The following is a 288,358-nucleotide window of genomic DNA, read 5'->3' on the forward strand; positions in this document are numbered from 1 at the left end:
CGCTTGGCACTACTTTGTTGATGCACGTGCGGCTACTGCGCACACAATTCACAAACACAGAAAAAATATTTTGTTATTTGGTTTGGAGTGTACTTTGGGGGTTACAGCACCCTTTAACCGTCAAGCCAGCTGGCCCTTTACTTATGACACAGGCGCACGCTTGGCACTACTTTGTTGATGCACGTGCGGCTACTGCGCACACAATTCACAAACACAGAAAATATTTTTTTTTTTGGTTTGGACTGGAGTGTACTTTGGGGGTTACAGCACCCTTTAACGGTCAAGCCAGCCGGCCCTTTACTTATGACACAGGCGCACGCTTGGCACTACTTTGTTGATGCACGTGCGGCTACTGCGCACACAATTCACAAACACAGAAAAAATATTTTGTTATTTGGTTTGGAGTGTACTTTGGGGGTTACAGCACCCTTTAACCGTCAAGCCAGCTGGCCCTTTACTTATGACACAGGCGCACGCTTGGCACTACTTTGTTGATGCACGTGCGGCTACTGCGCACACAATTCACAAACACAGAAAATATTTTTTTTTTTGGTTTGGACTGGAGTGTACTTTGGGGGTTACAGCACCCTTTAACGGTCAAGGCAGCCGGCCCTTTACTTATGACACAGGCGCACGCTTGGCACTACTTTGTTGATGCACGTGCGGCTACTGCACACACAATTCACAAACACAGAAAATATTTTGTTATTTGGTTTGGAGTGTACTTTGGGGGTTACAGCACCATTTAACGGTCAAGCCAGCCGGCCCTTTACTTATGACACAGGCGCACGCTTGGCACTACTTGTTGATGCACGTGCGGCTACTGCACACACAATTCACAAACACAGAAAATATTTTTTTTTTTTGTTTGGACTGAGTGTACTTTGGGGGTTACAGCACCCTTTAATGGTCAAGCCAGCCGGCCCTTTACTTATGACACAGGCACACGCTTGGCACTACTTTGTTGATGCACGTGCGGCTACTGCGCACACAATTCACTAACACAGAAAATATTTTTTTTTTTGGTTTGGACTGGAGTGTACTTTGGGGGTAACAGCACCCTTTAACGGTCAAGCCAGCCGGCCCTTTACTTATGACACAGGCGCACGCTTGGCACTACTTTGTTGATGCACGTGCGGCTACTGCGCACACAATTCACAAACACAGAAAAAATATTTTGTTATTTGGTTTGGAGTGTACTTTGGGGGTTACAGCACCCTTTAACGGTCAAGCCAGCCGGCCCTTTACTTATGACACAGACGCACGCTTGGCACTACTTTGTTGATGCACGTGCGGCTACTGCGCACACAATTCACAAACACAGAAAATATTTATTTTTTTGGTTTGGACTGGAGTGTACTTTGGGGGTTACACCACCCTTTAACGGTCAAGCCAGCTGGCCCTTTACTTATGACACAGGCGCACGCTTGGCACTACTTTGTTGATGCACGTGCAGCTACTGCGCACACAATTCACAAACACAGAAAATATTTTTTTTTTTGGTTTGGACTGAGTGTACTTTGGGGGTTACAGCACCCTTTAATGGTCAAGCCAGCCGGCCCTTTACTTATGATACAGGCACACGCTTGGCACTACTTTGTTGATGCACGTGCGGCTACTGCGCACACAATTCACAAACACAGAAAATATTATTTTTTTTGGTTTGGACTGGAGTGTACTTTGGGGGTTACAGCACCCTTTAACGGTCAAGCCAGCCGGCCCTTTACTTATGACACAGGCGCACGCTTGGCACTACTTTGTTGATGCACGTGCGGCTACTGTGCACACAATTCACAAACACAGAAAAAATATTTTCTTATTTGGTTTGGAGTGTACTTTGGGGGTTACAGCGCCCTTTAACCGTCAAGCCAGCTGGCCCTTTACTTATGACACAGGCGCACGCTTGACACTACTTTGTTGATGCACGTGCGGCTACTACGCACACAATTCACAAACACAGAAAATATTTTTTGTTTTGGTTTGGACTGGAGTGTACTTTGGGGGTTACAGCACCCTTTAACGGTCAAGCCAGCCGGCCCTTTACTTATGACACAGGCGCACGCTTGGCACTACTTTGTTGATGCACGTGCGGCTACTGCGCACACAATTCACAAACACAGAAAATATTTTATTTGGTTTGGAGTGTACTTTGGGGGTTACAGCACCCTTTAACGGTCAAGCCAGCCGGCCCTTTACTTATGACACAGACGCACGCTTGGCACTACTTTGTTGATGCACGTGCGGCTACTGCGCACACAATTCACAAACACAGAAAATATTTTTTTTTTTGGTTTGGACTGGAGTGTACTTTGGGGGTTACACCACCCATTAACGGTAAAGCCAGCTGGCCCTTTACTTATGACACAGGCGCACGCTTGGCACTACTTTGTTGATGCACGTGCGGCTACTGCGCACACAATTCACAAACACAGAAAATATTTTTTTTTTTGGTTTGGACTGAGTGTACTTTGGGGGTTACAGCACCCTTTAATGGTCAAGCCAGCCGGTCCTTTACTTATGACACAGACACACGCTTGGCACTACTTTGTTGATGCACGTGCGGCTACTGCGCACACAATTCACAAACACAGAAAAAATATTTTGTTATTTGGTTTGCAGTGTACTTTGGGGGTTACAGCACCCTTTAACGGTCAAGCCAGCCGGCCCTTTACTTATGACACAGGCGCACGCTTGGCACTACTTTGTTGATGCACGTGCGGCTACTGCGCACACAATTCACAAACACAGAAAATATATATTTTTTTGGTTTGGACTGGAGTGTACTTTGGGGGTTACAGCACCCTTTAACGGTCAAGCCAGCCGGCCCTTTACTTATGACACAGGCGCACGCTTGGCACTACTTTGTTGATGCACGTGCGGCTACTGCGCACATAATTCACAAACACAGAAAATATTTATTTTTTTGGTTTGGACTGGAGTGTACTTTGGGGGTTACAGCACCCTTTAACGGTCAAGCCAGCTGGCCCTTTACTTATGACACAGGCGCACGCTTGGCACTACTTTGTTGATGCACGTGCGGCTACTGCGCACACAATTCACAAACACAGAAAATATTATTTTTTTTGGTTTGGACTGGAGTGTACTTTGGGGGTTACAGCACCCTTTAACGGTCAAGCCAGCCGGCCCTTTACTTATGACACAGGCGCACGCTTGGCACAACTTTGTTGATGCACGTGCGGCTACTGCGCACACAATTCACAAACACAGAAAATATTTATTTTTTTGGTTTGGACTGGAGTGTACTTTGGGGGTGACAGCACCCTTTAACGGTCAAGCCAGCCGGCCCTTTACTTATGACACAGGCGCACGCTTGGCACTACTTTGTTGTTGCACGAGCGTCTACTGCGCACACAATTCACAAACACAGAAAAAATATTTTGTTATTTGGTTTGGAGTGTACTTTGGGGGTTACAGCACCCTTTAACAGTCAAGCCAGCCGGCCCTTTACTTATGACACAGGCGCACGCTTGGCACTACTTTGTTGATGCACGTGCGGCTACTTCGCACACAATTCACAAACACAGAAAATATTTATTTTTTTGGTTTGGACTGGAGTGTACTTTGGGGGTTACAGCACCCTTTAACAGTCAAGCCAGCTGGCCCTTTACTTATGACACAGGCGCACGCTTGGCACTACTTTGTTGATGCACGTGCGGCTACTGCGCACACAATTCACAAACACAGAAAATATTTTTTTTTTTGGTTTGGACTGAGTGTACTTTGGGGGTTACAGCACACTTTAATGGTCAAGCCAGCCGGCCCTTTACTTATGACACAGGCACACGCTTGGCACTACTTTGTTGATGCACGTGCGGCTACTGCACACACAATTCACAAACACAGAAAATATTTTGTTATTTGGTTTGGAGTGTACTTTGGGGGTTACAGCACCCTTTAACGGTCAATCCAGCTGGCCCTTTACTTATGACACAGGCGCACGCTTGGCACTACTTTGTTGATGCACGTGCGGCTACTGCGCACACAATTCACAAACACAGAAAATATTTATTTTTTTGGTTTGGACTGGAGTGTACTTTGGGGGTTACAGCACCCTTTAACGGTCAAGCCAGCCGGCCCTTTACTTATGACACAGGCGCACGCTTGGCACTACTTTGTTGATGCACGTGCGGCTACTGCGCACACAATTCACAAACACAGAAAAAATATTTTGTTATTTGGTTTGGAGTGTACTTTGGGGGTTACAGCACCCTTTAACCGTCAAGCCAGCTGGCCCTTTACTTATGACACAGGCGCACGCTTGGCACTACTTTGTTGATGCACGTGCGGCTACTGCGCACACAATTCACAAACACAGAAAATATTTTTTTTTTTGGTTTGGACTGGAGTGTACTTTGGGGGTTACAGCACCCTTTAACGGTCAAGCCAGCCGGCCCTTTACTTATGACACAGGCGCACGCTTGGCACTACTTTGTTGATGCACGTGCGGCTACTGCACACACAATTCACAAACACAGAAAATATTTTGTTATTTGGTTTGGAGTGTACTTTGGGGGTTACAGCACCATTTAACGGTCAAGCCAGCCGGCCTTTTACTTATGACACAGGCGCACGCTTGGCACTACTTTGTTGATGCACGTGCGGCTACTGCACACACAATTCACAAACACAGAAAATATTTTTTTTTTTTGTTTGGACTGAGTGTACTTTGGGGGTTACAGCACCCTTTAATGGTCAAGCCAGCCGGCCCTTTACTTATGACACAGGCACACGCTTGGCACTACTTTGTTGATGCACGTGCGGCTACTGCGCACACAATTCACTAACACAGAAAATATTTTTTTTTTTGGTTTGGACTGGAGTGTACTTTGGGGGTAACAGCACGCTTTAACGGTCAAGCCAGCCGGCCCTTTACTTATGACACAGGCGCACGCTTGGCACTACTTTGTTGATGCACGTGCGGCTACTGCGCACACAATTCACAAACACAGAAAAAATATTTTGTTATTTGGTTTGGAGTGTACTTTGGGGGTTACAGCACCCTTTAACGGTCAAGCCAGCCGGCCCTTTACTTATGACACAGACGCACGCTTGGCACTACTTTGTTGATGCACGTGCGGCTACTGCGCACACAATTCACAAACACAGAAAATATTTATTTTTTTGGTTTGGACTGGAGTGTACTTTGGGGGTTACACCACCCTTTAACGGTCAAGCCAGCTGGCCCTTTACTTATGACACAGGCGCACGCTTGGCACTACTTTGTTGATGCACGTGCAGCTACTGCGCACACAATTCACAAACACAGAAAATATTTTTTTTTTTGGTTTGGACTGAGTGTACTTTGGGGGTTACAGCACCCTTTAATGGTCAAGCCAGCCGGCCCTTTACTTATGATACAGGCACACGCTTGGCACTACTTTGTTGATGCACGTGCGGCTACTGCGCACACAATTCACAAACACAGAAAATATTATTTTTTTTGGTTTGGACTGGAGTGTACTTTGGGGGTTACAGCACCCTTTAACGGTCAAGCCAGCCGGCCCTTTACTTATGACACAGGCGCACGCTTGGCACTACTTTGTTGATGCACGTGCAGCTACTGTGCACACAATTCACAAACACAGAAAAAATATTTTGTTATTTGGTTTGGAGTGTACTTTGGGGGTTACAGCGCCCTTTAACCATCAAGCCAGCTGGCCCTTTACTTATGACACAGGCGCACGCTTGGCACTACTTTGTTGATGCACGTGCGGCTACTACGCACACAATTCACAAACACAGAAAATATTTTTTTTTTGGTTTGGACTGGAGTGTACTTTGGGGGTTACAGCACCCTTTAACGGTCAAGCCAGCCGGCCCTTTACTTATGACACAGGCGCACGCTTGGCACTACTTTGTTGATGCACGTGCGGCTACTGCGCACACAATTCACAAACACAGAAAATATTTTATTTGGTTTGGAGTGTACTTTGGGGGTTACAGCACCCTTTAACGGTCAAGCCAGCCGGCCCTTTACTTATGACACAGGCGCACGCTTGGCACTACTTTGTTGATGCACGTGCGGCTACTGCGCACACAATTCACAAACACAGAAAATATTTTTTTTTTTGGTTTGGACTGGAGTGTACTTTGGGGGTTACAGCACCCTTTAACGGTCAAGCCAGCCGGCCCTTTACTTATGACACAGGCGCACGCTTGGCACTACTTTGTTGATGCACGTGCGGCTACTGTGCACACAATTCACAAACACAGAAAATATTTTTTTTTTTGGTTTGGACTGAGTGTACTTTGGGGGTTACAGCACCCTTTAATGGTCAAGCCAGCCGGCCCTTTACTTATGACACAGGCACACGCTTGGCACTACTTTGTTGATGCACGTGCGGCTACTGCGCACACAATTCACTAACACAGAAAATATTTTTTTTTTTGGTTTGGACTGGAGTGTACTTTGGGGGTTACAGCACCCTTTAACGGTCAAGCCAGCCGGCCCTTTACTTATGACACAGGCGCACGCTTGGCACTACTTTGTTGATGCACGTGCGGCTACTGCGCACACAATTCACAAACACAGAAAATATTTTGTTATTTGGTTTGGAGTGTACTTTGGGGGTTACAGCACCCTTTAATGGTCAAGCCAGCCGGCCCTTTACTTATGACACAGACGCACGCTTGGCACTACTTTGTTGATGCACGTGCGGCTACTGCGCACACAATTCACAAACACAGAAAATATTTATTTTTTTGGTTTGGACTGGAGTGTACTTTGGGGGCTACACCACCCTTTAACGGTAAAGCCAGCTGGCCCTTTACTTATGACACAGGCGCACGCTTGGCACTACTTTGTTGATGCACGTGCGGCTACTGCGCACACAATTCACAAACACAGAAAATATTTTTTTTTTTGGTTTGGACTGAGTGTACTTTGGGGGTTACAGCACCCTTTAATGGTCAAGCCAGCCGGCCCTTTACTTATGACACAGACACACGCTTGGCACTACTTTGTTGATGCACGTGCGGCTACTGCGCACACAATTCACAAACACAGAAAATATTTATTTTTTTGGTTTGGACTGGAGTGTACTTTGGGGGTTACAGCACCCTTTAACGGTCAAGCCAGCCGGCCCTTTACTTATGACACAGGCGCACGCTTGGCACTACTTTGTTGATGCACGTGCGGCTACTGCGCACACAATTCACAAACACAGAAAAAATATTTTGTTATTTGGTTTGCAGTGTACTTTGGGGGTTACAGCACCCTTTAACGGTCAAGCCAGCCGGCCCTTTACTTATGACACAGGCGCACGCTTGGCACTACTTTGTTGATGCACGTGCGGCTACTGCGCACACAATTCACAAACACAGAAAATATATATTTTTTTGGTTTGGACTGGAGTGTACTTTGGGGGTTACAGCACCCTTTAACGGTCAAGCCAGCCGGCCCTTTACTTATGACACAGGCGCACGCTTGGCACTACTTTGTTGATGCACGTGCGGCTACTGCGCACACAATTCACAAACACAGAAAAAATATTTTGTTACTTGGTTTGGAGTGTACTTTGGGGGTTACAGCACCCTTTAACGGTCAAGCCAGCCGGCCCTTTACTTATGACACAGGCGCACGCTTGGCACTACTTTGTTGATGCACGTGCGGCTACTGCGCACATAATTCACAAACACAGAAAATATTTATTTTTTTGGTTTGGACTGGAGTGTACTTTGGGGGTTACAGCACCCTTTAACGGTCAAGCCAGCTGGCCCTTTACTTATGACACAGGCGCACGCTTGGCACTACTTTGTTGATGCACGTGCGGCTACTGCGCACACAATTCACAAACACAGAAAATATTATTTTTTTTGGTTTGGACTGGAGTGTACTTTGGGGGTTACAGCACCCTTTAACGGTCAAGCCAGCCGGCCCTTTACTTATGACACAGGCGCACGCTTGGCACAACTTTGTTGATGCACGTGCGGCTACTGCGCACACAATTCACAAACACAGAAAATATTTATTTTTTTGGTTTGGACTGGAGTGTACTTTGGGGGTTACAGCACCCTTTAACGGTCAAGCCAGCCAGCCCTTTACTTATGACACAGGCGCACGCTTGGCACTACTTTGTTGTTGCACGAGCGGCTACTGCGCACACAATTCACAAACACAGAAAAAATATTTTGCTATTTGGTTTGGAGTGTACTTTGGGGGTTACAGCACCCTTTAACAGTCAAGCCAGCCGGCCCTTTACTTATGACACAGGCGCACGCTTGGCACTACTTTGTTGATGCACGTGCGGCTACTTCGCACACAATTCACAAACACAGAAAATATTTATTTTTTTGGTTTGGACTGGAGTGTACTTTGGGGGTTACAGCACCCTTTAACAGTCAAGCCAGCTGGCCCTTTACTTATGACACAGGCGCACGCTTGGCACTACTTTGTTGATGCACGTGCGGCTACTGCGCACACAATTCACAAACACAGAAAATATTTTTTTTTTTGGTTTGGACTGAGTGTACTTTGGGGGTTACAGCACACTTTAATGGTCAAGCCAGCCGGCCCTTTACTTATGACACAGGCACACGCTTGGCACTACTTTGTTGATGCACGTGCGGCTACTGCACACACAATTCACAAACACAGAAAATATTTTGTTATTTGGTTTGGAGTGTACTTTGGGGGTTACAGCACCCTTTAACGGTCAAGCCAGCTGGCCCTTTACTTATGACACAGGCGCACGCTTGGCACTACTTTGTTGATGCACGTGCGGCTACTGCGCACACAATTCACAAACACAGAAAATATTTTTTTTTTTGGTTTGGACTGGAGTGTACTTTGGGGGTTACAGCACCCTTTAACGGTCAAGCCAGCCGGCCCTTTACTTATGACACAGGCGCACGCTTGGCACTACTTTGTTGATGCACGTGCGGCTACTGCGCACACAATTCACAAACACAGAAAAAATATTTTGTTATTTGGTTTGGAGTGTACTTTGGGGGTTACAGCACCCTTTAACCGTCAAGCCAGCTGGCCCTTTACTTATGACACAGGCGCACGCTTGGCACTACTTTGTTGATGCACGTGCGGCTACTGCGCACACAATTCACAAACACAGAAAATATTTTTTTTTTTGGTTTGGACTGGAGTGTACTTTGGGGGTTACAGCACCCTTTAACGGTCAAGCCAGCCGGCCCTTTACTTATGACACAGGCGCACGCTTGGCACTACTTTGTTGATGCACGTGCGGCTACTGCACACACAATTCACAAACACAGAAAATATTTTGTTATTTGGTTTGGAGTGTACTTTGGGGGTTACAGCACCCTTTAACGGTCAAGCCAGCCGGCCCTTTACTTATGACACAGGCGCACGCTTGGCACTACTTTGTTGATGCACGTGCGGCTACTGCGCACACAATTCACAAACACAGAAAATATTTATTTTTTTGGTTTGGACTGGAGTGTACTTTGGGGGCTACACCACCCTTTAACGGTAAAGCCAGCTGGCTCTTTACTTATGACACAGGCGCACGCTTGGCACTACTTTGTTGATGCACGTGCGGCTACTGCGCACACAATTCACAAACACAGAAAATATTTTTTTTTTTGGTTTGGACTGAGTGTACTTTGGGGGTTACAGCACCCTTTAATGGTCAAGCCAGCCGGCCCTTTACTTATGACACAGACACACGCTTGGCACTACTTTGTTGATGCACGTGCGGCTACTGCGCACACAATTCACAAACACAGAAAATATTTATTTTTTTGGTTTGGACTGGAGTGTACTTTGGGGGTTACAGCACCCTTTAACGGTCAAGCCAGCCGGCCCTTTACTTATGACACAGGCGCACGCTTGGCACTACTTTGTTGATGCACGTGCGGCTACTGCGCACACAATTCACAAACACAGAAAAAATATTTTGTTATTTGGTTTGCAGTGTACTTTGGGGGTTACAGCACCCTTTAACGGTCAAGCCAGCCGGCCCTTTACTTATGACACAGGCGCACGCTTGGCACTACTTTGTTGATGCACGTGCGGCTACTGCGCACACAATTCACAAACACAGAAAATATATATTTTTTTGGTTTGGACTGGAGTGTACTTTGGGGGTTACAGCACCCTTTAACGGTCAAGCCAGCCGGCCCTTTACTTATGACACAGGCGCACGCTTGGCACTACTTTGTTGATGCACGTGCGGCTACTGCGCACACAATTCACAAACACAGAAAAAATATTTTGTTACTTGGTTTGGAGTGTACTTTGGGGGTTACAGCACCCTTTAACGGTCAAGCCAGCCGGCCCTTTACTTATGACACAGGCGCACGCTTGGCACTACTTTGTTGATGCACGTGCGGCTACTGCGCACATAATTCACAAACACAGAAAATATTTATTTTTTTGGTTTGGACTGGAGTGTACTTTGGGGGTTACAGCACCCTTTAACGGTCAAGCCAGCTGGCCCTTTACTTATGACACAGGCGCACGCTTGGCACTACTTTGTTGATGCACGTGCGGCTACTGCGCACACAATTCACAAACACAGAAAATATTATTTTTTTTGGTTTGGACTGGAGTGTACTTTGGGGGTTACAGCACCCTTTAACGGTCAAGCCAGCCGGCCCTTTACTTATGACACAGGCGCACGCTTGGCACAACTTTGTTGATGCACGTGCGGCTACTGCGCACACAATTCACAAACACAGAAAATATTTATTTTTTTGGTTTGGACTGGAGTGTACTTTGGGGGTTACAGCACCCTTTAACGGTCAAGCCAGCCAGCCCTTTACTTATGACACAGGCGCACGCTTGGCACTACTTTGTTGTTGCACGAGCGGCTACTGCGCACACAATTCACAAACACAGAAAAAATATTTTGCTATTTGGTTTGGAGTGTACTTTGGGGGTTACAGCACCCTTTAACAGTCAAGCCAGCCGGCCCTTTACTTATGACACAGGCGCACGCTTGGCACTACTTTGTTGATGCACGTGCGGCTACTTCGCACACAATTCACAAACACAGAAAATATTTATTTTTTTGGTTTGGACTGGAGTGTACTTTGGGGGTTACAGCACCCTTTAACAGTCAAGCCAGCTGGCCCTTTACTTATGACACAGGCGCACGCTTGGCACTACTTTGTTGATGCACGTGCGGCTACTGCGCACACAATTCACAAACACAGAAAATATTTTTTTTTTTGGTTTGGACTGAGTGTACTTTGGGGGTTACAGCACACTTTAATGGTCAAGCCAGCCGGCCCTTTACTTATGACACAGGCACACGCTTGGCACTACTTTGTTGATGCACGTGCGGCTACTGCACACACAATTCACAAACACAGAAAATATTTTGTTATTTGGTTTGGAGTGTACTTTGGGGGTTACAGCACCCTTTAACGGTCAAGCCAGCTGGCCCTTTACTTATGACACAGGCGCACGCTTGGCACTACTTTGTTGATGCACGTGCGGCTACTGCGCACACAATTCACAAACACAGAAAATATTTATTTTTTTGGTTTGGACTGGAGTGTACTTTGGGGGTTACAGCACCCTTTAACGGTCAAGCCAGCCGGCCCTTTACTTATGACACAGGCGCACGCTTGGCACTACTTTGTTGATGCACGTGCGGCTACTGCGCACACAATTCACAAACACAGAAAAAATATTTTGTTATTTGGTTTGGAGTGTACTTTGGGGGTTACAGCACCCTTTAACCGTCAAGCCAGCTGGCCCTTTACTTATGACACAGGCGCACGCTTGGCACTACTTTGTTGATGCACGTGCGGCTACTGCGCACACAATTCACAAACACAGAAAATATTTTTTTTTTTGGTTTGGACTGGAGTGTACTTTGGGGGTTACAGCACCCTTTAACGGTCAAGCCAGCCGGCCCTTTACTTATGACACAGGCGCACGCTTGGCACTACTTTGTTGATGCACGTGCGGCTACTGCACACACAATTCACAAACACAGAAAATATTTTGTTTTTTGGTTTGGAGTGTACTTTGGGGGTTACAGCACCCTTTAACGGTCAAGCCAGCCGGCCCTTTACTTATGACACAGGCGCACGCTTGGCACTACTTTGTTGATGCACGTGCGGCTACTGCGCACACAATTCACAAACACAGAAAATATTTTTTTTTTTGGTTTGGACTGAGTGTACTTTGGGGGTTACAGCACCCTTTAATGGTCAAGCCAGCCGGCCCTTTACTTATGACACAGGCACACGCTTGGCACTACTTTGTTGATGCACGTGCGGCTACTGCGCACACAATTCACTAACACAGAAAATATTTTTTTTTTTGGTTTGTACTGGAGTGTACTTTGGGGGTAACAGCACCCTTTAACGGTCAAGCCAGCCGGCCCTTTACTTATGACACAGGCGCACGCTTGGCACTACTTTGTTGATGCACGTGCGGCTACTGCGCACACAATTCACAAACACAGAAAAAATATTTTGTTATTTGGTTTGGAGTGTACTTTGGGGGTTACAGCACCCTTTAACGGTCAAGCCAGCCGGCCCTTTACTTATGACACAGACGCACGCTTGGCACTACTTTGTTGATGCACGTGCGGCTACTGCGCACACAATTCACAAACACAGAAAATATTTATTTTTTTGGTTTGGACTGGAGTGTACTTTGGGGGTTACACCACCCTTTAACGGTCAAGCCAGCTGGCCCTTTACTTATGACACAGGTGCACGCTTGGCACTACTTTGTTGATGCACGTGCAGCTTCTGCGCACACAATTCACAAACACAGAAAATATTTTTTTTTTTGGTTTGGACTGAGTGTACTTTGGGGGTTACAGCACCCTTTAATGGTCAAGCCAGCCGGCCCTTTACTTATGATACAGGCACACGCTTGGCACTACTTTGTTGATGCACGTGCGGCTACTGCGCACACAATTCACAAACACAGAAAATATTTTTTTTTTTGGTTTGGACTGGAGTGTACTTTGGGGGTTACAGCACCCTTTAACGGTCAAGCCAGCCGGCCCTTTACTTATGACACAGGCGCACGCTTGGCACTACTTTGTTGATGCACGTGCGGCTACTGCGCACACAATTCACAAACACAGAAAAAATATTTTGTTATTTGGTTTGGAGTGTACTTTGGGGGTTACAGCGCCCTTTAACCATCAAGCCAGCTGGCCCTTTACTTATGACACAGGCGCACGCTTGGCACTACTTTGTTGATGCACGTGCGGCTACTACGCACACAATTCACAAACACAGAAAATATTTTTTGTTTTGGTTTGGACTGGAGTGTACTTTGGGGGTTACAGCACCCTTTAACGGTCAAGCCAGCCGGCCCTTTACTTATGACACAGGCGCACGCTTGGCACTACTTTGTTGATGCACGTGCGGCTACTGCGCACACAATTCACAAACACAGAAAATATTTTGTTATTTGGTTTGGAGTGTACTTTGGGGGTTACAGCACCCTTTAACGGTCAAGCCAGCCGGTCCTTTACTTATGACACAGGCGCCAGCTTGGCACTACTTTGTTGATGCACGTGCGGCTACTGCGCACACAATACACAAACACAGAAAATATTTTTTTTTTTGGTTTGGACTGGAGTGTACTTTGGGGGTTACAGCACCCTTTAACGGTCAAGCCAGCCGGCCCTTTACTTATGACACAGGCGCACGCTTGGCACTACTTTGTTGATGCACGTGCGGCTACTGTGCACACAATTCACAAACACAGAAAATATTTTTTTTTTTGGTTTGGACTGAGTGTACTTTGGGGGTTACAGCACCCTTTAATGGTCAAGCCAGCCGGCCCTTTACTTATGACACAGGCACACGCTTGGCACTACTTTGTTGATGCACGTGCGGCTACTGCGCACACAATTCACTAACACAGAAAATATTTTTTTTTTTGGTTTGGACTGGAGTGTACTTTGGGGGTTACAGCACCCTTTAACGGTCAAGCCAGCCGGCCCTTTACTTATGACACAGGCGCACGCTTGGCACTACTTTGTTGATGCACGTGCGGCTACTGCGCACACAATTCACAAACACAGAAAAAATATTTTGTTATTTGGTTTGGAGTGTACTTTGGGGGTTACAGCACCCTTTAATGGTCAAGCCAGCCGGCCCTTTACTTATGACACAGGCGCACGCTTGGCACTACTTTGTTGATGCACGTGCGGCTACTGTGCACACAATTCACAAACACAGAAAATATTTATTTTTTTGGTTTGGACTGGAGTGTACTTTGGGGGTTACACCACCCTTTAACGGTCAAGCCAGCTGGCCCTTTACTTATGACACAGGCGCACGCTTGGCACTACTTTGTTGATGCACGTGCGGCTACTGCGCACACAATTCACAAACACAGAAAATATATATTTTTTTGGTTTGGACTGAGTGTACTTTGGGGGTTACAGCACCCTTTAATGGTCAAGCCAGCCGGCCCTTTACTTATGACACAGACACACGCTTGGCACTACTTTGTTGATGCACGTGCGGCTACTGCGCACACAATTCACAAACACAGAAAATATTTATTTTTTTGGTTTGGACTGGAGTGTACTTTGGGGGTTACAGCACCCTTTAACGGTCAAGCCAGCCGGCCCTTTACTTATGACACAGGCGCACGCTTGGCACTACTTTGTTGATGCACGTGCGGCTACTGCGCACACAATTCACAAACACAGAAAAAATATTTTGTCATTTGGTTTGGAGTGTACTTTGGGGGTTACAGCACCCTTTAACCGTCAAGCCAGCCGGCTCTTTACTTATGACACAGGCGCACGCTTGGCACTACTTTGCTGATGCACGTGCGGCTACTGCGCACACAATTCACAAACACAGAAAATATATTTTTTTTTGGTTTGGACTGGAGTGTACTTTGGGGGTTACAGCACCCTTTAACGGTCAAGCCAGCCGGCCCTTTACTTATTACACAGGCGCACGCTTGGCACTACTTTGTTGATGCACGTGCCGCTACTGCGCACACAATTCACAAACACAGAAAAAATATTTTGTTATTTGGTTTGGAGTGTACTTTGGGGGTTACAGCACCCTTTAACGGTCAAGCCAGCCGGCCCTTTACTTATGACACAGGCGCACGCTTGGCACTACTTTGTTGATGCACGTGCGGCTACTGTGCACACAATTCACAAACACAGAAAATATTTTTTTTTTTGGTTTGGACTGAGTGTACTTTGGGGGTTACAGCACCCTTTAATGGTCAAGCCAGCCAGCCCTTTACTTATGACACAGGCACACGCTTGGCACTACTTTGTTGATGCACGTGCGGCTACTGCGCACACAATTCACTAACACAGAAAATATTTTTTTTTTTGGTTTGGACTGGAGTGTATTTTGGGGGTTACAGCACCCTTTAACGGTCAAGCCAGCCGGCCCTTTACTTATGACACAGGCGCACGCTTGGCACTACTTTGTTGATGCACGTGCGGCTACTGCGCACACAATTCACAAACACAGAAAAAATATTTTGTTATTTGGTTTGGAGTGTACTTTGGGGGTTACAGCACCCTTTAATGGTCAAGCCAGCCGGCCCTTTACTTATGACACAGACGCACGCTTGGCACTACTTTGTTGATGCACGTGCGGCTACTGCGCACACAATTCACAAACACAGAAAATATTTATTTTTTTGGTTTGGACTGGAGTGTACTTTGGGGGTTACACCACCCTTTAACGGTCAAGCCAGCTGGCCCTTTACTTATGACACAGGCGCACGCTTGGCACTACTTTGTTGATGCACGTGCGGCTACTGCGCACACAATTCACAAACACAGAAAATATTTTTTTTTTTGGTTTGGACTGAGTGTACTTTGGGGGTTACAGCACCCTTTAATGGTCAAGCCAGCCGGCCCTTTACTTATGACACAGACACACGCTTGGCACTACTTTGTTGATGCACGTGCGGCTACTGCGCACACAATTCACAAACACAGAAAATATTTATTTTTTTGGTTTGGACTGGAGTGTACTTTGGGGGTTACAGCACCCTTTAACGGTCAAGCCAGCCGGCCCTTTACTTATGACACAGGCGCACGCTTGGCACTACTTTGTTGATGCACGTGCGGCTACTGCGCACACAATTCACAAACACAGAAAAAATATTTTGTTATTTGGTTTGGAGTGTACTTTGGGGGTTACAGCACCCTTTAACGGTCAAGCCAGCCGGCCCTTTACTTATGACACAGGCGCACGCTTGGCACTACTTTGTTGATGCACGTGCGGCTACTGCGCACACAATTCACAAACACAGAAAATATATATTTTTTTGGTTTGGACTGGAGTGTACTTTGGGGGTTACAGCACCCTTTAACGGTCAAGCCAGCCGGCTCTTTACTTATGACACAGGCGCACGCTTGGCACTACTTTGTTGATGCACGTGCGGCTACTGCGCACACAATTCACAAACACAGAAAAAATATTTTGTTATTTGGTTTGGAGTGTACTTTGGGGGTTACAGCACCCTTTAACGGTCAAGCCAGCCGGCCCTTTACTTATGACACAGGCGCACGCTTGGCACTACTTTGTTGATGCACGTGCGGCTACTGCGCACATAATTCACAAACACAGAAAATATTTATTTTTTTGGTTTGGACTGGAGTGTACTTTGGGGGTTACAGCACCCTTTAACGGTCAAGCCAGCTGGCCCTTTACTTATGACACAGGCGCACGCTTGGCACTACTTTGTTGATGCACGTGCGGCTACTGCGCACACAATTCACAAACACAGAAAAAATATTTTGTCATTTGGTTTGGAGTGTACTTTGGGGGTTACAGCACCCTTTAACCGTCAAGCCAGCCGGCTCTTTACTTATGACACAGGCGCACGCTTGGCACTACTTTGCTGATGCACGTGCGGCTACTGCGCACACAATTCACAAACACAGAAAATATTTTTTTTTTTGGTTTGGACTGGAGTGTACTTTGGGGGTTACAGCACCCTTTAACGGTCAAGCCAGCCGGCCCTTTACTTATTACACAGGCGCACGCTTGGCACTACTTTGTTGATGCACGTGCCGCTACTGCGCACACAATTCACAAACACAGAAAAAATATTTTGTTATTTGGTTTGGAGTGTACTTTGGGGGTTACAGCACCCTTTAACGGTCAAGCCAGCCAGCCCTTTACTTATGACACAGACGCACGCTTGGCACTACTTTGTTGATGCACGTGCGGCTACTGCGCACACAATTCACAAACACAGAAAATATTTATTTTTTTGGTTTGGACTGGAGTGTACTTTGGGGGTTACACCACCCTTTAACGGTCAAGCCAGCCGGGCCTTTACTTATGACACAGGCGCACGCTTGGCACTACTTTGTTGATGCACGTGCGGCTACTGCGCACACAATTCACAAACACAGAAAATATTTTTTTTTTTGGTTTGGACTGAGTGTACTTTGTGGGTTACAGCACCCTTTAATGGTCAAGCCAGCCGGCCCCTTACTTATGACACAGACACACGCTTGGCACTACTTTGTTGATGCACGTGCGGCTACTGCGCAACACAATTCACAAACACAGAAAATATTTTTTTTTTTGGTTTGGACTGGAGTGTACTTTGGGGGTTACAGCACCCTTTAACGGTCAGGCCAGCCGGCCCTTTACTTATGACACAGGCGCACGCTTGGCACTACTTTGTTGATGCACGTGCGGCTACTGCGCACACAATTCACAAACACAGAAAAAATATTTTGTTATTTGGTTTGGAGTGTACTTTGGGGGTTACAGCACCCTTTAATGGTCAAGCCAGCCGGCCCTTTACTTATGACACAGGCGCACGCTTGGCACTACTTTGTTGATGCACGTGCGGCTACTGCGCACACAATTCACAAACACAGAAAATATATTTTTTTTTGGTTTGGACTGGAGTGTACTTTGGGGGTTACAGCACCCTTTAACGGTCAAGCCAGCCGGCCCTTTACTTATGACACAGGCGCACGCTTGGCACTACTTTGTTGATGCACGTGCGGCTCCTTGCCACACAATTCACAAACACAGAAAATATTTTTTTTTTTGGTTTGGACTGGAGTGTACTTTGGGGGTTACAGCACCCTTTAACGGTCAAGCCAGCCGGCCCTTTACTTATGACACAGGCGCACGCTTGGCACTACTTTGTTGATGCACGTGCGGCTACTGCGCACACAATTCACAAACACAGAAAAAATATTTTGTTATTTGGTTTGGAGTGTACTTTGGGGGTTACAGCACCCTTTAACGGTAAAGCCAGCCGGCCCTTTACTTATGACACAGGCGCACGCTTGGCACTACTTTGTTGATGCACTTGCGGCTACTGCGCACACAATTCACAAACACAGAAAATATTTATTTTTTTGGTTTGGACTGGAGTGTACTTTGGGGGTTACAGCACCCTTTAACGGTCAAGCCAGCTGGCCCTTTACTTATGACACAGGCGCACGCTTGACACTACTTTGTTGATGCACGTGCGGCTACTGCGCACACAATTCACAAACACAGAAAATATTTTTTTTTTGGTTTGGACTGAGTGTACTTTGGGGGTTACAGCACCCTTTAATGGTCAAGCCAGCCGGCCCTTTACTTATGACACAGGAGCACGCTTGGCACTTCTTTGTTGATGCACGTGCGGCTACTGCGCACACAATTCACAAACACAGAAAAAAATATTTTGTTATTTGGTTTAGAGTGTACTTTGGGGGTTACAGCACCCTTTAACGGTCAAGCCAACCGGCCCTTTACTTATGACACAGGCGCACGCTTGGTACTACTTTGTTGATGCACGTGCGGCTACTGCGCACACAATTCACAAACACAGAAAATTTTTTTTTTGGGGTTTGGACTGGAGTGTACTTTGGGGGTTACAGCACCCTTTAACGGTCAAGCCTGCCGGCCCTTTACTTATGACACAGGCGCACGCTTGGCACTACTTTGTTGATGCACGTGCGGCTACTGCGCACTACAATTCACAAACACAGAAAAAATATTATTTTTTTTGCACTTGGGGGGAGCACCCCTGATGGACAGAGCACCCCCTGGACAACACTACAGCACCCCTTTAAGACTGGGACACTGCACAGGACTTTGGAGTGGACACAGCCCCTATGGAGAACTGACTGCACAACACAGTCCAGCCAGCCCCTATGGACTTTGAAGTAGTGGACACAGCCCCTATTAACAACAGCAGCACAGCACAACACAGCCAGCCCCTATGGACTTTGAAGTAGTGGACAACAGCAGCACAGCGCAGCACAGCACAGCACAACACTACTCTGCACTACACTACACTACACAGCCCAGCCAGCCCTAACTCCCACCCTCCCTCTTCACTGTCCACAGGCGAGTGAGAAAATGGCGCCAACGCGGGTACCTTATATAGGATCCAAAACCTGCGAGACCCGGAAGGCGGGATGATGACGTTTTGCCTTGATTTCAGATCCGAGTCAGGCGGGAAAAGTCGAGCCTGACTCGGATCTGACTCGGATCGGGAGGCTCGGGGGGGTTCGGATTTCTGAAATCCGAACCCGCTCACCCCTAATTAAAATACAGACAAGACACAAACACATACTTGCCTACTTTTGGAAACTAGTTTCAGGGAGATTCAAGATTACATGAGAGTTCGCATGGCACACCGCTGAGGGCATGACATGTCATGCTCCACCCAAAGGGTGTGTCTAGCTCCACCTGTGGGCGTGTCTATTGTCACAGTGTGTTGTCCTGCGGTGGCAGGTGGAAACGAAATTAATAAGTGCAGCACGCTGGCAGGGTGAGTTTGTGTATGGGTGGCATGTGCAGTCACAAATTATCCCTAATTTATGTGATCATTGCCTCAACCAAAATGAGTCCTCTAGCAAGGTTTTTTTTTTTATAACCTCCACTGTACTCACACACAGGATACACACACGGGTCAGTGCCAGTCACCATCCCCCCCCCCCCACACATACAAAGGGGTTAATGCTAGCCCCCCTCACCCCACACACCCATACACAGGGGTCAGCGCCAGCCCCCCTCACCCCGCACACACACATACACAGAGGTTAGTGCCAGCCCCCCATACCCCACACACAGGGGTCAGTGGCAGCCCCCCACACACACACAGGGGTTAGTGCCAGCCCCCCTCACCCCACACACAGGGGTCAGTGCCAGCCCCCCTCACCCCACACACACACTGGGGTCAGTGCCAGCCCCCCTCACCCCACACACAGGGGTCAGTGCCAGCCCCCCTCACCCCACACACACACAGGGGTTAGTGCCAGCCCCTTTCCCCACACACACACACACATGGTTTAGTGCCAGACCCCCTCACCACATACACATACAGAGGGGTCAGTGCCAGCCCCCCCTCACCCCACACACACACACACACACATGGGTTAGTGCCAGACCCCCTCACCACACACACATACACAGGGGTCAGTGCCAGCCCCCTCACCCCACACACATACAAGACAGTGTCATGGAGCTGCTGGGGTAGAATCACAAACACTCACCTTGGGACCAGGGCCGGTTTTATGATTACGCATGGTACGCGGCCGCGTAAGGCGCCACACAGTGAAGGGCGCCGCGGCCGCGACCACGCTGATTTATTAATTCACTAATTTAGCCAGCAGCGGAGAGGGCTGACCGCGGGCAGACTGTGTCACTATCACACAGCTGCCCCGCGGTTCTACTGAGCGGCTGTCTGATGGTGAGTATGCGACGTGACGTCATGACGTCACGCCGCAAGGTCGCAGGTCGCACGCTAGGTCGGGAGCGCGTTGTTCACTGAGTGCTCAAGGGGGAGCGCGGTGGTAAAGGCTAGAGCGCGACTCGGGAGAACAGTGCTGAACAAGGCTGGGACCTGGAGCGCGGTGGGGTGGTGAAGGCTAGGGGGGAAAACGGGAGCGCGGTGCTGAAGGCTGGGACGGGAGCCGCCGCCCACGCTTGGATAGGTGTCAGACAGTCAGGACTTGGGAGTAGTTACACTGGCGCCATAGCGCCAGCGCCCATCTTACTTAAATCATTGTTCTGTGGGCTGGAGCGGCAGAACCGCCCGCCTGGGCCTCCAGGCGCCGTCACCGGGATTCGGGCAGGGTATCTAACCACATCCCTGCTGGCCCAGTGCTACCTGGCTGGTAAGTTTATATAAAACTGTCAGTGTCTGTGTCTGTGACAGACTGACAGTGACAGTGTCAGTGTGTGTGTTGCACTCCCAGAAAATTACTCTTATCAAGTGATGAGGTGCTAGCCTGGCCCTGGGGAAGGGCTTAAACCTGCATATGGTGTTGACTTATAGATTATATATCTATAAGTTTATATATAATATATTACCAAATATAAGTTGACCCCCTAGGCTATATAGCTATATCTATCCATAGGGCTTAAACATGGTAATGGTGTGGTTTTATAGATAAATAGCTATAGAGATATATGCTAGCTATATCTATAAAATCACACCATTGGCATGTTTAAGCCCTATAGCTATATGATAGGTGGCTAGAGGCATATTCATTTTGTTGAGGATATTTAACATAGATATAACTACATCTGTAGATTTAGCTGTAGTGAGGCCATGCCCCATCTGGGATATAACAAAAATGTGAGATAAACACTGGTGTGACAAACTCAGCCGCCCTTACTGCACTTGCAGGCAACACTCGGCTGCCATGACAAGTCCTATTGGCTATGTTAATTGTGGCCATAAAAGAGTTTCTATCACTTAAATAAGTATTGATCGATGTTTGCTACCTACATATATTTATGATGAACCCCATAATGCCTACAGGATTAAATATGTTTATGCAACTTAAAGACATACCCATAGATATAGCTTTACCCTACAGCAGTTAGCTGTACAGCTATATCTGTTGATACTGTAGCCTATAGCTATATACACATTTATATCTACAGCTATAGCTATATCTATCTACAGATATATCCAGGACCAGATTAACGTCTGTGGGGGCCCCTAGCAAACTGAAAAAATATATATATATTTGTGTGTATATATATATATATATTAGGGGTGAGCGGGTTCGGAATTTCTGAAATCCGAACCCCCCCGAGCCCCCCCCGATCCGAGTCCGATCCGAGTCAGGCTCGACTTTTCCCGCCTGACTCGGATCTGAAATCGAGGCAAAACGTCATCATCCCGCCTTCCGAGTCTCGCGGGTTTTGGATCCTATATAAGGTACCCGCGTCGGCGCCATTTTCTCACTCGGCTGTGGACAGTGAAGAGGGAGGGTGGGAGTTAGGGGCTGTGTAGTGTAGTGTAGTGTAGTGCTGCTGTTGTCCACTACTTCAAAGTCCATAGGGGCTGGCTGTGTTGTGCTGCTGTTGTTAATAGGGCTGTGTCCACTACTTCAAAGTCCATAGGGGCTGGCTGGACTGTGTTGTGCAGTCAGTTCTCCATAGGGGCTGTGTCCACTCCAAAGTCCTGTGCAGTGTCCCAGTCCTAAAGGAGTGCTGTAGTGTTGTCCAGGGGTGCTCTGTCCATCAGGGGTGCTCCCCCCAAGTGCTAAAAAAATAATATATTTTCTGTGTTTGTGAATTGTGTGCGCAGTAGCCGCACGTGCATCAACAAAGTAGTGCCAAGCGTGCGCCTGTGTCATAAGTAAAGGGCCGGCTGGCTTGACCGTTAAAGGGTGCTGTAACCCCCGAAAGTACACTCCAGTCCAAACCAAAAAAAAATTATTTTCTGTGTTTGTGAATTGTGTGCGCAGTAGCCGCACGTGCATCAACAAAGTAGTGCCAAGCGTGCGCCTGTGTCATAAGTAAAGGGCCGGCTGGCTTGACTGTTAAGGGTGCTGTAACCCCCGAAAGTACACTCCAGTCCAAACCAAAAAAAAAATTATTTTCTGTGTTTGTGAATTGTGTGCGCAGTAGCCGCACGTGCATCAACAAAGTAGTGCCAAGCGTGCGCCTGTGTCCATAAGTAAAGGGCCCGGCTGGCTTGACCGTTAAGGGTGCTGTAACCCCCGAAAGTACACTCCAGTCCAAACCAAAAAAAAAATTATTTTCTGTGTTTGTGAATTGTGTGCGCAGTAGCCGCACGTGCATCAACAAAGTAGTGCCAAGCGTGCACCTGTGTCATAAGTAAAGGGCCGGCTGGCTTGACCGTTAAGGGTGCTGTAACCCCCGAAAGTACACTCCAGTCCAAACCAAAAAAAAAAATTATTTTCTGTGTTTGTGAATTGTGTGCGCAGTAGCCGCACGTGCATCAACAAAGTAGTGCCCAAGCGTGCGCCTGTGTCATAAATAAAGGGCCGGCTGGCTGGACCGTTAAAGGGTGCTGTAACCCCCGAAAGTACACTCCAGTCCAAACCAAAAAAAAATTATTTTCTGTGTTTGTGAATTGTGTGCGCAGTAGCCGCACGTGCATCAACAAAGTAGTGCCAAGCGTGCGCCTGTGTCATAAGTAAAGGGCCGGCTGGCTTGACCGTTAAGGGTGCTGTAACCCCCGAAAGTACACTCCAGTCCAAACCAAAAAAAAAAATTATTTTCTGTGTTTGTGAATTGTGTGCGCAGTAGCCGCACGTGCATCAACAAAGTAGTGCCAAGCGTGCGCCTGTGTCATAAGTAAAGGGCCGGCTGGCTTGACCGTTAAAGGGTGCTGTAACCCCCTAAGTACACTCCAGTCCAAACCAAAAAAAAAATTATTTTCTGTGTTTGTGAATTGTGTGCGCAGTAGCCGCACGTGCATCAACAAAGTAGTGCCAAGCGTGCGCCTGTGTCATAAGTAAAGGGCCGGCTGGCTTGACCGTTAAGGGTGCTGTAACCCCCGAAAGTACACTCCAGTCCAAACCAAAAAAAAAAATTATTTTCTGTGTTTGTGAATTGTGTGCGCAGTAGCCGCACGTGCATCAACAAAGTAGTGCCAAGCGTGCGCCTGTGTCATAAGTAAAGGGCCGGCTGGCTTGACCATTAAAGGGTGCTGTAACCCCCAAAGTACACTCCAGTCCAAACCAAAAAAAAAAAATTATTTTCTGTGTTTGTGAATTGTGTGCGCAGTAGCCGCACGTGCATCAACAAAGTAGTGCCAAGCGTGCGCCTGTGTCATAAGTAAAGGGCCGGCTGGCTTGACCGTTAAAGGGTGCTGTAACCCCCGAAAGTACACTCCAGTCCAAACCAAAAAAAAAATTATTTTCTGTGTTTGTGAATTGTGTGCGCAGTAGCCGCACGTGCATCAACAAAGTAGTGCCAAGCGTGCGCCTGTGTCATAAGTAAAGGGCCGGCTGGCTTGACCGTTAAAGGGTGCTGTAACCCCCGAAAGTACACTCCAGTCCAAACCAAAAAAAAATATTTTCTGTGTTTGTGAATTGTGTGCGCAGTAGCCGCACGTGCATCAACAAAGTAGTGCAAGCGTGCGCCTGTGTCATAAGTAAAGGGCCGGCTGGCTTGACCGTTAAAGGGTGCTGTAACCCCCGAAAGTACACTCCAGTCCAAACCCAAAAAAAATTATTTTCTGTGTTTGTGAATTGTGTGCGCAGTAGCCGCACGTGCATCAACAAAGTAGTGCCAAGCGTGCGCCTGTGTCATAAGTAAAGGGCCGGCTGGCTTGACCGTTAAAGGGTGCTGTAACCCCCGAAAGTACACTCCAGTCCAAACCAAAAAAAAAATTATTTTCTGTGTTGTGAATTGTGTGCGCAGTAGCCGCACGTGCATCAACAAAGTAGTGCCAAGCGTGCGCCGTGTCATAAGTAAAGGGCCGGCTGGCTTGACCGTTAAAGGGTGCTGTAACCCCCGAAAGTACACTCCAGTCCAAACCAAAAAAAAATTATTTTCTGTGTTTGTGAATTGTGTGCGCAGTAGCCGCACGTGCATCAACAAAGTAGTGCCAAGCGTGCGCCTGTGTCATAAGTAAAGGGCCGGCTGGCTTGACCGTTAAAGGGTGCTGTAACCCCCGAAAGTACACTCCAGTCCAAACCAAAAAAAAATTATTTTCTGTGTTTGTGAATTGTGTGCGCAGTAGCCGCACGTGCATCAACAAAGTAGTGCCAAGCGTGCGCCTGTGTCATAAGTAAAGGGCCGGCTGGCTTGACCGTTAAAGGGTGCTGTAACCCCCTAAGTACACTCCAGTCCAAACCAAAAAAAAAATTATTTTCTGTGTTTGTGAATTGTGTGCGCAGTAGCCGCACGTGCATCAACAAAGTAGTGCCAAGCGTGCGCCTGTGTCATAAGTAAAGGGCCGGCTGGCTTGACCGTTAAAGGGTGCTGTAACCCCCGAAAGTACATTCCAGTCCAAACCAAAAAAAAATTATTTTCTGTGTTTGTGAATTGTGTGCGCAGTAGCCGCACGTGCATCAACAAAGTAGTGCCAAGCGTGCGCCTGTGTCATAAGTAAAGGGCCGGCTGGCTTGACCGTTAAAGGGTGCTGTAACCCCCGAAAGTACACTCCAGTCCAAACCAAAAAAAAATTATTTTCTGTGTTTGTGAATTGTGTGCGCAGTAGCCGCACGTGCATCAACAAAGTAGTGCCAAGCGTGCGCCCGTGTCATAAGTAAAGGGCCGGCTGGCTTGACCGTTAAAGGGTGCTGTAACCCCCGAAAGTACACTCCAGTCCAAACCAAAAAAAAATTATTTTCTGTGTTTGTGAATTGTGTGCGCAGTAGCCGCACGTGCATCAACAAAGTAGTGCCAAGCGTGCGCCTGTGTCATAAGTAAAGGGCCGGCTGGCTTGACCGTTAAAGGGTGCTGTAACCCCCGAAAGTACACTCCAGTCCAAACCCAAAAAAAATTATTTTCTGTGTTTGTGAATTGTGTGCGCAGTAGCCGCACGTGCATCAACAAAGTAGTGCCAAGCGTGCGCCTGTGTCATAAGTAAAGGGCCGGCTGGCTTGACCGTTAAAGGGTGCTGTAACCCCCTAAGTACACTCCAGTCCAAACCAAAAAAAAAATTATTTTCTGTGTTTGTGAATTGTGTGCGCAGTAGCCGCACGTGCATCAACAAAGTAGTGCCAAGCGTGCGCCTGTGTCATAAGTAAAGGGCCGGCTGGCTTGACCGTTAAAGGGTGCTGTAACCCACAAAGTACACTCCAGTCCAAACCAAAAAAAAAATTATTTTCTGTGTTTAGCCGCACGTATATATCAAATCGATATAACATAAATGGAGGACCAAACTTTCTCCGATAAAAATAAAATAGAGAAAGATCAAGAACCACTTCCTCCTAGTGCTGAAGCTGCTGCCACTAGTCATGACATAGACGATAACATGCCATCAACGTCGTCTGCCAAGGCCGATGCCCAATGTCATAGTAGAGGGCACATACAATCCCAAATGGCAAAGTTCAGGAAAATGACCTTGAAAAAGACATTTAAATCAGCTGAAGAGAAACGTAAACTTGCCAATATGCCATTTACGACACGGAGTGGCAAGGAACGACTAAGGTCGATCCCTAGTATGTTCATGACTAGTGGTTCAGCTTCACATGACGATGGAAGCCCTCCTCCCACTAAAAAAATCAAAAGAGTTAAGCTGGCAAAAGCACAGCGAAGAACTGTGCTTTCTAAGAAGATATCACAAATCCCCAAGGAGAGTCCAAGTGTGGTGGTGGTTGCGATGCCTGACCTTCCCAGCACTGGACGGGAAGAGGTGGCTCTTTCCACCATTTGCACGCCCCCTGCAAGTGCTGAAAGGAGCACCCACAGTCCACTTGCTGATATGCAAATTGAAGATGTCACTGTTGAAGTACAACAGGATGAGGATACTGGTGTAGCTGGCGCTGAGGAGGAAGTTGGCGAGGAGGATTCTGATGGTGATGTGGTTTGTTTAAATCAGGCTCCGGGGGAGACAGTTGTTGTCCGTGGGATGAAAAAGCCCATCACGGTCATGCCTGGGCAGAAGACCAAACATTCCACCTCTTTGGTCTGGCAATATTTCTATCCAAATCCGGACAACAACTGTCTTGCCATATGTACCATATGTAAAGGTGAAATAAGTAGGGGTAGGGACGTCAACCACCTAGGAACATCCTCCCTTATACGGCACCTGCAGCGCGTTCATAAAAAGTTACTGTCAAGTTCAGAAACTTTGGCTAAGACCGTAAGCAGTCCAGGGACACCTAAATCCCGTTGTCCTGTTGTATCCAAGCGCCTGCAAACCACACCATCAACTCCCTCCTCGTCAATTTCCTCCTTAGTCAGGATCGGAAGTAGTCCTGCAGGCCATGTCACTGGCATGACTGACTCTCCTATCCGGGATTCCTCTGGAGGATCCTGCATTGCTACGCCTACTGCTGCCGCTGCTGCTGTTGCTGCTGCTGGGAGTCGTTCATCATCCCAGAGAGGAAGTAGGAACACCACTACTTTTACTAAACAATTGACCCTCCAACAGTCCTTAGCGAGGAGGATGAAGTACGACAGCAGTCATCCTGAAGCAAAACGTATAACTGAGGCCTTGACTGCTATGTTGGTGTTAGACGTGCGTCCGGTATCCGCCATTAGTGCAGTGGGATTTAGACAATTGATGGAGGTAGTGTGTCCCCGGTTCCAAATCCCGTCTAGATTCCACTTCACTAGGCAGGCGATACCGAGACTGTACAGAAACGTCAGAAAAAGTGTCCTCAGTGTCCTGAAAAATGCCGTTGTACACAATGTCCACTTAACCACGGACATGTGGACAAGTGGAACAGGGCAGACTAAGGACTATATGACTGTGACAGCCCACTGGGTAGATGTATCACCTTACGCAGCAACAGCAGCAGCGTCACCAGTAGCAGCATCTCAGAAACGCCAGCTCGTTACAAGGCAGGCTACGCTGTGTATCACCGGTTTCAGTAAGAGGCACACCGCCGACAACCTCTTAGAGAAACTGAGGGAAATCATCGCCCAGTGGCTTACCCCACTTAGACTCTCCTGGGGATTTGTGATATCTGACAACGCCACCAATATTGTGCGGGCATTACATCTGGGCAAATTCCAGCACGTCCCATGTTTTGCTCACACAATAAACTTGGTGGTGCAGAATTTTCTGAAAAGCGACAGGGGCGTGCAGGAGACGCTTTGGGTGGCCCGAAAAATTTCTGGCCACTTTCGCCATTCAGCGACTGCGTGCCGAAGACTGGAGCGCCAGCAAACACTCTTGAACCTGCCCCGCCATCACCTGAAGCAAGAGGTTGTGACGCGGTGGAACTCAACCCTCTATATGCTTCAGAGGATGGAGGAGCAGCAAAAGGCCATACAAGCCTATACATCCACCTATGACATAGGCAAAGGAGGGGGTATGCACCTGACTCAAGCGCAGTGGAGAATGATTTCCGTGTTGTGCAAGGTTCTCCAGCCCTTCGAACTTGCCACACGTGAAGTCAGTTCAGACACAGCCAGCTTGAGTCAGGTCATTCCCCTCATCAGGCTTTTGCAGAAGCAGCTGGAGAAAGTGAAGGAGGAGCTAAGACGGAGCGATTCCGCTCGGCATGTGGGACTTGTGGATGAAGCCCTTCATTCGCTTTGCCAGGATTCCAGGGTGGTCAATCTGTTGAAATCAGATCACTACATTTTGGCCACCGTGCTTGATCCTAGGTTTAAAGCCTATGTGGTGTCTCTCTTTCCGGCCGACACAAGCCTGCAGAGGTGCAAAGACCTGCTGGTGAACACACTGTCAGCTGAAGCGGAACGTGACACGTCAACGGCTCCTTCTTCATTTTCTCCCGCAACTGGGGCTGCCAGGAAAAAACTTAGGTATCCTAAGCAACCCGCTGGCGGTGATGCAGGGCAGGCAGGACCAAGTTTGGACATCTGGTCTGGACTGAAGGACCTGGCAACAATTTCTGACATGTCTACTGTCACTGCATATGATACTGTCACCATTGACAGAATGGTGGAGGATTACATCGGTGACAGCATCCAAGTAGGCATGTCAGACAGTCCATACCTGTACTGGCAGGAAAAAGAGGCAATTTGGAGGCCCCTGTACAAGCTGGCTCTATTTTACCTGAGTTGCCCCCCCTCCAGTGTGTACTCCGAAAGAGTGTTTAGTGCAGCCGGGAACCTTGTCAGCGAAAGGCGTAGGAGGTTGCTTCCACAGAATGTGGAGAAGATGATGTTCATCAAAATGAATTATCAGCTCTTCCAGGGAGACCAGCCTCCAGAAGGTACAGAGGGACCTGTGGTGGTGGATTCAAGTGGGGACGAGTTAATACTTTGTGAGGATGAGGATGTACACACTGAAGAGGGTGAGGAATCGGTGGATGAGGAGGATGAGGATGACATCTTGCCTCCGTAGAGCCAGTTTGTGCAGGGACACATTAATTTCCAGCTTGTTTTGTGGGGGCCCAAACGAACCAATCATTTCAGCCACAGTTGTGTGGCAGACCCTGGCGCTGAAATGATTGATTTGTTAAAGTGTGCATGTCCTGTTTATACAACATAAGGGTGGGTGGGAGGGCCCAAGGACAATTCCATCTTGCACTTCTTTTTTTTCTTTGCATTATGTACAGTTTGGGGCCTAGTTTTTCTAACTGCCATCCTGTCTGCCACTGCAGTGTCACTCCTAGATGGGTCACGTGTTTGTGCCGCCCACTCGTGTCGCTTAGCATAGTCATCCAGCTACCTCGGTGCAACCTTTTGGACATGAAAACACTATTGTGAGGTGTGAGGTGTTCAGAATAGACTGGAAATGAGTGGAAATTAAGGTTATTGAGGTTAATAATAGCATAGGAGCAGAGAAACCAACAAATTCTGTGATTTTAGCTGTTTTTATGCTTTTTAAAAAAAAAATACAGATCCAAAACACAAAACCCAGAACCCAAAACACGGAAGGGTGGTTTTGGCAAAACCAATCCAGATCCAAAACACGAAGAAAGATCCAGATCCAAAACCAAAACACAAAACACGAAAAGTGGCCGGTGCACACCCCTAATATATATATATATATATATACACAAATACACACAAACTGAGTGTATATTGCGAATATATTTACTTGTGGAAAACAAAGAGACTTGGATATTTGGAGTGGCCATGTCCATTTTGAGATATATATAGCTATATATTTATGGACTCATGTGTGTAAATAAATATATATATATATATATAAATATAATATATATACATGCAAACACTCAGTATTTAAGTGTGTGTGTGTATATATATATATATATATATATATATATATATATATATATATATATATATATTAGGGGTGTGCACCGGCCACTTTTCGTGTTTTGTGTTTTGGTTTTGGATCTGGATCTTTCTTCGTGTTTTGGATCTGGATTGGTTTTGCCAAAACCACCCTTCCGTGTTTTGGGTTCTGGGTTTTGTGTTTTGGATCTGTATTTTTTTGAAAAAAAGCATAAAAACAGCTAAAATCACAGAATTTGTAGGTTTTTCTGCTCCTATGCTATTATTAACCTCAATAACCTTAATTTCCACTCATTTCCAGTCTATTCTGAACACCTCACACCTCACAATAGTGTTTTTATGTCCAAAAGGTTGCACCGAGGTAGCTGGATGACTATGCTAAGCGACACGAGTGGGCGGCACAAACACGTGACCCATCTAGGAGTGACACTGCAGTGGCAGACAGGATGGCAGTTAGAAAAACTAGGCCCCAAACTGTACATAATGCAAAGAAAAAAAGAGGTGCAAGATGGAATTGTCCTTGGGCCCTCCCACCCACCCTTATGTTGTATAAACAGGACATGCACACTTTAACAAATCAATCATTTCAGCGCCAGGGTCTGCCACACAACTGTGGCTGAAATGATTGGTTCGTTTGGGCCCCCACAAAACAAGCTGGCAATTAATGTGTCCCTGCACAAACTGGCTCTACGGAGGCAAGATGTCATCCTCATCCTCCTCATCCACCGATTCCTCACCCTCTTCAGTGTGTACATCCTCATCCTCACAAAGTATTAACTCGTCCCCACTTGAATCCACCACCACAGGTCCCTCTGTACCTTCTGGAGGCTGGTCTCCCTGGAAGAGCTGATAATTCATTTTGATGAACATCATCTTCTCCACATTCTGTGGAAGCAACTTCCTACGCCTTTCGCTGACAAGGTTCCCGGCTGCACTAAACACTCTTTCGGAGTACACACTGGAGGGGGGGCAACTCAGGTAAAATAGAGCCAGTTTGTACAGGGGCCTCCAAATTGCCTCTTTTTCCTGCCAGTACAGGTATGGACTGTCTGACATGCCTACTTGGATGCTGTCACCGATGTAATCCTCCACCATTCTGTCAATGGTGACAGTATCATATGCAGTGACAGTAGACATGTCAGAAATTGTTGCCAGGTCCTTCAGTCCGGACCAGATGTCCAAACTTGGTCCTGCCTGCCCTGCATCACCGCCAGCGGGTTGCTTAGGATACCTAAGTTTTTTCCTGGCAGCCCCAGTTGCGGGAGAAAATGAAGAAGGAGCCGTTGACGTGTCACGTTCCGCTTCAGCTGACAGTGTGTTCACCAGCAGGTCTTTGCACCTCTGCAGGCTTGTGTCGGCCGGAAAGAGAGACACCACATAGGCTTTAAACCTAGGATCGAGCACGGTGGCCAAAATGTAGTGGTCTGATTTCAACAGATTGACCACCCTGGAATCCTGGCAAAGCGAATGAAGGGCTTCATCCACAAGTCCCACATGCCGAGCGGAATCGCTCCGTCTTAGCTCCTCCTTCACTTTCTCCAGCTGCTTCTGCAAAAGCCTGATGAGGGGAATGACCTGACTCAAGCTGGCAGTGTCTGAACTGACTTCACGTGTGGCAAGTTCGAAGGGCTGAAGAACCTTGCACAACACGGAAATCATTCTCCACTGCGCTTGAGTCAGGTGCATACCCCCTCCTTTGCCTATGTCATAGGTGGATGTATAGGCTTGTATGGCCTTTTGCTGCTCCTCCATCCTCTGAAGCATATAGAGGGTTGAGTTCCACCGCGTCACAACCTCTTGCTTCAGGTGATGGTGGGGCAGGTTCAAGAGTGTTTGCTGGCGCTCCAGTCTTCGGCACGCAGTCGCTGAATGGCGAAAGTGGCCAGAAATTTTTCGGGCCACCCAAAGCGTCTCCTGCACGCCCCTGTCGCTTTTCAGAAAATTCTGCACCACCAAGTTTATTGTGTGAGCAAAACATGGGACGTGCTGGAATTTGCCCAGATGTAATGCCCGCACAATATTGGTGGCGTTGTCAGATATCACAAATCCCCAGGAGAGTCTAAGTGGGGTAAGCCACTGGGCGATGATTTCCCTCAGTTTCTCTAAGAGGTTGTCGGCGGTGTGCCTCTTACTGAAACCGGTGATACACAGCGTAGCCTGCCTTGTAACGAGCTGGCGTTTCTGAGATGCTGCTACTGGTGACGCTGCTGCTGTTGCTGCGTAAGGTGATACATCTACCCAGTGGGCTGTCACAGTCATATAGTCCTTAGTCTGCCCTGTTCCACTTGTCCACATGTCCGTGGTTAAGTGGACATTGTGTACAACGGCATTTTTCAGGACACTGAGGACACTTTTTCTGACGTTTCTGTACAGTCTCGGTATCGCCTGCCTAGTGAAGTGGAATCTAGACGGGATTTGGAACCGGGGACACACTACCTCCATCAATTGTCTAAATCCCACTGCACTAATGGCGGATACCGGACGCACGTCTAACACCAACATAGCAGTCAAGGCCTCAGTTATACGTTTTGCTTCAGGATGACTGCTGTCGTACTTCATCCTCCTCGCTAAGGACTGTTGGAGGGTCAATTGTTTAGTAAAAGTAGTGGTGTTCCTACTTCCTCTCTGGGATGATGAACGACTCCCAGCAGCAGCAGCAACAGCAGCAGCGGCAGCAGTAGGCGTAGCAATGCAGGATCCTCCGGAGGAATCCCGGATAGGAGAGTCAGTCATGCCAGTGATATGGCCTGCAGGACTACTTCCGATCCTGACTAAGGAGGAAATTGACGAGGAGGGAGTTGACGGTGTGGTTTGCAGGCGCTTGGATACAACAGGACAACGGGATTTAGGTGTCCCTGGACTGCTTACGGTCTGAGCCAAAGTTTCTGAACTTGACAGTAACTTTTTATGAACGCGCTGCAGGTGCCGTATAAGGGAGGATGTTCCTAGGTGGTTGACGTCCCTACCCCTACTTATTTCACCTTTACATATGGTACATATGGCAAGACAGTTGTTGTCCGGATTTGGATAGAAATATTGCCAGACCAAAGAGGTGGAATGTTTGGTCTTCTGCCCAGGCATGACCGTGATGGGCTTTTTCATCCCACGGACAACAACTGTCTCCCCCGGAGCCTGATTTAAACAAACCACATCACCATCAGAATCCTCCTCGCCAACTTCCTCCTCAGCGCCAGCTACACCAGTATCCTCATCCTGTTGTACTTCAACAGTGACATCTTCAATTTGCATATCAGCAAGTGGACTGTGGGTGCTCCTTTCAGCACTTGCAGGGGGCGTGCAAATGGTGGAAAGAGCCACCTCTTCCCGTCCAGTGCTGGGAAGGTCAGGCATCGCAACCACCACCACACTTGGACTCTCCTTGGGGATTTGTGATATCTTCTTAGAAAGCACAGTTCTTCGCTGTGCTTTTGCCAGCTTAACTCTTTTGATTTTTTTAGTGGGAGGAGTGCTTCCATCGTCATGTGAAGCTGAACCACTAGTCATGAACATACTAGGGATCGACCTTAGCCGTTCCTTGCCACTCTGTGTCGTAAATGGCATATTGGCAAGTTTACGTTTCTCTTCAGCTGATTTAAATGTCTTTTTCAAGGTCATTTTCCTGAACTTTGCCATTTGGGATTGTATGTGCCCTCTACTATGACATTGGGCATCGGCCTTGGCAGACGACGTTGATGGCATGTTATCGTCTATGTCATGACTAGTGGCAGCAGCTTCAGCACTAGGAGGAAGTGGTTCTTGATCTTTCTCTATTTTATTTTTATCGGAGAAAGTTTGGTCCTCCATTTATGTTATATCGATTTGATATATACGTGCGGCTAAACACAGAAAATAATTTTTTTTTTGGTTTGGACTGGAGTGTACTTTGTGGGTTACAGCACCCTTTAACGGTCAAGCCAGCCGGCCCTTTACTTATGACACAGGCGCACTCTTGGCACTACTTTGTTGATGCACGTGCGGCTACTGCGCACACAATTCACAAACACAGAAAATAATTTTTTTTGGTTTGGACTGGAGTGTACTTTGGGGGTTACAGCACCCTTTAACGGTCAAGCCAGCCGGCCCTTTACTTATGACACAGGCGCACGCTTGGCACTACTTTGTTGATGCACGTGCGGCTACTGCGCACACAATTCACAAACACAGAAAATAATTTTTTTTTTGGTTTGGACTGGAGTGTACTTTCGGGGGTTACAGCACCCTTAACGGTCAAGCCAGCTGGCCCTTTACTTATGACACAGGCGCACGCTTGGCACTACTTTGTTGATGCACGTGCGGCTACTGCGCACACAATTCACAAACACAGAAAATAATTTTTTTTTGGTTTGGACTGGAGTGTACTTTCAGGGGTTACAGCACCCTTTAACGGTCAAGCCAGCCGGCCCTTTACTTATGACACAGGCGCACGCTTGGCACTACTTTGTTGATGCACGTGCGGCTACTGCGCACACAATTCACAAACACAGAAAATAATTTTTTTTTGGTTTGGACTGGAGTGTACTTTCGGGGGTTACAGCACCCTTTAACGGTCAAGCCAGCCGGCCCTTTACTTATGACACAGGCGCACTCTTGGCACTACTTTGTTGATGCACGTGCGGCTACTGCGCACACAATTCACAAACACAGAAAATATTTTTTTTTTGGTTTGGACTGGAGTGTACTTTGGGGGTTACAGCACCCTTTAACGGTCAAGCCAGCTGGCCCTTTACTTATGACACAGGCGCACGCTTGGCACTACTTTGTTGATGCACGTGCGGCTACTGCGCACACAATTCACAAACACAGAAAATAATTTTTTTTTGGTTTGGACTGGAGTGTACTTTCGGGGGTTACAGCACCCTTTAACGGTCAAGCCAGCCGGCCCTTTACTTATGACACAGGCGCACGCTTGGCACTACTTTGTTGATGCACGTGCGGCTACTGCGCACACAATTCACAAACACAGAAAATAATTTTTTTTTAGGTTTGGACTGGAGTGTACTTTCGGGGGTTACAGCACCCTTAACGGTCAAGCCAGCCGGCCCTTTACTTATGACACAGGCGCACGCTTGGCACTACTTTGTTGATGCACGTGCGGCTACTGCGCACACAATTCACAAACACAGAAAATAATTTTTTTTTTGGTTTGGACTGGAGTGTACTTTCGGGGGTTACAGCACCCTTAACGGTCAAGCCAGCCGGCCCTTTACTTATGACACAGGCGCACGCTTGGCACTACTTTGTTGATGCACGTGCGGCTACTGCGCACACAATTCACAAACACAGAAAATAATTTTTTTTTTGGTTTGGACTGGAGTGTACTTTCGGGGGTTACAGCACCCTTAACGGTCAAGCCAGCCGGCCCTTTACTTATGACACAGGCGCACGCTTGGCACTACTTTGTTGATGCACGTGCGGCTACTGCGCACACAATTCACAAACACAGAAAATAATTTTTTTTTGGTTTGGACTGGAGTGTACTTTCAGGGGTTACAGCACCCTTTAACGGTCAAGCCAGCCGGCCCTTTACTTATGACACAGGCGCACGCTTGGCACTACTTTGTTGATGCACGTGCGGCTACTGCGCACACAATTCACAAACACAGAAAATAATTTTTTTTTGGTTTGGACTGGAGTGTACTTTCGGGGGTTACAGCACCCTTTAACGGTCAAGCCAGCCGGCCCTTTACTTATGACACAGGCGCACGCTTGGCACTACTTTGTTGATGCACGTGCGGCTACTGCGCACACAATTCACAAACACAGAAAATAATTTTTTTTTGGTTTGGACTGGAGTGTACTTTCGGGGGTTACAGCACCCTTTAACGGTCAAGCCAGCCGGCCCTTTACTTATGACACAGGCGCACTCTTGGCACTACTTTGTTGATGCACGTGCGGCTACTGCGCACACAATTCACAAACACAGAAAATAATTTTTTTTTAGGTTTGGACTGGAGTGTACTTTCGGGGGTTACAGCACCCTTAACGGTCAAGCCAGCCGGCCCTTTACTTATGACACAGGCGCACGCTTGGCACTACTTTGTTGATGCACGTGCGGCTACTGCGCACACAATTCACAAACACAGAAAATAATTTTTTTTTGGTTTGGACTGGAGTGTACTTTCGGGGGTTACAGCACCCTTTAACGGTCAAGCCAGCCGGCCCTTTACTTATGACACAGGCGCACGCTTGGCACTACTTTGTTGATGCACGTGCGGCTACTGCGCACACAATTCACAAACACAGAAAATAATTTTTTTTTAGGTTTGGACTGGAGTGTACTTTCGGGGGTTACAGCACCCTTAACGGTCAAGCCAGCCGGCCCTTTACTTATGACACAGGCGCACGCTTGGCACTACTTTGTTGATGCACGTGCGGCTACTGCGCACACAATTCACAAACACAGAAAATAATTTTTTTTTTGGTTTGGACTGGAGTGTACTTTCGGGGGTTACAGCACCCTTAACGGTCAAGCCAGCCAGCCCTTTACTTATGACACAGGCGCACGCTTGGCACTACTTTGTTGATGCACGTGCGGCTACTGCGCACACAATTCACAAACACAGAAAATAATTTTTTTTTTGGTTTGGACTGGAGTGTACTTTCGGGGGTTACAGCACCCTTAACGGTCAAGCCAGCCGGCCCTTTACTTATGACACAGGCGCACGTTTGGCACTACTTTGTTGATGCACGTGCGGCTACTGCGCACACAATTCACAAACACAGAAAATAATTTTTTTTTTGGTTTGGACTGGAGTGTACTTTCGGGGGTTACAGCACCCTTAACGGTCAAGCCAGCCGGCCCTTTACTTATGACACAGGCGCACGCTTGGCACTACTTTGTTGATGCACGTGCGGCTACTGCGCACACAATTCACAAACACAGAAAATAATTTTTTTTTTGGTTTGGACTGGAGTGTACTTTCGGGGGTTACAGCACCCTTAACGGTCAAGCCAGCCGGCCCTTTACTTATGACACAGGCGCACGCTTGGCACTACTTTGTTGATGCACGTGCGGCTACTGCGCACACAATTCACAAACACAGAAAATAATTTTTTTTTGGTTTGGACTGGAGTGTACTTTCGGGGGTTACAGCACCCTTTAACGGTCAAGCCAGCCGGCCCTTTACTTATGACACAGGCGCACGCTTGGCACTACTTTGTTGATGCACGTGCGGCTACTGCGCACACAATTCACAAACACAGAAAATATATTATTTTTTTAGCACTTGGGGGGAGCACCCCTGATGGACAGAGCACCCCCTGGACAACACTACAGCACCCCTTTAGGACTGGGACACTGCACAGGACTTTGGAGTGGACACAGCCCCTATGGAGAACTGACTACACAACACAGTCCAGCCAGCCCCTATGGACTTTGAAGTAGTGGACACAGCCCCTATTAACAACAGCAGGACAGCACAACACAGCCAGCCCCTATGGACTTTGAAGTAGTGGACAACAGCAGCACTACACTACACTACACAGCACTAACTCCCACCCTCCCTCTTCACTGTCCACAGCCGAGTGAGAAAATGGCGCCGACGCGGGTACCTTATATAGGATCCAAAACCCGCGAGACTCGGAAGGCGGGATGATGACGTTTTGCCTCGATGTCAGATCCGAGTCAGGCGGGAAAAGTCGAGCCTGACTCGGATCGGACTCGGATCGGGGGGGCTCGGGGGGGTTCGGATTTCAGAAATCCGAACCCGCTCACCCCTAATATATATATATATATATTTCCCCAAATTTGATTGGGAGAGAGGGGAAGCAAGCTACCTAGCTGTCAGTTCCCTAGTTCAGCTCATTACTCTGCTACAATAGTCGCACAGCTGTGCTCGGGGGGAATTCTGAGGACGAGCCACAGAGGAACTGAGTATAATGGTGCCTTTGGGCGTCCGACTCGGCTCTTCTCTGTGTTGCAGCTTTGGCTCTGGTTCGACCAGATACTGTGTCGCAGATGACGTCTTCATCTCACGAGACTCTGACTGTGGTGTGGTGAAGCTCCTCGGCTAAGCACCTGTAGAGGACCAGAGCGGAGACAGCTAAATGCTGTACTCTGATTTTATATATTATATGTGGGGAGTATGGGGAAATTTGGGGAGATGTATTATTGTGCAGCTATAATGCTTCCTGCTTCAGCTCTTTAACGAGGCAAAGCAGGAAGCACCAACGATCAGATCTAATTACATCTCATCAGCCGGAGCAAGGGAGTGATAACTCCCCCCTCTGGCGTTCCCAGCTAGAGGACACAGGGCATCAGCCTAGTGCAAATACACTGTGTCTCAGTCCTGGTTGGCTCCACTGAGCATGTATACCGCGATGGCTGCGGCTGGTGGAACAGTCAGGCTGACCGTTCATACTTAGCCCCGTCTATCGGCACTGCTATCTTGTAAATAGCAGCACCGATAATGACATAGCGTCTCTATCATTTACCGGCCAGCACCCCAATCATACATGGGGCAGAACCGGTATCAGCGCACATAACATGTGCTGATGCCACTGTGGCGATTCATACATATGCCCCAGTATGTGGGGACCCCAGGTAAGTGTTTTTTTTAATTTTTATTACGTTTGTCTCTACTGGGGGGGGCTACTACTGGGGGCACTACAAGGGGGGGCTACTACCGGGGGCACTACAAGGGGGGGCTACTACTGGGGGCACTACAAGGGGGGATTACTGCTGGGGGCACTATAAGGGGGGCTACTACTAGGGCACTACTACTAGGGGCACTATATAAGGGGCTTACTACCGGGGGCACTGTAAAAGGGGCACTGCAAAGGGGGGCGCCAAAAAATATACTTGCTTACGAAAAAATTTGGGCTAAGGCCGGCCCTGCTTGGGACCATGCACTTCTCCTCCTCCAGCCACTCCGCTGAGCTCCAGGACCCAGCCGCCACTGAACAGGAACCTTCCCATCAGGCAAGAGCTTCTCTCTTCACCCGGCCAGCTCCCCCATCACTCCTCGTCCATGTCTCACCCCACAGGTTCCAATCGAGCAGGGGGGAGAGGGGGAGGGATCCGCCCGCATGTCTCACTCCCTGCGGCTCCAAATGTGCAGCGGGGGTGGGGAGAAATCCGCATGCATGTCTCACTCCCCCGCTGCTCCAAACGTGCAGGCGGTAGAGGGGAAGGGATACGCCACCGCCACTGCTGCCACAGGAGACACACTGCTGCCTTACTTGGGCCACCCACAGGTACAGCTGGGTTGGGTGGCCAGCGCTGCCCATGGACCTGCGGTGCGTGGCCGACCTATTTTGCATGGTCGCACCAAGCTCCGCCCCCGTCGCCGCTGGGATCGCGAATGCGCGGTCCGGATTTGAAATGGTGCTCAGGGATTCCGGGGGATTGGGAGGGCTTTGCGGGGCAGCGGGAGACGGGTGGGTAAAACGGGAGACTCCCGCAGGATGCGGGAGTGTTGGCATGTATGCACAAACATAATTGTAACATTTTATTAAAACATACACTCACATTCACGCATATTCACCTAGAATCCCTGTAGCCAATCACGTCCACTTGTCCACAAGGATCACCTCAAGTTACCTTGCGGTTAACTTCACAGGCTACAATGTAGTGGTTCCCACCATAGACTTCAATGGAGCTTTCCCACAATTGCAGTGTATGATGGAAAGGCTGAAAGGCAGCCTGACCGCTTAGAGCCAATTAGCAGGCAGCACCTACGGAGGCGGCCGCTGAATGTCTGGTGATTCCTGCAATGACAGGAGACACATACTCTACCTCTGGTCCGTACTGGATACGTGTATGTTTTTTTTGTTTTTAACCCTGTGGATGCCTACATGGACCGAAGAGGACGTGATCCACGCGAAGAATAGGTGAGTATGAAATTTATTTTTACCGGTGGATTTCTTCTAGGACAAGTGGACATGATTGGCTACAGGGATTCTAGGTGAGTATGTGTGAATGTGAGTGTTTATGTATGTTTTAATAAAACGTTACTTTTACAGTATGTGTGTGTTGTCTTTGTTTTAATATTTCTTTTGCAGGTGAACTACCAGCGGCCCGTAATGCCCCACATGCTGGTACTTGTGGTTCTCCAAGTACTAGCATGCAGGGAGGCCTGCTGGGACCTGTAGATCACCAGCAAAAGACAATATTAATCTTTTTTTTACACACACGATACACAACGAACCCCCACCCACCGGCCAGGGGTGCCGGGGATAGCCCTGAGCTATCCGCCCACGGGTGCACTGGAGAGGGGTACCCCTTTATTGGGGTGGTCCTCACCTCCCCAGGGATCCCCGCCTGGGCTGACTAGCGGTCAGGTGTAATGCTTTGGCCGGGGGAAAAGGGTTCCCCTGGCTGTGGCATTATACCCCTGCTAGAGTCTGGTGCTGTTTATGGAAAATGCCGGGGACCTCTACTCATTTTGTCCCCTGTATTTCCACAACCAGGACTAGCTCAACTGAGCCCTGTGCTGGTTCTTAAAATACAGGGGACCCCTACGCATATTTCCCCTGTATTTTAGGAACCTGAACAGGCTCAGCATAGCTCAGTGCTGGTTCTTAAAATACAGGGGACTCCTACTCATTTTTCTCCCTGTATTTTAAGAACCAGGACAGGCTCTACAGAGCCCAGGGCTGGTTATGCTTGTGGGGAGAAATGCACATGATTTTTTTTTTGTTATTGTTTACAAATTTTGCTCCTTCCAACAGATGCCACCACTCCTGCAGGGCAAGTTTAATTGCTTACAACTCCTTGTTCCCCACAGCAAAGTTCTTCTCAGGAGCTAAGAACTTGTGAGGAAAGAAACCACAGAAATACCACTTCCCAGCTGTTTATTTTTGTAAGAGGACAGCCCCAACTCCAACCGAAATGGCATCCACTTTAGGGGTGTGCACCGGCCACTTTTGGATCTGGATCTTTCTTCGTGCTTTGGATCTGGATTGGTTTTGCCAAAACCACCCTTCCGTGTTTTGGGTTCTGGGTTTTGTGTTTTGGATCTGTATTTTTTTTTAAAAAAAAGCATAAAAACAGCTAAAATCACAGAATTTGTGTGTTTTTCTGCTCCTATGCTATTATTAACCTCAATAACATACATTTCCACTCATTTCCAGTCTATTCTGAACACCTCACACCTCACAATAGTGTTTTTATATCCAAAAGGTTGCACCGAGGTAGCTGGATGACTATGCTAAGAGATACAAGTGGGCGGCACAAACACGTGGTCCATCTAGGAGTGACACTGCAGTGGCAGACAGGATGGCAGTTTGAAAAACTAGGCCCCAAACAGTACAGAATTCAAAGAAAAAAAAGAGGTGCAAGATGGAATTGTCCTTGGGCCCTCCCACCCACCCTTATTTTGTATAAACAGGACATGCACACTTTAACAAACCAATCATTTCAGCGCCAGGGTCTGCCACACGACTGTGGCTGAAATGATTGGTTCGTTTGGGCCCCCACAAAACAAGCTGGCAATTAATCTGTCCCTGCACAAACTGGCTCTACGGAGGCAAGATGTCGTCCTCATCCTCCTCATCCACCGATTCCTCACCCTCTTCAGTGTTGTGTACATCCTCATCCTCACAGAGTATTAATTCATCCCTGCTGGAATCCACAACCACAGGTCCCTCTGTACGTTCTGGAGGCTGGTCTCCCTGGAAGAGTTGATAATTCATTTTATGAACATCATCTTCTCCACATTTTGTGGAAGCAACCTCCTACGCCTTTCGCTGACAAGGTTCCCGGCTGCACTAAACACTCTTTCGGAGTACACACTGGAGGGGGGGCAACTCAGATAAAATAGAGCAATTTTTTACAGGGACCTCCAAATTGCTTCTTTTTCCTGCCAGTACAGGTACGGACTGTCTGACATGCCTACTTGGATGCTGTCACCGATGTAATCCTTTAACAGACAGACGCACGCTTGTCGCTGCTGCTTTAAGGATGCAGGTGCGGCTACAGCCCACATATTTCACAAAGACAGAAAAAAAAAGAAGAATTTTTTTATTGTTTGTGGAGCGCACTTTGAGGGTTACACCACCCTTTAACAGACAGACGCACGCTTGTTGCTGCTGCTTTGAGGACAGTATCATATGCAGTGACAGTAGACTTGTCAGAAATTGTTGGCACGTCCTTCAGTCCGGACCAGATGTCCAAACCGGCCCTTGACTTATGACACAGGTGCACGCTTGGCACTACTTTTTTGATGCATGTGCGGCTACTGCGCACACAATTCACAAACACAGAAAATATTTTTTTTTGGTTTGGACTGGAGTGTACTTTGGGGGTTACAGCACCCTTTAATGGTCAAGCCAGCCGGCTCTTTACTTATGACAGAGGCGCACGCTTGGCGCTGCTCCTTTGTTGATGCACGTGCGGCTACTGCGCACACAATTCACAAACACAGAAAATATTTTGTTATTTGGTTTGGAGTGTACTTTGGGGGTTACAGCACCCTTTAACGGTCAAGCCAGCTGGCCCTTTACTTATGACACAGGCGCACGCTTGGCACTACTTTGTTGATGCACGTGTGGCTACTGCGCACACAATTCACAAACACAGAAAATATTTTTTTATTTGGTTTGGACTGGAGTGTACTTTGGGGGTTACAGCACCCTTTAACGGTCAAGCCAGCCGGCCCTTTACTTATGACACAGGCGCACGCTTGGCACTACTTTGTTGATGCACGTGCGGCTACTGCGCACACAATTCACAAACACAGAAAATATTTTGTTATTTGGTTTGGACTGGAGTGTACTTTGGGGGTTACAGCACCCTTTAACGGTCAAGCCAGCCGGCCCTTTACTTATGACACAGGCGCACGCTTGGCACTACTTTGTTGATGCACGTGCAGCTACTGCGCACACAATTCACAAACACAGAAAATATTTTTTTATTTGGTTTGGACTGGAGTGTACTTTGGGGGTTACAGCACCCTTTAACGGTCAAGCCAGCCGGCCCTTTACTTATGACACAGGCGCACGCTTGGCACTACTTTTTTGATGCACGTGCGGCTACTGCGCACACAATTCACAAACACAGAAAATATTTTTTTATTTGGTTTGGACTGGAGTGTACTTTGGGGGTTACAGCACCCTTTAACGGTCAAGCCAGCCGGCCCTTTACTTATGACACAGGGGCACGCTTGGCACTACTTTGTTGATGCACGTGCGGCTACTGCGCACACAATTCACAAACACAGAAAATATTTTGTTATTTGGTTTGGACTGGAGTGTGCTTTGGGGGTTACAGCACCCTTTAACGGTCAAGCCAGCCGGCCCTTTACTTATGACACAGGCGCACGCTTGGCACTACTTTGTTGATGCACGTGCGGCTACTGCGCACACAATTCACAAACACAGAAAATATTTTTTTATTTGCTTTGGAGTGTACTTTGGGGGTTACAGCACCCTTTAACGGTCAAGCCAGCCGGCCCTTTACTTATGACACAGGCGCACGCTTGGCACTACTTTGTTGATGCACGTGCGGCTACTGCGCACACAATTCACAAACACAGAAAATATTTTTTTATTTGGTTTGGACTGGAGTGTACTTTGGGGGTTACAGCACCCTTTAACGGTCAAGCCAGCCGGCCTTTACTTATGACACAGGCGCACGCTTGGCACTACTTTGTTGATGCACGTGCGGCTACTGCGCACACAATTCACAAACACAGAAAATATTTTGTTATTTGGTTTGGAGTGTACTTTGGGGGTTACAGCACCCTTTAACGGTCAAGCCAGCCGGCCCTTTACTTATGACACAGGCGCACGCTTGGCACTACTTTGTTGATGCACGTGCGGCTGCTGCGCACACAATTCACAAACACAGAAAATATTTTGTTATTTGGTTTGGAGTGTACTTTGGGGGTTACAGCACCCTTTAATGGTCAAGCCAGCCGGCCCTTTACTTATGACACAGGCACACGCTTGGCACTACTTTGTTGATGCACGTGCGGCTACTGCGCACACAATTCACAAACACAGAAAATATTTTGTTATTTGGTTTGGAGTGTACTTTGGGGGTTACAGCACCCTTTAACGGTCAAGCCAGCCGGCCCTTTACTTATGACACAGGCACACGCTTGGCACTACTTTGTTGATGCACGTGCGGCTACTGCGCACACAATTCACAAACACAGAAAAAATATTATTTTTTTTAGCACTTGGGGGGAGCACCCCTGATGGACAGAGCACCCCCTGGACAACACTACAGCACCCCTTTAGGACTGGGACACTGCACAGGACTTTGGAGTGGACACAGCCCCTATGGACAACTGACTGCACAACACAGACCAGCCAGCCCCTATGGACTTTGAAGTAGTGGACACAGCCCCTATTAACAACAGCAGCACAGCACAACACAGCCAGCCCCTATGGACTTTGAAGTAGTGGACACAGCCCCTATGGACAACAGCAGCACAGCGCAGCACAGCACAGCACAACACTACTCTGCACTACACTACACTACACAGCCCAGCCAGCCCTAACTCTCACCCTCCCTCTTCACTGTCTACAGCCGAGTGAGAAAATGGCGCCGACGCGGGTACCTTATATAGGATCCAAAACCCGCGAGACTCGGAAGGCGGGATGATGACGTTTTGCCTCGATTTCAGAATCCGAGTCAGGCGGGAAAAGTCGAGCCTGACTCGGATTTGCCTCGGATCGGGGGAGATCGGGGGGGTTCGGATTTCAGAAATCCGAACCCGCTCACCCCTAATCCACTTATAGGAAGAAAAGCTGTTCAGAATTTGATTGCCTTAGAATGGTGCTGAAGTACAAATTTTATTCAAATGAGAAAATGGATGATATCTGACTGGTTCCCAGAAGGTGGTGACAAGGACTATTCTAATGAAGCTCAGAAGCGAGAATCCTAAACGTAGAGCAGGTAGAAGTGAGAATCCTAAAACGTAGAGCAGGTAGAGTAAACTAGCCCACAGAATGGGTCCCCTGTTTCAGGTGCGGAGGCTGAAGACGTCACTGGTCTGGGCTCATTGAAAATCTTTTATAGGTGTCCAAGAAGTTTGCAGTATTGTGCATGAGAGGATTGTTTTTTTTCCCATAGGGGGAGCCCCAAGGCGATGATATAAGCCTTTTTCATTCTTTCCTTAGGGAAGTTGGCACCGGTATTTCAAATTGTATTGAACATTGGTTCGAAGAAAACAGACAACTTTTTGGGGTCGCCAACAAACTTTTGGGGGTTAGGTTTACGCAGCTGAGATGATGCTCCTGCGTCTTTAACAAGAGCTACAGGAGGTGGCATAGGCTGACCTGAAGAGGCTGAAAAGCGTCAACCCACTGTACAAGGGACAGCAAATAATGCATGATCTGGGCCTGGTCATGCCCTTGTCACTCTACTCTGTTAAGCAGATGTTCTAGGAGTTCCTTTGTAGAAGGGTTATCAGTGGCATCCATGTTTTGGGCCAGAATGTACTTTCATAACTCTCGTAGGGTTGGTATGGATGTTGACTTGTAGGATATGCTATTACAGTGATCGGAGGTGTAGGCTAACGTTATCGGTGGTTTTCACTTCAGGACCCTGCAAGGGGGTTTGGGCTTTGCTGGTCCTGATACTCATGTAGCGGCGCTTTAACTGGGTTCCTGTTGTATGGAGCTGGTGGACTCAGCAGGAACTTTGGGCAAACAGTGAGACTAGTCGCTGTAAGGCGTACAAGAGCGTAGTCAACAGACATTGGTCAGAGCCAGGCGGGTTATGCGGTATCATGAAACAGAGACAGAATCAGGTCAAAGGGAAGCCAAAGTCAGAACCATGATACTGTATCACTCAAAGCAGTACTAAGGGAGAAGGCAGTACTAAGGGAGAACATATGATGGGTCGGATCAGAACACTTGGAATCACACTAGGAGGCAAACAGACTCCAGATGCTGGATTGCTGGCAGTGGCGGTTCTAGGGGCGGGCTAACAGGGCCGTCGCCCGGAGCACCGGCCCCTAGAGGGCGCCACTGAGTCCCCAGGAGGAAGAAAAAAAAATCCCAGAAAAAAAAACACGCGCCGGTCCCCCCCGCTACTCGCCGCTGGGAGGCTTCATTTGTGGGGCGCCCGCTGATATTTGTTATCAGCGGGCACCCGGCTCCCTCCCTGCAGCGGCAGCCCAAAGACGTAGCTCACTCCCGAGCTCCGGCTTCCGGCAGAGATCACTATGGAAGGGACGTCGTGACTTCATGACGTCCCTCCCATAGATCCGTGGTGGAGCCACGGTCAGACCGGACGGCAGCGGATGGAGGAGCGGGGCTTAAAGTAAGTATTGTGTTTTGTTTTTTAATTTTTTTTTTCTTCAGAAGCACCAGCACTGGGGGGATTTCTATAGGGGGCATTACTACTGGGGGCATGGCTATAGGGGGCATTACTAATGGGGGCATTACTACAGTGGACACTACTAATGGGGGCATTCATATAGGGAACATTACTACTGGAGACACTACAATAGGGGGCATTACTACAGTGGACACTACTAATGGGGCATTAATATAGGGGGCATTACTACGGTGGACACTACTATAGGGGGCATTACTACAGTGGACACTACTAATGGGGCATTACTACAGTGGACACTACTATAGGGGTCATTACTACAGTGGACACTACTATAGGGGGCATTACTACAGTGGCCACTACTAATGGAGCATTCATATAGGGGGCATTGCTACTGGACGCACTACTATAGGGGTCATTACTACAGTGGCCACTACTAATGGGGCATTCATATAGGGGGCATTACTACTGGAGGCATTACTAATGGGGGCATTACTACAGTGGACACTACTAATGGGGGCATTCATATAGGGGACATTACTACTGGAGACACTACAATAGGGGGCATTACTACAGTGGACACTACTAATGGGGCATTAATATAGGGGGCATTACTACGGTGGACACTACTATAGGGGGCATTACTACAGTGGACACTACTAATGGGGGCATTACTACAGTGGACACTACTATAGGGGTCATTACTACAGTGGACACTACTATAGGGGGCATTACTACAGTGGCCACTACTAATGGGGCATTCATATAGGGGGCATTGCTACTGGAGGCACTACTATAGGGGTCATTACTACAGTGGCCACTACTAATGGGGCATTCATATAGGGGGCATTACTGCTGGAGGCACTACTATAAGGGTCATTACTACAGTGGACACTACTAATGGGGGCATTACAACTGTGGGCTTTACTACTTTGGGCACTACTATAGGGGGCATTACAACTGTGGGCACTATTATAGAGGTATTACTACTGTGGGCACAACTATGGGGGGCATTACTACTGGGGGCACTACTAATGTGGGCATTACAACTGTGGGTACTATTATAGAGGCATTACTACTGTGGGCACTACTATTGGGGACATTACCAATGGGGGCACTACTATATGGGACATTACCAATGGGGGTACTACTACTGGGGGCCTTAACACTGTGGGCATTACCAATGGGGGGCACCACTTGTTGGGCCATTGTGTAAGGGGCACCACTGCTGTGGGCATTGTATAAGGGGCACTACTACCGTGGGCATTGTATTAGGGGCACTACTACTGTGGGCCTTGTGTATAAGGGGCACTAATTTGAGCATTGTGTAAAAGGGGCACCACTGTGTGTCATAACATGAATAATAGACTACTGTGTGGCGTAACTTGAATTGAGGATAATGTATTATACAGGGCATTACTGTGTGTGGCACAATGTATTATACAGGGCATTACTGTCTGTGGCATAATGTATTACACAGGGCATTACTGTGTGTGGCATAATGTATTATACAGGGCATTACTGCGTATGGCATAATGTATTATACAGGCCATTACTGCGTGTGGCATAATGTGTTATAAAGGGCATTACTGCATGTGGCATAATGTGTTATAAAGGGCATTACTGCGTGTGGCGTAATGTTTTATAAAGGGCATTACTGTGTAAGGAGCATTACTGCACATGGCAATTATTCGTCACGAGGGGAGAGCTTGGGGGAAGCCTTCGTAAGTGCTAGGCACGCCCCACAGTGTGATGAATTGGGGGTGTTCTGCAAGGACACGCCCCCTTTCTAGAAGCACGCGCGCACAGAAGAACGCCATCTAAAATTCTTATTTATTTTTTTTCGGGGGGGGGGGGCGCCACTGGGAACCTTCGCCCTGAGCTCCACAATGTCTAGAACCGGCCCTGAGTGCAGGTTATGAGCCTAATACTCTAACATACAAATAAAATAACAATTTAAAATCTGGGCAAACAGTAGATTTCAGCCCGTGAATACAAATGAGGAATCTTCACAATCTCTTCTAGAAACAATGTATATATTAAAAATGTGATCCACAATGGCACATATCACATAAAATTATAATTCAAATATGTCCATACTTTAAGGTTCTTACTCTAGTTTGAAGGAATTAGTACAGTTCTTCTTCTCCTTTTTGTTTTCGTTCTCTTTACTCTTTTGAATCTTCTATCAATATAAAATCTGTGGAATACTTTAAGAGAGCAGTCCGTCGCCACTCACCACGAAATCTGACAGAACTTGAACAATTCTGCAAGGAACAATTGATAAATATTCCCCAATCTATGTGCTCAAAGCTGATAGAGACATATCCAAACAGACTGATGGCAGTAATTGCAGAAAAAGGTGGATCTACAAAGTATTAACTGTGGATATTTATCCATTTTCCAACCCTGCCAATCCTGTTTTCAATGTTTTATTATTTTTCAGAACTATTTTATTTATTAGTTGAATGTTGTAAGGCAAAATGTGTAAATAAAGCTGGAAAAAGTTTGATTTGATTAATTTAATTTTCCAGTACATAAAACAGAGGGAAGATCCACGCTGAATGGTAAGTGTCTTAATGTACTGGTACCTATAGGATGTACAGCAAACAATGTGAATGTTGAGAAAAGGTATTTTAGTACGGAGTCACAGTGCCTGTTATCTGGTCTGTTTGTATTTATGACCCCCAGGTCCCTGGGGGGCCGCTGCTGATGTCTCAAGCAATGGGGGGCTAGCCAGCCCCTTCTTCCTGGTCTTCCTGTCAGTGCCTGATCAGATCTCACCAGAAGGAAAGGTCACATTATAGACACAGACTGATTGAGTAAGTAAGTGGTCAGCATAGGCACGGGATGTCGGCCTTTTGTGACCCTGGAACATTTATAAATCTACTCATGTGGATTTAACTTTGTATTACAAAAGGACTTATAGCCATACTATCCTCAATACGAGGGTTGTTCAAAAAGTAATGCCTAAATGATCAGAACTCTGAAACAATATGCAATATTTATTTGAAACTTTGTCAGTTTGTAGTTTAATATGTCGTATAACGTATAACGTATTCTCATATAACGGGGCTTTCTGTTTTAAGGCATATCCGGAATTAAGACGGTAGACCAACAATACAGAATAGGCATATAGGTGGTGTATACTACAAGCACTAGTTTATGACAAGTACAGACCAGCATTTTGTGAACAGTCCAGCACTAAACATATCAGCTCTATTTTATACCATTTCTGTATCCAGAGCCATGTGACTCTGTAATAAAATACCTTTTATCAACATTTACATTGTCTGCTGTACATCCTATAGGTACCAGTACATTAACATACTTACCATTCATCATGGATCTTCCCACTGTTTTATGTATTGTATTATTTGGACAAAACAAGGAAGTAAGGGGAGAACCACACAGGACTGGAACAAGGTATAGAAAAAAAATATACAGTATATATAGATCTCTGGAATAACTGGCATCAAAGAGAAACCTCTAAATTGGTCACCATAAACCTATAGACACAAATCTGTGTGGGTGGTGTATTGTGTTGTGACTATCAGTGGTGCTTCCCTGAGTCTAGGTACTGTATATTTAGTCATACAAAAGGGAAAGAGGGAGAGAGACTCATGACAGGGGCACTATATTATAAAGAGATACAGGACAACAAAATGATTGACTATCTAAAACATGATGTTTTGTTAGGTATATTAAAATAAAATAGGGAGAGCCTATATGTTAAATGTTGTGTCCCATAAAAATCAAATAAAGCGCTGCAAAATTTTTTACAGTATACAATTATCTATAAGTAAGTAAGTGCTATAATATATATCAGAGACCGTATATCGTTTTGTAACCTGTCAGCAGAAAGAGGGTCGACTCAAAAGTAAAGCTGGGTACATACTAGACAACATTTTAAACGAAGTGGCCGAAATCTACCAATCGTTATGACAAATTCTTTCAATCGTTCAGTGTGTACGCACTATATCGCTGGTGATGCCTGCTCCCGCGGTTTGCTAGTGAAATCCTCTGTCATCTGTACATGCAACTCAATTTTGAATATGTTGCTAATGACTAGGAGCAAATCGTACAGTGTCTATGCTATGAACGACGAACGATATGTCTTCACGACCTGCCTGGTGTGGTCGTTCATCAGAGCCACTCCCTGGACACTCCTATCCTCCATTTTCTGGCCTAAGATTGCTGGTAGCAGTGATGTGACAAGAGGATCCTGGATTTCCATCGATCGGCGTGTTTTGGTATGTATACAGTGCTGCCCAACTGTCCACCAATGTTGTATGCTGCTGCTCACCACTATTGTTGCTGCCCACCAACGATGCTGGCCACCCAATGTATGCCACCCATTTCACTGCTGCCCACCAATGTGTTCCACCTTAGTTTTACTGCTGCCCATCGATATTATATGCTGCTGCCCACCAATGTATGGCACCCATTTCACTGCTGCCCACCATGTTAAATGCTGCTGCCCACTAATGCGTGCCAACTAATTTTTACTGCTGACCACCAATGTTGTATGCTGCTGCCCACCAATGTATGACACCTAATTTTTACTGCTGCCCACCAATGTTATATGCTGCTGCCCACCAATGTATGGCACCTAAGGAAAGAGAAAGATACATAATTAAGTATTGAAACGTGTTGGTAAGGTGGGGGAGCTGTTGGAGAGTTTTTGGGACCTCACCTGGCTGGAGAACTAGACTGTTCAGGGACGCCTGACTATCTTGCTAAATATTGCCCTTTTGTCTACTTTTTATCTGCAACATCTGGCCTCTTTAAATCTATTTCATATATACTGGCCGGATGAATGGAGGTTAATTGGAGAGTGGACGAAGAGTCTTTACTTGCCAAACAGTGTTATCATCATATCATATACAGTATCATCATATGCCTTTATGTCTACTGTGAATGTAGATAGCCATATTTGGTAGGAGAGCCAAAATTTGTTTAAGCGTCTTTGGAAATGTGTTACTCTATTGCTATGAATGTTTTTCTGTTTTTCTGAGTTTTAATAGAAAAAGGACCAACGCACTGCTTGTATAAGAAGAACATCAAGTTTACATGAACTTTCTAGTGCCACAGGACCTATTGGTGATATTTTTTTAGATGTGTATTGTTTGGAGTGTGACACCACAACACTGAGGGGTCCTATTGACTGCTTTTAGTAGCGCATGTGTTGGATTCACATTTAAAAAAAAATAGTACACACCAGTATATTATTAAAACACTAAAAAACACTACAAATAATTATTTAAATAAACAACACTAAACTATTAAATAATAGAATAAAACAAATAACAATACATTAACATGAAAATAATAACATTATAAAACAACCATTATAGAAAAACATAATATTTTTACAATTATTGATTTTAATAGACCTCCGTTGAGGCCGTACCATATGTGTAAAATGGCCACCCTCTTTCCGAAGGTAGCCATATTCATCAACAATGTCTTTATCAGTTCCAGTACTATATACTCAGCAATGCTGGACATGGAGGTTCTGACACAGTCATAGCCTCGTTATTATAACTTATAGTTTACATGTCTTTTTTAAAAATGTTAAGTTATTTTAGTTTTGTGTTAACTGTTCCCTCTTCATACGTGTTATTTCACAATTTATATTTTTTAATTCTTTTGACAGATATGGCTATGGAGAAGAACCGAGAATTTTGGTCTGGCTCCATAGACCTATATCATGAGAAAGAGTGCCTCTGCAGAATAAAGCAAAAGATTGCTCTAATAAGGTTAAAAAAAACTGGCCCTCAAGGAATTGCCAGACTACAGTAAAAGCCACAACAGCGATGCTGACGTCATTTGGGTTTGCAAAAAAATCCAAAATCTCCACTTTATTCCTGAAGAATCCCAAAGATCTGGAGTGGGGGCAGATGAGTTCCACCAACGGTCGTTGTGGTACTATAGGTTTCTAAACTTCGTGTTGGAGCAGGAACCTAAATGCTCATCTCGGTCCATGTTGGACCCAAATTTGGGAGAGGAGGGGGAAGATGAGGAAACGGCCAGTGTAGATTTGGTAGGTAGAGACACAGTGCAAACACACCATGTAAAATGTTCAGTAGTCTGTAATAAATGTCCAATTTGTGCAGGATAGTTTATTTTATACAGTCTTCCTGCCATGGCACTGCCCCCACTCCATTAAAATAGGTCAGGTATTCCTCTCTGACTTGTTTGGCGCATCCAGAGGCTTTGTAGAAGCCCTGATGCAGCCACAGAACACCACCGATCCCTGTCATCTGGCACAGCTGTACTTGATATACTTTGATGGCTGGTCTTCCGACTCAGAAAATTATGCAGGGCACAGCATGCCAAGACAACCCAATCTATCTTGTCCACACGCAAGTTGATTGCTGTGTGGAATATCCTGAATTGATTGTTGAGGATGCCAAACGCGTTCTCCACTATATGACGTGCCCATGAAAGTTTAAAGTTGAAGATACGCTTCTCCTTTTTCAGCCTCCGTTGCGCATACAGCTTCATGATGTGCTCCTGCAGTGCAAAGGCCTCATCACATATGAACACAAAGTTTATGCTGTTCTTGGTGTCCACAGCTGATGGTATATTGAGGCTTTTGGAGATGAGCCTCTCACAGAAAGCCGTCTCCTTTAACGGCCCACCATTCGAAGCATGGCCATTCTTGCCAATGTCCACCAATAGAAAATCGTAGTTCGCATTGATGATGGCCATCATAACAATGCTGAAGATTCCCCTGTAATTATAATAAAAGGATCCACTGTTGGCAGATGGGGTTATCCTCACATGTTTACCATCAATGGCTCCCCCGCAATTAGGGAAGTACCAGCGTGATTCAAACTCCTCAACAATGCTTTCCATTCCTCCATGGTTGTAGGGAACTAGAGTGAGAAAATAAAACATTTTTGGGTACCACCTAGCCTGTCGAATGCGGGAAATGGACAAGAACCAACACCTGTATTTTGAAAGAGTGGTGTATGATGCTGTGGTGCATGGCCTAAGTGGGCAATTAACTGCGCACACATTACTAGTGTAGCCATAACCCAGGCCCCAACCCACTACACCCACCTATCCCTCCAGTACCGGCATGATGGCTCATGCACCAACAAACCCTCAGTCTCCGCCCACCTATGCCTCCAGTACAGGCATGATGGCTCACACACCCATTTTTTTAGGGCCCCCACATCCCAGGGTACCTGCAGGTACAGGCCAGTTGCTTGAGAGTCTGCCTTACCTATAGGTGTTTTCTCTGGAGAACTTCTGAGCCCCCACAGTGTCCCTCCATGCCCCACAGTGTCCCTCCATGCCCCACACTTACCTTATTCGATATTCGCCTGCCACAGCGTCTCTGCTTGGGTGGCTTTTCTTTGGATCAGCGCCACTCCTCAGCTCGCCAAGCGTCAGATTTCCTCTTGCCTTTCGGTGCTGGCTTGACTCCGCTGACTACTTGATTCTCGATGGACTTAACCTAAGCAGCATGGGGGGTTGGTATTAGCTCCTTTGCATAAGCATACATACATATATATATATATATATATATATATATACACAGATCCAATGATTGCCACTCCCGTATATATGTAATTCCTGCCTGGGTGCCAGCCCAAAAAACGATCAGTACATAGATCAGAATGAGCAGCACTCCTGGGTCTGCGTTGCAGCATTAAATGACAGTCAAAAAGCCATACAAGTGAATCAACGTTTTGGGCTCAAAATTGTCAGGAATCGGTAAGACCCAGGTACACCCATCTACTGTTCAGAGAAGTCTGGCCAGAAATGGTCTTCATAAAAGAATTGCGGCTAAAAAGACATACCTTCAACATGGCAACAAGGCCAAGCAACTCAATTATGCACTAAAACATAGGAACTGGGGTGCAGAAAATGGCAGCAGGTGCTCTGGAGGAGTCAAAATTTTAAATATTTGGCTGTAACAGAAGACAGTTTGTTCACCAAAGGGCTGGAGGGTGATACAATAATGAGCAACAGTGAAGCATGGTGGAGGAACTTATCCATCATGCAAAACCATCAGGGAGGCATCTGATTGGCTCCAAATTTATTCTGCAGCAGGATAATGACCCCAAACATACAGGCAATGTCATTAATAAGAACTATCATAAGTGTACAGAAGAACAAGGAGTCCTGGAACTGATTATATGACCACAGAACCCTGCTCTCAACATCATCAAGTCTGTCTGGGATTACATGAAGAGACAGAAGGATTTGAGCAAGCCTACATCCACAGAAGATCTATGGTTAGTTCTCCAAGATGTTTGGAACAACCTCCCTGCCGAGTTCCATCAAAAACTGTGTGCAAGTGTACCTAGAAGAAAAGAAGAATTGGTGCTGTTTTGAAGGCAAAGGTTGGTCACACCAAATATTGATTTGATTTAATTTCTTCTGTTCATTCACTTTGCATTTTGTTAATTGATAATAATAAACTTTAACATTTCTATTTTTGAAAGTATTCTTACTTTGCAGCATTTTTTCCTCACATGCCTAAAATTTTTGCACAGTACTGTATGTATAGGTAAAACCTGAGATTTATGTATGCAGAGCCTGTGTCCTAGGGATACTGAAATTTCAACCTCTATACGCACCTACCTATACCTTCTAAACCCTGCCTATAAACCTCTAAAACTGACGCTATTTGCGTACGCAGTCATATAGTAAAATAAAGACTTTAGACCTTGAACATGTGTTCCAAAGCACAAAGTATTATTCAAGAAAAGTACAGTCAGTTACACGCTGTGATCTAAGTACAATTTAGTGCAAAGAATTATACAGAACCAAGATACAGTCATACATACGCAAGCGCTCTGGACCAGATTCCGGCATCAGCAAGAGACCTCCGTCAATCAGCAATCAGCAGAATAGACTAGCAACCCAGGGTCAGAGCACACATATTTATACCCCCCAGAAATAGACAACACAATAGAGGAGTTTGTTGCTGATCCCATTGGTTCCGAGTGCGGGGGCATTTGTTACAGGGCATTTAACAGGTTGGTTCAAATGGACACAGAACAGCCTCTAACAGCTTGTTGCCTCCTCTATTTCCCCTGCATGCAAATCTAGGCTGTTGGTTTCACAAGTCTTTACGGTCCATAAGTTGCGAACGCATGTTCCGATCTTCACACCGATGATACTGGAAAGCTGTGGATAAAGTGCGGATTAGTATAATATGTAACACGGCTTACTTATCATGTATTAAACCTTAGATACCAAAATAGTCTTTATTTCACAGCATTTGTAATAAATGAATAAAACTTGGATCTTTTACTTTATAGCTATGGAACCTTTTGTGTAAGTGTGCATTATGTAAGAATTAGGGATATGGGAAAAGACGCTAGTTAGGTTTATCTGATTTGGGGCAGATGTGCACGCATGCAGCTAATAAACAGCGTTCGCATTCAGGATATTGTGCATTCGCTACTGTGCGTAATGTGCGGTGTTTATGCATAAGATTCTATTTTTGATGGCATATATACACATATATATATACAGTCAGGTGCATAAATATTGGGACATTGACAGAATTTTCATATTTTGGCCTCTATTCACCACCACAATGGCTTTGAAATGGAACAAACAAGATGTGCTTTAACTGCAGACTTTCAGATTTAATTTGAGGGTAATTACATCCAAATAAGGTGAACGGTGTAGGAATTACAACGGTTTCTATATGTGCCTCCCACTTTTTAAGGGGCCAAAAGTAATGAGACAAACTAAACAATCCTAAATCTAACTTTCACTTTTTAATACTTTGTTGCAAATCCTTTGCAGGCAATTACAGCCTGAAGTCTGGAACGCATAGACATCACCAGACGCTGGGTTTCATCCCTGGTGACGCTCTGCCAGGCCTCTGCTGCAAATGTCTTCATTTCCTGCTTGTTCTTGGGGCATTTTCCCTTCAGTTTTGTCTTCATCAAGTGAAATGCATGCTCAATCGGATTCAGGTCAGGGGATTTACTTGGCCATTGCATAACATTCCACTTTTTAGCCTTAAAAAACTCTTTGGTTGCTTTTGCAGTATGCTTCGGGTCATTGTCCATCTGCACTGTGAAGTGCCGTCCAATGAGTTCTGAAGCATTTGACTGAATATGAGCATATAATATTGCCCAAAACACTTCAGAATTCATTCTGCTGCTTTTGTCAGCAGTCACATCATCAATAAATACAAGGGAACCAGTTCCAATGGCAGCCATACATGCCCACGCCATGACACTACCACCACCATGCTTCACTGATGAGGTGATTTGGATCATGAGCAGTTCCTTTCCTTCTCCATGCTCTTCTCTTCCCATCACTCTGGTACAAGGTGATCTTTGTCTCATCTGTCCATAGGATGTTGTTCCACAACTGTAATGGCTTTTTTAGATGTTGTTTGGCAAACTCTAATCTGGTCTTCCTGTTTTTGTGGCTCACCAATGGTTTACATATTGTGGTGAACCCTCTATATTCACTCTTGTGAAGTCTTCTCTTGATTGTTGACTTTGACACATAAACACCTACCTCCTGGAGAGTGTTCTTGATTTGGCCAACTGTTGTGAAGGGGTTTTTCTTCACCAGGGAAATAATTCTTCTGTCATCCACGACGGTTGTTTTCCATGGTCTTCCGGGTCTTTTGGTGTTGCTGAGCTCTCTGGTGCGTTCTTTCTATTTAAGAATGTTCCAAACAGTTGATTTGGCCACACATAATGTTTTTGCTATCGCTCTGATGGGTTTGTTTTGATTTTTCAGCCTAATGATGGCTTGCTTCACTGATAGTGACAGCTCTTTGGATCTCATATTGAGAGTCGACAGCATCTGATTCCAAATGCAAATGTCACACCTAGAATCACCTCCAGACCTTTTACTTGCTTAATTGATAATGAAATAACGAGGGAATAGCCCACACCTGTTCATGAAATAGCTTTTGAGTTGATAGTCCCATTACTTTTGGCCCCTTAAAAAGTGGGAGGCACATATAGAAACCGTTGTAATCCTACACCGTTCACCTGATTTGGATGTAATTACCCTCAAATTAAATCTGAAAGTCTGCAGTTACAGCACATCTTGTTTGTTTCATTTCAAAGCTATTGTGGTGGTGAATAGAAGCCAAAATATGAAAATTCTATCAATGTCCCAATATTTATGCACCTGACTGTATATATATATATATATATATATATACATACACATACACACATATCTCATTCCTTACTAACAGTTTCAAACTGCAATGCAAATGTGTTACGGGCAGCGAGCTTCACTTCTCAAACAAGGTGGAGAACCCCAGCTGTGAAGCTGGGGCCATTCTGTCTGGGAGTGAGACTAAAACCTGTTTAGGATTCAGACAAATTCAATTGTGTAGATCAATGACTGGGTTATATTACAATTGCCACAACTATACTTGTCTATATACAGGGATTCCCAATTTGTATGCAAAACAATCACAGTATTGTATTGTCTATTCTATTTACTTTTCTCAGGAGGCTGTTTTTCTAGTTGTTTTTGGTAGATTATCAAAAACATTGCCATCTATACTTAGCTCGTGAGTTGTAACTTAAAATGGCGCTGGTCGCAAAATGGCATCTTGCAGATTCATATTTTTAAGATGGAGTCTGGTTGACATTCGCAAGATGGCGCCGCGCACTCTAATTTTTATGCTGATTCCATCTCAGCCACTAATCCAGCATCGACAGTCCACCCTTTGATAGCGAACAACATGCTATCACATCCTGATGTTAAAATTAATTTTAGGCATACATACGTATATTACTTAATGTTATTAGGGGATGGCACAAGGTGGTTCTTAATCCATCAATAATGTGTCTCTAGGAGGGGACATAAAACTACCATTATACGCACACTGCGGACCTTGAGAGATCATGTGAAAGATGTGGGGTTGCACCAGTCCTATAAAGGAAGTCATGAGGGGGATCAGGGACTTACATTATTTGAGATGTTTGACAATAACATTTTAATAATAATACATTTCATGCACGTCTAAACATAATACATTATATGATGGTATTCCCAAGTTCAGGGTTGTAATGCAGTTCTATATTTACCTCAGTATTCATATTGTCATTACTGACCACCATCATAATTTTGTTCCTTCGTTTTACCTTATTCTTACATTTTCCACACTTCAACACAATAGGAGCACACTGGACACATATGCCAATTACTATGATGATGACCAGTATAAGGATCAGGAAGTTGCCTACGCTTGCGATCATTTCCTGGGCCCGTTTCCCTAGGCCTGAGAACCATTTTACAGGGTTCAACCATGACACCCATTCCTCTACCTTTTCCTCTACTTCAGCCACTGAAGCATTATGGTTTTTCCAAAATTCCCATTTCAGCTGCAGAATTTCATCCATCTTTCGATCTATTACCTCTTTGGGATCGCTGGTATCATTGGTGACATAGGTGCAACACTTCACTCCAAATTGGGTGGCCAAGGTTACGCAATATCATCCAGTGACAGCGGTTAAATAATTTAACACTAGTCTGTGTTGCACCAGTTCTTTCTTGTACGCTTGCAATTCTCTCCCTGTATACCTGAATGTGTCATCATACATCTCGGTGATATTATATATCAATTTAGCAAGATCCTGAATATATCTAAAATTTTGTGTACCCCGAGCGATCCTGGTGGGTTCCAATGCTACTAAAATTTGAAAGCCAGTTGTCTCTCTAATTAACTGAGTTGCTTTATGCACGTCACCAGGTATCATATTTCTTTGGTCTCTGTGTTCATACTGTGTGTGAAGATATGGTGATGGTGTGTTTTTATGAATACCAAGCATTTCACCATGTTTAAGGGTCATAATTTCTGGAAGTAGTCTTCCCAAATAACATAACAATTACGGTACTAAGATTGGTCAGACACTCCCCTGATTTGGCATAGCACTCCTCCACCTGACTCCACTCCATCAGCACTGCCATCAGCTCCCATCTCCTCTATCGGTCCTCCAACACAGAAACTGGGTATCCCCAAACAAACCAAGATGATGCAAACTCTGGAAGAAGAACACAGAAATGAACACAGCAGAACAATCCCTTGCTGCGACACTGATCTACAGTTTTCTTTTAGCTCAGGTTTCTCACTATCACCTTTTTAATCCTCCCGGCACAAGCTTGCTATCGACATGTCCACGTTATCGGCCTCGTCTCCGCCTTGTATCTCCACTGGTTGGTTAACCTCCCTATAGTGAGTGGATCTTCCCCGGCCACCCTTTGAGGATGTGGTACTTTGTCAACAACATCAGATACGGACCTTTCCACCAATCAGTCAGGCAACCTGAACATAAGAAATTATTGGATCATATCGGATTCTCCAGGTTTAACATCAAGAGTTTACTTCAGACATGTTAGTTAATAACATTTTCAATTTCAGTTGTTCTTACTCATCTTTGTGAGACACTGCACAGTAACCTCATTATCATATTTTCACATGAGGCTGCCTGTTAAACAGTATCTCAAAGGGGGACAGGTAGACAGATGGTCTGGGATGAACTTACTGGGTTGACAGTATTCCGAGTATTTGACCTTAGCCTGGCATGGCTGCCATTTGTCCTTAGCGACCTTGTGTCCTGTGTGTGAGAGATAAAGCGCAACAGTTTAATATCATTTAAACATGACCTAAATACAAAATAAATTGTCCACATTTTACATTAGAACGGATCCATTGGCAGGTTGAAAAGATTGTAAACAGTCATATAAGGCCTGGGAGAAGATACTGGGGTTGTCTATGAACTCATGGGACACTCGTGTCCATGTGTAGTGTACACCTCCCCCTAGGTGCGAAAAGAAGAATACTGAAAGTCAGGGTGTTAGGGCACAGGGAAGAAAGCAGAACAGAGATTGGGTATCAGTTACATCAATTACCATTACCAGTTTTTCTCTAGTACTTCCCATCAACCTGTCTATCTGCAGACCACAAGTATGACCCGACTCCTAGCATTGGTTCCCACTCTCCTATAAAGCATTAATGGCCACAATTGGAGCTGGTGCCTGTTGGACATTTGCTAGTCTCTGTGCATATCCCTTATGGGGATATCCAGGTACTCCCTGGCTTGGGGGTCCTACCCTCTTTGCCATGCAGCTCTTACTTATGTGTCCTGGCTGGTTGCAATTCAAACACTTCCGTGGGAAGGATTGTTGTGTTGGTTGAGCAGGAGAGAAAGGTGGTGGGTATGGGTAAGGATATTGAGGAAAAGGATATTGTGGGAGGTATGGAGCTTGTGGGTAGTATGAGACTTGTGGTTGTGTAGGATAAGTGGGATAAGGCTGTGTTTGCTGTGGTGTAGGATTAGTGAGTGATAACTGTTCAGGTGCAGGTGTGGGTGCAGGTGGGTCTGCTGGCTGTGATGTTACCGTCATTCCTTCCAGAGCTTGAATACTGACAGCCATTAGTTTCTCGCTCTGTATCTCTCTCTTCTTTGAGATGTTTTTATCATGTTCTATGGCGGATTCTATGAGGGTATCTATTGTGACTCCCCTCCAGCCAGGCTATCAGGTCTGAACCCGGGTTTTTAGGTTCTCTTTAAGGCCATCCATGAGTATGGTGACAATCATTCCCCTGTGGTGAATGCTATCTTTAATATCCTCTAACCCAGTGTACTGGGTGATAGCCTACAGAGCCCGGTCGCAATTATCTTCTGCAGATTCACTCTCCTTTTGCTTTATGGTGAAAATTTTGTTCCAGTTAACTACTACTGGAAAATATATACCCAACTGAGTTATAATGCGGGAAATATTACCTTGGTTTACTTGGACTGTTAAAGGAACGTCACCATCCAATACACAATCCGTGATAAATTTTGTCACGTTGATATTGCGTGGTAGACAGGCCCTTAACACCACCCACCAATCTTTATTGGTGGGCTCATGAGAACTACCCAAATTTCTCCAAAATCTTTGACATTTGGCTAATTCCTTTTTGGGATCGGGGAAATCATTTATGATGGAATTTAGCTCTGCTCTTGTCCAAGGACAATGCATTACCACATCCCTTGTAGGTACAACTCCGTTCGCGTCCGCATTCCCATTCGGAACAGTGATTGTCCGAATGGGATGCAGACCGGCCGCAGTGCTACCTTTGACCTTATTACCTGGCTGGGAGTTTAATCTGTTGCTGCAACGTATAGTATTAACAACTTCCTCCCGGGCGCAGAGGAGTTTAACACTTCCCATGCTGTTACAGATGGAGATGGTGGCACCACTTGAGCTTGTCGTGGTGTCGCATCTAACATGTGCACAGCATGGGAAACGGCAGACATAACAATAGGCTAATCATCCACATCATAAACATTTTCTTTATGGTTACTTAAGAGAGGGTATAAGTTGCTTGTTACATTTTTATGAGTTTTTTTTCATGACTGTATCTGCACCCCCATCCACATAAGGTGGCGGTGGTGCGCGTGAACTACTGGCAATACCTTCAGCAACGCTACCTTGTCGCACATGCGTGCCATTTTGCGGCTCGCACGCATTGTAATTCCAGCGCCGCGGGTGTATTTGCTGGCAATGCGCTCGCAACGCTAGTTTGTGTCGCTTGCACATTTTTAAGCCATGCATCCCCTTCATGCTGCCACAATTTTAAACATTCGTAATATTTAACTTTTTTTTCTCGAGAACGCATCAGACTGATGTGATCCCGGACATTATCCAATACATCTTTATCAAAACTACCAATTCTGGGAAACGGTCTAACACTCGTCATCGTTATTTTAAACCATACGTCACAATACCTTATTGCATAAGTACCGTACTTAGGCCCTCATTCAGAGCCACTCGCTAGCGGCAGTATGCTCGTTCCGAGCGATGTTCGCACATCTGCGCATGCGTACGGTTTTTAGTATGCATGCGCGAACCAGTCAGTGCGGCCGAAAATCGTTGGTACGCAATATAGCGAGGGCCTGCTATTTTGAGTGACAGAATGAGGCATATGTGGGTGGTAACAGGGGAAGGTGCTTGAAAACGGGGAGTGGAGATCCGAACGCAGGCGTGCTTAAAGGTCAAAATGGGCGTTTTAAGGGAGTGCATAATTAATCCAGCAGCGTCATTGACCACGTCACTTGGTTTTTTTTAACTCAGAACTGCTCGCAAAATAGCGGTTGAAAACAGCAACCACAAGAATAGCGAGCAGTTCATACGCTGTACGATGTACTCGATTAATCTAATAAATAGCGGACATGACGTATGGTGCGTGCGGCCAGGGGGCGTTTTTATCAAAAAAACGAGCGTATGTTTTGCTCGCTCGTTCAGACTTAGAGGTGGGAACAGACTGCAATTTGCGAACGGATCATTTGAATAGCCACCCCTTGTTTTTGAACGAACGACCACAAATAGCGAACGGCTCTGAATCAGGCCCTTAGTATGCATAATACGATGGGCCGATCCAAGCGGCGCTTCCATTAGCAGCACATCATTGTCTAACATTTCTATTGTTTGCGTGGCTCCCATCTTGGGACAACTCCTACGTTTTTCAATAAAAATTTAAACTGGTGAAAGACAATTAAGATACTTTCACTTACCCGCGGACGCCTTTGAAAAATGGTGTATCCGCAAACCCCATAGAGGACTTCAAGATGCTTCCACTCACCTATGAAAGTAAAGGCCGCTTCCGCTCAGCAATCCCTTTTTGACTACCTTTCAACTGCTAGGGGGCAACAAAGTACCCTTTGTCTTCCAGTTGATTTTGTCCACCCTCCCACCAGCTCACAATCATAATCTAACCAAAATTATGCGGTTCAATTATAGTGTTCAAATAAGTCTAACAGATCACACACATTGATTACTGAACGCTATAATCACGCTGTGGGCCGAATCCTAACAAAAATAACAACCCATACACCTGCTTTGTGTAAAGTAAACGGTAAGCTGCTGCCGAGTCACTAGGCCAACTCCTGCGCCTAGCACTTAAGGGTCCTACGATACCCTTAACATTTATTCCCGTGTTACACCCTAAACAAATACTCACTGATACACACTTTTTTCCTGCGCAGAAAAATACACGTTAACCCAGATATTAGCAACAATTGATAATGTAAACTCAATGGCTTTGTTTAATCACGTGGCAGCACAACCGGAAATGCGTATACACTATTGTGGGACTAGTCGCATACACAATGATGCGACCACCACACAACCGTATGACATACCCTTAGCTGCGTATGAAAAAGTGCGTCCCTATTGCTCGCAAAAATGCGACTTAGCCGCATGCGCAATACTGCAACACTCCTTTTAAACGCAAAATACTATCAACAAAGGAAAACAAACTTTTTCCTCTGTTGTCCCTGGATTCTAGTCAGCGTCTCTTGGTCACACGATAATGGGTAGCGATCTCTCAGCATCGAATGGTTGCAGGTAAGACTGCTTGTGGCCACTATCCACCCTTTGCTGAGATATAGATATCCGTGTATATATCGTGTGATTAGGTACGTGACTTCACTATGAGCCCCCAACTAAGGATACTGGATTTCAACCTCTATACGCACCTACCTATACCTTCTAAACCCTGCCTATAAACCTCTAAAATTGATGCTATTTGCGTACGCAGTTATACAGTAAAATAAAGACTTTAGACCTTGAACATGTGTTCCAAAGCACAAAGTATTATTCAAGAAAAGTACAGTCAGTTACACACTGTGATCTAAGTACAATTTAGTGCAAAGAATTATACAGAACCAAGATACAGTCATACATACGCAAGCGCTCTGGACCAGATTCCGGCATCAGCAAGAGACCTCCATCAATCAGCAATCAGCAGAATAGACTAGCAACCCAGGGTCAGAGCACACATATTTATACCTCCCCCAGAAATAGACAACACAATAGAGGAGTTTGTTGCTGATCCCATTGGTTCCCAGTGCGGGGGCATTTGTTACAGGGCATTTAACAGGTTGGTTCAAAATGGACACAGACAGCCTCTAACAGCTTGTTGCCTCCTCTATTTCCCCTGCATGCAAATCTAGGCTGTTGGTTTCACAAAAATACATTTTGGTTCTTTATGTCTTTACGGTCCATAAGTTGCGAACGCATGTTCCGATCTTCACACCGATGATACTGGAAAGCTGTGGATAAAGGCCCTCATTCAGAGCCGTACGCTCTGAGCAGAGCGCACGCTCTGCATGAGGGCCGGGCTCCATGAAAATGGAGCGTCCTCCTGGACGCTCGTATAGCTGTGGGTCACCACCCACAGGCTATACGAGCGTGCATTTTGATGGCCGCGATGGTCGTGACCATCGCGACCATCGAAATTGCGAGCCGGAGCCTGCGGTTGAGGTTTTCAACCGCAAAAGCTCCGGAGTGATTTTGGCTCTATCAGAGCCAAAATCACTCCCACTGACATCACTAGTGATGTCAGTGGGCCGGCTTTTGACGGGAGGCGTTCCCGTGGGAACGCCCCGTCAGGGAGGCATGCCCCCGGAACGCCTACCAAAGTGGGCGTGCTGTCAATCAACATTGACAGCACGCCCCCTTTGATCGGACACAACGAGCGAAGGACTTTCCTTCGCTCGTCGCGTCTGGCGCATGTGCACGACGGAGCTCCCTCCGTCGTGCGCATGCTCAGTCCATAACATCGACCCACTTGCGAGCGGACAGCCGCTCGCGAGTGGGTCTGAATCAGGCCCAAAGTGCGGATCAGTATAATATCAAACACGGCTTACTTATCACGTATTAAACCTTAGATACCAAAATAGTCTTTATTTCACAGCATTTGTAATAAATGAATAAAACTTGGATCTTTTACTTTATAGCTATGGAACCATTTGTGTAAGTGTGCATTATGTAAGTATTAGGGATATGGGAAAAGACGCTAGTTAGGTTTATCTGATTTGGGGCAGATGTGCACGCATGCAGCTAATAAACAGCGTTCGCATGCAGGATATTGTGCATTCCCTACTGTGCGTAATGTGCGGTTTTTATGCATGAGATTCTATTTATGATGGCATATATACACACACATATATATATATATATATATATACATACATACATACACATACACACATATCTTATTCCTTACTAACAGTTTCAAACTGCAATGCAAATGTGTTACGGGCAGTGCGCTTCACTTCTCAAACAAGGTGGAGAACCCCAGCTGTGAAGCTGGGGCCATTCTGTCTGGGAGTGAGACTAAAACCTGTTTAGGATTCAGACAAATTCAATTGTGTAGATCAATGACTGGGTTATATTACAATTGCCACAACTATACTTGTCTATACACAGGGATTCCCAATTTGCATGTTAAACACTCACAGTATTCTGGTGTATTGTCTATTCTATTTACTTTTCTCAGGAGGCTGTTTTTCTAGTTGTTTTTGGTAGATTATCAAAAACATTGCCATCTGTACTTTGGCCCTCATTCAGAGCCGCTCGTAAGTGGCCGTTCGCTCGTTCCGAGCGATGTTCGCACATCTGCGCATGTGTATGGTTTGTAATACGCATGCGCGAACCAGTCAGTGCGGCCGAAAAACATTTGTTCGCTATATGGCGAATGCCTGCTGTTTTGAGTGACAGGAGGAGGCGTATGTGGGTGGTAACAGGGGAAGGTGCTTGAAAACGGGGAGTGGAGATCAGAACGCAGGCGTGCCAAAAGGTCAAAACGGGTGTTTTATGGGTGTGCATAATTGATACAGCAGCGTTGGGGGCATTGTAGAAAATAACACTGACACCACCCTTTTAAAATTGTGACAAAGGAGTTAGGCTTTAGCCAGACACTTTGTCTACCTGGAACAGTACTCCTCTTGTAGGTAATTAGCATACATATGAAAGCTCCTTTTCTTATGCTACACTCATGATACTAAAAAGAGTTTACCTGGCATACATGTAGGAAGAGGTATCAGTGTTTTTATTGAAAACACCATTTATGGGGAAGTTAGTTTTTTGATGTACTATATTTCTACTGTCCTGGAATGACCAAGAGACTCCCAAATCCTGAGGTGCACTCGTGGACTCTGGGTAGAGTACGTCAGCTGCCTGCATGTCGCTCACATCCTCAGTGAAATTGGTGGTCCAGGAGACTTGATGACATGATTCACCTTGAATTGTACCATTGTGGCCCCTGCTTTACAATGACGGTAATCACTGCTTTGTACAGAGGAGGCAGGGCCATGATGATGACATCTCTGGGCCGCACCACCCGCATCTCTTTCTGGGTGCTCCCTCCCGGTGGGGGCAGCTTAGATGTAGAAGAGTATGCCATGTACTATAGTGGTTTTACCAGGCTCTGCCATGAAACTAGCTTGGTAGGGCGCTAGAATTTCATGTAATTGAGTCCACTGCTCTGTGGACATTTGCTAATTAATTTGGAAATCTGTCATCCTGGGCTTTTAGCATTGCCTATCAGCCGGATAGAGGATCTGGTCTCTTCTCTGGTAAACAGCACACTTGTGATAAGTTTTCAGCATAGTGATGTGTCCAGTGGCTTGAGGATGGTGACATTCTTCTGTAAGTCTCAGGGGACAGGATGAAATACTTTAGCTTTGTTTGTCTCATAATTCATTACTTTCTCTATAGGAAGAAGAACAAGGACATCTCGAGATTCTCCTGCAATTTCGTGTTTAAATTAGCCCACTGATTCCTAGGCAGCCGGTACTATCAGCAGACTTTTCCAAAGTCCATAGGGAAACAAAATCAAAAAAATAGGATCCCCCCTGATATATTTCCTGCAACTGGCAAATTGACTGCATACCACAGTCCCCATTATTCTCAATGGGTACTGCAGTCTGAGTAATTTTACCAAGCACCAAAAATCCTTACAGTCTAAAAGATGTTAGAACCCTGTGAGGAGAGTATTGCCAGAGAGGGATCTTCTGGTCTCTTACCAGCAGCCTCCATGCTCCTCCATTCACAGGTACAGTATTGTAGTTTTGTTCTGTGCGTATGCGGGGTGATGGCTGTACATGTGCAGGGTTAGAGCTGGCAGTAAAGTGATAGTGATCCGCAAGGGCCGGATTAAGGCGTGTGGGGGCCCCAGGGCAACTAAATTGTGGTGGCCCCTTTCAAGCCACAAGCAGCCTACATAGCCATCACCTTCTTCCCCCTAGCCACCCGGAGCCTACCTTCCATAGGGGCAGGTGCCAGAAACACATACAGTGTACCTCAGCAGGCACAGGCAGCGGCTCACTCCTCCACGTGTGTCCCAGAACCTCATACGCACATGCGTCATGATGGGTCACACACAAGGGGCACAGAATGTGAGAGGAAGTAGGCATGCGCTGCCCTGGAGCTGACACCCGGTAGCTGTCATCACTGACAGCTTGCCAGGATTCAGCCAACCCAGCGCTTGGACATTTACGGCAGAGCCCAGGTTCTGCCGGAAAATGCTCCCTCAATGCACCTGTCGGCGGGTCCCCTGGGCCCTAAGCAGTCGCCTGGGATTCCTTGTGTGAATCCACTACTGCACTGACCCTGTGTGGGGCCCCCCTGTGGGTGGGGGCCCAGGAATGACCGCTCCTGTTACCCCCACCTTAATCTGGCCCTGGCGATCAGTGGTGGCTCCAGAGGTGGGGTTGAAGCACAGTCCAAAATTCAAATAGGGGAGTCACACCAACTGCCAGTGAGTCCCAGCCAGCGATGTTCGGCAGTGTTTGGAAGCGCAATTTGGAACTGCGCTGCAGCCCCATCTCTGGAGCCGCCAATGATAGCGATTGCTATCACTTTATTGTAGATCTTTTCTTCGCACAGGCTTCTATTGGAGCAGCTTAGCTGTCCCTGCCAAAACCTCTACAATAAAGCAGATAATTCTTATCTTGTACGAATGTACCTTACAAAAATGCAATTTTAACATATGCCCAAAAAAATCGTATATGCACAAATAATGGAGAATGCACCTGTCAGCTTCAGGCATGAATTTGCAATACGCCAATGAGAAGTGGCTAGCTAGTGCTAGAAACTGTCATCACCATCATCATCAGTGAGTTTTTGCTCCAGCTTTCAGGCACCAGTGGCAAACACAGGATTTCTACCAGGAGGTGAACATTTACCATAGAGGCAGTAGATCTTGCTGCATCCCCCATGTGGATGATGTTGCTTACTGGACTGCAACTAAAATGCTATTGCTTTATATTTTCATGATTACCTAGTGCAGGCCTGGCCAACCTATGGCTCTCCAGCTGTTGTGAAACTACAAGTCCCAGCATGCCTTGCTACAGTTTTGCTATTAGGGAATGCTAAAACTGTTGCAGGGCATGCTGGGACTTGTAGTTTCACAACAGCTGGAGAGCCACAGGTTGGCCATGCCTGACCTAGGGCTCTATTTATTAACATTATTTTTACTAAAATAAAGTGAAAAAGGGTGTTTTCACACCCTTTTCACATTATTTTAGTTTCACCTGTAGTTATTACAGGGCAATTGGAGTAGAATTAGTAAAATTCTACTCCAACCCCCAGTATCACTTATTTTTAGTAAAGCAGATCGCATTTCCCATAATTGTAATGGGAAATGTGATCCGACCACAGTTACTAAAAATAAATTGTAAAAAAATACCGGGGGAAGCCCTGTGATAATAACGCCACCTGGAGGTTACCGGGCTCCCACTCTGCTCTAACGGGGAGAGCAGAGGCGGGAGCCGGTACCAGTAATCAGCTGTGTGTAATCAGCTGAATCCAGGGACCGGTGATCGGGCCTCCACTGATGGCTCCTCTCCGGTCAGCTGGTCTCCCACAGTGCACTGGGGCCCGGTCATCAGGTGATCGGGCCCCAGTGCAGTATGGGAGATCACCTGATCGGGAAGCCCGGAGAAGATCGCCGGAGGCCAGGAGATGCAGGTAAGTGTAATGAAGGGAGGGGGGGTGGTCGCGGGGGGTGGGGCTTAGCACCGGGGGGCGGGGCTTAGCATCAGTGGGGGGTAGTAACGGTGGTCCGAAAATACCGCGACTAGAGTGCGGATGGGATCCGCAGGGACAGAGCTTTATCGCAAGCTCTGTCCCTGCAAGGGATTTATAGTAAATCCCTGTGATATTGCCTGAATTCGCAATGCGAATTCACTCGGTAATATCACACTACAATTCGCATTCAATATGCGGATTGTAGTAAATAGAGCCCCTAGTTTCACCCCTTAGAATAATAATGTAAAACTTACAAATAAATAATCCCACCAATTGTACACATATCCATGCTTGGCGATGGACTGCAACTCTGCAAGCTTGTGTAGGGACTACTAACAGGAGTGGGGACACACAGACAGGACTGAGACACACTCACTGACTGGACAAAAACACAGAACAGGACAGACAAAGATAAAAGCTTGAGTGACAGTGTCACACTGATGGTGCTAGAAGACAGGCTCACAGGTCAGACCATACTTACCGACTCTGCAGGGAAGGGAACCTTTCCGGGAGCAGCTGCTTCTCTCATCTTCGGGGGGCGAAGCCAGACAATAGACGGCATTAGGCCCCGTCCCCTTCACAGGAAAACCCAGCGATTTGCGGGCCCGTAAGGAGGGGGCAGGGCTAAATGTCGCGATTCGCATCATTTAGCTCCGCCAGGACCCGCAAACATCTCTGAAAATCTCCCCATCCTGCCCACTTCACTAGGAAGTGGGCGGGATGCAGAAGATTTGCCTACTCTTTCGGGGGTACGGGGGTTACCCTAAAAATTAGAAGCCTCCCACGACTCTCAGGAGAGTAAGCAAGTATGGGCCAGACACAAGTAGGACTGAGCAAAAGTCACATAGGTCAGAGAGACACACTGACAGTGCTCACTCACCACCTTTCGCCTGCGTATCAAAAATATACAGACTCCCCTAAGAGGAGTTCCTCCTCCGAGAGCAGTGTTCTGGGTAGCTCCTGATGACATAGATGAGATACTCAGCAAATGATTGGTCTATTTTGCTGCTTGGGCTAGTTCCACCTCTCCACTTCTGCTGACAACGTCCTGCAGTGCAAAAGCTCTTCCATGACATGAAATATATACAATTATTTTCAGCACCTGGGAATGGGGCTCTGGACAACAGGAACCCCCTCCTAAGTGCGCCCTGTGTAACCGCATGTGGTACTGCATATGACAGGTATACTGTATATGCATTTCCATGTGGGTATGTATCTGCTAGCAATTATGTAATAACGGACTTACTATACTGTGCTTGGTCTACATTAGACTGCCCCTTCTCACCCTCTTCAGGTGACACTACAGTAGTGGTATAGTTGAGACTTTTGGAAGCTTACTGGCGGCAAACCAAAATCGAGAACAAATATATTGTTTTTCTTTTATTTATTCACTTCTTTAGATGAGGCAGTGGTTTCTTTTTTTTTTTTTTTTTTAAATATCTTTTTATTGAACAGCAATAAAACAATTATACATTGCACAATCCAAGAATTAAGTAAAATAAAATTATCTGATAAGCGACTAGTCTGTTTCTTGGAACAAACAATATACAAACTACTGTTAATCTTTTCAAACTTTTTTAGAAAGTAGTACAAATATAGATTGAAATTATGTCAAAGTACAAAGAAACAAAGTACTTGAATATAATATAATATAGAAAATTACAAAATTACAAATACTGTATAAAAAAAAAAAAAAAATCGATATAGTACACCGTATAGAAATGCAAGTAAATATACAATCGGTATCACTCAAACTATACAACTTATAGAGCCAGTATAAGCAGCGATTGAATTTTGAGTTAACAAATTATCGCATCAGCTTCGGTATATCAGTCAATCGTTACATCAACATAATCTACATCAATGTAGGATTATATTAGAAGAAGGAGAGAGTTAGAATAAAGTAATAAAAGAAACAGAAGAAAGAAAGGTGAAATATGAAATAGAGGGGAAATCACTAACAAAAGGTGAGAGATACCTTGTCTGGGGGGATTCACAGAGAGAGACACATAAATAGCAACAATAGGGATCATTTTAAGTGATACTTCTCAGTATAAACCATTCCGTGTGATCAAAGACTTTCCATATGTTATTCTGAGTCTGGAACGGTAAACATTGTATGTATGGTTCCCACTTTTTGGAAAAAATCCGCACCCCTCTTTCGATGTTAAAGATAGCCATACGTCTCTCCGCATAAATAACCTCCAGCAGCGCAGTTTTCCATTCCGTTAGTGTGGGTGCTGATTTCGAGATCCAATAATTAAGGATAAGTTGTTTAGCTACTGTAACCATGATTCTCAGAGCAGGTTTCCATGAGTCCAAGGAGGACTCAGTCTCCCATATTGAAAATTCTGCGAAAATAAGAGCTGCCGCATTTTTGGATAATTTAAGATGTATAGTATTGTTTAGATAGTACAAAATTTTATTCCAAAATCTATGGATCTTTCTGCAGTACCAGAGGTTATGCGAGAGAGAGGCATTAGAGCAGTCACATTTCACACAATTTCCCTCCTCCAGTGGCACAAAATGTCTCCGTTGGGCCAGAGAGATATATGTACGATTTAAAATTCTAAGATGAATTTCTTGAAGTCTCGCTGACTTAAGGCAGGGTAAAACACAATCCAGATTCACAATAAATGGCTCCAAGTCACACAATTCGGGTATCTCTGTGTGCCAAGCCTCCGCAACTGCTGCCCAAGCATGTATAGGAATTTCAATCAGGTATTTATATAAATGAGCTATTCTGAATTTGGTTGAGCGACATAAAAGTAGAATGCGACCCATTGTGTCTGTGTTAACTGAGACCCATAAAGGATTATCTAAGGATTGAATGAAATTACGTACTTGTAGGAACATAAAAAATTGTGTACGAGGGATGTCATATTTATTCTGTAATTGTACAAAGGAGAACAAATTGCCACCCGGATCAAATACATCTTTGATGGACATGATTCCTTTTTGATTCCACATTTTAAAAAGAGGAATGTCAAGTGAAGGGGGAAAACATGGGTTACCCCATAAGGGGATGTACGGGGACGAAAAAGGAGGCAGTGGTTTCTGTTGCCTGCCCTGACTCTCATTGTAGAGTGGCTGAATCTGATTGAGAAAATCCCCTTGAGTGAAAACAGATTTGTTCACAGTGAGGAGACCCTATGTCACAGAAGTATGAGTTGAATACTCAAATAACTCTTTAGAAATGACCCTGTGAAAGTTGTTCCAAAATATATGGCAACAACAGTGAGTAACCAGATAATAATTGAATAGAATGTTGCTCACCTTTGAGATGTCTTCCCGGCAGACTTGGCTCATAGTAGGAAACAGGTACAGGTACACAGGAAATCTGTTAAGGTTTTGAAGGAGCAGGCAAAGGCAGAGGTCAGAATTAAGTTGAAGTTCAATGAACATGTATCCAACAGAAAAGGTTTCAGAGGCAGTAGTCAAACACCAGTCAAAATTCGTTTCAAAACTATCCAGCAGCAGGTAGTTCAAAATGGGCAGACAAAGGCAGGGCCAGCATCAGGTCTAAAGCTGGCCCTACACCAGCCCACTTTTAATCCAACCATCTAACCATCCTACTAAAACGGTGCTCAATACACCTAACAAACTTTTTCATTTCACCATTCAACCAGACAACGTTTTCTGCAGACCAGCTAACTTCTCAGTCTGGGTTGCTGGAACAATAGAGGTGGTCTCTGCAGTATGGGTGTCCACCCAAAGTAATTTCTGACAGACAGGCTGGTTGGCAACAGTTCTGACTTTCACAGGCCCCTTCCCCACAACCCTGGGTATGACCAGCCCAGGGCGGTTGGAAGTAGGGTAATCAAAAGGACTAGCAGAGAAGATAAGTGATGCTCTCCCTCCATCCAGTCGAGATTGATTCATGAGGGGGAGGAAATGGGCTCGGCAGGGAGCAGAAGTAGGTGGACAAAGTGTCCTCCTAATTCTGTTAAAATTATTCAGAAACAATTATCATTCAACTAGTTGGGAGAAGTCAAACATGTTTGAGTTCTCCGGCTAGTTGGAACAACCGTTTTCAGCCATATCCCCATGTGTGGAGCAATGATGATCGTTTGCTTCTACACATCAGCAAGTAATTGCTCCAACTGGCCAACTAGTTGGATGGTTGGAACGATATTGATCTGGTGTATGGCCAGCATGTATCAGATATAAGCAGGATTAACATTCTGAACAGCAAAGCTTAACTCAGTGGTGTCACAAGGGGGGTGCGGGCCGAACCCGGGTGTCACACTCTGGGGGGTTACACCAAGGTGCAGGCTTCCCCTCAGTGACAGGAGCCGGGTGCTGCACTGTAGCATTAAGTGCAGCACTCGGCTCCTGTCACAGTGAGGAAGCCAGCACTACCTGCACCTCCAGCACCTCCCACCACTCCATTGATAACCACGGGCCAGGGAGGTTCAGACCCCTTCCCGAGGCCATTCCCCCTTCCCGAGGCCATTCCCCCTTCCCGAGACCATGCTCAACAAAGAGGCCACACAGCCTTTTTATTGGCGCGCGACTCAGCGAGTGTCACCGCGGAGAGGGATGCCACTGGCTCAACTTCAACAAAAGTAACTAATCACCTGGCAAGGACTCTGAAACAGCAGTCTGCTCGTGGTGAGCAGGCTGTAATCTGTTACACTAGGTGCCTCCTTCTTAAGCAACTTCCAGGCACTCCAGGTTTGCTAGGATTTTTCCTAGCAAAAATTCCTGAATGTTGGGGTACATGAATATTTTCTATAGGTTCCCATAAATTCTTTTCAATTCTGTAACGTGTACACTTGATTAGGAAAAAGAGCTTTTTTTTGCTTCAATTTAGAATCCAAAATTAGTTCTAATAAAATACTTCATACCCATTAAACTTGACGGATTGATTGGTAACAGAAGTTGAAGAAGCCGATGAACCCTTCTCATGGCATAAAGTAATGTCAATTTAACTGTAAGTCAAGAGGGTACATGCGTGACCAAGAAAGGGCCAACAAACTTTGCGATTCTCAAATTATTAATGGTTAGCCACACTCTTTCTTGTGCCTATAACAAATTTGACTTTTTCCAAACTTCTCTTTGGCTTGGATGGAGCTCTTAGACTGCTGGAATGTTACTGAAAGTATTTAGACACGGGAAGGATTGTATGTGAAAATCATCTTAAATATAAAATGTATTGGTCTGTTTATTTGTTTGTTATGTATTGGACACCTCTGCACTGATTGAGATTAAACCAACGCAAGGTGCTCCAGTTAGATTCTGAACAGGTTTTAGGGGGTAAGGGTCCCGGTCTAACCCCCCATTGGTGTACGCTGGGCAGAACTTTACCCCGGGGAGCCTGTTCTGGGCCTTCCACGGAATGGATTTGGACGAAAACTTCAGAGTGGTAACATTGGATCTCAGAAGACATACTAGGGGGTTGAGATCACAGTCGGACCTACCATTGGTGTATGCTGGGCAGAACTTTGACCTGGGCATGCTGGGCAGAACTTTGACCCGGGAGCCTGTTCTGGGCCTTCCAATGGATTGCTTGAATAAAAACTTCACAGAGGGGTGGTAATTGGTTCGGGATGCCTATTGGAGTGGTTGGGGTCTCGGTTGAACCTCACAGCAGAGTGCGCCGGGCAGAACTTTGACCCAGGGAGCCTGTTCTGGGCCTTCCACTGGATGGATTTGGACGACATCACATAATAAAATGTAATAACTTGAAGATTTAAACCTGGGCAATACTGGGCACTTCAGCTAATAGTTCATAAAAAATGGACTGAATAAAGTAGATAAATGTTGAGTATTGTTATATGTGAATTCTGCCAAATATTCTGCCAGGTGAGGTTTTTAAGCAGAAAGGAATGGGGCTTCTCAACTCTAAAACCGCAGCTTGCTCGTGGTGAGTAGGCTGCAATCTGTGACGCCATATATACATACTGTGAGTCTCAATACGCTGTCAGCTTCTGTTTAAAAACATTTTGGTAGAATTGCCCGAACAGACATTTCTGTGGTGAGATTTTTATCATTATTTTTTGTACTATATCTTTGTTTTATTTTTTCCTCTTTTTTTAGTGATTCACGTTAGGAAGAGGACATGGGTTTCCTGTCACATGTACAGGCCCGCCAAGAGCCGCGGCGGGCCCGGGTAACAGGGGGCTTGGCCTAATTGCGTGACCACACCCCCTTCGAAAAAAGAAAGATATACAGCGCCGCGCGCTGGCGAGGGGGGCGCTCTGAGCCCCCTCAGCCCGGTGCAAAGCCAGGGGGGGCACGATCAGTGTGATTGCTCCCCCCCACAGGCATAGGGGACTGCTGTGGCTGCTGCTCAGCAGCCACTAGCAGTCTCCCACTGCAGCTCAGCACACGCTGTGTGCTGGGCTGCTGTGAGGGGGGGGGGGGGGCGGCGGCGGACCCGGGCCCCTCAGGAAGCCCGGGTAATTTGTACCCACCCCCCCACCCTCTCGGTGCCCCTGCACATGTATTCACTACTTCAGAATCTGAGGTAGATGAATCCAATCTTGTAAAAAAATAAAAAAAATTATTATTTTATTCAATCTGAAGTAGAATCATCAGTAGGAAAAACAACTTTTTAAGATCTTCTATTTATTTATTTATTTTTTTAAATGGGATAGTAGCAGACAATCTGTCACTGAGACAGCTACTGCATCATCCAATGAGGTTTTAACAATTTGGGCTGTTGGGAGAATGTCAATTTCCGATCCCGTACCATACCGCTAAAATACGCAGGCACAACTCCATCTCATGACGCAGAGAGATGAGACATGTAGGTTGCTGATATGGTTACTAGAGACGCATCCTAAAGAACTCTGGGCCTGATTCAGACCCGCTCGCGAGCGCTGAGCGCTCGCAAGCGGGTCGATGTTGGCCCAGTGCGCATGCGCACGACGGAAGCGGCTCCGTCATGCGCATGCGCGAGACCCGGATAGCGATGGGCAAGCCATCACTGTGGGTCTCGCTACAAAGGGGGCGTGCTGTCGATGGTGAGTGACAGCACGCCCCCTTTGGTGGGCGTGCCGGGGGCGTGGCTGCCCAGATGGAGGCGTTCCCATGGGAACGCCTACCGTCTAGGGCCTTCTCCACTGACATCACAAGTGATGTCAGTGAGAGTGCTCTAGGCTCTGATAGAGCCGAAAGCACTCCAGGGCTTGCGGAAATGAGACCCTACCACAAGGGTCTCGTCGCAAGCCCGATGGTCGCGATGGTCTTGACCATGGAGAAATGCCTACCCTTCCGGGGGTGCGGGGGGTTACCCGAAAAATCGGGAGCCTCCCGCGAAAACCGGGAGGGTAGGCATGTATGACATAAAGGGGTGCTGTGTCATCCAGGGGTGCTCTGTCAATCCAGGGGTGCTCTTTCCAGTACATAAAGGGGTGCTGCTGTGTTGTCCTGTCCATCAAGGGGCTGGGGCTGCAGTACATAAAGGGGTGCTGCTGTGTTGTCCATAAAGGGGCTGGGGCTGCAATACATAAAGGGGGGCTGCAGTACACAAAGGGGTGCTGCTGTGTTGTCCTGTCCATCAAGGGGCTAAGGGCCTGATTCAGAGCCGCTCGTAAGCGGCAGCTTGTTCGCTCTGAGCGATGTTCGCACAACTGCGCATGCGTATGGGCTGTAATGCGCATGCGCTAACCATTCATTGCGGTCGGAAATTGTGCACTCGCAAAACAGCGAGGGGCTGCTAATTTGATTGACAGAATGTAACGTTTGTGGGTGGTAACAGGGGAAGGTGCTTGAAAACGGGGGAGTGGAGATCCGAACGCAGGCGTGCCTATCGGTCAAAAGAGCATTTAATGGGAGTGCATAATTAGTAAAGGAGCGTCATCGACCACGTCACTTGGTTGTCTTTTAGCCTGAACTGTTCGCAGTGATAGCGGTAAGAAAAACCTACCACAAGCACTGCGAGCAGTTCAGATGCCTTTCGATGTACCCGATTAATCTAATAAATACCGGAGATGACGTAGGATGCGAGCGGCCAGGGGGCGTCTTTACAAAATATCAAGCGCATTTTTCGTTCGCTCGCTCAGACATAGAGGCGTCAACAAACCGCAAAGAGCGAGCGCTCAATTTAAATAGCCGGCCCCTTTTTTGGAACGACCGTCCACAAATAGCGTCCAGCTCTGAATCAGGCCCTAAGGCTGCAGTACATAAAGGGGTGCTGTGTTGTCCAAGGGTGCTCTTTCGATCCAGAGGTGCTCTTTCTCAGTGTAAAAAAAATAAAAGTTAAATAAAATTATCATTCCACAAAAAATTAAAATAGATCTTTTATTAATTTTTTGTGTGCGTGCTAGCTACGCTATTATTGTTCGGTGACACTGCCGGCCAGACCGCACTTTATCATCAACATATTGTGACACTATAAGTCATAGTGCAGTGTGTAAATCTTATTCATAAGAAATATGGTGACACTGTAAGTGGTAGCAAAGTGTGTTATTCTTTTCTTCTTATTAATAAAAAATATTGTGACACTGTAAGTGGTAGCACAGTTTTATTTTTTCTTATTCATAAAACATATTGTGACACTGTAAGTGGTAACGAAGTGTGTTATTCTTTTCTTATTCATAAAAAATCTTGTGACACTAAGTGGTAGCACAGTGTGTTATTCTTTTCTTATTCATAAAAAATATTTTGACACTAAGTTGTAGCGCACTGTATTCATAAAAAATCTTGTGACACTAAGTGAAAAATGCAGTGTATTATTCATAAAAAATATTGTGATGCTGTAAGTGGAAACGCAGTGTATTATTCATAAAAAATATTGTGACACTGTATGTCATTGATACCGCAGTGTAATATTTAAAATTGGTACAAATTGACGTGTGTGCTGTACTCACATCGTTCGTGTTTGCTGATATGGAAAACGATCAGTTGACAGGAGAGCAGGAACCACATACTAGTGCAGGAGCTGCTGCCAGTGCCACCAGTCATGACGATACTAGTCCGTCTACGTCATCTACTAAAGCCAATGCCCAAGGGCATACTGGGCTTAAGGGCCTAATTCAGAGCCGCTCGTAAGCGGCCACTCGATCGCTTCGAGCGATGTTCGCACAACTGCGCATGCGTATGGGTCGTAATGCGCATGCGCCAACCAGTCAGTGCGATCGGAAATCGAGCGCTCGCCAAATAGCCAGTGCCTGCTAATTTGAGTGACAGGATGAGGCGTTTGTGGGTGGTAACAGGGGAAGGTGCTTGAAAACGGGGAGTGGAGATCCGAACGCAGGCGTGCCAAACGGTCAAAACAGGCATTTTAAGGGTGTGCATAATTAACAAAGCAGTGTCATCGACAATGTCACTTGGTTGTCTCTTAGCCTGAACTGTTCGTATGATTGCGGTAGGATAAACCTACCACAAGCACTGCGAGCAGTTCAGTTGCCTTTCGATGTACTCGATTAATCTAATAAATAGCGGAGATGACGTAGGATGCGAGCGGCCAGGGGGCGCCTTTACAAAACAGCGAGCGCATGTTTTGTTTGCTTGCTCAGACATAGAGGCGTCAACAGACCGCAAAGAGCGAGCGCTCAATTTAAATAGCCGGCCCCTTTTTCTGACCGAGGGAGCGCAAATAGCGTCCAGCTCTAAATCAGGACCTAAGTCAGAGCATCTAAAATCAAAGAAGCAATCTTTTACAGTGGTAAAGAAAAAATCATCAAAGGGAAAGTTAGCTGCAGAAAGACATAAAATTGGCAATATGCCTTTCACCACACTAAGTGGCAAGGAAAGGCTAAGGCCTTGGCCTTTATTTATGAGTGGTGGTTTTGCGTCTTATGATGATTTAAGCACAAGTGAACATGCTGACATAGAAATTGAGGATGCTTCTGTGGAAGTGCACCAGGATGAGGATATTTGTGTAGCTGACACTAATAAGGATGTTGATGATGAGGATGTTATTGATGAGGATGTTGTTTGTGTAAATCAGGCACCAGTGGAAGAAACAGTTGTTGCCCATGATAAGGAAAAGCCCATTGTCATGTCTGGGCATAAGACAAAAAAATTCACTTCTTATGTGTGGAATTATTTCTACCCAAATCCGGACATCAGTTGTCAAGCCATCTGTACCCTTTATAAAGCCAGAGTAAATATAGGTAGGGACCTTAAACATCTAGGAGCCTCCTCCCTGTTACATAATCTGCAGCGCATCCATCCAAAAAGATTTTGTAAAATTCAGAAACATTGGCTAAAAAAAGTAACAACAAGCAGTCCAGTGTCAGCTAGCTCCCTTCTCTCTGCTAGATCCAAGCACCTGCCATCTTCACCACCAACACCTTCATCAACAATATCCTCAATCATGTAGTGGTTTGTTTGGGCCCACAGAAGACAAGCTACCCATAGGCAGCTGACATTGCTGGCAATTCTCTCTACGTGCACAAACTGGCTTTACAGAGGTAAGATGTTGTAACCATCATCAACCGATTCCTCAACCTCAGTGTCTACATCATCTTTCTTCACACAATATTAGTTTGTCCCCGCTGGAATCCACCATTACATCCTCAGGTACCTCTGTAATTTTTGGACACAATTGGCAGTAAAGGTCTTCCTCGTGGAATTTGTAGTTCATATTCAAGAACATAATTTCTTCCACATTTTGAGGAAGTATCCTCCTACGCCGATTGCTGACAAGGTTCCTGGCTATGCTGAAAACGCTTTCAAAGTACACACTGGAGGGTGGGCAGCTCAAGTAAAGCAAAGCCAGTTTTTACAAGGGCCTCCAAATTGTTTTTTTTACTGCTAGTAGTCAAATGGACTGTCTGACATGCTTATTTGGATGCTATAATTCTTTGAATGGTGACAGTATCAGATGAAGTCATGGTAGAGGTCTCATTGGTTGTGTTGACTCATCAGCATTACCAGTAGGTCTTTTGGGAAAGTTTAGTTTTTCCTTGGCCGTCACACTTGCTGGATAAACTGAAGAAGGAGCCATCGCTGCATCACGTGCCACTTTCGCTGACAATTTGCTTACCAACAGGACTTTGCACCTCTCCAGATCTGTGTCCATTGGGAAGAAGTACACAACGTATCACTTAAATCTAGGATCCAGCACAGTCCCCAAAATGTATTGATCTGATTGGAAGGTCCTAACAACCCTTGGATCCTGGTGAAGCGAATAAAGGACTTGATCTACAAGTCCAACGTACTTTGCAGACTCACTTTGTTTCAGCTCTTCCTTCAATTTCTCAGGTTGCTTTTCCAACAGTCTTATTAGGAGAATTACCTGACTCAAGCTGGCAGTATCTGAACTCATTTCACAGGTGACTACTTCGAAGGGCTTCAGCACTTTGCACAACACATAAAGTATTTTCCACTGAGCTTGAGTAAGGTGCATTCCCCCTCCTCTTCCTATGTCATAGTTCGCTGTGTAGGTTTGAATGTTTTTTTGCTTTTACTCCATCCGCTGAAGCATATAAAGAATGGAGTTCCACCTTGTAACCAAGTCTTGCTGCAGCTGGCAGCAGGACAAATTCAACATTTCTTGCAGGTGCACCTGCTGCATGTCAAAAATGTCCAGAAAATTTTCAGGCCACAGAGAGCATCTCCTGCATGGCCCTGTTATTTAAAAAAAAAACTAGCACAACCAAGTTGACTGTGTGAGAAAAACATAGCATGTGTTGGAATTCACCCAGCTTTAATGCTCTCACAATATTGGTGGCGTTGTCAGAAATAAAAAATTCTGTGGAACGTCCAAGCAGGGCAAGCCATTTTGCAATTACTTCCCTGAGTTTTTCAAAAGGTTGTCAGTGGTATGCCTCTTAGTGAAACCAGTGATACACAGGGTAGCCTGCCTCTGAATGAGCTGTTGTTTCTTATATGCTGCTGATGCTGTTGGTGCCGCTAAAGGCAATACACCCACCCAGTGAGCTTTTACAGTCATGTAATCTTGTGTTTGCTCTGTTCTGCTTGTCCACATATATGTGGTTAAGTGGACAGTGGGTACAACGGCATATTGAAGAACACTAATTAAGTTTTTTTTTTATGTCCCTGTATAAGCTGGGAATTTCTTTTTTAGTGAAGTGGAATCTAGATGGATATTTGGTAGCGGGGACACAGGACCTCAATTAACTGTCTAAAACTCACTGCATTATTGATGGATATTGAATGCATATCTAATACCAGCATAGATGTTATGGCGTCAGTGATCCGCTGTGCAACTGGGTGACTGCTGTTATACTTGCACCCCATTGCAAAGGATTTTTTAACAGTCAATTGTGTTTTTTTAAACTACTACTAGTAGTCTTCCTGGTCTGGGAAGAAGATCCACTCCCAGCGGTGCAGCAGCAGCAGGCGTAGTGCTCAAGGATTCTTCTGGGACAAGGACTGATGTGAATGATTTAAATATTTTTGCAAATGCCTCCCCTCCTCCCCTCTCTCAAAACTTTGCCTAAGAATCAAATAATGAAATTAAATTTACTAGTAATCAAACCTTCCTTTCCCTGTCTTCAACTACATACATACTCCAACTCCCTCGGGCCTCTGACTTAGTTCTTGATTAATTAAAACATTCTTGGTATTTAAACTTCCTATGGGGTCATATAGCACTGGTAGCAGCCCCAGATTCTTGCTGCATACCTCACCTGAGTCTCATCAGTCCAAAGGCTGCAATGGTCCTGGGGCCCCAGGTCACTATCAGCCCTCAAGGCTGCTGCAACAGCCCAAAGGCTGCTTCACACCATTAGTCCAGTGGCCATGACTATAAAGACCACAATCAGCCCCCAAGGCTGCTTCAATAGCCCAAAGGCTGCTTCACATCACCAGTCCCTTGGCCACGACTATAAAGGCCACAACCAGCCCCTCAAGGTTGCTCCTACAGCCCACAGGCTGCATCTCACCTCCAGGTCTCTGGCCATAACAAGCCAAAGCTTACCAGCCCCCAAGTCTGCCTCCACAGCCCAAACAACTGTACCACCACCATAAGCCTCATGGCCACAAGTAGTCCATGCAAAATCCACCCTCAAGACTAGCACTATATCTGACCAGACTACCATCCGTTCTAACATTATCACCGGCCATAAAATTGAGGTTAGCCATGGAAATTGGTCAGAATACAGTGCAAATTCTGGCTATCCAGATTCAGGCGCTAACCCAGAAGGTCCAAGAACTTTTCATCCAAGTTGAGCAGGCACGGATTGGATCCCATAGTATCACGATTCTTGAGCCCAAATTAAATCTGCCTGACCGCTTTTCGGGGAATCGCATGAACTTTATGAATTTTAAGGAAAGCTGAAAGCTTTATTTCAAACTCAGGCCTCAATCATCAGGTTCCGAGGTCCAGCGAGTTGGGATAATTATTTCCCTCCTGCAGGAGGATTCTCAGAGTTAGGCATTCAGTCTGACCTCAACTTCTACAGTCCTTCAGACTGTAGACTCCTTTTTCACTGTTCTCGGACTATTATACAAGGACCCAGATAAGGCAGCTCTGGCAGAAGCTACCCTTCGGTCTCTGAGACAAGAGAACCGGGCAGTGGAGGATTACTGCACAGAGTTCCGAAAATGGGCTATGGACGCTGAGTGGAATGACCCTGCTCTGTGAAGCCAATTCCACTTGGGTCTGTCAGATCAGATTAAAGACCTCCTGGTTCAATATTCCCCCACAGATACTTTGGATGAATTAATGAGTCTATCTATACGCATTGACCGATGTCCCTGGGAGCGCAGGCTGGAGAGGAGCCTGCCACTTCAAGCTTCCCACTCTCTGCCTTGGGATCCTTCTACAGTACAGGAGGAACTGATGCAGTTGGGAGCTTTCAGTCTTCCTGTCAAAGAGAAACGTAGGAGGCACACACTAGGGCTTTGCTTGTATTGTGGAGCAAAAGGACATATGGTTCCTCTCTGTCCTGTCAAATCATAAAAAGGCATGGTCTAGATGGTAGTGGAGAGTTACACCTAGGCCTTGTATCAATCTCTCCTAGGAATTCTGTCCTATTCCCCACTTTGCTGAAGTCCTCTTTTGGTCAAGTTTCAGTCTCTGCCTTTATAGATAGTGGGGCCACAGATAATTTTATGGACCAGGCCTTCTTCGAGACCTTGGGACTTGCTCCTGAACCTCTGCATAACCCACTTGTTGTGTTTGGTCTTGATGGCAGGAGCCTCTCTTCAGACCCCATCAGCTTCCGGACACCACCTATACAATTGACCGTGGGAGTGCTCCATCAGGAAGAACTGTCTTCCTGATGGAGCAACGGAGCCCAATGGCTCCCATTGTTCTGGGTCTACCATTGTTGAAAAAACACAACCCAGTTATCCAGTGGCAGACTGGAGACATTCTACAGTGGGGTTCCTCCTGCTTCATGCACTGTCTCTCTTGCCCTATTTGTCTAGCTGCAGTTGTTTCTACAGAAACCTCCACGATTCCTGCTCCCTATCGTGATCTGATGGAGGTTTTTTCCAAGAAAAAAGGTGATGTTCTACCACCTCATCTGTCCTATGATTGTGCCATCGATCTACTTCCTGATGCCAGACTCCCAAAGGGTAGACTCTATGCCTTGTCGGTTCCTGAAAGCAAGGCTATGCAAGAGTATATTGAGGGCGCCCTGAAAAAGGGTTCATGCAACCATCCAAGTCCCCGGTAGGCGCCGTTTTTTTCTTTGTCCAAAAGAAGGATGGATCCCTCCGGTCTTGCATAGCCTTCCGTTGTCTAAACAAGAACACCGTAAAGAATGCCTAACCGCTGCCATTAATCTCTGTTTTGTTTGACTAGCTACAGGTGGCATCGATATTCTCTAAGATTGATTTACACGGAGCTTATAATCTCATCCGTATTCATGAAGGTGATGAATGAAAGACGGCGTTCAACACTCACTCGGGACATTTTGAGTATCTGGTCATGCTGTTCAGGTTGTCCAATGCCCCAGCTGTCTTCCAGGACTTCATTAATGACATCTTGAGAGATTTCCTTGGAGTCTTCGCAATTGTATATTTGGATGACATCCTCATTTTCTCAAAATCCATGGAACACCACCGTATTCACGTGAGACAAATACTGCAAAGACTTTTGGAGAATAATTTGTATGCCAAATTGGAGAAATGTGAGTTCGAAGTGGAGGAGATATCTTTTTGGACTACATCATCTCTTCTCGGGGATTCTCCATGGACCCAAATAAGGTGAAGGTGGTCTTAGATTGGGAGCAACCCTCGTCTCTGAAGGCCGTACAGTGATTTCTGGGGTTCACCAAATATTATCGTTGATTCATTAAGTCATTCTCCACTATTGTTTCTCCAATCATACAGGTATTTAATCAGCTCAAGTCGGCCTTTGTGTGTGCTCCTCTACTCCGTCATCCCAATCCAGACCTTCTTTTATGGTGGAGGTGGACGCTTCCAAGGTAGGAGTGGGAGCCATACTTTCTCAAAAGGACCCAAGGGACAATAAATTACACCCATGTGCCTTTTTCTTCTGAAAATTCCAGTCAGCAGAGAGGAATTTTGATGTGGGGAACCAAGAACTTTTAACCATCAAATGGGCATTCCAGGATTGGTGCCACTGCTAAGAGGGAGCTAACCATGTGGTGTCTGTGTTGACAGACTATAAGAATCTGGCATACATCGAGCCTGCCAAAAGATTGAATGCCAGACAAGCGCAATGGGCTCTGTTCTTCACCAGATTCAACTTCACCATCTCCTTCCGGCCTGGGTCTAAGAACCTGAAGATAGATGCCCTCTCACGAAGTTTTTCTGATGAACATTGTCCGGCTGGTCAAGAGGAGACCATTATTCCCTCTGCTCGGATTCACTTTGCTATGACAAGAACTTTTGCAGATTCTCTCAAACGATGTCAATCGGAGGCTCCTCCGGAAATGCCCCGTGGCTTAGTTTTCGTTCCAGATCCTGCAAAGCAGTCCTTAAAGATTTCTACTCCTCCAAGGATGGAGGTCATCCAGGTGTTGCCAGGACTCTAGAACTACTGTCACGCTTGGTTTGGTGGCAGTCCATGCCTCGAGATGTTTGAGAGATTGTGGCAGCTTGCAATGTCTGTGCAAAGAACAAGACTCTCTGTACCTCTCCTACGGATCTGTTGTGTCCTTTATCTACTCCTCTCAAGCCATGGACACACATCGCAATGGACTTTGTGGTAGATCTCCCACCATCTGCTCGTTGTACAGTCATCTGGACCATTGTCGACAGGTTCTCCAAAATGGTGCATTTCATCCCTCTCAGTGAATTACCGTCAGCCAAAGAACTGGCAGGTCTTTTTGTGCAGCGTGTCTTTAGAACACATGGGCTTCCTTTGGACATCATTTATGACCGAGGTACCCAGTTTGTGGCCAGATTCTGGAGGTGCTTCTGAGCAGATCTGGGCATCAAGGTAAGTCTGTCATCAGGGTATCATCTGCAGTCCAATGGGCAGTCTAAGCGGGCCAATCAGTCACTGGAGCAGTATCTTCATTGTTTTATTGCTAAAGGTCAGAATAACTGGGTGTCTCTCTTGCCAATTGCAGAATTCGCTTACAACAATTCTTGCCAATCCATATCTTCAATGTCTCCGTTTTTCTGCAATTACGGAATTCATCCCAGGAGCAATTCTGCACCGAGTTCAGGTCCTTCTTCCTCATCTGTTTCCAGGTTACGATCCATCTGGAGGAAAGTTCCTTCTGCAAGCCTCTGGTCATTCCAAGACCTGGGCAGACAGACACCATAGGCCTTGCAGTCTGAAGGTGGGGGACTTGGTTTGGCTGTCCACCAAGAACATCAATCTGCACCAAAGATCACAAAAATTGGGACCCAAATTCACCGGTCCATTCAGACTCATTGCCCAAGTAAACCCTGTGGCATTCCATTTAAAGTTACCCCAGTCTCTCAGGATCAATAATACATTGACAAAGCTAACAGTGAAACGTATGTCGGCGGTTCTCAAACGCTGACTGCTTATGCCGCTCACCAAACAACACGTATTTTACACAATGTTATTTTTTATCATAGACCAATTTATGTCATTATCAGATAGGATTACATCGCTATATTAATATCATCCCTCCAATATCTAGCTGTGATATGTCTGCCTAACACATACCAGAGTAGTAATAGCTGAATTAGTGAGAGACGGGAGACTCCAACCTAATGCAAAGGTCGGGGCTGCATTAACCACGGAGGGCTGTTTTAACACTGAGTTTTATGTGTTAGAAGACTATTGCACCAGTATATGCTGTACCTATAGCGTCTGTTAGCTCTATATTATCACCACTTATCCTATATTTAGCTGTGATATGTTTGCCCTAAACGCACCAGTGTAGTAACAGCTGAATCAGTGAGAGACGGGAGACTTCAATCCAACGTAACGGCCGGGGCTGTATAAACCATGGAGGACTGTTACAATACCGAGTTCAATGTGTCAGATCAAACCAATACTATCTGTACAAGTCCATTCACGCTGTATTTACAGCCTCTGTCAGGTTTAGACAGAAGAGACTTGAAGTGAATGGATTAGTAGAACTACTATCTGGCAGGACGCCAGTTATATAACAGCCAAATATCAATTACTAGTGACACATTTACAGTACCTTATTTTATATTGTCTCATTGTCAGGACTTTGACTATTTCAGTACATAAAGATAAACTACACTTGCCGAAGTTCCATTGTGGTCATTGGAGGATCTATCCTGGTTGCTGGCGTTCATCACATGCAGTGTGCAGAGAGTTAAAGTGATCATCTGTTTCTTAGGTGTTGTCAGGTTGTTGGATTCCTTGATTGCTTATTATTCCAAACCTGATTTTATTTTGGTCACATGTTTTGAACTTCCTATGGATCACAGACCTCTAGTATAAAGCATGTTACTAATTATGCCTCATTGTCTGTGCAACATTACTTTCAGGTCTTCCTTGGACTCCTGCCAGATCCCCGCTGAGCCTGGTGTATGCTGTGGACCTCGCTACATTCCTGCTTGTGTTCCGGTTCAAGTTCTGATACAGGTTATCAGCTGCACTACATAGCTCAGCATTGCCATTGTTTTTCCGTTGTTATCCTGCTCTATTACTGCTATTCCATTCTACGCTACACTATTTGGTTTACTTCTTATTATTGACTCATACGGACACTGGGGTTACTTCTTCTACAGTTGACAACTGCACCGTTACAGTCTATCCTTACCGGAACTTCATTATGCCGCAGGGCTCAACCCTGCTCAGGACCTTCATCCTGCTGCAGGGCTCAACCCTGCTCCGGACCCTCAACCCTGCTCCGGACCTTCATCCTGCCGCAGGGCTCAACCCTGCTCCAGACCTTCATCACATCGCAGGGCTCAACCCTGCTCCGGACCCTCATCACATCTCAGGGCTCAACCCCACTCCGTATCCTCATCACGTCTCAGGGCTCAACCCTGTTCCGGATCCTCATCACGTCTCAGGGCTCAACACTGTTCCGGACCCTCATCACGTATCAGGGCTCAACCCTGTTCCTATCTTCATTATGTCTCAGGGCTTAACCTCGTTCCGGATCTTGTTACATCTCAGGGCTCAACCCTGTTCCGGACCTCCATCATGATACAGGGCTCAACCCTGTTATTCACCTTCATTCTATCCTGAGGCCTTAGCCTCGTGTCGGAATCGAGGTTTCACCCCACACCAGTTCAGTGTGTACTTCGAACTTTGTTTCTCACAGGGGCATACCCCTGCACCTGTTAGTGCATGTTATGAACTTTGTGTTATTGAGATTTAATGTGGAACTTTGCCATACAGTTTTTGTTCTTGAATAAATTCTATTTACTTTCATTTCATGCTAGTGATATTTCATGAAAAGGTCATTCCTAAAACCACCTCAGTTCATACTACCTAGTAAGCCTGACTCTTTCCAGGAGTCTCAAGTGTCTGTAGCTGTGAAAGTTTGCATAGACCTAAAAATGAACCCAGATCTGGAACACGCTACTGGGGTACAGGTGCTCCAGGGCTTGACCGCCCATCTGGAAGTATGAGGAAAATACACAAGTTCAAGTTTTGCAATGTCTACAAGATCTTTCTACACATTTGGATAAATTTAAGATACCTGCTACGAATACATCAGTGGTTTCTGCTTCTCATTTACGTCTACCAACTCCAAGTTCTTATAATAGTAAACCAAAGACCTGCAGAGGATTTCTCAACCAATGTGAGATTCATTTTGAGTTATTACCGCAAAGTTTTTCCACCCCTCATATTAAAGTGGCTTATATAATGTCATTATTGTCTGGTACTGCTCTCGAATGGGCCTCTCCTTTATGGGAGAGAAATGATGCTTTAATGTCTAATTACCAAGCTTTTGTTTCTGCTTTTAAGAGGATATTTGATGAACCTGGAAGATCAGTGGCCGTGTCTGTGGGCATTTTGCGATTGAAACAGGAAACATCTCCAGTTGGTCAGTATGTGGTTAGTTTTCAAACTATAGCGGCAGAACTTAAGTGGAATAATGAAGCATTAAGAGCAGCCTATTGGAATGGTCTTTCTGAGAAACTTAAAGATGAGTTAGTTACTCGGGATCTTCCTGAGAATTTGGATGAGTTGATTTCATTGACTATCAAGATTGATTCGCGGATGCGAGAATGAGGGGTTCAGAGGAGTCGTACTGAGCATACTAAAATTTCTCTTCCCCAGTCTCATTCCTCTCATGGTACAACTGATGAACCTATGCAAATTAATAAATCTAAGTTATCTGAAGTAAAGAAGCAACGTAGGAGGCGTTCTAATTTGTGTTTGTACTGTGCGTCCTCTGAACATTTTTTGGCTAAATGTCCAAAAAGGCTGGGAAACGGTCGTCCCTAGTTGATGGAGGGGAAGTCAAACTAGGGGTTCTCTCAAAGAATTTCCCTAAAAAGGATTGTTTAATCTCTGTTAGTATTCCTGATTTTGGTTCTTCGTGTCAAGTGTTTTCTGCCTTGGTAGATTCTGGAGCAGCTGGCAACTTTATTTCGTCTTCATTGGTTCAAGAGTTGCAAATTCCTGTTGTCAGATTATCCCGTTCTCTTTCCCTCTCTGCAGTGAATGGGACTAGAATTTCAAACAAAGTCTATGAAGCTGAGGGTTGGAGCTTTGCATGAAGAAAGTTTAGAGTTGTTGGTATTGCCTACTTGTATGTATGATATAGTTCTTCGTTTACCATGGTTAACTCTTCATAACCCTCATATTGATTGGACTTGTTCTCAAATCCTTTCTTGGAGTCCTAAATGCAAACTAAATTGTTTGATTCCTGTTGTACAATTGGCTGAAGTAAAAGTAGATGTTCCACCTTCTCTCCCACAGCCTTATCATGAGTTTGCTGATGTCTTTTCTGAACAGGCGGCAGACGTACTTCCACCGCATCATCCCTGGGATTGTCCTATTGAACTTATTCCTGGTAAAGTGCCACCCAAAGGTTGAGTATACCCTCTCTGTCCCTGAAACTCAAGCCATGTCGGAGTATGTGCAAGACAACCTGCGGAAGGGGTTCATCAGGCCTTCCTCATCTCCCGCTGGAGCGGAATTCCTTATTGTAAAGAAAAAAGATGGCGGACTTTGTCCATGTACAATATATTAGTGCAACGTATATATCAAGGAAACTTCATTGGCATCTCTTGGGTATGTACACCTATAACAACCACCCAGATAATAAAAAGAAAGTAGCTGCTTATAACAGGTAAAATTCCAGCGTGATGTACCAGCTGGACTTCAATTAGTATCTCCAAAATAGGTAGCCGAGTCTCTGTATCTCTGAGATGACATGTGTTGCAAGTGGCAAGGGGGTGTCTTCAGACATTTGCGAGTGCACTTTGCCATAGCTCGCTAAAACATACAAATTAAGCACACAGTGCGAGTGCTTAATTTAAATATCTGGCCCTTTTTTGCCAGCGAGCGATCGCATCTTGTAAGCGGGTCTGAATGAGCTCCATAGTACAAATTTGGTCAACTTCATGGACATATCAGTTTCAATAGAGGACAACCAAATACAAATGATGAACTACTCAAAACCAACAGACTCCCATGCTTACATTCAAGCGGGGAGTTGTCACCATGCTAATTGGTTAAACTCAATTCCAGGAGGGCAGCTAAGATGATTGAAAATAAATTGTACAAACCCTGTGACATATGAGATGCAAGTAAATTGTTAGCATCTGGCTATTCATCACAAAAGATTCAAGACACTATGGAAAAAAATTAAAATGTATCTAGAGAACAGTTATTAGAAAATCGTGAGAATGAGAGGGAGACACCCTCCCCTTTTGAGTGGGCTTTTATAACTTCTTTTAATAGTCAACACACAATTATAGAAAAATCCCTATGGAAGCATTGGGGAATCTTGAGAAAAGACCCTGTTATTGGTCCTCACCTCCCTCAAATGCCCAAGTGTATATATAGGAAAGCTCCTAATATAGGTTCCCGCCTAGTTAGAAGTGCTTTACCCAAGAAAGAAAACACTATGGGTATTAAATCTAAGTGATTTTTTTAGATGTGGGACATGTATAGGGTGTAGAGGTACTAAAGGAGATGGACAAAACAAAACAACTGAAGTGACAATTAATGACAAGAAGTTACCTGTGAAGGACCTCATTACATTCAACACAAAAAGCGTTATTTATGCAACTGAATGTAGCTGGCATCTATTTTATATAGGCAGAACCTCGAGACCCCTTAAAGTCAGAATAGGGGAACACTTGAAAAAAGGACCCATGCTCTATCCAGCCACTTTACAAAATACCATAACAGTAACATATCTGATATTATACGTTTTATTGGTCTACAAAATGTAAAAGGGCACTGGTGCTGAAGGGATTTCGTGACCCAGTTAGCTAAAGACGAAAATAAAAGTATATTTGAATTAGGCACTTTACATCTGGGTGGTCTAAATCTCAATTTCGATATTAAATGGTTTTTATAGTGTCCCTAATCTGTACTGTACTGTTCTGCACTTTAGCAGCCTGCGATTTGCACCTTGGTACCTTGCACTTCATTGCTGCACTTTGTCTCTGCACCTTCATGTTATTTATATATATATATATATATATATATATATATATCTTACTGCTTTTATAGCAGGTGTTTTTATCATGGTGTTTCTAATAAGTGTTTATATTTTTATTAACCGAGGATTCATCCGGTTAATACATGAGTGGGCATCAATACATATGGATGCTCCTAAAGATACCTACACACGAATCGTGTATTTTGCATGTGATATGAAATTCCCCTCTTCCAGCTGACAAATAAAAGCATATTCATAACACCATAGCTACCAACCAGAAGTGACGTTACCCTAAAAGAAAAAAACAACAGACGGGAAGACGAAAGGGGGAAGTTGATGCTTTGGTCACCATGATACATCCGGAAGTTGCCTGACGTTAGAGGCAGTGATTGGCTTGGCGCGGCAAAGGATCATGGGACTTTTAGCTGTTTACTGTATAGGGATCTAGCCACGCTGTCGCCACTGTGATTGGATAACAGGGGTTTTAAAGGGACTCGGATGGGAGGAAAGTTCATTCACTTTCATTTATACCTTGAAAAAGACCCTAGGATGAGGGGTCGAAATGCGTTAGTACGGGGGACACCTAGTGGCAATAGAAGGTCCGTTATCAAGTGATTGGAGCGGAGAGACCAGTGCAGTGTCCGGAAACTACATGGTGGAATTACAACACACGCTCATAAGAACTGTCTGTTGCCAGTTCTCATCTTCACTCAGTAATTCTTACCTTTACAGCCACTGGAGGACACCCCCTGATTTTTTAATGTGCATTTGCTGATGTTCATTTGTATTAAACTGTGCTTCACTATCTATAACTCCCCTCTCTCATTCATTTGTGGGTACTGCATTGGTGTTCTATGAGGGAGGCACTTCAGGAGATTGGAATATATGCTGTAATAGAAACCAACTAAGGGCCTGATTCAGAGCCGCTCGTAAGCGGCCGCTCGTTCGCTCCGAGTGATGTTTGCCCAACTGCGCATGCGTACGGATCGTTATACGCATGCGCGAACCAGTCAGTGCGGCCGAAATTCGTTTGTTCGCAAAATAGCGAATGCCTGCTATTTTGAGTGACAGAATGAGGCGTATGTGGGTGGTAACAGGGGAAGGTGCTTGAAAACGGGGAGTGGAGATCCGAACGCAGGCGTGCTTAAAGGTCAAAACAGGCGTTTTATGGGTGTGCATAATTAAAACAGCAGCGTCATTGACCACGTCACTGAATTATTTTATAGCCAGAACTGCTCGCAAGATTGTGGTAGCAAAAACCAACCACAAGAATTGCGAGCAGTTCATACGCTGGTCGATGTACTCGATTAATCTAATAAATAGCGGACATGACGTAGGATGCGAGCGGCCAGGGGTCGTATTTTTCCAAAAAACTACCACAAGTTTTGTTCGCTCGTTCAGACCTAGAGTCGTGAACAGACCGCAAAGAGTGAATGGTTCATTTAAATAGCCACCCCTATTTTCTGGACGAGCGAGCGCTAATTGCGTCCGGCTCTGAATCAGGCCCTAAGCCTTTCCAAAGGGACAAACCTTTTTGATGTCATGTATATTTCAGCGCAAGTTGAAGAGATTGTTAATCGTTTTGTTTTACTGTGGTTATGGTAAAGGAGTGGGAGCAGGGTTGTCTTAACAGCAGAGTGGGCCCTGGGCAAAGCAATGCACTGGGGCCCCTACCCACCCATTCACGGGAAAAATATGTAAATGGTCAAAAATATTAAACCCCCCTGCATGCCCATCAGACCTCCCATACATGCAGAGAGGCTCTGACTGGTCTGAAGCCGGCGGATGAAGTAAAACTGGGACTGAGGTGGAGGAGGGGGATGGGGTGGAGGAGGTTAGAACAAAATACAGTGCACCGGTGGCCGGCTTATAAAAATATCATATATTTACCAACTGCCCGTGGCTGCAGGGGGGCGGATTGGTGGACCCCTACAAGCTTTGGGCCCTTGGGCAACTGCCCAACAAGCCCAATGGAAGAGATGGCCCTGAGTGGGAGCACCTTCTAAGGTTATTTCTATACTTGCTGCTTGTTTCTGTGCATGGTTTTTTTCTATTTTCATTGAATATTAAAAAAGTAACTTCAGGCCTTGATACTATGTCTGATATAACAGTCAGTATAACAGTCAGTAGATCAAGGGCCACCTAGCAGTGTGTCACAGTTGGTATGCACATTTTGTAAAAAAATATATATTTTGTTTTGTTTATGATAAAAAATTCCTACCATGACACTGTTTCTGTTATGTATAAACGTCAGAAACTGCCAGTAGGTCAAGGGCTACCGTGCAGTGTGTCGCAGTCGGTGGGCACATTTTTTTTTTTCGTAAAAAAATAATTTTTTTGTGTCAAAAACGTTAGCTCGTGATACTGTGTCTGTGATATATAACAGTCAGTAATGGTCAGTAGGTCAAGGATCACTGATTATACTATCTGCGCAGTGTGTCGCAGTCAGTGGGCACCTTTTCTTTGTAAAAAGAAGTAATTTTTTTGTGTTAAAAACTTTAGGCCATGATACTGTGTCTGTGATATATAACAGTCAGTAATGGTCAGTAGGTCAAACACCGCTGCTTATACTATATGCTCAGTGTGTCGCAGTCGGTTGGCACATTTTGGTTTGTTAACATTTTGAATTTTTTGTTCTAAAAACTTTAGGCCGTGATACTGTGTCTGTGATATATAACAGTCAGTAACAGTCAGTAGGTCAAGGGCCACTGCTAATGCTAACTGTGCAGTGTGTCACAGTTGGTGGGCTCGTTTTGGTTTGTTAAAAAATATTTGAAAAAAAATGTGCTTAAAACTTCAGGCCATGATACTGTGTCTGTGATATATAACAGTCAGTAATGGTCAGTAGGTCAAGGGCCACCGCTTATGCTATCTACGCAGTGTGTCGAAGTCGGTGGGTACATTTTTTTGTTAAAAGAAAATAATTTTATGATGAAAAATTCAGGCATGGATATGGAACATGACGGTCAATCAATAGAACAGCAGGAGCAGCAACCAATCACTAGCGTTGCAACTGCTGCCACCACCAGTCATTATGTCGATACAGCTTCAATGTCATCTACTAAAGCCGATGCTCAAAGGTATAGAGGCTTTCAATCAGGGCATCTAAAATAAAAAAAAAACATATTTTACCATTACATTGCTAAAGAAAAAAATACAATTAATAAAGGGAAAGTTTCAGGCAGAAAAACATAAAATTGCCAAAATGCCATACACCAAACACAGTGGTAAGGAAAGGCTCAGGCCTTGTCCTTTATTTCTTGGTTTTGGCTCTGCAACTGCTTCTGCCTCACATGACGATGCAAGAGTGTCTCACTCTAGAAGGTGTCAAAAAATGAAAACTGGAATATCATTGGTGAAAAAAAACACTAAGGCAGTAGAACAAACTATGTGTTGTTCAGAAACATCAAAAATCCCTGAGGAGAGTGTGTGTCCGTGAGTGCTATGTGTGAGTCTGATCTTTCTGTACTTTCTGTTCTGAAAAGACTGCTTCCTCCATTTCTGCACCCGCTGCCAAAGTGAGGATGAACAGAACAAGTCAAGAAGTTGCTGACCTAGACATTGGGGATGCTACAGTAAAAGTAGAACAGGATGAGGGGGATATTCGCGTAGCTGACATAGGCGTTAAAGAGGTGTTGATGATGAGGATGTTGTTTGAGTGAGTGAGGCAAAAATGGAAGCAGTTCTTGCCTGTGATAAGAAGAAGGCCATTGTCATGTAGGGCATAAGATGAAAAAATCCACCTCTTATGTGTTGAATTATATTTACCCAAATCCGGACAACAATTGTCATCTGTAGCATTTTATAGGGACTTTAACTACCTAGTAACCTCCTTCCTGTTACATTATTTGCAACGCATACATGAAAAGTTTTTGGCAAAATCAGAAACTTATGCTACAAAAGTACCAACAAGCAGTCCAGCATCAGCTAGCTCCCTTCTCTCTGCTAGATCCAAGCACCTGAAATCTCCACCACAAAAAAACCTTCATCATCAATATCGTCAACCATGATCAGAAGTAGTCCTGCATCCAATTTGATAAGGCTAACTGAGTCCTCCTCTATCAAAGATTACTCAGAAGAAAGGCCTGTTGCTGTTGTTGGTGGTGGATCTTCATCCCAGAAGGGGACCAAGAAGACTACTACTAGTAGTAGTTTGAAAAACAATAGATTGTTAAACAATCCTTTGATAGATAAAGCAAGTATAACCGCTGTCACCTAGTTGCAGAGTGGATCACATAACAGCTATGATAGTATTGCATGGCCAATAACCGCCATTAGTGCAGTGGGTTTTAGACAGTTTATTGAGGTTCTGTGTCCCTGCTACCAAATCCCATCTAGATTCCAGTTTACTAAAGCAATTCCCCATATTTACCTAGATGTTAAAACAACTCAATTAGTGGCCTCCAAAATGCCATTGTACTCACTGTACACTTAACCACAGATATGTGGAAAAGTGGAACAGGGCAAACTAAAGATTATTTGACTGACAGCCCACTGAGTAGGTGTATTGCCTTCAGCAGCGCGAACAGCAGCAGCATCTAACAAACACCAGCTCATTCAGAGGCAAGCTTACCCTGCTTGGACTCTCCTCGTGATTTGTGACTCTGACAATGCCAATGCCACAAATATTGTGAGAGCATTACAACCTGGTGATTTTGAACATGTCCCATGTTGTGCTCATACAACCAATTTGGTAGTGCAGTCAGTGATTTTCAACCTTTTTTAACTCGTGGCACACCGAACAAGATTTTAATATTGCTGGGGCACACCATCAGTTATCCCCGGGGAAAAAAAGACACACAATGGCCCCCATGGGAAAAAACACACACATTGGCCCCAACAGGAAAAAAATACCCACATATTGGCCCCTCAGAAAAAAAGCACAGACATTGGCCCCTACAGAAAAACAAACACACACATTGCTGCCCCTACAGCAAAAAATGGCTCCTGCAGTAATAAAGAATTGTCCCCTACTGTAATTGTCCCCCATAGTAATTACAATCACGTTGGCCCCCACAGTACAGACATTACACATACGTTGGCCCCCACAGTACAGTAATCACACATTGGCCCCCACAGTAAAGTAATCACACACATTGGCTCCCACAGTACAGTAATCGCACACATTGGCCCCCACAGTACAGACATTACACACACGTTGGTCCCCACAGTAATAAAACAAACACTTTGGCCCCAACAGTAATAAAACAAACACTTTGGCCCCCACAGCAATTACACCCACATTGTCCTCCACAGTAATAAAATAAATAAAAATGCACTGGCCCCTACTTTGAAGGAGCTCTGTTCTCCTCTCCCTCCTTCAGCAGCAGCAGTTTATGCAGAGGGAGTGTCAGAGTGCCCGTCTTTCTATGTTACGGAGCATTGGAGCTGGAACAGGACCAGTGCTGGCCTGGGTGGGAAGGCAGGCGAGGAGCAGCACTGGGCGGGTGGTAAGGCAAAGTGACATGCGTGACCTATGAGTCATAGGTTGTGGGTTGCGTCACGTCTGGTATATCCCAGCACTGTTCAAGTCCGGTAATAATGATTGCAGCACACTTGGGAACTTGGGATCAGATCATCATGGCACACCAGGGAACCGTTCGCACAGCGGTTGAAAAACGCTGATATAGAGCCATGCGGGAGATGCTGTCTGTGGTCCAAAAAGTGTCAGGACATTTAAGCATTCAGCGGCTGCATGTAGAAGATTGCAGCACCTGCAAGAACAGTTTAATTTTCCCTACCACCAACTGAAGCAACAAGTAGTAACAAGGTGGAATTCCACTCTTTATATGCTTCAGTAGATGGAGGAACAGCAAAAAGCCATCCAAAGATACACAACGAGCCATGACATAGGGAGAATGTACCTTACTCCAGCGCAGTGGAGAATACTTTCCGTGTTGTGCAAGGTGCTGTAACCCTTTGAAAGTTGTCACCTGTGATGTGAGTTCAGACACTGCCAGCTTGAGTCAGGTGATTCCCTTAAGTAGACTTTTGGAAAAGCAGCTTGAGAAACTGAAGCAGGAGTTTAAGCTAAGTATGTCGGACTTGTAGATCAAGTCCTTTATTCGCTTCACTAGGATCCAAGTGTTGCCAGTATCTTATAATTGGATAAATATATTTTGGCAACCGTGCTTGATCCTAGGTTTAAGTCATACGTCATGTTTTTCCAATGAACACAGATCTGAAGAGAAGCAAAGAGCTGTTGGCGAGCAAGTTGTCAGCTCATGCGATACATGACACGGCGATGTCTCCTCCTTCAGTTTCTCTGGCAACTATAGCTGTCAGGAAAAATTCAGCTTTCCTAAGAGACCCACTGGTGATGCAGATTAGTCAACACAACATTTTGACATCTGGTTGGGGCTAAAAGAATTGCCTAAAATTTTTGACACTTCTACCGTGACTCCATCTGATATGGTTACCTGTCAAAGAATGATTGAGGATCATTTTAATGATAGCATCCATATAGGCATGCTAGACAGTCCATTTAACTACTGGGAGGAAAAATAAGGCAATTTGGAGGCCCTTGCGCACACTGGCTTTGCTCTACTTGAGCTGCCCACACTCAGTGTGTACTTACTTAGAAAGAGTTTCCAGTACAGCTGGGAACCTTGTCAGCGTAGGAGGCTACTTCCTAAAAATTAAAAAAAAATAATGTTCATCAAAAAGAACTACAAATTCCACGAGGAGGACCTTTACCAGCAATTACATCAAAGTCCAGAGGTGCCTGTAATGGTGGATTCCAGCGGGTACAAATTAATATTGTGAGAAGATGATGTACACACTGATGAGGGTGAGGATGATAATGACATCTTGCCTCTGTAGAAACAGTTTGTATGTAGAGATCATTGCCAGCAATGTCAGTTGCCCATTGGTAGCTTGTTTTGTGGGGGCTCAAACAAACCAATCACTTCAGCCACAAGTGGCAGTCCCTGTCACTGAAGTGATGGTTTGTTAAACTGTGCATGTCCTGTTTAATAACATATTTCAAATAAGGATGGGTGGGAGGGCGCAAGGACAACTCCATCTTGAACCTCTTTTCTTTGCATTATGCGCTGTTTGGGGCATTGCTGACTGACAATTTTATAGTTTATTAAACTGACATTCTGTCTGCCACTGATGTGTGGTTATGTTTCATAGATGTCCTATATATTTTTAAACTGCTGTGCATTTGTGCCACTGCTCTGCCGTTTACTTTAGCAGCCCAGCTTGCTGCAACCTTTGGCCTATATTGGTGAAAAGTAGTGAAAACAATATTGTGAGCTGTGAGGTGGTCAAAGTTGACTGGAAATTAATGTAATTGAGGTTAATAATACTATAGGAACAAAAAGAGGCCCACATTATGATATACAGATCCAAAACTAAAACATGCAAGGGCGGTTTTGGCAAAACCAAAACCCAACAACGAATTAGAACCAAAACCAAAACATGGGGGTCAGCACACATCTCTAATAACAACTCTGAAAAGTAAAGTGAGATGGAAAAGCTAAACAAATAGGGTATGGGAAAACAAGTTGGAAAGAAATGACCTGAAAGGCTATTATGTTCTTGCAGAGGAAATGACAACTATACTTGCCAATAGAAGACAATTCATCATCATTACACTGGGCTGCGGAGTGCACACATTAGTTAATTAAGCAGTACCACTTAATCCAGCAGCTGGGAGTTCCCAAGATTAGCAATGAAGTGATCAGAGGGCCTGATTCACTACCGATCGCAACTGCAATAGCGATAAGACCTCCTTTGGTTTATTGCCGATTAATCCTTAAACATCCTTACTAAACTTAACACTTAGCTTATCTAATAAATAGACAGACACAAATACAGCTTGGCTAAAAGGTCACAGCTTTCATTTCAATTAAATAATTCACCTAAACCGAGGTGGCCAGGAGACGCTGCATACTCAGTTCTAGCTTTCAAGCTGGAGACATACAGGGGGAACGACTGAAACGCTCCCCCTAAAGATGCACTTATGTTGCGAAGGTTCCGCCTCCCTCCTGGGCATAGTCCGAGCTCTTCCGTAGAAAAGCGCTCGGGTCCCCTTGTACGAGAAGGACAAATTCACCATAATACATTGAGTTCCGGCGCCCTCACAACGCTCTCTTGCGCCACAAGAAAGCCACTGATATGCAGCATTTTCCCGCCATGCTGCGCCTTTCCTAAATCAGGAAGAAAAAGTTAACACAACAAAACACCAGCAGCAAAGCTTTGGGTGGGAGGGTGGGCTCCAAAATTGACAAAGAGGCTAATCACATGCACAACCACCTCTTATATACATAATCCTCAAACACTCCCACAATTCACTCCATTGGTCAGATAACCAACCACCTTACCAATAACGCAGCTAATCTACCTAGTAAGAAGGCTGTCAAGACCGCCAAATCAGCAACAAAACCATTATTCTTATTTATTCTCATGCCTATACGGCCTTCGTCTTCTATAAGACCTCCTTTGGTTTATTGCCAATTAATCCTTAAACATCCTTATTAAACTTAACAATTAGCTTATCTAATAAATAAAGAGATAGACACAAATACAGGTTGGCTAAAAGGTCACAGCTTTTATTTATCAATTAAATAATTCCCCTAAACCGAGATGGCCAGGAGACGCTGCATACTCAGTTCTAGCTTTCAAGCTGCAGACATACACAGGGAACGACTGAAATGCTCCCCCTAAAGATGCACTTACGTTCCAAAGGTCCCACCTCCCTCCTAGGCATAGTCTGAGCGCTTCCGTAGAAAAGCGCTCAGGTCCCCTTGTACGAGAAGGACAAACTCGCCATAATACATCGAGTTCCGGCGCCCTCAAAATGCTCTCTTGCTCACAATAAAGCCACTGAGATGCAGCGTTCTCCCGCCAAAGCCAGACTTGGAAGGAGACTGGCCCGCCACCAAGAAAGAAACTAATCAAAAAGCAAGCAAATCCCTAAAAACTTTTTGCTATGCCTAACTACCAAGCCACCCACAGACAAGCCATGCTCATTCACAGCTCTATGAACTGAAACACCTCGCTCTGTACAAGGCCTAATGACCTGTGTGCCATGCCACACAAGACGAGGCACATTTCAGACATAAAATGCGCACATTCGGCCAACAAATGTACCGCATCCACCAGCCCCTTCAACCAAACAGTCAGCTCCAAACCCGCCAATTGACTAGATTATTCCCACCTACAAGCAGGACCAACCAATCAGGACTCACCCAATTCACAGCTGACTCAACCAGAGACTTCACGGATGCACACAGCAGGCCACGCACACCAATGCAGTGGACATGCCTGCTATCCAGCAACAAAATGGCATTTCTAGCCAAACCTTGTCGCTCTGCCTAGAAAATATAGGAACTGCTAACTAGTCAAACCCGCTCTTCTCCAGCATCTTCCATCATAAGGAAAGAACACCTTAACCCTGAGCCACCGCACCAAAACCAAGCCGCAAACAACAAAATTGAATAACACAGCAACTAACTAGCAGGGATGACAGTGGGGAAAAACATGTAACCCGAGTGAAGAAGAAAAACTAAAAAACCTTCCCCGTGAACCAAGGTGGGTCAGATAATGGTCCCCAGGAGGAAAAATTAGAAAATCTCTTCACACCCCCACTTATCGAATGCTATCCATTCGATAACTTACCGGTAAGCAACGTTTTCGGGTTGATGCAGGTAATGCTACTAAAACTTATTGCAGCGCACATAAGATCCGCAAGCAGAGACCCCCACCTACCACATTACATGCAAAACACCATATAGAGCCCACTCAGCTAACTTCACTGAAGACATTATTAAACTAAATTGAAGAGAGGAATAAAAATGGGAATATACTTGCCACTGGGCCAAACTAAAGGTGACACCCCATGCACAAGTAACGTGTGCCAGTAACGGGTCGCACAGAGCAAATAAAAGGATCCCCAGCTTCAGTAAGGTAAGCCATCTGCCCCTTCCCAATTGGACAGCCTGGAAACAATTAAGCCTGCGCACATGTAGAAGCACTGAACCAAGTTCATTGAAACACCAAATTACATGCAAATGAACCCGAGGAAAACACAAGGAACGGGTACTTTGAATACTTGGTGATGTCCTTCAGGCTCTGCAATGCCCTGATGTTCTTCAAAGGGTTCATGAATGAGATTGTCCAAGATCTCCTGTTCTTGTGTGTTGAAGTCTACCTAGATGACTGTCACAAAAACGGAACCATCCAGGTCTCCCCAGACATGCGCTGTCTCACCTGTCTTTCAGGATTCGGGTAAAAAGATTGCCCAGAGATCAAGCTAGCTGACGAATGGATGCCCAGACCGCTAAAAGTAGCAGACTTCCTCTGTTTACAGTGACCACGGTCCCTTTGCATCAGTGCGCCGAATGCCAGAGGTCCCTCAAAAAGTGGCTATGGGCGCAGCCATGACAATGCGGGTCAGCTGACCGATCAGTCTCCAATCAGGAGTCAGCCAGTGGTCATGTGAACCTCTCAGCCTGTCCCTGAACAGCCAGGGGTATAAAGGAAGCTTCCTGAGCACTCACTAATTGCCAGTGCTTTGTTGTCCACAGACCTGCTGAGTACTCTCCTGTGTTCTCCATAGCAAGCTGCCAGCGTGTGGTTTCAGTGCGGTAATTATAAACAGCACTCCGTGGCTCCACATCTCAGCAATCCTGTATAGCTGGTCTCATCCCAGTAATCTTGTGTAGCTGGTTCTGCTCTGTATCCCAGCAATCCTGTATAGCTGGTCTCATCCCAGTAATCCTGTGTAACTGGTTCTACTCCGCATCCCAGCAATCCTGTATAGCTGGTCTCATACTAGTAATCCTGTGTAGCTGGTTCTGCTCCGCATCCCAGCAATCCTGTGTAGCTGGTTCTGCTCCACATCCCAGCAATCCTGTGTAGCTGGTTCTGCCCCACATCCCAGCAATCCTGTATAGCTATCTGCTCCACATATAGAGCTATCCCATTTGTGCTTCTGTCCTCACCTAACTGTTGCATGAGGAAGCCTCCCAGGTTTTGCCCGAGTTCTCCAGACCCCAATCCTACAGCACAGTCTAGTCTGGATTCACATTTCAGCCCATCCATGATAAGTAAATCTTTTCTTCTTGCCTTTGGACCCACTGTCAAAAGGTAAAGAGATTCTCAGATGACTATGAGCCAACCACTTATACAGCAAATTGGCAAATTGGACAAGTGTCAGTTCAAGCAGACCTCACTACCTTTCCCTGAGTACATGATGGATCTGGCAAAACTACAGGGTATCAAAAAGTGGCCTATGCCTTTTGGCCTCCAAGCCACGCAATGATTCCTGGCATTTTCAAACTACAACCAGTAGTTCATTACCACCACTGTGGTAGCCCTGATAATGGCTCTCACCGGAAATGGGAGTACCCACATACAATAGATGCCAGACACCATTCAGGCCTTCAATTCCCTGAAAAAGGCCCTCACTTTGGCCACTATCCTGAAACAGCTGGACACCTCTCAACCCTTCATACTGGAAGTATGCATCCTCTATTGGCACTGGGGCAGTACTATCCCAGCGAAATACCACGGGGAAGCTTCTCCCCTGCAGATATCCTTCCCTCAAGATAGTACCTGCAAAGAGAAACAACAGAATTGGGGACAAGGAACTGATATCCATTAAACTGTGGTTCGAGGAGTGGAGACATCTGCTTGAGGGGATCCTACACACGGTGGCAGTATTTACAGTTTACTAAAAAATGGTATATCCACTGTACAGTTGCCCAGCAGACTGAACTCAAGACAAGCACTCTGGTTCTTTTCAAGGTCTATCCCACTTGTTCAACAACACAGACAGAGAAGGGGAAGGCAATCCCAAACCAGTCCTTGACCCAGCTAGTATACTGAAATTCACGGATACCATTCCAGCATCCCAGCAGGAGTTTTCCTCCGTAGATCATTTTTGCCAGAGGGGCTGAGACCCAGATTATTCCGCTGGGCCCACACATCACAAATTTTCCGGACATCTGACCCACTTTCTCTCCAGATCTTACAGGTGGCCGACTCTCTCAAGAGATGTGCAGGAATACATTTCCGGCTGTGACAAGTGTGCCCAACACAAGACCTAAAGGATGAAGCCACAAGAGCCCCTGTATACACTCCCCATTTCAAGTCAACCCTGGTCCAGCATCTCCATGGACTTTATCACCAAGCTGCCAACATCTACAGCATGTTACACCATCTGAATTGTAGTGGATCGGTTCACCAAAGTGGCCCACTTTGTACCCCTCAAGGGCATACCATCAGCAATGGAGTTGTCACAAATCTTCATTCAGGACATATTACTACTCCACAATTGCCCCAGGGACATCACATTGAATAATGGTACTCAGTTCACATTCCAATTCTGGAGCAAATTCTGCAAACAGGTGGACATAGAACTGAACTTTTCCTCAACTTAACACCCTCAGTCTAATGGTCAGACTGAGAGGGCAAACCAGGACCTCAAGACATTTTTGCATATGTACTTTTCAGGCAACCAGAAGGACTTGGTAGACTCTCCACCAAGGGCAGAATTTGCCTGCAGTATTATTCAAATACAGGTTCCACACCGTCCTTTGCTGTCCATTTGTACCACCCCCGACTTCCCGAACCTCCTGTCATCTCTACTTTGGAAGCACCAGAAGTGGACAATCTACAATGGCAGTTTCATGCCATTTGGGCTAGTGTCAATTCACTGCTGGCCAAATCCTCTGCCACATACAAAACAGTGTCTGATAAAAGTAGACGGGAGGGCCCACATTTGAGTAATGGAGATAAAGTCTGGTTGTCACCAGGAACACTTGTCTCTGGGTACCCTCTATGAAACTTGCTTTTAGGTACATTGGTCCATCCCAAATCACCCAAGTTATCAATCCAGTGGAATTTCGGTTAAAACTGCCAGACTCTCTGTGGATCCCCAATGTGTTCTACATCTCACTGCTAAAACCATTCGTCATCAACAAATACTCCTCCCAGGAAATGCGCCCACCACCAGTTGCAGTGTCATCACAGGAGGAACATGAATTCAAGCAGATTTTAGATTTTCACAGATACAGAGGCACCCTGCAATATCTGATAGACTGGAAGGGATAATAGGCCCTGATTCACTACGGATCGCTATTTCGATCGCAGCTGCTATTACGCATGCAGCCCCGCTGCGAATATATTCTAATGAATGCTATCGCAATGCCTCGCACAGCCAGAATAGAGATGCCCACTGCTGCCCACTACCACTATCTCACGTCCATAAAATCTTGCAGTCCTGTGTATACATCAGTAACATCAAGTAACATTGGCCCCTCATGCAGCATTACATCAGGTCTGACCTTACTCAGAAATTGCTAACCTCGTTGTACGCAGTGAGAACTCAAGCTGAGAATGCCATCACAGTGAATAATTTATGCACGCCCATGCAACAATGTTTAAACGGCCAGGCACGCCTGCGTTTTGCCGATCACCCCCTCGTCACCACACCCAAACACTCGCTGCCTGTCAATCACTCTGCAATGGCTCTCAGTGGTCTGCATGATCATAGTGCAATTGCAGTGATGGCTTTCCGCACGCGCACTGCCATGCATACGCATGCACAGTATGCAACAATCGCCCGTCTGCGATTTCTACTGAATCAGGCCCACAGTCCAGAAGAACCAACCTGGATGGGGGAATCCGATGTCAATACTCCACGGGCTATCAGTAAATTCCTGAGAAAGTTTCCTCATTTGTGGGTGTCTGGTGGCCACCCTATTGAGTCATGCCTAGGGATGGCATAACAACTATTCCAGGTGTTACTATTAACCTCCAGCACTGATGACTCATGCGGGGAATCACCCATTAGCCAGCCGCTCTTTAAACCTACTCAGTGCATTTCTACAGTGCCTGAGTATCAAATTTGTTCTACAATTATACTCTACAGTATAGTTTTCTTCCAGTGTTGTTTAAACGTCTGTGTTCAGTTTCCTCCACAGCGGTACATCCATACATTTCCATCTGCGGTGTTTCCAGGCAGAGCCCTTATACCAGATAAGTACACTGTTGCTTTAACAGTGGGAAGCAACTGCACTGGGTCACACACTGGGCCCCCATTGAGTCCATATCCTCATGCATGGATTCCTGCTGAAGTCCAGTGGGAGACTTAGACTTTCAGTCTGGTTCGAGCTCCTCGGTTATTGTAATATACTCTGTTCCCACAGTGCCAACACATCCGGGCTTCTCATAGCATGCTACATGCTGTTCCCACAGTGCCAACACATCTGTGCCTCTCATAGCATGCTACGTGCTGTTTCCACAGTGCCAGCACATATGTGTATCTTGTTACATGCTCTGCATTGTCTAAACAGTGCCAACACCTCCGTATATCCTAGTGCACGCTACACAATGTGCCAACACTTCCGTGTACCTTATTGCAGGCTATGCATTGTACAAACAGAGCCAACACATCTGTGTACCTTGTTGTTCGCTATGCACTGCTCAACCAGTACCAACACCTCTGAGTACCTTATTGCTTGCTACACACGCTGTACAAACAGTGCCAACACATACATGTACCATACCTCCCAACTGGGAGGTATGGTAAATGTTTTTCTGGGACTGTCCCACACGCGGGCCGCAGTGTCCCGCGGTGGGGGGAAGTTGGGGAGAGCACAAACCGCTGCTCTGCATAGCAGAGCAGCGGGTGTGCAGGAGGAGAACAGATGCCGTGCGCATGATACGCATGCGCACGGCATCTGTTCTCTTGTGTAGGGAGAGCCTGGGGCTGCCCAGCGTCTCGGAGAGTGCTGGGCACGCCCCCAAAGTGATGAAAATGTGGGAAGCCGAAGGCTCCGCCCCATTTTCCACAGACTCTGCCCCATTTTTACTGAAGCCACGACCCCTTTTCGGATGCGTGCGGCTTCAGCGCGCGACCTGTCCGTCATTAACAAGTTTAAATGTTGGGAGGTACACTAGCGCACGCAGGGGGGGTTCTGAGTACCCAGAAACCCCCCCTGACCAACCAATTTTTTTTTCATAGATGGAGACAGTCTTGTCTCCATCTCGGGCTGTAACCAGGGTGGCCACACAGAGGGGGAAATGCTCTGTGGGAGTTCTCTGGAGAGAGGTCTGCCCGGCAGCTGCTGCAGTGTGTATTTGCCGGGCGCCCGCTGTGATGTATATCAGTGGCGCACCCGGCTGTCCTGACTGCTGTGAAGGTTGTTTATAGATCCCCTTTCCATGGGTACATCTACGGAAGGGGATATATCCGAAACCCCTCTGTGAACTCCGCCTCCTCCGGTTCCCGCTTGGCGCACTGGCTTTAAGGAGAGTCATGACGTCTCTCCAGAGAACTCCCACAGTGATGACGAGGGATGGAGGAGCTGTTGGTCACTGAGAGGCTCAAACCCTGAAGAGTCAGGTCAGTTCACTCTTGTTACTAGTGTTGGCCCGGGTAGGTGATATGAGTGTTGTATGTGTTTGTGTGAGTGATGTATGTATGTGTGTGTGTGTGACATTGAAGTCCTGGAGGGGAAGGATGTTTGGGATATATGTGTGTGAGACATAGGAGTCCCAGGGAAAGGGGAGGATCAATACGGCCACCCAAGCAGCAGCCTGGCAACTAGGGTGTGTGTAAGTCTGCTATGTGTATGTATACTATGTGTGTTTGTAAGTATGTTGTATGTGCATGTTATGTGTGACCCCTGACCTGTGGTGCCCTGTGCGATTGCACCGGCCGCACTACCCTAGCTACGGCCCTGTATATATATATATATATTAGGGGTGAGCGGGTTCGGATTTCAGAAATCCGAACCCCCCCGAGCCCCCCCCGATCCGAGGCCGATCCGAGTCATGCTCGACTTTTCCCGCCTGACTCGGATCTGAAATCGAGGCAAAACGTCATCATCCCGCCTTCCGGATCTCGCGGGTTTTGGATCCTATATAAGGTACCCGCGTCGGCACCATTTTCTCACTTGGCTGTGGACAGTGAAGAGGGAGGGTGGGAGTTAGGGCTGGCTGGGCTGTGTAGTGTAGTGCAGAGTAGTGTTGTGCTGTGCTGTGCTGCTGTTGTCCATAGGGGCTGTGTCCACTACTTCAAAGTCCATAGGGGCTGGCTGTGTTGTGCTGTGCTGCTGTTGTTAATAGAGGCTGTGTCCACTACTTCAAAGTCCATAGGGGCTGGGTGGACTGTGTTGTGCAGTCAGTTCTCCATAGGGGCTGTGTCCACTCCAAAGTCCTGTGCAGTGTCCCAGTCCTAAAGGGGTGCTGTAGTTTTGTCCAGGGGGTGCTCTGTCCATCAGGGGTGCTCCCTCCAAGTGCTAAAAAAATAATATTTTTTCTGTGTTTGTGAATTGTGTGCGCAGTAGCCGCACGTGCATCAACAAAGTAGTGCCAAGCGTGCGCCTGTGTCATAAGTAAAGGGCCGGCTGGCTTGACCGTTAAAGGGTGCTGTAACCCCCAAAGTACACTCCAAACCAAATAACAAAATATTTTTTCTGTGTTTGTGAATTGTGTGCGCAGTAGCCGCACGTGCATCAACAAAGTAGTGCCAAGCGTGCGCTTGTGTCATAAGTAAAGGGCCGGCTGGCTTGACCATTAAAGGGTGCTGTAACCCACAAAGTACACTCCAAACCAAATAAAAAAATATTTTCTGTGTTTGTGAATTGTGTGCGTAGTAGCCGCACGTGCATCAACAAAGTAGTGCCAAGCGTGCGCCTGTGTCATAAGTAAAGGGCCGGCTGGCTTGACTGTTAAAGGGTGCTGTAACCCCCAAAGTACACTCCAGTCCAAACCAAATAAAAAAATATTTTCTGTGTTTGTGAATTGTGTGCGCAGTAGCCGCACGTGCATCAACACAGTAGTGCCAAGCGTGCGCCTGTGTCATAAGTAAAGGGCCGGCTGGCTTGACCGTTAAAGGGTGCTGTAACCCCCAAAGTACACTCCAGTCCAAACCAAAAAAAAATATATTTTCTGTGTTTGTGACTTGTGTGCACTGTGGCTGCACGTGCATCAACAAAGGAGCAGCACCAAGCGTGCGCCTGTGTCCCATAAGTAAAGAGCCGGCTGGCTCATTTCTTAAAGGGTGGTGTAACCCACAAAGTGCACTACTCTCCAGCAAAAAAAAAAAATATTTTCTGTGTTTGTGTGCGCTTTAGTCGCACGTATATATCAATATAACATAAATGGAGGACCAAACTTTCTCTGATAAAAATAAAATAGGGAAAGATCAAGAACCACTTCCTCCTAGTGCTGTTGCTGCTGCTGGGAGTTGTTCATCATCCCAGAGAGGAAGTAGGAACACCCCCACTTTTACTAAACAATTGACCCTACAACAGTCCCTAGCGATGAGGATGAAGTACGACAGCAGTCATCCTGAAGCAAAACGTATAACTGAGGCCTTGACTGCTATGTTGGTGTTAGACGTGGGTCCGGTATCCGCCATTAGTGCAGTGGGATTTAGACAATTGATGGAGGTAGTGTGTCCCCGGTTCCAAATCCCGTCTAGATTCCACCTGCATCCTCAAAGCAGCAGCGACAAGCGTGCGTCTGTCTGTTAAAGGGTGGTGTAACCCTCAAAGTGCGTTCCACAAACAATAAAAATATTCTTTTTTTTTCTGTCTTTGTGAATTGTGTGGGCTGTAGCCGCACCTGCATCTTCAAAGCAGCAGCGACAAGCGTGCGTCTGTCTGTTAAAGGGTGGTGTAACCCTCAAAGTGCGCTCCACAAACAATAAAAAAATTCTTATTTTTTTTTCTGTCTTTGTGAAATGTGTGGGCTGTAGCCGCACCTGCATCCTTAAAGCAGCAGCGCCAAGCGTGCGTCTGTCTGTTAAAGGGTGGTGTAACCCTCAAAGTGCGCTCCACAAACAATAAAAAAATTCTTATTTTTTTCTGTCTTTGTGAATTGTGTGGGCTGTAGCCGCACCTGCATCCTTAAAGCAGCAGCGACAAGCGTGCGTCTGTCTGTTAAAGGATTACATCAGTGACAGCATCCAAGTAGGCATGTCAGACAGTCCGTACCTGTACTGGCAGGAAAAAGAAGCAACTTGGAGGTCCCTGTACAAACTGGCTCTATTTTACCTGAGTTGCCCCCCCTCCAGTGTGTACTCCGAAAGAGTGTTTAGTGCAGCCGGGAACCTTGTCAGCAAAAGGCGTAGGAGGTTGCTTCCACAAAATGTGGAGAAGATGATGTTCATAAAATTAATTATCAACTCTTCCAGGGAGACCAGCCTCCAGAACGTACAGAGGGACCTGTGGTTGTGGATTTCAGTGGGGACGAATTAATACTCTTTGAGGATGAGGATGTACACAACACTGAAGAGGGTGAGGAATCGGAGGATGAGGACGACATCTTGCCTCCGTAGAGCCAGTTTGTGCAGGGACAGATTAATTGCCAGCTTGTTTTGTGGGGGCCCAAACGAACCAATCATTTCAGCCACAGTCGTGTGGCAGACCCTGGCGCTGAAATGTTTGGTTTGTTAAAGTGTGCATGTCCTGTTTATACAACATAAGGGTGGGTGGGAGGACAATTCCATCTTGCACCTCTTTTTTTTCTTTGAATTATGTACTGTTTGGGGCCTAGTTTTTCAAACTGCCTCCTGTCTGCCACTGCAGTGTCACTCCTAGATAGACCACGTGTTTGTGCCGCCCACTCGTATCTCTTAGCATAGTCATCCAGCTACCTCGGTGCAACCTTTTGGATATAAAAACACTATTGTGAGGTGTGAGGTGTTCAGAATAGACTGAAAATGAGTGGAAATTAAGGTTATTGAGGTTAATAATAGCATAGGAGCAGAAAAACACACAAATTCGGTGATTTTAGCTGTTTTTATGATTTTTAAAAAACAAATACAGATCCAAAACACAAAACCCAGAACCCAAAACACGGAAGGGTGGTTTTGGCAAAACCAATCCAGATCCAAAACACGAAGAAAGATCCAGATCCAAAACACAAAAAGTGGCCGGTGCACACCCCTAATATATATATATATATATAGGTATGCATGTACCTTGTGTTATGCTACCAAAATCTTATACTATGTGTAATCAGCTGTACTTTTGGCACTTTTGCCTACTGTGTTAAACACCTCAGGCTATTCTGTGGCTACCACCTCTCAAAGTATTGCAACTATACCTCTTTTGGTGTGTTCTCCCCGTATAAGCAAAATGGACTGCAGAACCAATCAGAAGCTAGGTTCCTCCAGTGGCCACTCCCACAAACTAAGCTGACTAGGGTGTTTTTTTTAAATAGTTTTCACATTTACAGATCCCTAATAGCAGAGGCATAACTAGGGTTGATGGTGACTGGGCAAATAACAAAATTAAACTGTTCTTTAAAATATTGGTTTAATTCTTATGTTGGTACATAAATACACACAGGAAGCACCAATTAGGGAAATATGAAAGCAAGGCAAAACATCATTACAACAGCCATGAATACCATATACACATACACCTGTTGTGTAATGGAAAATTAAATTAAGTGGCTGGGGGCTGCCTAGCCATCAGAAGCATTAGGGATTTGATAATGTAAAATTAATTTGATATGCTTTTTTAACTATCAGCTACTGTATCTGTCACCTTCTGCAAAGGATAAAGCTGCTTACCCTGGAGCAATGGTCAAGCAAGCTCTTCCAGGAGCCGAGCTGTGGGCCTGACTCAGACCCGCTCGCGAGCGCAGGACGCTCGCAAGTGGGTTGATGGTGCCCTACTGCGCATGCGCACGACGGAGGGAGCTCCGTCGTGCTCATGCGCGAGACCTAGCTAGCGGCGGGGTAGCCGTCGCTCCGGGTCTCGCACCAAAGGGGGCGTGCTGTCGATGTTGATTGACAGCACACCCCCTTTGGTGGGCGTGCCGGGGGCATGGCTGCCAGACGGAGGCGTTCCCATGGGAACACCTACAGTCTGAAGCCGGCCCCACTGACATCAGTAGTAATGTCAGTGGGAGTGATTTTGGCTCTGATAGAGCCAAAATCACTCTAGGCCTAGCGGCAGCGAGACCCTACCGCAGGGTCTCCGTCGCAAGACCGATGGTCGCGATGGTCTTGACCATCGCGACCATCATCATGGACGCTCGCTATAGCTGTGGGTGGTCATCAAACAGCTATGCGAGCGTCCAAGAGGCCGCTCCATATTCATGTAGGAGGTCCCTGATTCAGAGCGAGCGCTCTGGTCAGAGTTTCCGGCTCTGAATCAGGCCCTGTGTTTCAAGAAGTTGAGTCAAACCTTTTGAGCCTTTCAGGACTGCATGCACAGCGAAATTACAGGCAGTGTGTGTTTTCTGCACATGTACAGTGCAGCTGGGAGGCCGCTGCCCTGGTAGAGACAGTACTGGCAGTGTGTGTAGTGATGGGATTCAGGGGCGGCATATGTATATACTGTCCTCCCTCACTGCCCCCATGTGTGTACTGTCCACCTTCACTGTCCCCATGTGTGCACTGTCCTCCCTCACTGTCCCCATGTGTGTACTGTCCTTCTTCACTGTCCTCATGTGTGCACTGTCCTCCCTCACTGTCCCCATGTGTGCACTGTCCTCTCTCACTGTCCCCATGTATGCACTATCCTCCCTCACTGTCCCCATGTGTGTACTGTCCTCCCTCACTGTCCCCATGTGTGTACTGTCCTCCCTCACTGTCCCCATGTGTGCACTGTCCTCCCTCACTGTCCCCATGTGTGTACTGTCCTCCTTCACTGTCCCCATTGTGTACTGTCCTCCCTCACTGTCCCCTTGTGTGCACTGTCCTCCCTCACTGTCCCCACGTGTGCACTGTCCTCCCTCACTGTCCCCACGTATGCACTATCCCCCCTCACTGTCCCCGTGTGTGCACTGTCCTCCCTCACTGTCCCCGTGTGTGCACTGTCCCCATGTGTGCACTGTCCTCCCTCACTGTCCCCACGTATGCACTATCCCCCCTCACTGTCCCCATGTATGTACTGTCCTCCTTCGCTGTTCCCATATGTGTGCACTGTCCTCCCTACTGTCCCCATGTGTTTACTCTCCTCCCTCACTGTCCCCATGTGTGTACTGTCCTCCTTCACTGTCCCACTGTCCCCCTCTGTGTAATCTCCTCCCTCACTGTCCCCATGTGTGTACTGTCCTTCTTCACTGTCCCCGTGTGTGCACTGTCCTCCCTCACTGTCCTCATGTGTGTACTGTCCTCCATCACTGTTCCCATGTGTACACTGTCCCCATGTATGCACTATCCTTCCTCACTGTCCTCATGTGTGTACTGTCCTCCCTCACTGTCCCCATGTGTGCACTGTCCTCTCTCAATGTCCCCATGTATGCACTATCCTCCCTCAATGTCCCCATGTGTGTACTGTCCTCCTTCACTGTCCCCATGTGTGTACTGTCCTCCCTCACTGTCCCCATGTGTGTACTGTCCTCCCTCACTGTCCCCATGTGTGCACTGTCCTCGCTCACTGTCCCCATGTGTGCACTATCCCCATGTGTGTACTGTCCTCCCTCACTGTCCCTATGTGTGCACTGTCCTCTCTCACTGTCCCCATGTATGCACTATCCTCCCTCACTGTCCGCATGTGTGTACTGTCCTCCTTCACTGTCCCCATGTGTGCACTGTTCTCCCTCACTGTCCCCATGTGTGTACTGTCCTCCTTCACTGTCCCCATGTGTGCACTGTCCTCCCTTATTGTCCTCATGTGTGCACTGTCTTCCCTAACTGTCCCCATGTGTGTACTGTCCTCCATCACTGTTCCCATGTGTTCACTGTCCCCATATATGTACTATCCTCCCTCACTGTCCCCATGTGTGTACTGTCCTCCCTCCTGTACCCATGTGTGCACTGTCCTCCCTCACTGTCCCCATGTGTGCACTGTCCTCCCTCACTGTCCCCATGTGTGTACTGTCCTCCATCACTGTACTCATGTGTGTACTGTCCTCCCTCACTGTCCCCATGTGTGTACTGTCCTCCATCACTGTTCCCATGTGTTCACTGTCCCCATATATGTACTATCCTCCCTCACTGTCCCCATGTGTGTACTGTCCTCCCTCACTGTCCCCATGTGTGCACTGTCCTCCCTCACTGTCCCCATGTGTGCACTGTCCCCATGTGTGTACTGTCCTCCCTCACTGTCCCTATGTGTGCACTGTCCTCTTTCACTGTCCCCATGTATGCACTATCCTCCCTCACTGTCCACATGTGTGTACTGTCCTCCTTCACTGTCCCCATGTGTGCACTGTTCTCCCTCACTGTCCCCATGTGTGTACTGTCCTCCTTCACTGTCCCCATGTGTGCACTGTCCTCCCTTATTGTCCTCATGTGTGCACTGTCCTCCCTAACTGTCCCCATGTGTGTACTGTCCTCCATCACTGTTCCCATGTGTTCACTGTCCCCATATATGTACTATCCTCCCTCACTGTCCCCATGTGTGTACTGTCCTCCATCACTGTCCCCATGTGTGCACTGTCCTCCCTAACTGTCCCCATGTGTGTACTGTCCTCCATCACTGTACTCATGTGTGTACTGTCCTCCATCACTGTTCCCATGTGTGCACTGTCCTCCCTCACTGTCCCCATGTGTGTCCAGTCCTCCATCACTGTTCCCATGTGTGTACTGTCCTCCCTCACTGTCCCCATGTGTGCACTATCCTCCCTCACTGTCCCCATGTGTGTACTGTCCTCCTTCACTGTCCCCATGTGTGCACTGTTCTCCCTCACTGTCCCCATGTATGTACTGTCCTCCTTCACTGTCCCCATGTGTGCACTGTCCTCCCTTATTGTCCTCATGTGTGAACTGTCCTCCCTCACTGTCCCCATGTGTGTACTGTCCTCCCTTATTGTCCTCATGTGTGCACTGTCCTCCCTAACTGTCCCCATGTGTGTACTGTCCTCCATCACTGTTCCCATGTGTTCACTGTCCCCATGTATGTACTATCCTCCCTCACTGTCCCCATGTGTGTACTGTCCTCCCTCACTGTCCCCATCTGTGCACTGTCCTCCCTCACTGTCCCCATGTGTGCACTGTCCTCCCTCACTGTCCCCATGTGTGTACTGTCCTCCATCACTGTACCCATGTGTGTATTGTCCTCCATCATTGTCCCCATGTGTGCACTGTCCTCCCTCACTGTCCCCATGTGTGTATTGTTCTCCCTCATTGTCCCCATGTGTGTCCTGTCCTCCATCACTGTTCCCATGTGTGCACTGTCCTCCCTCACTGTCCCCATGTGTGTCCAGTCCTCCATCACTGTTCCCATGTGTGCCCTGGCACCCCTCACTCTTCCCATGTGTGTACTTTCCTTTCTCCCTGTCCCCCTGTGTATACAGTCCTAACTCCCTGTCCCCATATGTGTGCTGTCTTTCCTAACTGTCCCTATGTTTGTACCCCATCACCCCTGTGTGCCTCACCACCTCTGTGTGTCTTGCCACCTCTGTGTGCCTCACCACCCCTTTGTACCCCTCCACCCGTGTGCCTCACTGGAGTGAAATGTACAGGGTTAAAGAGAGATAGAGACTATGAGTAGTGCAGTGGGTAAGTAAGGGAAGGATGAAGAGTAGGGGTGATGTGAGACAGTAAGGAAATACTGACACAACCCTGTTTTGAGTGGCCGCTCCCCTCGTGATGTTTGGCCACACCTATTTTTCTGCTCACGTGCCGTAGGTGCGCACACAGACTACGAATATGGTCCCTCGTCAGAATTCCCACTTTGGCCACTGCATTGGGTCTTCCTTATATATCCAGGGCCAGTACATGTGTTATGGCCCACACCCCTCATTCACTGCCTAAATTTCACCCTCCACCTTGGCCCTACACCAGCCCAATGTAAATATGGAGATGCAGCAGTCAGCAGTTTTACAGGTAAACAGCTGTCAGTTGCAGCCCGTTCATGCCAGTGGCCGGGGGTTAGTGTGGGGATACTGTGTTGACAATCAAGGCATTGTACAGTATAAGTGACATTATGGCATTCAATGTTTAAGGTGCCCCCTAAATCCTGGTACCGATATAAAAGTTCACCTAATGAATGCCTATGCCACCCACCATTGGTTACAGGCAAACATCTCCTCTAAGGAGATTCTATCAAATGTCTGACTGTTAAATCTGGAAGCAGCTACATGTTTTTTGTCCATCCCAGAATTATTATAATAATAGTTAATTGGTAAGACACCAGAGTGCGCCACAGTGGGGAAAACAAGACATACATAAAAAAGGGACATACACGACTAAAAATTAAGGCCCTCATTCAGAGCCGTACGCTCTGAGCAGAGCGCACGCTCTGAATGAGGGCCGGCCTCCATGAAAATGGAGCGTCCTTCTGGACGCTCGTATAGCTGTGGGTCACCACCCACAGGCTATACGAACGTGCAGTTTGATGGCCGCGATGGTCGAGCCTGCGGTTGAGGTTTTCAACCGCAAGCTCCGAAGTGAATTTGGCTCTATCAGAGCCAAAATCACTCCCACTGACATCACTAGTGATGTCAGTGGGCCGGCTTCTGACGGGAGGCGTTCCCGTGGGAACGCCCCCGTCAGGGAGGCACGCCCCCGGCACGCCTACCAAAGGGGGCGTGGTGTCAATCAACATTGACAGCACGCCCCCTTTGATCGGACACAACGAGCGAAGGACTTTCCTTCGCTCAACGCGTCTGGCGCATGCGCACGACGGAGCTCCCTCCGTCGTGCGCATGCTCAGTCCAGAACATCGACCCACTTGCGAGCGGACAGCCGCTCGCAAGTGGGTCTGAATCAGGCCCTAAATGCAGACATTAAAACAAAGCATAGGGAGGGTCCTGTTCATGACAGAGAAGAAATTGGGAAAATTGTGAAGGTGCATTAGTGTGTGTACAGTAGTATAGTGTAAGCTCTAACTTTGAACTAAGGGCCCGATTCAGACCCGCTCGCTAGGCTGCGTTCGCACGCAGCCAGCCGATTTTTGCAATCTGTGCATGCGCACGCATCGCAGTGCGTGTGCGCGAACTAGTCCATGCAATCGGGAAGCATTCGCTCGCTGCACATAGACAGCTCGCTAGCTAGATTGACAGGACAAGCCATTTGTGGGTGGTGACGGGATGGTCCAGGAAAACAGGGGAGTGGTCCTGCGAACGCAGGCGTGCCTGAGCGTCTTAACGCCATTTAAGAGGCTAGCATAATTAAGACACAGCGTCATAGTACACGTCACATGGTTGAAAATTGCACTGAATCACTTGCAGTGCTTGCGGTAGGGTATTGTCAGCCACAAGCGCTGCGATCGCTTCCAATGTTATCGATGGTTTGATACAGTTTCTGGACATGACGTGGTAAAGTGGGTGTCTTAAGACAGGCTGGTGGACGTCTGCATACACAGAGCGATCACACGCTAAGACATAGTGGGCATGCAATTGCCTTGCCATGTGATCGTGGATTTGCACACTTTTGCTGCGTGTAAACGCATCTAGCGAGCGGGTCTGAATCAAGCCCTAAGGGCAATATTCAGCAGTGCACGCTAGTGTAGAACGGCTCTGCGATCCCGCACGTTTGTGGGTGGGGACGGGGCGGTGATGGCTTCCATTTCCTGAAACGGAGGCGTGTTGCCGCCGTTGGGGGAGGAGGGAAGAGACCAGGATCTCTATCGGCTGACAGAGATTTCCAGGCCTCTTCCTCTCATCTGCGGCGACTGGCTTGCGTGACCCCGACGTTCCCGCAGAGGATCCAATGCTGCGTTGGACAACACAGCTCGGATAAGTAATGCACAGAGGCGTGATGCCTCCTGCTGCATTATCATATCTGCAAGGATCGCAATTGCAAAGCTGTCTGCGTGCATACATCATATATCTATAGCCTGCGTGCAGCTTTGCAATAGCGATCCTTGTTGAATCAGGCCTTAATTGTCATGTTTGTTGAGCTAAGGATCTTGTGATAAGATTTGGTTTGTGACATGGCACATTTTACTGCTGGACATGGACAATAGAGTGGTTCAACAAAATTGCTGGGAAAATATTGAAGTGGTGAACATTGTTGTTGTTTTCCTTCAAGTTCAGGGCCTGATTCAGAGCCGCTCGTAAGCGGCCGCTCGTTCGCTCCGAGCGATGTTCGCACAACTGCGCATGCGTATGGGTTGTAATACGCATGCGCGAACCAGTCATTGCGGTCGGAAATTGTGTGCTTGCAAAATAGCGAGTGCCTGCTAATTTGAGTGACAGAATGAGGTGTTTGTGGGTGGTAACAGGGGAAGGTGCTTGAAAACGGGGAGTGGAGATCCGAACGCAGGCGTGCCAAAAGGTCAAAACGGGAGTTTTAAGGGTGTGCATAATTAACAAAGCAGCGTCATCGACCACGTCATTTGGTTGTTTCTTAGCCTGAACTGTTCGCATGATTGCGGTAGGAAAATCCTACCACAAGCACTGCGAGCAGTTCAGATGCCTTTCGATGTACTCGATTAATCAAATAAATAGCGGAGATGACGTAGGATGCGAGCGGCCAAGGGGCGTCTTTACAAAATAGTGAGCGCATGTTTCGTTCGCTCGCTCAGACATAGAGGCGTCAACAGACCGCAAAGAGCGACCGCTCAATTTAAATAGCCGGCCCCTTTTTCTGAACGAGCAAGCGCACATAGCGTCCGGCTCTGAATCAGGCCCTCTGTTCGTACCCATGTGATAAGCAATTTTGAATTAATGTTTATGTATTAATTTTCAATCTTGTAAGTTTATTATTAAATACCACACTTTGATGGACCATGGGCAATGTTTGGGTGTATTTGTTGGTGAGTTTTCATATTGAGAAAAAATGGTATGTTAATAAATGTAGCTAAATAGGAGATTGCAATGGCTAATTTACGCACGCTAATGTAACAGCGTTTTAACGGTAAGACACACCTGCGTTTTTCTTCCCACCAACCCCCGTTACCTCCCCCAAATGTTGACTACCTGTCACTCACTTTGCAAATGTGTTCTCTGTGCTTGTGATAGCGCAAGATAAAGATCCCATTGCTGGATATGTTGTATTAGTGACTGACCTGAAAGGAGGAAGAGCACAGTTTATATTCAGTCCAAGTTTACCTTCCAGGTGTGTTAATGAGGGCCATCGAAAAGATTTTATCGCTGCTAGTTTTAAAACATTGGTAGAAAACAATCGATGGCTTAGCTATCGGTGGCTGGATGCTGCACATACGTAGTCTTCAGCTATCGGGATGGCACCACTGATATTTTCTCATCATCAACCTCCACCATCGATGATGCGTGGTGAAGAGTCATCGATGGCAAAAACACTTGCCATTGGTCATATACCATCGATTTGTGCAAACTATCGAAGGCTGATGGCCACACCTAAAGTGTGTCAATTTATATTACAGGGATAGTTATCTGGTGTTAGAGCAGAATGATTGGTTTGAACTTATTGCTACTAAAAGTCTTTGCAGGTAAAAACTTATTAAAGAGAAAGATCATCTTAATAAAGTGCTAAACCCAACCATGTATTAAATACAACATATTAATAATGGTTTTCCTTTAAATGGATTGTTCACTTTAGCCCCTCCCCACTACCTAATCCAACCCCCCTTAAACTCACATGTATAGTGGTTAGCTGTGTGTGTGTGGCCTCTCCTATCCTTAAGTTGCTGCTGGTCTCCACTGCCTGGTGCCTACTGATTAAATGGAGGAGTCAAGGTCTTCAGCATGAGGGACTGCAGCCACCATCCACAGATAGCATACATGTGAGTCAGCTACATGTGCCAGAGTATGTTTGGGGAAACGGTTGAAGGGATGTCTTGATATTGTAAAGGCATTTTAACCTATATGAAATAAGGATAAGGAATATTTGTGTTTCTAGCACTGAAATGTTGTTCCATATTGCACATATGTAATATAGGGGTCTATTTACTAAGCAGTGTTAGGAGACAGTGAAAAGTGATAAGGTGCCAGCCAATCAGCTCCTAACTGCCATCTCACAGGCTGTGTGTTGAAGAATGACAGTTGGTAGCTGATTGGCTGGCACCTTATCACTTTTCACTCTGTCTCCTAACACTGCTTAGTAAATAGACCCCATAGACTTTGAGTCAAAAGTGTGTTTTTTTTTTATTTTTTATTTTATTTTTATTTAAAAGTTGCTTTCCACTGAGCAAAATACATTGTCTGCAGCTTTTTTGTTTGTTTTATATGTATGTCATAACTTGCTCTTCTATTTAGGTTTCTATTCTGTTATGAGATGCTTTTAAAGGTATAATAGTGAAAACCGATATGGAAAATACTGACTATATGTTTGCTTTTGAAAACCTATACTGGTTTACCTTCCTTATTTTTATTCCATTGCCATATCCTTATTTTAGATGCACAACAGTTTTTTTTTTTTTTTTCCCAATAACTTTGTCAGTAATACATTGGGAATATAGAATATATATCAATCAGCCATAATATTACAACCACTGAAGTGAATAACATTGATTATCTTTTTACAATGGCACCTGTCAAGGGATGGGATATAAAAGGGTAGCAAGTGAACACTCTGGGCCTGGTTCAGAGATGGACAATATGGCACAGCTGCAGAGAAGCGGCTGTGCAATACTGTCCAACTAAAATGCAAATGCAGCAGGAGGTGTCTGTAGGAAACCATAGGGGATGTAGTCAGGAAGCCAGCGGTCGAAATGCTGAGCGCCGGCTTCCCGACAGTAAAATCCCGGCATGGGACTAGTGATGGGCGTTTAAATATTGACGCCTATCATTAACCCCATGCTGAAATCCTGATGCCCAGCATACTGCACGTAGGTAAGCTGGGCTTCGGGAGGTGATAGTTGTGGGGTAGGATTAGGTTTAGAGACTCCTGGGGGGTCTTGGGGTTAGGCACCCCCTGGGAGGGTTAGGCCTAGGGGAAGGGGGGGGGGATAGGTTTAGGCACCCTTGGGGGGAGGTTAGGGTTAGGCACCCCTAAGGGAGGAACCTCTGTCGGGATCTTCATGTGCCGGCCTTCCAGCATCTGTATTTCATCCGCCGGGCTTGGGTTCGGTGGTAATTCATACCGATTCCGTCCATAGACGCTGCCTCGGATCACCATTGCAACCTTCGGTCCTTGGAGGACTGTGAGTGATCTTGCAGGACCCATTTTGCAAATTCACAGACCCCCATGAGTACTTCTCTGAATAAGGCCCCCAGTTCTTGAAGTTGATGTGTTGGAAGCATGAAAAATGGACAAGCGTAAGGATGTATGCAACTTTGACAAGGGCCAAGATGTGATGACTAGACTACTAGGTCAGACCATTTCCAAAATTGCAGGTCCTGTGGTGTGTTCCAGATATGCAAAGGTCAGTACCTACAAAAAGTTTTTCAAGGAAGGACCACCGGTAAACTGGCAACAGGGTTATGGACGACCAAGGCTCATTGAGGTGCATGGGGAGTGAAGGCTAGCCCGTCTGGTCCGATGTCGCAGAAGATATAAAGAAAGAACTGCGCTCTGTCAGTCTATCAGTGCTTAGAATAATTATACCAAATAAAATAGTAAAGAATGTTTATTAAAATTTTTATTCAATACAGTGTTGCATGGGTCCCTGCAAACAATATAAAATATTGCACATCTAAGACACAAATATTATCAATAATATTAGGAAATATTCAAGTAATTGAAACCATTTGTTCCCTCTTTCCGTCCATCTAGACTAATGTCCCGAGTGTTCTGCTAAGTTAAAGGGGCAGAGAGACACCGTTCGTATCCAGCACAAAGTGTCCTGTGCACAGCAAGTGTATACTGATAATATCCTAAGATATAGTAGGTCGTTTCTCACCCTCAAGCTGCACAATGATTCCGGTATGATCTCCAACTGACTCAGTCTGTGGAGTTAGTAGTCCGGATGACAGTATCCGATATTAAACCTTGCTCGTCAGCTTCCAGTAATAGCACCGCACTTCGACCTGGAACCAACTTATCCAACAGCGGCCGCACACTATATGGGAGAGACGGCGGTCTTACCAGGTCGAAGTGCGGTACTATTACTGGAAGCTGACAGCAAAATTTAATATCGGATACTGCCATCCGGACTACTAACTCCGAATACTATACAGGCTGAGTCAATTGGAGAGCATACTGGAATCATTGTGCAGCTTGAGGGTGAGAAACTACACACTATATCTAAGGATATTATCAGTATACACTTGCTGTCCACAGTACACTTTGAGCTGGATAAGAACGGTGCCTCTCTGCTCCTTTTAACTTGGCAAAACACTCAAGGCATTAGTTTAAATGGATGGAAAAAGGTAACAAATGGTTTCAATTACTTGAATATTTCCTAATTATTATTGCTAATATTTATTGTGTCTTACCTGTGCAATATTTTATATTATTTGCTGGGATCCATGCAACATTGTATTGAATTTTAACAAACAACATTCTCTATTTTATTTGGTATAATCATTCTAAGCACTGATTGACTGACAGAGCACAGTTCTTTCTTTCTATCTATTGTTTTTAAGCTGTCTAAGGCTGAGTACACAAACGACCAGCAATCGTGCGGATGTTCAGGGCGATTTGCCTTCACCCTGGACATTGCATGATTGCCGGTACACACTGCACAATTTTATGAACGAATGAATGATTACTTGTTCCGTCCTTCATTAATATGTATGGGGCCGCATGCGATATCATGTGATTGGCTGTGCTGCACAGCCAATCACACGATAACGCATGCGACCAGCGGGAGTGTGCAATAGTGCATACACACTAGGCGATATACACGATTTGTTGTGCCGATACGTCAAATCGTGCCGATATCGTCCTGGTGTGTATGCACCCTAAGCCTGCAGAGTCTTAATTAGAACAGCTGCTGAAGCCAGCCCATCAGTGATTTTATAGATATATAGGAATAGCCAGCGCCTACTGGCTTCTGTTTTATCGTTTTGATTCTCGCAGAAGGCTACTGTAGCACATATTGCTGAAAAAGTAAATACTGGCTATGATAGAAAGTGTCAGAACACACAGTGCATCACAGCTTGCTGGCTAGCCGCAGACCGGTCACCGTGCCCATGCTAACCTTGTCCATTGCTGAAAGGGTCTACAATAGGAACGTGAGCGTCAGAACTGGACCATGAAGCAATGGAAGAAGGTGGCCTGGTCTGATGAATGTTTTCTTTTACGTCATGTGGATAGCCGGGTGCGTCGTTTACTTGGGAAATAGATGCACGATGGGAAGAAGGAAAGCCAGCGAAGGTAGTGTGATGCTCTGGGCAATGTTCTGCTGGTTAACCTTGGGTCCTGGCATTCATGTTAATGTTACTTTGACACATACCACCTACCTAAACATTACATACCAAATACTCCCCTTCATGGCAACGGTATTCCCTGATGGCAGTGGCCTATTTCAGCAGGGTAATGTGCCCTGCCACACTGCAAAAATTGATCAGTAATGGTATGAGGAACATGACAGAGTTCAAGGCATTGACTTGGCCTCCAAATTCCCCAGATCTAAATATAATCGAGCATCGGTGGGATGAGCTGAAAAAAAAGCCCAAGCCATGGAAGCTCCACCTTACCACTTTCAGGACTTAAATGTGGAGAATCCCTAAATTTTGCAAAAACTGACAGTTGTGACTGATTTATAGTTCTTCTCCCTTTTTCAACTCTAATCCTCAAGTACCTCCAACAGGTCCTTTTTTTTTGGTTTTCTTTAGTCATGCTTAGGTAAGTTTTGCTAGGTCACTAAATTGTTTATCTGATTCCACAGACAGAATCCTGAAAACATGACCAGTTGTCAGAGCAGATTAAGGATAGCGCTAATAATGTTCATTCTAGCACCCTGCACCTGTCACAACTCGTGCAGTTTCTCTTTCCTGCCTGGGGTGTCGCTCTCTGCTCTGGTGCTTCTAGCACACCGTGGTCTATATATCAAAAGTTTATAGCATCAGCTGAGTGTGCTAGAAGCACCAGAGCAGAGAGCGACACCCCAGACAGTAAAGAGGAGCTGCATGGGCTGTGAAAGGTGCAGGGTGCTAGAATGAACACTAGATAATGAAGTCATCTAAGATGAGGGAGGGTCAGAATAGGGAGAGAGAACCATTGAGGGGGTGGATGTAGTCAGGATGCCGACTGTCACAATAGCGACGGCAATATCCCAACTGTCAGAATACTGACAGATTGCAAAGGTGTTAGGGGGACGGTTAGGCTGCAGGAGCAGTGGGTGAGGGTTATAATACTTACAGAAATCTGAGATTCTGTTGTGATCCCACTGTCTGTATCAAGACCGTCGGGATCCCATACCTAACTCATGGGGGGCAATAAATGACCGCTACACGAAGGTGAACGTGGTAAAAAAAGGTGAATAGTATGATCTCAAAGAAAGAGAAAATGAGCGGGGTTTTAAGCGTTTGAATTTGTAGGAGCAACAGGGGGAGAGAAGGACCGGCAACTTACTGACCTCCATGGCAGGGGTATGAGAGAATGAAAGGCAGCCAGAGGAGAGGGCAGTGGGGAGTAGTGTACGATGGGGAGATCAAGGATTGAAGAGATGTAGGAAGTTAGTATTGAAACAGCTTTTTGTGAGATGTCAGATGAACGATTTGACCAACGATTTGAATTATGAACGATTTTTGACTGCATTAAAATGAATGGTATCGTCCAAATCTGACTGCAAACACATCAGATGTCAGATATCATTATCTGACCATCGGGAACGCGCATCGTTCAGATATGAACAATTTTTTTTAATCGTTATCGTTCAGATCTGAAGAAAAATCTGACCGTGTGTATGCACCATAAGTTTATTACTGTATTTCTACTTGTATTATGTCTAGAGCAGAGGTTCAAAAAGCGTGTTCCTCAAGGCTCCCCAACAGTTCAGGTTTTAGAGAGATCCATGGTTGAGCACAGGTGACTGAGTACCTCAGTCAATTTGACTTATCCACCTGTGCTCAACCATGGATATCTCTAAATCCAAAACTGTTGGGGATCCTTGAGGACCACGTTTGGGAACCTCTGGTCTAGAGCAGAGGTTCTCAAATTCGGTCCTCAGGACCCCAAACAGTACATGTTTTCCAGGTCTCCTCACAGAATCACAAGTGAAATAATTAGCTCCAACTGTGGATCTTTTAAAATGTGTCAGTGAGTAATGAATACACATGGGCACCTACTGGGTGACCTGGAAAACGTGACCTGTGTGTGGTTCCAGAGGACCAAGTTTGAGAACCACTGGTCTAGAGCAGTGGTTCTCAGACTCGGTCCTCAGGACCCCACACACAGGTCACGTTTTCCAGGTCACCCAGTAGGTGCCCATGTGTATTCATTACTCACTGACACATTTTAAAAGATCCACAGGTGCAGCTAATTATTTCACTTGTGATTCTGTGAGGAGACCTGGAAAACATGCACTGTTTGGGGTCCTGAGGACAGAGTTTGAGAACCTGTGGTCTAGAGTAAAGATTAGGAATGACCATTGCTGGTTAACCGATGGTCGATGGCTTTGCCATCGATGGTGGTAATTCAATGGTTCACTGCCATCGATGGCACAGAGCCAAACAATGTGTTCCCCTCCCCTTCTGGTGCCAGGCACACGGAGCTTGGCTCTGCCCTCAACACGACCCATGCCTCCCTGTTTGGCCTGCTGCCCGGGCAGTATTAAAACTGGGATGACCATCGATGGTTCACAAGTGATGGTTCAATACTATCTATCTTCCACCAATGGTACCATTGATGGGTAACCTACTGATGGCCATCCCTAGTAAAGATCTATGTTGGTGTTTTGCAAATTTTATAAGCCACAATATGTAAAAAAGAGAAAAAAAAGCCAGCTGCTGAATGGCTGGCTCCCAAAATGCTAAAATCACTATAATCTTATACTGAAATTTATTGGGAAAGAGCTTGAGGTTTAATAGTAAAATAACTGTCCGTGGTTCTCAACCCTAATTCTCAAGCAACGCCAACATGTTATGTTTTGAGGATTTCTTTAATCATTCATTGGCAAGTTAATCTATTTTGCTGGGTTTGTGATTATCCCTCGTTTCCAGACAGAAATGCACAAAACATAACCTGTTAATAGTACTTGAGTATAAAGGTTAGGAACCCCCTGCTCTGTGATAACATCTCCTTTACCCTTCAATGCTTACTTCCTGCTTATTCAAACTCTGCAGTCACTAACTTTAACATGTTAAAGTGACCTTATAGCTGTTCTGATGGTTTGCCACTTGAGTATAGGTGGCCTGCAAGGTTACAGTGTGTATCAAACTAGCCATCTTTATATTCCCAAACAATATTTCAATGTATTACGTTTTTCACATAGGACCTACAGTAGATGGCTCTATTTATTAACGCAAATGTGTAATGACTGCATGTTAGGATTGGAGCTCCCCCTGTAGCGCTGAAGACTTGTGTTTTTTTTTTTTTTGTTTTTTTTAATTTTGTTTAGCTTTTGGGTAGGGATGAGAATTGGAAAAAGTTTCATCTTAACCATCAATGGAACAATTCCAGTGGTTAATCCAGCAATGTTGAGGAGCCAATATTTCTTCACCATCGATAAGTTTTGTTCCAATGCAGGGCAAGCTGGTTCCTGGGGTCTGTCTACAGCAGCAGATAATCTTCAGCGAACAAGCAAGCAGACGGGCAGTTTGGTTGGTGGGCAGAGCCCCTGAGGTATATTAACTAACCAGTTGAGAGCCACCAATCATTGGTAGATTTCAGTGATGGCATTTATTTCTGTTGTTTTAAACTTATTGGTAAATAAACCTCTCCTAAGCCTGTGACTTAACTCTCCCATGTCACTGCAGAGCAACACTGACTTCAGTGGCTTGTGATAATGGACTGAGTGCACTGATTGGCTAAGGTCAGAGTTCGCCAGAGGCGACAGTGAATGACACACACGTGAGAGTTGCGAAGAGGATGGAGCGTAGCAGTGCAACATTAAGTGGCTAAGGGGGAGATGTATCAAACCTTGGAGAGAGATAATCAAGGCTATTTTTCTGGAAAAAAGGTTCAGGAACTGTGGGTGGAGCAAAAAAAAAATACATATATATTATATATGTACTCAAGTTTTTTATTTTTTAAATTCCCTTTTATCTTATGGACCTTATTTTGACCCAGGAGTGGACGCAGTTAAGAAGCGGTTCAGGAAGTTCCTGCTGAAAGTTAGCACTGGAGCTAATGTACAAACCAATGGGCTTCTATCATTTTTCAAACCAAGCCTGTAACATAAGGGAGCCTGCACTGTGTGATCCGATAATCGGAAACCATAGACAATATTTTTGTCCCTGTTACCGCATTTCCCCTCACTGTTGTAAGTCTAAAGAGCGCATGCGTGCTCAGATACGTGTACACGCCCCTCCGGATCTACGTCACTCCCCATCTCATCACCAGCCATGTCGGTCACTCTCACTGTGTGACGTCTCCAGGAAAGTTCCATTGGTGAAGGGAACAGTCTCCTCCTGATCGATTGGTCACGCCTGCATTGGTGTCTCTAGCTTCCTTTTGTAGAGCCTGCCTGTGTCGCTGGCCGTGGAAGCTTCCCGGTGCCTCCGCCGCTCCTTGTCTTCCCATACTGACCCTCATCCCCCGGGAGCCGTTACTCGGGGCCGACGCTCGGACTGTAGAGCCCGGAGACTGGGGGAGAGTAGAGGAGCCGGAAAAGAGGGTGACGGGGGGTCGCACAGTCGGAGACCGGGCCTGTGCGACTCGGGGAGGAAGCACCGGGGGAGGAACGCCGAGAAGCCCGGATCCGGAGTTATTCCGGGGCGGCCAGACGTAGGGTTTCCTCCCCTGGGTTTGATGATGAACCCGCGGCGGGGGTCCGGTTCTTTCCCGGCAGCTCCTCTCACCAGCGGCTAAGTCTAACACCACACCAGCGGTGAGTATGCGGGGACCGGTCAGTGTAATGCCCCGATTACTGGTGGGGACTGGTGTAGGCAGTTACATGTCTGTGCCCGGCGTGTGATGTGCTCCTACCCTGGGTGACCTGCAGTCTGATCGCAAGTAGCCATGGGCTTTATTAGCAGATGTTGTTATATGGGTGTATGTGCTGTGACTGTCCCTGCTGCCGGTAATGTCATATTAGATGAGGCTCAGAGCATTGCTGCCCGGGTGGTGTGAGTGTCTCCAGGCTCTGCCCTAGTGAGGAAGGCGCTGTGAGACCCCTGCACTGTGCAGCACTACAGCTGTTTATTAACCAACCTCCATACTTTAGAGAGTGCCATCAGACCTGATACCCAAGTCCTATGGTTTCCAATGTAGTGACAACATGCCAAGTCCTTATTTCTTTATTTTTATTCCACTTCTCAGCTTTACTCTTCCTTATCAGTGTGTACTGCTTCTCTGTATACTCTTGTTTAGTCGCATACCTTACAGCAGTGGTTCCCAAACTGGGTGCCGCGGGCCCCCCATAGAGTTGCAAAACAAATTAGCTATGATTTGATTTGTAAAGATGTATTATGACACCAAGTTCTGGTATGGCTAGACCATTGGGGCCCATGTGTTGCCTTAAGGCTTCATCGTGTCTTGATTTTTATAATTTATGGTTAGTTATTTATGAACAGCTACATACATTGCAATATAATATTTCTCCCACAATATTAGTGCATGAAGTGGTATTTTTTTCAAAATCGCTCACACATTGGCTTTGTTTTTTTTAATGATTGAAATAGGTCAAGAAAATCTATTTTAAAACTTTTCCAACACAACTTTAGTTAAAAAAAAAAAAATTAAAAAATTATATATATATTTTTTTAATGATTGAAATAGGTCAAGAAAATCTATTTTAAAACTTTTCCAACACAACTTTAGTTAAAAAAAAAAAAATTAAAAAATTATATATATATTTTTTTAATGATTGAAATAGGTCAAGAAAATCTATTTTAAAACTTTTCCAACACAACTTTAGTTAAAAAAAAAAAAATTAAAAAATTATATATATATATATATATATTATAATTTTTTTTTATCAACTGGCGATATATATAGGAATATTGACCATTGTGACTTTACTGGAGGTCCCCCTGCCATTTTTGCGGTTGGATTATCTTCCGGCAGCCGCCCAGTGTGCATCTGGTCGCATTGATTTACTATGTCAGGTAACGCACAGCCTGGTATGGTCGCAAACAATGAGACCATGCCAGGCAAGTGGTTAAACCACATCTGCATATATTTTTGTATATAGTTATACTGTTGCAGACAAGATCTCCCACTTTAGATCCCAGTTTAACTCCCTGTACAGAATTAATTACATTTTTTTATTGTAGTACTAAGAACAGGATGAAACCAGTTTGATCCAAAACCTCTTATTGGTTGCATTACCATTGTTTTGTGTGTTTAAAATACATTGGCATACTTTATACAGTAGTAACCTCCAGAAGTGTATTTGTTTTAAGCCTTTATCTGGTTTATGCTGGATGCACACTTTGACGGCGTATTGGTCTACTGACTGATCGGTCATCAAGTAGCCGATTGGTAAGCTATACACACTTACCAATCAGCTAATCTGTGTCTCGGATGACGTCACAACTGGGCAGGCATTTAAATTTGCCCCCACCAGTTGAGATGTCTGTGTTGGCAGTCCCCTTCAGCAAGTGTACAGGCAGTTGGCGGGTTACCTGTACACACAGCCAAATGTACCAATATACAGATGTGTTCTTTTACACCTTTCTTGCAGTCACACTAAAAAGCCCCTCTTAGCGTCCAGATCCCGTGAGACTCTGCTAGAACTGGGTGGTTTTTTTTTTAGCATTTTTTTTTCCCGCAGAAAAAGCGGCTACGTTGCGAGGTGACTAGGATACACTAGCAGAACTGTGCTGATTAATTTGATATGCAACACTTGTATATCTGAGTGCGACTTAATCTATGACTTGGTATACAAAGTGCTACAATGTAGCGGCAGAAGATTTATTTATTTTTTTAATTACAAGTTCTGTTGTGGTTCGCTCAGGTGCACACAGATATACAATTGTTGCATATAAAACTAATAAGCAGTCCCTGCTGGTGCATTCTAGTCGCATCACAGTGCGACTTAGTCACATTTTTGGCAAAAGAAGATGCATATTAGGCACCCTCTTACGGGACCTGGCAGCTCACTCATGCATGTCAAGTCACGCTGTATGGCGTATTGAGGCTAGATGTATGAGGACACATCTGTATCTTTCAGATATATTGGCATCGGCTGTGCTGCAGGGCCGACCTGATAAGTCTGTGAATGTCTGTGTTCAGACATATTGGGTGTACACACTCGATGCACTCGCGATATATATCGCTCGATGATAGAATAAGCGATATGTGACCAAGTGTGTACCCAGCCTTAGTTTTACATTTTTCATGACCGTGAAAGGCTTGCTCCATAATTGAAGTACAATGTGGTAATTTTCTTTTTGACAATGAGGTTATTACCTAAACATGCTTCATGGGTTTGTAGTTTTAATTTGTTTGTTGCATTTATAAATGTGTACTACTTTGGCAATAGCAAAGAGCCTATAGTTGTTAAGGTTGGTTAGGTGGCAAATGGCACATTCATCAGAACTGTGTAAACCCCCCTCAAGGGTATTCCAGCTCTTGAAAGAGGATCAGGGTGTGACATATGGTCTTTGCATGTAATGTGTTTTTGTTGCTTTATGTATTTGAGAGCCAAGCAGTTCCTGAGGCTTATCCGTTACTAACCTTCAACAGTCATTATAAATGCTATTCCGTAAACCTATGCCAAGTCCCTCAGTTTTGCATCAAACAGGTTTTTGGGGTGGTATGATAGTGTCACTTTTTCCCCATAAGCTTGAAATGGAGAAGTGACAGTCAGTGATATCCTTCATTGTCTACTTCCTTTTATGAGGTACATAACACAGCAGTGACCCATCTTTTGCACTAATCTTAAAATTCAGGAGGTCTGTAATGTTCCTTCCTCATGAGCAGATGAAGAAAGTGGACATTTTGTTCATACACCACTTTATTTTTTTTTATGCTTGTGGACCTACTGCCTCTATTGTCTCCTGCTTTGCTTCAGAGGTCACTACATTTTTATGCTGCATCTCCTAAAAGCTGTAGAATAACGGGGTTTAATTTTCAAAGAACATTGTAATCTCTCTTTAAATGCTGTGCTATCAATCACATGCAGAAATGATTGACAGCACTATGGGGATAATAACATTTCATCTAGACAATTGTATTCACAAAAATGACACTTTTTAATTCCTGTCTTAGTCATTGTTTTCTCTTAAATAGGCCTTTCAAGTCCTGTGTCAATAATAGTCATTTCCTTGGCAACCTGGAAAAAGCGTCCTAAGCATCTTCCTTGTGTTGGTTTCGAATATTTATTAACCTTTTTTTACTAGTGAAGTGCAAGATTTTATGGTGCAGATTTGCACCCACGGATTTGTAGGTATAATGAAGTGTTTGGTTGGGGTGATCTGCAAAATTTGACTACAATCTAATAGTGTGCTTTATGATGGAGCTAGATGGTCAACAAATGCTAAATTCTAATTAAATGTTTAGTATGTTGTTTAATATGGATTATTTTCGTATTGTATGGATCTTGGTTGCAGCAGTTACAAGTTGCAGGACTTTCACATGCAAGTCCTATGAGATAATTGGTTTGTCTGAAAAAATGTTTATAAACCAAGTAATTTGACCTCTGACTACATTTATGTAGGATGTGTCCTTTAATTAATTTTCCTCACTTGTATATTTGTATTTCTTTGTGTTCCTAGCAAATAAGGGCACCATCAGTACTTCCAACTTATTTATTTTGTTCTAGTTTATCCGGCCAATATTCCAAAGTATGAACTGATTAATGTCACCACTGGTAATCTTAGACATCATATTACCATGCTTTAAAATATTATTGCTGTCTCTCAATGATCAAAGTTTGTTTGATTGTTAACAGTGGAGTTAAACTCCAACTGTAAAGAGTTTACTGCCTCTCGACAGTCTGTTTATTGGCTTGTACATGTTTTTTCCTATAATCCACCCTGCTTAACAGTTACTGTTGTGCACTGCTGTCTATTACGGTACTCTTCTATCTTTCAAAAGCACAGAGTTGTTGTTGTTGTTACCACTCTTGTAAAGTTCCTAATAGTGAGGAATGCGTGGCTGAGACTGAAGTTGGTCTTTTTTAAACTTTTTTTTATTTTTTTTATAGATATATTCCTAGAATTAGTTTTGGGTGCCATTTTTCTTATTTAAACGTTGCAGGAGTGGCTGTACAAGTAAATTAAAATACTGAACATGGGAAAACCCAATGTTCAAACAACCATTACCGCCGCGATTCTCTTGAAACCACTAATGGGAAGACTTGCGTTGGTGTCAACTTGCGAAAAGACCGGCTGCTCTTGATTGACATCAATTAATTCATTCCATTCCCGCCCTGCATTTGACCTGTAGCTTTCCATTAAGAGTTGCCAGGAAACCTGTTTACTTTATTATCTCTTGTATCAGGGGTTTCCAACCACTGTCCTTAAGGCACACTAACAGTCCAGGTTTTAAGGATAGCCATACTTGAGCAAAGGGGTCTTAATTAGTCTGTTCTTTTGATGTAATAATCTGTGCTCAAGCATGGATATCAATAAAACCTGGACTGTTAGGGGGCAATTCAATTGCACTGCATGCCCCCGCTGGCTGTCTATAATAATGGGCATCTATCAGACATTCAATAGTTTCCCCGATAGATGCCCATTAGCCGCAGCAATGAGTTTTTTTCACGCAGCCTCCTGAGGTGTGAGATAAAATGTCCAAAGTGCCGTTTTTTTGGGTGCCCTAACCTCCTGCTTGTGGGCGTGGTAAATGCTAATGGAATTGCCCTCGTAGTGTGCCTTGAGGGACAAACATGGGAAACACTTGTCTTATATGGTGCCACAAGGTGTCCACCGCATTGAACAGTGTTTAAAACCGTATGCCACCTCAATACAGACGATAACTATTACCACAACGAGCACCCAAACGGAGGGTAAGGAGGTAGTGAATGGTAGTCCAAGTGCAGTGACCCCAGCAAGTAAAGCCACTATTTAAAGTAGGCTGAATAATTTGCATGAAATAGCATTATTTCCATTGTTTACTTTAAATGCCCACCATGCACTTGTTTGCAATAGGTTTCCATGTTAGGAGGGAGGTGCTATTCTAGCAAAAGCAGCAGGCAACGACTGAACTAGTAGTCATGCTTTGTAAAGCATGGATTGGTTGTTTTTTACACAGAGGCGGGACCAGTGATGTCAGCAACTCAGTCTCAGCTTTTTGACCTGTATCTGTTCCTTTCAGGACACTGTCCTAAAGATGCTGGAGGAGTTGCAGCTGTGTTTAATGGAGTGGGAAGGTAATATTAACAGCCATGTTAGATTAGTCTTGTACAATGTGTTTTACTTATTACCTGTTTCAAAGCTGAAAGTTTGAGTTTCAAGCGAAGTGATAGAGGTCACAGCCTCTAAATTTGTGACCTTTGAGATGTTTGGGCATAGTGAAGGTAGTAAAAAAAATAAAATAAAATATTGTATATGCTTTACACACAATTGTACTGTGGCCTTAAATAATATTTGCAAAGTAAAACACAGATCAGTCTGTGTGTATGGGTCAGGTCACTTGTATAAAAGGGTGGTGTGTTTTTTCAGAGAAGAATGCAGGCTGCTTGTAGGAAGCAGACTTTTCATCATAGCAGGACATTCTTGGCTGCTTTATTTAGTGCCTTTAGAGGACATCTAACTCCCCAGAGTATTTAGACTTAAACCCCCTCCTCCTTTCAATTGTTTTTAGTGAAATCTTTTCAGGCAGTGAGTAATTGTGTTTGAGACTGTGTGTTGCCATACTGAATTTCTGTGTTTATGGCCAAATATTATGTGGTAGAATTAGACTGTTAATAGCTGCTGTAAGCAGGGTTGGCGAAAGTGTAAACATGCAACACTGGTAACACCTTCTCCTTATATCATCACGAGTCTAGTCCTGTGCTTTACACAGGCATGTCTATCTTTTTATAGTTCTCTTTGGGTCAAAAGACAAGCTAGCGCTTAAATGCTACATGTTGCATTTATTGTATCTGAATTTGTATTTAACGTCCTAAATCGTTAAATAGGAAGAGTCTTTATCATCCCCCTTAATTTAGTGGTTTGCTTCCTATATTCAATTTTGCTTCTTAGTAACTAGATGCGATTATACATAGAAACGTTTAGTGTAGAATAGACTCTTGAAATGAAAACTGTTTGATCTATACACCCTGTAAGGGTTAAATCACCCCTCAGAAATTCACACTAATTTCCAATTCAAAACAGTTGAGAGCTAGTTCTCTGGGACACTAGTGCATAAGTCTTCTCCAGCAGAGTGCACAGTTGTGGGCCTGAAGCTGGCCACACATCTACAGATTATCAGTTGGCTGGTTGGACGGATAATCTTTAGATGTGTGGCCATCTTAAGTCTGCTGCGCTCTTTAGTTTGTGTTACAAGTTTCTCTCTGGTACCCTCTTTACATTTTTAACAATGTAGCTGTAGACCCGACCCACCTCCGCCCTACTGACCTTATTAAAACATTTGAGAGAATAGAGCTGCAATACTGGTTTAATTGTTTCACAGGTTCTTCCAGCTATGTGCTGAATCTACAATAAATAAACATAACACTATATGGTAACATGGTGTGGAAAAATGTAGGAAGTTTTAATGCTAGAAGTGTCTGAGTGTACCGGAGTGCCATCATACTTCTGCTTTGTTATTCAATAGTTATTTCTAATATGCGTATTTAAGCTTGTGTCATTTGCACTTCCGCGCTCCACCAGTGAGAACAGTGCAAAACCATACAGGGGACTTTATTTGTTTAGGCGTCCTTTAGTAATGGAGCTGTTCATTTGTAACTGAGCTATTCAATTGTTGCCGCGGCTGCCCAGATTTCTGCTTGCACCCTCCTGAAGTGGCGAGCAGAAATCGGTGAAAGGCCAGTATTGGGTGCCAAAACTGTTAATCCGCAACAAGCACGATAAATAATGCACTCCTGCCTGATTGGCAAAAAAAACTTCATTGCTCCACCGGGCGCCCATTACTCTTTGCCTCCTGAAAAACAATTGAGTAAAATATGACTTAAGCAGCTGTGTTCCACTCACTGCTTCCTATTGGTCTTTACGTTCAGACTCCCTTTTTTTCCTGTAATATTAATAGCAATCATACAGCACTCCCACTGATAACTGTGTGCTGCTTTAAATAGAGGAATGTTACAAGCCTGTTCATCCCACAACTCCCATTCATTGTTTGGCCTAAAAAATAAATGCTTGCTATAGGACATAGGTGTTTGTTTGCAGCCTAACATAAGGTATACTTTGTGAGATGCTGCAGTACTCTTCTGGTGCCATACAAATAATGGATAATGTCTGTTACCAGTGTAGTGGAGGCAACTGACAGTAGGATTTTATTTCTGTCTACTAAAATAGAGAAGTACAAGTAACACATTTTAAATTACAGTATAAATCAAATGTACTTAACCCTGGTTTGGAAATTCTCAAAGGCTAGAGATTATTTTAAGTGGTTTATATTTGTTTGTGCTTTAATATTCTTAAAACTCTATTACTAAGCATGTAATCTTTCCTTCGTTTTGTACACAAGTCCTTTTTGTCTTTTGTCTGACAGAAACCTTCCCCCTTGTTTCCTTCTGGACTGAAAATAGCAGAATGCAATTTAAGGCTGATCACATTACTCATACGTTTCTCGCTTAATCTGGGGGATGTGTTCTGTCATATAAGCACTTGTTTGTTATAAGTAGATATCAAGCTGGTGCAGCTTTACTCCCCAGGGCCTCTCTACTTCATACATCCAGTACATTCTTGATCTCTGTAGTGAAGGATAATGTGGCACTTAGCTTGCTTCTAAGTGCGGTTTAATGTTCTTCCAATGTTTGTATGCTGTAACTCTAAGGTTCTGTTCCAGTTTTCCAGTGTAACTTTGGACTGCTTTCTATTTTTTATTTTCCCCTAACCGTTCATCTTGCAATATGAAAACCTTGAGATGGGACAAGTGTAAACGAAGCAGAACTTTGTGGAAATCTGTTATAATGACTTGTGTGTGGTTTTTCTTTTGTGCTGTGATCATTAGCCTTTGCAGTAAGCCATGCATTCTCTTCTCATTTTACTGCCCTGCACTCTTGAAAGTACTTGTTCTGTAATCCTAGAGCCAGTAAGTGACACTGGTGATTAAAAAGGGCAGGCAATGTTTATACTGCACTCAGTATTCTCTACTTGTTTAGGCTTCCTTTTTTAAAAGAATACTCTAAAAGTTTTGAAAAAGTTTGGATGCTTTTTTATATTGTTTATTAACTATCATAGTCCATAGTAATGTGCTATGTAGGTGGGATTATGTTGTGCTCAGATGTTTTATTTTAACAAATCCAATAAGTTGGTTCCCAACTTCACAATTTTTGAAGGAGATTTTAAATAACCTATACATTCCTCTTGAAGTGGAGCTGAGACAAAGTACAGACTGGTGGCATTCTCCTTTTCTCTGCCTTTATCTATGCAGCATTGAGTGGAGGCTCATGTAAGGAAGTATGGTTTATCAGCTGGTGATAATGGTCCTATTTAAATTGAGGGTTTTTTTTTTTTTTTTTAATCCTTTACTTTCTACTTTCAAAACACTTTTTTTTTTTTTTTTTCAAATGGAAATGTTCATTTAAAAAATGCACATGTGTATGTATTTTAGTGGATAATCTTTCTCGTTACAATGGCACCTTCCGAGGGGTTGGCTTATATTAGGCAATAAGTGGAGAGTCTGTTCTTTGAAGTTGATGTGTTGGAAGCAGGAAAGTTGGGCAACAGTGAGTGACAGGATCTGAGCAACTTTGATGGCTAGATTGGCTTAGAGAATCTCCAAAATGGCAGGTCTTGTGGGGTGATCCTGCTATGCAGTGGTTGTGCCATCCAAAAGTGGTCCAAGGAAGGACAACCAGTGAACAGGTGACAGTGTTATGGGCACCCAAGTCTCATTGATGCATTTTGTTTTACAATCATGTGGATGGCTGGGTACGTTTGCGTTGTTCCCTGGGGAAGAGAGGGCACCTGGATGTACTGTGGGAAGAAGGCAAGCCGGTGAAGGCAGATTCATGTGGATGTTACTTTAGCACGTACCATCTACCTAAATATTGTTGCAGACAAAGTACACCCTTTCATGGCAACGGTATTTCCTGATGACAGTGGCTTCTTTCAGCAGAATAATGCACCTGGCCACTGCAAAAATTGTTCAGGAATGGTTTGAGGAACATAAGAGTTCAGGGGATTGACTGGGCCTCCAAATTCCCCAGACCTCAATCCTGGTCGAGCATCTGTGGGATGAGCTGGAAAATCAAATCCGAGCCATGGAGACCCCACCTATATATACATACACACCTACACCCATTGCCTTCGGGCAATACACCTTTTTGGGGCACTAACTCTCCCGGAATCTGTCTCAGAAGGAACTGATCACCAGATCCCTCTGCTGCAGTTGATCTGAACAAAGTTACTGATATTTGTGGGTACAGAGGGGTACTAAAGTTCCCACTTTGTACTGGAAAATTCGCTCCAGAATACCATATACAGGTTGAGGCTCCCATATCCAAAATGTTTGGGACCAGGGGTATTTTGGATAACGGAATATTCCGTATTTTAGAATAATTGTATATTATAATGAAATATCTTGGGAATGGGACCCAAATATACACACAGAATGCCTTTATAAAATATTTTCGATATTTTTGTGCCACAAACTGGTGATGCTATTAGAGATTGTGTGTATGTATATATTGATTGTATGATGTACATTTTGTTTTCCCCACAGGCACTTATTACACTTGACAATTTCAATATCATTCATTTGTTTCATATACCTCTTATACACACCGCCTGAAGGTAATTTTATACAATATTTTTAATAATTTATGCCTTAGTTCAATGTACACAAACTTTGTCTATCAAAAATCAAAGGTTTCATGATCTCATTCCAAAATACGGGATTATTTTGGCAGGACTATTTGGATATGGGAGACTCCACCTGTACATGGCATTCTGTAGAGCAAAATAGTCAGTGATGCCGACAGTCACAGACAGCTACATCACTGATGGTATCTGGAAGGAGGGAGTCTGATTCTTCGTTAAATGCTGGGGGGCGCCGTAAGACTGCACAGTCAAATGGGATGCAACCATATTCTGGTAAGCCCTGCTGACTATGGCCACATCCTGTGCCAGTTAACTGGTTAATATCTGTCTTTGGATGGTATTCAGTTGTGTTAGCATGTCCCATCTCCCATGTACAGTGACGGGAGGTCGAGGGGCGCTAGTTCAATTGTTGCCTATTATTGCGCTGATTGCACCCGTAGAGGTCTGGTTTAGCCACGTAAAACTGCTTCCCACCCCCCGACTAAAGTGCTGGGTGCGATCATGAAAAGCGTTGTTTGGGCACCCAAACAAGTCACTTCGCCCATTACAGCTCGCAACCGAGCTAAAATGGTGTGCTGGCAGCTGATCGCACCTGTCGGGGCAACCGTTGAATAGCTGTCGGGCGCGAAGGAGGTAGAAACAATTTAATTCCACCCTTTGTGTTTAATGTTTAAACATTATTACTTTTTGTAGGTCATATTTTTTTACTTTTTTGTGTGCGCAAATTTTCAACCTTGGTTTAGCTTGTGAGTATTTGTTCGGAGTATGCAAGTTACGGATGACGACGGCATGGGTCACAAATTCTTTAGACTTGAGTATTTCATGAAAAATTAGATTTGAAGGCAAAACGCTACCATAGTGTGATATCATTTTTAATAAATCTGCTCTCTGTATGGAACATTCCTGGACGGGGTGGGGAATTCAACTGCTTTTTTGGGGGGCGCCCGATCTCCTGTTTAAAGTGATCGAGAGCTATTCAATTGTTTGCTAATGAGCGTGAGTGCTGCAGGTACCCATTTATTTCTGCTCCCACCCTTCTGAAATTGCGAGCAAAAATCCAATAAGTCGCGCTTTTGGGCAGCGCACCCGTTACCTTACATGTCTAAACCAGCCTTATTTGCGCGCAAAATGCTCAATAATTAATGGTCTCCCATGGCACTGTCATCCATCAGCAAAACAAGTGAATATCTCCCGAGACAACAATTTAATTCCTACCATAATCTTCTAACCTTTTACTGGGGAGGAGCTAAAATTCCTTGAACCTGGTAGTTTTACTAGCTGGATTTTTTCTGCTCAATCAATGTTTTAATCTTGAAAATGTATTCGTGCAGTAAAAGGAAATCTGAGCATTTATGTGGGCAATAATTTTTTTTTTATTTATGCCAGTTTTTTGAGTAGAGTGCCTCAAAGAGCGAAAATACTTTCTTTCCCCTAAAACTCTCTATGTATCAACAATCCGGCACTCAATGGTAAAAATAGTAAACAGTCCCAGGTGCCCTCCACACATCCATGCACTGACTTCATACCATTCGAAACGGCGGCACTCTGGTAGAAATAATTATCAGACTCGCATAGCTTTGTGTAGCGATGTTTCAGCGCTTCTAAGCTTGAGAAAAGCGCCAATTAAAGGCGCTGAAATGTCGCTACACGAAGCTATGTGAGTCTGATTATTTCTACCAGAGTGCTGCAGTTTGGATGTGTGTGTATGTATGTATGTATGTATATATATATATATATATATATATATATATATATATATATATATATATATATATATATATTATAACAAGAGTGCCGCACCTTGGATTGTGTATATATATATATATATATATATATATATATATATATATATATATATATATATATATATATATATATATATATATATATATATATTATAAATTTTTATGGCTCCTGGGACACAGATCCTGTGTGTTCAGCAGCTGTGGTGCTTGATCACACTGGACTGTATATTAGAAGGCTGAGCTTTGGGACTGACTGGTTTGTGGTGTGCGTGACTGAGTGAGCACAGACATTATGAAAACTGAGTGTCACTTGCCCAGTATGTTGCTGCTGTTTGTTTTGATTTTATTTTAACTCATTTGGTTTCCAAATATTCCGCTATGGTCTGGGAAATGACTGCAGTGTGTTTTTGGTTTTTTCCCCCCCCCCTCCAAATGAAGTATAACTTTAACGGAAATGTTAAATACGTGATCAACCTATATCTAGTTTGGAGTCTGGTTATAGAAGACCACATCCTTAATAGAGCTGCAAACAGAATTTATTTTAATTCTTCCATTATAGGGGTCAATCCAATTCCAACGACAACGGACGCATTTGACAGCCCTAATTCTCATAATAGTGCTTGCAGCTCCATAGAGCTCCGAGCACAACTATGCGAATTCTTCTCTGAGCCGGCTGCGAGGGGAGGGAGATGCGGTGCAGTTGCCTGCATTTTAATGCCGTTGCAACGGCAACTCTTGCCCTTGGCGTGGAATTAGATTGACCCATTAATAATCAGCCCCTGTTGATGTATACAGTCACATATTTATCTATATGTAGATATACTCCCAACAAGGGCCGCTTACTAAGAAGGAAGGATAAAAAAACAAAAACCTTTTTTGTTTAATTTATAGAAAGACACTGCAGTACTTTTGCAGGTCATTGTGTAGGTGTGTGTGTACATGTATACATATAATCTGGGAGTGATTAAATTCAGCGCAAGTCGAATAGCGCCGGGAAGCTGGTCATGGAGCTATTTCAGCGCGCTGTTAGGTCGACTAAAAGATTTATCCTCTTGAGGACTAAAGTGCTGGCTGCTAGGCTGTGTTCTGGCTTGGGACGAACAGCCTCGCAGATGGTGCTTTAGTTGGAGAATGCAGATTGTCGCTGCTAAACGCCTAGGTTAAGTCGCGAGAACCGCCATCATCCTCCGATTTTAAGTTGTAATAGTCGGACTAAACAGTGTGCTGAATTGAATAGCTTCGAGACCAAGTTCTTATTTCACAAGCTCTGTACCTAGTGGTCTGGCAGTTTGGTTATTTATAGTTTTCAACTCGGCTGGTCAACTAAAAGCTAACAGTATGTTAATATGGCTAGCATTCACATACGTGTCCCAGAATCTAGTGGAACGCATGGGGGACAGTAGCAATCTGACTTAGTCAGGAAGTACATTAGCTGCATAGCCTGATCTGTGTCATTTATGTATGTAGCTGAATTGCTTAGTTTTCTCTGTTAGGCGATGGACCTAAACTGCTGGATTTTACAGTGTTGCTTCTAACTTTTCTGTCCATTTGTGTCTAAAAAATGTTTAAATTCCTCCTTACATTTTGTCTTTTTCTAGATTCGTAAAGAAACTAAGTGGTGGTAGATTTTACAGACTGAAGGGTCATACAAGTTACCTTTAGCCTGAAGAGCACTTTTCTAGCTGTATGGAACACTGACTTTATGAAAGCAACATGCCTACTTAGGGGACGATTCAGTTGTTTTTGGGCTCCCGTTCATGTGATTAAAATGCACAGGATTAGCCACATAAAGGCGCTTCTACCGTGCAAAGTGCTAGTTATGGCGCTCAAAAGCCAAATGCGCTGCTAAGGAGCTCAAAAGCTTTACTTTTTGCCAGTTGTGGTAACCTGTATTTTCCAATTTAACTGACTGTTGCTTTGCTTTTAGCGCGTGCGGTAAGCCTGAAAACTGCATTGCCACAGGAGGGGTGCAAGCAGAAATCCTTTAGTTGGGATTAACAGTGCAGTCAGTTGAGTAGCCCTGGGAACTCATTCCCGGTGTTATTCAACGTTGCACTGAATTGAATCTCCCCCATTGGGCTCGATTCAATTGAACGCAAATTAAATAGCGCTGGGAGGGAGCTCCCGGAGCTATTCAATTCAGCACGCTGTTATGGAATTCTTCTGGTACCCCTCCATGGGTGCGACAGGCGCGATGCTGTTTCTTGCCCTTAGTGCCACAAAAACAGCGTTGCGCCAGGTAGTTTAGTCGCGACTAAACACCCTGTTTAAGGTGCGAGGGGTGGGAAAACGTGCATTCTCCGACCTAACAGTGCGCTGAATTTAATAGCTCTGGGAGCTCCCTCCCGGCACTATATTTAATTTGCGTTCAATTGACTCAAGCCTATTGACTTTGGTAGAATCTGAACATCTAATCTAAAATCATTTATAAAAATGGTCTCAAATATGATCATTTTATAAAGGTGGATTGATTATAAAGCAATCGAAAACCTAAAAAGCAACAATTCATAAATTACTGGCAGAAGGGGGGGGAAGAAAATACTATTTCTACTTCAGGGTCCATAGGGGGTCCACAGGGTTGACCTTGGGGTTATAGCTGGAACAGGATCCATGGGCACCACACAGTTAAGCTTTTAGCTCCCAGGATGCACTTGGGTCCTCCTCTATACCCCGCCCCCGAGCCACAGGCACCTCAGTGTAAGCTGGTGCCCGGCCGGAGTCGGTCACCGCGCAGGGGGGCTGCAGGAGCAGCCCCCAGAAGCTTTTTATTTTAAGTTGGATTTTATTTATTTTAATCTTTTTACTACAGACGGCAGCGAAGGGCTGTCTGTACAGACGCCCACAGCCGCTCTGATCCCCGACTGGCGCCGCGACGCCAGTACTGATCTGGGGATCGCGGCGGGAGGGCAGAGTCCGTACTAGCCGGACTCTGTCTACCTCCCAGGACTGCTGCCGGAGTCGCCGGGGATTCAGGTAAGCCGCGCGTCGCTGGCTAGCGGCGGCGCGCGGAATGCCTTAAATGCAGTCCTTTAGCCTCCGGTCCTGGGGACAGACCGGAGGCTGCTGGCAGTGGCGGCGGGCCCCCCCATAACCCGTGGGACCACTAGACCACCAGGGATAAAGGGGCAAGCGGGAAGCCAGCATCCCTGGGGTTATGGCCAGCCAGGGGAGGAAGCCTTCCCTGTCAGCGGCTCCTCCCCTCAGCTCAGCGCGCCTTTCAGCACGCAGTCTGGCGTCGCTGAGCTGCAGTTACATGGCCACTCCTCCTCTGAGGTCTCCAGCGGCCATTTTCCCAGTGGCAGCGCAGATCTCAGGGAGCACGCGGACCGGTCCCCCTGTGTACCTCTCCCCTGATTAAGGACAGCGTACACAGCACTATAGCCCTCCCAGACACTGAATCTGGGCAGGTTGATTGTAGTGTAAAGGTGCAGTGAGTATATCTTCCTGCATGGTATGTGACTATTGCTAGTGCTGCCGTCTGTGCTTATTTTCTACTTACTGTCAGCTTATACCTATCCCTTTACTTCTCCTACAAGCCCTACAGGTGTGTGGGGGAGGGGCGTTTCTACTGACCTCACTTATATAGATCACGTATTTGTGAGGTCCGTCACATACAGTTGTGTGCTACTCAGTGCCATATTGTGGGCTGTTGTTCAGCACACCGGTGAGTGCGTTATACTTCTACCCTGGTGCCAGATATATAATATATTCTGTCATGTCAGACGAGGAGGTTGAGCGCTCAGAGGCTCCGGTGTTGGCCTCCTGCGGACACTGTTCTGCAGGAGTAGATAGGGAGGATTTGTCACAGGATGGCCTGGGTAGTCGATGCCAGGTGGCTCCTGGCCCATCCAGACCTTCTCTGGCGCAGGAACCACCGTGGGCGATGTTTTCTCAAGTGCAGGTGTCTATTGCGGACCGTCTGTCGGTCCCGACTGCTCTCCCTACTAGGGCGGTGCCCCAGCCGACCATCCCCCATTCCCCGGGTGTCCCGCAGTTATTGCGGAGTCCTCCTGGGTCTCAATCAGTAGGTCCCTATGCGGGGTTGCCTATGTATATACAGGCTTCCCCTGTGCCGCAGCAGCCTGTGGTACCTTTTCAGGCCCCTATGGCGACTCCTCCACCATGGGTGGATGTGCTCTCCAACTCCGTGCAAAATTTGGCGGCCGCTTCCTCGGCTTTTCAGTCAATGTTGCAGACTGACATGCCTTCTAGGATTTCAAAACGCCCACTCATGACACGGGCTGCTCAGGTATCGGACTCAGAGGGTACCTCAGATGATGGGGAGGTCCCTGATGACACTGACTCGGACGCCTCGGTCCAGGAAATGGATACCAAGTCGTCCATTAATGTGCGAGCACTAGTTAGGGCGGTGCGAGCTATTCTTCTTATAGAGGATGAGGCACCGGTTCCTAAGTCGAAGTTTCCTAGTTTCAAAAAAACTAAGGTGGCTTCTGCGGTGTTTCCCCTGTCGGATCAGTTGACGGATCATATGGCGGTAGCTTGGCAGGCGCCCAGTAAGAGATTCCTTCCTCAGAAGCGGTTGGCTTCTAATTACCCCTTCCCTGAGGCACATTGTAAAAAATGGGAAACTCCACCGGCGGTGGATTCCCATGTCACCCGTTTAACTCGGGGCGCCACCTTACCATTACCGTCGATATCCTCGCTGAAGGATCCCACGGACAGGAAAGTTGAGACTTGCTTAAAGTCTATTTACTCCCTCTCCGGGGCGGTGGCCCGACCGTCCATGGCCATCTCCTGGGTGGCCAAGGCCATTGAGGGGTGGGCCAATGCATTGGAAGATACCTTCCCAGACGACGCTCCGGATGTCCAGCGGGCGTTGTTGAGACAAATGAGGGACGCTGCTTCTTACATTGGTGAAGCTTCTTTAGATGCTAGTCTGCTGACCTCGCGGGTATCGGCTGCAGCGGTGTCTGGCCGCCGATCCTTGTGGTTGCGGTCCTGGAGAGCGGACTCTGATTCAAAGAAGGGTCTGGAGGCCTTACCTTTCAATGGGGAATTACTATTTGGTCCGGACTTGGACAAAATAGTGGACACCCTGGCTAAATCCAAGTCGGCCTTCCTCCCTTCGGCGGCACTGCCTGCTAAGGTTCGGAGTTCGGCTTTTCGTTCCTTTCGGGTTCAGGGTAAGGCGAAAGGTCAGTCCTTCCCGAGACAGTCTGCGAGTAAGACTGCCTCTAAACCCAAGAAGCAAGCCTGGAGTGCTCGGCGCCCTTCTTCCAAGCAGGAAGATAAACCTGCGGCCTGATGGGACGGGCCTCCCTCTGGGGGACCTCAGAGTGGGAGGCCGACTTCTTCTATTTGCCCAGTGCTGGCACAATACCACCACGGATGCCTGGGTTCGAGAAGTGGTCTCCCAGGGGTACGCCCTGTCTTTTCGGCACAGACCACCCCACCAGTTTTTCTGCACAAGTCCTTCTCAGGACAAGACCAAGGCGTTACAGGTTCAGGAGGCTATAGAGTCCTTGCTGAAAGCAGGGGTCATTGTTCCCGTTCCTCTATCACAACGAGGGACGGGGTATTATTCGTCTCTGTTTCTGGTGCAGAAACCCAATGGTTCTCATCGCCCTATCCTCAACTTGAAGTCTCTGAACAAATTCCTCAGAGTTCCCAAGTTCAGGATGGAAACGTTACGTTCCATCATTCTGGCGATGGAACCGGGGGATTACATGGTGTCCCTGGACATCCAGGACGCCTACCTCCATGTTCCGATAGCATTTTCACACCAGCGGTATCTGAGGTTCGCTATCCTTCAACACCACTATCAGTTCCGGGCGCTACCCTTTGGTCTCTCCACGGCACCAAGGGTGTTCACGAAGATTATGGCGGTCATGGCCGCACATCTTCGGAACCAGAATGTACGGCTGCTGCCGTATCTGGACGACCTCCTGTTGCTGGCGAGCTCCCCGGAGGTACTGCTTCAACATCTCCACCTGACGATCGCTTGCCTGCAAGCACACGGGTGGTTGATAAATTGGAAAAAGTCCTCCCTGATTCCATCACAGCGGATGGTTCATTTGGGAGCCCTGCTGGATTCGCGTCAGCAAAGGATCTTCCTGACTCCGGAGAAGGTCGCCTCCCTACAGCTGCGGATACGCTGTTGCCTGAGCCGTTGCTGTCTGTTGGTCCATTCGGCTATGAGAGTTCTGGGGTCCATGGTGTCGACATTCGACATGGTGGAATTTGCCCAGTTCCATTCCCGGCCCCTGCAGGGGCTGATTCTATCAGAATGGAACGGGTTACCTCACCGGATCCGCTCTCAGGTGCTGGTGTTGTCTCCGGACGTTCGGCAATCTTTGGCTTGGTGGCTTCAGACAGCTCATCTGGTCGAGGGGCCCCCATTTTGGATCCCGGACTGGGTCCTGCTCACGACGGATGCCAGTCTCCGGGGTTGGGGGGCAGTGACCGGCTCTTTGTCGCTTCAGGGTCGTTGGTCAGCGGAAGAAGCACTTCTCCCCATCAACATCCTGGAACTGCGGGCAGTATACAGGGCCCTGCAGTCGTCCGGCCCCGCTCTTCACGGAAGGGCGGTACAGGTGCAGTCCGACAACGCCACCACGGTGGCGTATATCAACCACCAAGGCGGAACTCGCAGTCAGGCAGCGATGTCGGAGGTGTCTCGTATCCTGACTTGGGCGGAGGGTCACATTCCGGCGATCTCGGCGGTCTTCATCCCCGGAGTCCTCAATTGGGAGGCGGACTTCCTCAGCCGTCACGACGTGCATCCCGGGGAATGGTCGCTTCACCCAGAGGTGTTTCAGCTACTCGTGGACAGGTGGGGACTGCCGGAGCTGGACTTGATGGCCTCCCGTCACAATCACAAGTTGCCCGTTTACGGGTCAAGAACAAGAGACGCAGGCGCAAGTCTGGTGGACGCGCTGTCGGTGAAATGGACGTTTCACCTGGCGTATCCATTTCCTCCGCTATCCCTGCTTCCTCGGGTTCTGCGGAAATTCAAGCAGGACGGCGGCATGCTCGTGCTGGTAGCTCCGGCGTGGCCCAGACGTCCTTGGTACTCCGATCTCAGGAGCCTCTCCATCGACGCTCCGTACCTTCTTCCTCAGCGTCGGGACCTGTTGTCTCAGGGGCCCTGCCTTTACCCGGATCTGGGTCGGCTGTCTTTGACGGCGTGGCTCTTGAGACAGCCGTCTTGAGGTCTCTGGGCTTCTCCAGTTCGGTTATTGGTACCATGCTCAGGGCACGCAAGCCTGCTTCAGCACGGATTTATCACAGAGTGTGGCACACTTACTTTCAGTGGTGTGAGTCCAGACATTATGATCCTCAGGTGTTCAGAGTTTCCAGGATCTTGGAATTTCTTCAGTCAGGATTGGATCTCGGCTTACGCCTTGCATCTCTGAAGGTTCATGTGTCCGCCTTGTCCGTGTGGTTTCAACGGCGGATTGCAATACTACCAGACGTTCACACCTTTTTCCAGGGTGTTCTCAGGATCCAGCCTCCCTTTGTGCCTCCTGTGGCTTTTTGGGACTTGGCGGTGGTGCTACGGGTCCTGCAGGGTCCTCCGTTTGAGCCTCTTGAGGCGGTGGAGCTCAAGTGGCTGACATTTAAGACTGTTTTTCTCCTGGCAATTGCTTCGGCCAGGAGGGTGTCTGAATTGGGGGCGCTTTCCTGTCGCCCTCCTTTCTTGATTTTTCACCAGGACAGAGCGGTGCTCCGCACTCGTCCTGAGTTTTTGCCCAAAGTGGTCTCGAAGTTCCACATTAATCAGGAACTTGTTGTGCCAGCTTTTCAGTCCCCTGATCTTTCAGCTGGTGAGACTTCCTTAGATGTGGTCCGGGCGCTTAGAATTTATGTAGACCGGACTGCTTCGGTTAGGAAGTCTGATTCCTTGTTTATCCTCTTTGGTTTTCACAAGAGGGGTTGGCCTGCCAACAAACAAACGTTAGCCCGTTGGCTTCGTTCCGTTATTTGTGAGGCTTATGCACAAGAGGGTTTACCTGTGCCAGCCTCTGTTAAGGCTCATTCCACTCGTTCTGTGGGTCCCTCTTGGGCTGCTAGAAATGGCGCTTCTGCTGTTCAGCTGTGTAAGGCGGCCACTTGGTCTTCTATTCAAACGTTTTTGAGGTTCTATGCGTTTGACACCTTCGCCTCTCAGGATGCTTCCTTTGGGCGCCGGGTGCTCCTTTCAGCACAGGAGCGTCCCCGCCCTTAGTTGAACTGCTTTGGGACATCCCCAAGGTCAACCCTGTGGACCCCCTATGGACCCTGAAGTAGAAAACAGGAGATATGGTAAGAACTTACCTTTGTTATCTCTGTTTCTACGAAGTCCATAGGGTCCACAGGGCGCCCGCCCTGACGCACCTGGCTTCAAATGGGCTGTGTGGCTGGTCACCGGTTTTCCGTCTCCTATTGCTGTGAGTATGGTTTCTTGTGTGTTCCAGTCTTCCTTCTCTCTGTTCCATATTCTCCTCCGGCCTAGGCTGCTTACCAACTGAGGTGCCTGTGGCTCGGGGGCGGGGTATAGAGGAGGACCCAAGTGCATCCTGGGAGCTAAAAGCTTAACTGTGTGGTGCCCATGGATCCTGTTCCAGCTATAACCCCAAGGTCAACCCTGTGGACCCTATGGACTTCGTAGAAACAGAGATAACAAAGGTAAGTTCTTACCATATCTCCTGTTATTACTGCTTTCCCTTAAGCTTGGTACACACTGAACAGATCTGCAGATCGAGTGATCTGCAGATATACAGTCAGGTGCATAAATATTGGGACATTGACAGAATTTTCATATTTTGGCCTCTATTCACCACCACAATGGCTTTGAAATGAAACAAACAAGATGTGCTTTAACTGCAGACTTTCAGATTTAATTTGAGGGTAATTGCATCCAAATCAGGTGTACGGTGTAGGAATTACAACGGTTTCTATATGTGCCTCCCACTTTTTAAGGGGCCAAACGTAATGGGACAAACTAAACAATCCTAAATATAACTTTCACTTTTTAATACTTTGTTGCAAATCCTTTGCAGGCAATTACAGCCTGAAGTCTGGAACGCATAGACATCACCAGATGCTGGGTTTCATCCATGGTGATGTTCTGCCAGGCCTCTTCTGCAAATGTCTTCAGTTCCTGCTTGTCCTTGGGGCATTTTCCCTTCAGTTTTGTCTTCATCAAGTGAAATGCATGCTCAATCGGATTCAGGTCAGGGGATTGACTTGGCCATTGCATAACATTCCACTTTTTAGCCTTAAAAAATTATTTGGTTGCTTTTGCAGTATGCTTCGAGTCATTGTCCATCTGCACTGTGAAGCGCCGTCCAATGAGTTCTGAAGCATTTGACTGCATATGAGCATATAATATTGCCTGAAACACTTCAGAATTCATTCTGCTGCTTTTGTCAGCAGTCACATCATCAATAAATACAAGGGAACCAGTTCCATTGGCAGCCATACATGCCCACTCCATGACACTACCACCACCATGCTTCACTGATGAGGTGGTATGTTTTGGATCATGAGCAGTTCCTTTCCTTCTCCATACTCTTCTCTTCCCATCACTCTGGTACAAGTTGATCTTTGTCTCATCTGTCCATAGGATGTTCCAGAACTGTAATGGCTTTTTTAGATGTTTGGCAAACTCTAATCTGGTATTCCTGTTTTTGAGGCTCACCAATGGTTTACATCTTGTGGTGAACCCTCTATATTCACTCTTGTGAAGTCTTCTCTTGCTTGTTGACTTTGACACATAAACACCTACCTCCTGGAGAGTGTTCTTGATTTGGCCAACTGTTGTGAAGGGGTTTTTCTTCACCAGGGAAATAATTCTTCTGTCATCCACCACAGTTGTTTTCCGTGATATTTCGGGTCTTTTGGTGTTGCTGAGCTCTCCGGTGCGCTCTTTTTAAGAATGTTCCAAACAGTTGATTTGGCCACACCTACTGTTTTTGCTATTTCTCTGATGGGTTTGTTTTGATTTTTTAGCCTAATGATTGCTTGCTTCACTGATAGTTACAGCTCTTTGGATCTCATATTGAGAGTCGACTGCAACTGATTCCAAATGCAAATGTCACACCTAGAATAAACTCCAGACCTTTTACCTGCTTAATTGATAATGAAATAACGAGTGAATAGCCCACACCTGTCCATGAAATAGCTTTTGAGTTGATAGTCCCATTACTTTTGGCCCCTTAAAAAGTGGGAGGCACATATAGAAACCGTTGTAATTCCTACACCGTTCACCTGATTTGGATGTAATTACCCTCAAATGAAATCTGAAAGTCTGCAGTTAAAGCACATCTTGTTTGTTTCATTTCAAAGCCATTGTGGTGGTGAATAGAGGCCAAAATATGAAAATTCTGTCAATGTCCCAATATTTATGCACCTGACTGTATATATGTAGATGATGGTTCATACACACTGAACAACCATCTGCTGCGGGTCCTGCTGGTTGGGGGGCGTGTCGCGTCCCCCTCCCCGCGGCCTCTGCTGCAAGTGCATGATGCCCCAATATATCTGCAGATGTATTGGGCATCGGATGTGCAGCAGAGCCGACGCAATATGTCTGAACGACGACGTTGAGACATATAAGCTTGTCACACTGGCCGATGCGCACAAGATATTGGCCGATCAATTGATCGGCCAATATACCTGCCAGTGTGTATGCAGCATTAGTTTCTTTTTTCAGGCTGCAATTAGAGATTTATAATTTATATACAGTACTGTAGCCTACCACAACAACCAGTCACATGCCATATTATGTAGTGAGCAGAGAGACTTTAGAACACCTTTTGTGCTCTGTTTTTACTATTTCCTACATTCCCCCCACCTTTTCATCCCTGCCTTCTCAAGAGCAGAGGGTGCCCATGTCTGCAGCAGAATCACTGCCTCCCTTCTGATATATTTTAAAAAGTAAATATGTAGAAGAACCGCTAAAGAAAAGTACTATCTGGAGCATGCTTTATTAAATATCCATTAAATAATATCGATTCTAGGGGGGGGGGGGATTTAATAATTTCTCACGTCTGTAGCTCCTGTATAAATTAACTGATGCCCACAACAGCAATAGTTCCAATCACTTATCGTGGATTTCTATTCACACTTCCCGACTCAAGTGCAGGGTGCGATGGGTACTATTAAGTAGCTTCGGAAACTCATTCTCAGCGCTATTCAAATCACACTGAATTGAATCACCCCCAATGTTTAAACAAAGTGCCCAGAGTGAGCCCTTGGTGGACGTTTCCTTGGAACATGACTATTTTCTGAGGCATTATACCAACCTCTGATTAAGAATGTGTACCTTCTTTACTTTGTGAATAGCCCTTGTTCCTACAGGACATCAAAGCTACTAGCAAATATATTGATCTTTTGAAGTTGATACCAGCTGTTTTTGCTACCACTGAGATTTGAAATTAATGTCAAGCCCCCATGCTGATTGCTATCCCAACAATACACATCTTTGTTACTGCAGTCTGCAAGGCTAAAATATATGTAACATAAAAAATACAAATGTAAAGGTCACTACGCATAAAACACTTGGAACTGTACAGAGAGGCACCTACGAGTCACATAGGAAGGAGGAGTGTTCCACTGAAATTAAAATGTGACTTGTATATTTTTACGCAAACTAGTTCAGCAAATGCTGGGTACACATGTAAAGATTATCTGTCCAACCAGCCAACTAGTTGATTGGTTGGAATGAAAATCTGGTAACGTATGGGAGTAACTGATGATTATCAATTTGCTCCTAAATGCCAGAAAACAGATTTAAAATGGTCGTCAGACAAGTTTGTTAAATGTTTGATCTAAACAATTTGTTTAAACGGTATTTGTACATTTTCCGGCGTTTGGAAGCAAATTGCTGATTGTCATCTGCTTTCATACCTTACCAGATTTTCTTTCCAACCAATCACCTAGTTGGCTGGTTAGACAGAAAATCTTTTCGTGTGTACCCAGCCTAAGTTGGCTAGACCACATTGCTGAACTATAACGACAATTCATGTGTAAAAGAGAACAGAACTTTTTATGTAGTATACCTTGCAACATAGATTCAGTTGCTAGTCTTAGCTTTGCCAAAGCCACCGGTGTTGCTTTTGCCACTAGCCCATATACTAGTATGTGTTTAAATACCTTAACACTCCCCTTCTGGGTCTGGTCTGGGTTGGCCTAATTGTACAGTGTAATGAAAGGCACTAAACTTTTAAAGACTTAATGTCTGCAGTTTCCCAGTCAATATGCAAAGTCTATTATGCAGTTTTGATGAATTGTCTATGATAAAGCATTAATGTAATTTAATGGAAGAAAATGTAATGTTAATGTAAGAGAGATGTTGCAGTTGAGTAGCTGGAAAATCTAATCAAGTAATATTTTTTACATTGTCCTTGCTTCTAACCCCATTCCATTTATCCTTTTGACATCTGCTTGTACTTCCTCTGCGGTCTCCTCACGTCTTGCCTCTTTTACTATTAGCAGCTGAGTAGCTGCGACCCAGACTGGATTGTTTTTATTGTGGCATGGCTATTCTGCAACTTAAACTGGGTACACATTCAACAATCTTTGTCCTGATCTGACTGATCGGGCCTACATAGCGTGAAAATCGTGTAGTGTGTACACACTGTTGGCCGTTGCACGTCCCTTGGGGTCATCAGTCACATCATTGGGTTAGCCCTACATGCAGCTCAATATGACTGACGACCCCATGCTGCGGGATGTGGCAGGGTCCAACATAATTTGGCAGGCACCGAATCGTCTGTGTATAGCCCGCCCGATTTGTCGGCCCATCAGGGGAGCGTGGTCGTGTCGCAGGATACACACATCATTTAGTGTGTACCCAGCTTAAGGATTTGGTTGTGCTTCAAAGCTGAAATGTGAAAAAACTAGTTAGTGTGAATGCGGTATACTAAAGGAGAAAAGCTTTGACAAGGAAAGCAGAAGTCATTCACACCTGGGTAACAATGCAATTTAGGAGTAGATGATGGTGCAGGCGGGTGTATTTTCTGATTATTTGGAATGGGGTATATCAGAAGCAGAGTGACTTGCAGGACCAATCAGTATACCTTCCCAAATCACTGCGGTTTCTGAAATCTGTGCAGAGCAACATTGTAGAGCATGGCATATGAAAGTGTGGTTGGAGGAAATTAGTAAGTTGATCCTCTGACTCACTGCTCTTCTGTTGGAGCCAAAGCGCCCTGCATCTCATAACAACCTATGCCATGTCACCACAGTCCCCTGCTTCTCATTACTGCCCTCTGCATATCACCACAACCACCACCACTGCTGCTGCCCTGCAGCTGGCTGGGGTCCAGCAACTGGGATGTACTGGGAAAGGCGGGAGGATCATGGATGAGAGATTTGTATTGCAGCTACTGTAAGCAGTCTCTGCACTACATTCATCTTGCACGTTATGCGGGTGCATCTGCATGCAAAATGCTACGTTAGTCAGCGTCTGTGACACTAAGGTAGCATTTAGTATGCATATAGCCCCAGTCTCACAGAATATAGGCATGCAAATAAGGGAAAGTCACTAACAGTTGTTATGTGTAACGTGACATGTAGCGTCTGGAGGATAGATGTATGACACATTCTGCAACCTCCATGCGCACCCCTTCCTAGCTGCCGAACATGGCAATGAGCAATGTCCTCTTTTGCACGATATGCCCTGTATTTCCTGGGCTTCCTGTTGAGCTACCTCGCGTGGTGCCCCGTCCAAGAACAGCACTGACTTCCTGCCTCCTGTTCACCAAGGGCATGTGGCAGAACGTGAACATTATCCTGGAGAGGGAGCACTTCACAGTTGAAGGAGTGGTGGCCGGAGTCTGTCTGCAGGTTCAGTGTAGAGATGGATATCTGAATCTGATGGTTAGTAACCATCAATGTGTGTGTTCCGATGGTAGTTATTACCATTTGATGATGGTCCAAAGTTTGCCACTATCGAATGGAAATAATTTGGTGTTCTGATTTATTTATTTTTTTTAAATTCCTGACCGCTATGCCTCCCCTGGCTCCTTCCTGGCTACTGTGTCTGCATCATGGCATCTTTATGGGTTCATTGGAGGCTGTCTCTCACTCTCTGCCTGAGACTTGACCCTGATTCCCCTCCTTTCTAGGCTCGTGCTAAGCAACAGGGCACCTTGCTATCTATGATTGCCACTCGACTAATGATCTATAGAATCGTGTAAACCCCATCAAAATCATCCAGTGACTCAGAGATTAGCCCGAACAGACAGACCCCTAAACCAGGAAAATATATATATCTATCTAACACACACACACACACACACACTCTTACTTACTTTTCTTTACAGTTAAAAATGACCAGAAATGGCATGCTACCAAATACATACTTCCAGGCAAATTAGTATGTATTGGAATAGCAGGCGTGTTGCCTCTATTAATGCAGCTGTTATTTTTCTCTCCTACGAATACATTAAAAAGAATGCTTTACTGTGAATTGTTTATCAAAAATAGAAATCCATTCTTATATGCCTCTGAAAACTCGTCTTTGTTAAACTATGAAGTGAGCCTTCAGTCTGAAGATTTTCAGTGAATCTAAATAGAAGAGTGTGGCGTGTTATAGGAAAAACACCACCGGTTTCTTTGAATGTCCCTACACAGCTGCACTCGTTGCATTCAGCATTTTGATAATAAAATAACCCCCACAGGACATCGGTTACTAATTTCCAAGGGTTGCATTAATCATAGTAAGAGGTCAGTTTGTTCTGCTTCTCCTTTGCACAGCCCTTTACATAATACCAGTTGCCTGCAATGTTAATTTCTTTCTTCTCTGGGTCTCTGACCTCAGACTAGACTCCCATTTTTCTGACTTATACTGATCAGTGCTTAGAGGGGCAGTCACATAATTAATGCTGAAGGGTAAATTACAGGCTTGCTTTCATAGACACATGAAACCTGCTGTCTTTGCTCACTTCTCCATTGGACACTGTAATTATCCGGGTACTTAGGGGGGAGCTTAGTTTTGCCTTCTACATATTGAATGTCGATTTGTGTCTACTATATATTACTATAAAAAAAAAAAAACTATCCGTTTGCAAAATACTTGGAAGGCCTTTTTTTTTTTTTTTTTTTTTCCTGCTTTATTTATTTTTTAAATGATCCTTTAACTGTATTGGAAATTAGCTCTCTATAGTTTTTAAGTGTCTCCTAAAAGGAAATAAGTTTACACTATCCTTTTGGTGTCTCAGACAAATAACAGAAGTGCTTGTTCATAAATGCTTATTAGAAGTGTGGGAAGAATGCTCTGTTGCAGTACTTTGGGGGCGACTTCAATTCAACGCAAATTGAATAGCGCCGGGAGTGAGCTCCCGGAGCTATTCAATTCAGTGTGCTGTGTGGTTGCAGAATGCCTTGTATCGCGCCTTAAGGGTTTTAAGGCGCGCTAACCGGCATTCTCTGACCACTTCGGTCGGATTTCTCTTCGCATCCCCATGGGGGTGCGAGAAGAAATCCTTAGTGCACCCAAACAGCACAGAGAATTGAATAGCTGTGGGAGTTCCTTCCCGCGGCTATTCAACATCGCATTGAATTCCCCCCCCTTTGTTGGCAAATACCTATCATTTACTTGCATGGAGACTTTTATTTAAAAAAAAAAAATAACAACATATTTGTACTTGAGACAGATCTGCCTACAAAATAAGGTTATGGTTGTTTTAAAATGCTGTGAAGTTACTTCAGTTCTGGCAGTAAAATATAATTGCTTTTAGGCCTCTCAAAGATTATACTTTCTGTCCCGGTCTCTCACAATTTGTCTAGTTTTGGTTAGGACTTTAGTGTACTCTTTTTGCTTCCTTTTCTGCTCTAGGTAATATAAAGGTGCCATATTAATACCATGGCAATTGGAAGTAGTTTTCAGTGTTACCTTGGTATTATAGATCGTGCTTCTTCAGACTGGACTCTCAGCTAGCTGGGCCTATAGGCAGGATGTGGCCAGGCATCTTTTAGCAGATTTTATGTAATGGGGTATGTCTATCCCAGAGAGCCCTTGCAAGACCTCAGACCAGTGTTACTCTTCCTGTTTTTCCTGGTCAAACTTTTTTTTATGTAAATTCACTGTCAAAAATTAGTTTAAAATGCTGTACAGAAAAAAAAGCAAATTTGAAAAGGTCATTTTAACCTGATTTTTGAAGGGGAATTTTGTCTTGATCATATTCAATGTTTCCTGTAATCAAGAGGGTGGGGATTTATCAGAACGTGTAAACTTTATTTCTACTCATAAACAATGAAATACCTGTAAAGCTGCATACACACACAACTATTTTGTAAATGAACGATTGTAGTAAACTATTTTCGTTTGCATATTCCCTGTCTGACTAAACTACAAACGTGAACGCGCGTTCCCGATAATCGTTAATCGTTTTAACTTAGAAAGTGAACGATTTTTTCAATGATTGAACGATAAACTATATCGTTAACAATAACCGTTAAAAAAATCGTATGTGTATACACCTTTAATGTAAATTTTGCCTGGACCCACCAATCTTGGCGTTAATTCCTTGCCTGGCTGTGCTGTCACCATCTGGCTGAGATGCAAATATTACATAGGGACTTGCAGAGCTGAGTTTATGTGTGTGTGTGTGTGTGTGTGTGTATATATATATATATATATGTGCATTCATCCCAAGTGAATTTCCCCCACGCATTTATTTTTTAATTAGGATTTACCATATATATCTTCGAATACCCAATTAACTTTAGCTTTAATTAGGACATTCACCTTAATTGTTATGAGGTCATTATTGTGTGTTACCTGTATTAGAATGGCCAGTTGTATGGATGGGGTTGGGCTCGGGATCCTGGCTGTCAGAATCCCGTTGCAACCATCCTCCCCCCCCCCCCCCCCCCCTTAGTGCCTAGCTCTTACCCTCCCTCTAGTGCCTAGCCCCAATACTTACTGTCTGGATGCCGGCGCCGGTATTCTGACAGGTGTCAGGATACCGGCGCTGGCCTTCTAGGCATTGGCATCCCAACGCTCTGTATTTTGACCTGATCCCGTATGCATGATTGTAATCGCTAGACAAAATACCTTTTTATAACTGATTTTACAGCCAGACTCCAGAAGCTTTGAGTCTTTAATGGCTGGTTGGAGAATATTTGACATCGCCAGTCTAGTGCTAGTTTTGCATCCCATTGGTCTGTTGTGCAGATACCAAGCCCCCAGTAGCACTTTCTGGTTCTGTAACTGCTACTTTCACTATCCCATGCCTGTACTTCCAGAGAAAAACTTCTGAGTTGTAAATCAATGCAGCCTCCTTCACTTTGTCTACACTCTCTCCCTGTATGACAAAGCTTCTGCACAGATGAATAGAGAGATACTTTTTAATGTCTGTCTTTACTGGACAGATCTGTGACATGTCCATTCAGCTACTTTGTGTAAGGTCTACGTGTACCCCTTGGAGGACAGTTGTCATCACTGGCCCACTAGTGATTTAGAAGAAAGTGCAGTAAAATCAGATTTGCCTAGGACCCCTACCCACATGTTTCTTTATCCCCGGCCTATTTAACTGTGTGGGGAGAAATATATATATATATATATATATATATTATATATAATTTTTTTTTTTTTTTTATATATACAATGCTGGCTGAAAAGAGCATTATGAGCACCTATTTGATTTTCACTTTTACAATAGCAAATTTTGTGGTGTGTAGCATTTCTAGTGGTTCTTACTTCCTTGCACTTTTTTGGAGACGACAGCTTTTTTTGTGAGCTGAAGATTAAGCTATTGGGTAAAATTCTCGCACATGTCAGGGTAAAAGGACACATACATTTATGCCCTGTTAGAAGTTTGGAAGATGCATGGTCCCAGATCATTTGACTTAAGGTGCCCATCCACTAGAAGATAAAATTGAGCGATTTGTCAACGATTTATATATCTTTGCAAATCTGTCTAAAACGACCAGCGATGCACGCTCCCGCTGGTTGTTTAGACATCTATCATCTGGCAAACATGCTGGACAACCTGATGATAACGTCAGGGTCAGCATGTTAGGGGATGATTGATGTGCCTACAGTGAACGACAGTCTGTGATGTGCCTGCACTCAACGAGCAGACAAACAACTGCATGATTACAGCGTTTTAATCGTGCAGTCGTTTTGAGGTCGTCTAGTGGATGGGCAGCATAACTCTATCTGAACTCTCCCCATTTACCAAAAAAATAAAGGTGGATGTAGTTAGATGTATGTGCCAGAAGAGAACATAGTTCAGTGGTCTTGTAACTGCAGAAGTTTTAAGATATTTTTCTGTGCATGAGATCCAAGAGAGCAGGGCTTTCTATGCGAGGCAGGTAATTCCACCTATAACATTACTCCTTATTATGTTGTCAAAATATTGCTGCATGACACAGGCCTCACTGTAACAATGGAAAATGAAATTGAATTTGTTTCAGTAAGCTGGGAATATAACTGTTTTTAAGGGTGAATGATTGGTGAGAAGATCACGCTAATGAAACTGCATTTTTTTTTTTTTTTTCCTTTTGTATTGAAGGTCTTTGGGAACGATTCATTAACAGACTGGGGTAGATGTATCAAGCCTTGGAGAGCGATAAAGTGAAGTTGCCCAAAGCAATCGGTCAGCTTCTACTGTCCTTTTAGCATAGTCTGTGAAATGACAGAAGCCGATTGGCTGCTTTGGGCAACGTCTCCACTTTATCTCTCTCTCTCTCCAAGGTTTGATTTTTCTCCCATATGTACGCGATGTGCTGTTCCCAATAGCATAACACATCCATCCACTTTGTAAGTTGCCCCTTGCAACCGATAGAGGTGTGCATGAAAACGTATGATGTCAGAGGTACTGTAACTGGCTGTGCACAGCCGAGCATCACCTGTAATTGAATTTACCCCTTTGCGTCTAAGGTTTACTTAGTCGTCTTATCAAAGCAACTGTGATGAGTGGTAAATCAGGCTGATTTAGCGTTTATTACAGTTGACATTTTAAATCTATCAAGCAACGCTGTTGATCATCGGCTAGATATGTATGTGATGTTAGCATTAATCTTAAAGGAAAAAATTATATATTTTGCTGTTTTTAATACATTATCTCTGTTTTCAGGTATGGCATCACAGCTGCAGGTGTTCTCCCCTCCTTCAATATCGTCCAGTGCCTTCTGTAGTGCAAAAAAACTCAAAGTTGAGCCTTCTGGCTGGGATGTTACGGGACAGGGTAACAGCAACAAGTATTACGCACATAGCAAAAACCTCTCAGTCGCTCAAGGGCATACAAGTTCATCTCACCAGGTAGCTCATTTCAGTCTACCTGTATACGAGCCAAGTCTCCTTATCCCAGCCACTGCAGCAGAGCACATAGTGGTAACTGCCGCAGATAGCACAGGCAGTGGAGCCACCACCTCATTTCAGAGCAGCCAGATCTTAAACCACAGAAGCAACGTTTCTTTATTGGAACCTTACCAAAAATGCGGACTGAAAAGAAAAAGTGAAGAGGTGGACAGCAACGGTAGCGTGCAGATTATTGATGAACGGCCACCTCTGATGCTGCAAAACAGAACCGCGGTGGGTGCAGCTGCCACAACCACCACTGTAACCACTAAAAGCAGCAGTTCCAATGGAGAGGGTGATTACCAACTCGTCCAGCATGAAATCCTTTGTTCCATGACCAACAGCTACGAGGTCTTAGAGTTTTTGGGCCGGGGGACATTTGGTCAAGTGGCCAAATGTTGGAAGCGTAGCACAAAAGAAATTGTGGCCATTAAGATCCTAAAGAATCATCCATCCTATGCCAGGCAAGGTCAGATAGAAGTAAGCATCCTCTCGCGCTTAAGCAGTGAAAATGCAGATGAGTACAACTTTGTGCGGTCATATGAGTGCTTCCAGCACAAGAATCACACTTGCCTTGTTTTTGAAATGTTGGAGCAGAACCTGTATGACTTCCTAAAGCAAAACAAGTTCAGCCCTCTTCCTTTGAAGTATATTCGACCCATTTTACAGCAAGTTGCCACTGCCCTAATGAAGTTGAAAAGCTTAGGACTGATTCATGCTGATCTAAAACCAGAGAACATCATGCTGGTTGATCCAGTACGCCAGCCTTATAGAGTGAAGGTGATAGACTTTGGCTCTGCCAGTCATGTTTCAAAAGCTGTGTGCTCAACCTACTTACAGTCTCGGTACTACAGGTAAGACTTGTATTATTTCTTCAAATGCATTGGAGAATTTCAGGTTGTCTGTAATGCTACGTTACAAAAATATTTTTGAGATGTTAGATTATATTGTGCATTCTCCCTGAACAATCTGGACCTCAGAACTAGAACAACACATGCTGAACTACTTACAGATGTGCAACGCAACTTGTAGCGCACAGAGGATAAATGTATGTCAACACAACACGTGAGTGGCGTGCGACCGTTAGGGCCGAGCATCATTTTTGTGCAACTTTTTACCTTCAAATGTGTCTTATTTGCAAACTGAGCAACTTCTGCTGATTAAAAGGATATGCGGAATGCCTATATTCTGTGTGCAACTGTGGGTGTATCTGCATGTGAAATGCTAGGTTAGTGTCAGTAACTGTGACACTGTAGTGTGACCTTTTGCATGCAGGTACACCCACAGTTGCACACAGAATATAGGCATTCTGCCTAGAATTTTTAATCAGCAGAAGTGTCCTTATCTCATCGCTTTGCGAATAAGATGCATTTTAAAAAAAAGTCGCACAAATAGATGCTTGGTGTAACTGAGTTGCGCCACGAAATGGCACAACTAGAGGGGCTGTTTAACACGCAAGGAGGCTAGATGTATGTGTACACATCTGTGGGTTCTTAGGTTTTACTAGACCACAGGTTCTCAAACTCTGCCCTCAGGACCCCAAACCATGCATGTTTTCCAAATCTCCTCACAGAATCAAAAAGTTAAAATAATTAACTCCACCTGTGGATCTTTTAAAATGCGTCAGTGAGTGATGACTGCACCTGCTTGGTGACCTGGAATATGTGAACGGTTTGGGGTTCTGAGGACAGAGTTTGAGAACCACTGTACTAGACCAACCAAATTCCTGGTTCAAAATGGAAGACTTTTTTTATAAGGGACAATTTAAATGATTTGCTTTGTACCATTGGAACGGAGTGGGAATACACGTAACCTCTGCATCACAACCACATTAAACATTTTACTGTGCACCCCTATTGGAGTGCGAGCTAAAATAAGCAATGTGGCCTACAGCAAGTGTCAGTGATGCCTCATAGAATTGCCAAAACCATGCTGGAGCAAACTTACACATTTTTAATCTCTGCTATAGAGTTGTTTTGTGTTTAATGTTTTTGGTTCATGATTTCTATAGAAATCAGTAGCAGTGTTGCACTTTCTTGCAGGCTGTAACAACCTACTATATATACGTGGGTAGAATAGAAATAGCATTTTCCTGAATATGTTTTGTCAGTGACCAGCAGAGAGAAAATGACATATAAGCTTGTATAAAAGGTGTGTTCAGGTAACTTTGCTGGGTACATTTTGGAAGCTCTGTAAAACTGTATTCTGTTTATGGTTTATATGATGCCATAGCAATTATAAGCTGATCACCAACATTCTTCTAAAGTGGTGCTAATCCTGAAAATCATTTAATGCTATAAAGAGTGACCCATGTCTGGCCTTTCAGTGAATGCCTGAACAAGTTTTTGTTAATAAGAAATGTTTGTTGCTTGCACTTATTGCCACAATTCTGTGAATGTCAGTTCCAGGCAGTAAATGACTTGCGTTTTTAAGGCCATGTTGGCAGATTTCATAATTTTTGTTTTTATTTTATTTTAAAACCATCAGCCTGGTAACTGCCTGATGTGTAAAGCTGACTTGCAAAACTATTCTAAGTTTGTATAGCAACCCCCTTACCCTTCTGCATGATATTGACACCATGATATCGACAGCCGGAGGTTCGTGTTGGATGACAAGTCAATGCATAATCGCGTTTATTATGCCACACCCTGGAATACATGCCCTAAATGTGGTGTGTTTAGATGATTGTGTTTGTGAGGGCTGCCCTCTGGTTTACATTACAGTGCAACCCTGATATATCTGCATTTATTAAAGATGGGAAGAACACACTGTTGTCTAAAGGTAGGTACACACCTGACAGATATATCTGCAGATCGAGTGATCTTCAGATATATCGGCCCGGCACACCGCTAATGAGGGGCGCGATCAGTGTTATCGCTCCCCCCCCTTTGGTATAGGAGACTGCTCTGGCTGCTGCATTAGTAGCCTCGGACAGTCTCCCAGTGCAGCCCAGCACACAGCAGCAAGTAATTACATCCAAATCAGGTGAACGGTGTAGGAATTACAATGGTTTCTATATGTGCCTCCCACTTTTAAAGGGGCCAAAAGTAATGGGACAAACTAAACAATCCTAAATCTAACTTCACTTTTTAATACTTTGTTGCAAATCCTTTGCAGGCAATTACAGCCTGAAGTCTGGAACGCATAGACATCACCAGACGCTGGGTTTCATCCCTGGTGATGCTCTGCCAGGCCTCTACTGCAAATGTCTTCAGTTCCTGCTTGTTCTTGGGGCATTTTCCCTTCAGTTTTGTCTTCATCAAGTGAAATTAATGCTCAAATCGGATTCGGGTCAGGGAATTGCCTTTGCCATTGCATAACATTCCACTTTTTAGCCTTAAAAAATTATTTGGTTGCTTTTGCAGTATGCTTCGGGTCATTGTCCATCTGCGCTGTGAAGCGCTGTCCAATGAGTTTTGAAGCATTTGACTGACTATGAGCATATCATATTGCCTGAAACACTTCAGAATTCATTCTGCTGCTTTTGTCAGCAGTCACATCATCAATAAATACAAGGGAACCAGTTCCATTGGCAGCCATACATGCCCATGCCATGACACTACCACCACCATGCTTCACTGATGAGGTGGTATGTTTTGGATCATGAGCAGTTCCTTTCCTTCTCCATACTCTTCTCTTCCCATCACTCTGGTACAAGTTGATCTTTGTCTCATCTGTCCATAGGATGTTATTCCAGAACTGTAATGGCTTTTTTAGATGTTGTTTGGCAAACTCTAATCTGGTCTTCCTGTTTTTGAGGCTCACCAATGGTTTTACATCTTGTGGTGAACCCTCTATATTCACTCTTGTGAAGTCTTCTCTTGCTTGTTGACTTTGACACATACACCTATCTCCTGGAGAGTGTTATTGATTTGGCCAACTGTTGTGAAGGGGTTTTTCTTCACCAGGGAAATAATTCTTCTGTCATCCACCACAATTGTTTTCCGTGGTCTTCCGGGTCTTTTGGTGTTGCTGAGCTCTCCGGTGCGTTCTTTTTAAGAATGTTCCAAACAGTTGATTTGGCCACACCTAATGTTTTTGCCATCTCTCTGATGGGTTTGTTTTGATTTTTCAGCCTAATGATGGCTTGCTTCACTGATAGTTACAGCTCTTTGGATCTCATATTGAGAGTCGACAGCAACTGATTCCAAATGCAAATGTCACACCTAGAATCAACTCCAGACCTTTTACCTGCTTAATTGATAATTAAATAACGAGTGAATAGCCCACACCTGTCCATGAAATAGCTTTTGAGGTGATGGTCCCATTACTTTTGGGCCCTTAAAAAGTGGGAGGCACATATAGAAACCGTTGTAATTCCTACACCGTTCACCTGATTTAGATGTAATTACCCTCAAATTAAATCTGAAAGTCTGCAGTTAAAGCACATCTTGTTTGTTCCATTTCAAAGCCATTGTGGTGGTGAATAGAGGCCAAAATATGAAAATTCTGTCAATGTCCCAATATTTATGCACCTGACTGTATATCTGTTCATTGGCTGTGCAGCACAGCTAATGAGATATGTCTGTGAACGACGACGTTCACAGACATATCATCTGTACACACTGGCCGACGGGGACATGATATATTGACCGATCAATTGATCGGCTAATATATTTGTCAGTGTGTACCCAGCATAAGAGGAGAGATTAAGTGTCAACATGGCAAAATTATGCTCCTCCTCAACGGAACTTGGAATGATAAAAGCTGCGGCCACGACATTGTAGCACTTTGTATACAGAATCAGAGTCCATCTCACACAGATAGACAAGTGTCACATATCAAATGAGTTGGCAGTCTCCTGGTGCATCCTAGTTGCATCACTTTGAGATTTAAATGCATTTTCGGTGAAAAAAGTCGCCCGGTGCCAGTGTCTCACGGGACCTGTTACGCTGAGAGGGGCTTTTTAGCGTGACTGCAGCAAAGATGAATAAGGACACCTCTTTAGTAACAAATGTTTTGTTTTTATATGAAATCTTCATTCACATAGTGCTGTAATGTAATCTCCTCACATAACCTTCTGGTATTTAATCTCCTCCATGGAGTTCAATGAAATGATGAGTGATTAACAGTTTATATAAGAGATTTTAGGCACTTCTGGGCAGGAAATGCTCAGTAAAAAGGGGAACACATTTTGCACATTGCCTCCCTCCCCTTTCTTCATTTGCACATTTGCTAATCAGAAATTATTTCTATAAAGTCTCATTTTGAAAGTCTCATTAATGAGATGTTAGATTGTATATGTTATACCCCATTTCAGCTTTCACACCTAAACGCACATTGTCCCGGGTTTTTGCTATGTGTGAATGCAAACTACCTGGGTGAAAGTCCCGGTGGTGCACCACCCTGCTCAGTACTAGGGTCAGGGACTGAAGCCTGGGAAATAACAACCTGTGTATTTCCTGAGCTATCAGTCTGAAAGGGGTATTCGTGTGATTTTAAAAGCAAAAAACTAATGTGTATGTGGCCAGCTTTAGTGTTCAGGATATTATACCAAATTGTGTACCTGCTTTCACTGACACTATTGGTAGGTGTATGCATTTAATGTAAACTAAATATTACAATTAAAAAATAGAGCACTGTTTGTTTGCTGAGCTGTGCTCCTTCCTTTTTGTTATGCTAGTTTCAGATAGGACCATAAGTGGTTCTCCCAAACCACATTATAGGCGCTAAGATAGGCAACAACTAAATTGGTCAATAAGGATGATATAGCACTAAGTAGGATTGGTTGCTTATATTTCAAATGGGTAATGGGGCCCATACATATACAATGGATTGCCCCAATTCCCTGTTCTGCCAGCTGCTGGGTCGGGGAAATCCAACATGTTGGACATTCTCGATTCCCTTGCTCTGACCGAGTCAGTGATTTTTTTAACATGCGTTTTTTTTTCCAGGATCTGCCGACTGATCGCGGATCATCTGTGTCCATGGGTCGGCGCTTTTCAACGCCAATGATCTGTTTGGCAGATCGGGGAATTGGGCCGTAAATGTATGGCCTACATTATTTGTATCCCTCTGAATCACACTTTAGAGGAAGTCTTCCATATTGTACCTGCACTAATTGAAAATGGCACCATCGCAATACACTGTACTATTGTGGACCAGGAACCACACCAAGAATCTGAGGAAGTTTGCATTCTGAAAGGGAGGAAATGCAGATGCACACTCTTAGCACTAAGAATACTGATTAACAAAATTTATAATAAACTATCAATTAAAAAAATAAATATATATACACTATTTTATTATAAATCATCAATTAACATGGTTTTCTGTTAAGGTTAATGTTAATTGAAAGTTTATTTATTTTGTTCAGTATTCTTAGTGCTAAGAGTGTGCATCTGCATTTCCTTCCTTTCTGCTGTAGAACTACAGGTCTCAGCAAGGTAGCACCTCTTACTATCTTTAAGTTGGGATGTGCAGCCCAGCCCCTCTATTTTTTCCACAAGTTTGCATTCTAACCACACTGTATGATGTAAGGGCACAACACAGCCTTACAATAAAGTTTTATTAAAGTATTAAAATGCTTTCATATAATTTAAATAATAATTGAACCAGCTATACACTAAAACAAATTCTAAAGGTGCATACATTCGTAACCATTTTTTGAACGATTTGTCGTTAACGACTACGTAATCGTTCAAAAAATCGTTCAGTTTCTGAGTTATAACTATGATCGTTCAAGCGCGCTCCCGTTTGTAGTTCATCGTCCATTTCAGACTGTCCAACATAACTATTTTCATTAAGGGAAGGAACATTTTGTCCATCATTGTAAAAATCGTTCGTCACACTTAAAAAAAATCGTTCACTTTTTCAAGGGAAAATCTGACAGATAATCGTTGGTTACAAAATCGTTACGTGTGTATGCACCTTAAGTTAAAAGAATACCTGAGTGGGTATAAACAGGTGCTGAAATGTGTTGCTTTCCTAGCAGCTACTAAAAAAATGGGGGAGTCACTCCCTAAAGATACAAAATCACATGCAATAGAACAAGTAGCGCTGGTGATATATAGGTATTATAAATGACATATAAACTGTGGTAATGAATATATAAAACTATTTATTATAAAAATGTTGCTGATTCCACAATAGGATATAACCAGTCAGCACATAACATTAAAATCATGAATTCTCACCCATAATCTCAAGTCTATAATGAAACTTTGATATAAGATTTTAATAGGTACCATCGATGTTGCCTCAATTGGGGACTGTTCTTTAGATGTTATCACTGGCTGCTGCTAGAGGAATGTCCCTTAAGATGTTGTAATCCAATTGGTGGGTCCTCAGATGATGCGGTCTCCTGTATGATATAATTGCTGCTTGGTAAAGTGCCTAGTGCCGCTAGAGGAGTGTCCCTTATGTATGGTAGTTCCAATAGTGGGTCCTCAATTCATGCGGTAGCTGGGCAGCAGATTCCTGGATGCAGCACAGATGTTAGACATATCACTTAGTCCTCGGCTTCAAGGACTAGTGTAATGGATAAGCAGCAGGGTCTGCTTGTAATAGGAATGTAGTCTCCCAAATCGCTAAGTCCTTAGCTCCAAGAGTTGCTGGAATGAGGTGATGGTACAAACGATGTCCCGACAAAGATCTATGAATTAGGGTGATGTCCAAGAAAAGTCCTGACGCGTTTCCCTGCGTCTAGGCGCAGCTTTATCAAAGGTAAGAAATATATATCAGGCATGGTGCTTTTATACCCTTAAATAGGGTTATTAAGTGGCACCTGATTTCAATTAAGAAAATACCACAGATAAAATTATTACTAATTTTCACCAAAGTTACATTTGAACCATACATAGGTAAATACAAATATATAAACATATAGATACTTAGAATGCAGACCCATTTTTCAAAAAAACTTTTGTTACCATACTATATAGAAAACATTATTATTAATAATGCTTGGGACCAGGAGTATTTTGGATACCGCAATATTCCGTAATTTGGAATATATGTATACCATAATGAAATGTCTTAGGAATAGGGCCCAAATCTAAACACAGAATGCATTTATGATTCATATACACCTTATATACACAGCCTGAAGGTAATTTTATACAATATTTTCAATAATTTTGTGGCTCAAACAAAGTTTGTGTACATACATGAAATTAATGTGTCTTATACATACAGCCTATAGGTCATTTTATACTCTATTTTTAATAATTTTGTGCCTTAAACAAAGTTTGTGTACATTGAACCATCAAAAATCAGTGTTCACTATCTCAGTCATGCTAAAAATATTCCGTATATGGATATGGGAGACTCAGCCTGTATAAATCTTCTCCTAATGAGACTTCAACAAATAAAAAAAATGCTAAATACAATGTAAACTGATCGCAGTATATTGCCATATAAAGATATGCAATATATGGGAGGAACAGTTTCAGACCCACAATAACAACAGCTTTGTGGTTTCACTTCTGATGAACAGCTGCATCTGTGGTTCATATAGCTGTTCCCAACCAACTTTAAAATGTCAGTACCAGCATTGAGGTACATATTTATGATGTTGAGGACTTTTTCATTTGAAAGACCTTCTGACAGTACAAGGATTATTTTGCTAGGGGACAAATCATATAAAGTACATAAGTTCAAAGTAGGAGGTGCTTTCCAGAGTCACTTCAAATGGAAACCACAAAAATAAACCATAAATAAATGGCTTTTAGTAGATGCTGCCTTATAATCGAAGTAGTCACCTCGGAAAGATACCATCACAAAGTGTAGGTAAAACAGCGCATATGTTATATATCGAACATGAAAATGTTGTTACCCAGGGTAATGCCCATTGGATCCACGTAAAGAAAATAAAATATTTTTATAAAAAATAGAGAACCGTGTGAGTATCCTTTTTAAGGAAAATAAATAAATAAATTTAAGCTCAATATCAATATGTAATCATAAAAGGGGTCAGAAAGACAGACATATATACGTTAAAATCGGTCATGTAATTAATGACCCCTATCATTCATGTGTATATAAGGTGTATCTATTCCACCAGAGGAAAAAGCAGTCCCACAAAAGGTTAAATCGCTGTATATTGGTTGTGTAAAAGTGCCATATGACAGTGTTACCGGTACCACTCTGTTATTAGGGGAGAAGCAGCAGGGTTAATAATAACCAGCAGCTTGTGCAGTCTCTTGGCTGTAGTAAAGCTCCCACAGACAATCTATTCCAGAGTGGCTTTGCTTTAAATGATCCGGTTCTTATTGTGGTATAAGTCGGAGGTTCTCAAACTCTGTCCCCCGGACCCCACACAGGTCATGTTTTCCAGGTCACCCAGCAGGTGCACAGGTGTACTCATTACTGTTTGGGGTCCTGAGGACCGAGTTTGAGAACCTGTGGTAGAAGTTATTCCAAAGAAGGTATCCAATGAAATGTCCAAAGGATTTTTTTTTTTTTTTTTGCTGGACGTTTCACTGGATTTCAACAGTATTCATTGATTTAACCTTTTGTGGAACTGTGTTCCTCTGGTGGAATAGATACACCTTATAATTAAATGACAACACATTTTATGTATATGACAGATTCTAATGCATGTCTTTCGGCCACCTTTTTATGATTGCATATTGTGCTTATTAAATTTGCTTTATTTCTTAAAGGATGCTCGCACGGTGGTTGTGTTTTTTTTTTTTTTTATTTATTTTTTTAAATAAAATAAAATCTATTTATCTGCGGAAACAATGGAAGTTACACAGGGTAAACAACATTTTCATGTTGGATGTATAACATATACACCTACACTTTTTTTTTTTTTTCTGTCATTATTTTGCTAGGCCCAGCTTTGCACTTCCACAAACTAGGTCACTCATGCAGAATTAGAAATGTAAGGGCATCTCACCACACCTGTCTTTAGAAATCTCAAACAGATTATGTTATAGAGACTTTACCCTTTTGTTTAGTTATATAATAAAAGGTGTGTCTTGAGTCTTGCTGTTTTTAATGTAGTTGTGTGAACTTTTGCCAGGGAACATCTTTCACAATGACCTGAGTGAGTTAGAGTATTTGGGTATGGACACCTATGTAGGGTGTGTTGCCATTAACAGGATTGAAAAAAAATCACATTTGATTTTAAATGCATGAAATAAAGATTGTGTTCTAATGACAGTGGTAAGTGCATCCATCTATGTGGTCTCTGAATATTACCAACTGTTAATTTAGCTCACAAGGCAAATATTTAGCTTAGTCAGTGTTTATAACAGGTGTCATTGTTGTTTTTTGCTATACAAAGGTTTGGTTATAGGCGAGTTGCGTTTAGAGATGTTGCTATGCCAGCCATGTAAATCCAGACACATTCCACGCACTTCATGGCTGTGCTGCTGTTAAACTGTTTGCATACATTTGGACTAATTGTATTGTACAAGTGTTTCATGTGTCTGCATTTACTTTGCTGAGCTGATCAACATGGTTTTAAAGTTTAGAAATTTAGAATTGGTTTAGTAAATACTGTAAAAGCTATTTGTAAATGTAAGTTCAATCTTCAACTAAATCGCCAAAATGTAGAATTTTTTTTTTTGTGTGAACAATTTAAGTAAAATACATTTTTCCAAGGTACTCTGACATTCCATTTCAGCTGTGTTTTAAAAGTGAAAATGGTTTCCCACTCCAGCAAACACTGCAATAGCATCTACTGCATTTGAGAGGCTGTCAGCAATAGTATTAAAGGTCAAATAGAGCATGCAGTCACCGGAGCTGCTGTGACATTGCTGGTGCTACTTGTGTGACTAATCTTCATTGCACATTTCTGCACCTCAAGTTTGTGAAGGTGTCGCACACTCTGCCTACTTCTAGGGGTACCCCTATTAGCAGGCACTATATGCCATTGCACACATATTTATCATGTGGTACCCTCTATATGACCAGTTTATATGTACACCTCTATGGGAGTGATGCAGGAGTTGGCGATGTATGGGCTTCGTGATTCAAATCTTTTCGCCGGTGGCTCCGTGTCGTGCACTCGACAGAGTAGTTCAATTGTTCCATTCAGGCGCCGGCATTTCTGCTCGTCCCTTCCTGAGCAGGTGAGTATTAGTGTGTGAAAAGCAGTGGTTTGGGGGCCCAAACGGGAGTTTGGACACCCTAACATGTACTTTAGACGGGTTTAGCTGTTTTATGTGACTAAACGCGGTAGATTTGGGCTCTACAAGTGCAACAAATTGTAACATTGGGTGCCTATTAAGTACATGACTTAAAAAACAATTGATCGCGCCCACGGAGACGCCCTCATGCAGAGCTCACCAGTGCTCTGTACTGTTCCTGAACATGTCGTCACGTGAGGGGGTGGCGACACCATCAGGAGAAAATGTAGAGCTTCCTGGACATGTGCCGAGCATCCTCTGGACACTAAGCAGCACTGCAGCAGCGCTACTGAACTGAACGACACACTGCTATCCAGATGCAGGTCCCCTGGGGCAGCAAAGGTGCCACCCCAAGGCCCTGATGGCATGCTGCTAGGGAGAAGTGAAAGAGAATGGTGGTCATAGTAAATTGTAAACACAACACACCACTTAATGCTGCTGTAGTACACAATGAAAGGAGCGTGAATGTTCTTCTATGTGTTTGTTTGTTTTGTTTTTTAAATTCTAAGGCAAGCTCTTATAAATAAAAAGTACTTGCAATTGTGTCCACCCTCCGGGGTAATAAGATTCCCAAATAAAGTGCTCAATCTTCTTTCTTTTGCAATCGGGGAGAAATTTCTTATTTTTCTCCACTTCTATCCTTCCTAATTTTGCTTGGTGTATTCTCTGGGAATTAAAAATAATCCACCTTCTCCTCTCCGTACGAATATATAAATAAAAGAAAAAGGGTGTATATATAGTGCAGTATTGTTTATTAATACAAGTGATTTAAAACATTGGTAAAATAGCCACCACTAACAAGCAGAGCAGCATACCAGAATGAATGGTGTGCTCACATAACACACCCTAACAAGCATATAAAAAGCTTTACCAACAACCTCCCGGGTTTAGGCACTGGAAATACTTCAGGTTCTGTATATCCACCTTAGTCATCAGCTTACTTCACCTGGATTACTGCCCTCCTTCGCTCACCAACATATTTCGGCTCTATATGAGCCTTTATGAAGGTGTATACCTCTGGTGGCCGCCTCTCCTATTTATACCCTGATCTCTTTTCCCATTGGTCATTGCTTCCTGTTCCAATTAACCTACATCCAAAGGTCTACTTCACTTACATATATCAGGAGGGGTACAAGGGTATCCCGGGGCTTTCATACACACATTATTTCTAATAATCCGGGCCATCGGCGCTTCTATATGATATATATAATATATCGCGTGCATTCCACCCAGTGTTAAGGTGCGGTAACCTGCATTCTCTGACCAAAGTGCTGGGCACGCGGCTGATAGCCCCGCACTATGCAGAAAAAAAGCTGCACGTCTGGCACTTGGCCGGATTTCTCCTTGCATCCCCAGGGGGCTGCAAGAAGAAATCCTTAGCCCGCCCAAACAGCGCAGTGTATTGAATAGCTTCGGGAGCTCCCTCCCCACGGCTATTCAACATCGCACTGAATTGAATCGCCCCCATTGTGTTGTCCCAGAGTTTTTTTTGAATGTGGAAATCTTTAAAAAGGACAGTGTTTGGCAACTGTTAGCACACAGCTTGAAGCTTTCTGTTTGTAGAGTAAAATGCAGTTTTTGCCTACTTGAAATGTTAATGTGGCTGACAGTAGACATCATACTTGAAATATTTTACTTTCATATTTTTGTTTGTTGGTGTAGTCTACTTTGGCTTAAGCTATCACAAATAGTGCCGCAATCCAGAGAAGCTTTTTAATATTGTTTTGTATAAAAAAAAAAATTAGATTTCAATCTTGCAGCACCCAATTGCCTTTTATCAAAGGTCTGTTCTATATAGCTATTTTTTTTCTTCTCTCTGTATAGATGACTGTACACTTGCCAACACATCCACTAGCAGATGGGTACTCGACAGTATGATTATGACATCTTGATCGTACTGTCGTTCCCCATCCCCAGCAGTGCCTACACTGCTCGATCAGTCGTTCAAAGTAGGCACACTCAGTCATCCCCGAACATGGCCAATCTGTCGTTATCGGCAGATTGCCCAGCATATAGGGGCGATGATTGATATCGGAAGCTACCATCGGGAGCGCGCATTGCTGGTCCTTTCCGACATTTGCATGCCCGATTTTGTGCCTGATCAATCGCTAGTTAAACGATAACTTATTATCGTTTAATCGCTCTGTTTAATTGGGTAGTGGATATGTGCCTTTAGGCAGGTCAGTCCTGCAATGTGACCCACTAATTGTTGCATCTTACTTGCTGCCTAGCATTGAAAGGGTGTTTTTAGGGAAAAAACAAACTGTGGGTAGCCATATGATGTGGACGTTCTGGTTCACGCCCCCAACATGATATGGATATGCCTCCATAGTTCCCTGACCTTTCCTCTTGTGTGCACGCTATCTTACATATGTTCATATACACACTGACTGCAAAAAATGTTGCTTATGTCTTTCACATGCAGTGCATTGGAGCGTCTGTCACAGGCATGCTGCTGGTACACAATTAGGAGGTGACTCAATGCTTTGTCATGTGACGCCAAGATGTTCGCTTGCACACAACACCATATATTGCTGTGGCCCAGGATCATGAATTTTCCTGCTCACCTCTGTAGCTGAAAGGAAAAATTGCCTATGTTACAGATTTCACAATGCATTTACCCAACTCTTTAGGAAAGCACTATGCTGACATTGTGACAAATTGAATCTACGTTGGTGTTTTTAATATGACCTGAGTCTGTTTGTTTTTATACTGAGTGCTGCCGCCATTAAGATTTGTATTTTGGGCTCTGCATCACAGGCACCTATGGACGGCTTCAGGCATAGTTTGCATGGGAGTGCTGCCTGAAAACTGATTATATATAATATTAGATATCTATCTATCTTGTATTAGGGGTAATACAAATAATGTGTAACCATACAAGCATTGCCCAGTGTAACAGATACCCCATCTTTTTGATTTAATTTAAAATGCACGTCTTAGGAAGATCTCATTTGTCTTTGGTTTGAAAGTTTTATAAGATAACTGCTCCCTATTTGGTCACAGTATAGTGTCACACTTATGCAGCACAGCTAGGTTCTAATATAGACTTCTATAATGCACAGCCCTGCAAAATTAAATGTGGTTTTTGAAGTAATTAACTTTATATCATGGCTACCACACTCTTCATTATACCAGTCTCTCTTGCTCATTGGCAGCTATCATGATGTCTCAGGTTGAGGGATACTGTGTCAGGGGCGTATTTATAATGGGTGCAGGGTGTGCGGTCCAGGGGGGGCCCAAACCACACACCCTGCACCAATATTATACTTACCACTCCCGAATCCCATGTCAGCGCTGTAAACTCCTTGAAAATGCCCGCCGCGCCATTTTCCCTGCATTTTGCAAATTCACAGTATGGGAAGCAGGGAAAATGGCTGCTGCAGCCATTTTCCCGGTGGCCGCATGCTCTGTAGACATTGGGCACACTCTAGTGCAGAGAGTATATCAGTGTGGCGCTGTACCCAGTGCGCTGCCGGTCTGAAAGGAGGGTGCCTGGGATGGAGACTGCACACGGGCCCCCTCCTCTCTTGACATGCCCCTGCTGTGTTTTTACATAGTGTGTAATGCTTATATAGCCAAAGTGTGTGTTTTTTTTTGTTTTTTTAAAACCTACAATAAAACCTCTCAACATTTTTATTAGGGGCGATTGCTCTTGGAGTAAGTTTGCTTTCTGGTCATCTGTACAGTGTGTATTCAACAAGCTGCCCCTCCAGCTGTAGTGGTACTACACATCCCTGCATACTCTGCCATAGTTTTAGCATGACTTAATATTCTGTGCCAGGGCATGCTGGGATGTATAGTTCCACAGCAGCTGGAGTGCTGCATGTTGAATACCTCTGCTGTACCTCTTCTGTAGTGAACTGTGAATATGATACACCTTGGGTTATACTATACCACATGGGATCTGGGTTTAATGGTTTTTATTTTAGAATACTTGGGGCATAGTTTGGGTGGGAATACGTACATGCTCAGATATGTATAGCTCACACAGATTTAGTTAGGCTTAGGCGTGAGGTTGTGCACAGTTATGGGCGATTCGGTTAACAGCGCTTCTGCGATGTGTAGTATCCAGCATCATTGCTCGTTGTCCCTCGTACCCTATAGTGGTGCGCAGAAATACTAGCAGTGTTGAGCCTCCTGCAATAGGCTGAACATTGCATTGAATTGGCACCTTTTGGTAATAATTGGAGGGAAATCCTTGCTAGTTTTTTGCCAGCACCTCTATGGTCTAGCCCAGTTCTACAGGCTGCAAATGGTTGTCACCCGAATCACAGGACTATTTAGTGCTTGGAAACATTGGTTGTAGTCTCTGCAGCTTGTTCTCTGTGGTGCTATTTCTGTAGACTATTTTATAGGTACGGTCTAGAGCAGAGGTAGACATCCTATTGCTCTTGTTGCAATAAACAACATGCCAGAGGCTGTAAGATCTGCTGGGTTTTATAGTACAACCACACATAGGGGTATATCAATTAAAGGTCTTTATTTTTTTAAGTCTGTGACAGTTGATCAACGTCAATGTTTTTCTGGGGTTAAATCACACATTTATTAAGACCATTTTTGATTTGGTTTTAGTATTGGTAAATGTGATTTAGTCCCAGAAACACAACATCGATGTTAGATTTTCATTGATTTTAAATCTAGCAAAATTGATTTAAAATCGGCCTTTAGTAAATAAACCCCCTAAAGAGCCACAGCTTGTCTACCTCTATTGAACGTTTGTTTAAAAGCGCTTTGTATTGGAATATGTTGCTGAATAGTTGGATATCCAGACAAATCCATAGTCAGGTCCATAAATATTGGGACATTGACAGAATTTTCAGATTTTGGCCTCTATTCACATTCACAGGAATTACAACGGTTTTTATATGTGCCTCCCACTTTTTAAGGGGCCAAAAGTAATGGGACAAACTAAACAATCCTAAATCTAACATTCACTTTTTAATACTTTGTTGCAAATCCTTTGCAGGCAATTACAGCATGAAGTCTGGAACGCATAGACATCACCAGACGCTGGGTTTCATCCCTGGTGATGCTCTGCCAGGCCTCTACTGCAAATGTCTTCAGTTCCTTCTTGTTCTTGGGGCATTTTCCCTTCAGTTTTGTCTTCATCAAGTGAAATGCATGCTCAATCGGATTCATATCAGGGGATTGACTTGGCCATTGCATAACATTCCACTTTTTAGCCTTAAAAAACTCTTTGGTTGCTTTTGCAGTATGCTTCGGGTCATTGCCCATCTGCACTGTGAAGCGCCGTCCAATGAGTTCTGAAGCATTTGACTGAATATGAGCATATAATATTGCCTGAAACACTTCAGAATTAATTCTGCTGCTTTTGTCAGCAGTCACATCATCAATACATACAAGGGAACCAGTTCCATTGGCAGCCATACATGCCCACGCCATGACACTACTACCACCATGCTTCACTGATGAGGTGGCATGTTTTGGATCATGAGCAGTTCCTTTCCTTCTCTTCTTATCACTCTGGTACAAGTTGATCTTTGTCTCATCTATCCATAGGATGTTGTTCCAGAACTGTAATGGCTTTTTTAGATGTTGTTTGTCAAACTCTAATCTGGTCCTCCTGTTTTTTGGCTCACTAATGGTTTGCATCTTGTGGTGAACCCTCTATATTCACTCTTGTGAACTCTTCTCTTCATTGTTGACTTTGACACATATACATCTACCTCCTGGAGTGTTCTTGATTTGGCCAACTGTCGTGAAGGGGTTTTTCTTCACCAGAGAAATAATTCTTTTGTCATCCACCACAGTTGTTTTCCATGGTCTTCCCGGGTCTTTTGGTGTTGCTGAGCTCTCCGATGCGTTCTTTCTTTTTAAGAATGTTCCAAACAGTTGATTTGCCCACACCTAATGTTTTTGCCATCTCTGTGATGGGTTTGTTTAGATTTTTCAGCCTAATGATGGCTTGCTTCACTGATAGTGGCAGCTCTTTGGATCTCATATTGAGAGTCGACAGCAACTGATTCCAAATGCAAATGTCACACCTAGAATCAACTCCAGACCTTTTACCTGCTTAATTGATAATGAAATAATGAGGGAATAGCCCACACCTGTCCATGAAATAGGTTTTGAGTTGATAGTCCCATTACTTTTGGCCCCTTAAGTGGGAGGCACATATTGAAACTGTTGTAATTCCTACACTGTTCACCTGATTTGGATGTAATTACCCTCAAATTAAATCTGAAAGTCTGCAGTTAAAGCACATCTTGTTTGTTTCATTTCAAAACCATTGTGGTGGTGAATAGAGGCCAAAATATGAAAATTCTGTCAATGTCCCAATATTTATGGACCTGACTGTATATAATGTTTTTGTGATTGATATTTTAAAGGAGCGTGGAACTTATACATTTAAAATTTAGATTTGCAGATATAAATCAAGCAGGTGATACCGGACATTCCGCTGCAGTTTTGTTTAAAAAGTAGAGGAAATCTTTCCACTCCATGACAGGCAGCTGCAGATCCTCCAACACCCTCAGTGTCCTGATGTTATCTGGTACGGATCATAAAGTGGGTTCTACAAACAGTACTGCCCCTGTGTATAAACCACTAATCCATGCAATGCATTTCTGCATAGTAAGTCTGTATAGCAGTCTGTCTCTGTACAAAAGCAGACGCTGTGCAGAGAAGTGTGAGGGCATGAGGGAAATGGCTAAATATTAATTAGCATATTTACAGTAATTCAATTCTTCTGTTTGGCACTTTTTCTACACCGATAAGCAGTCACTGTAGATTGCTGTTCTTGTGGTAAAAGTTTAGACCGTAGTGCAAATCTGTGCGCCCTGAATTTGTTGTTAAGCAATTGCTTTGAGTAAACAAAAAACAGTACATGTTTGCAGAGGAAGTGATCAAATTTAGCCTGTGAGAGTCTCTGGTATGCAGAAAAAAAATCTTCTGTTTAGAAGCATGACATTTTTGGTGGATGGTAAAAAGTCAGCTGTTTTATTTTCCCAGTTCTCTTTAGAGCTCATTACCTTCTGCAGCAGGCCATTGGCTAGACATGCTTAAACACAGTTATGACTTGGGAAATGATTGCTTAACTCTATGCGTCAAAGCTTTCCACTGTCAACTAGGCACGGACGCTTGAGAGCTGGAGTGTTCTTGGCAGCTGATAAAGCAACGTTCTGATGCAGGTGTGGAAACTCAAGCATTGACAAACTCCCATTAATTTATATTCCTTGGAGTAGCTTCAAAATCCCCATCATTTCACAATTGTTTTATTTCTTAGCTGGGCAGTTGTTCGACAGCGTTTTACTGTCCATTTATACTGTCAACTTTCAGTCACTTCCTGTTGCGTAGATTTGTGCTGTAACTTGGAGTCTTTAGCATCCTTGTAAATGTTTTGTGGACCTGCATTTTCAGTCCTCTTTATAACTTGATTGCTGTTGCAGATAGGTTTATTGAAGCTTTGCAGTTTTACCTATTGTCTACCTAGTGTAACCTCTTCCTGTCCGGTCACCTGTGAGACTTACTTCAATTCCATTAATGTTTCCTGCTGCACATTAGCAAGGCTATAACAAATGGTTGGGATTACAGATTCATCTAAATGTTTTAAGTGTCATTTCTTCTGCCACGCTATTTAATTGCTTTTGCAATTGTCACTTGAATAAAAGATTGTGGGCAGAAGTAAAAAAATATGCTATGTCAGATTTGATAGTTTCTTCCACTAAGTACATCCACCCAGAGTAGGTGGTGTTGGATGTACTTAGCTCAGATATTCGGATGACCCCTGGTAGTCGGAAGCTTCTTACATTTGTGGGCTACAGCAGAAATAAATCGTATCTTGCATCAATGGTTATCTCCTCCCGTCCTCCTTTTGTCCTCTTTAGGGAAAAACTCCTTCATATTAAAAATGGACTGGATTGAGGCCTCTCTACACAAGGAGACTTGGGTGGATTTTTTTTTTTTTTTTACAATTTGGGAAAGCTATATCTATTCTTTGCCAGATGCCATAAAATCTCAAATCTGTGCCTGCTTTTAAACCACGCAATGGTATGAGACCCGATTTTGTTAGGTGATTCCCCTGATACAAATCTGACTAAGCAGATTTGCAATGGCTACCACCACACTAGTTTTGTACAATCGATTTTTTATTTATATTGTCACTGTTCATTGCCTCAATAAACAGTTTTGAAAAAAAAACCCTTACATTAGATATATTGATATAAACAAGATTTCAAGACACAAAATATATAGAACTATCTCTAGCACACATATATGCTGTATATATGTTTGTGTGTGTGATATAATTAGTGTGTATATAAAAAAAAAAATTTTTTTCACACAAACAAAAATGTGATATAAACATAAGACAAAAATATATACATATATAGAACTATCTCTAGCACACATACACCTATATGTATGTATCTAGACCTATCTGTGTGGACAATGTCCCGCACTCCAATACAATCTGCCTGGTGCCTTTCCTCAAAAGCATATATCTAACGGGTAATAGACAAAGCACTCCGCCTAATTACTTATATGTAAATATCTCCAGGACCCAAGGAGTAGATCAAGGTTTCAGGGCTCAAACCCCTCTGAGTGTGTGTGTGTATATATATATATATATATATATATATATATATATATATATATTTTCTATATCATAATTTTTTTTTTTTTTTTAAACATGCGATTCAATGCAGTATGATGTGTAGTGCTGGGGATTTCTGCTTGCACCCTCCTGAGGTGGAAGCAGGAATCTGACTAAACTAGTGCCGCAATGCTGGTTTGTGGTTTAGCGAGTGTCCTAAAAACAGCGCAGTTGGAGAATTCACTGTAACCTGAATCTCCTGACTTAAGTGCAGGACGTTATGGGGACATCTGAATGGCTCTGGGAACTTCTTCCCGGCGCTATTCAACATCGCACTGAATTGAATCGCCTCAGTGTCAATAAAACTATAGTCCATATATGCGCATTTTTTTTTTTTTTTTTTAACAGTTATGTTTTAGCAATTACAGGTATACTAAATCTGGATTTTTACTATATTAATTAGACTAGCGGGGTAACTGGGCCTCTCACGGAACATCAAGGAGGCATGTCTGCTATCAATGGCTGCCAAACCTGCCCTGCACCCCCAACCCAGCATTTAGTCTCTTTTTTTTTTTTTTTTTTCTTTTTTTTTTGTACAACTGAACATCACAGCACGTACAGGTGAAGAGCACTGCAATGTATCATCAGAATGTTGACATCAGGGTAGAGTAGTACAGAACATCTACTGGTCTTGTGGCTATTTGTGAAAGTGCGGATAGAACTTTTTGTAAAATTGACAGTGTGATGATGTTGGGAGATTGCTGGAGGCAAGTGGGAAGCCACAAACTGAGCATTACATCCTGTATGGAGCAGTGTTACCAGCACAACATGGTTATTTTTGTGTGTGCTGTATGTGGCTTGCATACATTGTTCATTTACTTGGTAATGGGCTATATACCCTTTCTGATATACTGTATGCAGAGACTCCTACAATGTCCTATAGGTTTTAGGTAATTTTATAGGTTTTAGGTAACTTAGAGTTGACACAGCAACTATCTTGGTATTGTACAGCAGTTAATGTGTTTTTACTATTTTTCCCTTAGTTATGGTGCTGTAACAGATGGCTGTGCAGAGATGATTATACCGGTTGTGTGTGTCTTGTTTTTACCCCTAGGTTGAATAGGTTTTGTTTCTTAATAAGGTTAGGTTGCTTTTTGTAAGGTTTGCTTTTTCTCTAAGGCCACAGGTTAAGGTATGGAAGTACATATAGAGAGAGTCATACCTGTTGCACTTCTCTGAGCTAAAGCTTTGTATTCCAAGATTAAGCAGTTAATCTATATTTCATGATTCATTGTTTGAAACTTATTTTGTATTGTTACTTAACAATGTATACACTTTTCAGTAAATGTTAATTTTTGTTTTCTTTCTCCAGAGCCCCTGAAATCATTCTTGGGTTGCCATTTTGTGAAGCAATAGATATGTGGTCACTAGGTTGTGTTATAGCAGAGCTGTTCCTTGGATGGCCTCTCTACCCTGGTGCATCAGAATATGATCAGGTAAGCTAAGCTTTATTAGAAATGTCTGTAGCAACCAGATGAGTCTTTGGTCGAACTTGCAATGGTACATAAAATACTTTAAAAAAAAAATAAAATTAAAAAGCAATCTGGAAGATTCAGGTAACATCTGGACAGACCACTTTTCTTCTTTAATTTTTTTTTTTTTTTGTTAAAATTTTTATAGAGCGTGGTTTTTTTTTTTTTGAATGAGTAAACAGAAAATCACCCAAGTCCTGTGGATAAAATTTGTTTGAAGTTGTGTAAGCAGATAGAAGTGCCATATATGTGGTGATGGGGCACAGGGCACATGTCACAGCTCTTCATGTGTAATTAAGGGGTAGAGGTACTAAGCCTTGGAGAGAGATGTTTACAGATTGTTCCACTGGTCTCCTTGGCCTATACTGTAAGGGAAAGGAAGAATGCTGTGTAGTGTGCTTTGTGAGCAGATACACTAGCCAGTAAAATTATTTTATTATTCTGGGTTAGTTCCAAAAACGATCAGTAACCACTTTTAAACACATATGCAACTTGGCTTGAATTTAATGTCATTTGACCCTCCTTTTTAAAAAATATTGCTCTAAACTATGCTGGGCATACAGCATTACAGGTCTGCCCGAATGCCTTTCAGACGGATACCCTGCAGATATCATGGGCATACATTGTGAGATCTGTCTATTGTCCCCGATATCTGCACTTCTTCCCTGGGAAGGAGACCTTTTCCCCCTTCCTTCCCTGTGAAGGAACAGGGGAAATGCCTGTTGGTCGACCGCGGCTGGGCATACACTGCCTGATGCAGCCAGCTTTTAACTTGCAAAATATTGCATAGTCATGCCCGACCAATCTAATATTTTATCGTCTGCCGCGCACACAGTACAAATATCTGGCCGAGCTGTCAATTTCTGGTGGATTAGCACAATAATTATATAGTGTATGCCCAGCGTAATTGCTGCTGAAGGACAAAATGATCTTCTGGGTTGGAGTACTAGCTAAACATACTACGGTGTTGCTATGTACCGGTCAGTTGAAAATGTGTGAACACTAAAATATGAGAAACCATACCTGCTCTCCAAAGAGGTTTAACTCCATTTAAATGAAAAGTATTACCATAACAAACTGAAATCTTAACATCTAAACGGAGGTCAATTAGTTGAGTTAATTTATTATACTTCATAATTTATTTTGGCATAATCGACCACAGGGGCAAGTAACATATTGCATCACTTTTCTCCCATTTCATGTGTTGAGAATTGAATCTTAAGTTCTGTGACATAATGTTGCCAGAGAATTAGGCTAGAAGTATAGTATAATGTACCTAATTTAAGAAGGTGTTTACTGAGGGAGAGTTCGGAATCCTGTCTGTAAAAGTCAGGTGTTGGCTGTAATCCATACAGGCTAACTACAGAGAAGCTTACTTTGGTGTATAGAGTACAGAAAGTTTACAGCTCCAAGGCTGGTGCTTTATAAAATAGTGCCTAAGAGACTTTTAAATGGTCCTCAATTATTCTACATGAAACTTTCTTCACCCTAATACCCCTTTTACACCGGAGCTAAAACCCGGGTTATTGCAGGGTTAACCCGGGCAGCTCCCTGGTGTAAAAGGGGAGAGAGTTTGATCACCGAGTTGAATGACCCGGCAATCCAACCCAGGTAACTAGCAGGGTTTAACACTGTCGTATCCCGTGAAACCCTGCTGTGAGAACAGTGCACTCCGGGTCACTATGACCTGGAGTGCGCTGCTAGCCGGCCGATTGGTCCGGCTATAGTGGCGCTTGGAGATGACATCATCTCCAAGCGACCACTTTCACTCCGGAAAAGCCGGGTCTATGCAGACCCGACTCCGGTGTGAGCGGCGCCGACTCGGGAATATCCCGAGTCGTTGCCGGTAAAATTCCGGGTCTGATCCGGATATGAACCCTGTTCCAACTCCGGGTCATACCCGGAATTTAGGTGGAAAAGGGTTATAAGAAATCTTGTCTTAATCCTGCAGAAGTGTATATTCTTGAGTTAAACTGGGCAAGTGTGTATACAACCATCCAATGGGAGAGAGTGCAGCATGCCATCGTTGGCGACATCACCTGTCCACCCGATGTCGCTAGCTACCTGCTGGAGTGTATATATCATGGGTACACCGTAGACTATGTACCAGATATGTTGCTTCGATCCGTGGGATAGGACAACATAATGTCTAGTGTGTACCCAGTTTAAGGCAGTGGGAGCATATTGGCATAATCTCAGTAGAAGGCAGGAAGATGGGATGGTTTTTAGATTGAAATGAAGCCGACAACTTAAATGTCCGTCACAACAGTCTGTTTCTCCAAGGCTGGTATTTTCATAACTGCAGTTCAATTACTGTAATCATTATGTGGTGTATGCTCGCTTTAAGTGCCTTTGCCAAGAAGTTCAAGTCTAATGCGGGCTATTCATGGTGCGAGGCGATGGGGGATCCGACGTCCGACATATCGGGCGGTCCCCACACACGTTGGCGACCGCCCGATATGCCTGCTCCTCGTTCCTCCTTCCGCATAGCACTGCATGGGAATGCACCTCGCATCCCCTGATAGACTGATCCTGCAGTAAGATCAGGGGGTGCGATGTACGACCCCACGGGAGCGCACTTAGTCCAATATCATGGACAATCCATAGGATCGGCTGCTTTTATCGCACAGTGTATGTCCCGCATAACCTTTTTAGGTATCAGAATGGTAATTGGAAAGCTTAGCTTAGCTGTAGATAAATGATTAGCACATTAAAGCTACACAACAAAAAACAAACTATCCTTCCTCTGATACTACAGATACATTTTATTTTGGCCACAATATTTCTTTCCTATTGATACTTGCACTGCATTTGGAACATACTTGTATATACATTACGTCCAAAACCTCCAGATGGTCAGCACTGTAATTTTACTTTTGTAAATTGTGCAGTATACTATATGGAGCCCTCAACACCACATTTGGAGGCTCGTGGTAACTGGACGTAAAAGTTAACACCACTTAGATGCTGATCTGTCAGGGGTGAGATGAGGCTGGGAAAGGCTAGAAGATATTGGAACCCTGTTGAATCATGAGGGACTGTACAAGATATGACTGTCCCTTTTTTAATATGATTATGGCTTGCTCGTTTTATTTTCTTTCCGGAGGCTACGAATATTGTTTAATCACCCATATCTGTAAAGGTTTGCAACCTGTGAGAACATATTTGAATGTTTACCCTACTGTTTTCTGTAACACTTGGGGCAGGAGGGAGGTGCGCCCTAGTTTCTATGGGGATTTTTCTAAAGACTGTACACAGCTGTTCAGGGGCACCTGTGATAAAACAGTAACTGAAACCTTTCAGCTCTATATAATGTCACATTGTAGTGATACTGCTTAGTGTAGTATGAAGAGTGACCTGTATTCTGCATAGCATGAGTTGTTGCACCTGAAAGTTATGCAGCAATAGTAAATTTAATGTAAAGGAAGTATATGCAGTACTAGCAATATACCCGTTTCATTATTGTGCATATACCCTATATTTATCCCCTTTGTTTACTGTATGCAATAGTTTGCGCATGTTAAATAGTTTCTAAAATGTTTGCCTTATACATTTTTATAGTAGTTACTATATTCCCCTTGCAAAGCCTTCTAAGAGTAATGTCCAGGGAAAAAATCACTGATGTTGTTGCCCCTCCTATCTGTAGCTTTATTATATGTGGGTACATTTTGCTCCCAGGGAAAATTAATGCTGGTACAGATACGTAATATTCTCCAGATCACTAGTTTATAGAAATCTCACACTATCTTGGGTACACACAGGAGGGATCTGTTGCCCTTTTTTTATCTGAAAGAATATTTCCCTTTTAGCCTACATTGCAACCAGGGATTACTGGAAATTCCCCTCCACTATGCTAACCAGATATAGGGCCCATACATCTAAGGCCCAGATTCCCCGCTTTGCCGATCTGTCCTGCCGATAGAAGGCATTCGATAATTGTCGATCAGTTTGCGGATCAGGGAAATTTAACATGTAGAAAATACCTGGCTCGCTGATTCCGACCTTCTTCTGGTCGGTATTGGGTAATCGAGATTTTTCAACATATTGAATATTCCCTGTTTTTGGACCTGCCTTCGGCAGAACGGGGAATTTCCGCAATAGCGGCTTTATGTATGGGCCCCCATACTTGTAGGTCTGTTTTTAAAGCCTGACGCATGCTTCCACCGCCCATTACTCCTTCCTACCCTTCTCCCAATTTCTGCTTAAACAGTAATTCCATGTCCACAGCATAGGTTCCCACAATCCACAAATTTCTTTGTTTTGGTAATGTCATTTGTGTTACCTTTGCATGTTAATGTTTTTCACCTGCATGGAAGACAACACACCAAAATTCACTGTCCAAACACCCAGTCACTCAAATATGGCACATAAAACTACATTGCTAGATTGCACTGATCAGTTTTGTCACTTCCGGTTGTTGTTTTCTTTTTATGCAAATAAGAGGCACATTTTGAGCGAAAAAGGCGTTTGGCTGTCGTGCTGCCTGTGACCTCTGGTGCGCCGAGAGGGTTTTTTTGGAGCGACTATAGCCACAGTGTATGAAGACACATCTGTAAACACCATGTGTATGTTTATAATATATACACAAATGCACGCAATGGAAGTAAGGACTAGTTACTGTGGTACTCTGGGTAACCTGGCAGTGTGTTGAAGTGACTACCTGCCACAGCTGTAAATGATTGTCTGTGCAACTACAGCAATGAGATTGCTGAAACACTTAGTAAATTTCCAGAGGAAACATGCTGACTTTCAGCAGTTATAAATAAGCCGCTCTGGTTGGGTGGTTTCTTTTGACTGAGAGTATGCCAGTGTTCTGAGAATCATATCTTTATTGTGGGTGTGAAGGCTGCTTGTTTTCTTTCCCTAAAATCAGATAGGTTTCATTTAAAATGGCTCCACCTCTGACAGTGACACAAAGGTGGCTGTTTCTTGGTCTGTTTATCTTGTTACAGCAGTTTGAAGCATTACATGTAGTACAAACTTCAGTATTGTACATTTTGCATATTTATAACCCTCCAAAACATGCACACAAATAAGGCTTTATTTCATAATCTCATGCAGATAACAGAAATGTGCTACAAGCCATAGAAGCCAGCTGTTTGCTTACATTATAACTTGCACTAGATTGATCAACAGTATGATATGGGTTGCTTCACATTTGTACATAAATTCGCCTTCCTGTTGCTTTTATATGATGTCTCCTAAGGAGATGCTCCTTTAGGCTTTAATCATTTACTATAAAGTTAGTCTGTGGTTTGTGCCACTCTGCTGAGCACCTATAAGTATTATTTTAAAGGTGTCATGTTTTTTTCCCGTGGGGGTGGGTATTAATGGGTCTCTCTCCAAAAATAGCCCACCTTTCAGAGTCTGGACAGATCTATTGCTGTCAGTTTATACCTGCACCCGGTGTGAGCCAGACAGTCATTATAAACCTTACATCCATACTTGCCACACTCTTTGGATTCTAACATCCTGATCACTAGACTGTCCGTTGTGAGCAAAATCGGGACTGTTAGGAGATATGTTTGCATGCAGACTAGTTACTGCTCCCCAGTCTCAATAGAGCCTGACTACATTACAATTTCCTTGGCTCACATCCATGTGCCAATGGGTAATCGCTTTGTACACTTGAGATTTCAGTATAACTCTTAATTTGGTGAACCACTGCTTCAACTTAAGATACATTTATTTGTTTCTCATTTTTATTATGTAAAATGTGTTTCTCATTTTCTAGTCTGCAAACTGTAAACCTGCTGATCTGGTTTAAATTTTGTAGTTTAAAAATAACCATTTCATATGACTAATTACCATGTTTGCGTTAATTAGTGCTGGTCACTTCAAAACATGAAAGTCCTTAATTTTAGTTGCAGATGACATTTTAGGTCCTTCTGTGTTTATACAGGTTTGCTCTCCTGGTAGAAAAGGAACATGTTGGCCTCTCGTTGAATCAGTAAGGGGGGAGTTTTGGCAAGCTCTTATATTCAACGTCCTGTTTTTTTGACAGTTAATATAGATGTGACAAATTCAGCCACCTTCCATAAGCCTGAAAAGTGTGCCTTGTAACAAGCGTACACCCAAAAATATAATGGGCTTTTCATTTATTAGCAGCTGTTCCATTTATTCTGCATTTTCCAAGGACACTCTCTTTCATTAGTAGATAATAGAGTGAATGTGAAAAGCTGACCTGAACACGTGCTTATTTGCTGCTATTTTATGTCTTTTTCAGATAAGGTACATCTCCCAGACCCAAGGACTTCCTGCTGAGTACCTTCTCAGCGCTGGAACAAAGACCTCCAGATTTTTCAATAGAGACCCAGACTTGGGCTATCCTTTATGGAGATTAAAGGTAGTAAGAGAACTTCAGTGCTTGCCATACACACTTCTAAATGACAAAATATAAGCATATTTTTACAAAGGAACATTAAAGATATACATTTTTAATTTTGGGTAACTCAATTAAAGGGGTTTGAAGTTTTTTGCTTCCTTGATATGTGCTCCCCTTCAAACATGTTACTGTGTAGATGGATTGGCATGGTTACACAGAAATCGTTATTAAAACAATCTGTTTATGTATACAGAATAGTACGGGTGTATAATCTACTGGCCATATTACATCAAAGTGTATATTTTTAGATTTAAAGTGTGAAAATATCTGCTAAAACATGGATCATAGGGTGTTACTAATGATTGTAACGTTTACTGACCAACTTTTTAGATTTTGTTCATTAGCTTCACTGGCTTTACAGAATAGTTGCTGCATATACCCTAATAAACTGTTAATACATTTCAGAACAGTTAAGCAGCCCAAAGTACTGTAAAACTGAATCCAATAACGCTACAGTTAATGACACTAGGCTCTTATTACATGGCACCAGAGCCTGAGCTGGTGTCACACAGTGGTTTTCAATGCTGGCACTAAAGTAAATTATTCTCGTGTTAGAAATGTACATGTTAGCTTACAGAGCTCATCATTATGTGCAGTTTCCATTAGTTTTCTGTTCTTATCCATAATCGCTGTGTTCCCAGATCTCTTCTTCAGTTAGTCTGATTTGAGGGCAAGAGATAAGACACAACATTTGGAGGGTGGTCAGGTACCCTGGAATGGAAATGCTCCGGGGTAGTCATAACTCTGAGTTCTTCAGCAACGTGAACAACGATCGAATATGATTGTCTAGCATATATACTCATTTGCCAGTCAGTGAGTGAGTTATTTTCGAGGGTACAGACCCATTTAGGCTATATGGGAATGATCCAGTGTCTATCCAGGTATTGATAAACTCACCTCTTTACATGTTTAAATGCCTAAAATACAAAGTTGTCCAATATCGTCATCTTGTAACATTAACAGATTTAACTTAAAGTGCATTAATATTCTGACATCAGTTCTGGTATTAGACTTCTCATGTTACTGTACCTTATCTACATCTCTGCAAGCTGTAGTATGACACGGCATGGAACAATCTAGCTAGGATGGCTGAAAGGGCATTTACTTGCTTTTGGCAGGTCTGTGCATAAGGATAAATAATTTTCAATGACAAACCTTATGTCAAAATATTTCCAGTTGTGTCATACTCCATTATACAAATTCAAATAATTATGGCTAGTGAATGTTTGAGTCGCTCTGTAATGTAATGCAACTTAATTCTCGGTTTTGGGATTATTTGATGAAGGGAAATTAAGTGGGTCACTATCAATTTGCCAAAGCACACCGCTGAAATGAGGCAACACTGATCTTTGTGTACCGTTTTAATGTAAGGAACAAATAGCCATTACACGTTTTTGTCATTTTATGCAATTTGTCCCTGGCCAAAGAAATTTCAGAGAAATATCTGGGACCCGGCAGTACCCATAAGCTGCTTATTGGAGCATACAGCTGGCTAGAAATATTAAACTGTGAATAAGGTTTCGCTTTAATATAATTTGCAGGTACTGAAAGCACTAGCATTGGGATAGTGTCACACAAGCTACAGAACCGTATTTTGTAGCTTTTAAAGTAAAGCTGCAAATCCCTGGCCATGATTTCTGTAGGTTCGTATGACTCATGCTGCATTTGTTTAGCTACAGATCGCAGGTGTTATGTAGCTTGTATGACACCAGCCATAATTAGATCAACTACTCCATAGAGAGCTTTAGCACAATTCCCCCTATTGAGTGCCTATAAAATATGTAATTGAAGGCTGCTTCCACATAGGAAATTCTATTTGCGTCATTTTTTTTTCTTGCATTTATTTTCCTAACTAGTATGTTTGTATGTGCGATTGTCACGCCAACTCGTGACTGGTAAAATGAGGTATAATGTCACATTTTTGTCAAGCTTGCAGTGTAACGGTCTCTGAAAGTTAGAAGATGCTGTTATATTTACTGACAGTCTGCACTAAATGTAGGTTGTAAAAGCTTACTATTTTCCCATCCTAGACACCAGAAGAGCATGAAATGGAAACTGGAATCAAATCAAAAGAGGCTCGGAAGTACATCTTCAATTGCTTAGATGACATGGCTCAGGTGAGGTCAAGCTCAGTTCATCACGTAAGTTCCCTGCCACAGCCCATGTGTGAAGTATTGCAGATTCCATGTGTCCTATAGTTGTTTTAACCTGGTTATGTTTGGAAAAACAATTTAATGCTCAATAAATTGATAGTATTGCTTTGCTGACTCTTGGCAACATCTTTAAATGTTTTAGGATTCTTCAAGTGGACAAGAGTTGTGTACCCACCTTCAGACGTCGCTAATGGTGCATGTATAACTCATAATAACTCATTGGGAGAGCTTAACTGAATCACCTGCACATTTTGTTACAGTAAAGCACATGCAATGTAACGCTGGTCTAGTGTTGCTCATAAATGGCTTGATAGAAGCCTGTTCTTTGCCTTTAGTACATTTGTCCTCAGGGGGGTCATATTTACTTTATATCACTAATGTGGATATGTGCTGCAATGCACAGCCCTGGAAATCCTGTGAAGTAATTGGGGACTTCGCTGTCAGTAGGGAAGCCCAGTTTGCGGACTAACAGGATGGGTAGAGTATATCTTGGTCCTGACAGGCTGACAACTATTGAATAAAGCTATTGCACTGAATCTGTAAATTGTTGTAATAGGGGAAGCTAGTGTGAGGATCCCTTAAGAAGAAAAGTAACAACGCGTTTTGCTTTATAGGCCTTCTAACTTTCAAGCTATCTTTATTTTAAAGATTGTAAAATACAAAGCATGTGCATGTTGGATATAGTTAAAACCATAAAAAGTAATCTATATAGTAAACTCAAAGTTGCAGTAATTGTAGCTTTAGGAAGAATTCTCATAGTTTTATTGCTTGTGCTAAATGCCCCTATTTTAACTTGCATAATGCACTTTGTGCTTTGTTTTATTAGCATATTCTTTCTGTCCCAATTATTATAATGCCATGTACTGTTTTTAGTAGGGTACACATAGCCGACAAGCATGTGTATCTGCTTAGCTGGCAGACAGGAAAATGTATAAATGTGACACGTCACAGAGAGCAAATACTAGTGGTCATGAAGAGGTTAGGGTTATGAGTTGGGGTGTACAGGATTTTCTTTTTTGTGGTGGGGGGGCAGCACTCTGGCTGTATACATAGAAAACTGCTGCTTTCGGTAGTTTCATTATATTTTCTTCTATTGATGCTCCTATGTTACATAGCACGTGCTTTAATGTGTTAGGAATGACTCTCCTTGTATAGCTTGCACTGTTACCTTTTCACACCACTTCTCTGGTATCACCGATATCTCTGCCTTACCTATTAAACATGAGTACCCATCTTGGAGACACTCCAAAAGTAAGACATAATTTCTAATGTATATTTTCAAGTGAAAATCTGCATTAGAGAAAAGTTAGGCCTCTTATCCACTGGCATTTTGTGTTATTACACTCATTTTATGTTTAGTTTTGTGAAAGCAAGTTAATGTGCTAGTACAAAAGGGGGTCAGACGCACTTAATTCGTGTTGATTTGTGTTACTATTTTTATACTTTTCAGTGCATTGAAATTTGGGAAAGGCGTAAGTGGAACAAGTAGCATTTGGGAATAGGTTCCATGCTAGAAACGCTGGTTTCTAATGTCAGATCTGTTTACATATATTAACATTTTCAAAATGTATGTAAAGTGCATTTAATAAAAACGCCAGTGGTATGTGGCCTTAATGTTCAAAATCTGTGTACATCACTTAGAGGTTACCAGTGGTGTGTTTTGTTTGGGTGGCATATTAGTGACTTAGGGAGAGATGTGTCAAACCTTCTAAAGAGGACAGGTGGAGAAGTTGTCACCAATCAGCTTCTAGCTATCATTTTATAGACCTAGGGTCGGCAATCTGTGAAGCTACACATCCCAGCATGCCTTGCCACCGCTTTACCTTGCCTTAACAGCAATATTGTGTCAGGATATGCTGGGATTTATAGTTCCACAGCAGATGGAGTGATAGCTACCACTGTTATAAATTTTACTTGAAAAATGGTAGAGGCTGATTTTTTGTTATGAGCATCTTATACACTTGTCCAATTTAGTTGACACACCTCCCCGTTTTAATGTAAGTATTTTTCTATTCTGTAAATGGAATCTATTCTCCGGATTGCTGGGGATTTAGTGTGAGGTTTATTATGCCTTAAGAATGGAAACCTCTCCTGGCTTCTCCCATATGGCTGCCACCACTCTCCTGTATGAGATTGTGTAGCGGTAATTCCCATAGTAACTGCAGGAGGAGGCACTTGGTGATCATGTCTGTTTACAGCCAAGTAATAAACTAGTTTTGTTTATTGTGTAACTTAATGAATAGAGTACTTCCAGATAAAATATGCCATTCTGCTATTTCTCATTTTTGAATCAATTACAGAATTCTTCATAATTCTATGCAACACGATGCTGCTTATGAGCAAGAAATGCAGTAGAGCAGTGTAATGTATGCATTTCTTGTGTAATAACTATAGTGGAAAGGTTTATATAGAGGTAAATGTGCTAAAAGAAACTCCAGTCATCTCTCACCTTCTAGATCTGATAACAGGACCGAGGTTCCTGGTAGCCATGGCACCAATTTACTGCTACCCCCTAACTGTCTTGTTCTAGATAAGCTGGCTTCTAAATTTTGACTTCTGTTTAACTTCATTCCCCCTTGTGTAACATGAATCTACAGATTCTAATACAGTAGATCCAGTTATACAGTTGGTCATTAATGAATATTTAATACCTTGCCACCTGGTTTGACCTTTTTTAAAATCCTGCACGATTACTGTTGGTTCACCCTGCGATACTTAAAGGTGAGCAGAGTTATAGAATATAGTGTGTGTGTGTTGATATGCAGCTGGAAACCAGTCAATATTAGTGGCAACGAGCTACAGTATTGTGTATTGCTGATGGGTGGTGATATAATATTCTCATAGGCATTACATATAAGGTGATCAGAAGGTGACCACAATTTTGTCCTCTACACTAGGTGTTTTAATGGGGCTCTCCAGCTGTGGAACTGCACATCTTAGCATTCCCTAATAGTACAACTGTGGCAGGGCATGATGGGATGTTTTGTGCATAACAGCGGGAGGGCTGCATGTTGAACACACCTGATCTACACTAACTGGCTGCAGTGTAGCTGGAAGTGATCTAGGCACCTTACTAAAGGGGAATTCTAGCTGAATCTCTTACAATACGAGTCCTCAAGTTTAATGATAACCAAAAAAAAAAGTTGATGCACCGAATTAAGTGGCTAGTTTGGCATTTATCAGTAGCTTATTTTGGAAACTAAGTTCCAGACATGGCACTGACCTGCAAACGGGAGGGCTATGACAAGAAAATGCATATTTGTTCATTTATGTATGTGGTATCCTAATTCATCCACCCCTCTTTTTAATAGGTGAATATGTCTACAGATCTAGAAGGCACAGATATGTTGGCAGAGAAGGCAGACAGAAGAGAATATATAGATTTGCTGAAGAAAATGTTGACTATTGATGCAGATAAGAGGATAACTCCACTGAAAACCTTAAACCACCCGTTTGTCACCATGACTCACCTGCTGGATTTCCCACACAGTAATCAGTACGTAAGAATGTTCCTTCGCTCACAGGTGGATCTTTTGAAGGCTGTTTTACGGAAAGGTCAAGCTGCAGTCTGCTACAAATAGAATACAATGCAGCTTTTAATAAAACCTCTATTTCAAGCAAATCTTTTTCTGTGATTTGAAATCTAGATATAGCTTATCTAAGAACACCGGTGGTAAATCTATTTGTGTATCTTTATGCAGAATTTTAATTCTATGTTTTGAAGAGAAAACTGTTTAAATAAAAATAGTAATAACTTACCCTCCCCAACTTCACAAATTGGTGGTTGGGCCCATTCTTACTGGAGGTGAAGAACCACGTATCCGAGCATTCAGTACTGGAAACTAGACTGAGCACAGAACTACAGATGCATACATCTAGCCTCAATACACCACGCAGCATGACATTCCTGGCATGAGTGAGCTGCCAGGTCCAGTGCAACTCTGCTCAGGCGTCTCTTGTTTTTGATGAAATGCATCTGTCGCAATGTGACTAGGACGCGCCAGAATACTGTGCTGATTAATTTGATATCCAACACTATATCTGTGTGCAACTGAGTCTGTATATGAACCACAACAGAACTTGCAATTAAAAAAGCTGCGGCCTCTGCATTGTAGCATTTCATATACAAATTCAGAGACTTAATTTTTCAGATCTATAGTCAGGTGCATAAATATTGGGACATTGACAGAATTTTAATATTTTGGCCTCTATTCACCACCACAATGGCTTTGAAATGAAACAAACAAGGTGTGCTTTAACTGCAGACTTTCAGATTTAGTTTGAGGGTAATTACATCCAAATCAGGTGAACGGTGTAGGAATTACAACGGTTTCTATATGTCTCCCCCACTTTTTAAGGGGCCAAAAGTAATGGGACTATCAACACCATGGACAGGTGTGGGCTATTCCCTCGTTATTTCATTATCAGTTAAGCAGGTAAAAGGTCTGGAGTTGATTCTAGGTGTGACATTTGCATTTGGAATCAGTTGCGGTCTACTCTCAATATGAGATCCAAAGAGCTGTCACTATCAGTGAAGCAAGCCATCATTAGGCTGAAAAATCTAAACAAACCCATCAGAGACATAGCAATAACATTAGGTGTGGTCAAATCAACTTTTTGGAACATTCTTAAAAAGAACGCACCGGAGAGCTCAGCAACACCAAAAGACCCGGAAGACAACGGAAAACAACTATGGTGGATGACAGAAGAATTATTTCCCTGGTGAAGAAAAACCCCTTCACAACAGTTGGCCAAATCAAGAGCACTCTCCAGGAGGTAGGTCTGTATGAGTCAAAGTCAACAATCAAGAGAAGACTTCAAAAGAGTGAATATAGAGGGTTCACCACAAGATGTAAACCATTGGTGAGCCACAAAAACAGGAATACCAGATTAGAGTTTGCCAAACAACATCTAAAAAAGCCATTACAGTTCTGGAACAACAACCTATGGACAGATGAGACAAAGATCAACTTGTACCAGAGTGATGGGAAGGAAAGGTACTGCTCATGATCCAAAACATACCACCTCATCAGTGAAGCGTGGTTGTGGAGTCATGGCGTGGGCATGTATGTCTACCAATGGAACTGGTTCCCTTGTATTTATTGATGATGTGACTGCTGACAAAAGCAGCAGAATTAATTCTGAAGTGTTTTGGGCAATATTATATGCTCAGATTCAGTCAAATGCTTCAGAACTCATTGGATGGCGCTTCACAGTGCAGATGGGCTATGACCCGAAGCATACTGCAAAAGCAACCAAAGAGTTTTTTAAGGCTAAAAAGTGGAATGTTATGCAATGGCCAAGTCAATTCCCTGACCTGAATCCGATTTGAGCATTCATTTCACTTGATGAAGACAAAACTGAAGGGAAAATGCCCCAAGAACAAGCAGGAACTGAAGACATTTGCAGTAGAGGCCTGGCAGAGCATCACCAGGGATGAAACCCAGCGTCTGGTGATGTCTATGCGTTCCACACTTCAGGCTGTAATTGCCTGCAAAGGATTTGCAACAAGGTATTAAAAAGTGAAAGTTAGATTTAGGATTGTTTAGTTTGTCCCATTACTTTTGGCCCCTTTAAAAGTGGGAGGCACATATAGAAACCATTGTAATTCCTACACTGTTCAGATATTAATTTTGAGGGTAATTACATCCAAATCAGGTGAACGTCTGCAGTTAAAGCACGTCTTGTTTGTTTAATTTCAAAGCCATTGTGGTGGTGAATAGAGGACAAAATATGAAAATTCTGTCAATGTCCCAATATTTATGCACCTGACTGTGCTAATTTTATGAGACACTTGAACAGAGTGCTGGTGTGTCCTAGCTGCATGTCATTGCGACTTAGATGCATTTTCAGCAAATAAAGCCGCAAAAAAGACTCCTTGCGCTAGCAGTGTCTTACAGGACCTGGCATGCCAAGAGGGGCTTTTTGGGCGAGACTGCAGTAAAGCTGTGTAAGGTATGCTTGAACTGAAGAAAGCAAATATGGCATCCGATTGGCTAGACGTCCATTTAGGTGTCGCACTGGTTGGATACTAGTAGATCAAATTCCCGGGATGGCTTTAATAATGACAGCACCCTGCACTGAAACGGCTCATTGTGGTTTATCTTCAGGTAATTTGGGGTGGGGTAGGACCCAGCCCCAAGTAGACCACTCTTTAAATCAGACTGAATGTGTAATAGCTAACTGTTACTTTTCGTACCACTTACCGTAAATAAGCTCAGATATGTACAGTGTAAGTATTTTATCTTGATTACATTTCAAGATGGTCATCCTTACAAATTGAATAGCTGGATTACCTTGGGAGCTACTTGCTTTTGCTGTTCCCTCCTTATTGGCACTCAATCTGTAAATGTACAACTAGAGGTAATGAGCGGTGTATAGAGAAATAAAGCACAATCACTGAGGTAGGTTGTATAGTAACAGGCAGCTGTATGAAGCACTGCTTAGCCTTTAAAGAATAATAGTAATAAAATTAATTTCTAAAGGTCTGGTCAGAGATTACTTTATAATGTTAACATGCTTTTCTTTTTCTTTGGATAACTTGATATTTTGTTTCCTGTTCCCCACAGCGTGAAGTCATGTTTTCAGAACATGGAGATCTGTAAGAGGAGGAACAATATGTATGATACAGTGAACCAGATTAAGAGTCCTTTCACTACTCACGTGGCACCTAACACAAGCACAAATCTAACAATGAGTTTCAGTAATCATTTAAATACAGTGCACAATCAGGTATGTAGCTCTCACTGCACAAAATGACTTCCAGGCCATATAGCAAGCTTTACTCCAGGCATTGCATTTGCAGAAAAAAGTTACCACTAAATGGCCTAACACATTCTACACGTCACATGTGAAGTCTGCATGTTGATAAATACAGCTCATTGCTTTCCTCTTTCAGGCTAGTGTACTGGCATCAAGCTCGTCTGCCGCAGCTACTCTTTCACTGGCCAACTCTGATGTATCATTACTAAACTATCAGTCCGCGCTTTACCCACCAACTGCTGCACCAGTGACTGGTGTCGCACAGCAGGGAGTTTCTCTGCAGCCTGGAGCAGCCCAGCTCTGCACCCAAACTGACCCATTCCAGCAGACTTTTATTGTTTGCCCTCCATCGTTTCAAGGTAATTTTGATAATTTTCATAAGTAACCCAACCACTTGGTAGAAATGTCTAAGCCAGTGACTCCCAACCTCTGTCCTCAAGGCTCACTAAAGGCGCACATCCACTAGACTATTAAATTGAGCGATTTGAACGATAATATCGTTATCGTTTGAAAATTGTTTGCAGATTGTTTTAAAAATGTAAAACGACCAGCGATGCGCCCTCCCGCTTGTCATTTAGACATCTATCATCGTACTAATATGTTGTGCAATCTGACTATATAGTTAGGTTCAACATGTTTGAGGATGATTGAACGAGCAGTCCTTTAGTGAAGGCACATCAGTGTAGGCACGTCACAGACTGACAAACGACTGCACGATTACAATGTCGTAATCGTGCAGTCTTTTGCCTCTCTTCTAGTGGATGGACACCTTTTACAGTCCTGGTTTTGGTGATATCCACGCTTGAGCACAGGTGGTTAAATCAAAATAACTGAAGTACTAATTGTCACCTGTGCTCAAGCATGGCTAACCTTTAAAACCTGGACTGTTAGTGTGCCTTGAGTACTGTGGTTGAGAATCCCTGGTCTAAGCAGACTGTAGTGAAGTGCTTCATCAGTGCTCCGTTGTTCCCCATTGAGTCACATGGAGGTGCTGAACTGAAGTTGCCTACACACGTCGAAGTCCAAGCAGGGGTCAGTGTTTAATTTGACCCCAACTGTGAGTTGCCAAATTTCATAAAATGGGTGCCTTACCCACATGTGGGCCTGTTGGTGTGGTTGGAACATAAGCGCGCAGTTGTCTGAAAATGATCTTTTTGTATTTAAAGTGGCTTGTTCTCAGGCACTGTGCCTGACTTTAGATCACCAATTTCCTTATTCACAGTATCTTCGTTGAACATGTTTTAGATTTAAACTGAGTTGTGTTTTTTTTTTATTTTGTTTTTATATATAGACACCGGGTATGATTTTCTCCAATCCATTGATAAATACTGATTTTTGTTTTACTTTTAAAGCTGGACTTCAAGCAACTACCAAGCATTCCGGTTTTCCTGTTCAGATGGACAGTAGTGTCCCCATTGTGCCCCAAGCTCCGGCTGCTCAACCTCTCCAGATCCAGTCTGGAGTCCTGACACAGGTAATTCAGTTTATCCATATTAATAGCTTTATGCAAGATGTAGAAAAAATAATAATAATAAAAACATTTTTATATACATAAACTATATATAGAGATATATATATATATATATATATACGCACATGCAAGGTTTTTAGAACTGTTTAATAAGCCTTTTTAAATTATTCTTTAAAAACACTTTTTTTTTTTCCCCCATCTGGTCAAAAGCTATTTTGGAGAGTTTGTCTGAATTTCACAAAATTACAAGAGCAAGTTTTACAAGCTGCAAAGTTCTTTGCCAGTCACTGTGAGTCACTGCTCCAAAATTCCTGGCATCCTTTTATTTTAGATGTCCTCATTGGAAAAGTAGGCAGGGTGTGTTCCTAATTGGCTTATATTATTAAGACTCTACTAGAGATTTGACCATAAAACACATCTCTCATGAGCAGAATTGCTGATTTCTTAATCATCCCCTGAAATGATACTCAGTTATTCATGGACTGCAGTAGGAGTATTCACTACAAACTCACAGTAAATGTGCCCAGAATTTGGATTGCTAATTGCGATATATATTTGTGTAATCAAAATCTATTTAAGGTGAACCTTGAACAAGAGCTACCTAAATGACGTATATAATTGGCTAACGTGTATCTAGCTATTGTAATTAGAATTGTCCATATTGGTCTTTTTTTTTTTTTTTTTTTTTTTAAAGGGGAACTATCACAGAGAACAAATGTTTAAAAAAAAAAAAAAATAACTAGCTCACATATTGAAGGGAATCTGATATGAATTTGACTTTGGGATGAAGTCTCGTACTGACGGGCTACCTGTTTGTTAGTCTTTTCTAGGCACTTGTATATGATTTAATCAAGCTGATGTCTAGTCACAAAATTAAGTGAGGGGAAGTGTATCTAAGATTTCATAGCAAAGAATGTTTTTGTTTGTTTTTATTGCCCCTTTGTATTAAACCTTGTATATTACCAGTAGCGTGCCTGAATGACTGAGAGGTAGTATTAATCACTCAGGCTCTATAAGTAGAGCTATGTTGTAATTTGTTTATCAAATCTTGCATCATCCCCTTCCCTAGTGCCACCCCTTCCCCCATATTACACTTTCTTTTTTCACTTTCCAGAATAGGATTGCTGTTTTAAAATAGCTTCCATATGGGCTATGATATGGCTATGATCTATTTTGTATACAGCAAATCCTTTCATTACTAAATTAAGAAGTGCATTCTGAAAATCTCGCTTATCCTTTTCACATTCCATTACCAAGAATTTCTTACATAAAACGAGTCATTTCAATGCTCAGCATCCACTCTCCTCAAGTTAATTGTGCCCATTTAAAGATCAATGGCTGGGCTAAACCATGATCAGTTTTCAGACTGTAATTTGTCTAAAAATAATTTTGGGAAGTTTTGCTGGAAGAGAAAAATGCCTGGAATAAGTTGTTTCATTACGTCTATAATGGAAACATGACCTCAAGAAGACTCCTGGAAACAGATTGCAGTCATAGGACTCTGCTATACGGGATGCCAATAATACATATTAATGCTAGAGTACAGTAAGTATTTGCACACAGATGTTTTTCGGCAATAAAAAAAAAAAAACCTTGCTACAGTTTTCAAATCTGATTGTTTAAAATAAATTACTGCGGTTCTATTGAGGATCCCCCCCCCCAGGAGGTATTGTATATGTTCATGATTATTTATTTTAAGGCGCATGGGGCAAAAAAATATTGGGGAAAAAAAATATTTGGACAAACACTGCAGCAAACTGCTCTTACACTAATGCTGGGTACACACTGAACGATCTGTTCAGCAAACGATATCTCTGAACGATCTCCCTTGAAATTGAAGATAATGCACAATATTGTCCAAATTGGCCTGATGCATGCCCAATGGACGATATCGTTATTGTCCAGCGGGAGCGCGCATCGTTGGCCGTTCGTTGCATATACACGGAACAATATATCATTGAAGGATATAGTTATCGTTCATATCGTAACGATATATCATTCTGTGTGTATGCACCTTAAGGGAAAAAAAAAACAAAAACATGCACTATATCGGCCTGTTATTTTTTAGCATGGGGTATAATCTGCTTTTATGGAATCAAATACTGCTTTTTACTATCTTTGGAAGAAAAAACACATCTTCAAGTGAAAATGATTTTATTTTTTTTTTAATACCAGTGGGTGAGAGGCCTTACTGTTGTTTTGGGAGTTTTATACGGTTTTAATTTATATACTTGCACCATATCTTCCCACTGGTTCACAAACTAAACCCATTTGTCTTATGTAAGCAAGCTATGGAAAGCAGATGTAAATATCTGAATCTAGTCTGCAGTAACAAGAACTGCATTTATTTAATTTTTTTAAACTGCTTTATTGCTTACTTCTGCTTTATACTCTCAATCTTTGATTTCAAGTGTAAAGGTCTATTGAAAAGATAATTTTCCAGCAGGCTTGTGTTTATGCAGTCGTCTGATTTTATGCATATGTTTTATAGTAGCATTCTCTGCGAATATAAATATCTTTATACGTGTTTTTTTTTTTTTGTTTCATTATACTCTGACTACACAATTCTGAAAAATCAGGTTCCCATCAGTTTGTGTGTGGGGTGTGTATTCCCCCTCTCTCCTTGATCTGACTAACCAAATTAAATTACTGTAGTGCCAGTCACCATTGCCATGGCTAGGCTCCCTGTACTAATGATTCTTCATACTACACATAACAAAATTAATTTACTTCATTTCGTCTTCCTGTGTTGACCAGATGTGCTGGCATACTGTGTACATGGCATCAATGCCTTAAGGTGGCCAAATTGATGCTAGCAAAAGGTTGGTTAGCGTCTAATCAAGAAAATATTACCAAAATTATTCAAAGTTTCACATATTAAAAAAATAACACTGCACATGACCAAGCGGTGCCTCTTCCAATTATAGAAAGTGACTTTGACGCGAATTACATTTTTTTTTCTGTTTTTCCTATTCAACCATCATGGCTTACAAGGGAACTATATAGCATTTTGAAACCTCTATACTTTTGATATACGTGTCTACTGCATTTTGCCTGGTCAGTGTGTGGGCCTATTTTTAGATGGGGCACTTCCATTCTCCGGGGAAAAAAAATAGCTTTAAAATGGACAAGTCACCTATATGTTAAACAAATCGTTAAACATATATGAACCTATGATGTTTCTTACATATATAGATTTTTCTGCGTTTTTGTATCTCTGCATGATGTGGGCCATAGTAGATGATGGGACTGTGACCTCCTCTACTTTCCCCAGTTCCTAGCGCTCAATCTGAAGAGGCGTGCACTACATTCATACCCCAATATAGTCATCAATCTGGGATCTTCAATCTCCCCTGCATTCATCTGTCCAAAACAGAAGAGACTACCCCTATATCAGTATAGCCTAAAGCATAATAATGGTTAGTTCCAAGCAGATTGGGGCATTCTTTCCCTCCACTTGTCTATTAGCTTATTATATCTGTGTTTATATCCTTCACAATAGTTATACTTTGGTATGTTTTAGTTTCAAGCCCATGTCTTTGTTAATCCACCACAGATTCCTGTTTTTGGAAACCTTTTCTTTTTTTTTTTTTTTTCCTCTCCCCGTAAAGTGCACCATGATTAACTTATTTTATTAAGGAAATAAATCCCCCTCCCTTATTGAGCAGTTTCACATCTGTCTGATGAGCTTGAATTATAGGGTACACTCTGGCACAAACCAATAAACTTAGAAAAATGTCTGTTAATGTAAAAGGAAGCCTGCCATATAGCATTAAATAAAATAATGATCTAAATATAATGGTGTTTAAACTGAATCGTTTTGTAATGCCGGCTGTCTGAATGCCTGCTGTCAGAATACCGACTGCAGCATCCCGATGTTTGGTATCCCTACAAAGGTCGGCTAAGTGTGCCAACTTTTCCTTTTTTTTTTTTTTAAGCCTAACCCAGTCTCCCCCCCCCCCCCCCCTTCCCCTCCGGTGCCTAACCCCTAACTCTCCCTAAACCTAGGCCCCCCCCCCCCTCTTTGACCCCTGTGCAGCTAATGCTAAGGGCATCCCGGACTTACCATGTTCGGGCTGGCGTCCTTCGGCATTCTGGCATCGGGATTAAGGTAGGCGTTGAAATACCATCGCCTGTCTTAAATCCCTTGTCGGCATTCCTCTGTCGCTATTGAGACCGGCGGCATCGCGGCCACAGGTCTCATAACTACATCCCGTTTAAACTAGCATAAATCTTAATACATATTACAGGACAGCAGTTCTTTCATTTGGCACTAGCATTGTCCCTATATGGGCAAGAGAAATGGTCCTGCCTCTCTACTTTTAGGTAGAAGAGCGAAAAATTAGTGTCCTTTATTTGGATAGTTCACTGCTATCAGGGATACCTCCCTGCACATGTTGCCCCTTTTTGAGGTTAATGTTGGCCAGTCTATTTTAATGTTAAGCAGATGGATATTTTGTGCGTCGTTCTGACTTGTGGGCAGACCTTCTTCCTCACAGGTAGACCAGTGAGTAGGACCAAAATATGTAGAAATACAAAGTTAAGCTACATGAACAGTTATGGAATTAATAGGTCTATAAAGTGATTTACCACCACCTTCCTCCAACGCCACAAACACCGGAGAATATATGTTGACCGCTGGAGTGTGCATTCCAAGCTTAAGACATAGGAGTCTACATTAAATTTGATGGTGTCTAGCATTGACTGCCTTGGACGAAACAGACTAGTATCAGAGTTCTGGAAATTGTAAGAAGGCTGTAGAAATGTTTTTACATTAAATTAAATCTAAAAGTACTCCCTTCTCTGAAAGATGGATGGTTTGTAATGTGAGTAGCGGAACTTAAGGTTCACAAGATTCATCAAAGTTCCTCAGATCATGAAAATGAATTGAATTTTCCATTCAGTCATGCTTTCTAGAAATGGGATTTGGTGTGTCAGCTCCGTAAAAACAGTTCAACATGTGGAGCCGAGCTTGTTTAAAATCAATAAAAAGGAGAAAAACATACATGTATTTAACTTTGCTTTGGTCACAAACACATGTATGAGTGCACAGTTGGGGACAGTCCAACGTGTCTCCCTCAGTCATGTGCCTGTTAACTAGCCCTGTTCCATCTCATTAAGGGGTCAATTCAATGAACTCTCCCCCAAATGCGAGAGGGGTAAGTTGCTGTTGCAACAGCAGCTAAACTCACAATGGACTCAGTTTTTGTACACAGCCCTAGAGGTTGCTAACAAAAATCAGCGAGTCCAGAGATAAGTGTGACATATAAACCTATATACACGTGAGCTCGAGATGATCACACTTAATTGAATTGACCCTTAAATGTATTGTTCTTGTATGGACTTCTGATAGTGAAAATGGAAAAGGAGGAACATTTTACTTGATAAGGGGCCTATCCATTTAACGACATGAACTTCCAGCGTTCAGACCTTCATGTCGCTGAGGTACAGGCACCGCACTGAAAGACGTTCACTGAAGGTCTTCAGTGCAGGAGCCCAACCTCCCTGTTGACGGGCATGTTGACTAGATAGTCTGGGTCGGCAAGGACCCAGCGTGCACCCGCATCGCTGGTCCTTGCCGGCTATCCACTTCCAGACTTTCTGCATGATCCGACCAAAACCTCCTGGTTTTGGTCGCATCATGCAGAAAGTCGGCAAATGAATAGGCCCCTATACAGAAAAACTGGATGAAGTGGCAAATATTTACACATTCACCTTTTTTGGGAGGTGACCCTTGGGGTCATTGGGCACAGCTGTGCACAATGGGAATGACTTGGATTCTATGCCAGTGAATGCTCCAGTAGGGCAATGCACAGGTATAAAATCCATGTTGGGGAACGCCCTCAAGTTAATTTATGTTCCTTATTCTTTCTAAACCCATTTCCAGTAAAAATAACTTCCCACATAATACATTTTCCACATACCCTTTGTCAGGTTACTGTTAAAAAAAAAAAAAAATATATATATTTACCTGCTATAAGTACACTGTTTCACTCACCTCCTAATCTACGTTTCAGGGAAGCTGTACCCCACTAATGGTAACAACTCTTCATCCACACGTAGCCACCATCACGCCGCAGTATGCGGTACCATTTACCTTGAACTGCGCAGCCGGGCGGCCGGCGTTAGTTGAACAGACTGCTGCTGTACTGGTAATTTTGTTTCACTTGATTGTGTACACTAACAGTCTCATTATTATATATGTATATCTGTTTTCTTTTCCTCCTTATCGTAGAACGTTTCAGAAGAGCATGGAAGCATGAGCTCCATCTTGTGGCTGTGTTCTTGCAACATTCTAAGCAGCTCGTTATTAATGTCGTTTTTGTTTTTTATTTTTTTCATTTCTTTCGAAATGATTGCCACAGCGCTATCTGCCTCTTGTGTTTCAGCCTGGCTTTCCTTAAAGCAGCAGTTCCAATGAGGGGCTAAATTTTGGTTTTACTTCCTACAATGCAGCTTTTTCTCTCTTAATTCTTCCAACTACAAAGCTTTTGTCTTAAGGGTTTTTTTTTTTGTATAATTTTTTTTTTCATCGGACATTCCCAAGGGTTTTCGAATATCGGACATCCTGTGTTGAATTCCAGTCATGTAGGGTCTCAGAGTAAAGGAATATGACTCAAGGGACAGAATACTAAAAGGCTAAAATTTTCTAAACAAAAAAAATCCTATATAAACGTCCTTGTGTATTTACATTTTTATTTTATTTTTTTGTTCTCAAAAATGAATATAAACTTCTTGCCATAATCTACCTTGGCTAGCTGCTATGTCCCATTATTCTAATGCACTACGCACCTATGCATACCAAATAATCTCCTGTGACAAGATGTGGAATTATCCTCAGAGTGGCCAATTGTTTATATTTTGCCTTCTCTGACCAAATGGTGTGGGGAAAAACGAATACACAAAGAGGCATAATTATTGTACTTCCATTCTGTCATAGCTTGCAAAAAGGACTGAACTAATTTTTTACTTTTGCATACAGTTCTTAGCACAATTGATTTGAGGAGAGTAGTATTCTTCCCATTTAAGACTTTCTAGCAAACTTCTGTCCCTCAATCTTTTGCCCTTTTAGCTGAAACCAGATATTGCTCTTGCATGCAGAAGTGAAATCCTAGAACCTTTTTTCTTTTTAATTTTGTATACACATAAATGCTTTCAAGTTAACATTGTCAATGCCCAAAGAATATTGTACTACCGATACTTGGTGTTGAAGGCTTCTCATTTGTGAGTTCTAATTAATAAGGCTTCAGCAGTCCTTTAACCATCGTACCCCCTGAAACTTTGTTCAGCCATTAACCCAATCAAAGCTTGTTCTGTACCCTCAATGATATTGCTTTTCCACAGATGCTGACAATCTTATTTGAACTTAAAGGTGAGCGCAACTTAGGTTCTGGGTTGAGTAACATTTTTGGGATTGATCTTGCACCCAGTTTATATAGGTAAAAATCTTTTATGCAAAAGAAACTCAATCTGTAAATGGACCTCTCCTGAATCCTGATGATTATGCTTACTCTAAACTGTTTATATCTGTTTCTCTACACTGCACAATATGAAACTGGTGTTGGCGACCTACCTGTCGCTCTTCACCGTCTACATAACAATGTAGTCCCCAGCCTTTTAAACGTTCTTATAATGGTAAGCATTAATGTCATATTTTGCAGCTGACCTTAATTCTGATGTTTTCTGTTTGTATTGATTAAAATGTAGCCCCTCAAAATCTTTCTAGATACATTCATTAAACTTAGTGAGAAGAGATTTGTTAATTAATTATTAAACCAGCATTTCTTCCAGCAGACTGTATGCCTCCTTCAATAGAAATCAGGCAAATTATATATTTTAATTTATAATATTCCGAGACCTCATTTGATGGCGGCATGTCTGGAATATCATTTTACTCTTGCCCACTGCATTTTGTCAGTAGTGTCCCGCCCACCCTCAAAATGACAACATGTAGCTCAGGCACAACTTGCTGACATTTGGGTCTCTGCATACGGTAGACGTGTGCAGGGACAAGCAGATGTCTGCATTATCTTTAGACACATTACTTGTTTTGTTCTACGCGATAAAATCTTGAGTGACAACAGCTGCATTAATCTTGAAGAGCGTTTAATGCTTTTATTAAAATAGTAGAAGATGCATTCCTAAAATCTTGTATGCATCCCATGAGAATTTTTTTGTAACACAGTCCACATTAAGACTACTTTAATTGACAGTGGGGTTTTTTTTCTTTAATTTTTCAAAGGACAGTCAGGAATGCAGTGATCTTTGGTACAAAGCCCTTCTGGCTAGACTCTAATGAAACCAGTGTGGGATGAGCATGAGGTCACTTTGTCTTGCAGATTGGAGTAGGGGTCACAGTTAACACATATTCCTGAAATGACAGGACATACATTCCAAAGACTTTATTTCAATCTAGTAATCTAACTGCAGCTCACCTTTAGTCTACCAGCCGGCTTGCCAATGGATTAGACTGCCTTTTTTACCGCTTTTCCTAAGTTTGCATTACTCCATTGCAAAGCTTTGCTTATTTTGTCCTTCCTTTTGTCAAAACAGTTGGTCACTTGGAACGTCAGATCTCTGCATCACGTTTGGGATGTTCGTTCTTGCTCTGTATTAAACTATGCTTTGTCTTGTGCAGGTGTTGGCTTTTTGGAAAGACGCATGGTGTGATTTTACATTTTTTTTATTAAACTTGATTTTTCTCTCCACTGTTTGCATTTGGTTTTCTTTCTCTGCTTGAAGACTTGCCAGGACCAGTGGTTTATAAGACAAGGATCTGTCACTTGCAGAAATGTTTCACAAAGCTTATTAATGTTGTGTAATAGACTCTTTACATGAATGTGCTGTGCTGCAGAATTCCTGGTGCCTCCCTGTATATCCTGCCATGTAGTGTGTAGACCTCATTCTAACCATTTACAATATCCTGATGCCACTTGACAATGCCAAACATTTAATTCATAGCTTAACTGCTACAAATCAAGCTACCTATGAGTTGTGTTGGTCCCTTTGAGCATCTTGTATAGCTGCGTGTGACAATGCAAAGATAAATGTTACTCTGAAATGAAGAGTAGACATGTATTCTGTGAATGTATGGAAACTTTTGTGGATGTTTATGGTGTAAACGCCAGCCAGCATTTTTTTTTTCATTTTAATACTTGGCCTATCCTTTCAGTAGCAGCTAGTAACTTGATGTTAACTTTATATCTACCAAGTCATCTGAGGCACATTTCCTAGTTTACTTAAAGCATCTACAAATCAAAAGAAATTGTTAGAATAAACAGGAGAATGTGAAACTAGTGTATAATGTAAATCCCAATGGAAGCCATCTGCATATCTTTGCCAAGTCCCAACATGTAAAAAGTTTTAAGACTACTGAAAAAATGGACAGAACGAACATAATTAAGCTCGCTTAACTGTGGCTTAGTTTTGATTGGTTTCTGCGTTTGACCAAACAATATATTTAGAAGCTTTAATACCATAAATTTAATGAGAATTTGTTTATTGGCAGCACTATTTGCAGCCAAATGCATAATTGCTGCATAAGCCACTCCATAAATAGTTTGCTTCAAAAATCATTGATTATATTATTTTGACATGTTATGTATTTTCTGCCAATAATGTTGTAGGGCATTTGTAAACTATTAAAGATTACATGTGTGATATGGCATACTGCTATTTTGACCCACTGTTAGTCTTCATTGCTGCTTAGTGGATTGCTGCCTATCTTCATTCAGTACATGGCTTATTAGGTAAATACTCTTTTGTAAAATGCCATTCTTCTGTGGTATTTGTAACTTTATTGTAGTGTTCGGATGTAAAAAAAAATAAAACCAGTATATATCTTCTATAGTGCAATATAAGTGTTTGAATTCTATGCACACCACACGTCTCTCATAACATGATGGAGACTTATCTAATAATGAACACTAGGTCTTTGATAGTGTGTTCAGTGTTGTAAATGGTAACATGTATGTACCCTTTCAGATGTTACAAGGTGGCCTGTTAGATTTAACCCCATAATACATTTTGGTCCTTGTGCAGCTTGGTAGTATGAAAATCTGCTTATTTTCTGATTAACTTGCGTGAAGTAGTCACCCAGCTTTCCTGCAGCACAACCTTTCATCAGTCAACTGATTTGCTTAGTTAAAGCTTAGAAGTTATTCTCTGCAAGAGGAAGATCCAATGTCTTTAAGAAAATAGTGACCTTTGTTTTGACTAAGAAACTTCTTTCTGTCTCCCCCTCCTTTGTGTTTTCCAGCAGGCATGGCCTGGTGGTACACAGCAGATCTTGCTGCCATCTACATGGCAGCAACTTCCTGGAGTCGCTCTACACAATTCTGTACAGCCAACAGTGATTCCTGAGACTATTGGAAGTAACCAGCAGCTCACAGACTGGAGGTAAGGTTCTTGCCCATGTTTGTTGATCCTGTATATAATGTTAGATTAAACAAGTTTTTTCACATATTGCTTGACTATTTTTATTCTGCTACTAGCGAAGAAAACTAATGTACATACTAAAATTTTTGAGCCATTCAGTAACAGCAAGTTGCTGATACTGCAACAAATAAGGTTTAAGTAAAGTTTAAGCGCTTTCTTAAACTTAATGTCTAAGACTGAGCTGATCATCTCCCAACCCTCCCGAATAACCTCCCTTTCCACAATTTCTTTATTAATTGACTGCACAAGTATCTCCTCTGGCCCCAAAGTGCGCTGTGTTGAAGTTATCCTGGACTCCTACCTCTCCTTCAAAACACACATTCAGCACCTCTGTCCTGCCGTTTCCATCTTGAAAATATTTTTAAAGATCAGACACTTTCTCACACAGGATGCTACTAAAACCCTCATCCACTCACTCGTCTTCTCCAGATTAAACTGCTGCAACCTGCTATATGGCCTCTCTGACTCCCACCTCTCTCCACTTCAATCTGTTTTCAGTGTCGCTGCCCAGCTCATCTTCCTCTCCAAAAATTCTATATCTGCCTCCACATGCTCCCCTTCAGAACTCTATTCATGGTTCCTACACTCACTTACAAAGCACTCATCCTCTCCCATTTACATTGACCTCATCTCCCTTCACACTCCTGTCCTCCCTCTTCACTCAACAAATGCACACTGCCTCTTCTGCCAACTGATTACTTCCTCCCACTCCCGCCTCCAAGATTTTGCCCGTACTGCTCCCTACCTCTGGAACTCTCTCCCTCTCCCCATCAGACTCTCCACCTCTATACATATCTTTTCAACAGCCTCTCAAGACCCACTACTTCATCAAAGCCTTTCAGCTCTCATCCTAAACTGCTGCTGCATGCCCCTTCCTCCCCGTCTACCCCATCTGTGTCACGCATGTTTGTATGTAACACCTCTGAATTTCTATCGTCATGTAGGATTCAATTATTTCTGTTGATATTGCTGCTTTGTGCTGGAGGGAGTTTATTAAATTTATTTATTTTCCCTCCCCATTAGAATGTAAGCTCTCATCCCTCTTGTGCTCTCCTTATACTTTCATCTACTCCTCACTCCCCTCTAGGGCACCTATTACTTGGTTGCTTACACCTTGTTGCTTATTTGAGTGTTATAATCACTAATGCAGTAATGTACATAAACAATGTCCTTGTCCTGCATTGTATTGTACTGTAAGTTCCTTGGTTCTTGTTCACTTTTTTTTATGTACTTTGTAAGGCGCTGCAGGACACTTGTGTTGCAATCTGGATATTAATGTTCTTGATTAGTGCTACTATCAGGGGTTGCCAACCACAGTCCTCAAGGCACACTAACAGTCCAGGTTTTAAGGATGGCCATACTTGATCACAGGTGACTTAATTAGTACCTCATTTATTTTGATTTAACAATCTGTGCTTTAGCATGGACATCACTAAAACCAGGACACTGTTAGTGTGCCTTGAGAACAGAGGTTGAGAATCACTGATGTACATTATAAGTATTATACAGTTCACTAAATCAGTCCACTTATCCAATGAATGTTCTGTGATTGCTGCACCATCTCTGGAAATGTCTCTTGTATCAGGCTAGCTCCACTCCAACCTTTGAAGACACACAGGTACAGTATAATTGTTAGTCTTGTGTTCAGGGCACTGCTGTCACAGGATCAAAAGCTTTCATAGGTCAAGTATAAAAATGGAAATATGCAATCATATTCCGATTTATTAATAGGCAAATGCAGGGGGGGGGGAGGTTGTTTCAGTTACCCAGAAAGCCCCCTTTTCTCTGACCTGGCCAGAGGTTCGAATCACAATAGCAGAAATTTTTGAATATTATTTTAGTACAGCCACAGCATGCAGTATAATGGATGGAATGGAGCTGCTGCTCATGCCCTGTGGCAGCAGCTTCTCAACAAATTTGCTGTGTTTGTGGATCTGTATGCTCCATGTGCGCTGGATCTGATAGGCTGGAGAGCAGCTACCAGTGAGAAGAGACAGTGGTCTTGCCATGAAGTATGGGGGATGTGCGCTTTGGACGTTTTAGTTCTGCTCCTACTGGTTATATTATGTATTAAGTATTGCATTCACTGCGCATTGTATGAGGCAAACTATATAGTTTAAGTGGTAATTATGCCCTCTTCATGGGATGGCCACACTTGGTCTAATACCAAGCATTTCAGACCCCCCATCTAGAAATCCTGTGTTTGCCCCTGAGCCACTATATCAGAAGAAAAACCTGTCAACCAGTTGCTGAACGCCATCTTTTGCCACATATGATATGGAAACTAAGAAGTGCTCTTCATCAGGCTTTGTGGCTTTCGGGAAACCTGTAGCAAAGGAAATGCTTGCTACCTGATCATTAAGTTATTTGAATATGGTGAAGTGCTCGTGTGTATATTGCTCCTTTGTTTCTATGACTCTGTACTCCTGAATACAAGATTGATGCCATTTATTTGTATATACATGTTGTGGAAGCTCCTTCCTCCCCTCTGAAAAATCAGCGCGGTTGGTTTGATTTCACTATTCTTCACAGATAAGTTGCCGAACGTGTTCAAATCTTGTATATTTTTTTTTCTCCTACTGTTAAATTGTTTTAGGTCATGTGCCTCGGGTATACGATAGAGATAAATATATTTATAACCTCGGCATTGGCTCTCCTGGAATCAATGGTGCTAAACATCTCAATTTTATAAGTGAAGTAGTAATGCTTTATTTCACTATAATTCCTGATCTGTGCAGTTATTTTGTACAATTGTTTAAGATTGACCTAAAATATTGGTTTATTATATAGCTTACCTTTTCCTTGCCACTCCAAGCCAACCCCCATGAACAGCATTCTGATTGCAGTCAATCTGATCCTTTTATAGAACATTTTGGTAAAACTGAACCATTATCCTGTCCAGCACTAATGCACTTGAACTATGTACTGTGTAGTGAGTACATTTGGAGCAACTGATTTTGTGTTTTTGGATTACTAGGGTTGCAAAATTATTGCTTTGTACCCCCATCCCCCACCCCTGCCACCTTGGAACAAAAAATGTATTCAACAAGAAAAAAGTTTTCTAAATAACCGGTGTTGACATTTATAATTATGTTGCTGCTGTGTGGCGCACACTTTTTAATTTATTTATTTTTTTTGTATGGTACAGTTTGATAATATTATGTAGTGAGCATAGCTGCAGTTCTATACTGAACAGAAATGAATCTGCTAACAACATTTTTGTGTCCCTCCACAAGGGACCTTTTAACTTTTTGGTAGCGTTTTTTTAATAATTTCTATCAATTTGTGTGGGGGAAAAAATACTTAAACAAATGTTGATAATTGGCAATCACAAATTAATCCAAACCTGTATAATGTATCGGAAATGGAAAAAGTTGTTGCACTTAAAGTCGCCTTCTCTTTTCTCTAACAGAAATGTACATTCCCATGGGAACCAGTATAGCGCACTGATGCAGCAGCCGTCATTACTTGCCAACCATGTGACTTTAGCTGCGGCGCAGCCTCTAAATGTGGGGGTTGCTCATGTTGTTCGACAACAAAATGGAAACATTTCGGCAAAGAAAAACAAGTTGCAGCAGACGCAGAACAATGCCAAGTAAGGGCTGCTTTTTAAAAAATCCATTGTCTTGTTTTATGCTACATTAAAATGTATCTGTAATTAACTGTCCAGTGTATTATGGTGCCAGGAGCAAGTCACCAGTATATTCCTGACACAAGCATGTGAAAAACATCAAAAGTACTGACATGCTGTTAGTCATTCAATAATGCATTTCCACATTTTTTATGGAATGTTCAGGAGTGGATTGGATTTAGTGGAGGATGACTTCTTTTTTTTTTGTTACATAACACCATAAATAAACATAATAAATTGGTTGTAACTAAATGCAGTGGCTATTATATATAATACTGTGTGAGTATGGTGGGTGCTCACTACAATACATTGCAGTGTAACTGCCCAGGTACTCAGGGCCGGCCCTAGCCCAAATTTTTTGGTAAGCGAGTAGGTTTTTTGGCGCCCCCCCTATGCAGTGCCCGCGGTAGTGGTCCCCCCTGTGCAGTGCCCCTTGTGCCCCCATTAGTAAGCTTATACAGTGCCCCCAGTAGTAGTCCCCCCTCTTGTAGTGCTCCTAGTAGTCCCCCCTTGTAGTAGTCCCCCCATTGTTGTGCCCCCAGTGGAGGTTCCCCCCCATGTAGTGCCCCCAGTAGTAGTCCTCCCCCCCCCCCCCCCCCCAGTAGTAATCCTCCCTTCAAGTGCCCCCAGTAGTAGCCCACAATAGTAATCCCCCCTTCAAGTACCCCCAGTAGTAACCCCCCCCCTTCCTGTGCCCCCAGTAGTAATCCCCCCTTCCTGTGCCCCCAGTAGTAATCCCCCCTTCCTGTGCCCCATAGTAATCCCCTCCTTCAAGTGCCCCAGTAGTAATCCTCCCTTCTAGTGCCCCCAGTAGTAATCCTCCCTTCTAGTGCCCCCAGTAGTAATCCCCCCCCTTCCTGTGCCCCCGTAGTAATCCCCTCCTTCAAGTGCCCCCGTAGTAATCCCCTCCTTCAAGTGCCCCCGTAGTAATCCCCTCCTTCAAGTTCCCCCAGTAGTAATCCCCCCTTCAAGTGCCCCCAGTAGTAATCCCCCCTTCAAGTGCCCCCAGTAGTAATCCCCCCTTGTAGCCCCCCCCAGTAGAGACACACGTTATAAAAAACAAAACAAAAAAAAAACACTTACCTGAACCCCCCGCTCCTGCTCCCGCCGCCGATATCCGCTACTCCCGACCATTCTCCAGGGCCGCTTTGCATTATGGGAGAGACGTCGTCATGACGACGTGTCTCCCATTACCCACTGCGGGAGCCGGAAGCTGGCTCCCGCAGTGGGAGCTACAGCAGCCGATGTCAGCTGCTGAAACAAACACACAGTTGCCGGCTCCGGCGGCTGTGTGTTTGGCACTGTGTAGCGCTGACCGAACTCCGTCCGGTCAGCGCTACACGCACGGTGCAGCTGTGTCACAGAGACACAGTCTGCACCGCGGTAATTCTGCATGGCCGCGGCGCCTTTCACTACGTGGCGCCTTACGCGGCCGCGTACCATGCGTAACCATAGAACCGGCCCTGCAGGTACTATAGATACACTTCTAGAGTATAGGTCCCAGAATTTTGCATTATCTGTTTTAAAAATTGTGATTGTGTTTCCTGATCTTTAAGTTCCGAAAGCTTGGCACATAGCTACTGGACCTTTTGGTGCACGGCTAAACATCTAATACAGGGTGTCTCACTCACTATTGGCCCCAAAGTTTTTCTTACAACTTTTAAAGTAATTGACATTTATTTAGTAAAATTTGGACATCCGATAATGTTCCAGTGGCTTCCAGTCTTTTTTCACCAGATACTGAATGGTGAATTTTGTCGGAAGCTTCGGCCCAAACTGCTCAATAAATTTTCTTTGGCATGCCTTTATCCACTCAGATGAATGTGGATGCCACACAACACCACTGTACGAAGCAGAAATACCTACTGACTAGCAGTAGTGACTTCAGAGGTGGGACTGCAGCGCTGTCCAAAATTCAAATAGGGGAACCACACAGACTGCCATCCTCACTGGCTCCCCTATTTGAATTTTGGACTGTGTTGCTGACTAGGGTGGTGAATAGCTGGCCTTAACTTAGCATATCCGTGAACAGCTGGTCTGGATGCTAATGTCGAACACTTACTATGACTTCCTCAGGTTTCCCATAAACCATGGTATGTCTGTGTCACATTTCACGTCAATTAGTTTAAAAGTTTTCTAAGGCAAACTTAGGGGCCAGTAGAGTGAAACACCCTGTAGCTGAAGTGCATGAGCCCTTATGCCTTCTATTATAGGCACTTTTCAAACGGACATAGATCCATTTCTTGAACTTGCATACGACTCGTTCACACACAATACTTTGTAGTTGCATGTTTAAAGCTGGCACCAGGTCATTGCCACTGTGACACACAATCCAAATGTCAATATACTTGCTACATTCATTATTGTGATTTTATTCTGTAATATTTTAATAATGAGACTACTATACTTTATTTTATTTTTTTTATAGTGAAAACTTAGCAGCAAGTGAGCATTTACTGTAAGCTGAGTCTAGCCCTAACTATCTCCCTTTGTATTATTCAGGACACTCTCTGCTTTAGACATTATCCCATCCCAAGTCTATTCATTAGTTGGGAGCAGCCCTTTCCATGCTTCCACTTCATACAACCCCCTCCTCCCAATACAAGAGCAGCGCCAGCCCATTGTGATCCCAGATACTCCGAGCCCTCCTGTGAGCGTTATTACTATTCGCAGTGATACGGACGAGGAAGAAGACAGCAAGTACAAGCCTGGAAGGTAAGCCTGCAGCATCACATGTTTGTAGCACAGGTACTATTCCATTTGTGACTAGCTTTTGGTAATCTAAATCAGAGGGGTCAAACTCATGGCCATCCAGTTACTGTGGGACTATATACCAGCATACCCTGCCAGTTTTAGCTTGCCCTAATAGCAACAATGTCTCAGTGCATGCTGGGATGTGTCATTCCACTGCAGCTGGTGGGCCACAAGTTTGACACCACTGAACTAGACCAAGACATCAGATATGTGGTTTTCCAGTAACCTATAGGGTTGCTTTGAGGATTTCCATAATCTTAAACTGTTAAATGTATTTGACTTTTTGCCAGGCTGTAACCTGGTCACATAACAGGATGAATAAGCCATGAACATGTTTGGATAATTGCGAACTGAGGGTGGAATGACCAGTTTGTTACTGGTTTCACGTTGTTGGAACTGAATATAGTTATGATAAAATGGCTGTCTGTTTTAGGGAATTTCTGTGTCCTCTGCAGAGAATGGACTCTTATGTGTAAAATCTGTATGTGCATTTGGCTAATACCCTAATCAAATTTTAAATAAAGGCAACTTTGAGCGCTTATCGATCATGTTACTGGATGCTTGTGCTGTATCAACTCTGTTCCGTTTCCTCCTAGCTCTGGCATGAAGCTGCGGTCTAATGTGATCAGTTATGTGACCGTTAACGACTCTCCGGATTCAGACTCCTCTGTCAACAGCCCATATTTGGCAGATCACCTTTCTACTCTTAATGGAGTCAGCGGAGTGTTTGAAGTTCCAAGTAGCAGAGGAGCCCCCACGCACAGTTCTAACTCCCGCACAATTATTGTGCCTCCATTAAAGACGCAAATTTATGACTGCAGTTTGGATAATCATCTGTCAGGTATATTCTCTTTAAAAAAAACAAAAACATTTGTACGACATTTAAGTAATGTTGCGTACACACTGTACGATCAGTCAGCGATAACTATATCGCTGACTGATTTCCCTGCACCATTCTGGTGTGCTGGATGATCGATATCGATCATCTAGCACACCACCAATGACTGGTCCCTATGTAACCTGGTCTATATCGACCAGGTTGGCCTGCATGCACAGGCGATAGTTAATATCATTATCGTCCATACGTGCCCATGCATCGCTGGTTGTTTGAGGGTTGGTAGGCACCAAAAAATGAACGATATCTTTATCGTTCATATCGTGCACTTTTATTGTACTGTATCTACGCACCATAAGAACTAGGCAGTGATATAATTATTTGTGATCTAATCTAAATCACCGGCAACTTGATGTGCAACCTTGTCTAATGCATAAAGTTGGACAAGCAGTGACTGGTATTTTAGGAGACTTCTAGTCTTATGCGAAGTTACTCATATAGCGTATTTAAAAATATAGGATGCGAAAAAGAGAAAAGGAACAAAAAGGCTAAACTGTCCCATAATACATGTATGTATTTACATGAATTATATGTAAGAGGTGAAAAGTGTATGTATAGCACTTGGTCACCTGTTTGAAATGATAGAATATATAATTTTTTAAAATACTAAAACAATGGAAAAACAAATCTATGCTTACACAAATTCAAACGTTTTATGTGAAATATATTTGAGATTAATTACTAGTATCCGAAAACGGTAAATCCCATGGTGAAATCATTCAACAGCGCTGAACATGATGTATACTAAATTGTGGTTTTGTAATCATGTTTTTCAATGGTTTCATTTACAAACAATCCTACAATATACAAGATAAAAATGTTACGTTTTTTGATCACATCAAGTAATTTGGTGTATAATTCATGAAGACCTCAAAGGAATCTGATCACTATACCATGCTGTTAGTTGCTTAATTAACACTCTATTGTATATAGGACCACAAATACCCACCAGAACAAAACTACAAACCAACTTCAGCCTATATATATATATATATATATATAATGTGTAACACCCCACCAACACCCTGTGTTCCTACCCATGCTGATGTGCCTCTATGAAAATGTAAAATATTAATGTGACTCCTGCCTTTGTCTAATATAGGGCATGATTTAACTGGTTTCATTAAGGTTCAGGGACTATTTGCACTGCTCCCTCAGTGGTGGTGGACGTTAGGGGACCAGTGAGCACTGTAGCAGGCTCAAGGATTTGAACTAGAGGAAAAATGGCAGTTGGTGTGTGCAGTTGGTGAGGTAGCTGGACAGGAGAAGGGGCTGCGCTGCCTTGATGCTTACCTGAGGGCAGCGGCTGTACTCCGGGACAAGCAGCGGAGGTCTCCAAGGCGGGGAATATCCGGTGGGACCAAGTTGTATCATCCAGAGAGGTTCCTGAGACCAATCAGCATAAGAGGGGTGTGTCAGATGACCCCTAAGGGAGTGCCTCAAGCGGAGCTGCGGAAATATAGAGAGACTGAGCTTGTAAAGGAGCCGGAGGTTGAGAGCTGATACTGGAGGGGTAAGAAAACTGCTGCAACCTCCCAAATAGACACTCAGTGACATTAGCGCTTATTAACTGGAGGCCTACAGCTGTCCACCATTACATATGCACAGCAGTCCCTTCAGAGATCAGCGTGGGGTCTATAGACTACATTCATAATAGTAAAATTAACCCCCTGATACTGCATATTGGAGGTTAGGTACAACAGTTACCAGCAGTGTTAGGGTGCAACTTCAGTGCCAGCACTTGTAATACTATGAACTAAGGTTGCTAAGCAGAGAAGGAACTGACTGTAATACCAACACCATCGCAGCAGGATCATTTACAGAGGATTACAGTATTGCATTAAATACAGACAAGTACTGTAGCTGGAGCTGTTTAAGAACTTTTCTTCATATCCCGGGCAACGAAGGGTGCACCCTATTAACTATTTCAGCGCTGAACTAGCATTGTATGAGACATGTCAAGTGCAGTAGTGTGAGGAAAACATTTTTCTAAAAAGGTGTATTGAAAACTTTGCAATTGTATTCTTGATGCAACCTTGTCCGTTTATCATACTCGCGTAAGGTTTTTGTATATATTTTACAGATATTAGGGGATTTGCAAAATTAGTCATTTGTTAATTGCCACTAGAGCATACTTACCCATTTATAGTTTGCAGGTTCGAAGTCCAGAGTTCGCTAGTGATCTGCAGGTTCCTGAAAAATAAAATAAACATAAGAAAGGATTCACTATGGCCATCTTTATTGTTATACTATGTTGTCTGATTACATTGTGAATAAACTCATAGTATAGGGTATCACAATTTGGCCTCCGCGAACAGGATACGACCAGAAAATGTCAGCACCTCAGCCTCCTGCATCGACCGCGGGTCGGAGACTATTACCTGCCTCTCCAGGACAGAGAGCTTCACCATCAACAAATGCCTCACCCAGCAGTGGTATGGTACATATGACACAGACATCACCCGTTATGATGCCATACTATTTTGGGGCTCCATGGTTACCCACGTATTCAGGGGAGATATGCACACAGGGTGCAAGCACTATTGAAGAATTTAAGGACAAAATGCGATCAATGTTCATATTCTATCCACTGAATGACGAACAAAGAGTGGAAATAGTAATTGGACAGTTGAAAGGAGCTGCTTTGCGAGAGGTGACAGCGTGGGCGGATGATGAAAGAAAAACAGCGGAGGATATTTTCAAAAAGTTACAAAGTATATTTGACGCAAGGACTGTCTCTGAACTTAGAAGACGTTTGTATGCTATGAAACAGCAACCTCAAGAGTCACTGAGAGAATTTGCTCTGGGCCTACAGGAAGTTATGAAGGACATCCTAGCCCGAGAATCGAGGGAAGTAGAACGAGTCGACGAGACTCTAATTAATTTATTTATCGAAGGGGCGCGAGGAGAAGCTATACGGGCCCAGCTCAGGATGTGGAGACGTCAGAATCCTGTATGCCCATTCTCCAAGTTCAAGGAAGCGGTATTAGATATTCTTGGGCTCAATCAGAATGCTGATCTTGAATTTGACTATATATATATATATATATATATATATATATATATATATATATATATATATATATATAGTTGAGGTAGTTTAAAACACGGGCATAGAAGCTATAGATGTATGTTATGTAACACTGAGGTCTCTCTGTACTAAGCCTTGGAGAGAAATAAAGTGACAACCTATAGCTTCCTAACTTTGACTTTACAAACACAGCCTGTAAAGTGACAGTTAAGCTGGGTACACGCTGTGCCGAATCCGCAGACAAAGTGACAGTTCAGGTAAGATCTACAGATTTACCGATCGGTCACTCGACAGACATATCTGGGGTACAAATCCATACCTCCCAACATGACCCTCTCCAGGAGGGACACAATACTCTGGTCCTGGACTTCCCTGGTAAGAGGTGGAGCTGCAGCACAGTTCAAAATTCAAATAGGGGAACCACACCAACTGTCATTTCACACGCTGCCAACCATCACTGGCTGGGACTCACTGGCAGTTGGTGTGACTCTATTTGAATTTTGGACTGTACTGCAGCCTCACCTCTGGAGCCTCCACCAATCATAATTTACCAGGGAAGTCCAGGGGTTGGGAGGTATGCACATCTGCCAACGTGCTCACTATATATATATATCGCCCGTTTGATTGAACGGCCGATATGTTGCTCAGTGTGTACCCAGCTTTAGGAGCTGATTGGTTGGTACTTTATCTCCATCCACTTTCTCTTTCCAAGGCGGCGTACATAGACCCCTGAGTCACTGTATAGAACCTGCAGTGTAAATAAGACCGGTTCAGAATGTCGACACGCTCATATTGGTAATACTGACAATGTCGACATGTTAAAAATGTCAACATTGTGCATGTTGACATTACGAACATACTAGGGGTAGGCTGCGGTTAGGGTAAAATGACACTCGTCCCTCTGAACATGTTGCCTTTTTATACCACACCCCGTGATTCGTGATGGCATATAGATGCACCAGCAGCTCTCAGGCATGAATATTTAGGTATAAGACCTCTTTTTCTACTTTCTTAGATTGATACTTCTACCATAATTGGCATGGAATATTTATTACATGGGGAGACTATCATTTTGAATGCAGACCTTTTTGATCTCATCTTGCAAAGGAAGCACATGCTGGACCTCTCCTCCTTTTTGTTGCAGAACAGATTTCAGTAGACAGAATATGCCAGCATGACCTGCTGTGTCCTTATTTGACAATGATTGGCTATTACTGTAGGCTTTAAAGTGCACATTAAGTTACGTGGGCAGCATAACCTTGTCACAGCACTGACATTGCTCAGTTTGTAAAGTATTTTACTTATGGAATCATCCTGCAGGTATCCTGGGTGGTGTTGGCAAGGCGAAAACTTCCACTGGACAATCATCTGCTAGCTGCATCTCCCAAACAGGCTACCGCTCCCACCGCATGATAAATGGAGTGCAGCCTCTCAACCTCAGTCAGGTAAGTAGCCATTTCCATCATTCTTTTCAATTTATTTCAATTCAACGCTCAATTGGCACCTCATATCCGGTACAAACCTTAAATATTTACTACTTTGTTCAAGTATTCTTAGTAGAGTGTGTCTAATTGGCTTTTTGATGGAGATAAAAGTTGGGCCACCCAGCATTTAGAAATAGTGATTGTACAGATCAGCTATATTATACTTATGACATCTGCATAAATGCAAAATATAGAGTGCGGATTGTCTGCACTGCGGTTATGTAGATCACATTTCTGCTCATGTAGGTATTGTGAGTCTAGCTGGTTCTACTTTTATAGCAGGGGTAATGATCTGCCCATGTAAGTATATTAAGACAGTTTTCATGTTTGAATTGCTTTTTAAATGACAGTATGGGGGTATATTTACTAAAGTGCAGGTTTTTAGAAGTGGAGATGTTGCCCATAGCAACCAATCAGATTCTAATTTATTTACCTTGCACCTTAAAGAAGATAATAGCTAGAATCTGGTTGCTATGGGTGACTTCTCCATTTCTAAAAACCCACACTTTAGCAAATATACCCCTAGGACATTGAGTAAAAATAATAATTCATACTTAAGCTGTGACTTTTTTTTTCCCTCCTAATTTTTTGTTTTTAATCCTTTCAGAACCAGCAGTCCGTCTCAATGGGACTCCAGGAGAGAAGCATGAATCCTGCTCCTCGTCGACAGCAGGCCTATGTTGCGCCTCTCCCATCAATTTCTCAGGCACCATTCACTTTCCAGCACAGCAGCCCCTTACATTCCACTGTGCACCCCCACCTTGCGGCAGCTGCATCAGCCACCAGCCACCTAACAAGCCAGCCTCATATGTACACATATGCTCCCACTACTGCTGCAAGCCTAGGGTCCACCACATCTATAGCTCATCTATTCTCCCCTCAGGGCTCTTCAAGGCACACCACCTATGCTACCCATCCCAGTACTCTGGTGCATCAGGTCCCGGTCAGTGTGGGACCTAGCTTGATGACCTCTGCTAATCTAGCTCCTGCACAGTATCCCCACCAGTTTGCCACCCAGTCATATATTGGTGCCTCTAGGGGTTCTGCGATCTACACTGGATATCCTTTAAGTCCATCCAACATCAACCAGTACTCATACCTATAATACAGGACATGGTAGCTTTTCGAAGACTTGACTGTTATACTGCAGGATTTGCTAGAAGCACGCTTGAAGGAAAAGGGGCTCTGTTCCTTAATGACTGCATTGTTGTAGTCACATAAGCTTGTTCAGTGTTAACTCATTCTGTGGTTTTGTGTATCACGCGTTTTGTAGCATCTTCTTGCATAGCTCCTTTAGTGTAAGACTGCATTGCTAGTGATTCGGGACACTTCTGCTGAAGATGGATAGCTGTGGACTGCAATAACGTTCTTCTTGGTCTTGCATTATTTTTCTTAGTATTTTAGAACGGTTTTAGGAGAAAAAGTTTTATTCTTTATTTAGTGTGTTTTAATATTTGCTACAGATGAGCTCAATCTTTTAAAAGTGTGACAAATGAAGTATTCAAGATGCTTTTAAGTAATTAAGTTTTTCGATTATACGGGGTCATTAGTTTTTAGCGGGAAAACATGTTTGTTTAATAGTTTGTGCTTTGATTTTCTTTTTTTGCTTCCCACAAAGTATTTTTAATGTAATAGCTGCTTCATTTACTTGATGCACAGCAGAATCCTCAGTTTATTTTGGTGGTAATACATATGATGCTGGTGCATATTATGCAATTCCTTTTTTGTGTCTTCATGAAGAAATAATGGGTCATTTGACTGTTTCTCTGGGTGTGGCAATATGTAATAGATACCATACTAATTAAAGCAGGCTTTTGTGCCTATTCCCTGATCTGTTTCTGTGCACATTACTGGAAATTGCAGTAAAGAAACCTTCACTCGTGTTTTGTTTCCACCCACAGAGAGGCAAGCTGAAATGAGCTGTAATTACGCACACATGCAATATTCCTTTGTGTGCTGAAAGTAACGTAATAAGGTCAAAACCTAGGGCATCATGTAGTATAACCAAATGTCTGCTTTGCTGAGGAACTCAATAGACTTTATAACTATATACTTTAAATTTCCATGCTCCCTAAAACTCCTCAGCCCTTTTTGCATTGATCTGAATTGGTGAAAAATATAGCTGCCTTAAAGTTCTATGGGGGCCACTGGGTTGTGCGTGAAATTACATCTGTCACCCTCTGAAAAGTCCTGTTTTCTTTTAACCAAGCATAGAATTAGTAACATGTTACAAAAAGCCATTTTAGCATTCAAATTTTTATACCCTAGTCTGTAAAGTAGAACCTAGAGGAGCCCTTCCTCATTGAAATAATTCCCCCATGTATAACCTGTGAGAGATCCCCCCCATATTACCTCTGTCAGAGAAACGGTCAAGACTGTTTTGTATTCCTTGAGTGAGCACACTGCAAGCGGTCTCTAACTCTCCATTACAGCTGTGGACAGATAAAACTACTCCATCACTTAGAGCCGCGGGTTGTGACCACCTTGGATTTAGGGGAGATTTTCTTTTTTTTTTCTACTTAGTTTGTGGCTGATGTGTTTGATTAATGAGAGCTTCCACTATTGGTGGTGGTCTCCTTTAATTATGCCACATCATAACATATGATTCCAAATCCATTTGAACTGTTTCTGAAACACATGTCAACTGCAGAACATATGTAAATGTAGTGAAAATATATACATAGTGGAATACTGCACATTTCAGAACGTGGGAGAAACCCCCCCCCCCCCCCCCCCCCCCTTAAGCATGATTTTGTTGTACATGGTACAAAGGTGCTTACATATTTTAGGCTGTTAGCATTCCTATTACTGTATGCATTAAATTGGATTGAATGTCAACCTTTTTGTTGATACATTGAGTTGTATTGGGGAGTCTAGGAATTTAAAATGTTCTTCTATACATTGGAGTTCCATTGTACTCAGTGACAATCCTTAAAGAAGGACTAACATGTAAATTGTAACAGATTACATGCAGTCACATGATGTAGTCTTCTCTGTGGTCCTAGTAATGAGTCTGTATATAATGTCACTCCTGCTTCCTTTAGCACACTGTCTGCTCTCCTCAAGCTGGAAGACACACACAACCTTTTTCAAGTTCTTACAAAATGTCAAACTATTTTAGAAATTTTTTGGTGGGTTCATATTTTACACAGTGTAACATATGTACCTTCTGATTAAACATGAGACAAACAAAAATCTACTAAGCAATGGTGTGTGTCCATCACCCCAAATGCATCAAAACAATTTGTGTCTAATCCAAGCTATTAGTGATGATACTTGAACCTATCTGTACTTGTGTCTGTCAGGATTTGGGAATGGGGCTGGGTAGTGGTTAGGTTTTATAAATATAAATATATAGTTAATAAAAAAAAAAAAAAGTTCCTCTTACTTTTTGTTTTTTTTTTGTAAACCAAAACAAATTGTGAGTGTATGTGAAACAGAAATAAATATATATATATATATATATATATATATATATATATATATATATTTAGTCTGAATTGTACTCGCATAGTAGTGAGTTAATGATAAATCTGAGTTGTTTTGCACAGGTATGTATGGTGATTACTTGTTTCATGTATGTCCACTTAATGTAGTGCCTTAAATGCCAACATAGTGATTAGTTTACAGTAAGCTTGCCTTATTATAGGGCTGGCAAGCCCCTTTGATTAGAAGCAATTCTTTAAAACTAGAAGGAAGAGTGAAAACGGGCCTGTGAGATGTACAGTTGGGTTAATATTTGGGAGCTGCCACATTTTTCGTTTCCTTTTTCTCTAGTGGGAATCATAATGCGGCGTTAGTCTAGCTGTGTTTGGTTCTGTCCTGTTATACAGGCGCAAAAACTGGTTAGTTGTAGATAATCCGATCTCTTGAGACTTGGTGTACGGTTTTATTAGTGATCGATCTAACACTTTTTTTTGTGCAATAAATCCCCTCTATTTTTTAGTTGTCATTTATAACCAGACCTTGTGCTTGTTAGTTTATCAATAACAGTCTTTGTGAGAATACATGCACGCTAGTTATAGGATGTTTATACCAAAGAAAGCTTAGCCTAGTAACTGTGTTGTGCTGACTGCCACAATGGGTTCAGTCGTTTGTCATCACAGAGCATATGCCATTCTGATCTAGTTTCAGTATTCTGGCAAATCCAGCAGTGTCCTTTTTTTCATTTTTTTTTTTTCCCCTGCTTGAAGTGTGAGCTGCCCCTACAGAGTATATTACACAGTATGTGTTGTAGTTATCTTGGCTTTGTTAAATAATATTTCAATTACCCCACAATGCAGTATCGACACCTTCCAGTGACTTACCAAGCTGTTCAATTTTGCTCACTGATGAAACTGTTTCTGTTTTAAACCATTTGACTAACTTGGTGGTTGGTTTATGTATTCTTGGCTGTCCTCTATCAGCAAGTGTGCACAGATATTGCTGATCACACTGTGGACCATGTTGCACAATAATTTATGCTGAATATGTTTGTAAGAGTTTATTCTCCCTAAAGAGCTTATTCATATATAAAAGTAGTTTACCAGCACCTGCAGTTTTACTGCAGCTCTGAAATGCAGGGATGATGTAAATGTTAGCGAGGTTATACACTGAATAAAGTGGTAGAGTAACATTCTGGAAACCAGCCCTGCATAGATAATGCATGTCTATACATTTTCCCCACTACATCTGAGGAGGAGAGGGGTTCAGTAAGCTCTTCGGAGACATCATTTTGATGCAGAAATTACTAAAACTACTTTAGACTGGCTACAAAGCTGTACATATTTATCACTCAATGTTTTGCATATAAGTCCCCTTAAACCTTTATAAAGCTGTAGAATAGTTTCTAGTGTTTTGGAGGGGGGAAGATTGGTATGATTTATGCAACTTTTTTTTTTTTTTTTATAGATATATATATATATTGTGTATATATGGTTTTTACCATTCCTTACAGCTATAAACAAATAATTTAGAGTGAAATGTGAGCATATCCTTCATGTTTAATAAATCAAGTCACTGTTGCATTTATATTGTGAGTATCCTATTAAGAAGAATAAGGCTGTTTGCATTTTTTTCATTCTTTCAATATACGGAATGGTATTTGGTTTTTATTTTGTTCTCACAGTAGTACGTATTATACAATTAAACACTGAATTGTTTCATATAAACTAGTTAAAATGAAATATTTTCTGCTAACATTTTATAGGCTGGCACTGAAAATTAGAAAAGGGATGACACCTTTCTGTCTGAAGTTAGAAAAATACTTTGCAAATGTGTTTATCATTGGCAACATAAAGCATTAACAAAACCTAATATGAACGTTCTCTTGCATTGCATTTGTCTTGCTTAACTTACTACGTGACTTTTTTTTTTTTTTACACTTCAGGTTTTATCTTAATGTTGATCACTACATGTAGCAGTACATTATATGTAATGTTAGTGTTTTGCTTTTAATCATTGATATTGCAATGTCTCTGTTTTTTAATTTCTTAAATGTATTTGAAATGCTAGTTGCTGTGTTGGAACCTAACAAAATCATATTTTATATGGTTGTGCTTTTATTTCTTATATATATTTTGTTCCAAGTGGCTATAATTGTAGTACCTTGGAATTTATTGTATTGTTTGTGTTGCTGGTGTTCTGAGGGTTATGTAAACTCAGTTTTAAGAAAACAAAAATAGATATTTAAAATTTATTACTAACTATATGGGATAAAGGTCCATTGTGAAAACATAGTTTATCATTGGATTCAATGTTTGTCTTTGGTTTTACAAAGTAGCTTGTATTTTATGTATTTTCTACATTATATGGCAAAATGTTTAGCAATTGAAATGCATCAATAAAGAGGGGTAATTTTTCTTTACTACTGCAAGTGTCATGTTTTTTGTTAATTCATATTTAGCATTACACACACAAGGAGGAAAGGTCTATTTTGCCAGAACGCCTGGACTTAATGCTCCATTAGTACATTTGTTGGATAAACAATGCAATTAATATTTATTATAAATTATATTCTTTACTGGTGTTATAGGGCGCCTATGTCCTATTATGTAAGTGAACACCACTAGTGAAAATAAGTCTATGATGAATAGAAATAAACTGTAGTGCTGTGATTAAAATCATAAAGGCCACCTTATCCCAGTATCATTACCCCCTCTAATTGATATACAGGTTGAGTCGCCCATATCCAAGTATTCCGAAATTTCGGAAATTTTTTGGCATGACTGAGATAATGAAACCTTTGATTTTTGATGGTTCATTGTACAAAAACTTTGTCTAAGGCACAAATTATTAAAGATATTGTATAAAATTTACTTACAGGCTCTGTGTATAGGGTGTATATGAAACATAAATGAATATCATTTATGTACACAAACTTTCTGAGCCACAAAATTATTGAAAATATTGTATAAAATTACCTGCAGGCTGTGTGTATAAGGTGTATATAACACATAAATGCATTCTGTGTGTATATTTGGGTCTCATTCCCAAGATTTTTCATTATAAAATGCAAATATTCCAAAATACGGAATATTCAGTTTTCCAAAATTTCCCTGGTTCCAAGCATTTTGGATATGGGAGACTCAACCTGTATTCTAATTCAAGAAGACCTATGAAGGATCTATAACTCCTCCATGTTGATAGAAAAATCATCCTTAAATTCTGTATAACAACCGTTATACATTCCAGCGTTACTAGATGTGAAATCCTATTGGATATTGGGCTGATCTATATTTTCACAAAATGTTGAAATAGTAGTTTCTTAACTGCTGTTACTCATTAGTTAGACATATATTAGCACATATTTTGTTTATATTACATATAGAACAGAAAAGGTAAGAGTCTGCCTACCCCAGAGGTGTAGATAAGAAAGTCAGTGCTGAAACTGTGTACTGCTATGGTACAGTATTTTCAGGTACCCCATATTTTTATTTCCTATACTCATGTATTGTATTAGTCTACTGTACCTTGGTGGCCACTCACAGCAGACTCTACATAATTATGTAGATCGTTTTGCAGCAGGTTGGAGAAATTGCATTAAAGTAGTAATAGCATTTTGGTTTAAAATACATTTTTAACTAAGCGGAGGTTGCAACGTGACAAGTTACAAGAGGTTACAAGCGGAGCCTTACAAAGTAAAAACCACAGCTTTGACTTTTTTATTTTGTAAATAACAATTTAGTTATCAAAGTTTACTATGGAGCTCTGTATGTAGAGAGCGCGCGCACACACACTGTAGAAAGCTGGATGGCACTCGTAGGATTACTAATGCAATAAGTCACTGCATACATAGTCGCCACATGTTGACATTTCAGTGGGCAACCTCTCATCAAGACAGCAACCTCTGAAACGTCGACAAGTGACAAGTCTGTATGCAGTGATTTATTGCGTTAGTAATCCTGCGAGTGCCGTCCAGCTTGCTACATAGAAGGACTTTTCATAAAATGAGCACCGAGGACAAAAGGAGTGTGTGTGGCAATACTCTTCAGGTGGATGAAAGGGAGGAGTCATACTAAACAAAAAACAGTAGTGTCACTCAGCACAATAGGTTGTACCTGCATCAATACTTGAAAACTATATGGGTATAGCAACTCAGAGTTATTTGCTGCATGCATTTGCAAATACATGGTAAGCCACCAGGCCAACTTCACGGCTTCTTTGATACTGGTGGTCACTACACTGCATGATAACAGTAACCACCCTGGGCTATGTAATTGTCTATTGTAAGGCCTCATGGTAAAGGCACATACATAAATAAATCCAAATTGAGAGTCTGCTTTCCTTGGAGTCACCCCTGGGGCCTCCAATTAGCTATATATCTATATACCTACTTTTGTGCCTTATTCGGGCATGTGTTTTTAATGGTGAAGGGTTGTAGTCACTTGTCACGTCAGGCGCAGTCCCCGCTGTCAGCATTGCCCGGGATTACGCCACCAGTAGGCGCCAGTTCCGGAAATGGTAAGCCGTGGGGGTCCTGTGCACTGGGTGAGATTCTACTTAAGGTACGTATTTAACATTTATACTTTGTCCTTGAAAAAAGTTTGAATGAAACTGAAATGTCGGACAGTACTGCTGTGGTAGCAGTCTCTGCTTCTATATATTAAGTCCCACTGAGTGCCACCGCTGATCTATAATATATATATATTTCTACTTCAGGGTCCATAGGGTATCCACAGGATACCTTGGGGTATAGGTGTGACAGTCATCGGGCACCAAAGAGTTAAGCTTTCAGCCTCCCAGGATGCACTAGGTCCCTCTCCTATACCCCGCCCCCGAGCCAAGGCACCTCAGTTTAGTTTGGTGCCCGGCCGGAGTCTGGTGCACCTGTCGGAGTGGGGGCTAGAAGAGCCCCTGAAGCTTTCTTCTATGCAGCTGTGGCTGCACATCTGGATGTACAGCATGGACAGTCAGTCCTGACGTCCATGCTGTCTTCCCTACACCCACGCCGTTACCAGAACGCCGGTACCGATCCAGGGATGCTGGTGAGCATCTGGGGTCACAGCTAGCGGTGACCCCAGATGTTCCGGACCATGGCCGGATTCAAGGGGGATAAAGGTAAGCAGGTGGGTCCCCGCTGATCACACATGGTCCTGAGTCCCCAGGCAGGGGGCTCCCTGGGGACTGGCTGCAGCGTGGAGCCAGGCGACCAACCTGCGCTTCCACTACCCCCTGGGACAGCGGACCGCTGCAGAGCGGTAGCGCTGCGGCGTCCCAGGGGTTAAATGCATGCCAGGGGAGCGCGCCTTCCCTGTCTCACAGCCGGCGCCTCCCCCGCTGCACACAGCCCTCTCTGCACGCTGCCGACTGGTCCTGTGGCAGCACTCCTCCCCCAGGCCAGCCTCCTCTCTGCTCCTCGGCGGCCATCTTCCCCTGAACGCATGGTGAACGCTGCTGGAAGCCTGGACGGAAGCCTCGTGGTCTGGGTCCGCCCGCATACCTCTCCTTCGATTTGGGTCAGGTCTGTGTATGCTGCGCTGTGTCCTACCAGGCCCTGTGTCTGCGTAGTTGATCAGCGCTGTTAGTGCAGGAATTGCTATTTCTTTGCATTGTATGTGACTGTGCTAGCGCTGCTGCCTGTAACTTTTCTTCTAAAATGTCAGCTTTATTACTATCCCTGTTCTTTCTGCTAAGCCCTTGCGGTGCGGTGCTGCAGGGTGGTCTCTCGCCTATTTGATATATAATTGGTGAGAGGGGTCACATACTTGGTGCCATCATGTCTGAAAGTGATTTTCCTCTCCGGCTACAGTGTACTACGTGTAAAGTACCATTAGCGGAGGGGGAGGGTAGCGCGGAGGGCCTCTGCCGGCAGTGTTTGTCCATGGCGCGGCCTCTTACGGTTACAGCACCGGTACAGGAGCCGCCCTGGGCTTGTTTCGCTCAGGCGCTTACAACTTTGGTGGGCCAGTTAGCTCCGCAACCCGCGTTTACACCGATGGGTTTGTCCCAGCAGTCAGTGGTGTCGTCACCCATGCAGGGTTTCCCACGACAATTGGTGGTACCCCACAGTCTCCCTATTTCCCCGCTCCCAGTTTCTCAGGAGCCGGCGTGGGTTAACTCCCTGACGCGTTCTGTACAGCACTTGTCGGATGTGTTGCAAGGGGAGTCTGTGATCCGGCCACATAAACGGCCGGTGGCGTCTGTCGGCTCCTTATGAGGATGACGTGGGGACGTCTGATGATGGGGAGATTCTGGATCCTTACGATCAGGAACCTCTCCATACTAAGGACGCTGACGCTAAGTCCAAGGTATATATTCCTGGACTTATTCGGGCAGTCCGCACAGCCTTGGTGATTGAGGACGAAGTTCCCCCAGCGGCTAAATCTAAGTACGCCTTTTTTAAAGATGTGATGGGCGATGCCACAGTCTTTCCTCTTTCAGGTCAGTTAGTGGACCATTTAGAGGAGGCGTGGAAGCAGCCTGGCAAAAGATACCAGCCGCAGAGGCGCCTGGCGGTTGCTTATCCGTTCACAGATAGTTATTTTGCTAAGTGGGAATCCCCTCCACAGGTTGATTCTCATGTGACACGTCTTGTCCATAGTGCCACATTGCCGATGCCATCCATGTCCTCCCTTAAGGATGCTACGGACTGCAAGGTCCGCTTATTCCCTTGCGGGGGGGCAGCACGACCGGCTATGGCCATTTGCTGGGTTGCCAGAGCGATGGAGCGCTGGGCGGATTCATTAGAGGCATCTTTTGATTCCGACTGTCCGGCCGAACAGGCGGAGTTCATTGGTAATCTCCGTGATTCGGCCACTTATATCAACGACGCGGCCTTAGACATTAGTACTCTGGTGTCTAGAATTTCTTCAGCAGTGAAGAATTTCTTCAGCTGCTCGTCGCACCTTGTGGCTGCGATCCTGGAAGGCGGACGCAGATTCCAAAAGGGGTCTGGAGGCGTTGCCATTTACCGGAGAAGTTCTCTTCGGTCCGGATCTGGATAAGATTGTGGCCACGCTGGTGGCAGCCAAATCGGCTTGTCTCCCGTCGGCCGCTGCTCCTTCTGGTTCTGGACCATCGTCCTTTCGGTCATCTAGGGCCCAGGGCAGGCCCAAACCACAGTCTTTTCCTTGACAGGCTGGCCCTAAGAAAGCAGGCATGGAGTACCAGACGTCCGGCCCCCAAGCCAGATAACAAGCCTGCGGCCTGACGGTCCGGGCCTCCCTTTAGGGGATCTCAAAGTGGGAGCCCGCCTGCTGCAGTTCGCCCAGTGTTGGTCGGTCATTACGACACACTTGGGTTCTCGAGGTGGTTTCCCACGGGTACGCCCTCTCCCTCCGGCACAGACCCCCGGCTCGATTCTTCACCACGGGTCTACCATCAGACCGGAACAAGGCTACGGAGCTGCAGAAGGTATTGCACACTATGCTCCAGGCTGGAGTTATAGTGCCTGTTCCACTCTCCCAGAGGGGCCAGGGTTTCTATTCAAATCTTTTTTTGGTACAAAAACCCAATGGGTCGTATCGTCCGGTTCTCAACCTCAAAGCTCTCAACAGGTCTTTGCGGGTACCGAAGTTTCAGATGGAGACCCTATGGTCCATCATTCTGGCGCTGGAACCTGGGGACTACATGGTGTCATTGGACATACAGGACGTTTACCTGCATGTCCCTATTCTTTTGCGCCATCAACAGTTCCTCAGGTTTGCAATCCGCAGCGACCACTTCCAGTTTTGGGCGTTACCTTTTGGCCTGGCGACAGCACCACGTGTGTTCACCAAGGTGATGGCGGTCATGGCGGCTTCTCTGCGGCTGCAGGGAGTCCGCATGTTGCCGTACTTGGACGACCTTTTATTGGTGGCAGGATCTCCAGAGCTCCTTCTACGCCACTTGGGCCTGACCATTGCGCTACTGCAACGGCATGGCTGGATAATCAACTGGCAGAAGTCCACTCTAATCCCGTCTCGGAGGATTCTGCACCTCGGAGCCTTATTAGACTTGGAACAGCAGAGGATCTTCGTGACGGAGGAAAAGATCTCTGCTTTACAGTCGAGGGTGCGCAGTTGTCTGCACAGCCGCCGGGTGTCTCTACACTCGGCGATGAGGTTACTGGGCTCCATGGTGTCGGTGTTCAACATGGTGGAATATGCCCAGTTTCACTCCAGACCTCTGCAGCACCTGATTCTGTCCAAGTGGAACGGGCTGCCGCAGTCTCTGAAGTCCCAGACAATTGTGCTCACCCCGGAGGTTCGCCTGTCCCTTGCCTGGTGGTTACAGACGACCCATCTCAGCGGGGGACGTCCGTTCTGGGTTCCAAATTGGGTCCTGTTGACAATGGACGCCAGTCTTCGGGGCTGGGGAGCAGTTTCGGGTCCACACTTGTTCCAGGGCAGGTGGACGCCGACAGAAGCGGAGCTTCCAATCAATATCTTGGAACTCCATGCGGTCTTCAATGCTCTCCAGCAGGCACATCGGGTTCTCCAGGGTCGCCCGGTACAGGTCCAGTCGGACAACGCTACCACGTGGCCTACATAAACAGGCAAGGAGTAACCTGAAGTCGGGCGGCTCTCGTGGAGGTCTCTCGGATCCTGGTATGGGCGGAGCGCAATCTTCCGGCCATATCAGCTGTCTTCATCCCGGGAGTGCTAAATTGGGAGGCGGACTTTCTAAGTCGCCAGGACGTTCATCCGGGGGAATGGTCCCTGCACCCGGACATTTTTCAGCTGCTGGTGGACAGATGGGGTCTTCCAGAGATCGACCTTATGGCGTCCCGGCACAACAACAAGTTGCTGGTGTACGGGTCTCGCACAAGAGACGAAGGGGCATCTCTGGTGGATGCTCTGTCCGTCCGGTGGACGTTCCGGTTCACATACCTGTTCCCTCCGGTCTCCCTTCTTCCACGGGTAATCCGGAAATTCAAGCAGGAAGGAGGGACGCTCCTGTTGATAGCTCCCGCGTGGCCCAGACGGCACTGGTTCTCAGACTTTCAGGGTCTGTCCGTGGACAGTCCTCTACGGTTGCCGCTACGACCGGACCTTCTGTCTCAGGGTCCTTGCCTTCACCCGGACCTAACTCGGCTGTCTTTGGCAGCGTGGCTGTTGAGACGGCCATGCTGAGGTCCCGGGGGTTTTCCAGCTCGGTAGTTCGTACCATGTTGCGAGCTCGGAAACCGTCTTCCGCGAGGATATACCATCGCGTGTGGCATACGTTCTTCCAGTGGTGTCGACCGAGAGGTTATGCACCGCGAGAGTTTCGTCTGTCTCGGATTCTCGCCTTCCTACAAGCGGGACTAGATCATGGGCTTCGCCTTGCTTCTTTGAAGGTACAGGTTTCGGCCCTGTCTGTCTGGTTTCACCGTAGGATTGCTACAATCCCGGATGTGCGCACCTTTATGCAAGGTGTTCTCCGCATTCAGCCGCCCTTTGTTCCACCTGTGGCGCCTTGGGATTTGGCTGTGGTCCTGAGGGCTCTCCAAGGACCGCCGTTTGAACCACTGGGCTCAGTGGATCTTAAATGGCTGACAGCTAAGACTGTTTTCCTTCTGGCTATTGCTTCGGCCATACGTGTTTCTGATTTAGGGGCTCTTTCTTGTAGACCCCCTTTCTTGGTTTTTCATGGGAACAGGGCAGTGCTCCGCACTCGGCCCGAGTTTCTTCCCAAAGTTGTTTCCCAGTTTCATATTAACGAGGAAATCGTTGTTCCGGCCTTTAACTCACCGGGTCTTTCCGTGGGTGAGGCCTCTTTGGATGTTGTGCCGGCCTTAAGGACTTATGTTGACCGCACTTCTTCGTTTAGGAAGTTGGACGCTTTGTTTGTCCTCTATGGCTTCCGTAAAAAGGGTTGGCCTGCCTCAAAGCAAACTTTGGCAGCCTGGATCCGTATGGCTATTTCTGAAGCTTATCTTCATGAAGGCCTACCGGTTCCTCCTTCTCTGAAGGCTCATTTCACTAGGTCTGTGGGTCCTTCGTGGGCAGCTCGACGTGGTGCCTCTGCAGTCCAGATCTGCAAGGCTGCTACGTGGTCCTCTGTCCATACCTTCGTGAGGTATTACAGGTTTGACACCTTTGCCTCTCAGGATGCTTCCTTCGGGTGGCGGATTCTCCTTTCTGCACAGGAGCGTCCCCACCCTTAAAGGATACTGCTTTGGGACATCCCCAAGGTATCCTGTGGATACCCTATGGACCCTGAAGTAGAAAATATGAGATGGTAAGAACTTACCCTTGTTATCTCTTTCTACGAAGTCCATAGGGTTCCACAGGACTCCCGCCCTGTCGCACCTGTGCTGCAGATGGGCTTTGCTCTGGTCACCGTTTTTTTCCGTCTCCCTCTGGTGATAATGTGATTCTTGTGTGTCCAGATCTTTTTTTCTCTCTCTTCCTTCTCCTCCTCCGGCCTATGGCTTGGTAACTAACTGAGGTGCTTTGGCTCAGGGGCGGGGTATAGGAGGGGGACCTAGTGCATCCTGGGAGGCTGAAAGCTTAACTCTTTGGTGCCCGATGACTGACGTCACACCTATACCCCAAGGTATCCTGTGGAACCCTATGGACTTTGTAGAAATAGAGATAACAAGGGTAAGTTCTTACCATATCTCATATTATATATTGTGTAAACCTTGTTTTTCCCCCGCATAGCACAATTCGCCTACAATCATACAGTGTATGTATATATAATATATTTTTTTAATGTACACTCTTTAAATAGAAAAATGGTGAATGTTTCACAATGTGAAAGTGTAAAGTTGGCATAGATTTGTACGGTCTCCTCTATGTATATATTATTCCAGTACACTTAGAACTCTTTGATTTTCAAAATATGTGAATACTGATGAATTAAAACTTTAAATGCACGGAATTATGAAAGATCATTTTTGAAAGGAATGTTTGGTATTTTAATGTAATGGGTATTCCACATACTGTATGTGATGTATGGATTTCTCGAATAGATCATATATGTGAACAGATTTAAGCCTATTTTATACCTATTTTAGTGAAGTTTCACAAATATAAAAAATAAAATAAGATTGTCGATCACCGCATCTGACGCAGCCTAGATCACACAAGTAAGCACAGTTTAAATGGCTTGCAACATAAATGTATAAAATAACAGAATTTGAAGGCAGACACTGGCACTTCATGTAGAGAAATATATAGAATCAATACACTTATAAACAGATGGATACTTGGTCCTCATGTAACAAATGTATTAATAGGGGATTAGTTCCTCTTGGTCTGTAATACCTTTTCACATTCTCAGTCCATGCACATGAAAATAATAAATAAAAACAAAAACTGATATACCTACTGCACTAATACATAATGAGGTAGAATACCACCCATTGTCACAATTTGGGTCAAAGAAATGCTGTGGTATCGTAGCCCGCCACCTCAAGATGAATACGCAGTATAGCACATCTTAGCCACATCTCAAGAAACTTGAAGACGATAAACAGAACCTCACTTAAGCAAGCACACACTTATATGTGCAAGGAAACCTACTTCGCAAGTGCACAGATTAGTCCCAAGTTTAAGATTTTTATAGACCTAATCAAAAAATAGGATTGTGAAGTGAATAGTTGTGGGTGGAAAAGGAAAGGGCACAGTCAAGGGTGACAGAGGAGGGGGAGACATGGACAACAGGGAGGGAGGGGGATGGGAGTAGAGTGGGCCTTGACGGGGTAAGATAGTTATGTTTTTGATGTTTATTTTCAGGAAGCATTGTGCTATCAAGAATGAGATGGTTGACCGACAGGAGGTGAGAGGAAGAGGCCTAAGGTAGAGGTGTATTTTGAGCATCCGCAGCATGGAGGTGATGGCAAAGTCCAAAAGAACTGATAAGCTTGTTGAGGGAAAATGTGTAAAGGGAGAAGCGAAAGAGATCAAGAACAACTTTGGGGGATACCTATGGGAAATGAATGTGTGTAGATATGGAGAAGGAGCTGTTGGAGGTGAGCCAGGAGAAAGCAGAGCTGTAAAGGGGGTCACTGGTAGTGTCAAATGCTCCTGTGAGGTCAAGGAGCATAAGAATGGAGAGTTTGGCCTTGAGTCGGTCATTAATGACCTAAGTGAGGGCGGTTCTGGTGGAATAAGGAGACTAAAAGCCAGATTGGAGTGGAAAGAGGGGATCGGGTTGTACACCACCCACGAAGAATTGAGGCAAATGGGGAAAAGAGAGGTGATAGTGATATCAAGAGGTTTTCTTAAGAATAGGTCATGGCATGCTTGAAGAATGAAGGGAAGGTACCAGAGGAGAGAGATAAGTTGACCTGATTATCAATGTGGGAGCATGCTTTCGGGAGAGAAGGATCAGAGGGAGATCAAGGGCATAAAGATTCTCCTAGTCTTTGGGGAGGAGGTGGAGTGGGAAGAAGAGTAATGCAGAAGGAGATAATGTGGTGGTCAGAGAGAGGGAGGGGGAAGTTGTTGAAGTTAGAAACAGTGCAGAGATAAGACGACCAGGTCAAGGGAGTGACCATTGATGTGAGAAGGGGATGATGTTCGTTGGGTGAGCCAAACAAGAAGAGGAGTGAGACGTTTGGAGGTAGCAGAGTTGGAGAGATTGTCAATCCGGAAATTATGGTGCATACACAGGGTACACCTTGAACAACCATAGATATCGTTGATGGATTTCCCTCCAACTTTCTGTAGTGCAGGTCAAACTATTTTGGTTGATGGCTTCACTGACATATCTTTACAGGCAAATCTTTACAAAATCGTTCAAGTTGGGCCTGCATGCATGAAAGACCATAGATATCGTTATAGTTCATGTGGGAACGCGCATCGTTGGTCGATCCTTCACTGCATAGAAATGAACGATTTATCGTTCATATCGGTCAGGAAAATCGTCCCATGTGTATGCAGCATAAGTCTTCCAGGATCAGAGAGGGGAAGTCAAAGGAGAGAAGTGGGGATCCAGGTATAGAAGTTATCAAAATTGGGTGACCGGGTCAGGGGGACAATAAATGGTGGTAACTCAAAGGTGGATATGATGGATGTGGAAGATTGCGAGATGGTCCCTTAAGCCTGGTCTACACATTAGATGATAGGTTGTCCGCTCTGTTGGATCAGATGACTTATGGTCCACATCGGCCAGTGTGTGCCTGCTATATCACTATGCGCACTCCTGCATGTCAACAACATTGCCGATAGTCATCGGGGGCCATGCTGCCGCTCCGTCGCTGCAGGCATCTGCAAGTTGTATGCGCTTGCCAATGCAGTGACGCGCCGCGGATGACATTGTGCTGGGTACACATTAAGTGCTCAATACTGCTGTCAGAACTGAATTTACAGGTCCAGGTATTTATCTGGTGAATATATGGTCCTGTAGATATACTATCAATATTAGCATCATTTTGTCCAGGAACAAAATCTTTTTGCTCTGTATAAGACTCTTTAAGGTTTTGAATCCTAGAATATTTGAGGTCTGGATCGCAGAACATTTCCATCTACCTGTTTTGTGAGGCACTTTGCCTATGTGTTAAAACTACCCCTGAGGAAGCCCTTATTAGGGCGAAACGTGCTGGGTACAGTTTTGGGCACGTTTGTTTTGGGTCCCCGCAATTTGTGAATCAAAGAATGCAAAGGTGGGGAAACCTTTTTAAAAAAATATTTATTTGTAAAACAAATGCTGCGCTTTATTATCTTAAGTATTGTTTTTGCTATGAAAAATATTCTGTAAAAAAATTTCTTTTATCAAAAAAGATTTTATACTGCAATAAATATATTCATGTTTACATGAATGGTTGATTTATTATATTTTGGGTGTTCTTCCCTTGGTGCGAGGGTTCATTTCTAGTAAAAGGTCATACACGAAAAAAATTCCTTCCATACAAAGGTTACAACGTGGACCATACAGTCTCAGAGAGGACAACAAGACTTCTGGGTCATCATCGTATCCTCTTCTACCAAAAGATTGAATCATCAAAAAGAATAGCCTGAGATCATTCATCTTTTGCAGATTTTAAATCATTATTAGCGCCCTTTCCTATATATTTGAGATATATATATTATTACTGCGACTCAATCTACCTCCGCTGGGCCTCAACACCTGTAACTGGGCTGGTGATTTTTGCAGGTCAATGCTGAGCTTGCTAGCAGCAATCTGTGACCCGGACTGTAACTGGATGCACGGAGATGTCAGGTAAGGAGATTCCTCGCTTACGGGGCATCGCACGTGGCAGTCCTTGCTTCTGGTCTCAGAGATGCACCAGAAGCCGCTGCAGTCAGGGGCCGGGATTGTGCACGTCCTCCCTACACCCCCGGGGCCTTATAGTCTGATGCTGGGGATCGTTGTCACGAGCCCAGCGTACCCTGCTGGTTAATGCAGATTAGGGGAGGTAGGCGCTCCCCCCGACAGCTCCTCCCCGACCCAGTTGCAGTCCCTATGAAGGATTTTGTGCATCTGGTTTGCTCCGCCTACCCTCCATGTGTGAATGAGACGCTCGCAGTCCATGCTCATTGTGCCGTGTAGCCGTTGGTCTCGGGAGGGCTTGGGTTAGTCTCCCTGTATACCTCTCCCTTGGTTAAGGAATATAGTGCTCCTTTGTGTTTGTGTAGTTGATTTAGAGTTGATTGCAATTATATTACATACAGTATGCATTGTATGTGACTGTTTGCTAGCTGCTGTACTGACACTCTTTATTTCTGTCTGTCAATTTTAACTATCACTGGGTTTTTTCCCCCTCCATCCTCTTGGTGTGGAGGTTTTTCTCTGAGTACTTCACAATCATTAAGTTTTTGTGATGGCTGTGACACAACATTGCAATTATTGCCTTTATTGAACATGTCAAAAGGTAAAGGGATACAGGAGGGGGAGTGCTGTGTGCTGGTTTCATGTAAATCATGTATGGCCCATTTGTCCCCTCAGGACATTATAACAGACAACTCACAAACCATCCTTAAAGAGCCACCTCACCAGTCCACTCTACCTGTCCCTGGACAAGAGCCATCTTGGGTAACCTCTTTGTCCCAGGTAATGAAGCAATTTGTGGCTCGTATGGCTGCTCCCACTATGCCTCCTTGGATGGGCTACCCACAGCATGCCATGTTTGCACCTCCTATGCATCCTTCTTCGAAAGATGTTTATGGCCATTCTAGTCAGAGTATGGCATCATATAATGTTGATAGCTGACCGGTAGTTAAGGCGCCTGAGAGCAAGCTATCATTTTCAGTCTGCTCAACATATGGATTCGGACGCATCATCAGAGGAATCAGATGATGCGCAAGGTTCCTCTCCAGGGTCTAGCTCGCGGGAGGAGGACCATCTATCCATTGTGGATCTTCCTCCTTGAAATCATTCCTAGATATTCAGGATGATGAACCAGCTCATAGTAAGAAGGCTCCAGTGTTTAATCACCACCGGAAGGTGATCAAAATGGAGTTTCCTGTATCTGAACAGCTCACTGAGTTTATGGATAAGGCATGGGGTAACCATGACAAACGTTTTTATGTGAATAAGAGAATAACATCGTTGTATCCTTTCCCAACTTCTGTATGTACTAAGCGGGAGGTACCTCCTACTGTGGATACTCATGTGACGCATTTAATAAAAAATGCTACATTGCCTATTCTGTCAGCATCTTCCCTGAAGGATTCTACGGATAAAAAAAAATTAAGCAGGTCTTAAGACCATATTTTCATCATCTGGGGCGGTTACTCGTCCAGCTATGGCTGGAGCCTGGGTAGCCAAAGCTGTGGAAGAATGGATGGGGAGCATTGGAAGATTCTCTACCAAATGCTACCAGAGAACAGATGATGTATATCTCCCACCTATGAAAAGCGGCTTCCTATCATGGAGGCACTGCTGTAGATGCTGTAATTTATAGCTTTTAAAGCATCAGCAGCTTCAATAGTGGCAAGTAGGGCTCTTTTGGTTAAGATCCTGGAAAACTGATACAGGATCAAAGAAGGTACTGGAAGTTTTAACTTTCTATGGAAAAGTACTCTTTAGAGTAGGGTTGGATAAAATTATAGCTACTCTGGCTGCTTCAAAGTCAGCAGGTCTGCCATCTACGGCAACTATAAAGTCTGGGCAGTTTTCTTTTCTGTCCTTCCGTCCTCAGGGACAAGCAAGGGAATAGCCTTCCTCTAAGACTTCTAGTTTTTTGCAAATTATCAAGTACACACACACACACACACACACACACACAACACACACGCACACACACACACGTCCAGTACTAAAAATGTCTCTTTGAAATAGTTGTTTTTTTTTCCTCTCAATGTCCAAAAACAAAAAAAAGAGAAAGTATACTCCTCATCCAATGAGTGGCAGCTTCTGTGGTCTCCGGATAGGACTGTTGTTCAAATAGTCCGCAATTAAAAATGTTTAGTAGTTGAGACTTTGGTGCCCTGTAGTGTATAAAGTCCATTACAACACTGTGTTGTGATTCAAAATATTTTCTTCCTCAAGAAGAACTCTGATGTAACCGCAATCAAAAAGGAAAAATTAAAAAATGTGTTCTTATTCAAGCAGTTCACTCTGCTCTGTAAACTTATGTATATAGAGTGCACTAATGTCACACTTCAAATATATAAAAGTGCAAATGTGCAATGAATAATTGTATACAACAGCAAACTATTTAAAGTGCACAGTGCCAGTGCAAAAAAAAAAACTGCAAACCAATGCTTCAAAGTGCACTGTGCTTATGTGCAAATCCACAATATCACTAGTCCGCTTAAACCACAAGTAAAGTGCTAGTGCTCATACCAGCAGTCTTCTATCTTGTCCTGCCATCCACACCGCCACTCGATGAAATGTATGGTTTGGACAAATAAATATGGTACCAATGAGTAGAAAATCAAGCACATTTAATGAGGAAAAAAAAAAGCATCTAAAATCAAGGTCAGCTTATCTGTTAGAGTCTGGATCAGTATCACCATTAAACCCTCAATGCGTTTCATCAGCTAGCTCTGTAGCAGGACTTCTTCAGGAGGATATTAGGATGTTACCCAAATACTCCCTTATATACCTATATAATTAAAAAATAATTATCTTAATTACCCAAGATGGTGGATCCGTCTTCAGGATAGACCCTAAGGATTATGGGAAGGTCTAGTCAGATAGGCCCCTATGTCCACATATATTGTATAGTATGCTATGTCTCACAGTTAGTTCTGGCACTAAAAAAGTGTCTGGACTTCTGGTCGCACTGATGCGTCGTCCCGTTCGTCCATCACCAATAGTGTCCCACCAGGACTGTGCTCATGGTGGCTGCCGGGAATGTAGTCCCGAGTGCGGCATAATGCAGTCGCGTCTTCTGGGTCTACTACATGGTGATGCGCTGTCTGGCATAGCCATTAGTGTTAATGTCATTCTGCAAATGTATTCGCGGTGGCTGTCGGGAGATGTAGTCCCGTATGTGACCTAATAAAGGCACGGCTCTCGTTTACTCTATACAGAAAACCTGAATCTATAATACACAAGTTTAGCAGCGGTCACCTATTGGATCTCAAATTACTTGTTGTTTTAACTTAGTGTTTGTCTAATATGTATCTGCATTCAGCAGCCATTTTCTTGTAGACAAGTATAATCAAAGGAACCGCAGCCATTTTGTCAATGCCTCGATTCCCATGAGTATCCTATCAGGATTCTGATCTTAAATGAGGATAAATTAATAAATATAAAATATAACCCAAACAGGTATATAAGGTTTGGATGACTATATATTCGAGAGAGGAAAAATATATATATAGTATATTTTTTTTCTTAGCATATTACACCTTTCATCTATCTATCACCTATTAACACATAGTAAGTGTTAATAAGAATAAAGCAAAACTAACCATTTAATCTTTCATTGGTGTGCTTCCCTGGGGTGGCTGGTCTTCGCCAGCTGTTTGGGGTTCTACACCCCAGACTTTGACCAAGTATTAGGGACCTCCAGTATTAGAGAAGCCGTGATGTGGCCTGGAGGCTGTCATATTTTTGCAAATATATGCAACTGAGATCTCTGAATTATATACCACCATGTAGTTTTTCATATCTTATTGCTGATTTCATTGAGTAGTGGGGGATTACTGTTTGTTGTTTCTTGTATAGAATAACCTTTCCCTTACATGCGCCTGAGTGATATTACTGAAGTGAATGAGCAGCTACCAACATGTATTGCTGTACTGAGAGGTTTATCCATGTACCCAAGTATCGTATGGAAACTCTCCGATCAATTATTTTGGCTATAGAGCCGGGGAATTACATGGTTTCCCCTGGACATTCAGGATGCATATCTGCATGTTCCTATTATAACATTCCACCAGCAATTTTTACGGTTGGTTGTCCTTCAGCAACATTACCAAATTCGGACTCTACCCTTTGGCCTATCTACGGCTCCCTGGGTATTTACCAAAATAATGGCAGTCATGACTGCCTATATCAGTTATCAGGGAGTCAGAATTCTGCCATATCTGGACGACCTTCTGATATTGGCACAGACCCCCGTTGTTTTACAAAACCACCTTCAACAGACAGTAGCCTGCTTACAAAAGCATGGCTGGATCATCAATTGGAAGAAATCCTCACTTTCTCCAACACAGATGGTACATCTGGGAGCTTTTCTGGATTCTCGGACACAGACTGTTTCTGCAAGAGGACAAGATTGTGGCCCTATCGTTGCGAATACGCAAACTGCTACGCAAGCGAAGGGTATTCATTCTGTTAGCAATGCAGGTCCAGGGATCAATGGTATCCATCTTCGGCATGGTGGGGTATGCTCAGTTCCATTCCAGGCCTCTGCAACAATTGATTCTTTCCAAGTGAAATGGATAGTATCATCTAATAAGGTCCCAGAGGATCCTTCTTACTCCAAAGGTTTGTCACTCCCTCCTGTGGTGGCTGAGAAAGGATCATTGAATGAAGGACGCCCGTTCTGGGTTCCAAATTGGGTGCTTCTCACCACAGACGCCAGTCTTCACGGATGGGGAGCAGTGACGGGTCATCACAAATTTCAGGGAAGATGGACAAATCAGGAAAGTAATCTGCCAATAAACATTCTGCAACTGTGTACAAAGCATTTGTCATGGCACAGGCCCTGCTCCAGGGCAAGCCGGTCCAGATCCAGTCCGACAATGCGACAAGTGGCGTACCTCAATCATCAGGGAGGCACAATGTTACGCAGCCATGAAAGAAGTGACACGGGTTCTGATTTGAGTAGAATGTCATCTTCCTGCCATCTCTGCAATATTCGTACCGGGAGTACTCGATTGGGAAGCACACTTAAGTCGCCAGAACATACATGCCGGAGAGTGGTCGCTCCATCCAGGAGTGTTTCAGCTCCTGGTAAACAAATTGGGTCTACCAGAGAGAGATTTCATGGTGTCCTGTCACAATCGCAAGGTCCCCAGGTCCAGAGACCCATCAGCAGCCTGCATGGACACACTTGGCAGTAAGATGGGACTTCAAGCTGGTGTATCTCTTTCCTCCGATCTCCCTCCTCCCAAGAGTTCTCAGGTAATTCAAGCCGGAAGGTGGAACAGTAATACTGGTGGCTTTGGCTTGGCCCAAACATCATTGGTTCATCAACCTAGAGAATCTGTCAATAGACAGTCTATCCTCTCCTCTATGGCAGGGTCTGCTAACGCAGGGTCCCTGCCAGCATCTGGACTTACCTAGTCTGGCTTTGATGGCACTGCTCTTGAATCTTCCATCCTAAGAGCGAAAGTCCCACATCTTTTACAGAGTTTGGAATTCTTTTGGTCAATGGTCTTCCCATAGGAAATATGATCCTAAGGTGTTTAGGATTTCCAGGGTACTGGTTTTTCTCCAGGCGGTTTTAGACCGTTGTCTCTGCCTTCCCACTTTGAGAGTGCAGGTTTCTGCACTGTCAGTCTGGTTCCAGAGGAAGATTGCCTCATTACCAGTTTTTTTTTTCCGAGGAGTTCTGCAAGTTCAGCCTCCTTTTGTTCCACCGGTAGCACCGTGGGATTTGTCCTTTGATCTTGAAGGGCTAAAAGCTCCCCTATTTGAACCTCTGGACTCTGTAGATTTGAAATGGTTGACAGTGAAGACATCTCTTTTTCTCCTCGCTATCTCTTCTGCACGCAAAGTCTCTGATTTGGCAGCCCTTTCTTGTCGCTCCCCATTTTTGATTTTTTACCAGGATAAAGCTGTGCTTCGTACAAGGGAGGGTTACCTTCCTAAGGTAGTGTCCCATTTTCATGTGAATTAAGAATTCTAGTTCCAGCTTTTCAGGCTCCAGATCTTTCTGTAGGTGAAGCCTCCCTGGGGAACGGGAGTGTGATTCCTGGCGCCCCAGCTCCACAGGGACGCCACTGGTCCCTCCATGCCGGCTGCTTACTGCAGCCAGGCAGTGGAGGGCAGGGCGGGATGCTGACCACTGGGAGCTCAGCTCCCGGCTACACGGTGAAGTGGTCTGCTTTGGAGGGCCGGGGCTGTGTGGTGCGCTACAGCCCCCGGGCCGCCTTCGGAAACGAGCTGGCTGCTGGGGACCGGGAGCAGTGCTCCCTGCGCCCCAGGACAGCAGGAAGCCGCTGCAGCCGGGACAAGATTGTCCTAGACTACAGGGCAAAGTGGCGCACAGTGGTGCTAACCGCTGGGAACCGCTCCACAACGCAGCGTGGCTGACAGTTAACCCTCGGTGCGTGGCACCGAGGGGAGAACTGCCATAGCTGCACCCTGGGGGTCGGAAGCGCTAGCTCCTGATACCCCAGGACAGAAGGAAAGGCCACACACTGGGAGGTCAGAGAAGCCGGGTTTCAATGCATCATGACTGGCCAGGATAGGGTGCACAGGGGAACCGGGCTAGCCAGCTCCCTGTACAGCAGTAGATGGTTCGCTGACGCTGGGGACCAGTGCCCAGCAGCATGGTTAAGTGGCTGCATGCTGGGGGACAGGGAGAGCCAGCTGCCCAGAGCAGACACCAGGAGAAAGCCCTAGCAGTCCCAGACTGCAGGGCTAGTGGAGCCCAGCGCTGGGCACAGTAAACACACATGGGTTAATAAAAAAAATTATATATTTGAAGTATGATTTTAAATGTATAACTTAAAAGAAAATGCACATCTGTGGTCTGTGGAGGTCCAGGGGGATCCGGAGCTCTCTGTGGACTGCTGGGTCCCCCAGCCTCTTCCCTAGGGGACTAAAATGTTCTATGCAGCCTCATGCCTGGAAGTGGTATGAGGGGTGCATAGGAAGCTGGGTAAGGCAGCCAGCTAACTGTTTCAGGGAGCTCCAAAACAGTTTCCCTTCCATGGCCAGGAGACCGTGCCCGGGGATCCTGCTTGCGCACCTCTGGAGCTCAGATTTAGGCAGAGATGGCAGGCTTGGTCCCTTAGCAGATTCCTGGAAGTACATTTTGGACCGAAAACTTTTCCCTTGCAGACAGGATGGAGCTGTGGGTTGACCAAGCCCTGTGGGTGGGCTCGAACACCGAGAAGTGACCACTCCCCACTGTCCATAGGGGACAATCTTAAATGTGCATGTAGCCAGCACATGCACAGGTCATGCACTTAAGATGATTGGTTGGAAGCCACAGGGCGGACTTACCCCTGTGGTAATGTGTATTGGAGTAGCATAAAAGAAGGCTTCGTGTGTGGTAAAAATTGTATTTCTTCATTTATCCTTTGTGGAGAAGCATTGCTGTAAGATCTTTGTATGCTGAAAAGGAGGGTCTTTTTTTAAGACTTTGAGCAATAAACACCTTTGCCTTTACTTCGACTGCATCTATACTCTGCGACCAACAGAATTGCGCCAAACACTGTTCCGTTTTACTGTTTTGGGTCAGGCATCTCCGAAGCTCAAGCCCTCTGCCCACTACCGTGCAGAACCTGGTTCATTGCGAGGGATCAGGTGGTAAGAGCCGCAGTTAGTCGATGCATACGCAGCAGAAAGAGGTTCCAGGTGCCAGGGTAGGAGCCTGGGTGTTCGTAAGTGGTTCTGAGTGCCAATAGGAGGAGCTCGGTGGTGGCAGCATCGTTCCATGCCCACAGCGCAGTGGGCAGAGTCAGTGACAGGCGGTCACTGACTGTAAGTGGGTATCCCTGATACCGCAAGGTCCAGTGGTGGTCGAAACCCCAACCTGTGATCGGGAGTCGGGCTGGAAGCCATCCGGTCATATCGCACATATGCGTTTTCGCGTGTTTTGCAATTGGATAGGGTGAAAATTGGGAGCGCATTGAGAGTACAGGAAAAGTTTGCATCAAAACTGGCGAATGCAGAGATAATTTCACCATGCGACTGCTTTTTGCCAAATACGACTTTTTGCACCTAATTGAATACAGCCATTAAACATACTGTATATTACATTTTTTAAAAACTTACATGCAACACTATCATGAATACATTCCAGTACATTTTATTTCAGAATGTACACATTTTATTTTTATCAGTAGTATTCACATTAATATGTGGATCATTATTAAAATCTACATTTTACAATACTCTAAATATACCACTGTTATGTTGTATTTAAAATGAAACCATGCATTTTCATTTGTAATGATTACCTGATCTGCCAATTATTAATTTACCAGTGATATTCATTAGCTTAGCATACAACTGATGTTTCAGATATATTTTTAATCATGAGTTTAATGGCTATACATGATTGCTTTTATTGATTATCCCATATCTATTAACATGAAATAATTATTTGCACAGTAGAAAATAAACACAATTTGTTATAATTATAAGACCAGCTTTTCACTCTGTATGACAACTATTAATATTAATCTGTTACAGTAAGCTGTTACTCTAACTCTGAGCAATTTACAATAAAACATGATGGCTACATAGGAATGCACAGCCTGAGACACTTCAGTTTGTGCTAATGATTTTATCAAATGTATAAAGTAATTTAGTTCTCAGAGAGCCATCAATATATGAAAACTAATAATCTTATTCAACACTTAATGAATCAGCTTAAATAATTGTCTGAAGCTGTATAGCTACTAATGGGTAAATGGAGAGAAACAACCAGTAATTCACTTGAAGGAGAGATAGATACAATTTCATGACTTTTATTGACTACCCTACCTAACATTCTGTATCAATATGAAAATAAATACAAGATTTAAGTGTTATAACCTTTAGTAGACCCTATAAAAATGATTACAGTAGTTTGGAGTGGCTTTTCAAACACATTAATTGAAACTTACAAGCCAGCATATTCTGTTTCCTCAAATTTTAAGGTGTAAGGATATCAATCTGCCAATGATACTGGGATAATGACTTATTTAGCATTCACAAAACAGGATGTAGTCTGCATCCCAGAGGTCAGAATCCCGGCTCCAGAATCCAGACCGCTGAGATCCTGACCTATTAGGGGGAGGGTTAGGGTTATAACACTAACAAAATTCTGCTTGGATTCTGACTGTCTGGATGCCACTGTTGGTATTCTGACTGCTGGGATCCTGTTCCCAAGCCCATGCATGCCATTATGGGGTAAATATAATGGCATGCATGATGCAGACATCTGCAAGTTTCCGGCGAGTCTGCCCAATGTTTTATAAAGAGCAATCTGGTGTTGACATGTTAAATGTCGACCAAGTCCATTCTGAATGTCGACCTTGACTATCACACAGCTCTGAACCCCGTCTTGCTGTTTGCGTTGTCATATTGTTTCTGGCCATACTCTTGTCAGATCAAACTCAACCAGACACAGACATTGTTATACACTGTCAGTCAGTTCTAAAGGTCCCTCCACACTGACTGTTTGCTAAGCAAGTCTCCCTGCAGAGAATGTGTTACGTAATAGGACTACATCATTGTTTTTAAACACTTTGTTTACATGAAATAAAATAATTTATTATGTGCTTATCTAGATTACTTGTTAAGTGTTGTTCCTCTCTGGCCTCACACAGCTGCAGAGGAGACTACATTCAATGCGGAGGGACTTTGTAAACTCGCTGTATATTTGATCTCTGTCTGATGGTGAGTATCTCCACTGTCAGATCTGAGAAGCAATTATTACATCTGTCTGGCATGCAGGAAGATTTCTCACAGGCTGATAATTGCTGCCTAGTCCCAGTCATACATTGTGCAATTATCAGCCCATAATCGGAAAGTGTATGGCTACCTTAACAGGCCTGCTGTCCATATTCAGGTTAAACAAATCACCTATCCCCCCCATTGCCAGTTCTCTGCTGTCAGTATTCAAACCGTAGTTGGTCAAGTAACCTTAAGGCAGCTTGGGCAAGATATGAAAGCCATGCCAGTTACTTATTGCTGCTCAAATGTATGATGGCAGATGAGAGTTTCCTGCCTTAGTTATGTAGTATACAGCTGTTCCCGGTGGAACGAGATAATATTCTTTGGATACAAAGACGTTAATCAAGCCACACAACAAAGGACGCTCGCAAACGGGTCGATGTTCCCCCACTGTGCATGCGCACGACGGAGGGAGCTCCGTCGTGCGCATGCGCGAGACCCGGACTGCGACAGCCAAGCTGTCGCTCCGGGTCTCGCACCAAAGGGGGCGTGCTGTCGATGTTGATTGACAGCACGCCCCCTTTGGTGGGCGTGCCGGGGGCATGCCTGCCAGACGGAGGCGTTCCCATGGGAATGCCTACCGTCTGGAGCCGGCCCCACTGACATCACTAGTGATGTCAGTGGGAGTGATTTTGGCTCTGATAGAGCCAAAATCACTCCTGGGCTTGCGGCAGCGAGACCCTATCGCAGGGTCTCCGTAGCAAGCCCGATGGTCGCGATGGTCAAGACCATCGCGACCATCATCATGGACGCTCGCATATGCTGTGGGTGGTCACCCACAGCTATGCGAGCGTCCAAGAGGACGCTCCATTTTCAGGGAGGAGCGAGCGCTCTGGTCAGAGCGTTCAGCTCTGAATCAGGCCCCTTGTCCTGTCTTAGGTTCTTTCTGTCAAGAACACCTTATGCAATGTTTTACCATCTTCTAATGCCTTATACATTTATAAAATCACACAATAATATGGCTATCGGTAACCATTTTCTGTACTCCCATTACAACAGCCACAACCAAAAGTTTTGAGAATGACACAATTATTGGTTTTCATAAAGTCTGCTGCTTCAATTTTTGTGATGGCAATTTGCATATACTCCAGAATGTCATGAAGAGTGATCAGATGAATTACAATTAATTGTAAAGTCTCTCTCTGCCATGACAATTAGCTTAATCCCCAAAACATTTCCACTGCATTTCAGCCCTGCTACAAAATGACCAGCTGAAATGTCAGTGATTCGCTCGTTAACACAGGTGAGAGTGTTTACTAGTACAAGGCTGGAGATCACTCTGTCATGCTGATTTGAGTTAGAATAACAGACGCTTTAAAAAGGAGGGTGGTACTTAAAAATCATTGTTCTTCCTCTGTTGACTATGGTAACATGCAAGGAAACACATGCAGTCATCATTGCTTTGCACAAACAGGGCTTCACAGGCAATGATATTGCTCCTAGTAAGGTTGCACCTAAATCAACCATTTATCGGATCATCAAGAACTTCAAGGAGAGAGGTTCAATAGTTGTGAAGAAGGCTTCAGGTTGCCCAAGAACATCCAGCAAGCGCCAGGACCATCTCCTAAAGTTGATTCAGCTACGGGATCAGGACACAACCAGTGCAGAGCTTGCTCAGGAATGGCAGCAGGCAGGTGTGAGTCCGTCTGCACACACAGTGAGGTGAAGACTTTTGGAGGGTGGCCTGGTGTCAAGAAGGGCAGCAAAGAAACCACTTGTCTCCAGGAAAAACTGCTGAGGACTGGGGTAAAGTTGTTTTATCTGATGAATCCCCTTTCAGATTCTTTGGGGCATCTGGAAAAACGTTTGTCTGGAGAAGGAAAGGTTAGCACTACCATCAGTCCTGTGTCATGCCAACAGTAAAGCATCCTGAGACCATTCATATGTGGGGGTTGCTTCTCAGCCGAAGGAGTGTGCTGGCTCACAATTTTGCCTCCTCAAAGAGCAACTTCTCCCAACCATCCAAGAACAGTTTGGTGATGAACAATGCCTTTTCTAGCATGATGGAGCACCTTGCCATAAGGCAAAAGTGATAACTAAGTGTCTCTGGGAACAAAACATCGAAACTTTGGGCCCTTGGCCAGGAAACTCCCCAGACCTTGTGGTCAATCCTCAAGATTCGGGTGGACAAACAAAAACCCACAAATTATGACAAATTCCAAGCATTGATTAGGCAGCCATCAGTCAGTATGTGGCCCAGAAGTTAATTGACAGCATGCCAGGGTGAATTGCAGAGGTCTTGAAAAAGAAGGTTCAACACTGCAAATATTAACTCTTTGAATAAACTTAATGTAATTGTCAATAATCGTATTTGACACTTCTGAAATGCTTGTAATTTTACTTCAGTATACCATAGTAACATCTGACAAAAAGGTCTAAAAACACTGAAGCAGCAAACTTTGTGAAAACCAATGCTTATCATTCTCAAAACTTTTCTCCTCCTCAGAAATTTTGGGAGCAGATTTCATGTCACCCACTTTCCTCTGCTGTATTTAGTGGGAGTTGGGATTGAGCCATCAGGGAAGAATAATCGCAGACAGCAGGTAAGTGTTGCCTGAGCTGGAGAGACACTGGTCGGGAGGTGGTTGGGGGGCCTGGAGAGTGGAGATGAGGTGGCAGGAGGGGGATGGAGTTGGGCAGACATGGGATAAGGCTGTGAGAGATGAACTGGGGTGAGGCTGAGAGACACGGGAGGGGATTAATCTGAGAGAGACAGTAATGCGGCTGGGGCTGAAAGACTCGTGGGGGGGAGATGAAGCTGAGAGAGGGGTTAAGGAATGAAGCTGAGAGGCATGGGTGGAGAGATAATGATGCCAAGAGACACGGGAGATAAGTGGATCACGCTGGAGACACAGGGATGCTGCTGGAGTGACAGAGAAGGATGAGGCTGGAGGGTCTAGGGTTGAGGCTGGAGAGACACTGGGTATGAGCCAATGGCTGACCTGCATGTACCTACTAGGAGGGGATAGGGGCCCCCAAAAATGTGTGCCAGGCCCCAAGACTTCTGTTGCCGAATCTTATTATACATTTTAAGCTGGGTACACACTGACAGATATATTGGCCGATTAATTGCTAATTAATATATCTGGTGCCAGTTGGCCAGTGTGTACCAGCGATATGTCTGTGAACAACGTCGTTCAGACATCTCACGTCGACTCTTCTGCACAGCCGATGTTGGATATATCTGCCCATCGGCCAGTGTGTGCCGACCACCCGTACACATGCAGCAGAGGCTACAGGGTGGGGGGTGGAACACGCCCCACGGCCAGCGGGACCCGCGGCCAGAAGCAGATGATTGTTATTCAGTGTGTATGAATGACCATCATCTGCAGATATATCTTTTCAGTGTTTACCCAGCTTTAGGATGGTGTAAAAGGAGATGAGTAACCCCTAATTCACTTGTAGTAGCTATAGATACAATTGCAAGAATATTGTAAAAAAAATATGCAAATCTATAACTTATTGGGCTTCTCAGAAGTCCCTACTTCTCCCTAACTTTTCTTGGATCAGTAACAAAAAAAAAACAGCTATAGTTGTATCACATATTATTTCATGCTCTTTAAATATTTTAACACCATAGTTGATTGTCTTTACTTTAGCTACTTGATGATACAGCCGGTATCAGGCGTTTGGCACACTATTGCAGCACTAGTATATGGGTCCTGGCATAGGCCGAGTCACTCTTTTCCAGCTCACCTCACTCACATGACTGCATGCTTACCAATTCCTAGTCGGATCCTCTGACTAGTCTAGGGTGTCTCCTGTTGCTGGCTGAAGTGGGTACTGCGCATGCATATAGGAGACAGGATAGACCTTGGGAGATTATCCTTTATTTATGTGGCGCCACAAGGGTTCCGCAGCACCTTACAAGGTACATGACCAAGTGAATGAACAAGAAAACAGTGGCTTACAGTATGAAACCTGCAGGACAAGGACATGGCTTGTAAACATTGCTGCATTAGAGAACATAACACTCAATTAAGCAGCAGGGTGTACACAATCAAGTGTTAGGTGCCCTTGTGGGGAGTTAGGAGTAGATTATAGTATGAGTAAGGGTTATAGATATGACTTCAGAATAGGTTAGAGTAGTCACAAGATGACTGCTATTGGTTGGTGTATGCGGTCATCTCTGAGTGTAATAGTCTATATGAAGCAGGAAGAGATTTGGTTACTTGGCCCATGAGCCAAATGGAGAAGGATTGACAAATTTGGCAACCTGGGTGTATAGCCAAATTGGAAACTAAACATGTCACTCGGTGCTTGTGCTAAGTAGAAAAAGTTCTCTTGGAGAACAAGTAAAGGGGCCTATCCATTTGCAGATGTTTTTCTGAAAGATGAAAGACAAAAGATATCTATTGAAAATTCCAGTGGCTGTGCTGAAAGAGATCTGTCATGTACATGACAGATTTTGACAAAAGATGAACGATATCGCATGACATCATTCAGGGAGTGGATTATTTTCTCTGTAGCTGCTGCTAATATCTTTCATCGTTCACCGCATATAAACTGCCAGATATTTCTAATATCTGGCAGCGATATGCGATAATTATCCAACATGTTGGATAGATGAAAGATTTAAGTTATCGGCCACGGGAGTGCGCATCTGTCATCGTTCAGGGCCTATCCATAGCAGATACATCGTTCAATTTATCGTTCAGTCGTTCAATTTATCTGCTAATTAGGGGTGTATCTATAATGGGTGCAGGGTGTGCGGGGAACACGGGCCACGCACCGCACTGCACCCATAATATTTCTTACCTCTCCAGAGTCCCACGTCGGCGCAGGGGTCCAGCGCTGTAAAATGACTGGAAAATGGCCACGGTGGCCATTTTCCCATCGTTTGCGCATGCGCAGTACAGGGAAAATGGCCGCCACGGCCATTTTCCCGGTGACCTGTGCATACATTATAGACTCTGGACACACTCTAGTGCTCAGAGTCTATAACTCCGGCGCTGGCTGCGCACAGCTTAGTGCGCTGCCGGCTGCCAGGCGGAGAGGAGGGGGCCCATGTTGGAGACTGCACACGGGCCCCCGCCTCTCTAGAAACGCCCCTGCTGCTAATGGATAGGCTCCTTAAGAGTGAAGGGATGAATAGATGACAGCTAATACAAATAAGAGGGACAAACACAAATAGCTGCTCAACCACAATGTATACCAAGCCTTGAATACTACAAAAAGAGAGAGGAGGGTGTCAGCGCTGTATATGATGTCTCAAATGGGAAAAAAATGAATACTGAGAGTGGAAAATTTACAGAAATTAATGCATTTAATTACAAAAAAGTGATAATTACACAGAAATAATGAATTACCTAAAGATGTACATAAACATAATGATGCATTCAGATACTTATGTTATGGACTGTATATGATATTGGACATTTGCACCTGCAGTATAGTAATGAAGGAGGATATAATTGCACTTTGCTTTAAAGAATTCAGAAAAATCTATAATTAGTATGAGCAAGTAGTTACATATAGCACTGTATGGGAGACCATGTTTTCTAGTTACACTATAGTTCCACACAGCTTTATCAGAACCGACATGCCTTCTAGTGTGACAGGGTGCGTGGTATATTTTACTTCTCCAGCAGCACACCCGCTCCATGCCTGCATCACATCACCATGCTTTTGTATGGTGAGTGTGATTCATAGAGGAACGGAAAGCTCTGCTTTCCGTTCCTCTGCTGTGTACAGATTCACCATCTGAGGATAGCGTAATCTGTACTGCAACCGAACAGAACTGGCAAGTAGCATACTTCCCAGCTGTCTACCCAGTGCTGGCTCTGCCCCCTTTTCCCAGCGTCCTTTGCAGCAGGTCTGACCTGACCTGCTGCTCTCTGACGCTGGTGCATGCATAGTAAGAACATAGACATATCGGGCACCCAATGTCTGTCTTACTGCGTCCAGGGATCGTGGAGGGGCCGGACAACACATGAAGACGTCGGAGAGGTAAGTATACATGAATGGCTACTAAACCACTATATATTGCATCAATGTGATGCGATATATAGTGATATTTATCGTGAGCCACTTCATGTTCTACATGAATAGACCCCTGTGAGTATATCACTAACCCTCTCCCTACTGCCTAACCCTAATCTCCCCTCTCTCGTAGCCGAGCCCTAAGCCTCCGCTGCAGCAGCCTACAGACTGTCGACATTTCACATGTTGATATTGTGAACATGTCGACATATCAACTACATCGACCTTACAAATGTCACCATTATGATTTCATCCCTAACAAGGCATCAGTGTTTCATGAAATAAAAGTCTCAGCATAATGTTATTCTGCCAGGGAAAAACAGTATAATTATCTTTCGCCAGGGAATGTCACAGTATGCACACGGAGGTAGTGAGTTAATTGTATTATTTAGATGCTAGTGTGTCTATCTAGCTTCACAATGATGCAATAATACTATAAATATGTTCATATATGATCTCTTTTACATATATTGAATAGTTAATTGTGTGAGGCTGGGGGAGGCGGTCTCAGGACTCAGCTATTCAGTACTTAAAATACCTATTCATTGTTATCAACTTATCAAATATAGTTTTTGTGTTTAAATGATCAATGTTAAAGGTCAGTATGTATGTGCACTTCTGTGTATCTGAAGTCAGAGTTTTGCAGAACAATGGAATGATATTGCTAGAAGCAAAGTCATTGTAATTTTTGTTATTATTGTAGTGCATCTTTTTCCACATTTTTCAGGGCCCTATTCATTATGACAATAATGTGCCCAGTGATAATTAAGGATTGAACTCACTGTGTGATCCAGATCCGAGATCCGCAAAAAAGTATCACTGATTGCGTCTTTTCGCCAATCGGAAACTTATTTCCGTATTCAATTCCAAATACTTTTCACGTACGCAGAAACTCAATGCAATAGGCGAAAAAGATTTGCCTCTGAATAGCAGGAGAATCGAAGTGTATTTTTGTTATTTTGGGATGCAAAGGAGGGGAAATCACTCAGAACCCTTGGAACAGTCCCCCAAAGGATAACTACGTCAAAACCTTAAAAAAAAAAAAGTGAGGAACTCCCCAAAAAAGTATTTTGAATTTTGGGGTGAAAAAGTTCAAAGTGGGGGTACAAACTTAAAAACTATTGAAATTGACTTATTGGGGGTCTGCAAGTATGGGTGAGGTGTTTTTTTTTTTTTTTTTATTGCAGGTGCTTGCTTCAGGTGCGTTTTTTTATTTTTTAAAACTTCACTTTAGCGACTTTAAAATATGTTCGCACACATTATCAAGTACCCCAAATTTGACAGGAGTACTTATTTTCACCCAAAAAATCTGCTTAATGCTATTCACCACTTGTGCAAAGACAATAATTACAGGCAATTGTACCAACTTAAGCACCACAAACAGCTTATTTAAGACTACTCGGGCACTACTACATTGAACCCCAATGTTTCTACATGTTTTCGGGGAGTTAAGGCTGAGTTCCCCGATTCAGACACCACTTTCTGCCTGTTCTGACTTTGCGTGTCGCCATTTTCGCGTATTTTGGAATTGAACACGGCAAATAGCAGGGACGCGCACAATAAGTTTCCGCGGCCAAAAGACGCGATGTAGGCGAAAAGCCAGGCAGGCGGAACTTTATCGCGGGTGAGAATCTAATTGAGAAGCATTCATCTATACCAGTGCTCAAAGTGGGAATTTTGAAGTGGAGGTATGAACATTTTTGTTGAATCCCCCACTCCCCCCCCCCCCCCCTGCTTTTGGGATATTGATAATGAGAATTCGCTTCTGATTCCCTCTCTCACCCCCTGCACCTCACACTACCTGCTTCATCTCCCACCCCTTGCACCTTACAGTGCTTACACTACTTCACCCACAGTACCTCTCAGTCCATGTCCGTTGTCTGCGCTGACAGAGACAAGCTGTTTCTCCATCACCCGGCTGGCAGTGTGCTCTCTGTGGTTGGCACTGCACCAATCAGGGGCACATCTTTGATCGGCATTTTCTGAGACAGCTGCTGCTCCTCCTCCCCTTCCCGCTGGCAGTGGGCTCTCCACAGCCACTCGGCACCAAGCAGGGGAACAGCTTTAATTGGGACAGAGTATCAGATGCCAGGGCATAAGGGGGCAGATGCGGCGGCAGGTTAAGCTTAGTTTGCGTCTGCCATGAACTAATCACGGTGCGGACCGGCAGCCAATCAGAAGCAGCACCAACTTTCAATCGGGACACTGACTGAAGTGGCTGTATGGCATACCGCCGTATACCAGCTCACTTCGAGCACTGATCTATACACTTCTAATTGAGAGGCAGCAGTGGGTACATAGTCACCAGAGCAATTAAATATTGCTCCAGTGTGGAGACAGCTGACCTGAAAATCAGCTATCGCCATGATCCCCTTCACTGCTCCTTTCAGAGCAGTGAAACTTAGCACTGCTGAGTCTGAATCAGCAGTGCTAATGTGACTGCATGAACTGGGTTACACGCAGGCACACAAGGCTCCGGTTGACCGACGGAAGGAGCCAGGTGGGTGGAGGGATCCAAAAGGATCTCTCTTTGTAACCGGGACTCCTTCCCATAGGAATGTGGGAGCAAACACCATCTGCTCCTGCAGTCAAGCTCCGAAATATATTTTTGGAGCTTGATGAATTTAGGTCCCCATACAAGCATATGGGGACAGATTGACGCTGAAAGGTAACCTTTATAATGAATAGCCCCAATCCTTAATTTCTACAACTTTTGTACAAATGAAGTGATGACGAAAGGGACCCCTAAGTGATGATGAATATGGCCCTTTGTCACATACTACAGTATACCATTGTATATCTCTGTGCATTATCGTTAGCTTGATTATATCTCAAAGGGCTCAATACATAACATGTGGGTGAATTAAATGGGGTGATACCGTTTTGTTCCTGGCAGCTGTAAAAAAAAATGTCAAATGAATGATGATGTGGAATGCATATTCTCATATTTGCCACTTGGTGGTGCTATAAACATTGTTTTAATGGAATTAATTTTTATCACTGGAAAACAGTGAGCGATCATAAAATAAATAGACGTTCAAATTTTGTTTCTGTATGGAATTATGTTAGGCATAAACTAGAGTTCTTTGGATGCAAAAAACAAACAGTATTTTATAAATAAACTGGAATATCCATGTGTGGCACCTTATATGACCTGAATTTATAGTTTGGTCTGGTATGAGCCGTGAAGATATATTGTTCAACAGTAACCTGACATTCCCTGCAGTTCCATTACATACAGTGTTTTGCTGGCATCCGCAGCAGTTAGAAAAGCTGGTTTTAGTTTATTGAGGATTTTCTTTACTACATCGACCCTGTGTATGTATCCACCAATGCAGAAAGTGCATTTCTGTAGACAGAGCCTACCAGATATAATCTTATATAATGGGGGTGTGTTCCTCGCTATTTTTCTGGGAAAAGGGGAGGGGGGGAGGATATCCTCTAATGGTATGTTTATAGGCTGACACAGACCTGTGATCCCTTTCTAGATCACTAAAATAGGATCGGTTATAGGTTAGGTCTTGCTAGGCGTACATGGGGTGTCATTTATATTTAACATATACGGATAAAGATATGAAGTAAATATGTTGGATATTCGATGTTTAAAAATAAAATAAACATTTGTGTGTGTTACTAGTTGGCAAATTTATACAAAAAGCAAATATATGAACAATAAAACCAGATAATGTTAGTACATATGAGCAGTAAAATAAGAAAATATAAAACAATAAACTTATTAAAACAAAATATAGATAATGCTTATGGAAACCGGATTCATAAACTGTTAAGAGCCATAAGGTTGGATATTTGGTCTAAAAAAGTTTGCTTTAAATATCTCCTTTGAGATTTAGTAGCATAATAGTGAAATGCTTTTTTATCGTTTAGGACCGGTGTAATCCAGTTTTCGTATATACTTTCAAAAGTCCTCTTGCTCATACAGTGGCGGGCTGGGCCGGGGGGCAGGGTGCCATGTGCCCCCTGGGCCGCAGCGTCATGTGGGCCGCGGGCAGTCTGTGTCTCTGTGACACAGGCTGCACCGCGTGTGTAGCGCTGACCGGACGGAGTTTTTTTCTAAACTTTATTGTGTTCTGCTGGGAGAACACAGTGTCCAAACAGCCACCGGAGCCAGAGGATGGACCAGAGCGCCGGAGGAAGACGCCCCTGGACCTCACCAGCTGGAAGCAGGTAATTCTCACCTGCTATTCGCCACCTCACAGTGGCGGATAGTAACGCCATCAAATTCCGAAAATATATAATTTTCGGAATTTGATGAATACCATAATTTCCATATCCCCATACTATATGTATGGGGAGTGTGGAAATTAACGCAGGGGGACTTAACCAGGAGATATCAGTGATATCTCCTGTGTTAAATACCGTTATTTTAGTATTTATGAAGTATCTTAAGGAAAATGTCGTTAAAAACGTTATTTTAGTGTTGATGAATAGGCCCCATAGTCAGTCATTATAGGGAAAGGAGTGATAACAAGGAGCAATAGAGCAAAAGTTATTTAAATCTGTACAGTGGACCAAAGAATTGATCCAAGTAAGACACAGGGGCCCGTTCATTAACAAACGCATTTGAATGTGATCTGGGTGTGTTACTAGTGCCCATGATCGCATTGCAGGATGCAATCCTAGGCCCAGATAGTTATGCGATATATAGCCCATAGGGTAGAGCAGCACAACATCATCTTTAGATGGCATTAGCTGCGGGGGCCAAGCTCCGGATGCTTCGCATTCTGGAGCTTGGTAAAGCTGACAGCATCTCATCCCCAATAGAAATCGGGGTTGCGGCTGCAGTCGGAAAAGGAGGGACAGTAGCGGATATCGGAGATATCTGCTGTGTCCCCTCTATAATAGATTGCAGGGATACTATTTGTGTGTGTATCCCCCCAAAACGGGTGTTTTTCGGTGACTGTCACAAATAGATAATGGTAAATAGGCCCCACAGTCTGCCAGCAAATCAGAGAGAAGCTTATTGAGTAAGAGAACCAGTACAATAGATACAGGGGACCCGAGACAGAATACTGCAGTATTTGTATTTTTACCTGAACTGTTTCATGCAGGCTGCATTTCTTGCTATGTGTTGCGCACTAGTAGGTTAAATTAATCTAATTACATTTAAAATTTAAGTAGGCTGTAAGTCAGTAATATATTACAGCCTATACTATAATATAATTTAAAATATAATAATATAAACTAAATTGGCATAATAGCGAAGCTGTGAACATATACTGTTTCTTGTATCTCCATTTGGGCAAAATGTATCCAGGGACGGATCTAAGAATGAATCCTGACGCCTCCCTTCTCCCCTCATTACTCCTCCCACTTCCAGTCCTGGTCCCTCCCATTTTCAGTCCCAACTGCTTTGGGCCCTACACCTCAACATACCAATCATTAGGCAATGGACACTCTCAGGCTGTAGTCATATCGGTCGCACACGCTCATCACATGATTTGAAGCAAATAGAACCAGATTAATATCACAAAGAGAGCTCAATATCACCTACATACTTACAAGCAGCTGTACAAGTGATGAAAAGGGCATGTGTTTAATTCACCACTTAACCACACAAAGCTGATAAAGAAACTTCTGCCACAGTGATGTCAGGAATGTCAGATGACCTGATAAACTACAGTTGAGGTTATAAAATAGCTGCCCCCGCTGCATTAAGCATTTCAGTACATTCATAAAGTAGTGATTGCAAACAACAATAGTTCTCTGATCTCTGCTGTGGACCCGTTTAATGAATATGGAGATACGTGATCCCTAGATTTCAGTGGCGCAACTATAAATTTGCTCCCCCATACCAAAATAGTTTCTGGTGCCCCTCCCTACCTCCCAAATGGCATTTTGGTAAAATTAAAAATGAAAAAGCATCTCTTGTGAAGAAAAAAAATTTGTATATGGGATGTACTGTGGGCTTAATTCTGCAAGATTCGCTATTGCGATAGTGTACGCAGACGACCGATTGTTGTGTACTATGCATGCGATTGCTCTGTGATTGCTCACGGAGTTACAGAGCCATCGCAGAGAGAGTGACATCAGGACCGCATTTGGTGGTGGTGACAGAAGAGTGGTTGAAGAAATGCAATAGCATTTATTAGCATATTTTCACAGCTACCCTACGTGCGATTACAGAGCTACATTCTGAATAGCGATCCTTGCTGAATCAGGCCCTGTATTTCTTAATAAGCATCAGATTGTGCTAGGAAAATAGAACAATCTGAAGCATAACACTGTATATACAGACCAGCAGCATATAAAATATACCAAAAAAAGGGTATAGGTTCTCTTTTCACTAAATAAACAATCCAATACTGTAATCCCTTCCTAAGGTCATGCCAGGTGACATTGGTGATTTGTAGTGCAAATCAGTACTGCTTACGCTGGGTACACTACACACTGACAGATATATTGGCCGATCAATTGATCAGCCAATATATCTGGTGCCCGTCGGCCAGTGTGTTCCAGTTATATGTCTGTAAACGACGTCGTTCACAGACATATGACGTCGGCTGTGCTGCACAGCTGATGGCATCGGGCAGTGTGAATGGGCGGTCTCCCGGCCGCCCATACCCATGAAGCAGAGACCGCAGGGGGGGGGCAGGACACGTCCCCCCTGTCCGGAACCAGATAATGATTGTTCAGTGTATGAATGACCATCATCTGCAGATATACTGTATATGTGCACTGCGTACTGTACCCACCTTAACATACACATTTGTAGTACAAATCACAATGTCACCTGGCATGCCAGTAGCAAGGGATTGCTTATGAAACCAGGGAACAGGTTCTCTCTTCACTATAGTTTTTCTCTTCACTAAATTATCAATACAGTACTGTATTGATTATTTAGTGAAGAGAGAAACTATAGTAAGATAGATTCAAAATATACCCTGGTTTTGTTATTCCTTCTCTTTCTAAGTGAAAGCCAGGAGAAATGGTGATTTGGGATTTGTAAACACTTCTGTTATTCTTAATTTACTATATATATATATATATATATATATATATATATATATATATATATATATATATATATATATAGCCAGCACTGCAATGCAGCCCACTGACTGAGCTTAAGCCTTAAACACCAAATGTATCATATTTGAGCCTCCCTACAGCCTCTCCCCTGCCCTTATTACAGCCTCTCCCCTGCCCTTATTACAGCCTCTCCCCTGCCCTTATTAGTCTCTCCCCTGCACTTATTACAGCCTCTCCCCGTGCCCTTATTACAGCCTCTCCCCGTGCCCTTATTACAGCCTCTCCCCGTGTCCTTAATACAGACGCTGCCCACCCCAGTATCACAGTCGCTGCCCAGCCCGGATACAGGGCTGGGCAGCGGCTGTGATCAGGCCTGGTGCAAGGTTTCCAGGCACCCTAGGCAAAGCTATATAATGCCGCCCTTGCGCCCTCCAATATGTTAGATTTATATTTAGATAAAGTAACAACATAAATGATGATAATTATAATTTTACCTTGTGCTTACTTGGATATTAAAATGTGAAAGATTATCAGACAGTACATCATAAAAGAAACTACATAACCTACCAATAAATACAGTATATTACACTAAGATCTTGTGCAGGTCAAAAACACAACCACAAAATTCGAAATACCATACTGAAGTGATCAACTGGATCTCAATTTGCCAATCAAGAAAATCCAGTAGGAAAGACAAAAACCATAACCTGGCTCCACCACCACCACCCCCCTCCATGCCCCCTGTAAAGTTGCCAGTGCCAGCTACAATTAAGTTTCATTAGTTACATAAATGATGTTATTTTTTAATGTTCTTCCCTGCTGCCTACAGCATATCTACGCCTCTGGGCCATTGGCACACACAAAACACAGATATAACATACAGTATATTATATTTATTAACAACACATGTATGTTGAGTGACTCAACATACATGTTGTTAATATACAGTATATAATATACAGTATTAACAAGAAATGTATGTTGTGTTGTGTGTCAGTAAGTGTAATGGTGCTGTAGACAGTATATAATATACTATCTACAGCATCATTGCCATTCAATTTACTGACACACATACACAAAATATACATTTCTTGTTAATAAATATATATAGAATTACATAGCATACATACTGAATGCACAGTCCATTGTCCAGACGGTCCCACCTCCTAGCCCGGGCGGCATCCATTCCCCACTCCTCGTCTCTGAAAGGAAGAGCGGAGGAGTATAAGGCAGGGCCGGCAACAGAATTCTTGGGGCCCATTACAGTGAAACCAATGAGCTCCCCCAACCAGGGCCGCAACTAGGGGGGGGCTAGAGGTGCAATTGCATCGGGTGGGGATTGCCGGGGGGGTGAAGAAAACTGACAGCCATCCGGCGGCCATCCAAAAATGGCTGCCGCCAAAGAGGAGACAAATGCTAGAGGTCCTTACTGGACCTCTAGTGTCTGTCTCCTGCTTAGCGGTGGCCATTTTTGGATGGCCGTTTTCAGCAGATTCCATGCGGACTAGCCTTCCGCATGGACTCTGCTGAAAACGGCCATCCAAAAATGGCCGCCACCAAGGAAGAGACAGATGCTAGAGGTCCTACTGGACCTCTAGTGTCTGTTAGCAGAGCACAATGCACAAAGCGTTCCCAGAAGTGCCGGGAACGCTGGCGCTGCCGGGAGAAGATGCTGAAAGCTGTATCTTCTCCCATGAAATCCCCTGGCAATGAGCATAAACCCCCTGGAAACGAGCATAAACCCGACTGGAAATGAGCATGTAACCCCTGGCAATGAGCATAAATCCCCTGGCAATGAGCATGGCACCCCATGGCAATGAGCATGGCACCCCATGGCAATGAGCATGGCACCCCTAGCAACGAGCATAAATCCCCTGACAACGAGCATAAAACCCCTATGGCAACGAGCATGAAACCCCCATGGCAACGAGCATGTAACCCCTGGCAACGAGCACAAACCCCCTTGCAACGAGCAGGTAATTTTAAAGTAATTAGAAGCCTTACTGTGGGGCATAAAATGGTGTCGGGCAAATATGTAAGTGGCACTTTGGTAATAGGCATTACAGTGTGTGGCATAATGTGTAATGGGCATTATGGTGTGTGGCATAATGTAAGTCACTATACCAGGGACGTCTGAGTAGTGCTCTGCCTTATGGAGGAGCAAGGACAAAATCCAGGTACAGGAAGGAAGGGGTCGAAAAATTGCTGCCTTCCACCGTGTGACGGATATCCTTGTTTCGGCCCTGCCCCAACCCACGCATTTACCAATGACTTCTCCCTCAGACACCCTCCCTCCATGGCTGGCAGTCCCCCAGGGAGGGGGAGGGTATCTGTAGAGCAAGAAGTGGTGCTGCAGGCCTGCAGCTTGAAGTCGTCCATGCTGTAGAGTCATTGTTCCTGGGGGGTGGTGATTATTTACTGGCTGCTGTGCAGTGCCGCGCTGAAGTTTCTCGGGCCGCGGCGGAGGTGAGGTGTCAGCTCCTGGCGCAGCGTCATGCCTGGCAAAAGGGAAAGTATATAGAGCTTGGCTAAGGGGGTGGGCAGCGAGTGCTGAGACTGACACAGAGTGACCGAGCACTGGAGGCAGCACGCCAGACATTGCGACTGTGGGGCCCTGGAAATTAGGAGACGGTGTACAGCGTTGCTGCTGCACACTGTCTCAGCCACTGCCCATCTGTATCACCGCAGGTGATTAACCGGCTCGTGGCTCCCACTCCCCCGCAGGCCACCCGTGGTCCTCAGGCAGCGGGCGCGGCTCACCTTGACTTGATGCTGTAGCAGCACTCTTCACAGTCACACACTGTGAGTGTGACTGACTGACACAGTGACACACAGCCCTTGGCTGTAACTCCACCGGCCAGCTCGAGGCTCCCACGTGCCTGGCAGTGACTCCACTCCAGCGTTGCGCATCCTGTTACTGTACACCTCACTGAGCACTGGGCTGTCAGTGCGGCTTCCTCTCTCTCCCCTCTTGGCGCCCTAATTCGGCGCCGTCCCCAAGCCACTGCGGGGGCTGCAGGGACAGTAGTTACACCACTGATATATTTGATGCATCTCACCCTGTATGTGGTCTAAAACATTTTTTGTTATAACATCCTGTACATTTTCAAAGTGCTTTGTACTTTATGGTTCACCTAATATTTAACTGCAATATTACAGATGTGGTTTGATTTCCTACTGGTTTGGCATTTGTTTTAAACCGATCATCTGTGGTGTGACACTTCTTCCAAACAAAGAAATGAGAAGATTGATCAATGACTGAGAAAAAATACATATTATTTAAAATTAGTTGGCTGCACCATATCCAAAAGCACACATTGTATTTGTGTGTGTATGAATATAAGTGGCTTGCAAAAGTATTCAATCCCTAGAAAGTCAGCTTCTTTATCTGCATTACATAGACACTACTCTGAAATATATTGCATCCTTTCAACACAACAACTGCCAGTTCTCTAAACTACATTGATACCAGCTTAGTACAAATAACAAGTGTCAGTGATAAAGTGACAGGTGTGGTCAGATAACTCATCTCCAACCTTTCCACATTGACTGGGCAAATGCAACAACTCCTTCCCTTCAGTGCAGTCACTAGGGTTGGTATCATCCAGTGCGGTAAATGGACCCCGCAAATGTGCGTTCAAAAATGAATGTTGCTTCAAGGGCTGTAGCGATCCTGGACAGGCCCAGGTAATGACAAGGGGGCATGACCTAATATTGCAGTATCTGCAACATTGCGAATTGACACTGCTCTCTCCACAGGGAGGCTCCATTGTGGGACGGACACTCCAGCAAGCCTGGGTAATCAGTTCCTACACCCCCCCTCTCAGCACCCCTGGTGGTCCTACAACATGCTCCCATTTCGGCACTCTAGGCGCATGCCCAGCACTCCCGGAGATGCTGCGCTGCCCCCAGAGACTCTCCCCGCATTGCCGGCTCCTCAGTGACTAGGAGCTCTATTTACTACAATCCACATATTGAATGCAGATTGTAGTGTGATATTATCGACTGAATTCGCATTGTGAATTCAGGCAATATCACAGGGATTTACTACAAATCCCTTGCAGGGACAGAGCTTGCGAGAAAGCTCTGTCCCTGCGAATCCCATCCGCACACTAGTCACGGTATTTTGCGCACAAAATACAGTGACAAAGTGCCCGCGCATGCGCCAACCGGCCGCCGCTGCTACCCCCCCGGCGATAAGCCCCGCGACCCCCCCCCTCCCTTAATAGCACTTACCTACCATGCGTCCGGTCAGGTGATATCCCATACTGCACTGGAACCCGATCACCTGATGACCGGGCCGCAGTGCAGCATGGGAGACCAGCTGACCGGAGGGGAGACATCATCGGAAGCCCGATCACTGGTCCCTGGAGTCAGGTAAGTAAGAACATTTTTTGACAATTTTCTTTTCTTTTTTTTTTAACAGTAATCAGCTTGTGGTCTGTTTAGACCACACAGCTGATCACTGGGACCAGCTCCGGGTTCTGCTCTGCCTTTTAGAGCAGAGTAGGAGTCCGGTAACCGGGGGAGACCCTGGATAACGCCACCTCCAGGTGGCGTTATTATCACAAAGCTTTCCCCGATAATTTTTTACAATTTATTTTTAGTAACTTTGGCCAGATCACATTTCCCATTACAATTATGGGAAATGCGATCTGATTACTAAAAATAAGTGATACTTAGGGGTTGGAGTAGAATATTATGAATTCTACTCCAATTGCCCTGTAATAACTATAGGTAATACTAAAATAATATGAAAAGGTGTGAAAACACCCTTTTTCACTTTATTTTAGTAAAAATAATGTTAATAAATAGAGCCCTAGGGGCTGGATGCTACACTGTGACACTCCATTTTGGTGTCACCTGGGGCGAGATGCACCATTGATAATTTTCCGGAAACAACACTTTTTTATAACCAAAAGCAGACTCCGCATAAACACGTCCGCGGTGTCTGTAATGACCGCGCACCCTTCCCTCTCGATCTCCGGCATCACCGCGAAAAGACTCCAAGGAGCCTAATGACATGCCCTTCTTCCGGGTATGCGTCATTGTCAGGAGGCGGTGCATAACAACACCATTTGCTAGCTGGCGGTTGTGGAATATATCAATAGGAAAACGTCCGGGGTCCTCTACTGCACGTGTCACAACAATGGGCGTGAGCAGCCGCCGTCATCACAGGTGGCTGAAAAAAACATCGGAGTATCCAATTACCGCAGCAGTCTCTTTGGAAAGAGAGGTTTGCTGCATACTAAGGAAAAAGAAATGTTACAGTGGCGATTGGCGCCGTTAACGCAATTTCACTTTTAATTTTGGTGCATCCCGCCCCAGGTGCGATCCACACCCCCCTAGTGACAACACTGCAGTCTCATTTACCTAGCTCACCTACATCAACTGAGATATGCCAAACCAGAAACCAGCTACACAGACTGATTTTGCCAAGGTGCAGTGTTTGTACCAGGGAACTTGCATAAGAGGATTCAGTAGGGATTCTGATGATGAGGTACTATCAGAAAAGAGAAAAATAATGCATATTGTGACCATTCTTGCTACACCACAATGACAGCAATTAAAAATAACAATGTACTCCATTCAAATATTTCTTTTCTGGTTTTTAAAAAATATGGTGTACTGTAATTGATGTTTTTTTCCTTAACACATGTTTATAGCATAATCCTGTGGTTTCTTGTCAACATGGCATTTATTTTTTATTATTAAAATTTCTAAAAGAAACAGCATCAGTATGCCATGCTATAAGGTTTGTTTTCTCAAGGCTCAGTAGTGCTCACAATTTCATATATACTACAAGTTCCAAGTGAAGACTGGCACAGGTGCAGCCCACATGACTCACTATACCAGGAAATGCTCTAAATATAGAAAAGTAATGTGATTTAGATTTCAATAGAAGGGAAAAAAAACAAAACATAAAACTGAATTTATGGTGAACACATGTGCTGAATGTGTCAATGAGCCTGTCTCCAGCCTTCTTCTTCCACTATGTATTCTCCACATCACTAGATGGTACTCGGGCATCGGGTTCCTCACTGTGTGCTGTGACAAGCCAAGGCCTATTTTGTTGTGTGTTGGCTGTGTGATACCTAACACTAGGTATATCCTGTGGTAATTAAGTATACGGCTTTGTGGCTTTGAGGTTTGTGTTATCTGAGAGGGAGTCCAGGGCCAGTCGAGCTCAAAACACACAGACAGTGTGGAACCTATGCTGTTTATGTTCTGGGGTCCACCATCCCCCTGCCCTCTCCCCAACATTCCTATCAACAGCTTCTATAATAATCCCTTCTAAAAGGTTTCCCACCTGCCATATTGCCACAGCCACTTTTTAAAAGAAGTTTGGGTACTCTTAGAAGTTTCCTAGTAGTTGTGTACGAGATCCCGGTGCTCGGAATCCCGACTGGTTTAAAATACTGACACCGTAGATAAGCACTCTAATACAACTCCTAACCCTCCCCTCTCGCAGCCTAAACCTAAACCTCTGCATCCTAACCCTCCTCCTAGTGCCTAACCCCTAGACCTAACCCTAATACTTACCGTTGGGAATGGGATGTCAGAAGTTGGGATCCTGGGCTTCTAACTGATGTCAGGATCCGGTGCCGGCATTCTGAGTGCCAGCATCCTGACCGTAGGGATGCCAACTACATCCCTTCTTTGGCACTAATTGGCCAATGATCTGCAATTTTCAGAATCTCTCCTGCTAGAAACCCTTCATTTTTGAGTTAAGTTTATTTTGCGGTTTCAGAAACAGCAGCTTACTAAACCTGACAATTTGTATTCTTAGTATGGGATGGTGTTTTACTGTGTGTTGTGCCCGGTTTGAAAATGGCACAGTTGCAATGATTTCTCTGCATTTTTTCCTTTCTATAAGTTTGAAAAATGATAAAAAATAATGAAAAAAAAAAAAAACACAGAAAACCTTGGATTTGACAAAATCGCAGCTTAATAAATTTCCCCCTTAGTGCACTTGATAGTAGTATCATAAAGAACATGTGGCCTTCAAGTTGGCATTTTGAACAAGGAGCACTTTTAATTTATTGCTACAGTATATTCAATGTCTTTAACCCACCACTACTTGGCCTACCATGGCTCTTGAAGCAAACTCCTGGCTATTTGGGATCCTTTCGCTTCACTTTCCGAGAAGGATATTCCCATTTCCCCTCTGCCAGTGACATCTATGCAAATCGCTCTGTCTTCTCCCACTCATTATGCACAAAACTGTGAAGTGCTTGCTAAGAACCTGCTATGCCAAAATGCCTGTACTTGTCCAAAATGCATATTAACTTGTGCCTGTTGTCTCCCCAATGAGGGCCTAGTATATCAATTATTTAGTTTTTAAGCCCAAGCTTTGACTGTATATACACTGAAGTCCCAAAAGTCATGGGATAGCAGTATGTAATGGTAAGTGGCGTCACTGTACTGTTACATCTTGGAAATGCCCAGACCTGCATCAATCTCGTGAGTCCGTTTGAACAACAGCTAGGCTGCTAATGGCAAGGTGATGTAAATTATTAGGGGTATATTTACTAAAATGAGGGTTTTTAGAAATGGAGATGTTACCCATAGCAACCAATCAGATTCTACTTGGCATGTAACTAGCACCTTCTAGAAGATAATACAGGTTGAGTCTCCCCTATCCAAAATGCTTGTGACCAGGGGTGTTTTGGATATCGGAATATTCCGTATTTTGGAATATTTGCATACGAGAATAAAATATCTTGGGAATGGGACGCAAATTTAAACACAGAATGCTTTTATGTTTCATATACACCTCATACACACAGCCTGAAGGTAATTTTATACAATTTTTTTTTATAATTTTGGAATATATATTTGGATATGGAAGACTCAACCTGTAGCTAGAATCTGATAGGTTGCTATGGGCAACATCTCCACTTCTAAAAACTCCACATGATACTAGGCATCAATCCCATGACTTTTGGCACTTTGTTGTTGATGGTAAGGTTGGGAGGCTGTTTGATGTTGTTAAGTAGAATCTGATTGGTTGCTATGGTCAACATCTCCACTTCTAAAAACCTGCAATTTAGTAAATATACCCCTTAGAGGTTTATCTGAATCTTTCAAAAGAGCTATAGTTCCCAATACCTGAAGGTGAACATCAACAAGGTGTTACCAAGCCAGGCTGCCATCACGTTTACCAGGGGAGATTCCAGGTGTGATGTATTAAAATAGCGGTCATTAACTCAATTGGATGATGTTTCCTTGGGAAGGGGGCTATTGTTTAGATTATGAATTGGTTTTATTGCAAAGAAATTAGTTTAAATAGCTAGGAACACAGAGCTGGCTTAACACACAACAAATTTCTGTGAGGCTTTTGGACTGTATATTGCTACACAAGCTTTGGTATGTTAATTGCCGTTATAAAGTAATATTGTAATTTGTAACCTATTGGCTCCTCTTCTAGGGATGCTGTATTATTTATTTTTGTGTCTAACTCTGTCTTATTCTTTATATGTTTTCTTTTTGTATGTTTCACTTGTAAAATTAATATTCAGTCAATATTATCTACAGTATATGTATTGTTGCAACATTTTTTAAATGCAGCTTCAAAATACTCTCTTTTTTATTATTTGTTTAGTTGCTGCATCATCTGAAATTATTTTCTTACTACTTTGATTGCAACTAAGGATGTGCCTCGACCCTCCCGGGTTTTGGATCTAGATTCATCTTTGTATTTTGGTTTTGCAAAACCACCCTCACATGTTTTGGTTTTGGATCTGTATTTAAAAAAAAAACAAAAAAAAACTGCTAAAATGACGTGTTCCCAACCGCGGGAAGAAACGAATCGGGATTTGGTACTCCAAAGTGATTCCGAACTCTGATTCGGTTTGACTCAGAACCCCTAAATTATGTTGTTGTCGTTTCTCTGAGAACCGGATCCACACATCTCTAGTTGAAACTGCTTACTTAGAAAGTCATACATAATTAAATATCTGGCTCATATATTTTTCTACATGATACTTGCCTAAGAAGAACGCCACCCATGTGTCATAAGAGTTAGGTAACAATGAAAAGGAAGCAGTTTTTCTTTAAAGATTTATTTCTCATTAATAGGGCTGTGTTTATATATGTACTTTGTACATATCCATATTCTGTAATTACAGCATGCTGACTATATGGAAGGGGAACAGCAAATCACTGCTGATCTTTGTTAAACTTGGTTCTGTATTAAAAATAAATGTATGAATTTAAAAGAAAAATTATTTCTAAGAATTTTGATTGACACCTTGCACTGTCCCAACGTTTCAGTAGGAAGATTGGATAGATGACCTCTGTTATCTAATCCCTCACATCTGCATTATGGATTGGAAAGATGCCTGAAGTTAGTGGCCATGTTGATTTTTCCTTTGAACGAAGCCAGGACACCCACAGCGCAGAAGATGAGAGGAATTAAATCCTCACATTTCTTATGATTTTTAACATGTGAGAGACTGGTTCAATAATTCTGGTTCTCCTTATCACTGTTAAAATTTTTCATTTTACCAATTTGATGTATTTTGATTGATTCTTTGGTCTCGGACTAAACGATATGAACACAGTCGAGGATGTTGTACAGTATAGAGGGCTGCAGCAGTATTCATCAAGGAATGCTGGTTTTTAATGACCTTACTCAAGAACTTTGTAGGGGCACTATTTCCAGTGATCTGACTGCATTTTAATGAATAATTGTTTAGACACTGACTTAGTGTAGGCCAGGGGATAGGAGTATTTTAATTTAAAATTTCTATAGATTGTAAACTTGCGAGCAAGGCCCTCTTATCTCTATCTCTGTAGTTATTACGGATCGGTATGAAATACCGCCGGACGCATGAAATACCACAGGATGTCAAATCCCGATGTCGGAAGACTGGCAGTGAAGATCCCGACAGGTAAGTACTTAAACTATTACTAGCCTAACCCCCCCCCTTACCCTAACCCTCCCTTAGGGGTGCTTAACCCTAACCTCCCCCCAAGTGCCTAACTCTAATCCCCCATGTAGGTGCCTGAACCTAACCCCCCATTCCCCGCAGCCTAAACCTAAGTTTCCCGTGGGGGGTGCCTAGCCTTAACCCCCCCCCCTTACCCTAGCCCAACCCTAACCCTCCCAGGGGGTGCCTGTGGATAAGATTGGAGAAGTACTGTAATCAGTTTAACATTTTTGGGAGGCTGAAGAACACAAGTACTACTACCTGGCTACAGGAACCAAACTAATTCACAATATATGGGAGTCGGAAGGAAATATACAGTTATTAATACTAGCTCTAGCAGAAGTGATGCTCAATCTTTTTTTTGTTGGTAATATGTGTGTACAGATGCAGTGGTATGGCAGAGTTATGTACACACTAACAGAATGCATTATCACTACAGACAGCCTAGTTGCTTAACCAGATGTATAGTTTATTTGGTGTTGAGTGTTGTACAGCTGTACTCCCTCTGATACACTGATTAAGATGGAGCAGTGTGGGGGGATTCAGTATGATTGACCGCAGGCCGCATGGCCGGTGGTTCAAATACCGACAGTGGCATCCCGGCAGCAGTGAAAATCTTGATCGTCCCAAGGTAAGTATTTCCTACCCTATTCTACCCCCTAACACTAACCCTCCCTTAGGGGTGCCTAACCCTAACCTCCCCCTAAGTGTCTAACCCTAATCCCCCCTCTAAGTGCCTAAACCTAACCCCCCCTATCCAGCCACCTAAACCTAAATCCTCCGGGGAGGTGGCTAACCCTAACCCTCCCTTCCCCTAGCCTAACGCTAAACTCCCGGGGGGGTGCCTAACCCTAAGTCCCCCCGGGAACCCTAAACCTAACCTCCCCTGTGGCTGTCCATGGCCGGCACCCGTCTTACCTTCAATTGGTAAGCCGGGTGTTGGGCTCCCGGCGTAGGTAAGATGACAGGCGCAGTGGCGTAACTAGGGCAGGGCAAGCGGGGTGCTTGCCCTGGGCGCCGTGGGACTGGCGGCATGGGGGGGCGCCGCCGGCCACGGTCCGGCCTGCCCTAGTTAGCCACCAGTGTAGCGCTGACCGCAATGAGTGCGGTCAGCGCTACACATTTACACAGGACCGGGGCTAGGCTTCCAACGCCGGTCCTGTGCTGCACACCTGAGCCTGTTCCCTCCCCCTGAGCGCTTGCCCAATAGCACCAGGAGGTGGGCTCAGGCTGTGCATAACACACGCATTGCCGCCAGCGCTGGCGGCGATGCGTGTGTTAAACAGCAGCCAATGAGAGTCAGACTCTCATTGACTGCTGCAGCACCCACTGCAAGAGCCGGACTTCCGTCCGGCTCCTGCAGTTGGTAATGGGACAGACGTCATGACATCATGACGTCTGTCCCATTATGCTGAGCGTGCCAGCCCGGGAGGACTGGCGGGCAGCGGCGGGAGTGGTGTCGCGGACTGGAGGAGTAGCAGCAGCAGCGTGGATTCAGGTAAGTATGTTTATATATATATATATATATATATATATATTTTTTTTTTAAAAACCTGTCAGCACTACTGGGGGCACAACGGGGGTGGCCACCACTGGGGGGACCTCTACTGGGGTGGGGGCACAATGGGGGGGTGGCTACTACTGGGGGCACCATTATTAGGAGGACCTCTACTGGGGGGGCTATTACTGGGGGCACCATTATTGGGAGAACCTCTACTGGGGGGGGCTATTACTGGGGGCACCATTATTAGGAGGACCTCTACTGGGGGGGCTATTACTGGGGGCACCATTACTGGTGGGGGGGCTATTACTGGGGGCACCATTATTGGGAGGACCTCTACTGGGGGGGCTATTACAGGGGGCACTTAATCGGGAGGGGAACCTCAACTGGGGACCACTACTTGGGGGGGAACTACTACTGGGGGCATTATAAAAGGGGCCTACTACTAGGGGCACTGCACTGGGGGGACCACAACTGGGGGCAATAACAGGAAGGACCACTACAGGGACCACTGGATAGGGGGGGTCACTACTGGGAGCCTGCATCAGGGGGACCACTACTGAGGGCACTGCATGGGAGGGGGGAGGACTACTGCTGGGGGCACTATATAAGGGGCTTACTGCTAGGGGCACTGCGGGGACCACTACAGGGGGCACTAGATAGGGGGGATCACTACTGGGTGCCTGCATAAGGGGGACCACTACTGGGAAACCTGCATGGGGGGGACTACTGCTGGGGGCACTATATAAAGGGCACTGCATAGGGGGGGGACTACTACTGGGGGCACTATATAAAGGGCACTGCATAAAGGGATACCACTACTGGGTGCACTGCATTGTGGGGACTGCTACTGGGGGCACTGCATAAGGGGGAAAACTACATAGGGCACAGCATTTGGGGGGACCACTACTGGGGGCACTGAGTAAGGGGAACTAATTGGGGGCTGTATAAGGGGGACCACTACTGGGGATACTGTATAAGGGGCACTACTATGGGCCTGCATAAGAGGGACCACAACTGCATACTGGGGGTACTGTATAAGGGGTACTACTGGGGTTAAGGTGCATATGGATAGGAATGTTCAGCGTGAAAATAAAGGGGTGTGTCATGTTGACACGCCCCATTTTGAAGTGACCACGCCCATTTTTTCCCCGCGTGCGCCTTCGCCGCGCACACATATCGGAATGGGGGGGCTCCCTTTTCAAATTTTGCCCTGGGCTCCAAATACCTAGTTACGCCACTGGACAGGCGTTGGGATTTCGACGCCTGTCATTTAACCCCTTGCCGGGATTAGACAGTTGGGAAGCTGACGGTCGGGATTCCGTCCGTCAGCTTCACTACTGCTTCCCGTGTAGGAAGCAGTCGCTTCTCTGTAGCAACCTGAATTGGAAATGGGGTTGAACACATAAAAAGGCATCATATCATGTGACTTTAATTTGGCCTTCTCGGTAGCATGGGCCACAACATCAGTCTCCCGACTCACAAACTCAGAACTGTCACCATTCTTAATGTCTTTCACACTTGTGACTACTTGATCTTGCAAAGTCTCTTTGCCTATTTTGGATTTCCTTTCACACAAATAGGGGCTAGACTTTGGCTTCCGGATATCTAGAGGGTCACTGAATGCAATTTTTGAAAATTCCTCATCATAATCACTAGGTGGTTAGCTGATGTTTGAACTTGTAGAAGACCTTTTCTGTGATTGAACTTCCACGCTGGTAACTTCTGGTTCAGATACATCCCCAGTTGCTGGAATGTCCATCGACACATACTTGTTCTGCATATCAACTTCTAGTCATTCTGTAACTTGAGCTGATTTTTTTAATACAACAAAGACAAGCCTTTTCGTACTTGGATTCCACAATCTGTAACATTTACTTTCATGGCAGTAGCCAAACTTTATACACTTTACTGATTTTGAATCCAGTTTGTGTCTTCATTTTTTTGATTTGTGTTTGTAGGCTAAACTTCCAAATGTTCTGAGATGTCTTACACGTTGCTTCCTCTTTGACCAGGCTTCAACAGATATTATTTCCTTTAGGGCAACTGTGGTAGAATGTTTTTTTAGATACACTGCTGTGGACACTGCTTCCACCCAAAACTGCCTAGGTCTGCCTCAGTATACATCTTGCTTCCTCACTAGTGTACAGTTTGCTCATTCACTCACACTTTTGCTCAGGAATATAGGCAATAGTCATTTGATCCTCTATTCCATATTATCTCAGAAAAGATTCCAAATTTTTGTTTAGGTATTCTCATCCATTATCAGATCTCAGTGTCTTGAGTCTGTAATGGGTTTGATTCTCTACAAGTCTTTTGTAGTCTGCAATTTTCTTTGCTACTTCAGATTTCTCTCAGATGAAATATACATGTGTCATCCTTATGAAGTCATCTGTGAATGTCACAAAGTATCTGTATCACTTCAGTTGGACTACATATATCTGAATGTACTATCTCAAGTAGTGCTTTAGCTCTGTTTGTTGACCTAAAAATTGGCTGCGACTTTGTTTTCCTGCTATGTAGCTCTCACATATGGGTTTCTCAGTTACTGTGACTATCCCATTTTATAGCTTTTGAACACTATCACACTCAAGGTGACCAAAGTTTCTATGCCAGAGCTGCAATGACTGTGACTCAATTGTCATCATTGCATAACAGTGCTGTGTATCAAGGACATAGAATTGCTGACACATTTTCTGTTGCACACAAGGTGCTTTCCTTTAGCAAAGTGAACTCTTTGGCATCGCTGTTCTAATACACTGATGGCTATAAGGTTTGTTCCCATTTCTGGTACATAAAACATATCTCGGATTTCTGTGAATTTAATTATTGTCCCAACTTTCATACAGGATTTAATTGTTCTAACTTTTATAGCTGTAAGCACTTTATCTACAGTACTTGCACACCATCGGACATTATTTGCTGAGAAACAGACATCATTCTGTTAATATAGTCTCATACTGCTGCATTTATATAACTTGATATTGTATAGTACACGTTTTAAATTTATTCTTCTAATAAGATCTCCATCTTGGTACACTGTCTGCAGTGTTATCCACATGTCATTTGCCGACTCTTTCCCATGTATAATACAGTATATGTGTTGCTCTACACTTAAGCCTATGGCTCCCAAGCCTCTCCTTATATCATCTGGGATTGGATCTGGGACTACAATGACTTTCACAAGTTTTCACACTTTAATACCATTTCCATAGCAAACTTCCAGGTTGCATAATTTCCTGTACTTTTCAATTGATAAACCCCAACATGAGTGTAGCTCCTGTGTGCATACTTCTTGCAGCCATATTTTTACAGTTTCCGTACACTAATCCGTCTCTATACTGACACACTGCACTGGAAACACTCAGTGCTGTTTTCACTGTGTTTTATGCAGCTTTTGTGTACTGACTAGCTTCTGTGCTGACACACTGTGCTGGAAACAGTCTGTGCTGTCTTCACTCTGTGTTCTGTAGTAGTCTGTGTCTTGCAAGTGCCTAAGATGGCACCTGTTGCTGCTGTGTGCATCTCAATAGCTTGGGGCCTGTGTACTTTACTCATGTGTGCCTGGGCCCATAACCTTTTGAAAATATGTGTTGTGTATACAGGAACAGGAGTTATGTACACACCAGCAGAATGCCTTATCACTACAGACAGCCCAGTTGCTTAACCCAATGGATGGTTTATTTGGTGTTAAGTGTTGTACAGTACAGCCATACTCACTCTGATACACTGGTTAGGATGGAGCCGAACTTGAGTGGATACCCCTCACCAGTCTGTGAGTGTACAGTATGTTACATGTGTGTAGCAGTGCAGGATGCTGAAACAGCACTAATATTGGGTAGTAAATCAGGTCTTTTATGGAACCAAGTGGGAGATGTCCATCACTCTTAAGCTGGGTGCACATTACATGATTTGTACTCAGCGCGACATTGCCTGTGCAGGATCCGGCATGCGGCAAGTCCATACACATGCCGATGCTGGGTCCGGCATACACACTTGCCGGTGCGAGGTCCGGCATACAAACTTGCCGGTGCCGGGTCTGGCATACACACTTGCCAATGCCGGGTCCGATGGGGGGAAGGAACGTGTCATTCTGCAGCATGATATCGTTAGACGATGTACCGCGGGAACGGATGACATATCTTCTAGTTTGTACCCAGCATTGCACAGTAAGAACAAGGCACAATGCATGCTCAGTACTGACCTCTGTGGCCATCTTGGATCAGGTAATGAAGCCTCCCTGGAGGTACATTAAGCATGAAGTCTGCGCAGTAGCATACTACGCTACCAACATTTTCTACTTAAGTGAAAGTCCAGTTGTTATTGCACCATAGCACTGTGACCACAAAAGATGTGGCTTCCACTTGAGTGGTTTGGATATTTGACAATCCATGGGCCCAAAAACAGACTCTGGTAGCCAGCTTAGGGTTTGACACCAAAGTTTGCACAGCTCTGCTATACAATAAATACTATGTAAAGCAACTCAGGACATACATAATTTGGAATGTCTAACCCAGTCAATTGGCTGACTAAAAAAAAAACTGGGAAGCAGGGAGTGTATGTATAGGTGGAACAATTAATATAATAATAAAAGCTATAGGGCACAGTAGTTGTCCCAACAGTGTCTGATACATATAAGGACTTTGATTAAAAAGTGACATGTATGCTATTTGAACTGTGGCCCTGTTTCAGAGACGGACGCTCTGAACGAGCGCTCGCTATGAATCTGGGCCTTTTAGTTTTTTTGTGCAGCCTTCTGGCCGCTCGCATAGCTGTGGGTGACGACCCACAGCTATTGTGAGCGGCCAGGCTGATGGTCGTGATGGTCAAGACCATCGCGACCATCGGGTTTGCGACAAGACCCTTGTGGTAGGGTCTCGTGGCCGCAAGCCCCAGAGAGCTTCTGGCTCTAATAGACTCGGAAGCTCTCTCACTGACATCACTTGGGAACGCCTCCGTTTGTGAAGCCACCTCCCCGCCACGCCTACAAAATGGGGCGAGCTGTCGATCAACATCGACAGCCGCCCCCTTTATAGTGAGCCACGGAGCAAGAGATTTTCTCTCTCGCTCTGGGGCTTCTGCACGCTCGTAGTCCGGCCGCTGCGCGTGCGCAGAGAACACCAATGACCCGCTCGCGAGCAGGTCTGAATCAGGCCCTGTATTTAGTTTGTATTAATTTACTAATTATTTAATTTTTTTACCATAAAGAATAAGAATAAATTTAGTATATTGATTATCTTAAGCAGTCCATGTGTATGAAGCAACCAAATAAAGGCAAATTTTATTTTTGGAACCTCTTTAAAGCCATCGCTGGTAATGAAGGGGTTGCTGAGAGTACTTGGCAATTGTCTTACATCTGGATTTAATAAACTCAGGAGAATGAAGTTGTGTGGAAATCCCTCCCACAAGGAAAAGTAGCCAGGCATTCCACAGCCGTGAGCTGGACACAGTGCATGAGAACAAAACTCTGCCCAAAGTATTTTTACAATTGGTAAGAAAACACTCTGTTGGAATAAGAATCTCATACAAATCAGCCACGGAGGGAGCCAAAGATGGCTGGTATTGTGGCCTGCATCCTCCTTTCTTTTGTCACCGTAGTTAATTCCCAAGTTCAGACAGCATTTGTGGAGTACATGCAATCAAGGATGGGAGTGTTAGAGGTAAGTGAGTCTATTTGTTTAAAATATTGATGGAATTCTCATTTTATAATTATACATGGAATAAAGGTTGAAATTTAATATTGGTCTTATGAGCTAAGTGAAACCTTTTTAAACAATTTACATTTATAGCTTATCTTGAATATATTAATTAAAAGAATTAAACCCTTCTTGTGCTTAGCATGCAAGATTAGATAGGTCTTTTGATTAGAGATGCTATCCGTTATAGAGAGTAATATAAACATATGATCTTACAAAGTCTGTTTAGCCAATTAAAAGAATTATAGCTTTAATTTTCTCCTAGGTATAGAAAATAGGCAAATTCCACTCAGCACAAATATGACACTAAAAGAGAGAAAAAAATAAATCCCAAAGAGATGAAACTTATCTATCAAGGTCAATAACATTTCAGATAACTCTCTATAGAAAACTTTGCCACTGGACCTTTTTTTAAAAAAGCTCTAATACTAAACTGCAGTTCCATCAGGTTCTCAGACAATGCAAAAAGTGAAATTTATTGCATTATCACAACTTGTGTCCAGTTGTTAGAAAGTAACCATCCATTTGTTGAATCCAGTTCATTTTGTTAGCTATGAAATTGCTATTGCTAGCTTTAGGCTCCTGTGCTCTACTGTACTTCTCCACTGTCTTAAGCAAGTTATCTGCTGACATTGTGTTAAATGACATTGACAGCATTTGTCAAATGTGACACTTCCACTTGTGATTAGGAGATATGGAATAGGGGGTGGGTGTTGGGGGAGGGGGATTTAATGGAGAATCCTTCAATGCTTTCAGTTATGGAGAACACAAGTAAATGGAATGTGCATTATATGCTATTATACTGGAGCACCTGGAGCACAATTGAGTGTTGGATAGCTGTAGTCAGCCATGCTGTATAATCCTTATGAGAATGCCACCTGGTGCTGGACTTTCAAAAGACATTTACTGGACCTCTCTGAACTAATTAAGTGTCTGGGTTATTCCTGAGATTGTGTGCAAAATAGTTCTACTGTAAATTCCAGCACTTCAGGTTACATGGGTGATCTGATTTTTACTCACAAAATTATGACAGTTCTAGACTGTACTGTAAAAGTAACATAGAATGACTTGCAAAAGTATTGAGACCCCTAAAAGTCAACAGTTACCTACAGTATTGTATTGCTCATCATTAGACTCTTAAAGTAAATTTTCAAACCCATAATTCACTATTTGTCTGCAGATTTAAAAACAAAACAAAAACTGATAAATGCTGCTTGTATAAGTATTCAAACCCTCTGCTGTGGAACTTCCACAGGACATGATTTGAATACTTATACAAGCAGCATTGTGAAAGTTACAAGTTTACACAGATGAAAGATATTTCCCTAATATATGGCTTTCATTTAGCCTCTACCTGTGAGTCATTATTTATTTTATTTTTATTTATTAAGTTTCTTATATAGCGCAGCATATTCCGTTGCGCTTTACAATTGGAAACTAAAGGGTCAGCTTTTATGGATAAAATACCACCTAAGTCAAATAACATTGGCTGAAGAAAATAGTTATAGATATGCACAAGGTAGGAGCAGGCTACATAGTAATATAAAAATGTTCGGGTATATCCCAGTGAGCACTGTTGGATCGATTGTGCGGAAATGGAAGCTGCATCATACCACCCAGGCACTGCCCAGACAAGGCCGCCCCTCAAAACTCACCATCAGAGCAAGCCGGAGAAGACTAGTGAGGAACGCCACAGCGAGGCCAGCTATTACTTTGTTTGAAGAAGTTCATTGGTTGAGATTGGAGTGACGGTGACCAATCAGTAATACAAAGAGCTCAGCATACACTTGGCCTGTATGGGAGGGTAGCTAGAAATAAGCCATTACCGAAGAAAATACGCATCAAAGCTTGTCTGGAGTTTGCCAGAAAACATCATAGGGAATCAGCTACTGAAATATGTGAGATAAGGTTTAGTCTGCAGGGTTTGAATACTTTTAACATTTTTAACGCTGAAAAAAAAAATTGTAGCCAAAAAAATCAATTATGAAATTACATTTACTTCAAGAGCCTACAGGTTCTCAATACAAATACTGTCTGGAATAAACTGCGTAAGTATCATTTGTAACACAGACAAATCTATTGACTCTCTAGTGGTTTGAATACTTTTGCAAGCCACTGTATTAGATGCATATATATACTGTACAAATATGAATATATTTGACATTATAAAGCATTGTTCTATGCATACCAGAATGTCTAAAACCTTTTAAATGACACTGCTGAGAAAGTTATAATGGAAAATATGTTTCAATTATGACGAATTCATCCACCTATTAAAACAAATGTATCCCTTGCTTATAGGCCACGCATCAGTGTTTTTTTGTCAGAAATGATCATCCCACAATACTTTTCTCAGATGGGCTCTTTGAGTAGATTATGGAAAGAGGAGAGAAACGACAACACCTCTGTGGGGTATTAATCTATTCCTGTAGACTTACAGTATTGGGCTAATGCAGAGCTGCATGCAAGTCATCTGAAATGACTCCCGCATTGTGTTCATGTAACTAAAGGTGCCCATCCACTTGCTGATAATACTGAGCGATTGCACGATTACGACAACGTAATCATGCAATCGCTCAGTTATCGGCTGCCCATCGGGCATTTAAATGTCTAAAATGACCAGCGAGGGCCGTGTTCACTGGTCGTCTCCAACATCTATCATCGCCCGAACATGACAGTCAACCTGATGACCGTTGTCAGATTGCCCATCGGGGATTATTGATGTGCATACACTGAACGTTCAGTGTATGCACTTCACCCCTAGGGAGACGATGGCACGATTACAATGTCGTAATCGTGCCGTCGTCCCCGCATCTACAAGTGGATGGGCATCTTAAGGCTGCATGCACACCTATAGATATATCTGTCCAATCTGTCTGGTGGGAAGGAAAATCTGGTAATGTATGGGGGCAAATAACAATAGAAAGTTGCTACTAAACACTGGAACGCAGACCAGATTTTCCTTCCCACCAGACAGATTGGACAGATATATTTATAGGTGTGTATGCAGCCTTAATGTGCTTATTTGGCCATATGCAGTATTGTGACCGAATATTTGTAGGCTGTCTGCGCCTATCCATGCGCTTAAGCTGGCCATACACAGTGCGATATGCAACGCGATGGGGGATCCGACGTCCGACATACACGGTGCGATCGGGTGGCTGAATACCCGATATGCTGGCTTCCCCCTCCTCGACCCGCATAGCGCTGCATGGGATTGCACATCGCATCCCCTGATCGACTGAACCTGCAGTAAGATCTGGGGGTGCGATGTACGACCCCATAGGTGCGCGCACCATCCGATATCATGCCCATACACGGTACGATACAGCAGTCAAATCTCACCAATCTGTCGGATCGGCTGATTTATCGCACCGTGTATGGGTACTTTTAGTGTGATAGCTGCAAGCTTAATTTTTTCTTCTGTAACAACGCCATTTTTCCGCCTAGCTACACCACTTCATATGGAGATGTGACTGAAATGCAGACATCTCTGCATTGCCCATACTTCCGTACAATTGTGCTGGAGCATGCATAATGTGGAAACATGTAAACCAGCGTATGCTCCACTGTGCACTATATGTAATATTAACATTAAACAAATATACATAGAAAAAAATTGTAGCATTAAGGTGCGTTACACACATTTGCCGATAATTTAAATGACTGAACGATTACGAAATCGCTATCGTTCACTATATCGGCCACTGTGTACACTAAAACAATGAACGATAATGACGAGCGATGCGCGCTCCCGTAGGTCATTGGTCATTGTTGTTCATCGCCTGTGCATGCAGGCCAACCTGATGATATTGTCAGGTTGTTGCATGTTCGGGAGGGTGCCCGGCACTGAACGATATTTTTCATGATATCGTTCAGTGCGTGTGCTCAATGTCGTTAACGACATTGAGCACACCCCTGCCGGGGACACACTAGACAATATCGCTCATGGAGCGAATCGTCTAGTGTGTACGCACCTTTACAGTTTTACCTTCTTGCTATTAATTTTCATCAATAATTAGTTTATGTTTATTTCACTTTCCAAGGACGGCAGGATATATAAGAGATTGTTACTCTGTTCTTCATGAAGTTACTAATGTTACTCTGGAGTTTTCCACCCTGCAGGCTGAGAGAATGACCTTTTCTAGCCCTTTATCTGCCCTTTTAATGCATTTCATAGAGACAAATCGTTTGCAACCACATCAAAGATCACTATGTTCGTCACACAAGTTCTCCAAAAGCCAACGTCCACACAGCTGTTAACTAGCTTCAGAGAGCTAAATATATGTATCTATAAGTAAGATTCCTAAGAGACTCTGTAATTAATTATATGCACATTATAACTGTAAAAGAATTCTATTTTTAAAGGTTATCTTCAGTCAAGAGAATAAAGAAGTTGGTATAAAAAGGCCTAGTCATAATAAGGGTTGTAGTAAAGATACAGAATTAAGATTGACTAATACAAAGTTTGTCTGTCTGCAGGAAAGAATTGCACAATGGCATGATCACAGCAATCGCTATAGTACAGAACTTCGAGATTTCAAGAACCAAGTGCTGAAGATGCTGGAGAACATAGAGAAGGAGCGAGACACTGTGAGGAATGAGATGGAGAACACAAACATTCGAGTTGACCGGTTGGAGAGGGAGGTGGACTATATGGAGACTCAGAACCCGGCACCACCATGTGTGGACATAGATGAAAAACTGACAGAGCTACACATGAAAAAAAAGAAGAAAAATGAAAAATATGACAAACTGACAGGTACGCGTTTCCTTTGATCGCACCCCATGCCAATCTCTGCCATGTAAAATCCATATACAGTATTCCTGGGAAAATATATGATTAAAATTACTTGGGTAATGTTACTGTAGTCAATGCTGGCTTAAACCTAACCTATAATATAGAGTACAATCACTGTCTCCCCATCTAGAGAAAAGACGGGCTTCCTAGACTCATTGCGTTCACTATCCTCTAATTCTATTAGTACTTTTGTATCTGTTCTCCAGAGAGGAGGAGATGGCTGTCACACCATTCACTAAGTGATGGTAGCCAAAGAGGACAATGAATAGCCCATGCCCCCTGCATTCCATCACCAGCACATTACACTAAGAGTCCTCATACATTTACCTTCTTCCATTCCGGCCTGGAGGCAGAAGAAGGCAGACTGGGAAGGCTGACACAGACAATAGCTAGATAGAGTGAGAATAGGGAAGACCAGATGAGGCTGATCTGCACGGCAAGTACACGGCCTGATTCTGAGATGGATGCATAGTGGCTGCAATCGCAGATGGACTCGGCAGCCAGATATACTACTTTATGCTAACGTCAATATCGGGCTTCATGTGGATAGTCGCAGCACCCAGTTTTTTCACATTCTTTCCTAAATCACTTCCATGCTGGGTGCAAAAGATCCATCAAAAACAGGCGTCCATTTGCTATATGCACAGAAATTTGACTACATACCCATGACACTCCCGTGACACTCCCATGAAATGGATGTCTTACAGTATGTGCATTCGCAAGGTGGATGCCCAGTTGACACTCGCTCACATTACAGTACCAGAAAAAAGCATAGAGCCTCCCTCAAGGTGTGAATCCCAGTTTACTAAAATTTGCTTTATGCATTCACATTTGGACTTGCACCTGGCTCAGACTCCGGTCCACAATGAAGTATCTGGTACAGGGGAGAATCCAGACACTATGTAGCACACCAATGTCAGGACAAGATAGGCCTAAGGCCCCCCCAGACCAGGTTACAGGGAATCCAACTTCCTGGACTTAAAAAACAAGCAAATGGAAAAGCAATTTTGATGCTGCAGGGGCCACAATCTTCTCAGTAAGTCTCCTGGTGATGTCTATGGCCAATACACAGGGTCATACTTACAGACTTTCTGGCAGCCCCTTCTGGGAGGAGCAGATAGGTCAGTGCAGCAGGGGGTGTGGGGGTGGCTTAAGTGGGCGGTGAGGTGGCATGCCAGCACAATCGCATCATTGCGGCCCCTCTTTATAATGCCGATATTGCCGGCTTTGTAAAGCAGAGGGCGGGGCTACAATGACACGATTCAGTGCGAATCGCGTCATCAGCCCTCTGGACCGCCCAGTTTCGCTTGCTAAGTGGGCACTACTGGGTGCAGGGGGGCACGGGAGACTTGCCTACTTTTGCGGGGGCCGAGAGCGAATCCTGATTTTCGGGAGGCTCCCGGCCGTCCAGGAGAGTAGGCAAGTATGCCCGTGGTCCAGGCGACCCACACCGCACAACCTGCACCTGTTTATTCAATACTTAACTCTCCAGAGTCCCATATCAGCAGTAGCATTGCTGTACAAATCGCCTGGAAAATGGCCACCACAGCCATTTTCCTGGTGTTTTGTGCATGCGCAGTAGGAAAATCACTGTGAAAATGGTGTTGCGCCATTTCCCCAGTGACCTGCACATGCACAGTAGACTCTGGCACAGACTAGTGCCCAGAATCTACTGCTTCGCTCAGTGCGATGCCGGCTGCCGTTAGAGAGGAGGGGCCCCGGACGGACACTGCACATGGGCCCCCTCCTCTCTTAATACACCCCTGCCAATACGCCCCTCTGTAAAGGTCACTTAGAAGAGTGCAAAACATACAGGCATGGGAGCTTACCAAGGTTCTGGGACTGACTGAAAATGAGCATAGTGAAAAAAATTTAAACATCATTTTAAAGTCCATCCTCCCACCACTACAGGACAAAGCTTTCCTTACACTTTTATATTTAAAGACGTCCCAAACTTTATGCTGAGGCCTGATACACTGTATTTACCATCTACATGAATTTGTGAAACTGAAGTCTTTTTGTGAGTTTAATTTTCTCTTGTACTTGCCCCCTTCTCCAACCATTGCAGTCTCACTTAGTAATCTTGTCCCACAACATAAAATATGGATTTAGAAAATGGGTCTAAATGTGCCTATACAGATACCCCTATCTTACCCTGCAAATCCTTGTATTTCCTAATTATAACAGGTGCATACCTGCAAAATAGGTGCAAATACCATACTCCCATTGATAGACGCATATATGTGTAGTGTGCTGGTAAAACTTAGTGGCCATCAGTACATTTTCATAAAATTATCAGTAAAACATAATTTCATGGTTTAGCAGCCTCCTATTCGGCTGATTAATATTATTACAGTATTATTATTATTATTATTAATTGTCAGTGTTTTAGTGAACTGCATTTGCATGATGGTTTCTCAATTCAAGTGATGAACTTTATTTTTCTATTTGCATGTTCTAAGATTTAGCATGTCTTATCCCCCTTAAGCTGGCCATACACCTGCACGATTTCGGGTCGATTGCCCGATTTTCAATGAGTAATAAGATGGATCTTGTGAAAATCGTGTATTATTTTAGTAAGATACCATCCGATGCGGGCTCCCACAGCTCCTATAATCGGATCTTATGATCAGAAGTGCAGCACATCTTGTCCATCGTATCTTGTGCAGATCGTGCCGTTTATTTTGTTCATGCGATCCATCATGCAGCTATTCAAGTCATTTCAATGACTGTTTCCCTTATGAGCCTGTGAGACACAGGATCGATCTTACGACAGATCCTGTGCTAAGAAAAACAACAAACATGCTGCCGGGACTGCCAGGGAGCTCTGGGGAATTGTAGGGAAATCGTATGATGAATCGGATCTTATGCTGGTCGTGTAGGTGTATGGCCAGCATTACAGTTTAGCTTTTGCTGATAATCTCTAGAAATGACTGCATGTGTATAAATTCACAGGGGTTAGTGGAACCTACCTCTCATGTTATAATAGGTTGTCCCACTGCTGAGGTTCCTGTGGAGCCAGATGTGATGCTGAGTCCTCCTATCATCCGGAAGTCATGTAAGTGGGTTCCATTAACCCCATTTGACCTTCTGTAAAACCTTTTTTTCTAGCTTTAAAAATGTATATCACATTTGTATCATGAAAATATGGTTTAATATAGTGGGGGTCATTTACAGTTGAATGCGTTTGTGCGCTGAGCGTAGACAGTAAAAGATGCGCATATAATATAAAAGTATATTTCCATACGAGTATGTTGGACATATTGCACATCGGTAGCATTTTCAACAGATGTTCACCAGGTCTACGTTGCGAGTGCGTCAGTGTGAATGCTTAATCCTAGCACAGAGATGAGACTTGGCAGTGATCACATGAAATGCTAAAGTCACATAGGCTACACATAATAACAATAGTTCCATATACACAAGAGAGGATATTGTCTTTACAGTTAATAAGAGAAGTGCAAAAGGCACATTTATTATAGAATGTAATAGTTACTATGGAAACGAAGCGAAGCACATATACTAGTATATATGGCAATATAGTAGTCGGAAGAGGGGGGGTTCAATCAAAAGCTGCTAGATATCGCTGTTGAAAAGTCATCATCATCCTGATTGTGTATCCTTGTATCAGCACTCCAGTACCTGTAAGAGATACACCTCCTAAATATGTATCTGTGGATGTGTCCATGCCTAATAATCTTGCAGTAACATGAGCCTGCCCTTAGTGTACTTGGCCTACGCTTTCCACTCTCAGATCTGCCTATTGAGGCTTAGGAGAATGTAAGAAAATGATGAGCTAACATTTGTATAATGACATATGCAGCCACAATTTGGTGAACAATCTTCGAATGGAAATTAGTATCTTATATAAGAAAATAGTGCTGCATGTCCAGCTGTAAACGAGCCCTAGTGTGTTTATTTATGTATATCGCTATGGCAATAGTGTATAACTGAGCTAATAATATGGTTCAATTCCAAATATCACGTTATACTGCTTTTCACTTCCTAATTGGTCATGTGGCAGAACATTTATATATCAGCAGCTATAATGTGAGAAGTATAGTAATTAGACGGGAGGAATTTATTAGCAATATTGCTGGTTAAGTTATCAGAAATATTATAGTACACATTTTAAAAAAGTAAACTTAGCCTTTGAATTAAGACACTGCTGACTCAATAGGCACTGAGATATTCAGGGTTAGTGAGCACATGATCTTATAACTAGTGTATTGCACATAGAAACCAAGAAAGCAAGTAGAGTGCAGCCATTATAACTTGAAAAAACTTTCTGTCACACTGACATATTCTTTGTATGTATTTATGTACATATATATATATATATATATATATTATATATCAAATTGATGGGAGCCTAAAGTACTAGCGTAATGCTTCACGCTCCTTGCAGCTAAATTAAATACAGCACATGAACAGAAATCCAATAAAACAATAACTCATACACTATTCCTAACTTCTTGTTTCAGTAGTGTACTGAGCAGTTCATTGATATGTTACTTATTCAATAAACACCAATGTTCTTACAATGGGCTCTATTTATTAACATTATTTTTACTAAAATAAAGTGAAAAAGGGTGTTTTCACACCCTTTTCACATTATTTTAGTTTCACCTGTAGTTATTACAGGGCAATTGGAGTAGAATTAGTAAAATTTTTCTCCAACCCCTAGGTATCATTTATTTTTAGTAAAGCAGATCGCATTTCCCATAATTGTAATGGGAAATGTTATCCGACCATAGTTACTAAAAATAAATTGTAAAAAAATAGCGGGGGAAGCCCTGTGATAATAACGCCACCTGGAGGTGGCGTTATCCAGGGTCTCCCCCGGTTACCGGGCTCCCACTCTGCTCTAACGGGGAGAGCAGAGGCGGGAGCCGGTACCAGTAATCAGCTGTGTGGTCTAAACAGACCGCAAGCTGATTGCTGTAAAAAAAAGAAAAAAAAAATTGAAACATTTTTTTTTTCACTTACCTGAATCCAGGGTCCGGTGATCGGGCCTCCGGTGATGGCTCCTCTCCGGTCAGCTGGTCTCCCACAGTGCACTGCTGCCCGGTCATCAGGTGATCGGGTCCCTGTGCAGTATGGGAGATCACCTGATCGGGAAGCCCAGAGAAGATCACCGGAGGCCAGGAGGATGCAGGTAAGTGTAATGAAGGGAGGGGGGCGGGTCATGGGGGGAGCGGGGCTTAGCGTCGGTGGGGGGGTAGCAGCGGCGGCCGGTCGGCGCATGCGCGGGCTCTTAGTCGCGGTATTTTTTCCGAAAATACCGTGACTAGAGTGCAGATGGGATCCGCAGGGACAGAGCTTTATCGCAAGCTCTGTCCCTGCAAGGGATTTATAGTAAATCCCTGTGATATTGCCTGAATTCGCAATGCGAATTCACTCGGTAATATCACACTACAATCCGCATTCAATATGCGGATTGTAGTAAATAGAGCCCAATATCACTTCCTTAAATATACAGTCTGGCATATGACTGCCTTTGATCTCTTTTGTACTTACTGCTTGATATATGGTGACTTGTTATCTTATAATTCTTTTACTTATGTAGACTGCACTGACACCATTTCTCAAGTTATTGCCATGAAAATCCTGAAGCGCTACGGGAGCAATGCTGGCCTTTGGACAAAAGACCCTGTTGGAAATTCAGAGAAGGTTTATGTCTTTGATGGGGCTGGTAATGATACTGTGTTTGTGTTTTCCCGCATGAAGGAATTCACTCTTTCCTCTTCGACACGTAAAGCAGCTCGGATCAAGCTCCCATTCCCATGGATTGGTACTGGCCATGTTGTTTATGGAGGCAACCTCTATTACATCCGACAGGGGGATGATTTTCAGGTCATAAAATTCAACTTGGCAAATAAAACAGTGGTTGACAGCGCTGTTCTGCCAATAGAAGAACAAGTACCAGTATATGGTTTGTCTAAATTCAACTACATAGATATAGCAGCAGATGAGGAAGGTCTGTGGGTCATCTATGCTACAAAGGAGAATGAGAAGAACATCTGCCTAGCCAAGCTAGATGCAAGTAGTCTCGGCATTGAGCAGATGTGGGATACCCCATGTCCGATAGAAAATGCTGAAAGTGCTTTTGTGGTTTGTGGCTCCCTCTATGTTGTGTATAACACCAAGCTCCCAAGTCGCTCTCGCATCCAATGTGTCTTTGATGTCAGTGGCACCATATCCAGCGAAAATGTCCCAATTGTTTACTTTCCTAAAAGGTATGGCTCTCATTCCAGCATGAAGTACAACCCCAAGGACAAGCAGATCTATGCTTGGGATGATGGATATCAGATCATATATAAACTGAGCATGAAGCCTAAAGAAGAACTGTATTAGAAAGAGCTAATTATATTCCTCTCATGTTCATTTCATGTATCCATTATCATTTTAAATGATGGTAACAATTTTTATAACCTGGTATTGGGTACTACACACATTGCTATATATTTGGCATTATAAAACCTAATTTAGGTAGTACTGCATTCTCTATAAACATCAATGCTGCTGTGTGTGTTGTGAGTGACTAAGATTCCCATTGTAGAAGCCACGTAATGATTTTAGTGTTGAAACAAATTATATATATATATATATATATGTGTATATATATATATATATATATATATATATATGTGTATATATATATATATATATATATATACATATATATATATATATATACATATATATATATATATATATATATGTGTGTGTGTGTGTGTGTGTATATATACTTATTAATATTAAAGAACCACTAAACCAACTTGTAATAATAGAGCTGTTAATATAATTAATTATAAATGCCTACTGTAGACCTTCCAGCAATAACTCCATTAAGACACGCTGCAGTATCTCTCCCTTTAAGAGAAAATGTCTGACAGCAATACCATGTTCCATCATGGGATGGAAACTTTTACCTATATATTAATGTATGTAATTAGTAGCTTGTTATAAAAAGCAACTTGTAATTTAGGTTTGGTGGTCTTAAGTGGCTTAAGTTTCATCAGCAGGTTTTAAGCAGTGTATTTGATGCATAAATCATCACAACATAAGTATTTTATTATCGCTTTATTAAATTAATAATAAAATAATTATGGACATACCACAGTAACATACATAGGGGCCTATTTATCAAATAATATTTCTGGGAATCTCTCCCGAAAATACCAGTTTTTCAAATATTAAGTATTCCCCAAATGTACCATGGAGGGACCACAGCAGATATCTCCTATATCTGGTGTGGTCCTTCCATTTCAGACAGCAGCCTTAGGGGTCTATTTACTAAGCATTTGAGAGTGATAAACTACCAGCCACTCAGCTCCTAACTGTCATGTCATAGGCTGTCTATTTAATAAGCCTTGAATGGAGATATAGTACCAGCCAACCCGCTCCTAGCTGCTATGTTATGAACACAGCCTGTGAGATGACTGTTAGGAGCTGAGGGGCTGATACTTTATCTCCATCCAACGCTTAGTAAATGACACCTAAGTTTGAAAAATTAAATTTAGGAGCTGGTTGGTTGGTACTTTATATCCGTCCACTTTATGTCCATCCAATGCTTAGTAAATAGACCCCTTAGTGCGCATAGGTTTCTTTGGGGGCTGCTGTGCTGATAACACCATCTCCAGATGCTGTTACCCTATAGTAGCCCATGGGCTACCTCTCCGTTGGCCCCCGGTGACGCATGTGGCGGCTGACGGCAGCACATGTGCATAAGCTGCCGGGCATCCGAACTGGGAAACAGTGTGATAGCATTACGCTGTAATACTGCTTCCAGATCTTCCCCAGGATGGGCTCTTATCAGAGCCCATCTCCTAGCAAGAGGATCTTAGTAAATCTGTGTGAAAATATTTATTTTCAGAGTACAAATTTTAGCAAAAAATATATATCACATCCACATTAAAAATGTGGATTATGATAACTATGCCCCTTTATCCCTTGAAGTTATGCAGAATTATAGTTTTCAAACAAATCTACTGTGAAATGATCTGCCCACAATGGAAACAAACAAACCAATATTCAAAACATTGTATAATACACACGTGATATTAATAAATAATGAATAATATCTGTAGAAACAGGGAGTTCTAAAGTTATCGCTTATAATTGCTATGATGGTGTATTTTGGAATACTGTACCTCTAATGCAAATGATGGAAATTAAGCCACCTCAGACTTCTGTAACCTGTATAAGAACACTGTCTGTAACCTTGTGCTTTCATACGATCACAGGACTCCTTTGGTGACTAGTAATATCCATATAATTTACAGTTTGGAGTGCATTATCCCATACATTATCTC

The 288,358-nt window shown here is 43.9% G+C and overlaps 2 protein-coding genes across 10 annotated transcripts; both read left to right on the top strand.

The window, feature by feature from the left end:
• Positions 1 to 118,398: 118,398 nt before the first annotated feature.
• On the top strand, positions 118,399 to 223,629 carry HIPK1 (homeodomain interacting protein kinase 1). Of its 8 annotated transcripts, none has more exons than XM_088454446.1 (17): positions 118,399 to 118,523; positions 157,388 to 158,465; positions 178,622 to 178,745; positions 185,008 to 185,127; positions 187,197 to 187,283; positions 187,462 to 187,512; positions 190,631 to 190,815; positions 193,889 to 194,051; positions 194,218 to 194,440; positions 195,434 to 195,555; positions 201,570 to 201,704; positions 205,811 to 205,950; positions 209,402 to 209,584; positions 212,123 to 212,335; positions 212,971 to 213,215; positions 217,621 to 217,745; positions 218,392 to 223,629. In XM_088454446.1, exons 2-17 carry the CDS (start codon positions 157,390 to 157,392, stop codon positions 218,887 to 218,889), a joined length of 3,690 nt encoding a protein of 1,229 aa, XP_088310572.1. In that variant the 5' UTR covers positions 118,399 to 118,523; positions 157,388 to 157,389; the 3' UTR covers positions 218,890 to 223,629. The 8 variants fall into 8 exon arrangements, with proteins under 8 accessions (XP_088310572.1, XP_088310571.1, XP_088310573.1 ...); XM_088454445.1 differs by lacking the exon at positions 118,399 to 118,523 and adding an exon at positions 126,196 to 126,617; XM_088454447.1 differs by lacking the exons at positions 118,399 to 118,523; positions 187,462 to 187,512 and adding an exon at positions 126,196 to 126,617 and having other exon boundaries at positions 187,197 to 187,307.
• A 51,359-nt stretch (positions 223,630 to 274,988) lies between these two features.
• On the top strand, positions 274,989 to 286,625 carry OLFML3 (olfactomedin like 3). 2 transcript variants are annotated; one of them, XM_088454423.1, is made up of 4 exons: positions 274,989 to 275,203; positions 279,722 to 280,001; positions 283,030 to 283,098; positions 285,610 to 286,625. In XM_088454423.1, exons 1-4 carry the CDS (start codon positions 275,096 to 275,098, stop codon positions 286,395 to 286,397), a joined length of 1,245 nt encoding a protein of 414 aa, XP_088310549.1. In that variant the 5' UTR covers positions 274,989 to 275,095; the 3' UTR covers positions 286,398 to 286,625. The 2 variants fall into 2 exon arrangements, with proteins under 2 accessions (XP_088310549.1, XP_088310550.1); XM_088454424.1 differs by lacking the exon at positions 283,030 to 283,098.
• The last annotated feature ends 1,733 nt before the right edge of the window (positions 286,626 to 288,358 follow it).

Source organism: Taudactylus pleione, unplaced genomic scaffold, assembly GCF_031769625.1.
Source record: "Taudactylus pleione unplaced genomic scaffold, aTauple2 ptg000615l, whole genome shotgun sequence".
In the NCBI taxonomy this organism is placed as follows: Eukaryota; Metazoa; Chordata; class Amphibia; order Anura; family Myobatrachidae; genus Taudactylus; species Taudactylus pleione.

Excerpts from the sequence above, each read along its gene's own strand:
- HIPK1 (XM_088454446.1), top strand. The coding sequence starts at position 157,390 with ATGGCATCACAGCTGCAGGTGTTCTCCCCTCCTTCAATATCGTCCAGT. Across the intron at positions 195,556-201,569 it reads AGTCTGGAGTCCTGACACAG|GGAAGCTGTACCCCACTAAT; the intron begins GTAATTCAGTTT and ends TCTACGTTTCAG. Across the intron at positions 209,585-212,122 it reads CAGACGCAGAACAATGCCAA|GACACTCTCTGCTTTAGACA; the intron begins GTAAGGGCTGCT and ends TGTATTATTCAG.
- OLFML3 (XM_088454423.1), top strand. The coding sequence starts at position 275,096 with ATGGCTGGTATTGTGGCCTGCATCCTCCTTTCTTTTGTCACCGTAGTT. Across the intron at positions 275,204-279,721 it reads CAAGGATGGGAGTGTTAGAG|GAAAGAATTGCACAATGGCA; the intron begins GTAAGTGAGTCT and ends GTCTGTCTGCAG. Across the intron at positions 280,002-283,029 it reads AAAATATGACAAACTGACAG|GTTGTCCCACTGCTGAGGTT; the intron begins GTACGCGTTTCC and ends ATGTTATAATAG.